Source organism: Furipterus horrens, unplaced genomic scaffold, assembly GCF_987537825.1.
Source record: "Furipterus horrens unplaced genomic scaffold, mFurHor1.1.pri manual_scaffold_17, whole genome shotgun sequence".
NCBI classification, from domain to species: Eukaryota; Metazoa; Chordata; class Mammalia; order Chiroptera; family Furipteridae; genus Furipterus; species Furipterus horrens.
In genome coordinates this window covers 111857844-112087085 of record NW_028327187.1, presented here as the reverse complement: position 1 = coordinate 112087085, position 229242 = coordinate 111857844, and the positions used below count along the sequence as shown (strand labels likewise).

The following is a 229242-nucleotide window of genomic DNA, read 5'->3' as shown; positions in this document are numbered from 1 at the left end:
TTACACAAGCAGCCCTCCAAGGCCCTTCGCAAGGTATACAACCAGGACTCCCAGGGTGCCTCGCAGTTACCCTTAAGCGCTACTGGGAGCTGTAGTCTGGCGACCTGTGAAGGCGAACCCGAACTTAGAAAACTAACTCCCAGAATGCATCGCAGTTGTAACCCTGAATCTCGTGAATGGTCGGGTGGGTTCGAACCTTGGTTGCCTATTACAGCGGCTCTTTTCGGGAAGGCTTTTCGCTCTGCCGATTGTGCAAAAAGGCGGGGTCATAGAGACGGTTTATTTCTGATTATTTGTGCCACAGCGGAACCATACTGGTTCAACAACTCTGGTAGGGTTCCCTGATGTAGCAAATGAAAATATACAAATAAGTCAAATCAAATCAAAATTTAAAAAATTTTTAATTCAGATAAATTCCTTATGTAAGTATGTTCTAAATATTGGGGACTTTATAAAAATTATTCGTCATTTATCTTAAAATTTAACTGGGCATTTTGTATTTTATCTTGCAACCGTACACTCTGGAGAAAAAAAAATTGAGGTCTGACCTGAAATATCAACTCCCATTCAAACTGGTTCAGCTGGCTATGGTGGTGGTTGGCCAACAGGCTAATGAAACACTGGGAGTAGTCTGATAATACCCTGCGCTGTTGATACTTGAAGTTCCCCAGCCCGGCCCTGCATACTTTCAGGAAGGAATGCTTCCCTCAATTGACAGCATCACCAGCACCCCTTCTAAGCCTGTCGAAAACCTATTCATCCCTGAAGATTTCAGCTCCTTTCTGACGCTCTCCTCAAATCTTTAGAGAGAGTTAAATCCTCCCTCTTTCGTATTTTTATAGTACTTAGGCCATTTGCTGGTACAGCATTTCAGGTGATATTCAAATTGTTTGGCTGGCTGCTGTCCTCATTCCTTCTCAATCTGATCCTTGAAGATTTGTGTCTTCTTGGAATCTCACATGAACTTCTTTCTGAAAACTGACAATTGTATTTGCTTGTTAAATATCTGCCTCTCCAGCCAGATAGTAAGCTCAGCCAGGGGTTGCTCCTGGAAATAGACATCGAATAAGTTTTAGTTGTTCTAATGAATTTCTATACCCAATGCCAGCACAGTCCCTGACACATATTATATACCTAGTAAAATGTATTGAAAGTATTTTGTAAAGTGTACCTTATGAAAGTTACAATGAAGTGATATAATTCAAAGAGCATTTTGGTTGTAGTATTTGAAGTGTATTAATGAGTTAACCTTAATGAGTAAGGCACAGGTAGGAAGAGATACTTTGCCCTGTGTTAATGAAGAATCAGTGTAGAAAGATGATGGAGACTCAAGGATACTTATTCGAACTTAATCATTTGCATTTCACTTCACAGATAACACCAACAGTACCAGATGGTATACAGTATTACTTTGGTTTCCTTTTCAGTTTTGCAATAGGTTAAGACAAAGAGTGTGGTGTAAATGGGGGTTAAGCCCTCATTTATTTATTGAGCTCCTGGTTTGCCACCACCATAGTTTTGATCACAATACACTTTTGAAATTCTACCATGAATTTTCTAAGATCTTGATGTCAATACTTGAAAAGAGTTGTGATCTTTTTTACAAAACAGAACAAATGTTTTCTATCTTTATCATCAAACACTTACTGAGTGCCTTTACTCTGTAAAAGGCTTTGTGGGGAATACAAGGAATATGAAACATAGTCCCTATGTTTTAAAAACTTCCCTTTCCTAGCTTTTGTATACCTTTTACCAATAGTATAAAGGAATTCATTCTTCTTGAAAGGTTTTTTTTTTGTGTGTGTTTTAAATACCATAGAATAGGCTGGCCTTTATAAATATATATATTCATAAAGGCACACTATTGCTGAGTCTCTGTGGAGTAGGGGCTGAGAACACTTCAGGCTGTTCCAGCTAAATCTGAAAACATTGAACATTCATCATGCTCCAATCTCCAACCTAGGCTCTGAGTATTAAAAGGCATATAAATCATGATTCTGCACGTGGTTCACAATCTCACATGTGTTCAAGACTCCATTTATAATCAGTTAGACCTTAAGCAAAAGTCTCTATTTAATGATATTTTCTAAAAGTAAAAAGAAAGTTGTAGCAGAAGAATTAAGTTATAAATCTGGGGATAATTCTAATTATAGTGCTCTTCCTGAATGTATAGAATCAAGGTATGCCTTTAGATAATTTTCTCAGAAACCACTACAGATTGACTAAAATACTTACATGCAGTGTATTCTGATTACACTTAATAAAATATGAGGGCAATCAGTACCAATTGTAATATAAAATGACCTATAAGTGGAGAAAGTATAAAATAAATGTGGAGATCTTTGTAAATTCATATGTAACCTAACTCCCCTCGAAGTTGAAATAAGAAGGCAACAGGGTTGTATTGAGAGCCTGCTATCTAAGGCATAAGGCAAGGAAAGTCTGGCATGAGCTTTCTCCCCAAGGAACCAAGACAAGAGTTAAGGCATATGTAAATATCTATGATAAAAGGTAGCAAGTGTTAAGTACTATAAGAGAAACAAACAAACAAAAATACTGGGAGTTTAGAGGGAAAGAGCCTTTCTAGCTGTCAGCATTTGGCTGGTAGAGGTAAAAAGTACTCATGCATGTGTTGGGAGCAAGACCATTCCAAGAACAACATGATCAAGGTACAGAGGCAGGTACTGACTGTCCAGTGGACACTGTTGTATAATTATACAGGGGAAGGGAAGGGGAGTGGTTCAGCCAGGACAAGAGTGGCATTCACAGCGAAGATAGGAGCAAACTGGCAGAGGATCTTATTAAGGAAAATGGACTTGATGTTGAGTCAGACTTTCAACCAAGATGATCTTTTCAATTACTATTTTGAGACTCCTCACTCATCATTCTGCTTTAAATGGAAAAATAAGATATATAAGTGAGGAAAGTAAAATGTTATAGCTGTGACTTTTAAAAGAACATAAACACTTACCATGTATCAGAAACAGAACCAAAATGCAAAATGGTAGTCAGACCAAAGCCATGTAGGTCCTGGACTCTGTATGTGGAAGCAGGGTTCAGTTCTTGTAGAGTAATAGGTGAACAGGGCTCCCAGTGTGGCTAGAGACAGAACCGGCTTTTGTGGGAAATTTACATTGGTGGCCTTCAATGAACCACTTTCCAATATTCACATCCTTGTCTAAGCCCCTCCCACACTGACTCTGGGCTTGGCCATGCAACTTGCTTAGCCAATGGGGTATCAGTAAATGTTCCTAAGTGCTTTTGCACTGGGACATGTCCTATCGGAACCTTTCCACTCGAAAGCCAGTGGTTTTGCTGTAAAGAAGCTCTGACAAGACACTTAATGATGAAAAGCCAGACAGAGAGACGCCTTGGAGAGTAAGAGTTCATCTTGGGCATTCCAGCGGCAGATGAATTCCCATTCTCTGATTGCAAAATCAATGCAATACTTTATTACTTATTAAATAATTATTTATTAGGCCCCTACTATATGCAAAACATCATTCTCACATGGAGGATTATGAGTAAATTTGACAAAATCTAGCTCTTCTTGACCAAATGACCAAATCCATTAAGCTTACAATTTTCACCAATCTGTTGCTTCCCTTAAAAGCCTTAAAATGGATTATGTGTGTCATCTCCTTTATCAAGTATCTCAGACAGCATTTTAATCTCACCCGTCTCCGACCATTATGCTATCCAATCTGTTTCCATCTCTAAACGGCCTCCCACCGCGCTGCTTAGTCACAGATTTATGACCTGCGCTGTTATATTAATAATTTTCTGGCCTTGTGGCTTAGATAATTAGGAATATCATACATCACTGGCATTTATTGTATTTGCTTTAAGCTCCTGGGGACTTCTTACATATTTTTATTGTGAAACAAGTTGAGAATTATCAGCCCACATACCAAAGCTATTAGTATGACAAATATTCCTGTACAATGACCAGTGAATTCTAATAAGGCTATAGGCTAGTTACCCCACCTCCCCCCTCAGGACTAGCCACACCCCAGGTCAGACCCAGCCTCAGAATCCAAGTGCAAATCTCTTGGTGGTTATTGGGGGTTGAGGAGGAAAAAGGAGGAGGGGTTTTATTGATAGAATGCAAAGCCAGATCGTGAATAGTTTTGTCCTAGCTCAGAATTCCTGATAATAGTTCCATCTAAATGGCAATTATGAAGATAGAGCCACAAATCATGTTTTGGTTTTAGAACAGATCCAAAGATGTCAGGGGCTTCAGTGGACTCTCCTTCACCATGGGATGAGGGTCAAGTCAAGTTAAACTGAATCTCAAAGAAAAGATTGCTTTCCAGCTGATTCTTGGGTCACATTGATTTAACCTTGTTTAGCATCTAAACCTTCTGAGAGTTACTCCTTGGGTTTTCCAAAACTGGTGTTGTTTTGTCTCTCTTTACACCCGCCACTTCTGAATTCCTTTCTCTCTTCAAAACAGTTTTTTCTTTTAGCATAAAATTTAGAGTGGAAGCATATTAAATAACACAAAATTCTATGGCTTGAATAATGGTGTTTAGCTTGAATAATGGTGTTTATTTTCTTTAAATACATTTAAATATAAAACAACAGACAGGAGTTCAGTAAACTCAGAACCACAAGCTGGACAGTAATCAGAAAGTCAGTGCTGATCATACAAATTAAAATCTGCATAAGAAAGAATTAGGATAATTCACAAGAGAGTTGCAAGGAGCAAAGGACGCAGAGATTATTCAACTGCCTCATCTGCTGTGAGTAATCAGTCACATGGCACTTGTCATTCCATTATGACCAAACCTTTTTCATCCACTAAACAAACAGAAAGGGTTACACAGGCTCCCTCTTCCCCACTCCTTGGTGTGCAGAGGCACCTTTACTTAGAAGACATATGTCAGTGAACCAGGGAATCCTCAGCTGGTGTTTCATGGAGGGTTGGTCTAGATTCATCTGGAACTATGAGAAATGAATTTTTTTCCAACACCTGGAAAAAAAAGTGACAGCAATTTGGCAAAGCGGCATGCTGTTTAAAATGACAGGGATGGGGAAGTTGGGATTAAAGCTGAATCAAGGATTTTCTTGACTATGGAGCCCATGGGCAGGCCTTTTCTCCTTTAGAAAGCGGCAATGCTTTGTACAGGCTGGTCTTGCATTTGTACACATTCTGGTGTGAAAGGGGCATCCATCCTCACAACTGTTGCAAAAGAAAATAAACATGAAAATTCAGAATCCAGGACTATATTCAAAGGAATAGCTCTGTTCTGATTTGATTAAGTTTTCAAAGTAAATTCTTCAGATATGTATTTAAAATGTCAATATAAAATCCTGAATAGTTATCCCACATGGATTCCAAATCCATTAAAGTATACTTGCTAACCTCTAACTGTTCTAGCCATCAATAAATTTTTGCTACATAAGGTCAGTGACATCCCCTTCCTCAAAGGAAAAAACAAAACAAATAAATATATATGAACATATATTGAGAGAGACAGATTGATCTGCTGATCTGAAACCCCCACAAATAATTGTTTATATCTCATCAATCTAGTTTTGGCTTAAGACTCATAAGCTAATAAGAGCAGGCAGGATTTTCTTGATTTCTTAATCATCACTCTATATAGTCTTGCTTATTCTTTAGTTGCCAAATCTGTTTTACCATCAAAAAGGGGCTTGGGCACTGAAAAAACATGGCTTAATAAGGAAGCCCACCAAATCAAAATGGCATTTACATTAAATGTCAATGAGTCAAGTTAAGGTGAAAGTGAAAAAGCCATTCACCTGCAGGTGTCTGGGTGAAATACCTTGTGCTTCCGGCAGCAGCTTTCCATGCTCTCTCTGCACTCAATGCAACTGCAGTTTTCTGGATGCTGGATGAGATCTCTGGGACAGGGTGTTTTACACACACACTCACAACGATCTTCATCAAACTTCATGTGCGGCCCACAGAGAGCCAGTTCCTGAAGGTGAGAGCGGTCTAAACAGAAACAGAAGAGTGGTGGTCGAATAGCTGTAGCATGAATAACAGGATCCCCAACGTGTACACTTTATATCATTCTCAAACAACTTGGATTCACAAAATCTCCTTTCTTATAGATTTTTGCCCCTAATTTTTGCACAGTGAAGGAGATTCACCTCTAATTTCACAACACAAATACAAAATTCATGTGTCCTTTTAGTTTGTGATAAAATGTTATAAGTGGAATGTTCTTGGTAATATTTTTTACAGGTTTTTAGCTTGGTGACTTGTTAAAAATGTAAATTTTTTACAACCAAATATGAGTAATAAAATATAAGATGTCTAAAGCTTATGAGTCTAGTCCTTCCAAGTTTTTAGACGAAGGTTAAAAGGAGAGAGGAACAGAAGAAATATTGGCACTATAGAAATACACCTCAGACTTTCCGGACTGTGGGTAGAAACAATGATGTATTTTCTCACTACAGATCAAAACACTGTTATAAAAAATACAACAGTAAACCCTGGCCAGGTGGCTCAGTTGGTTGGAGCATTGTCATGTACACCAAAAAGGTGGTGGGTTCAATTCCCAGTCAGGTTGCAGTTTCGATCCCTGATTGGGCCATATACGGGAGGCAACTGATCTATGTTTCTCTCCCTTTTTCTCCCTTCCTCTCTAAAATTAATAAAAAAGATATTCTAGGGTGAAGATTAAAAAAAAAAAACATACAATAGTGATAATGAACTTGGATTCCATAGACATCTGCTGGGAGATATGTTCAGCTGAGAGAGGAAGGCCTAAGAAGTTTTTGACACACGTAAGTGACAGACACTTCTAGAAAGTGTACAAGACAATTGGGTAACTGCTACTCCATATCCAATTCTAATCATCAAGTTAAAATTCATTGCAAAAAAAATGAAAGAGAAACTCTGGAATAACTTGACTATGTAACTTTAGCATTCTTGAAGGTTTTGGAGCAAAGTACATGTTTAGTTTCTTCCCCAAATCTGCTTCTCTCGTTTGCCTGATTCAAAGAATGGTTTTCATCACTCTTGACTCAACTGCCATATTGGGCCTAATCACCATATCCACCCAGTTCTGCTTCACTGAGTGTTTTTTCTTCTCCATCATCACTACCACTGCCTCAATTCAGTCAGTACCTTGTCTTTTTTATGTAGATGGCTGTTACTCATTTGCCAACACAAATTTATCCCGTCAATCCATTCTCCATGAGGTTATCCAATACAAACATAATTTCACTAGTACTTTATATACCTTAAAAGGTTCCCCTCTCTTTCAAAATAAAAGCAAAATTTCCCACCAGGGCATACAAGACCCTCCACGAACTAAAATGAACCTTTCTCATCTCTCTCTCTCTCTCTCTCTCTCTCTGGCCCTCTCCCTCCCTCATTTAGCCTATGTTTCATTCATACCAATTATAGTACTTTTTGTTCTTATGATATGCCAGGGTTTCTCAGACCCATGCCTTTGGCCTTATATTTCCCTCTGCTACTACTTCTTTCCCCAAATATCTTTCCTTGGTTCCATAAGTTTACCAAGTGCCCTTGCCCTGTGCATATTTCCATTCTATCCTTTTCTTTTTTCTTCTTTACACTGCTTACATTTTTCTGTTTATTTCTCCATTCCATCCATTAACTAAAAAACCCTAAGGGCAAATAGGGACCAGGTCTCATTGTTCTGGTATAAAATAGACACTTGATTAATGTGTGTTGAATTTATTTGGTGTAACAAAAGGGTCCTGAATCCAGCTGATGTATGGAGACTGAAGAATCCCATCCAGCATTTCAGGACATTGGGTTAAACCATATGTTCTTGCCAATATATGACCATTAATGATATACCAAAATGGCAGTCTCATGTCATGCAATCTCATAGTTTTAACTGCTCTGTGATTGATGATCTTTGAGGGATAATATGAAACCAGTGTTGGAAAGTTAGATCTGGTGTAATTTTATTCTGAACTGTACAAAGAGGAAAAAGATGAGCTTTCTAAGCCATATGCCAGCAAAGCAAATGTCACTTGGGGGCAAACTGAGAATAGATTGTTAAAGGATAGTGGAGAAGCACAGAAAGATTTACATGGATCACAAGGTGGCAGTAGAGACTCATTCAGAACACTTCAGGTTGCACCAACTCCATTCTCAGGGGGTTCAGGGAAACACAGCCCATTAGTTGTTCACTGAACTTCAGCAAGGTAGTTGGCAGAGACTGGCTTCAGCTCCTCTAGACAACTTAAAAGTAACAGACACTGGATAGAGGGGAATTGAGTGAAGCAGCAACCAGCTAAGGGCAATACTATGAAGTATTATATATTGATTTTAATCCTAGGGAGGCTGATGATGGAATACTAATGTGTTCTGTTCTCAGTCTCATTCCATTTATCATTTTAATCAATAATCTGATGGAATTTTTCCAAGTAAATTCTTGAAGTCGTGCCTATCTTGAGGAATATAAAATACAAAATCAAGACTCCCCAATTTGGGGGGATGGGTATATTTTTTTACACTTTAGAGCAATGACCTGAATCTAACAAGATGAAATTCGATTAGACTTGTATTCACTAACTCAAATGTGCTCATTCGTGGGAGAGGTCATTGTACAAAAGGCAGTTGGCTTGGCAGCCACAAGTGTGAAAATGGGTGTTTGGCAAAGAGTAAGTTCAGTATATCTCATCCATTGGGTGAGGCCATTGGAGAAGTGACCAGGAACTTGGCCCATATTAACTGAATTATGGGACATGAAAATTAGAAGTGCTTGCCATCCAGGCTACCCCATGCCTCTCACTTCCATCATTGCTACAACTTCCCGAAAGGTCCCCTGCCTGCTTTTCTGCCATGGGTCAACCCATCCTCTTCAATACTGTCACTGGGTTGATTTTGCTAAAATTCTAATTGGTGCTGTCACTCTCCTACATGAACCAATTGAGTGAATTCACTTTGCCCTTAGTATCACATCTAAGCCCTAGGACAAGATTCATAAAGTACCCTGTGAGTCCCTCGTTTCCTCTCTCATATCTACCCAGGCCCCTCTCATTATCACCCACAACGCTGAACTTCTTCCAGCGTCCCAACACACCATGTTCTCTCACCTCAAGTGGTGAGCACGCACTTTCCCCCTGCTCAGAGCACTTTACTCTTTCCCTACCACTCTTCCCACCCTCAATACTCATATGCACCAGCTGAATCCCTTCCCAGGAATTATCTTCAGCAGAAAGAGACCACCTCACCCAAGGTTACATCCCCTCCCCAAGGCAGCCCGTATACAATGAATGACCAGTCCATAGGACTCAGTCCCTTTGCCTCCATTTGGGACATCCTCCCAAGGACCATGCCAGCTTCAATTCCTCATAGGATTGGCTGACACCTCTTAGCAATTGCAACACGGTACAACTTCTCCCTCTGCCCAGTCCCAATTCCCTTTCACATTTCAATGCATTGTACCTGGATGCAAACCTCCTGCATACAAATATCTCTCTCAGAAGCTGTGCACCAGGGAAATACCTAAAATAGCCTTTAAGTTCTATTTGTATTGCCTCCTACAATAACTTTCTAACACTATTTAAAAATGACTCACATGGAGAAAGAATTATATTTGTTTCACATGACTCTGAAGGGTAAAACCTGAACTAACGAGTCGATGTTCTAGAGCTGGGCTGTCCAACATGGTAATACAGGTCATATTGAGCATGAAATGGCAAGTCCAAATAGAGATGTGCTGTAAGTATAAAATATACACTGGAGTTTAAAGACATAGCACAAAACTTCAGGATGTCTCATTAATAAATTTTATGTCAATTGCATGCATGTTAAAATGAAACAATTTTTGATATGCTGGATTAAATAAAATATATAAAAATTCATTTCATCTGTTTCTTTTTTAACTTGAGTACTATAAAATGTAAGTTATATATGTGACTCTCAGTGTAATTTCAACGGACAATACTATTCCGGAGAGAGAGATTTAGGTTCAATATAGTTTACTAGCAATAGGAATGTCACCAGAATAACTGGGCTGTCTCAGTGGGTGATGAGTTTCCCCATGACTGATACATAGTCTAGCAGAGGATTGCTGAACACTTGATGGGAAGGATGTAGACAGCATTCAAGATCTTCATGAGCATTTATACTACGTGAACATTAAGTTTCCCTCAAAAACTGGGTTGAGCTTTCATGGTGAGAGACAGAAATATGGGAGGTGGGATGTCCCTTATGGCTTCTAGGGACTGATTCCTTAGAGCTGAATTCTTAACCAGTCTTGCTTGCAAATCATAGTTTAAAACAATGAAGGTTCAAATTGCATGATTCCTTCCAACTTTTTTCAGTGCAATCATATCAGGTTGTCTGGGAAATAAACAAAAATGCATTCATTCTCAGCCAAATGTTCATCACCCAAAATCATAGCATTATGAGTTATGAGCAGTGATGGTTGCCTATCTCATTTGGTTCCCAACTCCCCTTAGCCCAATAGCTGTGTCGTACTTTTAGTTTGTCCTGGTTTCAGAAAAAGGTTCCTCTTGTTCCTCCCTTTTTTTAAAATTATTGAGATGTTTTTACATGACAGTAAAAAGAAACCAAGGAATCCAAAATTACTTTATGTTCTGGTGAGACTTTCATACAAATAAATCAGGAAAATGTGGTTGATTAAGTGTTTAGTTCTGAAGTGGCTTTCATTAAAGGTTACTATCTCCTTTCAAATTCAATGTTTTGGAATGCTCTAATTGCTCTGGGCTTTTATTTATTATTAAAGAGCATATGATGCATTGGTGGGCTTACTGTATAATAATAGCACAGAGGGTTCTGGAATCTAACTGCTTCTATCACTTTTAGCTGTGTGACCTTGAGAAAATTACTAGACACCTAGGTGTATGCACTTTGTAATTATAAAAAAGGAGGATAATAACAGTATATTATAGGATTATTGTAAGAATATAATGAGTTAATACATATAAAAGGCTTAGAACACTGGCGGGTCATAGTAAGCACTCAACAAATGCTAATTACTGTTGTTGTTATTTTTATTATTACTATTATTATTTCATACTACTATCATTACCTTCCATTCCAGCAAGTGGATTCTCCTCCTGTAGAACACATTTACATTTGTTGCTATCCCATAGCATGTCAACAGGACAGAGTTTCTTGGAATGCGAACAGCTAGGAAAAGAAATAAACTAGATTTAAAAGCTTTCAAAGGCATCAACCTTAGGAACATTTTTTTTTTATGTAGAATAAATTACTGAGTGGAGAATAGTTAAGAGTTCTAAAGAGCTTAATTCATATTTATGAACTGCATGCTATTCGATAGCAATTCTATAATTACAGATATTCTATTTAGAAAATTCTGGAAATGAAACTGTAATTTTGGTTAGTTATAATCTTTTAAAGAAGACTGGTGTTAAAATGATGTAAATTAGCTGTCAACAGAGCTTATTTACCAAAAGTAAATATTTTTTTAACATGGTTCCTAAGCACTATCTTCTTTAAAATAGAGATAAGAACATTGGCCAGGACAGCATAGATATCTTGTGCATAAATGTCCTTTATACATAAGCTTTCTCTTTTCCTTAACGGAGATAGAGGTATCTTCTTGGCTCAGTGTTAATTAACATATAATCACGAGCTCACTTCATCACTTGCCACTCACATATGCATTTACTGCTTTACCTTTGAAAGATCTAAATATACAACTTACTTATTTTATGTCTCCATTCAGGGTTTATAATTTTACCTTTATTTGTTTCTCAATCTTTTTTTTTCCAAATCAATGATTCTTATCTTTATTTCAGAACACTTCAGGGTGTTATAATTTGTATCATAAAGAATCACAAACTACTCTTAAGAATTTCAAAGCCACGTTAATTTTAAGTCAGTTTCATTTAAAATAATAATTTTCCATTTGGTAATCTCAAGAGGAAGGGCTAGGAAATTGCTACACTCAGATGCAGAGAGTTTTGCCACTCCTCAAGGATTCCAGGAACTTTTCCCCCATGCATCATTTTGGGACTGAAATGTATAAACGGCCTAGAATGACTTTTATTTAATGTTTGTGCTGGAATAAGGGAACATCTGCCAGACTTGAGAATGAAATAAATGTTTACAACTGCATTAGAGTATATGTATTAAAAACAAAGGTGTCCATAAACAGTTATGCTGAGTTCATAACCACTGAGTTTTTAGGTCCTATCACAATATACATCTAACACCTAATAAAAATCTATTTGCCTAACAGCTATTACCAGTAGGTCTGGGTTAGAACCTAAAGGATAAAGAACATGAAGAGAAAGTGATGACTTTATAATTAATGAAGTATTCCCCACACACAGCTTTGGCAAAGGCAAGAATAAGCATTAATCAAATACAAGAAATGCTTACCGATCTTCTTCTGGGAGCTGGATGGATCTTCTGATAATGGGGTATGGATGGCTTGGAGCCAGTGACAAGCACTTACAACCTGTGTGGTTGGCAACTTTAACAGGTACTAATTCAGGTACTGATGTCAAAGGCACTGATATTTCAAAGAGCTAGGGTACAGAAAAATAACCACAATACATATATATTTAAAATAATAATTTCTACAGCCTACATTTTTGTCTTTGTAGTGACTTTCTCAAAGTTTTCCATCAAGAATAGAACTAATAAGGATAAAGACTGACAATGACGGAATGAATGCCGGGCTGAGAGTCAGGAAACCAGGGCTTATCTAACTTTATCAAGTATTTAAGCTTGGTCAAATCTCATAATTTTTCTGTGTCGCTGGTACCCTTTTAAAATGGCACCATTAGTCTCTGCTCCTGCTTTGAGTGTAAAAAGTAAGTATAAAATGAAATTACACCTCTGAAGTTTCTTTGAGACCACAGTGAGTAGATTATTGTTCAAAACAATTTACTTACCCTTTCTCAAACTGCCTCCATTGAAGGAAAAGTTTCCTGTTCTTTGACTTTGGAGTTGGCCATGTGACTTGCTTTAGTCAACAGGATGGTAGCAGACATGACACAACTACAAACTTGAACTGCACCTGCTTTGTTGGTCTTGTTTTCTCATGTGTATGCTGTAGCCATGAGAAGAGCATGATCTGGCAAGTTTACTGGTCCAAGGAATGAGAGACACAGGGAACAGACCTGGACTCAACCTATGACTTGGAGTCAAGCCCAGTGGAGCCCACTCTAAACTAACTAAATCTCAGATACATGAGTGAGAATAAGTCTTTGTGGTTTGAAGCCCCTGAGTTCGGCATAACATAGTCATAACTGATTGATACATGATCAACATATTCAACTACTTAATTATAGGTAACCTGAATGTCATTCTATATTTCTATATGCTAAGCCTTGTTATAGTAATTCATTTACCCCTGATAACAACATTATAGGGTGTGCTTTTTATTACCTTCACCTTCCTTCCACAGGTGAAGAAATAGATGTACAGAGAGGTTATATAACTTGCCTAAGGCCACATAACTATTGATTGGAAAGGTGGGAATTTGAACCCACGTAGTCTACTCCAGAGCCAGAGGCAATAATCTTAAGAATATACCTATTACTTTTTGTAATGAAATTGCTATGACTAGAAGGGGTAAAGTGGGATCTTGGCAAGTAGAATTTAGAAAAATGTCCATTACTTTGTTTCTAGAGTGGTTCTACGATATATGGATGAATTTGAACTTGATTTTAATGCTTTATCCATTCAATCACCATTCCGTGTAGTCCTTGTCCTTGCTACAGAGTATTCACTTACTGACTTGGTTTCTAAGAGGTATTTCCTCAAATAGTCCATAACTTTGGGATGAGGGAGTTTTTTTTAATGTTCAAATATGCATATTTGGAAAGAATAACTGCTGCACACATACACTTAAGCACATTCTTTAAAACTAATCATTTGTTGAGTAGAGCAATCAAAATAAAGTACTCAACTCTCTATTAAGTGGAAACAATCCATTAAAGTTGTGTTTATTCTGATCTTTCAATATGTAATGGAACTTCCGTGATAAGTAAGAGAATGTTTTTAGAGTGTTTACTTTGCATAAACTTCATCTTCTTGCAAATTTTTTCGGCTACGCTCTAGGGAATAACATGGTCATGAACTAAAGCCTTTTACGTTATACATGCTTTATTTCTACTGACAGTTGGTGCTTAGCCATACTTATGTTATTTTTTGACCTGATTGTCAAATAGCAGAGGTCAGAATTTACAAGTTCCAAGATTCCCTAAAAGGATTGAGAAAAAGAAACTCTACAGTTTAAGGGATATTTTAGGGGATTGGGGGAACAAAATTAAGGATAAGTTAACCTATTGCCAAACAAATCAGCATTCCATCCTTTACATCCAATTAAGATAATTACCTGATATGGATATAATCGGTGCATATGTAATTTTATCATACTATTATTGTGTATATATTGTAACATGTATACAGAAGATAAACTATATAGGCAAATATGATAAATAAATGAATATATCAACATGTATGAGGATTCTGCAACATAGAATCAAAAGAAATGTAGTTTAATTTACAGCTTTTTAATATGTTTTCCTGAGTTCATTATTGCTCTCTCATGCAACAATTATTTAGTCTACAACAATATGGTAGCAATAAAAAGAAAAACTTATCTAATGAGCAAAAAGGGTTTTATAAGATGGGAAGGAAGTATTATTTCTTTCATGGAGACTGCAGAATTATTTTCAAAGGTCTTTTGTTCTAGATATTCTCCATTTGCCCCTGCAGAGAGGCCACCCTCTCTTCTTCCTTCCTCACGGGGCTCTGTGTCCCAGGATGGTGACCTCTATGGATGATATCTGCGGGTCCTCTTGTTTCGTCACCCCCCTCCCCTGCCTCCCACTCTTTGCCAGGCTAAGGGTTGACAGTGGCCGCCATTACTCCAGCCAGTCCTGCAGCCCTCCTCTCCCACTTTCTCTCTGGGTCCCACAACCGCTCCATCCCCTTAGCTCTTCAGTCTAAAAGTGGCAACAGCTCCCCCTTCTTGCTCGCTCTGGGTACTGCATCACTCTTTCCTTCTTTACCTTAACCCAGCCCATCCCCTTCATTAAACTCTTTTCAATCACTTCACTTGAATAACACAGAACCTAACTAATATACAAGGCAGTGCAGCGGTCTTCATTCAGTTTAACATGTGTTCTAGTAACTCCATATGATTTTCTGGTTCTTGACATTATAGCATCAGAGAGACAATAACTGATATAAATTTAGGCTCTGGATTCTTACAGACCTGGATTTGAAGCCCAGTTCTGCCATAAGTTACTTCTCTGAGCCTCAGTTTTCTCATCTATAAAGGAGGATAATAAAACACCCGTTTAGCTTGTTTCAGAGATTAAATGAGATAAGGGAAATAAAGCACTTAGCACAGTGCTTGGCAACAAGCTTAGTTGTATCTGTCAACACTATCATCATCAGGGCTTGGCCGAGGGCATACTCGCTGATTTCCTCATACCTGTTTGGAAACATACGAGGTGCTTGTGTTCATGCAGATGACGCTCTCTTCATTGCAACAGCCGCCACACCGGAACACGTTCACACAGGGAGGCTTGAAGAACCTGTTGGTGCTACTCCCCAGCTCGCTAGCGACCTCCACGCACGTCTCTCTAGGGCTGCACTGGGTTCTTTGCCATTCCTCATCTATAACTGCAGAGAGGAAGCTCATTTGGGGCCAGAAGAAGAAACGGCCCTGACATGCCAACGTGAGCCAGGGTTATGCTGGACACAGTCGTTTTCACATTTGTAGTACTTGTTTATTTTACTAGATGGATATTTTTGTCGGTCCTTAAACTAAAGATTCAGAAAAATGAAAAACAAAACTTGTGTTCCTCCCCACTTATACAATATCTTTTATCGTTGTAGAATGTAATTTTATTTTTCTTTGGTGAAGAACACCATATTCTGTATATAACCACACTGGGTACATCTGGAGAAGCTGGCTAATAAGGAAGTAAATGGAAACGAGAAGAAATAAACATGTAAGTGTTATTTATTAAGCCATTTACATGACACAGCTGAAAAACATTTCTTCCACTTGAAACCAGGAGTGGATAGGTTTTAGCAGCATTGAGGAACACATTTTTGTTCCTTGCTTAAGCAACCACATTTGGTTGGTTGCTTAAGTGCCTATGGTAAGATTCAAACCTGGAAAACACACAAATGGAAATTTAAGTGGAACTAATCTTTCCACAAGTGAGAGTTTTCTCATTTGCAAGTGCCTAATATTCCAGTTTACCTAAAATGATGAAATAAACCAGTTCCTTCCGATGGAAGGAGCAATATGCTGGCCATTCTAGAAAATTTGAGAAAAATAAAATAAAAGAGACAAGCCTCTGGGAATAGGAAGAAGATTCCATACAACCTCATAAGATAGTACTTGGCTTTTTTCTCTCACAGTTTATTTTTAGATCAGATTTGACACTTGGATACCTAATGTTGTATAGCCTTTCTATGGATGTTTTGGGAAATGATTGAACTTTATGATCAAGACACCATTTAAAGACATTCTTTTAGCTTGCCATGGGACTGTAGAATTTATGATGTGCTGAGGGAGGTGGTGAAAACTTCCTATGGTTGGCAGCTTCTAAACTGACCCCCAATGACACCCATCTCTTGGGGTTCACACCCTTGTGTAATCAACTCCTTGGTGTATGCCGGGCCTAATGACTTGGTTCTTAGGAAGAGAATACAGCAAGTGATGGGATGTCACTTCCATGATTAGCTTCAAAAAGGCTGACTTCTGTCTCTGTCTCTTGCTGGCAATCTCTCTTTCTCTTGCCCTCTTGGCTTGCAGGCTTTGTTGAAGTGAGCCGCCATATTGGGAAGGTTAGAAAGGGTTGAAGATGGGCTCTGGTCAACAGCCAGTGAGGAACTGAGTCCTGCCAACAACCCTGAAGTAAACTTCAAGACACATCCTGCACTAGTTGAACCTTGAGATGCTACCTGTAACCCAAGCTGCCACCTTGATCGCAGCCTCGGGAGAGGCCCAGAAGGAGAGCTGCCCATCTAGGCTATATGTGCATTTATGAGCCACAGAAAGAGTGAGATTAAAAAATGTTGTTTTAAGCAGCTAAGTTTTAGGGTGAGTGTTATGCAGCAATAGATACTCTTCTCCATTTTTGTGCCACCTTCAAAAATTTGTATTGATCTCCCCATAATATTCTATATTCCCATATATGTGAATGTTTCCACTAGAATAGACAGAGATAAGGTCTGCTTAAGGAATACAGACATAATATTATTGTTGGAGATCTGAACCTAGTCTGTAAATTATTCCCTTAAAACATCTTTCCATATTCTTTTTCCACCTTAGTCTCGATTTTCCTCATATGTTGCTTCTTCATTCACTGAAAACAAAATACAAGATGTTTGGCCAGCTGAGAAACATTGCATATGCTAGAAAATTTACCTAAACTTTGTTTTTTTCATAATGAAATCTTTTGTTCTCAGAAACCTTTTCAAATTTCTGATTTTGAATATTTATATCAACAGCCGGAAGGCTGTAAACATGAGAGACAAATTATCCAATCAGGTGTTGATACGGCTATCACTTAACTCACTATTACTAATCATGAATCCTGGAAAGAACAAGTAATTAAATTATGAAGATAGTCGTTGTTTTAAATTCTACTTATATATTGTTTTCCATTGCTTTGTAAACCTAAGTTTTGAAATTAAAATGGCAAGATTTTTTTTTTTGAATGGCAAGATTTTAATCAAAATTGTGTGGAACTATGACCAATGCCACTGAATAAAGGCTGTATAACTTTATTATTCTTTACTACTGCCCAGCAGGACTCTTCTGCCTCCAAGACTACCTTGAAATCCATGAGAGATGATAACAATTATAATCGGCATACCATAACCATTTGGTTATATACTGCTTCTAACTTAGTAAAAACTTTAGATGGTTCCCTGCATAATAAAACATTTTAGAGCTTTTTTTTAAAAAATATTTTTACACTTTTTATGGTTATCTCCTTAGAAAATGTCAATGTCACTGACTTTTTAAAATCATCTAATCTTGGCTTTATGGTAATGCTTGTCTACTTCCGTCTTTACAGAGTCTCTCCAGGTTACCTCAGGCCTTCACACAGGCAATCTGGTTAAGACCTTGGTTCTCAGGTGAGGTCTGACCTCTTTGCTTTCTTAAAGTCCATGCAAATTCACCACATAGAAACAACTAGAGCTTCAAACCTCTGGCTAAAGTGGTTCCTAGGTCATGGTTCCAATGATCTCAACTCGCTGAGACATACGGTCCTAAAGCACAAAGAATCCTCTACACACTGATGCCCAAGGCGCACTGAGGGATTTGCCCCCACCTACACACAGCTGTCCCCACAGCCGATAACAGCGACCTGGGCAACTGCATCGTCTTTTTAGAAATGGAAAAAAATGAAGATAACTCTAGAAGAAAAGAAAAGAATAATTCCAGCTTACTGGTCAAGTTGAATTATTTGAAAATATACTCCATTATCAGGTAATCACATCTTAAGTAAATCTAAAATGCTAGGTCAACAATGCCACAGTGGCTTCTTGCGTTGTTTTGACATGTCATAAAAAAAGTTAAATGCCTAATTGGAAGCCACAGAATTTTTATTTGGCAAGCATTTTTTTCATTATGGCACAGTACATACAGACAAAGGTTTTCTTATAAAGAGCCAACATAGCTTACAGGGAACAAACATTCCCTTTATTTCAAATTAAGATATTTTATAGTCTGAAGTTTATTTTGTCTAAAGAATCCCCCTCCGTTATTTTTCTAGTAGTACCAGTATGCATTATTATAACTTAGCTTCCAACTTCCACTTTGTATTTTTTACTAAAAAAAAGTCACAGAATGTTGAATAAAAAAGCTATACCTAAGCTATTAGTTTTTAATCTGTGTAAGTATAGCAGTAGAAGCTCCTTATTGATGAATACCTCGGTTGTTTTATTTTTTACATAAACTCAATTATTTTTTTTCTATTAAGCACCATTTTTCTGGGTTTGTTTTGCCCTTACACCTTTGAGTTAAATATACTTCTATATTCTGAAATCTTCTTTTGTGTTAATTTTTTTATCTCAAAATCATATTGAATATATTTCTCTGAAGAGTAGATATAGGAAACCAGGATTCTCCACTAACACCAAAGCTATTAAATAAATCAAAGACACCCCATTCCTCTAACACATGCTACCCTGTTCAAATTTTTAGAAGAGGTTGGTGCAATTTTGACTACCTGAGAAAGACCAAGAATTGGCCTCCACACACATACCTACCTCTTAATGTTTCTATGTCATAGAAAGTTGCCGCAAACCTGGTGGACCGATGGGATGCTGAGCGAGAATCCGGACTAGTAAAAGTTTTCAGCTTCAGTCGGCATCTCCACAGCTTCCAGTCCTCGAAGTGAGTGATTTGCAGCAGTTCTTCCAAACCAGAAGCCGCCCTAATCTGTTGTTCAGATTGTTCTAACATTGACCGCTTGAATAAAGCAAAACCAAAATAATAATAATAATAATAATAATAATAATAATAATAATTGTTTAAAAGCAAATTACTAAAGTTTTACTTTGATAACCTTCATTGCTAACACTTAAAACATGTAAATAGAACTGAAAAGAAATCAGAGAGATGATTCAAATGTACACCACTAGCTAGGGAAAACAAACTAGTATTTTTGATTCACATTCTGCTCACCTATGATTGAATCAAAGGAGTTACTTATTCCCCCTGAATTCTCAGAACACTTAAAAACAATGGTGGGCTTCAAAATGACATGTCTATGCCCTAACCCCAAAGCCTGTAGATGTGACTTTATTTGGGAACAGGATTTTTGCAGATGTCATAAAGTTAAGGATCTTGAGATAAGATCCTCCTGGATCATCCAGGTGGAACCTAAATACAAAGACAAGTGTCCCTATAAGAGATACAAGAGCGGAATCCGCAAAAACAAAGAAGATTTTGTGAAGAGAGAGGCAAAGATTAAAATAATGCAGCCACAAGCTAGGGATGGCCTATAGCCGCCAGAAGCTGAAAGAGGCAAGGAGAGATTCTCTCCAAGAGCTTTTGGAGATAGCCCTGCTGACACCTTGATTTCAGAATTCTGGATTGCAGAACCTGGAGAGAATACAATCTTTTTTAAAATAATTAATCCAAGACTGTTAGCAATTACACTCCTAAATAATAAATCATTCTCTGATGTCTTGGTTACCACAAGCCAGTTTCTAAATTGTGAGGCTTAAAGTCTTCGTAACAGGACTTTATCATTATTTAAATGTATGCTGCTTTCTTCGGTATAATATGAAGGGTAGCCAGTTCTCCTTTTGTTAATTTCTAAGTTTACATAGCGTTCTCCCCCGAGGAAGCATGAGCATTTCTGTGACTAAAATGATAGGCAAGATGTCGGGAAAGTATGGTGGCTGCGTTTGTACAAGGGATTTGGAAGTGTCCATGTTGTGGGAAAATCAAAGGCCTTCTGTATCTTACTATCTGAATCTAAATTCCCTTTCCCTCTCCCTCAACCCCCTGAATATCTAGTCAAGTAACACTTTCAAAGAGTAAAGAAGGGCACGATTTGGTGATATCAAGGAGCTTCACTGAAAAAACAGTAGAAGGTTCCTTTTGGTTGGGCACAGAGACGGTTTAAAAGTGGAAGGACTGGCAGATAAAATTAGGACGAGAGCTTCCTGCAATGAGTTACCACGTCACCTCCACCAGGATGACTACAGTCAAAAATACTAACAATGGCACGTGTTATCAGGCATGCAGAGCAATGGGAACACTCATATAGTGCTGATGAGATTGTAACATGGTGCTGTCACTTCTGAGAAAGAGTTCAGCGGTTCTTGAAAACGTTAAACGTAAATTTATCACATGACCAACCAATTCCATTCCTAAGTATTACCCAACAGACAAAAATTAAGATTATTGGATGCCCAGGGCTGGGAATGGGAATGAGTGTTAATTGGAAAAGGGCACAAGGGATCATATATGGATGATGGCTCACAATTAGTAAGTTTACTAAAATAATTCAATTACTTAAAACAAGTTCACGAGTAAGTTTTATAGTATGTACATTGTACATCAATATAGTTGTTTAAAACAAAAGGAAGGACTGGAAGCTTGTAGGCCAGGCTAGTTGTAATCCAATTAAGGAGACTATGGAAATCACTGGAGAGTTGAACAGTGAAATATTACTGAACATCCATTTCACTGATTTTCTCTTTTGTTCATTTCTACCTGCTCTGGCCCTAGTCCACGCTGTTCCCTCTGCTTGGAATGCCCTCCGCTCTTCGTGTAGCTACACCTTTCTCAGCCAGGGGTTATTTTCTTAGGGAAACCTCCGCTACAACTCCCATCCCTGGCCAGGTCTGAGCCCTCTGTCACATGGATTCCTAGCACCCTATCCTTCTCCTTTTCAGTGCTGACCAACATTAACACTAATGAATGATTTACTTGCTTAGAGCTTCTCTTCCCCACTGGGTCATGAGAGCCACTGGAGCAGTAATGATATGTGTTATTCACATGGCAATAGTAAGAGCTAAATAAATATGCATGCATCAAATGTATGAATAAACAAATTGGTATAGACAAGTTAACCCTGAGGTTACCCATTTTTTCAAACTACATCACTTATCTTTTAAGTATCTCCGGGTGTCCTCTTTCTAGGTCCAAATCAAGTGTCACTTCTTCCATCAACTACTCTATGATGTCCTAAACTTATATAATTTATGAACAAATTGCATTCTGCTAACTAGACTGTGGTCTCCATGAAGGTAGACCACATGATAAATAAACACTTAATAAATATCTGATGAAAGAATTTATGAATAATACATACATGAATTTGACAAATAGTGATTGGGCCCAGGTTTGTATGATGTCTTTAATCTTTCGTATAGATTAATGCTTCTCAAAACTGAACATGAATCCTAATTATCTGGTGATCATATTAAAATACAGATTCTGATGCAGTAGGTTTGCTGTGAAACCTAGGATGTTGCCTTTCTAACAAGATTTCAGGTGATGGCGATGCTCTTGGTTGGTAGACCATTCTTTGACAAGTAAGGTTTTGTAGCAGAGGTTCTCAGCCTTGGCTTCACCTTGAACCTACCTGGGAAGGAGCTTGAAAGAAAAACTGATGCTTGGATCCTATCCTCAGAGTTTCTCAGTTTATAAGTCTGAATTGCAGCTTTGCCATCAGATTTTTTTTTTTAATATCCTGAGTGTAAACTAGTCTTAGGGGAAGCTGGTGAGAGATGTACAAGAATTCTCTATAATATCTTTGCAATTTTTCTGTAAATCTAAAATTACTTCAAAATGAAAAGTTTGTTTTAAAAAGCCTTCCCAGACAATTTTAATGAGAAGCAATAATTTGGGGGATGGTGCATGCTGGGTCAAAGACCTGGGTGAGTGTCTGAGCTACATACAAGTCCATTCAGTAGGGACAAAATTGTAGGTGAATACTTAGAAATAGTCTTGTTCTTTAAACCCCTTTAAATTACACCTTCGATTCAAAATATTTGCATGAATGTCTTGGGGAACTTGCCTTTCTTTTTTAAAATTATTTTTTATTGTTGTCCCAATTTTTCCCCCTTTGCTCTCCTCTGCCATCCCACCACCCCCCACAGTCAATCGCCACCCCGTTGTCCATGTCCATGGGTCATTCATACATGTTCTTTGTCCAGTCCCTTCCTCTCTTTCCACTATTACCCCCCGCCCCCTCCTCTGTGGTCATTGCCAGTCTGTTCCTTGTTTCCATGCCTGTGGGTCTATTTTTCTCATTAGTTTATGTTGTTCATTAGATTCCTCTTATAGGTGAGATCATATGGTATTTGTCTTTCACTGACTGGTTTATTTCACTTAGCATAATACTCTCCAGGGGAACTGGACTTTCAAAGTGTTTTCCTAACTCAAGTCACCTATCAGTTGTTTGTGGACCAGTTCACAACCTGTATGACTTTTTCAAGATTGAAGACCAACATTATTGTTTCCCAGGCCAAATAGCACAAGGAGGTCAGCTGTCCCATGTGAGACCATCCCAGATGACAGAAAACATTGCTGCTCCAATTCGCAAGAAGCCAAAACAACCCATCTGTCAAAAATAGATTTAAAAATGATAGGTACTACTTCATCCTATTGGAAATCAAGAGGGAAGTGTAAATTATAATCCTTTTACAAGGTGTTCTGTAAAATATTTGAAAGAAAATATAAATGAGAATAGAAATGTAGATGACAAGTTGAAGGAGCATGACTTGAAGTATACCACGGGGTTCAGATCCTGGCTCTGAGATTTTCTTGGGCCATTCCAGTCCCATGGTGTTAAGAACCCTCCCGTTTTAGATATGGAAAATGAGATCAGCTTTGCAACTCTCCTCACTGGACCTCTTGAGAACCGTGGCTCTGAGACTATGTTCCCAAGCGTTTCACAAACTGTTGATGTTATTTTGTCAAACTGTGTTGGCAACATCTTCAGGAAGTTTGCTCATAAGGGGGTGGGGTGAAGAGAATTTGCCTATTTGGAAAATTCAGAAGCTTCAGACTGAACAATGGAGGGAACCTGTTTCACATAACTTTCCCTAGATTTGCTTGGATTTACAAATGTGGCCTGGGGGCACAGTTCTTTGCAGTGCGGTTAGGGAGGTGGATCAGGTTGCAGGGTAAATAGTTCCTCTTCCCTCCACCTCCTAGCAACTTCCTTTCACTGGAAGAGCATTTTGCATTATATCTTTAACTTGATATTTAAGGGTTAGCCAAAACTACCAAATTTTCCCTGGGTGGGGTTCAGGTGGCACCATCAGGTCCCCAGCTGTTCTCCACAGATATCCGCCCCTGTCCCTTTCCCCTTTCTCGTTCTTCTACCTGTCAAGGAATCTGTTCAGCGCATGTTAAACTTGTGAGTCCAAGTTGAAGTTTCGTGACCCTGCCTCCTGCAACTCCCGTGTAGAAATAACATCTCCTGAAAGGGATCTTTGCCTGATACAATAAACCCCTCTGTCCTCTGGGCAGACAACTGATTGGACAGGGGAGAGCATGGATTCGAAGTGTTCAAAACTGGCTATAGCACTCTGGAAAACGTGTTACCAATTTCTTATAAAGTTCAACATACACCCACCATATGGCCCAGAAGTCCCATTTTGGGGGATTTACCTTTGATAAACGAGGACTTATGTTCACAGAAAAATCTTTACATCAATGTTTATAGTTTGGAGACAACCCATACGGCATTTAACTGATGAATGAATGGTTAAGCAAACTGAGCTGTATCCATCCCACATAATACCACTCAGCAATACAAAGGAATGTACTGAAGTACACGTAGCACCTTGAATGGCTTTCAAAGGCATCGCGAGTGAAAGAAGCCAGTCTCAAAAGGTTACATACGGTACAATTCCATTTATGATAGTCTCAAAAAATCAAAACAATAGTGATGGAGAACAGATCAGAGGTTTCCAGAGATTCGGGGAGGGTGTGACTATAAAGCGGTAGCACAAATGAAACTTTTCTGTATTCTGAGTGTGGTGGTGATTACCCAAATCTACACATGTGTTAAAATTCATAGGCCTGCACATCAAAATGGAAAATGTTGATTTTGCTGTATAGTAACTTACAAAAAAACTAAGCTGGCTTTGAATCCAGGCACTGCTCCTTTTTAGCTATTGGACTGAGGGTCAATTTCTGAACATCCTTAAGCCTTGGTTTCCTTATTTAGAGATGGCAATGCAAATAATATTCACCTCATAGAGCTGATGAGGAGATTATATGGGGTCATATGTGGGGAAATAGTCAGATATAGAGTAGGCATTCAATAAAGTTCATTTCCATTTTTTCCTTTCTCAAGGGGCAGGGCATCTGGTCCTGTGCTGGGGTTTACAGGTCTGTGTTTGATGGCCCTTGATTTTCCTTAGTAGCCGGAGAGGTGGGTTTGAAAAGAGCAAGATGGGGCAACTCGAATCAGAGTAAAGAAAAATTAAAAAGAGAAAAACTCCAGGGCAAATCAAGAGCACACTTTTCCTTTCCTTTCCTTTCCTTTTTCCTTTTTTTTTTTTTAGCATTTCTTGGGGGTATTTTCAGATAAAAGGCTAATTTAAAGTCTCTGCTCAGGCTTTATGTATATCTTTATAGATGAATGAAAAAACAAATTACCCACTTCTTAAATTTCTGTCTTTCATCAGTCTGGACTTCCACATAATAGATGGTACCTAACAGTATGGGGCATACCAACTGTGGGCACTTGCTAATAATGACAGCTGTGCCTACAGCTGCTTCGGATGCTCAGCTGGAACCAGCAAAAGGCCTGGTCTGGCTTCTCCGAAATCCAGAAACCTGGCCATTTGGTGAGGATGTGGGGTGCCTCATGCTACCAGCAGCTCTTTTACTTACGCAGTTCTGTATTTAAATGCATATATGTGAAAACCCAGGGAGCTTAATTAAACTTAGACTAAGGGAAGGAACTACAGATGCAGGGAAAGTGTGTGTGTGTGTATGCTCATGTATGCATGCATTTCTATGAGTGCGTTTGAATAGCTGTCTGGATATTTTAAGGGATACTAGAGGGCTAAGGTACCCGGGACCTTCACAGCCTCCGATTTGATTACTATTATTGGTGGTTTTCTCCCCACTCATGTTGTGTAGTACCTGGGGAGATATCTATGCCCCACGTCACGTGTTTTGTTTTGTTTTTTTACTTTTAGAGAAAGGGAAAGGGAGGGAGAGAAACAGCAATGTGCAGTGATCAGTTGTCTTTTGCATGCCCCCAACCAGGGACCTGGCCCAAAAACCCAGGCATGTGCCCTGACTGGGAAACGAACCAGTGACCTTTTGGTTCACAGGCTGGTGCTCAACCCACTGAGCCACACCAGCCAGGGCCCACTTTACATGTTTTAAATATGTGCTCCACTAAAAAGCCTTTGCTCCCATTTGGTGCATCTATGCTTAGGAAATGTGGGGACACATGAGTGTGTGATGGGTTTGAGTGATAAAGCTCTGAATAACACAAGAGTATATATCCCTGAGTTGAGATCTTTATAACTGATCTCAAAGATCAAGGGCCTGATGTCTAAGGAAGCAACCCAAAGCCTTTATGGTAGTTAGGTTATTGTTAAAAACAGTTTCAGTGCCTCCCCCACATCTCTCCCCACCAAGGAAGGAGCTTTATTTCTCAGCCCCATTGATGCTGAGATATGTCACCTGCTTTGACTGATAGGATGTTATAAGACATGATATAATCAGGGGACTGAAATGTAGTCATGATTGCACAGTTCTCATACATTTCCACCATCACCACAAGCACCTGCCCTTGCTAGCACTTACAGGAGGACGAGGAGAGACATGTGGGGCAGACCCACACTCAGCCTACGGCTTGAGTCCTGAGTCGCAGCCAACTCATAGTAACATAAGTGAGAATAGATTTTTGATGTTTGAAGCCGCTGAACTTTGGACTGGTTTGTTACACAGAATTGTTGTGGCAATAATGAACTCCGACAGTCCTATTTCAATCTAAGTATAACATAATCCATTGGATGGGCAGAGGATCTTTATGAAAAAACCTCTTCATTATTTTTACAAGGCAGCCCTGCTGTGTTGCCCCCTTTCTCCTTTCCTCCTAAAGATGCATTGGTCCCATGTCAACACCCAATGCTCTCCTTCTCTTCCTCACCAATATCCTCTGCGTTATCTAAGATGCGCAATGATCCTGAGTCTTGCTGTGACAGTGGAGTTATGAACTAAGCACACCATTATAAAGGATGCTTTTCCTTTTTCATCCCACTCTGTTCTTTTAGGGAATTTGCTTATTTAGGATGAACTCAGGGTGTTAATTCAGCCACAATTACATTCTTTCTAACTCTCTCCAGAATGAAACAGCATGCAACAACAAGGTATTTGCCATAGCAATATTTAACACACGTAATTTTCTCTCTCCAGAAACACTTTTTGCCAAATCTAGATTTCAGGAAAGCAATACTTTTCTCCATGTGAGTGTTATAATTATTTAGGTAACAATAACTGACAAAAAGAGGCTCATTATTAAAAGTTACAGTGTTACTTGAAGTGTTTGGTATTAAAATTATCCTTCCCACAGGTCAAAGTGAACTCTGGCTGTTGGTAAGACATGCAAATAACTAAGGCCTCTTAACTTTATAAAAAATATCACTCTGAAATCCTCACAGGAAAATAGTCCAGGGTGAGTATACTGCCTTATAAAAATGCTTTGGGATATAAAAAAATGAAATCAGACAAATCATGCTGAGAGTAAGTGTTGGAGACTACTTAATGCAGTAGTTCATAAGTCTGGGTATCTCAAAATCATCTTACATCAGTCTGTCAACAAACACTTGTTTAGAATCCACTCAGTTACCAGCTTTGCACAGGTGATTAGGACACTGAAGTAAATAAGACAGTGATGAGTCCATGTTCTCAAAGAGCTTTCATTCTAATGGAGGGTAACAAAGCAATAAGCTTAGACACAAGCAAATAAAAATGTCAGGTACTGATACATACTATAAAGGGGACAAAATAATGTAATGATATAGACAGATCACAGTTGGCCAAATCTAGCCTGAACCCTCTTTTTGTATGGCGTATGAGCTAAGAATTATTTCTGACATTTAAAAAAATGGTTGAAACAAACGAAAAGAAGAATATGTCCTGATGCACAAAAATGATATACAAGTCAAATGTCTGGCTGTACAGCTGTACAGAAACACAGCTACCCCCTATAAGATCGGCCCTGGCTATTTCTTCAACTTCAATGACCAGAGTGCTGGCCTCTTCTCTTCCTACTCCAGTGACATTGGCCCCTGGCTATCACCCAAACACCTTAGTCATCTCCCTGCCCTCACCATGGCCATTGCACAGTGATGGCCTCTGCCTCCCTGACTTCCTTCAGGAGTCTGCACGAGTGAAGCCAAATATGAGAAGCCTCTCCCAACCATTACTCTGTGTTTCCTCCCCCTGCTTGGTTTTTCTCATGGTACTTATCACCCATGAGATGTTATAGATTCATGTATTCCCTGCCTCCACCCACCACACTTGGAATATAAGTTCCGTGATAGTTGAAACATTGCCTTATTTCCGGCTGCCTCCCCAGTACTGAGATCAGTGCTGAGACACAGTAGGTACATAACCAAAAAAATGAACTCCTGAATCCTGAAAAGTTCTAAGATGCAAGAGAGATGCTTCACAAACTAGCACATCATAGCCTCTCAAGACTTTCATGATACAGGGGGGACCTCAGAGTGTCTTTGCTTGATAATGTCCTAATATCTTGGCAGAGACTAGAACTAGTGGCAAGAAAAGAAAAAAGTGAACTTGTCACCATAAAAGTAACCAAAGAAGAAATGTCTTATCTCACCTCAACTCAATGACATCCCAATTATATAGTTTCCTACCCTCTCTGCTAATCTCAAGTGTAGGAAAGTTGAGCTTAGAACTATGCTCAGAAACAATTTTACTGTCATTTGTATTCCTATTTCTCTAGTACTTCTAGCCAATTGTGATAATAATAATTGCACCTGGGAGTTCCAGATCTCATTATGTTAAGTTCTGCATGAAAGCACCCATGTGTCCAAATACTATATTTTCATTTCACAAACTGTATTTATAAAGCTGCCCCAAGGGGAGTTTCACAATGGAAGTTGTTCAATATTCAGCTTTAATGTTATTTTTTCTAGAGCTCTTAGGGGTCTAGAGTAAAGATTTATCCGCAAGTCCAAATCAGGTTTTTAAATTAAAAAATACGTCATACAAGGACGTACTATGTTCAAGATATAAGATACAAGTGGTATCCTGAATACCAATAATATGCTATAGTAATATAAAAGCTTCAACCGCTAGTTAAAAGTAACAAGCTAGAATAGACTAGGTCTGTGTATAGAAGCACGTAATTCAAACATTCAGCTGCAAGGTTATAAATGAAGAAGAAATTAATGGAACACATTTCAAATGCTTTTCATGCCAAGTGCTGTGCCTGATGGAGACATGGACAAGAGCTCATTGGGCCATATGACTAACAACGAAGTCAATGGACTTTCATGTACAACTTTGGAAGTGGGAATAGGGAGGGAAGTGGGGCAGGTCTGCTTCCTGGAGTAAAATATGGAAGGTGCGCTTCAGTCCTTGTTATTCAATTCACTTTATAGACAAGTTTTGGAGAAGGCAAGTGACACAAAGGTTATGAAGTCCTTGTCAGCCATCTGACTTTGTCATGAAAGTTATCTCACATTTCTGTGGATCTTGGATCTTAAATGACTTCAACACCCAGCAATATTTTTCCACCAGTGAAGTTAAGAAAGAGGAAGCTACAAGGAAGTGGGGGGAGGGAGAAGGAAACACATTTTTCCAGAGAAGAGTTGGGAAAGCCTACCATGACCCGTACGTATTTATTTATCACTCTATTGATATATCTGCATTGGTGACTTTGAAAAAAATTATGGAAGATGGCTTCCCCTAGTAGCTTATCAAATAAATCAGAAATAGCGCTGGCCAGAATTCATGGGAATGACAGGACAATGAGGTTGCAGGGATTTAGTTACCAAATGCCCCGAGTGTCTATGCTATTGTACTCAGGATTGTCACATACACATGCGAGTCTAGGTGGATGGAGCTTCCTAGAGTTGTGCAATGTACAACCTATGTAGCTTCATATGACTACCTACCTGTATAAAGAAAGCTGAAGAAAATAAGCAAAGAAATAGATCCCACATCTTGATGGTTAAACTGATTACATTACTGAGTCAAAAATAGGCATTGGGAGAGGGGGGGAGTTGGGCGGGGCAGGGGAGAGCAATGGGGGAAAATGGGGCAACTGTAATGGAACAACAATAAAAAATGAAAAAAAAGTCTGAGAAGCACTAAAAAAGATATGCATTGTATTAACCTTATTTCTAGAAGAAAATGTGCTCTGTTTAGATTGAGAAACTTAGCAGGTAAATGGTATATACAGTAGATTTGAGATTTTCAAACATATTTATCTCAATTCACAAATTCCATGCATTGCTTACCCCAAACAGCTATCTTAAGTACAAGTGGCAAGGCTAATGAAATTAGGATGTATTAGACTCAAATGGTATTAAGCGCAATTACTCAAGGTATTAGTAGCTGTTTGCATGGTTGCTACAGAAAAAGAATGTTCACAGACTCATGTAACCGTAGTAGACGCAACTCCAGTCTAAGCTGAAAACACTAGTAGACACAATTCCAGTCTAAGCTGAAAACGCAGGAGAATGTGCAAGGCTAGAAAGTGAGAGCAATGGGGGAAGGGCAATCTAGGGATAGAATTTGCATCGCAGTCCATTCTGGAGAAAAGGTTGTTAAAAGAGAGGCGGGTGGAGAGAAGAACCTTCTCATGGATCTACTACTGAGGAGGAGGACCCTGAAAATGTCTCATAATAAGTAAAATGTATTCTTAAAAAGCAAAGAATAAAATTCATATCCCAGTGTTCAAATCACCACTATTCTGAATATGTTTTCCTACTAAATTTTAATTTAAACAAACATTAACATTAAGAAACATATTTCTTCTTAGATTTTTCTCTTGAGAAAAAGTTTTTTGGGGAGGTAAAGTATTATAATCAATATGATAAACCTCTTTATCCCCCCCCCTCACCACTCATTCACATCTATACCAAAACTTCTGTTTATATAAGCAACCTTTCCATCACATCAGAAACATTTAATTTCACTAGGGATCGGGTGGATATAAGCTGAGTATATGTAGCTTGACTTTTTAAAGGAAATTCTAATGTATATGAAGGAAATCACTAATATCACTAAGCATACAATGCTGTGTTTTCCACGTGTAAGGACATGTTTTCTGCCACATGTGAATTCATCTGCTTTCCTCCATTACCCCATTAAGTAAAGTTATGTATTAGCAGTATATTCGAAACATTTAAAACCTCACTGTGCTCAGGACACCTAAAGAATTCTTGGTGTCTGTGCTTTTTAAAAGAGTTGAACAACCTCAAGAATAGTACTTAACTCCAACAAATCAGTCTCTTGCTGTCTCATCAAATACACTGATGTTTTCAAAGTACAATGGAAACATCTTAAAACTCCATGCAATTAAACAGGAAAAAAAGTGCTACTCCATGAACTCAGCACATCTAAACCTGAGTTTTGTGTACTTAAAAAGCTGAACAGCCTGAAACTCCTTACTTGCTTCAAACAAGTCAGATTTTTCCCCCATTCCTGTTACATAGGCTCAAAATTGGATTCCTTTTCACCTGTAACCTGGCATTGAGATCCAGCATCCATGCTGGTGACAATGAAGGGGAACTGAATAATTGTGACCTCTCCCATGTGCGTCTGGAATCTGGAAAGTTAGAAAAGTGTAAACTGCTGGACAAGGTGGCTCTCTACCCCTTACACAGAGTTCACCCTTCACAGGTATACTCTATATCAGTTTACGTACTGTATGTTTTTCTGTGCTTTATACATAACAACAGTAAGACTTCTTCAGTCCCAAGGGCCAAGTTCCCCTGTTGGGGGCACTATCACCCCTAGTGAAAATGCATGTCTTAACGACAGCTACAAAAAGTCAAGCCCACATTTCATTGTTTGCTCACAGCCAGAAATTCCTAAATCAATAATGATTTAGCACCACTTCAGTCAAAACAATTATACTGGAATCATTTTCAAAACCAAAAGCTGTAAAAATATAATCTATGAAATACATAAAACTGGGTAAAATATGGCTCAGTCAGTAACATCCCACAGTTAATTTTCTTTTTTTTTTGCATTACTCTCAGTCTATTGGGCTCTATCTAATGCTTGCTCATAGAAGCAAAGATTCAAGTACTTTTGAATTTTACATGTTTCAAAGAGCAAACAACCAAATGAACTGAGAAAATATTTTTCTAGAGAGTGGCGATGGGTAATTTGGAAAACCATATAAAGAACGTCTATGGAAAACAGATAGGTTTCCATTGACAGAAGTAATTAACTAAATTAACTAACATTTGCTGCTCACAGATGTCCTGAAAATAAATGGCCCACAAACTTCTGTGTGCCACAAAAATAAGCCAGTACTTCCTTAGAAAATCACTATGCCATCCACATATACAATTGAGGGGAACTTCCCCATCTGAAAAGATCCCAGAATATTCATTTATATTCTTTTATATCTCCAAACCACCCCCCACCAGCATTTTCAAACACCCAAGAATCATAGAAAGTCTAAGAAACAGAACACTCATTAACAAATGGAGGATGCAAAAAAAAAAAAAAAGAAGAAAGAAAGAAAGAAAGAAAGGCCACCACATAAGCCAATAAAAAAATCTGCATCATATTAAGAATTGAGCTCACATACCTTCACGGGTCCATGTTCGTAACTGGAGTCTTGTACCAATTGCAGATAAGACATCATGAAAATATTCACCACAGCCCACTGTCTGTACATTTTGAACATTTTAATATCCACTGATTACCAAGTAGTTGACATCAGGCAGCTAGAGGAAACTGTTTCAAAAGGCATTCTCCAGAAGGAAAGCTCGAAATCCCAAGACTTCACGTGAAAGAACAAATAATCAGTTGTTATCAAAATCCAATGAAACAACTTCAGTTACTTAAGGTACGTTTTGGCACAATCTTAGGCAGACAGAGATGAAAAAAATTTTAAATGTTCTCATGCTCCCCAAATAATCAGGAGGTGGACATGTTTTCCACTTGCATCGAGAAAGCACTTTAAATCCATTTCATGTCCAGCAAATTACAAACATCTCTCCACCCTATGCCCCAGGTTCTAGCCGCCTTGTAAAGAGGTGGTGTGGCCAACAATGTTTGCAGCTACAGAAAAGCTGGAACCCAGTTCTGGATTCTAACTTTGTTTCACAACCCACATGGAAGCTTGCGGGAGCATGTGTTTTAAATCTGACACAGATTTTGGCAGAAAATGCAAGGAAGTCTTGGCTGTAATCCTGTCACTTCCCTACCAATAGCAGAGACATTTTAAAAACTGAGTCAAACACTCAAGACTGCTAGTATTTTAATGTAGATAACCTGTAACGTGAAACCCCTGCACACAGGCGTGACTGTGGATCCAAATTGTGGTGCTCAGGAAGGGACCTCAGATGCTCATGCATCAACTGCTGGTGACACACAGAAGCGATCAAATATGTTTTAAAATCTCACACATGCACAAAATAACAAAATATCCACACATGTACATGAAAAGCAAACATACACAAAATGCTTTTTTAACAGAAACTTAGTAACGTGGGTCAAAATGAAGAACACTGATTTTTAGAGGAGCAATAATTAGATTTATTTGCACGTGCCAGGAAATATCTCATGTGTGTCACTATAAAAACTGTGTTATCACTTTAGGGTGGAAGTCTTCAGAAGCACCGGTGAAGTCAGCTTTGGAAATTGAATGCATTGACTGAATGGGTTGCCACAAAGGGCAAAATTCTAGAAAGCATTGAGACTTGCTCTTGGGCTCTTCACTAGTTTCCAATCTTTGATTTCCAGGTTTTGGCTCTTTCAAACCCATTTTTTGCATTTCTGAAATCAAGAATGGCCTGAGAAATCTCTTCATTAGTGTTCATCACAAATGGACCTAAGGCAGAAAGAGACATTCAGAAAGTTTTGAGTGATGGTAACATTTTCTTCTACCACTGGAAATGGTATGTGTTTCTATAGTTCTTAACATGAAACAAATCCAGGCATATCTAAACAGGAGAAGGTTATTTTCACAGTGTCCAATCCCCAGGGATGATCATACACGTTTCTAGACTAGGATTTTGTTTGATTATAAAGGTCAAAGTTCAGATTAAACAAAAGCAATTACATCTCATTTTTCCGTTGCAGGTTGTCACCAACAATGGCAGTCTCTATATCAAAACCTTCTTAGGTTTGTTTCTATTACAACCATTTTTGTAGTTTTTAGGGTTTTTTTCCTTCCTTATTTTTTGGAGATATAATTGACATGCAATATTATATTAGTTTCAGGTGTAAACATAATGATTTTAGATTAGTATATATTGCAAAATGATCACCACAGTAAGTCTAGTTAATACCCATTTTTTCCTTGTGATGCAAACTTTTAAGATTTATTGTAGTGTTAGTTTTATACCACTAGTTGATATCAAGAATTGAACCAATCTGGTGCAAAGAATTGGCAAATCTCATCCTAATTTGGTGTCTACACAGTATATGAGACTGTATATTTACATGACAGGACTGTCATGTTTGAAAATTGGTAACAGTTCATTGACAATAAACAAAAGATTACAAAAATTCCAAGTCAAGAAAGCATCATATTTTGGGTTCTGTAGGGGCTGGCTAACTTTTTCGGTAAAGGGCCGGATAGTATATACTTCCTATTTTGTGATCCAACTTTCTGTCTCAACTCCCCAACTTTTTTGTTGAAGTGCATAAGGAGCCACAGAAAATATGAAAATAAATAGGTATGGCTGCGTTCCAATAAAATTTTCTTTACAAAAAATGTGCAGTGGGTAGATTTGGCTTATGGGTCCGAGTTTGCTGGTCCTTTTGTCTAATTGCTAGGTTTGGATTCAGGTTTTGCTAAAAGTGCAGAAGTCTGTAGTATCTGTCTCTTCCCTTTTCTTCACACATTAAAGGAGCAAAGGGACACTGTCTTGGACTGCATCACTTTCAAGGTCTGTTGGATAAACAAAGCCAGCTCCTCCATGGCATTGGCAGTGTCTTGAAAGAAGATGACAGATTTGACCATTCAGTATATTTCTTCTACCATGCTGCAGAGGTTCCTGACATTCCTTTTATGAAAGTTCCTTGTCTAAAGGGCTTTCTCAGAAAGACCCAAATTAAAATAGAACTGCATTACTTAGAGGGAATCACACATTCGAGCTTCTTAACCACTGTTGTTAGCATGTCAGGGCTTTGACACTCACTTTAGTTTATTACTTGAGAAGGAAAACACAGGATAATATGCTTTGATGATGTTGAGGTCTTTTGGGATGTTGCAGGGAATAGGATGACCATACAACGAGAAACAGGCAGAAAACATCTGACTCATTCATTCAATTACCTATCTATCAAGTATTTATTGAGTGTCTATTAAAGGACAAATGTTGTGCTAGGAGCTAGAGACAAATGACAGACTCTCTCTCCTAAGGACCCCAAATCCATTACACAGACAGATATGAAAACAAGTTATAACAAATAGTGTGATACACTGAATGATGAAAGTATGTAAAATCTATGAAATCAGTACAGAAAGGGGAGGAAGGGTCCACAAAAGGATTCACAAAGGAGGTGATGTTTGAACAGGCACACATGAAGGAAAAGCATTTTCATGATTAGCATGCTGGAGGTATTGAGGATGGGGGCACAGTCCTGGAAGGAGGGATCGGAATGTGGAAAGAATAGGGGGATCTGATATGTAGGAGAGGCCAGACCCCTCTGGGTTTTGGATTCCATCTACTGGAAGAAGTTGGGACCTAATGCTGCAAGTGATCAGGAGTCACCAAAGAAATAAGTAGAGTAACGTGATCTGATTTGCAGTTTTTGAAGAAAATTTTGGCATCAGGATAGAGAAGACATCGGATCTGGAAGGCTGGTCAATGGTGGAATTGTTAAGGGTAATTGAGATACAGGACATGGGAGACTGGGTAGAGCAAGAAGTTCAGTTCGGGATATTTTGACATGAAGGTGCTGGGCACAATAAAATGGCTTCCTGTCAGAGGTGCTTAGTACATTGTTGGAAATATGGATCTGGGTTTCATGAGAGTAATTCCATATGGAGCCCTGGCCAGTGTGGCTCAGTTGGTTGGAGCATCATCCCATAAAGAAAAATGTCACCAGTTCAATTCCCAGTCAGGGCACATGCCTGGGTTGTGGGTTCAGTCCCTGGTCAGGGCACATACAAGAGGCAACCGATGAATGTTTCTCTTTTACATTAGTGTTTCTCTCCCTCTCTTTCTCCCTCCCTTCCCTTCTCTCTAAAAATAAATAAATAAGTAAAATATTTAGCAATTTTTTTTCATCCGGAGATGGAGATTTGGATGATATCAGGTAGGAAAAAATGAGAGAGCCCTCATGTGTGTAATAAATAATAAATCCAAGAGGGTATCCTGGAGAAGCCAACTTTTTAAAGGACACATGGAGAAAAGGGAATAGAACTTGGAAAATAAAATCAGGTATTGGGCCAAGGACTGATTTCCTGCACACGATAATTTTGCTATAGTTTGGATTTGTGGAAGACTTCTCCCATCCACAGCTATTTTTCTGTAAAAGTGGTGCACTTCTGGGCTTCCATTTTGACACTTTTCTGGGGTATTTTGCTGTGCGTCTCAATTTATAGTATGCACATGAATCATCTGGAATCTCATGAAAATGTATAGTCTGACTCAGAACGTTAGGAGGAAGGTCTGAAACTGCACTTCTAACTATGTCCTGAGTGATGCAGACCACACTCTGGGAACCAAGGGAAGTGTGGGAAGCTTAAAGCCCTTCAAAGCCAGGTTGAGGAAACTCATTTCCTGAAATACTCAAGAAGAAGGATAAAACTGAAACCAGAAAGCAAGTTTTACCCTGGCTGCTGTGGCTCAGTGAATTGAGTGTCGGCCTGTGAGCTAAGTGTCGCTGGTTCGATTCCCAGTCAGGGCACATGACTAGGTTGCACGTCAGGTCCCCAGTTGGGGGCACGAGTGAGAGGCAACCACACAGTGATGTTTCTCTCCCTCTCTTTCTCCTTTCCCCTCTCTCTAAAAATAAAATAAAGAAAAAAACAAACAAACAAATAATTAAATAATTTTAAAAAAAGAAAGGAAGTGTTTTTTTCCTTTTTCTAATTTTCTTTTTTTTAAAACTTTTTCGCTCTTATATCACCAAGTTTATTTATTTTTAAAAATCAAGGGATAATAGGCATAGATTATATTAGTTTCAGGTGTCCATTATAATGATTCAATATATGTAGATATTGCAAAATGATCACCACAATAAGTCTGGTTAACATGCATTATATATTATACACAGTTACAGATTTTTTTTTTCTTGTGATGAGAACTTTTAAGTTCTACTCTCTTAGCACCATTCAAATATGCAATGCAGTGTTATAACTATCATTGCCATGCTGTACATTACATCCACCAGGAAATGTTTTTAACTGATCAACTGTAAGGGTTATAAATAAGAAAACTGTTTGATAGTTGTTGATAATCCCATAAATCCTCTTTTCAAACTGCAGTTTTCATCTCTTTTCTAATTAAGCCTTTCAACTTCCACTCCAGTAATATTAATAAAAATGGTGTGAGTTGAATCTCTTATGATGTGTAACCTTGGAATAGTGGAGACAGCAGAAAACATGGGGTCAAGAGTTCGTGTTCGAATCCCAGCTCCGTTGTCAACAATCACGTCCCATCAGAGAAGCCGCAGTGCAGAGCGAGGGGCCACTGACATTGCGTAAGGCAAAAGGGTGGGGTGGCTGGAAACCAGACAGCCTGAGTATGAATCCAACTACGTGATCATGGGCAAGCCAATGAACCTTTGCACCTCTGCTTCCTCCTCTGGAAAATGGGGGTGAGAGTAGCTACCTCGTAAGGTTATTCTGAAGATCGAATGTATCAATATGTGGAAAGCATTCAATGAATCCTAGTAAATAGTAAATGCTGCCCAAGCATCTGTTAAGTAAATAAGTAAAATGCTGAGATTTCATTTTCTCATTTATAAAAGTGACAATAGCTACATCAACACTAAGGACATTCCCTATTCCAACAATCTATGACATCCCATGCTTAATTTGTGGACACATAACTAAGGACACTGCATGACAACAGAAACAAAGGCCTTATCTAATTCATTCCCAAATAGTCAATAGATGGTTGTGGCTGCCTTTAAACATCAGTAGGTAATAGAATAACTTCAATGTCTGAATTTTAAAAAGTTAAAAACAAACAAAACAAAAACATGCTTCAATGGACATATCTTTTGGGCTTACCATGTTGGACTACTGGTTCTCCTAATGGCTCCCCAGCAATTAGGACAAAGTGGCATCTTTCAGGATCCTAAAGTCAGAGAAGCAAGCATCACACCATAAACACGCTTATTTTTAATTAAATTTATTGGGCTAACATTGGTTAATAGGGTCATATAGGTTTCAAGTGCACATTACTATAATACATGATAGGAGGAGAAGGGGTGGGCAGTAGGGGAGCAATGGGAGAAAAAGTGGGACAACCGTAACAGAAACAATAAATCAAAATGTAAAAAATACATGACATGTATATTAACATGCTTATTTTTGAATGTCAAATTAGGAATAATTTTTTAAAAGATTAGATCTTTTTCTCTGAAACTGAAAAATATTAATTATGATTATCTATTGTTAGTGTGGATGGAAAGATACACTTTTATGTATCATTTGCAATGTTTTAAATTGGTACAGGAATCCTTTAAGAGAGCACTTTCACAGTATGACTCCAAACCCCACTACTGCTGCTATCCTCTGACCCAGTAATTCCAGAGAAACCAGCAGAAGAATCCCCCACACCGTGACACACAGACACATACAGACACACACAGGCATGCGTGCACACATGTGCATGCACACACACACACACACACACACACCATTTATGAAAACAGTAAATGTTTTAAGACACTAGTTTTTAGGATAGTTTGCTACTGACTAATAAGTGAGTGAACATTATCTGTTTCTTTTGGGGAGTCTCTTGGGTTTCTCTAATTTAGAATAAAACAATAAGTAAAGCCATAATAATTAGATACTTTTTTAAAAGCCTTCAAAAAATTTAAAAAATTTCAGCCATATTCTAATAATATAACATTTCTAAATATGTGACAAAATAATGTTATATTTATATGCTTTTACTAATTTTTTACATTAGAAATCATTATAATGTTAGTTGTACCAGAATATTTATTACTGGATTCAAAAGAAATGAATAATATATTCTTTAATTTTCCATGTAGTTAAAAAACTCTTGTATGTTACAGGACTAAAATTTATTTACCCTTCCGCCACCAACTTAAAAAAGTTAAAAGGGAATTTAGGGTAGGATGTTTTCTGCAAAAGTCTTAAGTTACTCCCTACAATCCTCGGGCTGGTGTTACTTAGTATATCCTCCCAGTGAATGATTTAATCATTTCTTCATGTTTACAAAATATGTTGAAGTATTTCTAAACCTGCATTTATTTATATACCACCATCCTCACCTGTCCATAACCCAATTTGCTGTCAAAATATGCTAATGTGAACTCAGTTGAAAATCAAAGAGTGAGCTTACAAAGGCTTCCGCTAATTCAAATTTTAAAAATACATGTCATAAACTGCATACATAAAGATTAGTGCTTTAACTTTAGCACGGACCCTCACTCAATTCCTATTTATGCTTGCTTCATACCCAATGCAAATGATTAGGCTTGTGGTTTATCAGATCTATAAGAGACTCAAAGCTGGAAGACAAGAAAGCACTTCTGGATAGCAATACAAGAAAACAGACAGCTTAACATCAGTGATGGAAATGAAAAAAAAAATTAAAATAGGCACGGAAGCTTAAAATTATTCTAGGTCCATGTACATCATACTTTATATACTTTATAGCTGAGGACAATAATTAATATACATGCTGATGTCCCAAGGTTGTGAATAAATGAGAGCTCGGCCCACAGGAAAGGGGCAGGTTTCTGTCTGAAGTGATTTGTTTTTTTTCCCAATGTCATGTTTAAATGACTAAAAATTCAACTTAAAAATCAAGCACAGTTATCAAAGAAAGGTTTATTCCCTAAGGACTTTGGAGTGATCAAAATTTAGTGGGAATCAATAGACATCTGAAAGAAAAGTATCTTAGGAAAATAGTTCTGAACATTGGTACTACATCATTTATAATTTAATCTGAAAGAAGATGTCACTGACTAGTGTTTTGAAGGTGTTTTTTTGGAGGGGAGATAGATGCACTTGAGTTTTAGGGTCTGGAGGCAGAGGAGAGGGTTGGGAGTTTTGAGAGAAAGAAAGAGGAAAGGCTAGCCTTCTGTGTCATGAATGTGCTGACTTCCAAGACTGTACATTTTTTAATTTAGAAGATACATCTTTTGTAAGCAATAAACTTGTCCTACAGTTTATACATTTTAGAATAATAATGTTTTAAAAATAAAAGTTTTGCTCCTTTTGATATTACTCAAATCAAATGACGACTTTCTATTTATAATTTGGACAATAGAATAAAATGATGCTTGCATTTGGTCTGAGATGAAAAATGATTAAACTGCTGGGTGTTGAGGAATTCAGGGGTTTGGTTTCCCATTTCAGAAATCTGAAGGATGGTCCAACCTTCTTTTAATGACTTTTCCACAAAATTAACCTCTGAGTGGCCCCTTCTGCTCTAACCTAAACCAGATGTTTGTGTCTTTTTCTTCTTTTTTAAATGCATTCTTTCTCTTTCCTTAACTAGCCTTCTTTAGTGAAAGCTGATAATCTTTCTGAATATTCAGTAGAGTGCTGATGTAGTTGAAAGTTCCAATTGCTGTTATTTTGAAAAATCCTTGTCTCTGGTGAGTGACCTTTTGTACAGTGTTAAATGATAGAAATCATGCAAAAGAAGAGAATGAAAGACAGGAGACCCTTTGGGGGTTTGATGGAATACCCCATACAAAAGTAGACACCCCAACTAAAAGTCCTGATCTTTTGGGGGCCCAACCATGTGTTTTATTTTACATGTTTTTGTTCTGTTTTGTTTTGTTTGTTACTTTGGTGCACATTCTCAGAGTTCCTAGTTCAGAGTTAGGCCTTTCTGTGTTTACTTAATAATTTATTTTTACAAATTGCTCTTGTTATTCCATAAATCTTGTTGCCAAGATATGCCTTCGGTTCCACTGATACCAACAATAAATTATCAAAGCCCAAATGAAGGCACTATGATTCATTTAAGGTGGTGATAACTTGTAGACTATGAGTATGTACTCGTAGTTTGTTTGATTGATTAGACTCTAGAAATGAATCTAAGGGCACGCTTTTGCTTCAAGAACATTTATTATAGTGATGTATTACCTGAAAAAAAATTACCAGAAAGAAACTGAGTTGTAGCATGACTTAATTGTATGCATTTGTTCTTACTAGATTTCATTGTTTAAAATTCTTAGGCCAATTTGAAGGCAAAACAATGAACTATTATCAGTTTTTTAAAAATTAATGGCTTGTTATGAATCTTTACACATAAGTAAGCAAAAAAGTTGAGTCTATCTTTAATAGGGTGTTTTGTTTTAGTTTTGTCTTCTCATCTTTATTTTAATAAAATGTTAATCTGTATTAATTTACTGAATTCCCCATGAATGCTTCCCATTAAAAAGTGTTGTTACTCTCAAGTATGGTTTTGATGGCATCCCAAGAGGAATTGATTGTCTATCTTGACAAACTACATGTTTGCTAATCCATGAGGCTTAAGACCTTCTCAATAGAATACTAGTATAAACTTGGTGCTGAAGGTGAGACAGAGCCTTTCAATTCAAACCCATGTGCCCCTGATCATGGAGCCATCCTGGAAACCAGAGTACAAACTGTGGGCCAAAGCAGCGAGGAGAGCCTTAGCTCTTGAAACAGAAGCTGTTCTAGTGTGACCAGTCCAGTCCAGGATTAAATATCCAGGGTAGCCTGGGTTGATCCCAATCTTTAAGAACTCTGAAAAACTTAAGCCATTTCGAAGCCATTGTTGGGGTTTGGGCTTCCTCTAAGAAGTCAAAATGTCTGGCTTAAAGACTTTTAAATCTAGTATAAACCAAGCCTCCCACACAATTGCTACCTACCATGGAAGACTTCAGGGTAATGGTCACAAAATACAACCCTCTCTCTGAGTGCCAGAAGGAAGTGAGGGAGTGAGTGTATCAACTCCTTATTCTTGACCACAAGTCAGTACAAATGGGATTAAGGGGAGCACAGAAAGTCACATCTTGCTTCTTTATCTAATGCTCAGGCTAAGTCTAGCTCCAAGTAGAGATAACCTTAGACCAGAGCCTGAGTGAATCAAGGTCCTTTAGGGCCTTTTTCTTGCTGTAGAAACTGTTATGTGTCCTAAATCTTGGGGCTACAGTATGAAACCTCATTAGGTAACATGTATCTGGCATGACTATCCATTAAGTTAGGTGTTTAGATCAGTGAACTTTCCAGCTACCGTTCTTGGGCGCCCACTATGTCCTAGACCAGCGATTAGCAATATTTTCCTCGTAAAGAGTCAGGGAGTAAATATTTTAGGCTTTGTGGGTTATCCAGTTGCTGTTGCAGCCACTCAACTCTACCATTGTGGTGTGAAAGCACCCATAGGCAACAGCAATGAAGGGGTGTGGCCACAGTCCAAACAAATTAATTTACAGAGAGTGGATTTCAATTTGGCCTATTGGACATAACTTACTGACCCCTGTGCTAGATCTGGAGTGGACTCTTGACATATGTAATCGCACATACTCCTTCTAACCATCCCATGCAATTGCTGTTATTATTTCAATTTTGCAGGCAAAGAAACTGAAACTCATATAAGTTGAGAAATGTGTCCAAAATCATGCAGCTAACAAGTTGTAAAGCCAGATTCACACCTTCACAGTCTCATCTCCATTGTAATCTAAGGGGGACTTTCTACTCTTCATGAATATAAGTGACACAAGCCCACCTAAATGTTAATTTTTTCAAAAAATAAAATTTTTCATAGAAACCTTTCTAATGTCTTGATGGCTCAGACTATACATATACACAGCAATAACTACAGAAGGGCACATAATGAAATGATGCCCCCAGAGCCAGGAGTGCTGCTTATCAATAAACTGATGGTTTCAGCCAATTCTTTTCTATCCCACTGCCTCCCTCTTTCTGGTTCCCCTCAACACTTCTTTCTGGTGTTCCATTTTAGCTTTCAAACTCTTAACATTTGCAATGTGCCCTCTGCTGTGTTATAGGAAGAACCGAGGTTATCAAGTTAAACCAGATAATGTCACAAACAAATCTACTATCAGTAGGCTCTGGCCTATGTGTAGCTTCCATGCCTCTCTTGTGCATTGGATTGAAATAAATAAAGTCGACATATTTTTGTGGGTCAAAGGTGGCAGTTTCATACCATTCAACCTAATAATAGAGAGCATAGATGCTGAGATACGCATTTCATCTGGTGCTCAAGAGTTTTTCTTCTATTTACTTCACAGTTCATGGTGGTGTTATGGATGACTAAGGCAGCAGTAGGTGAGCTGCCAGTAAAGTGGGGTAAGATAGAAGAATTCCTCAAATCCATTGCATTCTACAATGCCTGGGTCAGAGGACCAGAAGTCAGTCAGATTCCCTCTCCACCACTCACCACACTGAAATAGTTTTTATCCCTACTTTTCAAAATTTATCTTTTCAGAATCTTTTGCAAAATTGTCTCTTCAATCCTCTTTATTAGAATGCCATAAGGTAGTCAGATTGGCTTCATAGGCTCACAAGGAGTGAAACAGACATAGGGAAGAAACTTGGCAACCTCGGAAAAAAGGCTCCCAAGACTCCTAAAACATAAAAACATTTACAAAAAAAGTAGGGCTTGAACACAAAAGGACTATGAAATACATCATATGGTCCTCTCAGTTCAAAATGGGGACACTTCCAAAGGGTTCTCTGAGTATGTGTGCACATCAGTATTTATATTCCTAGAGGGCTGATCCATTTTTCACTTATGCTAGAAATAAATCGATTGCATAAAGAAAGTTAAGGAACAAGGAAGATGTGGTGCCTCCAGATTCAAATTTCTAGGGGTAAAAAATAGGGACATAGATGATTCCTGAAGACAAGAAATCGTTATTGATAAAACCTTAAAATAAACTAACAGAGATAACAAGTTATCAAAAAGGGTTGATAGACTTCCGGCCAAGATGGAGGCTTAGACGGACACGCTAGGTCTCCCTCTACAACTAGAGAGGAATACAACTACTTCAAAACAAAAGATAACTAGAAATTCCGGAAAATAAAACTACACAGAAGCCAAACATACAAAGTTATAGACCAGTGGCGCCCTTTGGGCAGGTAAGAGCGAAAGTGGGCGGTGCTGTTTGCGGTCGCACCTGGGACAGTGGCGGGGAGAGCAATCCCAGCGGCAGGGAGGACAATCCCAGCGGCAGGGAGAACAACCCCGGCTGCAGTTGAACTCCGGCAGCTCGCGACCCCAACGCTGGGGAAAGCAGCCACTACATCACTTTCAACAGCCAGGCCCAGAGGGTGGGAGGATGAACCCTGGTCTCCTAGCGGAATAACTGCAGGAATCCATCTTGGACCCCCGCTCCCACACAAAGGGCCACAGGGCTGCAAAATAGGTTGCACATCTCCGCTGGTCGCTGGGTAGTGACCACAAAGGGCCACAGCGCAGCGAAAAAGGTTGCGGATTGCCGCCGGTCGCTGGGTCGTGACGAGCACACAGGCACTGCCCCCTATAGCCGGCCCAAGAAAACAAAACGCATCTGTCAAAATGAGGCAGACAACTATAGAAATCCCGGTAGCGCAGCTCACCAGGCAACAGATGAAGAATCTGACAGATGAACAGATAAGAAACCTGTCAGAGGCTCAGTTCAGGGCCATTGTTATCAGGTGGCTTACAGAATTAACAAAAGATCTGGAAAAAGATGAGAAAGAATTGAAAAACACTCATACTGAAAGGAACAAAACCACATACGAGACAGATGGTGAGGAAATAAAATCCAGAGATCAAATCAACAAACCAGAACATAGAGAAGGAGCAAACAGTCAACCAGTGCAGAGAGAGGAAACAGAAAGCAAAGAAAATGAAGAGAGGATCAGAAACCTCTGGGACAGCTATAAGAGACCCAATATAAGAATCACTGGTTTACCAGAGGGCGAAGAAGATGAACTAGAAATTGAAAAATTAAGTGAAAATATAATAAAGCAGAACTTCCCAAACTTGGGGAAGGAAATAGACGTACAGGTCCAGGAAGCACAGAGAGTTCCAAAACAACTGGACCCAGGGAGAACCACTCCAAGACACATTATAATCAAAATGTCAAAAGTTAAAGATAAAGAGAGAATCTTAAAAGCAGCAAGAGAGAAGAAAAGAATCATGTACAAAGGGGTCCCAATTAGACTATCAGCTGACTTCTCAAGGGAGACCCTGCAGGCAAGAAGGGACTGGCAAGAAATATTCAAAGTAATGAAAATCTAAAACCTACAACCACGAATACTTTATCCAGCGAAGCTGTCATTCAGAATAGAAGGGCAGAGAAAGTGTTTCCAGGACAAAACAAAACTGAAAGAGTTCATTAGATCCAAACTACTATTATATGAGATGTTAAAGGGACTGGTTTAGAAAAAGGAGGATCAAAACTATGAACATTAAAATGAAAACTGTATCACAACAACCAAGAACAGAAGCTAGGGAATTGAAACAAAGGCAAACTAAATAGGTGACAAGAGTGGAAAAAGAACTATAGGTATGGGGAGCATATTGGGGGGAGGTCAGCAGGGAGGGGGAAGGGGGAGAGGGAGGGAGATGGTACAGGAATTAAGAAGCATAGTAGGAGGGAATGGAATAGACAGAGAGAGGTTGAGAAGAACTATATGCACAACCAATGGACATGGACTAAAGGAGGGGGACAACTGGAGGGGGGGAGCCACCGGGTGGAGGGGAGCAGAGGGAAGGGAAATTGGGACAAATGTAACACTATAATCAATAAAATACATTTAAAAAAATGTAAATAAAAAAAAGGGGTTGATAAACTTGTGGCATAGTTTCTTTGCCCAAGAGAAAAACTTCCAGCTACACTGGAGAGTCAGGCATTTTCCTAGAAACTAGTAGAAAGTAAAAGTTAAGAAGAATTAAAGAGTTTTAATATTTACCTTGTTCTCCACCTGTACACTGTCACCTTCCCCCAGCACTGCTGTGTGATGAGGTTCTATTTTTTGTTGCGTGTCATCAGGTCCTACAGAAAAATGTGACCCACTAAATGTAATACTCATCACAGTATATTTATCATACAGCTACAAGTTTGGTGAAATACATAGCACCATAATATTCATTTCACTTCAGAAATAACAGACTTAGGAATCTTTTTAAATCTCTTGGTTGATTATATGTACAATTATTAAAGCCTGAAACTGGCTGGTTTCCATTGTAGAAAAGAACAGGGAGGTGAATCTTCATGTGTTTCGATTTACACCTTTAATGTCATGCCTAGTAGTTCAATTAATAAGCAAAGTCCTTAACATTACATGATAAGAAGAATGTTTTCTTGAGTAAATTATAAACCTCATAATAACAAAGCATATTTAGGAAAATGAGTAAATGCCATCATTAATTCATTTCATCAAGTATTTATTGAGCACCTATAATTGCTAGTACTGAGAAAATACAAAGAAATGCAAAGCAGATTCCTTGTATGGAAATAATTCAAAATCTCATTGAGAGAAACGAAATAATATTGACAAAATAGTCAGAGAATAATTTGGTTGAAATATAAGTTGGATAACTAGTGAACTATGAACAAGGCCTACTGCTAAATGCCGTAGGGGAGGAGGTCTTCAGGATGGATACATTTCCATTTCTTCTATACTGAGATTCAGACTCACAAATGAAATAATACAGCTGAAGTTGTGTCTTAAAGGCAACAATAAAAGTAATAAGCAAAGCTTAATGAGAGAATGGAGGCTGTAGGGGCTAATTCAGTTCTAGGGACCCCAGGAATTCGCTGTGGAGGAAATAAGACTTGAACAGAGCTGCACAGGATTAGAGAGACCTATAAAAGGCAAAGCGAGGATGAAGGGTGTTCTAGACAAGAGGACAGACTGCGCAAGGGTAAGCTGCCAGGAATGTGCAGAGCATCTCTGGGAGGATGGTGAATCTTCTATAATTGCTAGAACATTCTTCTGGGAAGAATGGTGAAAAAGTAGATGGAAAAGTAGGTCAAGGTGAGACCTGAGGACCATGCTTATCCATATAAAATGGAGGGCCTTTGATAAAAGTTGTGTGTGTATTTGGTCAGATCTGTTTCTTGGAGAAATAACAGAGCAGCAAATAAATTGTAGGGGATAAGACTCAAGTTAGGATAACCTATTGGGAGTTTTCTATAATAGTCTAAGGGAAAATGAATTACAGTCTGAACTGAGAGAGTGGACACACAAACGCAGGGATATATTTTAGAGGTAGAGTTAAGAAAGAATCTAAACGACTTGGCAACAGTGGGTGAGGAGTCTAATACGATTCTCACTAGAAGCAGAATGATGTAGTGACCTGAAGTTTACAACAGTGGTTCTTCAAGAGGAAGCTAGAGAATGGAGAAGCCAAAGCAGGATAGAGCAGTCATGTGAATGGACAACAGAGAGAAGATTCTAAACAGGGTGAGAAGCCCATAAAGATGTCTAGGGGGCTACACTTACAGGACAATAATAATCAATAAGAAATTGTTTATTAAAATAAAGACAGTAGCTTGAAGCATTATTAAATGAATAGAAATATAATTTGTAAGTTTTGTGAATCTTGCTTGGAGTCCAAAGATAGCTATATTTTCTAGAGAAATCCTCCACTTTGGAGATAACCTATGTGAAACAACAGGGTTCATTCTAATGCTCACGAACATGAAATAGGATTCTAACAGGGCAGGAGTTCTTAACCTGGAGTCAGTGTGTTCCCAAAGGGGCATATGGATAGAATTCAGAGTAATCATGGACTTGGATGGAAGATAAATTACATTTTTATTTTCACTAACATCTAAGTGAAATGTGGCCTTCCCTTCAGGTATAAATGTAGCCAACAAAGCATAGCAGTATTAGCTGGACCAATGACTCTGTGTCCAGTAGAATCCACAGATGTTTTCGTATCACATTATAGTGTTACAGATACCTCAAAATACAGTTTACGTTAATTACTACTTAGAATTCAGAGTAGGCTGGCTCCTGGATCATGTTATTTCAAACACCATTAGAGAAGCACATGTAACTATATCACAAACATTCTTTTAACATTTTAATGACTTCATTGAGTTTAAAAAAAATACATCATTCAGAGGTGGAGCCTTGGCAAATGTCAAAAGGGTCCATGGCATAAAAAAGATGAGGAACCTTTGCCCCAGAGGGACGAATGTGCTAGTTAATGTTTCAAACTAGCTTTGGAAGACAAGAGCGAGAACAAAACTTATTTGTAGTGTGTCCCAGTTTCTGTGGCGTAAATGCTCCCACTGTGGCTAATTTCAAGCTACCGACGTGAGATCAGGGAAGAGGTGCATAGCAAGTTCCTGTAAGCTGGCAAGAGCCAGCCCTAGCGCACCACTAAAGGTTCCGTCTCTATCCGAGATTTAGGTCAACAAATGCCATGGAACTGAATGATAGGAGTATTGGTTTTCCACTCATGCAAGTATTTGGCAATAAAAGAAAGTTCCTGGAGTCTAAGAATAATGTCATTTAAAGTTGGGTAATATTTTTAACTGTGATATGGAACAGCATTTTATTAAGTGTGCTTTACTAAGATTTGGTGGGAGCAATGAATCATGTCTTTACTTTCAATTAATTCATATGTAACACCCATTACTTATATGGTGTATTGCTGGCCTCTAATTTTATCATGCAGGATGGTTCCTGATACATAGATCCAAAGAATTTATGTAGCCCCTTCACTATATTTTAATGGAATGTACTGAAAAGAGACAGCTCTCAAAAAGAATGCTGGTTTGGGATTTCTCTGAACCCCCTATCATGGGCTTGCTTCATTATGGTGTTTATTGCTTTGTAAGGAAATCTTCATTTAGAGATAAAGAGTTCATGTTTTCCTAAGAGTTCTAACTTGATATGAAATGCCATTTCTGCTCACTGTCCTTGCTGATCTAGGAGAGGAAGCATAGTGTTGATTCTGAAAAGCCCATTTGAAATGCTCCCCTCCTCCAAAGGAGACCTTTCTTATAGATACTGGAGTTGGGTTTCCAGGTTAATCATTCTAAGTGTATCTTAGCTGCTGTATTCTTTTACATATATTTAACACAGGATCACAGAAAGCAAAGACTGATTGTATCTTCATGTCATTTCTATGTTATTTCACCCATCTGCTTATCTCCTGAGCCTGAAATAAGTCTCAAAGAAAATATATTTTATTGTTTCTGACTACTTTCAATTACAAATAGAGCCAGATCAGATAATAAATAGTTTCCATTGGGAAGCTTTGCCAAGAATTTTAAATCTAATAGTGCAGTTAAGAAAAATTTAACTGAAAACAATTAAATTATTTTTGTTTGCCTAAACCGTCATAAAAGGCAAGATACTTTAAAACATATTTTAAAGTTAGTGCTGTATCTACACTGTGTGATTAATTGCTGTGCAGCTTTTTCCCGCATGACAATTTTCCTTTTACTTTTTCTTCTCTTCATAAGAACTGCTGTCCCATTTACTTTATTCCACGTGCTCTGGTACTAACATCATAGATTTTGATATCATCAATTTTATACATACAGCTGTATCCTTATCTAATTCAATCAAAACCATTAACTGAAAAAGACAAGCTGCTTTAAACATTTATCTTAAGTTAAAGTATAACTGTGCCTTCATTTGCCAATTTTTAGAAATAAAGCCAAGTTAGACCTGCTGATTACATTGAAGCACCATCTTTCCTTATAAAGCATACACATAATGAGCCACTGAAATCCTCCTAGATTATTATAGTTCTCCCCAATCTTTTACTGTCATCTCTCCCGTATTAATTCAAGGCTTTTCTTTAGCAATTCATCTTTGCAAAGCAATTGACTTAGTTGTTCTAGAGAAACTCTCTTTTCACACTATTTCATTAAATATCATATTGTTTAATTAAATTGCGTGATTGCAATGATCGGTGCAACTGGTCTAAACAGATTTGAGAGCAATCATAACTACCGAATTAACTTGGATTTGGCTTGAGAGAGTAGCAGTGGGCAGGGAGCCAGGGAAGCTGATCATCCTGGGTGCTCAGGCCCCTCACTCAGGGTATTCACCACGGAAAGAGGCGCACGGGTTAGTCCAGTTTGTTTTGAATAAGTGGAGGTCAATTCAGAGGGCTTCTAGTGTGTTTCCCCCACTTTATGTAGATCCAGGAGCCATATCACACTTCTTAATACTACCCAGAACCAGAAGCAAAGAATTGAGGACAAATAAGCATGAATAATTACTTATTTAAATAAGTTTATAACATTTACTACCTGTATAAGCCAGTTAGCTGTCAGTTCAATAACCACAAGACAAATATTTTTAGATTTCTAAATATATTTTCTAAGCCCCAACAGTATACTTGATAATGGTCCTTCTAGGGGACTGGCATCAAGGCTGATACACTGTCCTAGGCTTCAGAGATACAGGATCTAAACTTTTCTGTCCTTTTGATCTCTGTGTTAACGTGTACTGTTATTTTCATCACAGCTACAAGGAAGGGGTTCAGTGCTAGTATCCTTGGGATCTATTGGTTTCCTGACCATGTAGTTTTTATTTTCTTTGGAGTTTTAAAATCATATACTGCAAAGATTTCAGTTGGGGGCTGGTCAAAGGGCTTGCTGCCTCAGTAAAAGATTGTGTCAAAGATCTCTCTCTCTCTCCTGCAAAAATTTTAAAGCTACCATTTAACAGTCAGCTTAGAAGGCTTGAAAAAAACCAATGTATCAAAAAATAAGAAGATCACAGAAAAGCATACGACATCTCAAATGCATACTTTTTAAAATAAAAAAGCATTAAGTCTGCTCATCTTATTTTATTTCTGTTAACTCCTTCTCTTCTTCAGGGTGTCATTAGAAGACAATTACATGGCTTCACCATACTCAGCTTGAAGTTTAAAATGCGGGACTAATTTAGACAGCTAGTTAATACCCAGCATTTTCTACTGTTCAAAACTCCACCTGTCTATACTCAAACTAAATCTATTGATGTTCATCCTTTTCTCACTTCTTGCATCAATTAATATTTTTAATAGTTCTCCTAAATCTCCATTTTATGGAATCTCCCCAGATTATTCTCTGAGGCCAAAGTGTTGTCTATATTCTGGCCCAACACGCAAAGTATATATATTTATGATATCTATTGAAATAAAACAGAGGTGCTTGACATTTTGGAAAGGATAATTACTTGCCTATGAGCTCCTACCATCTGTGGCTGTCAGGTACCATTCTGGTTTTATAAGAAAGATAAAACCTAGGTAGTCACGTCAGAAATCATTTTCTGGATTCTTTCTATGGATTTTATAAATCAGTGTATATTCAAGAGCTATTTGGGCTTTGTCACTTCTTTTTCTGTGGTGATTTGTTCTTGCCCTTTTGTTTTTCTCATTAACATCTCTATTAGGGGGTGGGTAGGAGGAAAGGAAGGAGATAATATTCAAATGAGGTCATCTGGCCAGCCATTCATTGGCTAAAGCAGAGACCCCAGAGGCCAGTTTTGTGAGCTAGATTCTCTCCAAGGTCCAGTTCACCGTGAACAGATGCAAGTTCACTCCCACGCTACAGACTGTGACCCTGCTTCCTGCCAGATGTTTTGCACTTGTGGCTCATGGTCACAAGGAGGTGGGGACCAGGCCAGGGAGAGAGGCGACTTAGGAAAATATGCCTCACCTACGGAAAAAACAAGTAGATGTGTAAGGCACTCTTCCTCCTTGAACTGTCAAGCTTTTTACCTGTAAATTCTTGGACTAAAGGGTCCGTCAGGAAACAAGGCCGTAACTATCGATTAAAATAGGTTCGGAATTATTGGTTAATTTTTCTCCCCGTTATCCTTACAACAACATTTAAACCAAGAATCAAATGTAACTTTTGTAGTGCCCACCAGCTAAGAAAGATTTTTACGTTTTTAAATGGTTGAAACTACCAAAAGTAGTATTTCATGATGTAACTGCATAGAAACTTCATTTCTTCAATATGACCTTTTTATCCTTTCTTTCATTTTGGTTCAGACTGGCCTTATCCAGTATCCTGACTCACTTGCTTCCCTCCTGCTTCCTTGTACATCCACATCCTTAATCACTAAGCCATCAGGACAATTAAGTTCTGATCAGCATTTAACAGTCTTAGGAGCAAAGCCTCCTCGGGTCTGTTGACCACAGAGACAGAGTTTTAGTCAAACTATAGATTACATGTAGGTATCAATTGTGTTTCAGCTCCAGGCCCAGAAAAGTAGAGCAACCCCAATGACCACACCCTTATGAAACCAGACAGAGCAACCCCATGTCTGGCATCAGGACCAGGCACAAGGACCAGCTAACCCTACTCTAGTGCCAACCAATCTGTAGAGACTAGGACCCTAACTCCCTTAGTCACCATGATTCTGGATTTTTTCCCTCTGGTGTCCTCACCACCTTAGGAATCATGTGTTTTCTTTATTACTTTCCATTTGTGCAGATTATTTCATTTCTCTTGAAATCGTAAGTCTGGGGTGCTACCTCCAAAAAAATGGTTTGTACGTTCCATTTTTATAAAGAACTACATGATACTCAAGATTTTCAAAAGATCATAAACACAAATGATGCTCCATCTCTTCCAGATAGTTAATACAGTTGAATGTGCATGCACATGGGCCTATGATACTATTTTTTTTCCACATTTTCTCAAATGCTAAAATTAATTAATTTTCCTTCTCACCCATAATTGAAGTGCTATTACTGAAAGAGGCACTAAGCCCATTTGTACTATATAAAATCAAAATACATAAGTTTGTGTTACCATGATTTTCCAGAAAAAGTAATTGCAGGCAGTTGAACAGCCCTTTTGGAGAAGATTAAAAGAATAATTTCAATGGCCACCCCCTATAGCAATACACTTCCTGCCCTAGATAGATGTATTACTGATAACCTCTGCTCAGGGCCATGTCAGGGCCTCAGGAAGTTCACTGTTGAGAAGGCTAGTCTGCCAAAGCGGGGTGCAGAGCGCCCAACTCAAGAGGGTCTCAGAAATGGGATTCTTGGCCTGTTCCTGGGAGCAGTCAGATGCTCTGCCACACACCCCCATCCATATACCCATCACTGTCCGTGAGGGTCAGGAAAGGGGCGAGGGGAGGCTGCTTCTCTTACTTTAGGTTTCCCCAGAAGCATAGCCTTACGTGCATGTTTGAATGTAAGAAGTTTATTTGGGACGCAGTCCTACGAAGCACCAGTCTAAGAAGTTAGGAAAGGGAAGGCAGACAATGAAGGGTGTGGCATCGAGCACACACCCACTGCGGGCCACTGGAACATAATCCCACAGGAAACTCTGGGAAAAGGGCTCACACAGCAAGTCTCTGAGTGATCCCACCTGCGGAGTGAGGTAGCTTCCAGGAATGCTAATTCCCCAGCACTGACTGGGGCAGAGCAGCCTTCCCAGGTTTCAGAGGAAGCCTCAGGCTAAGAGACACAGATGTTACTGGCAGTTGGAAGTTCCTCAGGGGGCCCCGAGGAGCTAGGATGACAAACTAGATGGTATGGACACTGCATTGTCATCGTACAAAGAATATGGTGTTGTATTCTATTATATAAAAAGGTTCATCTTACCTTTCCTCCCCTTCAGTAGTTTAACTTATATTGCAATTGAACCCAAAGCAACATATGCATCACTTACCAATATACACATTCCCAGAAATGGTGTAAATGAAGCTTGTCCACCCTGAAGAGGAACCAGCAACATTAAAAGTTTAGTATTCATAATACCAAAAGGAACAAAGATATAACAAATATTTAACAATATCTGTCTATATAAAATATAAATATATGTTATATAACATATAAGAGGTAAATTTAGAGATTAAATCCTTTTTCTTTTAGATATACAGTATTCCCTCACTTATCGTGGCTATTACTTTCTAGACCCCCCTGCGATAGGTGAAAATCCGCGAAGTAGGAACCTTCCATTTATTTTAGTATTTATATATATTTTAAGGCTTTATAAACCCTTCCCACACTTATAAACCGTTCCCAGTCCCTTATTAACCTTTCCCACTCCCTCATTAACCTTTTCCACACTTTTATAAACACTACTTATATTCTTAAACATATCCTACACTCTTAAACCCACGTCACTTTAACAACATACATATACAGTACCATAAAATCCTGTGATATAGCGAAAAATCCGCGATAAATAATTAAATATAGTATTTTTAAAAATCCCGCGATACAGCGAGGCTGAGATAAGTGAACCACGATATAGAGAGGGACTACTATATATTTAAAAACTTATGCTCTGTCAGCTGTTTAAAACAAACACACCTAAAAATGGAACTGCCATTTCAACCAGTGATTCCACTGCTAGGATTATACCCGAAAAGTCCTAAAACCCTAATTCAAAAAAACGTATGCACCCCTATGTTCATAGCAGCCCTGTTTACAATAGCCAAGTGCTGGAAACAGCCTAAGTGCCCATCTGTAGATGAGTGGATCAAAAAACTGTGGTACATTTACACAATGGAATACTATGTAGCAGAAAGAAAGAAGGAACTCCTGCCATTTGCGACAACATGGATGGAACTAGAGAGAATTATGCTTAGTGAAATAAGCCAGGCAAAGAAAGAAAAATACCATATGATATCACCCAATACAGGAAACTAAAGAGCAACACAAACAAACGAACTAAATAGGCAAAGACTAGAATAGTAGTCAGTAGGCGGGAGGGGGGAGGGAGAGAAGAGGGATAAGTAAGGGAAGGGTCTAGTCAAAGAACGTGTATAAAAGACTCATGGACATAGACAACGGGGAGGGATATAATTGTGGGAGAGGGGGTGGGCTGGGAGGGGGGAGCAATGGGGGAAAAATGGGACAACTGTAATTGAAAAGCCAAAAAATAAAATTAAAAAACAAACACACACACACACACATGTGCACATACACAGCCCTAAATCTAAATGATTTGGCCCAAAGTGTTTTAGAGCCACCCAAGTAGACAGTGTACAGTTCGCTTGGCTATATATCTGTATATATCTACATGGCAACAGATGTATTAACAAATTGTCCCTTTCAGTTCTAACATCAAGCTAATAACTGTAACACACCAGGCTGGGTTATCTTCAGTTCCTTGTGCTTCTTTCTCTCCAGGAAGAGAATCTAGAACTGTCCTTTTATTTACTTAGTTGCACTTTAGTTTCCAGTGAACTCATATCTTTTTATCAGTTCTGTGAAGAAGCCTGCCATTTCGAAGCCCACCATTCCAAACAAAAGTCTGCCATGAGGCAGCTCACCTGCCCTCCCCACCCCACTGCCCCTAGCTGCCCTAGACGCAGGCAGCTATCAGGAGATTAGGTTGCAACTGGGCCAATGACCTGCTGGCCATATAAGGAGGCAATTTAGCCTATCCTGTGCTGTTTCCTCTTTCCAAGCCCCAGAACTCCTTAAAAACACTCCGCCCTGACTCTGGCTGCTGGCATCTGACTCCAAGACCCCAGCCCAACCTGTCACATACTCAATAAACCATCTTGTTCAATATTTTGCTGCTGGCCTTCTCTACCTCTGCTGACCTCTCCGAAACCTAACATATCCTAAAGTAGAGCATCAGATCCGGGGATGCAGGGATGCATAATCTTTAGGGGCACAAATAGGCTTTGGACAGCCAGTGTACTCCCTGAAAATTGTCCCCACAATTTTTCCAGTGTGGACACTTTTCTGTGAAGAGAGTACACAGCATTCACCAGATTCCTACTGCGACCCACGGGGCCAAGAGCTCACAACCACACACTGAGGACCAGCAGAGATACTGTGGTGCCACTGAGGGACATGAATCTAGAAATGGCAAGCTCAAAATGGAATTAGGACATTACTCTCTACCTTCAGTGGAAAAGGGAAAGATCTGGGAAGTGAATGCAGGGCAGAGTTCAAGGTGGAAGTGCAAGGCCCTAACTGGAGTCTGTATGAGAATAAACATGGTGACACAGTAAACAGAACAAATGTAGGAGGGGAAAGATCACAGAGGACACCTCTAGGGATGTGGATGTGATGGCAGGTGGGTTGAAATGTGCAACAGGGGCACAAAAGAAAAGGTATAACTGATAAATCTTAACAAATTGAGTCTGCTTAAGAAAATCTGAATGATGGCGAAAGAAAGATAATTGAGTAGTGGATGTCAGAGGACATTTTTTCGCCCTTGTATTTCATAGCTTTTCGTCTCTGAGATTTTACTAGAATAAGTCTGAACACGTCTGGAAGTAACACTACTTGTTCATGGTTCACTCATACCTTCTCTCCCTTACTGACCCACTTGCTCAGTCTTCTTAGCTCAGCCTACCATCGTTTAGTGAACATTTACCACTCGCTGTGGGTGGAGATAGGAAGATGAAGAAAGCACGGCCAAGTTTTCAGGTCATGTAATTTTGGGGAGGGAGGTTCACAGTAGATGCTGAAGATACATGCTAACAATTCACAGCCCCATTCCACATGTCTTATCCAGACGGGCTGGCTCTACTAGAGCACTCCTCTCCCTGCTAAGCTTCCCTAGTCCTATTTAGCCTGATTCATAATAAAACCCTGCAACAAAACCCCTTCCTTAGCTGCTTTGAAATGTTTTCACTGGTGATAATAGTTTAAATTTATTTTTCAAAGTGCAAACATTCTTACTGTTTTTGTCCATTATAAAAAGTAATATACATTAACTGGAAAATAGCAGCACGGGCAAAAGTAGATTTACAGTTGTGAGAGGCATATTCCTTTGAGCTGATAAAGATATTGTGATAATCTGCATGTCTTTTGCCATATGAACAACTGTAAACCTACTTTTACCTACATCTGAGTGTGTGTTGTAATCTAAAAAGGAAATCATCCTGCAACCTTCATACTTACCTGACATGATTATTGTTAACAATTGTGTATTTGTACTTTCAGTTTTTTAAAAAATCTTTAATGCCCTAGTGTTCGCTTAAAAACTAGAATTAACTTAATGATCTGTCTTGGATACCTTTCCATGTCAAAATGTAGAGAAATAACTCATCCTTGGAAAAGATTGCAAAACATTCCATTGTAAGGACGTGTTGTAATTCATATAAGGTATTTAAAAAGTAATGATTTCCAAGTTTGACAGTCCCTTGAAGTTTTCAGTTGCTCAACTGGGTTTTTGTTTGGGATTATTTTGATTGTTTGAATCTCATCTCTCCTCTGTTCCATTTGTTTCATTCCTGCTCACCTTCCATGCAGAAAATTAGTCTATACATAATTGCCTAGGTCTGTTTTCTTTCTCTTATCTTCTTGCATGATCCAAAAGAACCAGATATTTGCTTAAAGGAATGGCCAAGCCAATTTATTAAGTACATTCACCTATTTTTGTCCTGTGAGAAAGTCTTCTATTAGGATATAGGATCCATCTTCATTAATAATAACAATTCATGTTACTGGCTGGAAGTCACAGAGTTTAGAGGGGATGAAATAGGAACAGGGGGATAATTTCCTTTTGTTTCTTTTTTTCAACATGTTGTCCATCCGCACTTGCCTCTTTTAAACTCTGTTTAATCTGTATCAAGCATTGTTTCTTAAAACAACAGCCAAATTGTGTGAATGCTTACTATATGTTTAAGAACCACCACATTTTATTAGAATTCTTTCTCTGCTAAGGGCAGAATTGCATCAGCAAAGAGTTATCTTGAGAGATTTTCAAAACCTTCTCCACTTTCTATTTCCTCCGACTTCGATGTCCTTCACTAGAAATTGATACCATCCCTACATTTTTATTGTGCTGTCAGATGTCACTGGCCCTACAGTACCCTGTCTTCTATAAAGGTCATCTCCAAGCTACTGGCTCTTTGCAGTTGGGAAGCTCTTTCCTTCCCTTGGGCAATAACAAAGAAAATGAGTTGGGATAGAGGTCACATTTTACCTCTGGCCCTGGAGGACAGTTTAATCAGTAACATATTTAAGTCAGAACGCCTTTAGTCAAACATAAAAAATGTAACACTTTTCTTTTAAATATGTAAATCATTTTTTGTGGCATTTGCTCTCATTTCCATGGAGGTTCCCAATTCTTGCAGAGGTCCCTAGTGAGAGCTTTACTTGGCCTACATTCCTTGCCTTAATCCAGCTCATTTTCCTCCTGCCTCTCAGTCTTAGAGTTCATTAGTTCAATGAACTTTACTACCACTCCTTACACACATATGTGTGGAAAAGTAGAAAAACATGGCCTGGTGATATACCAAACCCTTGACAAAGGTCAGCTCTGGGTAGGGAAAAAGTGAGGGAAACGTGGCTAAGAAGAGAATGAACCTCTCCCTAAACTCTGGGTCACACGTGTAGCCAGACCCTCGTGCTGGTTTCTAAGAGCCCCACCTTCCCAACTGTGTTCAGTATGGGCAAGCAGCTCCCTCACTGTGGACCTCGTGCCTGGCCTCCAGGGACAGGAGGCGGAGCAACCTGATCTTCCCCTCCCCCTTGCATTCCACCAAATTATTTAAAACTTTTAATTTTGAAATAATTTCAGACATACAGAAAGTTACAAAAATAGTACACAGAATGACCATCATTCACCCAGACTCTCCAAAAGCTAACATGTTATCTCATATATGCTTTATTCTTCTTCTCTCTAGAAATACATATCATTCTTTTTTTCTGAAATATTTGAGAGTATGTATTTTCTAAAAAGATATATTTTCTTACATAACCATAATGCACTTATAAAAATTATGAAATTGATACAATAGCAATGAAACAACTGAGCATAAATACAATACCACTATCTATGTATAGGTATTTAAATTGTGCCAGTTGTCTCAGTAACGCCTTTTATGGCAAAAAGAAAAACAATTTCAAGGCCAGGTTCCAATCTCAATTTACCTGCTACACTTAGCTGCCATGTCTAATCTCCTTTCATCTGAAACGTTCCTCAATCTTTGTCTTTCCTTAAAAGTACAGACTAGCTATTTTGTAGAATGTCTCTCAGTTTGGGTTTGTGTGATGTTTCATCGTCATTAGACCAAATTGTTTGTTAAATTCCTTTTCCTCTCAACTTTAGAGAATGGTGTTTATTTAATTTCAATACTTTAATTTGTTTAACTCAGAAGAGCACAAATAATAAAATAATTAACATATATATTGTCAGATTTATTTAATATCTTTCTTTTCTTTTACAGATAAAATCATATATGTGAGAGAAATGTTCCCTAATGGGTTGCCTCCAATCCATTTTCTACACACAGAAAATGTGACCTTTCTAGAATCCCCACTTAAGACAGACTTCTCAGCATCATCCCCACTCTGCATGTCCTACCTCATTTTTTTTATTTTTATTTTTTTAATGTGTTTTATTGATTATAATATTACATTTGTGCCAATTTCCCTTCCCTCTGCTCCTCTCCACCCGGTGGCCCCCCTCCCACCAGTTGTCCCCCCCTTTTAGATCATGTCCATTAGTTGTGCATACAGTTCTTCTCAACCTCTCTCTGTCTATTCCATTCCCTCCTACCATGATCCTTAATGCCTATATCATCTCCCTCCCTCTCCCCATTCCCCCTCCCTGTTGACCTCCCCCCAATATGTTCCCCGTACCTATAGTTCTTTTTCCACTCTCGTTGCCTGTTTAGTTTTGCCTTTGTTTCAATTCCTTAGCTTCTGTTGTTTCTTGTGATGCAGTTTTCATTTTAGATTTCATTGTCTTGATCCTTCTTTTTCTAAACCAGTCCCTTTAACATCTCATATAACAGTGGTTTGGATCTAATGAACTCTTTCAGTTTTATTTTGTCCTGGAAACACTTTCTCTGTCCTTCTATTCTGAATGACAATTTCGCTGGATAGAGTATTCGTGGTTGTAGGTTTTGGATTTTCATTACTTTGAATATTTCTTGCCAGTCCCTTCTTGCCTGCAGGGTCTCCCTTGAGAAGTCAGCTGATAGTCTAATTGGGACCCCTTTGTACATAATTCTTTTCTTCTCTCTTGCTGCTTTTAAGATTCTCTCTTTATCTTTAATTTTTGACATTTTGATTATAATGTGTCTTGGAGTGGTTCTCCCTGGGTCCAGTTTTTTTGGAACTCTCTGTGCTTCCTGGACCTGTAAGTCTATTTCCTTCCCCAAGTCTGGGAAGTTCTCCTTTATTATATTTTCACTCAATTTTTCAAGTTCTAGTTCATCTTCCTCGCTCTCTGGCAAACCAATGATTCTTATGTTGGGCCTTTTATAGCTGTCCCAGAGGTTTCTGATCCTCTCATAGTTGCTTCCCATTTCCTCTCGCTGCATTGGTTGACTGCTTATTCCTTCTCCATATTCCAGTTTGTTGAAATGAACTCTGGATTTTTTTTCCTCACCATCTGTCTCGTATGTGGTTTTGTTCCTTTCGTTATGAGTGTTTTTCGCTTCTTTCTCATCTTTTTCCAGATCTTTTGTGAATTCTGTAAGCCACCTGATAACAATGGCCCAGAACTGAGCCTCTGACAGGTTTCTTATCTGTTCATCTGTCAGGTTCTCCATCTGCTGCCTGGTGAGCTGTGCCACCGGGATTTCTATAGTTGTCTGCCTCATTTTGACAGATGCGTTTTGTTTTCTTGGGCCGGCTGTAGGGGGCAGTGCCTGTGTACTCGTAATGACCCAGCGACCGGCGCCATTCGGCAGCCTTTCTTGCTGTGCTGTGGTGCTTTGTCGTCACAAGCCAGCGACCGGTGCCTGTCCGCGACCTATTTCGCAGCCCTGTGGCGCTTTCTTTGGGGGCGGGGGTCCAAGATGGATTCACACAGTTATTCTGCTAGGAGACCGGGATCCGTCCTCCCGCCCCCCTGGGCCTCACTGTTCAAGGCGATGCGGTGGCTGCTTTCCCCAGCGTTGGGGTCGCAAGCTGCCGGGGTTCGACCGCAGCCGGGATTGTTCTCCCTGCTGCTGGGATTGTTCTCCCCGCCGCTGTCCCAGGTGCGACCGCAAACAGCGCCGCCCCCTTTCACTCTTACCTGCCCAAAGGGCGCCGCTGGTTTATAACTTCATATGTTGGGCTTCCGTGTAGTTTTATTTTCTGGAATTTCTAGTTATCCTTTGTTTTGAAGTAGTTGTATTCCTCTCTAGTTGTAGAGGGAGACCTAGCGTGTCCGTCTAAGCCTCCATCTTGGCCGGAAGTCCCTACCTCCTTATTTAATTCTAACCCAGCAAACCCCTCCAGGAAAGAGGGGAGGATGGGGCGGCAGCGAACCTTAAAGAGGCCTTGTGGTACTGTGGAAAACAAAACAACTAAGTAACTATAAAACAGCAACAAAACCATATGATCATAGGCAGAAAGAGTGGGTTTATAAAGCAGCAAATGACGCTCTAGGACCAGACTCTTAACCTCTTTGAGCCTGTTTGGTGTGTAAAATAGGGAAATAATATGTACAACATAGGACTGTTGTGATGATCAAGTGGTACTGTATATCTGCATATACATGTATACATAAATACACGTGTTATATGTTTTTCACCTTATCTACACAATACCTGTACTTAGAAGGCACTTAACAAATGTCAGTTCCCTTTCCTAGCTCCTTCCTTCTTTCCTCTAACTTTATGCAATCCACAAGGTTGCAATGTCTGTCATCTACACTTCTGATAAGCTGTGACCTATGCCAGAGAAGGGACATCACTACAGAGCTGACCTCATGCTCCCCAGCATGCTCCTTTCAACTCCAAGCCAACTGGTCTCCTTGCAGACTGCACATAACATTAAGCAAAGCTCAGAAGGGTAACTCTTTCCCCAAATATAGGGAACAGATCCTTGCTGTCCTCTTCAAGAACCTTGTTGCACTTAGGGTACTGTCTGTGTCCCAACAACCAATGCAGCCTAGAATTGGTGACAATATGGTGGGCTTTCTGATCATATAGCAACTGTAACTTATAAGATCTCAAGCTGGCCAAGCACAGGCACTCAATGCCTGTCTTATAACTAAACATAAATAGCAAGAGAGAGGTTTCCACTTTGTAGTTCTGCCATCTGGAAGAGATAGGTTATTATAGGAACTTGTGGAAATTCCATCAAAAGAAAATGAGAAAATTACCATTTTACTAAATATGGTGTGTGACATCAATAATAATACTCATCGATATTGCATAGAATGTCACCCATACAAAGACATTTGAGACAACTGACTTTTCAGAGTAAAATATACTCAGAATGTGTTTGAAACATTTAAGAATGATCACATATTTAATGGTCATATGCTCTGTATTTATATGTCATGGGCATAACATTATAAGCTGTCTCTGAAAATCCTATATTATAAACATGGTTTTGTCCACATTGATAATGCTGAACATTCATTACATTAGAAACTAATGGAAAACCTTAGAAACAAAGGAAATTTAACATTTTGAATGAGAACTGTATTAGCAGCATAAGCTCTTTGGAATGTAAACTCTCAGAAGACAGGCTTCTAGTGCCCAGAATGAAGCCTAGCCCTCTGGCAGAAAATTCCTTGGATTATTTTCTTGCTAATAAAATAGCAAGAAAAAATGTATTAGGATCTCCTAGAAGCTTATCCTGTTCCTTAGAAACTGTCTACATTGAAGTTTTTCTCAGCAACAAGAATTGAATATGATCATTTTAAATGAAAATAATACACGTTATTATTATTTCTTGATTTTATTTGAACAGACCTTTTCTCCTCTTCAAATATATAGGGTTCACAGTTGGTTTTTAATTGCTGAGAAAAATTCTGAAAGTAATTCAAATATGTAATTATAGTAATAAAATTATATTTAGGGCTGTAAAATAGAAACTATTTTTTTAGGTGTTTGAACTTAGATTGAAGCCAATGTGATAAGACAATTAAGAACTGAAATAGAATTTTAAGGGTTAACTAAAGCTTCAGAAAACAATAAAAACCTGAAATAAGCAGAGAATGTCATAAACACCCCTAACATTATCATAGGAGTACATATTTAGACATCTGATTGGTTTTAAGACAAAAAGATCTTTAAATATGAAAAACACGCTTGCCAAAATTAAAATGTGTTTCAATTCTTAGAATCATTTCTTACTTTACACGGACTCTTAATGTATGAGTAAATTAAAGATTAATTCTCTTAAAGATGATATGTCAGAAAAACAGAATACAATCTTCAAACTGGTGAGATTACTTATTTAAAATTTTCAAAAACAGTCATTTTTATAACCTAGCTGCAAACTTTTGGGTTTATTTACTAATATACTCAAGGTACTACCAATGGGTTATTGGTCAGTAAAGTTCCATTAATTTGTCTGGACCTTAGTGCTTAAGAGAGTTAGTAAAAGTCAAACTGTATGGGTTAGAAAACTCAGCCCCAATACTCACTAGCTAGTTGACCTTGAGTAAGTTACTTAACCTCTTCTTATCTCAGTGTCCTCACCTGACAAATGAGATAATCACAGTCCTTGCTTCATGATATTGTGAGCATTGCAGATATTAGTACAGGGGAAGATCTTATATTAATTTCTGGCAAACAGGCACTTAATAAATGTTAGGTATGATTATTATTACTAGTACAAGATGATTCAGTGAACTGTGAGCTCCTGAAAGTGTTCATGATTATTCCTCATCAGAGATTTTTACCTTTTTGTTTTGTTTTGTTTTGTTTTTTTCAAAACCAGTTTTAAAAAATGCAATCAGACTTCCCCATACATGGAAGTCAATTCCAGGCATAGATATATTGAAAGAAAAGGCAATACAAGAAAGTATCAATAATAGAGAACATTTTCATGATTTTGGGTTAGGGAATGATTATTAAAGAAGCCACAGAAAGCACTAAGCATTAAGAAATAGATTGATACATTTAAAGGATGTTTTATTATAATATACAAAATATAATAATATAGAAGAGTGGAAAACAGTCAAAAGAGAGGAGCTATGTTAATACAAATAACTGACAATGACTAGAATTCATAATATATAAAGAGCTCCTATAAATCAATATGAAAAAGACAGACAACCCATCCAAAGGAATTTTACATTTCAGGCTCTGGCTCATATTCATCACTGCTCTGAGGGTTTATTGATTAACATCTATAACTGTTACAAGTATATTCTAAAGTATGAGAGGAATTGTGACTCAATATTCTTTTTTTAAGTATATTTTATTGATTATGTTGTTACAGTAGTCCCTATTTTTTCCCCTTTGCTCCCCTCTACCCAGTACCCACTTCCCTTCTGCAATCCCACCCCCTTAGTTCATGTCCATGGGTCATGCATATACACTCTTTGGCTTCACCCTTTCCTATATTGTTCTTAACTTCCTCCTGTCTATTTTGTACCAGCCAATTATGCTTCTTAATCCCTGCACCATTTCCCCATTTCTCCCCCTTCCCCTTCACAGCTGATAACCCTCCAAATGACCCCCATACCTATGATTCTGTTCCTATTCTGCTTTGCTTATTTGGGTTTTGTTTGTATCTTTTAGATTCAGTTGTTGATAGTTGTTAGTTTGTTATCATTTTAATGTTCATCGTTCTGATGCTCTTTTTCTTAAATAAGTCCCTTGGACATTTCATGTAATAATGGCTTAGTGATGATGAACTCCTTTATCTTTACCTTTTCTGGGAAGCACTTTATCAGCCCTTCCATTCTAAATGATAGCTTCACTGGACAGAGTAATCTTGGTTGTAGGTCCTTGCTTTTCATCACATTGAATACTTCTTGCCAGTCCCTTCTTGCCTATAAAGTTTCTTTTGAGAAAGCTGAGAGTCTTATAGGCATCCCTTTGTAGGCAACTCTCCATTTTTTCCTTGTTGCCCTTAAGATTTTCTCTTTATCTTTAACCTTTGGCATTTTAATTATAATGTGACTTGGTGTGGTCCTCTTTGGGTCTAGCTTATTTGGGACTCTCTATGCTTCCTGGACTTGTATGTCTATTTCCTTCACAAAATTTGGGAAGTTTTCCTTCATTATTTTTTCACATAAGCTTTCGATTTCTTGCTCTTCCTCTTCTCCTTCTGGCACCCGTATGATCTGGATATTGGCATGTTTAAAGTTGTCCCAGAGGTTCCTAAGCCTCTCCTTATTTTTATCAATTCTTATTTCCTCATTTTGTACTGGTTGACTGTTTTTTTCTTCCTCATATTCCAAATCATTGATTTGAACCCCACTTTCCTTCCCTTCACCATTGGTTTTGTGCGGATTTTTCTTCATTTCATTTAGCATAGCCTTCACTTCTTCCCTTATGTGTCTGCCGTACTTAAGCATGTCTGTCAAGCCTATGAGCATCTTTATCACCAGTATTTTGAACTCTGCATCTGTTAGGTTGGCTATCTCCTCATTGCTTAGTTCTCCCACTGGAATCTTGATCCATTTCCTCTTTGGGACCATACTTCTCTGTCTCCTCATCTTGACAGGCTCCTGTATTTGTTTGCCTCTGTGTTTTAGGTAGAGCTGTCACACCTGTTACATTGTAAGGGGCAGAGCTTTAGGTATTCATCAGTACAGGCGGACCTGTTTCACCACATTGTGGTGCTGTATGTGGGGGAGGGGTCTGAAAGGGAGCAATGTGGCTTGCTCAGCACTCACCCCTTTTCCAGGCACTTCTCCCACTTCTGTATGGGACTGGTGCCTCCCTAACTGTTGCCCTGGCTGTCATTCCCAGAGTGTTTGGGTCTATGGATGTTGTAGGATTATGGGGGCCCTTTAAACAAGCAGACTCTACTGAGAGAGACTGGCAGTTTCTTCCTCCACCCCAATGTCCACTGGTTTGCACAGTCAGAAGCAATGAGGCTTTATTTTCCCTGGTGCTGGAAACGTGAGCTGTGCTGGGTCATGTCTGGTGCTGGGAGAGCTCTCCAGGTGTCTCTCCCTACTTTTTAAAATGTGATGACTGTGCTTTCTGCCAGCCTGCCATTGCCACCGCTGCTGCCCCTGCCACACTGCTTCCTCTCTGCCCCGGCTCCGCCCCTCCTAACTGTCTGGATGAGTATTTCTCTTTATATCTTTGTTTGTTGGACTTCCATGCAGCTTGGTTTTCTGGAACTTCTGGTTGTCTCTAGTTTTGAAGTAGTTGTGTTCCTTCTTAGTTGTGGATGGAGATGCAGTGTGTCTGTCTAGGCCTCCCTCTTGCCCGGAAGTAGTTCCCATGAGTCAATATTCTAATGTACTACAGGTAGATAAACAGCTTTGCAAAAACTGCCCATAAATTAAATCATGTATTGTGTATACTGAACAAAATTAAAATCACTGGCTGGGCCAGTGATCCTTCTTGAAGCTTTAGGGGAGAGTTTACTTCCTTGCCTTTTCTAGCTACTACAGGCTACATCTATATTTTGGCTAGTGGTCTCCTTCCATTTCAAAACTAGCAATTGCATCACTCTTACCTCTATTTCCATTGTTATGTTTCTCTCTCTCTCTCTCTCTCTCTCTCTCTCTCTGATTCTCATCTCCTTCTTTCATTTACATAGATCTTTATGATTATATTGGGTCCACCTGATTATCTAGGCTAACCTCCCCATCTCAAGATCCTTAATGTATCCCCTTTATCACATAATGTAATGTACTGACAAGTTCCAGGGATTAGGGCATGGATATGTTGGTGGAGCCATTATTCTGCTTATCACAGAGGGGTAGGCTATATATTTTCTAAAGAAATTTTGTTGATTGGCATATATATACATATGCTGTAAAGTTAAAATTAAGGGATATAAAAGAGGCTTATAAAATTAACTTTTTCATACATCAAAAAAAATTTTTTAAACATTCCAGATCATGTTTTTGAAAACCTAGTAGCAGAGGTCCTATGAAGGGAGATGGGGAAAACAGAGAGTGGCTGTTGACGGCCAAAGCTTGATGTAGTCAGAAGACAAAGGGGACATGAGGACCAGAAGCCACAAATTTCTTAGAAAAGATTAGTATTTTCCTAGAAATACAGATTTATGTCCTTCTTAGTGAATGATAACAGTGTTATCTGTACATCACTCTACAGCAAGGAAATTCAGATTGCTTAGCAAGAGATGGTAAAAGTCACTGCAAAAAAAAAAAAGAAAGACAGAGAGAGAAAGAAACTACTTACTTTTATGTTAGCCAAGAAATAACATGAAAAACGTGTGGCCAATGTGAAAAGAATCTGGTACTGTCAGAGACTTGACAAATTGGATTATTTGTAAGTGATGCACCATGCAGCCCCATTCCTGACATTAACTGCCTTCCAAAATCATCACTGCATGTAACATCTGTTTTCTGCAAGATTAGCACAGCCCCACAGAAATGTGTCTTGACCGAAGGAAATAAAGACATGGTAAAAATTGATTCCAATACTATTTATGGGAAGAAATTCAGAAAAAAATATTTAGTCTGATTCAGAGAAATGTTTTCAGCCTCCCTTAACTGGACATCCCTTGGCAAATGTATATTTTCCTGGTATCAGGAATGGGATGGTAGCAATGTATGCCTCTATTTCTAGCCCATTCATTTGGTTATGAAACAATGAGGTCAACATTAGATTGCAAAGCTTATGCCAAAATCCAAACATAACTCAGATATCCATGTCAAGTCCACTTACCATGAGTAGCAAAACAATCAAAATATTATAAACAAAACATTTGATGAAGCAAAACATCCAAATAAAATTGATTTAGACAGGCCTTAGATTTTATAATGGAATTTGACCTGGACACAGAGACCCACCTCAGAATGAAAGATACACACAGACTAAAAGTAAAGGGATGGAAAAAGGTATTGCATGCAAATGGAAAGGTAGTTTAAAAAAAGACAAAGGGTGACCTTGGCTTAAGTGACTTGATAATAGAACTTATACAGAATAGTTTTACCAACCAATATGTCTGATCCCAGGCAGCCAGAACTATCATGTCTGTAAAATGTGTTATAAGGTCTGAACTGTTTATCTGGTACTGGACAGAGGAGCCTCAAACTTTGGGTTTGTCACCTAATGCAAATATGAATGTGCGTGTGTGTGTGTGAGAGAGAGAGAGAGAGAGAAAGAGAGAGAGAGAGAGAGAGAGAGAGAGAATACTATAACTAGAAGTAATGTCTTAGAAAATGAGGTTCTTCTGCTTCATAGCTGGGTTTATAAAAGATTTGTTTAAAGTGGGTTTGCAGTGACTCAACAATAAATGTATATTTCTAAGTTACTTGCTTTTGTTTCCTTCCAAAAATGTTTTTGGAAACAAATCTACAGTTTAAAATTTATAGTGACAAAATAATACAGAAGTAAAGCTTTGTTAACTGACAGATACACATTCTCTCATGAGGCTATATAGGGGTGGCTAACTGTAGAGCAAAAATTGACATGAACCATATACAGCGTTGGGGGTTGGGGGGCATGGAGAAACTCATACAAGCCTGATGAAAAGTGTGACTGCCTTTTGGACTATGACCTGAGAATACTTTTTTAAAATTAAATGTGTATATACCTTGTGACCAGCCCTGGAAACCTGCCACATCAAAGTAAGTCCCTATATGGAAGGACATGAGTACAGGGATGTGCATGGCAGACCAGTGTGCAGTAGGCAAGTGCTAGGAACAAAGGGAGTGCCCACTGATAAGAAATAGCTAAATGCATTGCAGTCAACCCATGGCATAGAATACCGCCATTTAAGAGAGCCACATGAGTAGATTGGGAAAAATTTCTGTGAGGTATAGTTTGATCAAAAAAGCAAGATGCAAAAATGTATTTATAATGCAATTCCATTTTAATAAAACAATGAGAAAATAACCCCGCATATCTGTATATTTACATGCATGTATATGTCAGTGTACAAATATAAGTGTGGAGAAAAACACAGCAAGATCTAATTGAGGAACACACTTAGATCTGGGATACATAGAGGAGGTACTGCTATGGACTGAAAAGGGACAAAAAGGGACTGCGGGACTGCAGGACTGCAAACTCAAAAGGAAAAGGAAAAAGTTAAAGCATGTGGCCTACCACATTTATGGTTATAAAAATTATGTATAAGAGTAGGCATATGTTTAAGTGAATTAATTAAATATTTCTTCTGTACTTAAAACTAGCCAGAATGAAAAAACCACAGAAGAAAATAATGGGTCTGTGGTTGCTACCTAATGACTTCAGGTGTAACAATTTTTTAAAATAAATAAGTGATTAGGAGTTTTCTAATTATTCTTTGGATTGAAGTGTCACCCTAAAGGTAAATCTTTCATAGCAATACCTTTATCAAGAGGTGCATGTATCTCAATCAAGGATGCACTTGTTCATAAGTCACAAGAGCAGGAACACTGTAACTAAACAGTGGTCAGGAAGTTAGGAGATGTGGGTAAAATTCCTGCCTTGTCCAGCAAGCTTTTTACATGGCTTTGACACTTAGCTAATTGTTGGGCCTTAGTGTCCATACCTGTAAAATGAAGGGGGTGGCCCAGATGGTCTTGCCCTGACATTCTGTGATTTTCGTTAACTTGAAAGGCCCCATCAATATAGGCTAGTTTAAACATACTAAAACCTAAATTGAGTTCATAGAACTTTGTGCTGAGGTTCAGAATCAAGCACATTCCAAAGAAAGTGGCCCATTGTTTTTTTCGTTTTTTTGATTTTTTGTCTCTTTCCTGAAATGTTCACTGAACTCCAGAACCCACCATACCTTTAGGAACAGGCTGGGAATGCTTCGCCCCTTGGTCCAGTTTGAAGTCCAGATATAAGGTTGGTGTGCGAGTGTAAATCTTGGACTGAAAAGAAAGGGGAAACGATCAGTGTCTTTCCAAGGATAAGGTTCTTCTTTACTTCAGCTGGGCCCTTCTGGATGGACCTGGGGCCTGAATCAATTATATGGATAATTCCTCCTTTGGAAAGTACTGTTAAAGCAGGGCTGGGAGGCCAGGGACTGGATAGTTTGCCATGACAGCCTCCTTTTAAGGGTCTATGTCTAAAAGTTAGCCCTCCTAAATTTACAATATGGCTGACAAGTTATAATATTTCAGGATGGCAGCTGTCTCCCAACAGCCATTTCTCAAATATGATACGATGTTAATAGTTTTCTGGCCAATAGTTGCTCCAAATTTCTCACTTCTAGTATTCCACTTGATATGGCAGGTTTTTTCTCATCCAAATGTATGTTTCTTCCCCAGGGCTCAATAAAGCCATGTGTATTTTGAAACACAAGGTACAAACAAGTGTTTAACTTGGCCCTCTTGCAAAAAAAAAAAAGGTAGTCTACCACTGTTGGCTTGAATAAGCCTTGACTCCAAATGTAAGAAACACACACTTTTACATGATTTTCCATTGTACATGGTGGCTTGATTCTGTCAACACTTAAGTAGAGTTTGTAATTCAATATGATACCATTCTGAATCACTGGCATGGATCAAAATGCAAGGGATTAACACTATTGCTATAAATTTGATGATACCTCATTGTTTATCACAAAGCCCAAGTGGTTCTGTCCTAGTTTTTTAAACAAAATACACACAAAAATGAAAAAACACATAATGCCAAATCTGGCAAGGATACAGAGTAACTGGAACTTTCATACACTGCTAGTGAGACTGTAAATTGGCATAAACATTTTAGAAACCTGCTTGGCAGTATGTAGTACAGATAAATACATGCATAGTCTGTGACCCAGCATTCTAACTCAGAAGTGTATCTTTGAAGCCCTGGCTGGGTAGTCCAGTTGGTTAGAGTGGTGTCTCAATACACCAAGGTTGTGGGTTTGATCCCTGGTCAGGACACATACAAGAATCGAAAGTGTATCCCCAATAGAAATGTTCACCTAAAGACATGTACATGAATCTTTTTTTTTAATTAATTAATTAATTTATTTATTTATTTTTAGACATAGTGGAAAGGAGAGAGTGAGAGAAACATCACTCACTGTATGGTTGTCTCTCACTCGCGCCCCCAACTGGGGACCCGACGTGCAACCTAGTCATGTGCCCTGACTGGGAATCGAACCAGTGACACTTGGCTCGCAGGCCGACGGTCAATCCACTGAGCCACAGCAGCCAGGGCTGCCTATATATTTATATCAAGCCATAGAACACAATCACACCAGAAGGCTTCATGTCCCTTCTGAGGAAATATCCCCCAAATTAATTTTCCCAATTAAAAAAAATTATAACTTTTAAAAGATATCATTGATAGACAATAAATGGACTATTTGAAAGTGTACAATTTGATACTTTTTGACATATATAAGTCTGAAAACATCAATCAAGATAATAAGCATATGCATCAGTCTCAAAAGTTTTCCCATTCCTCTTTGCAATTCCCTATCCCATGCTTCCTTACCCTCCAATCCCCCAGCAACCACTGAGTGCATTTTATTGAATTTTATATAAGGGAAATCATACACATGTAATTTTTGTCTTGATTAATTTTTTCAATAATTATGTTGTTTCTTGACCTGGCTTCTGATTTCATGGCTGTGTTAACCTGATGAAAATGCTTCGAGTGGTATACTTGATTTGTATACTTTTTTGTATATATGTTATATTTTAATAAAAGCTTACATTTATTAAAAGCATGAACATGTAAATAGACCAAAAGAGAGAATCCAGAACCCAGAATTATTTTCTCCTCAATAAAGGCATCATTGTGCAGAGATTATGTAAACTCCACAAAAACATGGACATATCTGTCTTTTTCACCCAGGGCCAACCCACTGTGCCTATCACATAGTACGTATTCAATAAACATTTCTTGACTGTTTCCTAATAGAAAATCGCAGGTATAACAAAAATTATTTCTACATAGGATATTCATCAATACTTTTACCTGCATGTAGCAAAATGCCTCTTTTTCAAGAAGGGTGATTTGGTATGGTCAAAATTTACATCTGTACATTAATTTTGGAATAGAGAATTATAAATAATGCTATCGGAAGATTGTTCCCTTTCCTATGAATGTTTCATGTACTGAAGCTTTGGGCTTTAAATGGTCTGGTAGGTTGTTTTATATGGCTTAGAAGGTCAAGCTGCATCAATATAGCTTCAAAGACAGGAAAAGCAAATTCCCTTGTGCAGATGTAAGTGAAACCAGAAAGACCTGTGGCATCAAGTGAAGCCTGAGGCCAAAGATTCACAATCAGTCTGAAGAACTTGAAACATACATAACACAAAGGCAGCACCAGCAGGACACAGGAGCTGATTCTCTAGAATCATGAGGTATATAAGGCACCATATGGAAAGAATCTGGTTTTGTCTAATGAAGACTTCTAAAATTACCTCTAAAAAGATCAAGGGTAAACGTCACATAATATCAAATGACTCCTCTATCTGGGCAATATGTTGCTCTCTTCCCGAAAAAGAACCCCTTGTTTGGTTTAAGCCTTTCCTAACCTCTCCCTCAACAGCAAATGCAGCATCCCTGTCTACAGCAAAGGGATTAATCACAAAGAGGTTCTTAGTTTAATGTTTACTCATGTTCTTCCAGAATGTAACATAAAATAACCTTGAACTGGAAACCAGGAGTCTTTGGTGCTAGGATTGCTTTTCTTGCTACTAGCAAAACACTTTTGTTCTTCTGGGCTTACTTCACTCATCTGAAAATCTCATGTTGAGACTCACTGATACTGAAGTCTATCTCTGATTCTGAAATTCTGAATGAGAAAATTAATGTTTTCCTACATGTTTTCATTTTTTAAATTCCCTTCTGATTTCTCAGACTAAAGCTACAGAAAAGTGAGATGGTGATGTGATGGAGGGTAACTAATGCTGTGGGGAGCTGCTGATCAGTTCACTCTATTCTTGCCCTTAAACTCAGTCATCAATCTTGCCCTCTGGGCTAGCTCTTTTTTTCCATTCCTGTCTAGCTTATCCACCTAATTTGTATTTTCTCTCCAAGACTGCAACTGCATAGATATGTGTGTGCGCACAAAACACACGCAGAATTCTGTACGTATGTATTCGTTTATAAAAACTAAAACAGAAACCAATGAGAGATGCTATAACATTATAAAGCCACTAAATATACCCTGTTGTCTTATAGCATTAAAAGGGCTAAAGGAACGTGTATAAATGACTCATGGACATAGAAAACGGGGAGGGATATGATTGTGGGAGAAGGGGTGGACTGGGTGGGGGAGAACAGTGGGGGAGAAACGGGACAACTGTAATTGAAAAACCAAAAAATTAAATTAAAAAAAAAAGGTCTAAAGGAAAAATTTAAATTCCTTTTGAAGGTGTTTGTTTTTTTACCAAATCTATAGCCTAAAATAGAGTTCTGGTTCTAATACCCTTTCTATCATGAAAATTAGATCATTGAAGGTTTCAATAAAACACACATCTTGAATAATCAACTACCCCAAACCTAAAATTATATTATTCTATTTCTGTTAATCCATAACGAGATAAAACTCAATTTGGAAGTTGTTCCTATGCATGTGTACAGCCGTGTGCACATATATACACATACACATAGTTTTTGAAAGCAGGTAGATTTAAAAAAAATTTTTTTATCTTCTATAGTAACTCTGTTGAAATAGCAAACATAAATTATATTTGTTTCACTCAAGGATGATAACACCAGCCTCAAATAGACTTTAAGCAAACGTGGGTTTCATTTTTCTATTACACACTGCTGATTTACAACCATAAAGAAATATTGCCAAAAAAAAAAAGAAATATTGCCAGTATGCACATTGTTTTGTGTTCTGTTTTGTTGATTTTATTTTTATCCTCACCCAAGGACATGCTTACTGATTTTCAAGCGAGGAGAAGGAAAGAGAAACATCAATTGGTTGCCTCTAGTACGCACTCCAACCGGGGACGAACCCACAACCTAGGCATGTGCCCTGAGCAGGAATCGAACCTATTACCTTTCAGTTTTACAGGACGACATTCCAATGAAGTGAGGCATACTGGTCAGGGCTGTTTTGTTTATTTTTATGAGTAGTATTAAACTATTAATATGCCCTCAAAATAGAAGGAGAATTTAATTTAAAAAATCATTCTTTTTTTGTAAAAACATTTAGCTATGTACCTATTTCCACAGGATTAAAATAAATTGGCCCATTACAATCTAAAATAAAACATTTCCCTACAGATGTTTCAGCGTGAACAGAACTAGTGTCCTTCAGTTCCATCAGTGAAATTTTCCTTATCCTTTTTTCTGTTTTGGTACTGATTAATAGTGCCAGCACAGGTACTAAAAACCAAAGCTATTCCTTGTTTTTGTTTCTTCTCATTTCATAATTCTCTGTTAAAAGTGTTTAGAAGACCTATCTTTAAAGGCTTTAGTCTATATTTCAAAAGCCTAATGGCTTAAAATCCTACAGTTCAAATACCAAGTAGGCCAAGCATCTAGAAGGTAAGTAATGTGAATCTTCGTAAGAGGTTAAGGGTAAATTTTGGCTAATCAACAACAGGAGTGCTACCAAATTCAAACAAGGCTTATCTCTCTTTCTCCATAACTATGTCAAAATTATACCATTAATGAGCCAAAGACACCACTCCAATACTGACTGCAAAACAACCAAGACCAAACAGGGTCTACACTACCACTTCCTTCCAAACCCCAACCACCTTCACCTTATATCCTTCAAATACTTCCCGCTTGATACCCTTGTCAAGTTGGCTTCCTTCCTCTGTTTTTATCTGTAAATGTGTTTTTTATTAGGAGATGAAATCACTTCCACATGGAAGGCATGCAGCTTACAAACATCTTCCCAGAGCATGCTACATTGGTTGCAATGTGTCAGCGTGGCAAAGGAAATATCTTTCATTTTGCCACTGTTCCTTTCAGTTAACTACCACCCATTTATCCCAGAATGCTGCTGATTTTGCCACTATGCTGGCCTTCCCTAAAAGCAAGCGGCAGTAATTTGTCACATGTCAGAGCTGTAATAAATTATGTTACATTTCTTTTTTGAGAACTATTTCAAAGACTCTTTATGATTTAATGATTTTTCAGGAAAGGCACTCATATTTTCAATTTTACCATATGGTACTTAAGAATATTATTCTAAGTAAGGATGATAACAAATGTGAATCTTCAATATCCAATAAGAGAAATAGTGTTTCTACTTCCAGTCACTCACACTCATGTTCGGATCACTCCCCTAATGTTGAACATTACTTTTAATGTTTTTTTCTTTTACATGGTTGCTAACTTTTGAGGAATATTTTTGCACATATATCTTTGACCACATATCTATTCTTTTTTTCTTTACGATGAAATTTTAGGTCTAAAAGTCTAGACATTTTAAGGGCTCTTGATATATCTGTAGGTTTTCTAGCTAAACACAATGTGGCTAAAAGCAAACTGGTCAACATGATCATGTGACTAAACAGCAGTTTTGCTGAAGATGTCTACTGCTAGTCATTGGTTTTTCTAGACTCGGTCATATTGCTACACCACAGGGCAGTTTTTCAACTCATTATGTGCTCTATGTTTTGTTTTTCCCCATCTAACCCCCCATTGTTAGAAACTTAACTCATTCCAACAAATCCCCTGTTGTTGCCCATTTAAATTTTTTCCAGTATATACTTGCCACAAACATAGAAAAAATTAATTGCTGAAAAAAAAGTAAAGAAAAATACCTGAGAATCCAAAAAAAAAAAATTGACAAAAAGAAAAGCATAAGGAAAAAGCCTAACCTGAAAAAATAAGTTTAAAGTCACCATCTCCATAGTACAAATAGCAACGTTTGAACAATCAATGTCTAGCAGTATTTGTTTTTGAACAAAAAAATCATTTTAGTCAATTGTTATACTGACTTGCTTTCATCCAAATTGTTTTTTGTCAAATCACTTGATAACTACCTGTAAAAAGTACCCGTTTCCTCAAAGTGTTAACCATGTAATTTTTAAAAATCTTAGCTAATTTAAAAAGCAGGCTATCAGTTTAGGTGACAATATTATTTTTAATTTACAAAATCCTATTAAATATTATTAATATAAGGAAACTAAATATATTAAGGGGGTAGTATCTAATAGTCACTACTGTAGGTGCTTCATATATATTAATTAGGGTACCTGTATTCCCCTTTTTATAAACTATTTGCTTATTAATGTATTTAAGTTTTTACTCACTATTGATTAGCTCCTTCATTTGCAAAATACTGATAGAGAGTCTGTAGTGTGCTGGTCATTGGATAGGTATATTGGTGAATAAAAGATCTGCTCAGTCTTCGTGGAGTTTATAGTGAGGAAGACAACAAATTAACCATAAAATTATACAGGGTATAAAAGGAATAGAGTACAGAGAGAGAAAATAAAATGAGGAGGATAAAAGGCCTTGAATGAGAAGAGGTCAGAGGTGGGGGGACGAAGTTTCTGGGCAGACAAAGGAGCACAGCATGTGAAAAGGCCTGGAGGCAATAAAGAGCTTGGAGGATTTGGAAACTGAGTGATACGGATACAAAGAAGGTGCTGGATTCAAGGGTATGAGTCAGAGAATTAGGAAAGACCCAGTCAGGCACAGGCCAGAGTACGGTATTTGGGATTTGTTTAAAGTATAATGAGGACACATTGATCCAATTTTCATCTTAAAGAAATGTCCTGAGCTACTACTAGTGGAGAACTGGAAGGGAGTAAAAATAGGAGACAGGAGCCCCCTGAAGAGGCTGCTGCAGTGGCCCTGGCCAGGGTCGGGCAGGGATAGGAGAGAGGTAGATAGATTTAAAATCCACTTTGGAAATAGAGAGATTTTGCTAATAGACTGGATGTGGGTGAGGGTGGAGAAGGAATAAGAATGACCACCATCAGAGCCAGCATCCCGTGGGCCACAGGAGGAAGATGGCGGTAGAGTCGCGTGTGTCACCCAGGAGGAGATTAAGGAGCCGGAGAAGACAATCGACCGGGAGAAGACGTGCCCTCTGCTGCTGCGCGTTTTCACCACCACCAACGGGCACCACCGCCGCATGGATGAGTTCTCTCACGGGAACGTGCCGTCCAGCGAGCTGCAGATCTACACCTGGATGGATGCCACCTTGAAAGAACTGACTAGTTTAGTAAAAGAAGTCTACCCAGAAGCTAGGAAGAAGGGCACACACTTCAATTTTGCAATTGTTTTTACGGATATTAAAAGACCTGGCTATCGAGTAAAGGAGATTGGCAGCACAATGTCTGGGAGAAAGGGGACTGACGATTCCATGACCCTGCAGTCGCAGAAGTTTCAGATAGGAGATTATCTGGACATAGCAATCACCCCTCCAAATCAGGCACCACCTCCTTCAGGGCACATGAGGCCATATTAAATTTTGTTGACTGTTAAAAAAAAAAAAAAAAAGAATGACCACCATGTTTCAAATTTGAGCAGTGAGTGATGATGCCATTCATTCATTAAGATGGAGAACACTGAAAGGGAAACGAGTTTTTATTTGTTTGTTGTCAAGACAGGTGGGGGTGGGAGGAAAGAAGACTTTTAACTTTTGCTATTTTAAATCTGACATGGCTGGGAACCATGCAAATGGAGATGTCAAGTAGGAAGCTACACAGAGCTCAGTGATTACTGTGAATATAAATGCGGGAGTTATCAGACTATCGATGACATCTAAATTCACAGGATGAATGAGGTCACCTGGGGAGATGATATTCAATGACAGAGGACTCAGGACTGAGATCCAGGCGACTTGAGCATTTTAGAGGTGTGGCAGAAGAAAAGGTACCTACCTAAGAAAAGAAACTGAGGGACTTCCGGCCAAGATGGAGGCTTAGACGGACACGCTAGGTCTCCCTCTACAACTAGAGAGGAATACAACTACTTCAAAACAAAGGATAACTAGAAATTCCAGAAAATAAAACTACACGGAAGCCCAACATATGAAGTTATAAACCAGCGGTGCCATTTGGGCAGGTAAGAGTTAAAGAGGGCAGCGCTGTTTGCGATCACACCTGAGACCGCGGCGGGGCGGCAAGAAATCCTGGCTGCGGTCGGGCCCCTGGCAGTGCGCGACCCCGGCGAGGAATCCCGGTGGCCAAGCCCCTGGCGGTGCGCGACCCCGGCGCTGGGGAAAGCAGCCACCGCATCGCCTTGAACAGTGAGGCCCAGGGGGGCGGGAGGACGGATCCCGGTCTCCTAGCTGAATAACTGTGTGAATCCATCTTGGACCCCCGCCCCCAAAGAAAGAAAGCACCACAGGGCTGCGAAATAGGTCGCAGACAGGCGCCGGTCGCTGACTTGTGACGCGTACACAGGCACTGCCCCCTATAGCCGGCCCAAGAAAACAAAACGCATCTGTCAAAATGAGGCAGACAACTATAGAAATCCCGGTGGCACAACTCACCAGACAGCAGATAGAGAACCTGACAGATGAACAGATAAGAAACCTGTCAGAGGCTCAGTTCTGGGCCATTGTTATCAGGTGGCTTACAGAATTCACAAAAGAGCAGGAAAAAGATAAGAAAGAAGCGAAAAACATTCATAACGAAAGGAACAAAACCGCATACGAGACAGATGGTGAGGGAAAAAAATCCAGAGTTCATTTCAACAAACCGGAATATGGAGAAGGAACAAGCAGTCAACCAATGCAGAGAGAGGAAATGGGAAGCAACAATGAGAGGATCAGAAACCTCTGGGACAGCTATAAAAGGCCCAACATAAGACTCATTGGTTTGCCAGAGAGTGAGGAAGATGAACTAGAACTTGAAAAATTGAGCGAAAATATAATAAAGGAGAACTTCCCAGACTTGGGGAAGGGAATAGACTTGCAGGTCCAGGAAGCAAGGAGAGTTCCCAAGAGACTGGACCCAGGGAGAACCACTCCAAGACACATTATAATCAAAATGTCAAAAATTAAAGATAAAGAGAGAATCTTAAAAGCAGCAAGAGAGAAGAAAAGAATTATGTACAAAGGGGTCCCAATTAGACTATCAGCTGACTTCTCAAGGGAGACCCTACAGGCAAGAAGGGACTGGCAAGAAATATTCAAAGTAATGAAAATCCAAAACCTACAACCACGAATACTCTATCCAGCGAAATTGTCATTCAGAATAGAAGGACAGAGAAAGTGTTTCCAGGACAAAATAAAACTGAAAGAGTTCATTAGATCCAAACCACTGTTATATGAGATGTTAAAGGGACTGGTTTAAAAAAACAGAAGCTAGGGAGATGAAACAAAGGCAAACTAAACAGGCAACGAGAGTGGAAAAGGAACTGTGGGTACGGGAAGCATATTGGGGGGAGGTCAACAGGGAGGGGGAGTGGGGAGAGGGAGGGAGATGATATAGGAATTGGGGATCATGGTAGGAGGGAATGGAATAGACGGAGAGAGGTTGGGAGGAACTGTATGCACAACTAATGGACATAATCTAAAAGGGGGGGACAACTGGAGGGAGGGGGGCCACCGGGTGGAGGGGAGCAGAGGGAAGGGAAATTGGCACAAATGTAATATTTTAATCAATAAAACACATTAAATCTGAAAAAAAAAAAAAGAAACTGAGGAATAAGGAGCATCTGAGGACACAAGAAGGAGGAAGCATTTGATCCACGGAAAGGAAGAGTTGTAAGGGGGGAAAAAGACCTCTGGGTTTGGCCCCATGGAAGTCAGAGGTGACAGAGTGCATTGATGGGATGGATGTCGCGTTGAGAACATTGAGGGGGTAGGGCAGTGGAGATAATGCGTGCAGACAAATTTTCTGTGAAGTATGACTCTGAGAGGGAGCAGATAATTGGGGGGAGGGGGTCAAGGGTTTTGGTGTTTCTCTTATCAATTTATATGAGATGTGGGTTTTTAAAAAATAAAGTAAGGCTATTAGCCTTTAATAATATCTGTTATAACCATGCCTGCCCCCACCCCCACCCCCAGTTTGTTTTTGGCCTTTAATTTCATTGATGGCAGTTCTGACATGGGTCAGATCAATTAATCTTTTCCTTCCAATGCCTTTAAACTTAGAAAGTCTTTTCCTACCCAAAGATGAAATTAAATATTTTCCTATATTTTTCCAGTTCAACATTTTAAACATTTAATTATTTGACCTATCTCAAACCTATTTTACTGTGAGGTGTGAGGTCGAGCTAAACTGCTTTCTTTTTATGAATGGTCAACCAGTTCTTTCAGCTGACTTGGTCTTCTCTTTTAAGTTTGCATATACATTTGGGTCTATTTCAGGTAGGTTCTATTTCTGTCAATCCCAAGGAAGCACCTCAATGGAGAAAACTTCAGTAATTAGCTCAGGAACCCCAACTAAGAGAGGAAGATCTACTCCATAAGGAGTTCTTGTCATCATCTACTATTATATATCTCCCACAGGGCTTCCCAATATCCTTATCTTCCTCCCACCACTATCCCACCCTCATGGTCTGCTGGGCTTTGCACTGAGAGAAAATCCATCAGCACAGACTCATTCTCTCCATCACTTACACCTTCACATACACTCAAGAAACTCACGACCACACTCCTTCGGCCACTGCATGAAGAACCATACCTTCCTCTTTCTCCTGGAGATCTTAAGGCTTTGAGGAAATGAAAAGTTGGTTTGCCACATTATTTAAAGCAAATTTGCAGCTCTCATTGCTTAGAATAGCTGATGCTCTTTAACAAAGTGACGGCTTCTGTCCCCATTCCAAAGCACTCTGATTTCTGAATTCTTGGTTATTTTACAGAATTCTGATAAGGAGTTGGAGAGATTAGTTTCTGTTCCCACTGCCAAAGGTATCGTGGGAAGGATTAAAATTCTGTAATCATATTTTGACATATACATGAAGTGCTACACAAAGAGAAATCAAGAAACTCTTAGGCAAAGTGCCAATGGCTCTGTATAGGGTGAGAGTTAGAGAGGGCCAGACAACATTTTTAACTTCTGTCAACCAATAATGACTGTGAAAAATCTTGAGCATCAAACTGTCCAGCTAACCAAGAATTTTGGACATAGCCGAAGTATCCCACAGTCCAGTCTCTACAGCCTCCTTTTCAAGCAGCACTTTCATCAAGAGCAACACTCCGGTCCCTCGCCTTCTCACCTTTTTTTAGGGGAGGGGTAGTAAGAAGAGAAGAACTAAAGGGAAAAGGAATTTCACAGTCCTGAAATTTAACCATAGACATGCAAGTTGTGAAACTGGACTTTGATTTCTTCATGCTTTGAGCCAGCATTCTTGACTGAAATTGGCTTACATACATTCTAAGTTAAAACAAAACAAAACAAACAAACAAACAAACAAACAAAAAAGAGAAAACAGTGCAAGAACAAATGCTTGTCTCTTATATGACCAATCCATCCACAATCCTGCAAAAGAAACAGTACAATAAAACCACAAATGGCCCCCAAATATGCCAACAGGGAGCCTTCCCTTATCACCCGTGTATGGGTAATGTGTCCCAAGTTTGAGTCAGCGAATCTATTAACCAATGTTAGAATAATCTTCATAGGGCCTTATAATCTTTTAAATTTCTATTAGTTACATTTGGTATTTACTAGGATGCTTCTATGAATTCTTGCAAGAAAAGTACACTGAGATGAGAAACTATTTGGCAAAGATACGATTTCATAGAGCTCTGTGACTGATAACTTTGTATAGATATGATTAAGGGGAAATTTATTATGGCACAGGGCTTTGTCTATGTAATCATTTGCAGAACATTGTGACATGGTTAGGGTGTCTGCTTGTATAGACATGAAGGTACCCTTCTGATGTAGAGAGAAAGAAAGGTTTGTTCTGAAGCTTCCTTCCATGAAAATGAGCTATAACATTCCCAAATTAGAGAAAGAAACACTAGCATGTTTAAGTACAGGAGTTGAATGGTATGATTAGTGGTACTGTGCAAATAAAATGGGGCAAAATTAGAAAACCTGAGTGCGGGTCTAAGTTCATTGCACAGTGAGCTTTCTGACCTTTGGGAAGACTTTTTGCCCAGTTGGGCCACAGCATTCTCATCTGCAAAGTGGCGGAGTTGGAGAGCTGATCTCACATCTACTGCTGCCTAACATTCTGATCCCAAAGGATGTGCCAAAAGAAAAGGGAAGAGTGGGTCTTGGTCAACACTGAAAAGTATCTCATACTATCAGGAATTCTAGACCTGTCCATTAAAGCAATGGAAGAAGTAAATGAATGGAACGTTTCCTGTCCAACTATTACATAAATGAGTCAGAGATAGGCTCTGTGTTTTAGACAAAAATGGCCCCCATGTTGTTTATTTCTTTACAGCATGCTGGGATCTTTAGCCCAAAGCCTGCTGGAGCCCAACTCGAATTCTTGCATATGGGATTGCTTTAAACATATTCCAAATTAACATATTTTTAACCATTTTTGAGCCTACCTACTTTGTATACCCTGTGAAACAGCATCCAGCATCTGCTAACAATAAATAACAAACCCTACAGCTATAAAAGACCCCAAACTGCTGTTGCCCTTTGGAGCTCTCTGACCCAGAGACCCTCTACCTTGTTGCTGAACAACATCAGTCAGATAGGTAAGCCCCCTGTCCAATTTCCCTGACTCCCGTGGAGGTCCCTTTCCTGGTTCCTTTTCTGGGTGGTGGCTGTAAGCCACTGGCTCTGAAAGGTCTCCAACTGTGAGGGAAGTCCCTTCACATGCAACCCTGTCTAAGCATCACCGAACTAAAACTAGTATCTGCCACCTTTCAAGAACCTGTCTCCTCCTTGATCAGCCTCCAAGTCCCCAAACTTACTACACCAACTGATCTAAATAAATTAAGTATACAAAGAGGCTGCACAAGTGCCGAATATGGTACTTATTAAGAAAAAGAAAATCCATGTTCTACCCAAGCAAAGCAGAGTTACAACTTGGTCAGTATGTTTTGAGATTTTACTGAGAATGTAAGTTTTAATTTTAATTTAGTTTGATGTGGTGTATAAAGGCAAGAGGTTTAGATCAGGGGCTTTAGATTTCTTCTCAGTAATTTAATAATGGGAGAGTTTAGTGTTCAAATATGGGATGTTTTAATATTTAGATATTTTTATGCCGCCACTTGGGCTTTTCACACAACTTTCAACATGGTTGGGAATAATCTGATAAGGAAATAGGATAAAGAGAGAATGAGCAGCCTAGAATACAAATATGCCTTGGTGTTAAGTTAGTGAAAACACTCTCAGTACTCATTTCAGATACTTCTGAGGGTAAAATGCATCCCAACAAGCAAAAGTTAGGTTTGGTGGGAGGAGGTCCCCACTGATACATTTCTCTTCTCCTTCCCAGAGTGGGGCAGTCACTGCTAAGTATCAAATACAACAGGTTGATAGAAGAAAATGCAGGGAATATTGGCAGAGTGTCTAGACCTCTCCCTAATGTCCCCATGAGGCAACAGCGGGCTGCTCCCTACCCCTCTTCACTCATCCCTTGGGACAGAGGGAAGAGGGAAGGATGGGATCTGGTTGGTGAGGGAAATTCAAGAAACTGAATGTGCTCAGCTCAAAAAATTCTAGGCTGTACTCTCTCTATGGCTATATCTATTCCTATTCCTATCCTTACTTCTATCTCTTTTTCTGCTATGAGGTAATAAGCCTGCCTCTGACAAGGACACCTATGACTATATATGTTTAATGAAGTGGGGGAAGTATTAAGAAGCCTCAGAGGTCTCAGATAGAAGTCATGTGCCCTTATCCAGATCCTACTGGCAATAAGGATGAGATTTAGATCCCCATCTGGCCAACTCCTCAGAGTCCACTTCTTAACTCATTCTAAACTTGGTGGGGAAGAAAGAATAATTATATTTTCATCTTTTCCTCCACCTCAACTCCTTCCATTTGACTTCTATCCAGTTCTGAGTCCTCTTCTGCTTTTGTCTGGCTAACAGACTGTCAGCTAAAACCTATGAAATCATATAATCACAATCAATAACCAGAATCTCTCACCCAAAATTTCTGATTAGTAACAGATGGCTATAAATCAGTATCTGACGCTAGGAAAATCCACCAGCCAAGTCCTGGTAGTTACTTAGTGATACTCAAAGTCTCCAGGGCAGACAAAGATGTAGGTCGGTACTGACTCCTGACAAGCAGAGCTGCTGGGAAAAGAATCCAGCCAGGAGGACTCAATTGGCAGAACCCCTAACTGGTGGTGGGGTGGCGGTCTACTAGAAAACCTTCTAGTAGAGAAAGGATGGAAAGGCACAAAAATCCATGCTAAAGGAAGCAAGATGGAGTAGAAAAGGTGTTGGGTTATTTTTTTTTCTCCTTTTCACAGTCCAGCCCTTCTTCCCACTCTCCTTGTTATCAGGGTATAGCAGAAAGAGGAGGGAGACACCAGGCAGTTGTTTGAAGGTGATGGGAAAAAAGAGTCTTTCCTGTTCCAGACTTCAAAACGGTTTCTTCCAAAAGGAAGCATTTAAATTTCTTCAGTTGCTTTTTATAATTGGACCAGAAAAGAAAAGTTTGGGCCATCATGGTTTCCTTTCATAATTAAAAAATGACCATCTATATGGAAGCAAAGAGAAAAAGGAGGCTTTAAGGTTTCATGAAAAAGAGTCAAATTATCATTATTTTATTGTTCATGAACATACATGAGCTGAACCTTAATTCATGTTGGGTTCCAAATGTACAAGCTATCCTCTCAACATGGACGACTCCTAGAGACAGTGACATGAGAGCAATGCATCTTTGGGATTTTACACTATTTTCATTTTGGTCACTCAGAGGGAATGATAAAAAGCAGAGGAGGCAGAAGAGCAATTACTCCAGGTGAAATATTACTGGTATAGTGAACATATTTCTAAAGACAGAAGAGAATGAAATTGAAAACTTAAAAAAAAAAAAAAAAAAAAACACACAGAGAGAAACTACCTGAACATTTTTATAGGGTAGATATGGTAACTTTTCCAATTTTCATGCTTAAGACAAGGAACACATGTTTTGAAGGTCTTCTAAGGAGCACTGAGTTATCCCCTGGACACTTGGACACCTCTGTGGAGCAACACCTTAGTAATACCTCTATGGCTTCATGCTGTCTCCTTTGTACTGTGTAGACTCTTACCATCCTTCTTTGCCAGATAAGCTGGCTCCTTTAGAGTTAGGCCTGGTGACCTCCAGATTGGGTTGAGCCTCCTATCTATTCTGTCTTCCCCTAAACCCACCATGTTTACTAGACTCGTGACTGACCAGAGGTTAGTAGTATTAACAGCTGATATGTCTGTCCCTTCAACTGTGCCCTTTCAGCTCTCTGATTTTTTTCCCATCTTTTTCTCTCATACCTTCACAGGATCCTGCATACAGTTGGCCCTCAGCACATGTTTGCTGAGCTCAACTGAACTATAATGGCATAGATACCTTTCTGGGAAATCCTTCCAAATTCCCATGGCTAATGCGGAAGTCCTTCCAGGAATGGTAGGATCTCAGTTTCCTCGTCTCATTTAACTAAGCCAAGGGAATCTAACCAGCCCATGGACCTGTAATGGGTGGTGAAAAGGATTCTCTATGGCTTTAAGACCACAGCACGCTCCTCCTTAAAAGAGTACTCTCTGTCAATGATTTAGAGCCCATTTGATTTGAAGGTTTTAAATTATTGTCTATCTTGGAGTACATTTATCTGTCCATAGGAGCAGAATTCTTAATTAAGCTTCAAGTAACAAGAATTACCTCCGACACCAAATTTTCTCACCACATTTTAGTGTGAGTTTGGTCAGATTGTTCAAAAGCTACATGATCCCAAGGATTTGTGCTTCACACTCAAAATAAAGTACTGTGTTTGCAGTTGTCAACAGAATACCTTTACACAGTGTTGGGCAAAAGTACGTTTACAGTTGTGAGTATGTGAAACACAATTTACTCTTGTATTATCGTTCATTAATTATTGTATTATTTTCCATATGAAGAACTGTAAATCTACTTTTGCCTACCCCTGTATATATGCTAATACCATTCTTTAAAATACTGACATCTACCTCATTTATATCCACAAGGGCTCAGCTTTTGTTTTTCTTTCTTTCTTTTTTTTTTTTAGTGTTGTTCTATTATAGTTGTCCCAATTTTTCTCCCGTTGTTCTCCACTTCTCCCACCATAGGCCCAGCTTTTACTGCAACATGCAAGAGCCTCTGAAGCTGTTCTATCTAGTTCATTGTGGTTAGAGAACATATATGTAATGTGCTGTTAGGGAAATACTATTATATCCTAAAAATACAAGCCTTGATAGTCATAGAAGTGATTACACTGATAGGTAAAGTGGCCACTCACATTTTTTGAAGGTGACACCTTGGTGTTTTTATAGCTTTCATTATCCTCTTAGTCAAGTTTTTCTTGCTTCTTTGTAATCTTAATGACTAGGGCCATTGATGCATAAATGGCACAAGATGTAACTTCTGACTTAAAAGTGCACCTATCCATTCTTTGTTAACTGGCAGGGGAGGGCTTGTCAACACCACTGGAATGCACTTCCTAGGTGATTAGGTTAGCAGGGACATCTTGAAGAAATAAGAACATCTGGCACCCTTTGGGCACACCAAGAATGCTATTTCTAGGGTGAGTGGGCTGCCTTGGGCAAGAGCAAGCTTTTGTGCAGCTGATATGATCAGATGATGACCACTGTTTATTTGAACATTCCTGACTACAAATGAAGTGCCAACTATAGCTGCCTATCACAAAACAAGTCTTTGAAGTTGCTGGGTGCATTTCTTTGGTGCCCTCCTATTTACAACAAGAATAACAGTCTGAATTGTGCCTATTCTCAATACTGAATTGGAACCAAGGTTTGCACTTGTCTGTGGGATGATACCAATCATCTGCTCGGGCTACACGGTCTGCGTTGGGCAGGTCCTATGCAATGAACTGCTTTGTGGACTTCAAGATGAGACAAGACTGCACACTGCACCCTTCCCTACCTTAACCTTACACCATGCTGTGGAAAACCCTGGGAGGAAGGGAAGCAGAAATATATACACAACCAAGGTCAGCCTCAGGCAAAATCCAGGAATAGACAAACTTGGTCTTAGATTTTACTCCAGCCCAATATTTTACATCAGTTCCTTTTTCCCTGTCACACCCCACCAGATATGGTTACCCATGGAGCAGCACCCCCATCATAATTCCCATATACTTATTGCTCTCCTACTATCCAAGCCTATTGTACAAGTTATTATAAGATGTGACACCTACCTCTCTTGTCTTTCTTTCCCTCCCTCCATCCACACAACCAAAATCAATTTTCCCTCCTCCAGACTGCCATTGCAAGTTTTACATACTGCTGTTTTAGTATTCTTCATATTACATTATACTAATGATATTGGCCCCATGGCTGGTTTGGCTCAGTGGATTGAGCGTCGGCCTGCGAGCTAAGTGTCGCTGGTTCGATCTTCCAGTCAGGGCACATCAGAGAAGGAAAACTCTGACTCCAAAAAACCTCCGCTGCCTTGCGGCATACCTCTTCAGGGGAAAGGCTAAGGGAGTAAACCCCGACAGGACATCCGGAGCCGGAGTCCCTAAGGCGGTTTGACGTTGTAGTCAACACCGGCAACTCCTGCGGCGCACCTGAAGCCAAGCTGTATTGACTCCGTCTTTCCCTTGGGCCCTTCAGCTGCGAAGAGAAGGGGGGTCTGCTGCATGGGCAACAGCAGACCCTCCATATCACCCTGCCCAGGCTCTGTAGCTTCATCGCAAGATGTCGATTCAACACGGGAGGAGACAGATACCGTGTCACTCCCGAGTCGGACTGCACAGCCATTCTCGGCGGTGCAGATAGACTCTTAAGAAGCTACACCATCGTCTCTCGAGACGGACGGCTGCCGACGACGGAATGATATTGGGCAGTTTGTCTCCCCAGCTAGATTGTGACCTTATCTGATGACAGTAGTTGTATCTTATTCATATCATATCTCCAGTGCACTTCATGTTGCGCACACAGCAGGTGCCTAATGGCTGAAGGAATGGAACTCACAGGGAAACAGAACACGCTAATTAAATAACTGCCAGTCAGGAAATCTCATGGGTTGTGAAGAGACATGGCTGTGTGGATCTGGGGCAGCTGAAAAGGCTCCACTGAAGAGAGGGGATGGAGGATGGACCTTGGTGAATAGTGGCAAGGAGACAGAAAAGGCAAAATCAACTTTGTACTTGACGATATCCCTTTCCCTCAAATGCTTCCCCTCTGCACTATGTCAAAGGGAGCCCAGGAGGCTCTCTGCCTTATGCTGGTATTTCATTTCCTTTCTCTATATACCCACCCATTGAAATACATTTATTCCATGCCTCCAAAGGGATATTCAGCTGGAATTCATTGGGTGATTGTGAATTTCTTAGGTGGGACTTTTGTTGAGCATTCCTTGTAACATCTAATTAAACATGGATCATAAAAGGAAAATCAATGGAAATTAAAAAACAGATGAAAATGAAGTGCTTATCAGAAACATAAAATTGCATTGTTAAAAATTTAGGATTCCTAAAATGATCAAACATATTAGTTTTCTAGAAACTGCCTTATAGAGATAATGGCCACCTATTTTTAAAAATGTCCATCTTCTTTTGTATTCATACCTAGTTTTCTTACACTGAAAATCTCGATTCCAAAAAATATTAACAGATCTATTCATTTGTTTGATTTTAAAATGGTTTTAAAATTGTAATGCTGATACTAACTATAAAAATAAACTAACAAACAAAATAGAAACAGACTCGTAGATAGAAAACAGACTGACAGCTGTCGGAGGGGAGGGACATGGCAGGGCTGGGGGAAAAATGTGCAGGGATTAAGCAGAACAAAACTCACAGACACAGACAACAGCATGGCGATTCCTAGAGGAAAAGGGGGAGAGGGAGGTAGAAGAGGGTAAAGGGGGATAAATGGTGACGGAAGGAGGTTTGAATTGAGATGATGAACACACAGTAGAATCTACAGATGATGTGTTATAGAATTGTACACCTGAAATCTATATAATTTTATTAACCAATGTCATCTCAATAAATTCCATTAAAAAATTTTTTTGATGTTCCAAACTTTTGTGCTCTTTTTTGTGTGTGTGTGTGTTTAGAATATATCCTGCTGAAAATGTACAGTCAGAGAACTATGTTTCAAAGCCCTTAAAATAAATATTTTCTCTGTGTGGTTATGTGGTTGATATCTTTACACAAATGTCAGGTTATTCATTTGTTTCCACTTGTTTTTAACTTTAAGAGTCTTTTCTGCGTTAACTTGATGCTTTAAATATGTAAGCATATATCTTTCCAAATTAAAAATAAAAGACGTACTGAGAGAAGTCTCAGGCTCATTCTTACCCAAGCCCTCAGCCCAAAGGGAATGTTTTTAAAATCTCCAGTGTTTGAGCCTATCACAGAGCACTCTGATTTATAAATAAAATAAATTAGCAGAGAGGCCTTTGGAAGGGAGGACTCCTTTCTGAGCAAGTGTTGTTTTCCCTCTGCTCGCTCTCAGGGACAGCTGGAGCCTGTTAGCTCAGGCTCCCTGTCACATACGCACAGCCTCCAACACAACCTCTGCCATGAGGAGAATATCCATCATTCCTTTTTGGGCCAGACCCATAAACTCTCTGGAATACTTCAAAGGCAAAAAGACAAAAACCAAGGTGTGCCTGTGCTACCTGTTTCCTTGATTTAAGATGTTTTTGAAGGCTACCTTGAGAACTTGATCTTTGAAGCAAACTCAGAAAAGATATATGAGGGGAGGAGCTGGGAATTTCGCGTCAACTCTAAAGTTAGCAAGATCTATTTTAAATGTGTGGCATACATTCTAAGAATTCAAATTTCCCGTGAAATAGCGAAAGAGGTACAAGACAGAAATGTTCTCCGTTTACTCTCCAGCGTTTTGATTGTCAAAAAGCCACCGCTGTTTGATCATGCTAGAAAAGCATTGCCCTGAAAAGTATTGCCCTGGAAGCTACATAAACTGAAACTTTTAAGTCAAACTAAGGTAGAAAGGAAACCAGCAAAATTGTATATTAGTGATAAAGCATTTCAAATGACATTCTGCCCTTAAAGTTTGCTGGGTGAAAACAAAAGCTGGAAAATGTGGTTTTCTCTTTAGTGTCTCAGCTCTTTAGTTTCTCAGGTGTTTCTCTCTAGTTCTGGTCTAGGACAAAGTGCATGTGCATGCGTGCACACCAATGGGCTGCCATAGCCCGGAGAGTCCATCAGTTCTCTGAATCAGAGGTGACGGTTGCAGACTTGGTTATAAATCTCCTGCCAGCCCACAAGCGGCACAAATTCCTTAGTGGACAGGTTGCTTTTTGGCCTGAGAGACACAGGCTCTTCCAATGCCTGCAGGAGCTAACCAAGGGTAAAGACTGGGTATATCCAGCAGAGCCACGATGGAAGCTGGTATGCAGGTCCCCTACTTGAGATCAAGCCATGCCCTGAAAACCCACAGGAAAGACGTCAAAGCAGACAAGACACCTACCTGCCTGTGGACCCCCAAAGAGAAACATAAGCCCCAAACCTCTGCTCCTCATTGTTGCACTGCTTGAATTTAAGAAACCCACAGGAAACAATTTGGGTCTTGTAAAACAGCCTAGTATTCACCTTCAAGGGAAAAAAAAATCAATCTGATTTTCATCTCCCTACTTCCTAATCCCTTAAATAGTTTATTTTATTTTAAAATAGAGTTTAGCTCATTTTATTGTTCTCTCAACTCTTTAGTTAACTCATATGAAGCTTACTGCAGTCATTCTTAATCCCTATCTTGTCTTATCTAACTACTTTGCCCTCATTTCTCTTATTCCAGCATTCCTTTACATTTTATTGATTTCACTTATGGACCCAGAAAATAGTTATTGGTTGTCTTTATGTATCAGGCACTGATTCAGGTGCTTGGGGCACCGTGGTAACAAGATTCTGAGGGAATTACATGAGATGCTTGGCAAAGTCTTTTGCAAACTGAATTTTTAAACTTTTGGCTATCATTCAACACATGAATATGCAGTCTGTCCTTCAGAAGGGAGATTCTTTTGTTACATCAGTGGTCACATGAACGCTGTACAAAGTTTTTGCAAAGAAGCAAAAGAACGGCCAGTTACAGAAGACTGACTCTGCACTGGTTCTTGTTCTAAGTTATATACGTATATTAATCTATTTAATCCTCCCAAAGTTGCCCTGGCTGGTTTAGCTCAGTGGATTGAGCGTCGGCCTGCGAGCTAAGTGTCGCTGGTTCGATCTTCCAGTCAGGGTACATCAGAGAAGGAAAACTCTGACTCCAAAAAACCTCCGCTGCCTTGCGGCATACCTCTTCAGGGGAAAGGCTAAGGGAGTAAACCCCGACAGAAAATCCGGAGCCGGAGTCCCTAAGGCGGTTTGACGTTGTAGTCAACACCGGCAACTCCTGCGGCACACCTGAACCCAAGCTGTATCGACTCCGTCTTTCCCTTGGACCCTTCAGCTGCGAAGAGAGGGGGGGTCTGCTGCATGGGCAACAGCAGACCCTCCATATCACCCTGCCCAGGCTCTGTAGCTTCAGCTTCACTGGAGAGGACACTCCAGCGTCATCACAAGATGTCGATTCAACACGGGAGGAGACAGATACAATGTCACTCCCGAGTCGGACTGCGCAGCCATTCTCAGCGGTGCAGATAGACTCTTAAGAAGCTACACCGTCGTCTCTCGAGACGGACGACTGCCGACGAATCCTCCCAAAGATCCTCTGGGTCATCATAAGTATCTCCATTTTACAGATGAAAACCCTGAGGCCCAGCAAGCTTAAGTGACTTCTTTAAAGTTAGTAGTCAGTGGTGGAATTGGCCTTGAACCCAGGCAGTCAGGCTCCAGATTGCTTTTTTCTGACCCCAGTGGGGCTCAGGCCTCCTTAAGGTTTGCTTCTGACATAACGGAATTTAAAACAGCAGGAGGCAAGTAGAGGCTTTTGTTGGAAAAAGAACCATGTTCCAGAGAGAACTGGCAATAAATATTGCTGATTGGCTGCCTGATAAGGATGGAATGGGGTTTGGAGAATTTCATACTCTCATGAAATAAAAATGTGATTTTGACCTTCCAGAAGTGACAGAAACTATTCTAAGTATCCCATCTTTATCTCCCCCCACCCCTTCAGCCTTCACTTTAGGCCGTGCTCTTCTGCCAGAATCTTGCTCAAAATTGGCTGTGGCTTTCCAAGGGCTGAGACACATACAAACTGAGAAACAGGGACACATCTATCTTTGGGAGTATCAAAAGGACAATTGAGTTGCTTGCAAAAGCTAATAGCATCTTGCACTAAACCCCTCATCTTTTTTGTGGATGTAGGAACTGAAGTCCAGAAATGTTAAATAAGATTTGCCAAAAACCACAGAGCTGGACCTTAACATCTATAGGCTCATAATCAAACTGGTCCTCATAAGTCATTACATACATTACAAACAGATCCCTAGATCACAGCCTTGGCATCACCTGGAAGCAGTTAGAAATGCAGACAATCAGGCCCCACCCAGGCCTGCTGAATCAGAGTTTGAGTTTTAACCAGGCACCCAGGTAATCATGAATTTTGAAGCTGGAGAAGTGCCAGAATGATCACTAATTCCATTTTCTAGATATTTTATTTGGGGGGATAGGAGTTGCTGTTGACTCTATATTAGTTATAAGTATTGATACACCAATGTCTTGAATGGTATATTATTAGCCTCATCTAGTAATTTAACATAAAATTATCTTCAGTTTGTTTTATGGTACATCTAGACCTTTTAAGATCCAGTCATTCCTCAGTGAGCAGATGTTAAGGCCTTAGATGTAGAAAACTATCTTTCTTATGAGACCCAGAAAAAAATGGCCAATAGTTCCCCTATCTTTACACTAACTCATGCTGGTATCTTGTCTTCAGAGCCAGTTAATTTTACCTTTCCCAAATGCCAGTAAGTCCTTTTAGCATAGACAGCAAACATAAATCTCAGCCCAGCTCCTAACCAAGTTAACACAAAGTAATCAAAATAATAATAGTAACAGCTACTACTTATGTGGTGCTTACAATGTGCCTGGTGCTGTTTTAATTGATTAATGTGTTAAAAACTCACTTAATCCTCTCAGCAATCCTATTCGATGGATGAGAACACTGATGCACAGAGAGATTAAGTGGCTTGCCCAAGGCCACACAGCTACTTCGTGGTGAAGATTCTAATCCAGGACATCTGTCTCCACAGAGTCCATGCTGGTACCCACGGCAACACACTGCCTCTTAAAATTCAAATTAATGCTGGGTTCCAAGAGCTCCTTATTAAAATGCTCTTATAATAAAAATTGATCATTGACTCGGTAGCATGTAATTCACTTCAAAGATTTTACTCAACAAAAATAAAAAATTAGAGGTTAGCAGCTAAGACATTATTTTCCAAAGTTAAAACATTACCTCTGATCTCTAACTCCTGGTTGTGACTACAAGACTATGTAGTATGCTACTTGCAAGTGCTTTAAAATGTCCTTGTGCCTATTATTGGAATTGACTCCAACATTAAAATTGCATTGTGTTTTCTATAAATGAGAAGCAGTTGTGAACGCTGAGGATTTGTGATAATTGCTGGCTTTGCCTACCTATTAAATCAGTGGTCTTGTTTCTACTTTTAGCTACAGATAGCTCAACTCTTTTTGTTAAGAAAATCTTAATGACAATTCCACCAAGCCTTGCGCTTTGGGTTAAGGGGAGAGTCCTGGGAACACGGAGTGAAAAGCCCCATAGGAAGCAGAGAAAGCAACTCTCATCTGCACAAATTCAGCTCTCCTTAGACCTCCCTGACTGACTTCACACACAGCAATGTCCTTTGCCTTATACCAGGAAGACCCCACAGGACCTGAATTCTCCTGTGTGGCACTAAAGGGAAGGAAATGCTTGCCACACAGCTGGAAAGGGCACTGCTCAATGCTTGGCAAAACAGAAATGGGTGAGAAACATGATGAAGGGGCATGTTTCCAACTGCAAAGTGCACATAGAGGACAGGCAGATATATATGCTTAATAGAGAGCACGTTTTGATTCTTTTTGTTTCAATTACTTCTGTTTACAGTGGAAACACAAAGCAAAATAATGCACATGCCTAGGCCCAGTACAAGTAAAAGATCTATGGTGGTGGTGTAAAACCCATAAGTCCCAACCAATAATCATGACCAACCTGTTACCCATGAAATGCATCCCCCCACTCAGTGATTGGCTAGCAGCCACTGCCAAGCCATTGTCCCTGTGCGTGCATCTAAACAAAATCTAAATTTATGTAAATCAATATAAAATAGTTTTAAGTGCTGGCTGCCCACATGAAGAATGGCAAAGTGGTCCCCAATTTCTTGATGCTCTCAACTCCAGGTGTCATGTGTGGAACTGGGTATCAGGGCCCCTCCCAGATCTCCTTGGATCCCTTTTAACCATTTCTGTGACCCCTGCCCAAAATCAATGGCCATGAGTAATGACTGAGGGTAAGGAAGTATGAAAGCCCAGCTGCCTAGCCCTGGGGGTGGGCTGATCTCCAAGTCGCTATCATTTTTGGGACTTTACCTGAGATGATACCCTTACTTGGCTCCCTCCCCTTCCCTGTCCTGGTTCCTTTGTCTGCCCCCCCACCCCCCACCCCACCATGGACACTTCCTTTAAAATGAGTTGCACATCAATTCTCATCTTGAGTATGTTTCTGGGAAACCCTACCTAAGAAAGAGACCACACTATACAGTTAACTCCCCAGGTGGCTGTTACTTCAAACTTGGCCTCTCTGGCAGCAGATCCGGTGTGCAATTAACCCAGTACTTATCATACTCTTGTCCTACCATAAATCTGTCCATAATTTTTAGCCTCAAGTGATCTTACTTGATTAAAAAGGTGGGACTCTAAACTGGAATATTGTAGTCTTAGTTGAGAAGAATGTACAGGGTATGATGTATATGGGATAAATAAATGTTTGATTCATTTAAAAAAACCTTTCTATGATGTAGTAGTGTCCTTTCCTTACTAAGTTGAGCAATATAATTTAAATTAAACCTTCAGGGAGTGGAGCTCATTTCGGTCTTTGTTTGCTTCTTAAAAAGTTAGTGATCTTGCAGTTCCAAGGAGCTATGAAATTGCATGATAAGCAAAAGGAAAGAAGCTAAATCTGCACACATATTAATGTAGACCTTGAAAATTGTTTTTTGACCAAATTTTTAATATGAATTTGCTTTCTTGTAATTTTTCTAACTTTCTGGGTTTGCATGTGGCAAAAAATTCTGGGTCCTCTTAGGTTCCACATATTCTGACACCTCTGAAGCAAGTCCGTCCCAGTGAGAACTGACAACCCAGATAGCGCCAGGCTATGTCACTGAGTACCTCCATTTTCACAAACACGTAGCAGCACAACTTACCTTTACTCCCAGGGCTTCTCCAGAAATGACAGCCACTGTCACACCATCCTTACTGGGTTTAGGAATTTCTTTAGTTTTCAGTTCCTGGTACTGAGGCTCCACCATCTTCTCTGAGCTCCTCAAATTAACCCACAGTTGTAGGCCATGGGCTGGCTCCTCTGAACAAGGCATCTCAGCATGAAGAATGCCCCGACCCGCCGTCATCCACTGTAAACATCAGACCAAAAGAGGGAAATGTAACCCAGACTTGAGCAAGTCTGCAGGTGGGACCAGTATGACATGGAAGCTGAGCAAGTTAACTTACAAGTGCTTCTTTCATAGTCCTGGGCATGATGGCGTATAAGACAACAACAATAACAACAACCGCTAGAACCCTTTCTATTTTCCCTCATGCATCCCATGATTCCTATTTGAAGTCAAAGCATCGGATTACAAGTGGAAGGAGCCTGTCTTTGCATCCCTGAGCCTTTGACTGAGCACTGAGATGTGCAGCCCCACAGTACCCACTACACCATGGATAAGTGACTCAAGTCTCTGCTTGCTCAATTTTGGTACAGGGACCCCCACTACTGGGAGAAAACAGTCATTGCCTCCACTGTTGCACAGATTCTTCAAACATTCATTGATTTATGAGGAGTATAGTAGGGATGAAGAAATGAAACATGATAGATTTCCTGCCTGTCTTAGCTTGAGTTCTCCCACGGAAGATCCTGAGATAAGGACTTCAGTGCAGGTAATTTATTTGGAAAGTGGTGCAGAAAGCACAAGTAGGGGAGAGTGAGCTAGGCAAGGGAGAACGGCCAAAAGAGAAGTTAATGAGCAGATGACATCTGTGGGCACCTGAAGCTCAATCCCACTAGGATCCACACGGACACACTTTAGAATTGCTGCACAGAGGACAAAGCAATCGCCACTTCCCTGGTCAAATCACAACCAGTCACCATATAGACCTTTCTAGGCCACCACCACTTTATGTTCTGCTCCACTGAAAGGTTACTATTAATTTTTGACCACAACTCTGTCCATTTGCTTTTCCGCCTTCAAATTCCATGTACATTGAAATACCATCAATCTAATATCTCAGCTATCAATCTGCCAGATATGTAAATGATCCCAGAGAGTAGCTGACACAGAGTCCAGACTTACAAAACTGGCAAAGATGACCCAAGCATTTCCTGGAGATTTTTGATTATACTACATCTCAGACAAGAGTAGGATGGCAGTGGGGTTTGGGTAATTGTCTTAAGCGACAACACCTACCGCTGCAAACAAGCTGGAAGATAAGTAGCAAATTGTCTCAACTGCAGCAGAAAGGTCTATAAAAATGAGGACTGAATTTTGCAATTGGGACATCATGAGCGGCCATTACCTGAACAGCTCCAGTAAAGGTTTGGGGGTTGCTGAGAGGCTGACCCTGAATTCAGTGAGCGAAGGATGAAGTGGAAGATAAAGGAAGGTGAGACAGTTACACTTGATTACTCTTTTGAGAAATGTAAGAGAAAGACTAGGTGGGAACTAAAAGTGATTGAGGTGGTCAAGGAAAGTGCGAGAAAGGAATAAAAGAGACCCATGCAGGTTTCCAGGCTGAGTGGAAGGATCCATAGAAACGGAAATGTCAAAGATATAAGACAGGGAGTAAAGTATGAAGGTACTGGCAGTGGACAAATGAAGCATGTACACCCGAAGACTATTAAACCATCAGTAATTCCTTGTCCTTGGCCATACCTGCAAGTCCCCTGGGTTCAACTGACCATAGTGTCCACAGAAGTCTTCGTGGGCCATGCTGCCCCCTTCCAGGAGGTAAGATACCTTTGAAAAAATGAGCAGAAGAAAAAGTAGGTGTTGGGTAGTTATGAAGAGTTATTTACTTTTCCCACAGAAAACACGCTAAGGTAACCCCGGTTGGGTACTCAGTTGGTTAGTGTCATCCCAATACACCAAGTTGTGGGTTTGATCCTTGGTCAGGGCACATACGAGAATCAACCAATGAGCCTGGCCGAATGACTCAGTTGGTTGGAGCGTTGTCCCATACATCAAAAGGTTGTGGGTTCGATCCCAGTCAGGGCATATACGAAAGACAACGAATCAATGTTTCTCTCTCACATCAATGTTTGTCTCTTTCTATCTTTCTCTCTCTCTCTCTCCTCCCTTCCATTTCTCTCTGCTGAAAATCAATCAATTAAAAACATTTTTAAAAGAAATGGGAATGGAAAGAGATAAGCCTAGAGAGCCAGGAAGGGGCCAAGAAATAAAACCAATCATAGCAGTGTACAAGATACAGTATAGCCATAACCTTGGCCACCCAAGGCCATGTCCTGATCTATATTATGTGACCCCTGCTTCATCAGCCACAGCTGATTAAACCAGGGCAGGATCTTCCACAAAATGTTAGGAAAACCTCTACCGCCATTTTTTGATATTTCCTTCCCCGTGGAGGGTACTCCATCAACATCAACACTCCTGGGCTCTTGCTGTATTTTGCCACCCTGGGGAGGGAAACAACTTAATCTGATTGGTGGACATAAAAGCAGAAACTGCTTGCATAGCTGAAGCTCTGCCCTTCTCCTTCCTTTTTGGGAATCAGTCTGCCCACAGAAAGCAAATGTCATCTTTTGCTCTTTGCCTCTGTGAGAAGAGCCAGCCCCCATGGTGATGATGGGCCTGCAGGGTCCAGCACAGCCAGTGATCTCTGAATCAAGTCTGCCTAAGTTTCAGGTGCAGGATTCAGAAGCCCAGCAGCCTGCAGATACAAGCTATACTCTCCGATCTCAGCTTTATCAGAAATAAAGGTATATGTATTTTTGTCTGCCATCTTTCTTACTCTTATCTTCTCAACTGGTTCAGAATCCAGGCCAGGAAAACATGCATTATTTATGAGGCCTCCTCATACCTCAAACTATGGGCAATGAAAGACCTGATACCGTCATACTGTTGATATCCTTTATTGTACTGTTATAATGAACCCACGTCTTCTTCAGCTAACTATTGGGTCTCTTCTGTTTCCAAGCCAATGTTGCTCTGTTGTCATTACTATACAAAGTTCCCAGCAGGTGACAAGCAGATGGCCACAAAAATGGGAGGTTCTAGGTTGTGATGGTAAATTTTATGCACCAGCTTGATTGCACTAAAGGATGCCCAGATAGCTGGCAAAACCTTATTTCTGGGTGCATCTGTGAAGGTGTTTCTGGAAGAGATTAGCATTTGAATCCCTAGACCTAAGAAGATCCTCACCAGTGCAGGTGGGCATCTCCAATCTCTTGAAGGTCCAAACAGAACGAAAAGGTGAAGAAAAAATGAATTATTGCTCTCTGCTCTTTAGATAAAACCTCTATCTTCTCCTGCCCTCAGATCAGAGCTCCTGGTTTTCATCCTTCAGACTCTGAAACTTATACCCCAGTTATCAGGCCTTGGGCCTCAAACTGAATTATACCACCAGCTTTCCTGGTTCTCCAGCTTGTAGGTGCCAGATCATGACACTTCACCACCTCAATAACCATGTGAACTGATTCCTATAACAAACTCCTTTTTATATCTATCTCTATATATTCTATTGGTACCGTTTTCTGGAGAACCCTGACCAGATGGGCCTGGAGCTGAAACACGACTGAGGCTCAGATGTTATTTTAGTTTGACTAAAATTCTGCCTCTGTGGCCAACAGATATAAGGTTTTGTTCCAAAGATTATCTGAACCTCATTGTCCTGAGAACTTAATGATTAAAAAAGTGGAGATGCCAGGGAGAGGGAGGTGGGTGAGTCAGGGTGCTCATAGGCTGTACAAGGCCAGTTTGAGACCAAAGGAAAGAAGGAGAAAAAGTCAGATTAAAGAAATGGAGTTTCTGCATGGTTCCAGTGCCTGGATAGACACAGCAAAATGTGAACTGTGGTCATCTCCAGATGATAGAATTACAGCTATGTGTTGTTGTTACCTTCTTCCCACTTGTGTGACAGTTGGGGTGTTCTTAAATGAGTACTTCACATTTTCACAACAAAGACAACTTATTTATTTTGGAAAACTCTAAAGATGCTGCTGCTAATTAGTGAGGGAGAGTAAGTGATGTGCCTTGCTCCTTGTTTCAGTGAACTGCAGCTGGGCAGGAAAGCAGTGAGAAATCAGGGAAAGCACTAAGAATCAGAATAATTCCATAATACGTGTGAGGACAATATAGTTAGCTCTACCCTGACCAGTGTGGCTCAGTAGGCTGGGCATCGTTCTGCAAATCGAAAGGCTGCCGGTTCAATTCCCCGTCAGGGCATATGCCTGGGTTGCAGGTTTGGTCCTCAGTCAGGGTATGCGCAAGAGGCGGCCAATCAATGTTTCTCTCTCGCATCAGTGTTTCTCTCCCTCTTTTTCTCCCTCCTTTCCCCTGTCTTTAAAAATAAATTAATAAATTAAAATTCTCTCTCTCTCTCTCTCTCTCTCTCTCTCTCTCTCTATATATATATATATATATATATATATATATGACTTTTATATGTTACTAAGTGGAAAAGACCTGGAATTGTTCTAGAAAGCGGTCAGGTCAAAATATAAATTAAGCACTCAGCACCTCATACAAAGCTTAAAAATCCCAAATTCCAGAGAAGCAGCACCACTTCCAGGAGCAGTGTCTAGAATTGCTTTCCTTTTTGTGTTATGCATGCACTTTTTAACTCAAACAACTGCATAATAAAGGCACTTTTCATTTTGCTTGGACTGAAGCTCTCCTTTAGGTTCTCAAAGGAGTCTCTTTCAAATCATATTCTTTCCATCCCCAACAATTTTTCAGTTATCCAAGCCTTGGGGTTTTCAAGTTGTTAATCATCTCAAAACATGAGATGTAAGGCAACTTTAAAAGGTACATTGTGGTGGCTGAGCATGACTCGTTTAAAGATGAAAATTTACATGGACACCAAGAGAGGTTTGTTGTTGTTGTTGTTCTGTAATTTTATTTTAGAGAGCGATTCCAACACTATATCTAAAAGACTGAGAAGGCAATTATTCCACTTTCCTCTAATTTTCAAGTGAGTATTTTTTAATTTTCCGTGGTAATACAAAAGCAAATGCCAGTTCTCCCATCCTTAAACACTATAAAAACTGAATTATAGAAGTCTGGACAATGAAGATGGTGTGACTTCGTAATGCCTACCTTTTGCTACTTACTGCAAAAACCATACTTTTAGCCTTTGGGGGGAAATCAGAAACCAAAGAAATGACTAACTCCTTATTATCATCTCTCTTTTATTTTCTTTATTTTTGCTACGTGCTATAAATGCTACACTGAGACCTTAAGTCTAAGCTAATGCTTGCAAAGAATTTTTTTAAACTCAAGCAATATTTTGCAAGTTGACAGACTCCAGATGATTTTTTAGGACATTACATAATTGCAAACACCTGGAGAGTTGCCACGGGTGGTTGATAGATTTGGGAGTGTTATGTTTAAACTCAAGAATTGCATGTGTCTAATTAAGTAAGAAGTGTGTAATCTGAAACAGGTGTTGTCTTAAAGGACTTGCCATGCTTCCTGGTGCTGCTTGTCCTTTCCTCCTTCTAGTCCTGAACTTCCCGTGGGTCTTTACTAAATACTTTTACTTCCTTGTCAATTCTTACTTCTTTTTGTATTTTGTGTGTTTGTATTTGGAAGGAGAAGGGCACAAACCCACAACAATAATAAAAGAAAACTGTCAATTGCAATGTGAGATTTAGGAAAGGTATACCTCAAAGACCTATAAATTAATTCTGAGGAATTACAGCACAAAATATAATATAGTTTGTTGTTTCTTTGCAAGGCATTCTTTAAAGCAAAAAGTCTATGTTATAGATAAAACTATGTTTTATTTTAATTTCTATTTGCCCTAAAATGGTGGCTTTTCTTCTCTTGGTAGCTGAGTAGGAAAAAGAAAAAAAAAAAAAATACATGAGCTGAGGTCATGGCTGATGAGAAAGGCCAGCAAGGAATATGTTGCATAATGGAAGCAGCTAACTGGTCTTCAAGGACAGAAACATAATGTTTGAATCCATACAATTAAGGACCCAAGTTATTTTACAAAAAAAAAAAAAATGTTTTAAATAGTTGAGCCATCACAGAGAAACCCGAAAAATCACTCCATTAAATTGGCTCATCCAATCCCAGCCCTACATAACAGCTTCACATGTGACAAAAGGTGTTTTTAACAAAAAAGGAAAACATAACCAGCATGGGTTAGGTATTCAGCCAATGTGTGAATCTAAATATTTTAAAGCTCTAAATGGGTCCTGCCTTGACATTTTCTGCCACAATTCTGTAGAGGCACCAATGCATCAGGGAATCCCACCACACTGCCCCCTGCTGGCATGGCCCTGCCTTGGGGAACCACTCAGACTTTGGGGCCCTAGTTGGAAGCTTGGTTTTGCCATTTACTGGGTGTGAGGTGTGGGGCAAAGTGCTTTAACTTCTTGGAGGCGTAGTTTCTTCATGTAACAACATGAACCTAGGAAATGAGCTCAGTAAGTGTTGAGTAATGTTTGCAAAGCACTTGGCACATAACAAAAATTCAGTTTAAGTTCTAGAATCAGCACATCTACCACACTTGTGGGGGCAGAGATCCCATTCATGGGTCCTCTCTCAGGTCCTCATTTGTGCTTCCTGGAGTGAATTTACCCTGATATTCTCATGTTTTACTTCCTCACTTCATTCAGGCCTCTGCTCAAATGTTACTACCTGAGAGAGACCACCCCCAACCACCCCATCAAATCGGTCAACCTATTCTGATTTGTTTCTTCTTCCAAGCCTTTTTACAAAGGGATACACTATTACATAATTATTTGGTTATGCCTTTATTCTCTGTCTTACCTAAGAGAATGTTACCTCCTTGAATACAGCATAGAGCTGACACTGAAGATTTGTTGAATGAATATGTGAATGAATGAATGAATAGCAGCATCTTGTGTTTGCATAGCATTTCAGCATTTACAAAGCATCTGATCCTGGGAATATATTATTATCTACATGCTACTACTAAAAACATGTGGCTTAGTGTAATTAAGTTTACACCATTAATAGTAGCAGAACGAGGGCTTAAATTAACATGTTCTATTTTTGAGAATAAAACTATTTTGGCCTCCCTTGTTGCTGTCACCCTGGCAGTAATGTATGTGTTGTGAGCACAGTACTTCCCTTCAAGGACAGATCTGATGGGAGTTGCAAGAGCAGCCAGTACTGACAATTCTGAGGGCTTAAGACAAACTGACCACCTCTAGCAAAGAAAGAATCCGTGTGCTACTGCACACAAACATAAAACTTAGGTCTTATGATTCCTGGGTGAAGGAGAGAAGAGGCTGATGGAGAGACAGGCAGCCACAGAATCCTGAAATGAGACGATCAATGGATCCCTCCTTGGTGTGGACATTGAAGACTTCTATCCAACAATATCTAACTACACAGAAAAGAACAACTGACTAAAAGGCGAATTCACTTTTATATTTTCCTATTGTCCCTATTTTTAAAAGTCTCCTAAATCTACTAATTTTTCTTTCACTCTGAGTAAAATTTCTGACATGCACATTAGGTTCTATGATGATCAATGTTCCTGAATCTAACTACTCAGGTGAGCTGAATTGCATACTTCCTTAGAAACTTCTAGCTGTTTCTAAAACCTCAGGTCCAGGAATGCTCTTCCTCTTCAAAACCCCACTCAGGACTCAATCTTTTGGGGACTCTCTTCAGACAAACTACCCCTGGCTCCTCATATAATCACCGGGCCAGCTTCTTTACTGATACGACCTACATCTTATAAATCTGTAGTCAAGGTGTTCACATTCATTGTTTTATGTCCTGTTATAATGAAGGAGCATCAAGGGAATGGTTTGCCAACTTCTATGATTTTGCAAATTTCCCACAAACAAAAGTGTTGTGTCTGTACCCAGGGGGAAAGTGGGTAGTCAGAAATACTCTTGCTTAAGACTGCCCTCTGCTGATCCTAGCAATAGATGCTCAGTGTTTTTCTATACTGACTGTATCCGTGTGTCCATGTGACAGGTTGCCATCTAGTCATCAAAGAATGAGCTGTGTTGCGGTGTAGAAGGAGGTTTTTCTTCTAAGCACAGTCTCTAGTTAAAGGTTGTCAAGACAGACACATAAGATCAAGTGCCTGAAAAATGCTGCTGTACACACATGGTTCCAGGCAGGTTTGGGGTCTCACAGAGAGGAAGACAGGTTTAACGGAACCATGTCAAGTCCCCTCTTGTTTTAATATTTCATTAAAATTCCATTATAATAATATTTAATTAAGCAGTTGACATTTTTTGATTGGTACATTAGTATTATTCCCTGATTCAATTCATTATAAGGACTTAATTTCTCAGACTTTTAGTGAATGTGTTCATTGTACTTAGTGTTATTGGGCCACAATTATTAGAAATTTGGACTTCAAGAAATGATACAACATTTTATAATAAGGAGGTCTGATAGAGGGATGCCAGTTTTTGTCTTTCTCTTTTTTTTTTAATAAACTTTAAATTTGGAGATAATTTTAAATATTTCTTTCATTCTCTCATTTTTGCCTTCACAAGGAAAATGTTGTCACAAACTCATAAGTGGAAAGTTAGAAATCACCCAGAAAGAACACATGATCATCCCTTTCTCATCTTCAGGGAGCTACCAGGAGAAACACTACTAAATTGTACAGATAAGAGAAGTGAATACTGAAGAGAAGCATAATTAGTCCCAGTGGAAACACAGGTTAATTTTGATGATGAAGAATCTGGAGGAATGCGGGAGTGATTCATGGAGAAATCAATCCCCTGGCTGGTCCTTAAAAAACTGGAATGTTGTTGGGGAAAAGCTGGAGTGGCATGGGGCAAAAATGTGTATAGAAGGAGGAAAAGAGTTTTTAGATTGTAACGAAAGGTCATAAGCAATTAAAGCATGATTTTATTCATTATCATGTTATTACTAGATCACAAATGGTCTCATTGTGGCTATAAGAAGTTAAATGATTGTCCTTAAATATCCAGGCAGTCAACCAACCTAATCCATTTCCTCATTATACCAGAAGTTCAGAAGAGAAGTGACAGTGTTACTTTGCACTGGCAGGCAGGAAAACTTGGATCCCTCAACCATGAACCATGAAAGCATTGAATCCCATAGTAAGTGAGTAACAGCAAGAGTATGAGGCATTCAATTTGCGGATCTGCATCACCTGTGGAATCTCATTTCTTTTTTTTTTAAAGATTTTATTTATTTATTTCTTTATTTTTGAGAGAGGGGAAGGGAAGGGGAAAGAGAGGGAAAGAAACATCAAAGTATGATTGTCTCTCTTGCGCCCCCAACTGGGGACCTGATCTACAACCCAGGCATGTGCTCTGACTTGGGGATAAAACCAGTGACTCTGGTTCACAGGCCGGCGCTCAATCCACTGAGCCACACCAGCCAGGGCCTGGAATATCATTGCTAATGTTATCAGTGCATCAATGTATCAAGACAATATCTGATGTATAGAAATGCAACTTTGTTCTAAAAGGAGTATGAGTAGGAGCATGGAAGAGCAGTCAGGTGTGGGCCTGGTATAGATGGGCAAGCCCAAGTCTGCTCTGTATGGGTTGTGTGAGCTTGACAAGTCACCACTACTCAGAGCCTCTGTTTCCTCGTCTATAAAATAGGAGCCTAACAATTCCTACTTTTCAGGGTTGTTGGTGAGGCTTAGAGGTTAATGTACAGAAAGCATGTGAATCTTCTCATAAAACTCATAGCTAATGTTATTGCATGTCCTGATGTCCTTTGGGTTTAATCCTGTAAGGTCAGGCATTTCATTTCAAGAGTCTATTGATGGATAACTCCAAAGCAGCTTTGCTAAAAGCGTTGAAGATTTGCAAGCAGCTTTTTATCGTGTAATGATCTATGTTAATTTATTTTGGACTTATTTTTAGTCTCACTTAAAAAGAATTAGTTTACATTTGGTGACATAAAGAATGTTTAATGACTGCTTTATAGTCTTTATTACATCCCCCCTCCTATTTGTCTACTTAAGAACTCTAGGAATGCAGTCTCTCAGACATGAATGGGTTCTGTTTGTAATCGTTAATCGGGTGGGGCATAATGGGGAAATTTGTTGGGAATTTATTAGGACTACTTTCAAAGAATATTTCAGTTAAGCCGCTATTTCCTCATGCAACCTATATTCACTGACCAGGGCTTCAGTCTTTGCTGTGGAAAGTGTCTCTGCACTGTAAGGTGTTCAGGAGCATTGCTCGCCTCTACTCACTAGATGGCAGTAGCATTCCCCAGTTGGTATAACTAGAAATGTTTCCATAAATTGCCACCTGTGGGCAATATCTCCTACAGTTGAGAACCACTGACAGTCTAATTATGAACTTTTAGACTAAAGACTGTTCTAATTTAATATGATTGCATTAACTTGGGAGTTTTCGGATATGAAATATTGGCCATTTATGCATAAAGAAATACTGAGCTCTGCTTTCAAGGCCTTCGCCCAGTAATGGCCCAGCCTACAGCCTTAGAGCCCACTCACCCTCCACACATCCAATTTTTAAGTCCAAATAAACTACTCACCATTTGTAGTCTATCCCCATAGCATTCCCTCCATCTTTTCCCCCACCGTTCAGAGTCATATCTAACTCATTCCTTAAGGTTTTACTAAATGGCCAAATTTCTCCTGAAACCCTCTGAGACCTTTTTGCTGGAAGAGCTAACTTCCCCCTTAGACCATGAAACTTCTTCAACTACATGTCTCTTGCTCCTTCTCAATCATTTTCTAATTATTTTTGCAAACTAGAAGTCCTCCACCTCCACATCTAAACTCACACATGCACACGTGCATGCGTTCGCACACACACATCATTTTAACTTCCATTCAGCCAGGGAACATGTGACAGAGAAGAAAGTTGTGGTTATATATTGAAGCACTCTTAAATTTCATGGGGACCTCTAATGGTCCACAAATACATCTTAGAGGAAGCTGCCCCTAGATCATCCTCCCCATTACGCATTACCATATATTATTAGCTTATCTGGTTTACTGGAATAGAACACCATCTGGGTCAACTTAATGTGGAGGAAACAGACCCAAGTAGAACACCTCAGCAAGAGTTCCTGGAGAGCAGGTGAGCATCAGGAGCTTCACAATCATAAGAACGCTTTTAAAAATCATTTAAAATGGCATAGGAAGATGACATTTGAAAATATTAATATGTTAAATAATTAACCAATGCATAGGTCAAAACTCTGAAGGTACAAATAGAGAAAGAGAGTTAGAGTGAAAATTAACTCTTCCTACTCTCCCTCATGACGCAGTAACCTTTCCTGGGATGTACATTACCAGTTTCCTGGATATCATTCCAGAGATAACTCAGGCATGCCCAAAAATAAAAGCGTAAGTGGAAATAACCCAAGTGTCCATCGGCAGATAACTGGATAAACCTAATGTGTTATGTCTATGCAAAAGAATATTATTTAGCCATAAAAAAAATGAAGTACTGATACAAACTACAACATGGGTGAACCTTGAAAACATTATGCTCAGTGAAAGAAGCCAGACATGAGAGACTATAAACATAGGGTGTGATTCCATTTATATGAAATGTTCAGAATAGGCAAATCCATGGAGACATAATGTGTGGTTGCCAGAAGCTGAGGGAAGTGCGAAGGGGGAGTGACTTCCAATGGGTATGGGCTTTCTTTGGGGGGAGGGGAGATGAAAATGTTCTGGAATCAGGTGATAGTTGTACAATCTTATGAATATACTTCAAACCAATAAAATTTTTAAAAGCTTTGTGAATATATATTTGTATCTGTCATTATGTGTTTGTTTTTTCTCTAAGCACTATCTTTTTTCAATATTGAAACATGAATTTTATAATTTTATTTTCTTTGCATCAATATATTCTGTGGAAGTAATCATTAACTAAACTAGTCCGTCTTCCCCACAATAAAATTCATAATAAGTCATTTAAAAAGAATGAAGGTATAGTCTTTTCATACCTTTATATTTTCTTTCTAAACAAATCCTACACTTTGCCAATTCTGTATCTCGCCTCTGTCACTTTCCAGCTATCACAGAGATTGGTTCTACATTAGGACACACCAAGCTGTGAAATTTTCCCTAATGGCTGTGCAGTACACCTGTGTGTGAACACATATATTAAACCACAAGTTCTCAACTGGGGACAATTTGGTGACCCTCTCCCTTGCAGCACACATTTGGCAGTGTCTGGAGACAATCACAGTTGTCACAAGTGGAGGGAGGGGGTGTTTCTGGCATCTAGTGGGTAGAGGGCAGGGATGCCGCTAAACATTCTAGGATAGCCCCCACAGCAAAGAATTATGCACTCAACATGGCAAAAGTGAAAAACTTTGATTTAAATAGGCTGTGATTAATAAACATTTAAATTATTTAAATATTTCTTTTATAAATAATCCTGCATGATATTCCATCTTCCAGATAGATAATAATTTTTCCTATATACAGTTTCCAGATATATACTAATTCTCCTATTATTCTGGATACTTACTTTGTTCCTTCTTTTTCAGCTTTGTGAAAGTGCACTGGAATAAATATTTGTATAATAAGCCTTTGTTCTTATGTTAAATTTTTTTCCAGGAAATAGTTCAATTCCTGGAAGTAGCATTACTGGGTTAAAGGGGAATAAGTTTTCCCCTGGACTTATATGATGTTGTTATCACCATTATGAATGGGATGTTCCCATTACAGCTGGTCATTGCTTTTATTCAGGAAAGTGATTTTTACATGCTTTATATCCAGGTTTTGGTTGATAGTCTTAGTTAGCATGGTGGTGCCAAGGGACGTGTTGGAGGTGAGGGTGGCTTTAGCTTCCTTCCTGTAATCTGTTAGCTCCACCCCCTCAATCATGCCAAATAAACGCATAAGCTAAAAATCCATGTTGCAGGCATTGTAACTGTAACTTCAGGACAAGTCCTGTGCTCATCGCCCCCCAAGTTGGATGCAGCCACTTTGGGGTTTTCTTTTATTAGCACATTACCTACAAAGAAATATTTTTCCTCCTCCTTTACAGTAGCTATAACTCTTACTACTAGCTTCGAAGCTCCCAGAACCATATTAAATCATAATGGTGCTGGTAGACATTCTTGTCTTTTTTTCCCTTAAATTAACAGAATTATTTCTAGTATCTCAGTGTTAGATATGATATAGGATGTTCATTGAATAAGAGTCTTTATAATAATGAGAAAGTATCCTTCTCTCCTAATTTTCCTAGAGTATCCCCCCCCCAAAAAAGATGGATTTTACTTCAATCAAACCCCCCACCCCAAGTCTTGATTCAGTAATGGTATGGTAAGGTTTTGAAAGTGCAGAGCAAGCTAGAAAAAGCAGGCTGTGTGGGAGACGGGAGGTTTGAATCCAGTAGGAATTTTCATGTGAATCACCAAGACCCTTCCCTTCCTCTCCAGGATATTGTTCAGTCATTGCCTGCAAATACTGCTGGCTGCCAAGCAGTGAATGCTAGTGTGGCTGTTCTGATGGGCACACCCTTGGAAACAAGGAAGGCTTGTTCTCCTGATCAAAGAACTTGCTGAGGCTTGTAGTGAAAAACCTTTAAGACATTTCTAAGCCCAAGTAACAACATAATGGACAAAACGATTCTAAAATGTCCCTGAGACGCAGGCATGAACGTTTATGCCTACCAGTTCTTAAATTTAACTAGGCAGGAGTGACCAACCGTCCTGGTTTCCCAGGACTGACGGGGCCCAGGGGACATGGGATGTTAAGTGTTCAAAGCTGTAAAGTAAGGAGGATGATGATGAAAGGCACAAAATATGTTTCTTTTCAGAGTAGGTGAAGGGTTCATCAACAGTGTGTGAACTTGACTGCTTTTTAGCTAAACTAAACCTTGGCAGGGCATGGATTAAAAAGGGAAGAGGAGTGCCCATTTTTCAGATAGTTCTCTGTTTCTAATCATTTACAGTTGCCCTAAACAAATCAAGATATCAGAAAAAACATATCAGGCCTGACCAAAAATAGGTCACTGCAAAATTATTCTACCCTTTACCACTCAGGGCTTTGGAAAAGAATGCTCCCCAGAGTCTAAATTCCTGGCAGGAAATACTGAAAGAATTTCCCCCTTTGTCTTGTGACCACTAGCTGTTCCTCCTTCTCCAGGGCATTCCTTCTCCCTCAATGTTCAGGCAAGTTTTTCACAGCAAATATGCAGCTAGACAAATTGAAGAGTTAAGTCTAAAAAAAAAAATTAGCCATTAACGCCGTAAAATAAGATTTTCATTCTTACCTCATAGAATTATAATATTTCTAGTTTGCAAGGCAATCTAGCCGAGGACTTCTCAAATGTTAATGTGCTCATTAGTCACTCGAGGATGTTGTTTAAAATGAAGATTCTGATTTAATAGATCTCAGGAGGAGCCTGAGGTTTCAGGTGGGACCATTGCAGGTATACCCATCACACTTGAGCAAGTCAGAATTTTGCAAAAACCCATATGTTCAGAGCAGCGTTATTTAGACAGCCTAAGTTCCCGTCAATAAATAAGTGGATCAAAAAACTGTGGTACATTTATACAATGGAATACTACACAGCAGAGAGAAAGAAGGAACTCCTGCCATTTGCGACAACATGGCTGGAACTAGAGAGTATTATGCTTAGCGAAATAAGCCAGTCGAAGAAAGACAAAAACTATATGATGTCACCTAATACAGGAACCTAATGAACAAAAAGAAACTAACAAGCACAGTAGAACCAGAGGCACGGAAACAAGGAACAGACTGACAGCAACCAGAGGGGAGAGGGGAGCGGGATAAGGGAGGAAAGAAGGGGGAAAGACTACTCAAAGAGCATGTAGGAGTGACCCATGGGGACTGACTGTGGGAGTTGGGGGTGGACTGGGCAGAGGAGGGCAAAGGGGGAAAATTGGAACAACTGGAATAGTACAACAATAAAATACTTAAAAAAAATAAAAACCAAAAGGAGAATATTGTAAAATAGTATTCTTCACATTAATTAGGTCGTGTATCATTATTACTTGAAAAAATGTGAGCATGCACTCAAAATATGTATATTTATTTATATTTTATATTCGTGTGTTAGTACAGCACAATTTCATTTTTATTTTTAAAAAATTCTTGTGCTCTGTTTTTTTTTTTTTATTCCAGCAGAGCACAGAGTCATCTAGCACACAAGCATTTTGAGGAACATTGAATCTGGTTACGCACCCATTATCTTAACATTCAGTGCATGCTTGTATTTCCCCAGAAATAAGAAAATCATTTCAACTGATGGAGGCTTTTCTACTTCTGCGCAATGAAGAGTTACAAAGTTCTTCCTTCTTTTTTAAAAATGTGTTTATTATTTTCCTATTACAGTTGTCCCACGTTTTCCCCCATTGCTTCCCCCCCCCCATCCCGCATCCCCATCCGTTCTCAAAGTTTTTCCTTCTTTTGGTTTGATTCTATTCTTTGTACCCAAAGGTTTACCTTTGGGGATATACAAAACAAGCCTAATCCTTCTTAACACTATTGCAACTCCATCACTGAAAAGGCCCTGATTCCCTTAATATAAAAAGGGCTTCTATAAAATAATAAGAATACCAGCAACCTAACAACAAAAAAATAGCTAGGATATAAATATGTATGATGAACAAATGTTTAAAATTAGAAAGCTAGTTAACTTTACTCAGGTAAGAGAAATGCAAATTTAAACTATAATGAGGCATTGTTTTTCATTTGTCAAAACAGCAGAGATAAGGAGAAGTTGGGTATATCATGTTGGTGATGCTGAGGGAGAACAGGTACCCTCAAATATCATTGTAGTAACGTCAATTGATACAGCCTTCACGGCAAATGTTTAATGAAACCAGTAAAGATTAGCTTTTCAAAGAATATTGGGAAAATGATAAGAGTATAATGTTAAGTTTTTTTAAAAAAAGATATGAAACATATATAGCATGATACCAGGGGGGGGAAAGTACTGGAAGAACAACAATAACAATACCTATTTCTGGAGGGTATGATAACTTAAGAAGTGATTCTAACTCTGTTCTTTGTACTAATTAGCATTTTCAAAATTTATAACAAGCCTGTAAAAACTGCTCCAAGGATGTAGAGAACAAGAACAAAGCGGACTTTCTGGACACCTTTGACAATCCACTATGGAGTCCCTGTCAGCCGTGAACAGTATGTCAAGTGCTATGTCAAGACTGAAGTAATGGAATGGAATGCAAACGCCCTTAGGAGGGGCCAGAATGCCTGAAACCACAAGTCTAGACACTTGGATAAGGACTCCATCTGGACACCTCTATGAGTGGGACCTCCATCCCTGGTGGGTTATAAGAAGTCAGGGCTCCAACCACCCAACGCTCGAGCCTGGCTGTACCACAGGTCTCGCTCAGAGCGCTGCTGCACTTCTCCTCCACTGGTCGTGTGCCGCCATGGTAGCCCCCTGGCTTGGGACCGACACCGCCTCTCCACCTGCAGATGCCACCAGTGACTAGGACTTCGTGCCGGAAGCTTGCTCTGCTCGCTTCTATCACACAAGCTCCCTTGGCGTTTGACACTAATGGCTTATTGGAGAGGTCTCCCCTGATAAACCTGGCATTGTGGAAAGACACAAACATGTGTAATTCATTTCAGGAACGCTCCCTCGTTCACAACAAAGGAGGAGGTGATGCAAGCCTATAAGTGTACCTGGTTTTAAAGTGCAGGCTTTTAAAGTTCATATTAAGACAGAGCTGACTCCTTGGCTTACCTACACTCCTGGGGAAAACTGATACAGTTGATTCTAGTTACTCGTGGAAGCTATGTTCTATAAAGGTGCCATGATCACTGAATTAGCAAACATTGAACTACTGCTTCTGGAGAAATACGGGTTGTGATCCTGTGAGCTTCTGGCCACATTTGCATCAACTGAGCAATACATAACCTTGTTTTATATCTGTTTCTGTTTAAAGACACATTATTTATTACATATTTTTGATTAATTAACATTGAACTTACAGCCAACAGCACTGTAACTCATGCCTGAAAGAAACTAACACACGTATTTTCTCTACAAGGCACATCACAGCCTTTTTGCACTTGGGGACACTAGACAGCACTTCACTTGGAGGCCATTGTAAACAGTGAAATCACCAACAAAAAGCACTAAAATGTGAAAAACATGACCCCAAACTGGCCTCAGCGAGGATACTTGTTTAGAGTATAAGCCCTGAAACAGGAGGCAGAGCATCACCTTGTTCATCCTCAGCTGGGAACGTGTACTTTGGGCTGGTCTGTGCATGCCCAGGAATCAAATCCCAAAATTGATTTGGGGATTACAAATAAACTTAGCGAATAGATGATTCATGAATACAGAATCCACAAAACAATGAGGATTGACTACAATTATGAATATAATTATAAGGAAGATTCTAACTCAAAAGAAGAGTTAAATACCAAAATTCTACAGCTGGCCTCCACAGTAGCTTAAAGTTGAGTACCTTACAATTTATAACAGTCCCTCTTTCCATAACAGAAAGCAAAGCAATGTATTTTGTCTTTCCTTTTATATATTCATTGTCTTCAGCAAAAGCCATCTATTTTTATTATCCAATTATTTTCAGGGAGTGGTTACTGAGTATCTCCAACTGGAAACCCTGGAGATGAGTGGGATTACCTTAGCTAAAGCAATTTCCAGTCTTTTTGGGCATGGCCAGGGGAGGTGGCAACTGAGGCAATTCCCCGCTCTAATTCAAGACAGAATATAATTGAGGACACCACAGAGGTCTAATGTTCTAATGTACGTGAGCCTGGTAAAAGCATAATGCTAAGGGGACCAAATGAAAGAGCAAGTGCATCCTCTTGGATTGTCTTGAAAAGGATGGAGAAAGGGATATTTTGAAAGATTAGCAAAATGGTAACTGCAGCTGCGGGCTGCCGTGGTGAGGAATGTCTTCAGACCAGTAGCAGAAGAGCACAGCGGTAATACAAGATCTGGAACTGGGTCAGAATCCAGCACAAGTGTAGGGTAGGTGAAAGGAATGAGAAGACAACTGAAAGGCAAATGACTACGTGACAAAGGCAGACCTGACTACTTTGATCATTCATGCTATTTCCAGAAGCTTCTTGGTTCATTTCACCTTTACCATGCAATGGTGAACCCTTTACCTATATCTGTCTTTTACCTCCTTAACTAGACCATACTGGAGGCAGGCAGGGGTCAGGCCTCATTCTTTGTTAGTCTCCCTCCCTCTGCCTTCTCCCCACACTCCCCAATACACAAACACACACACCCTAACATACAAAAGATCATGCAACATCAATGCCTGCATGTCATCAGCTTGCAATAAATATTTACACATTTAATAACTGGCTTGATAAATACACTAAATCTTTAACAAGCCTTGGTGTGTTTTCCAAAATTACAGGTTTTCCTCAGTGAGCAGATGGCTAAACTTTATAACTAGAAATTAACTATCCCTGTATTTTCCCAGAATATATGTATACGTGGGGAACAAGAATCTTTGAAAGTGCCACAATATTATATTATACATTTTTATTTCTGTATCTAAAACTGAAAACACGTGTCCAACAGAATCTCTATAAATTTTACAGTTAAATTTATAAATGTGTATGTATAAATACATTCTTAAAATCCTAATTTTTAGTCTATGTTCTACTTCAACCCTCCTGATTACATAAAGTTTCTTAGAACTGAGTTTAAATATTCATAGTGTTTTGGACTGTCTTTTGAGTTTAAAATATTATATTACATGTGGCTAAAATTTTCTGAATATTCTTGAACAGAAGCAAATTTTGACATAACATTATTTTAATTACATCTTAAATAGTTTCTTCTATCACCAATAAATTTTAATTATATAAATATTTTAAGAAGTAAATTCTTACTCTATTAGCTGCTTGAATAGGAATGTCTCCAGTGGCAAACATTCAAAGAATATTAAAAACAGTAAATATTTCCATTTGAGTATACTTCATGCAAAATAGATATTACAATTCTCTAGTAGCCAGTCAATAGCCAGAAACTTATAACTTAATTTTTGCCTATTATTCATTGCTTCTAAAATGAAATTTTCCATTATAAATGACTATTAAATTTAAGAAGAGAAGCAAGTTTTAAAATACACACTGTTGCAGTCAAATTATTTTACTTACTGTTTCAAAACCTCGATGTGGGTGATCAGGAAATCCGCCCGGTCTACCACCTTTAAATTCATCAAACAGCAAAAATGGATCCAGATTTTTTAACTGAAACAAAAATAAAATTCAGCAGATTCGGCATGCCTTTTAAGCCACATAACTAAAGGCTACATTCATGAGCAGATCTAGCAAAACTGATTGAAAACTACATAGCCAATGAGCAACTTTTTTGTAATGAAAACTGCTTTCAGGAGGGAACTCCTTACACACACACACAAATTCACTGATTATGTTAGAATTAACATTTATGAGAACTACCAGCAGTGGACAGACATTTCATGATCATCTAAGATCTAAAGAGTTAAGTACAAACTAGATACAGTCTGTATCCTAAACAGATTTATAGTCTCATGGGGGAACAGACTAGAATGTCAATGATTGCAACGTGATGATAAACATTCTGGGGGAAGACACATATGAGAGTGGCATAGGATCAGGGAAGGTGCACCTGAAGCCAAGCTGTATTGACTCCGTCTTTCCCTTGGATCCCTCAGCTGCGAAGAGAGGGGGGGTCTGCTGCATGGGCAACAGCAGACCCTCCATATCACCCTGGCCAGGCTCTGTAGCTTCAGCTTCACTGGAGAGGACACTCCAGCGTCATCGCAAGATGTCGATTCAACACAGGAGGAGACAGATACCGTGTCACTCCCGAGTCGGACTGCACAGCCATTCTCGGCGGTGCAGATAGACTCTTAAGAAGCTACACCATCGTCTCTCGAGACGGATGGCTGCCGACGGAAATATTTGGTAAAATTTGTCTGTAAAATCATCTGGACCTATTGTCTTCATGATAAACTTTTAAAATCTGATTCAATTAGCCTAATTGCTATGAAACTATTCATTCAGATTTTCAATTTCTTCTTTCTTTCTCATTGATTCTGGACTCTATGAATTCCTCTAACTTTGTATCAGCTCAACTACTTAATATTTTAATTTTATTTTTCAATTACTGTTTGCATTCAACATTATTTTGTATTGGTTTCAGCTGTGCAGCATAATGGTCAGACAATCACATATTTTTTTTTTAAATAATTTGTTTGTTTTATTTTTTAATTTTAGTTTTTTAGAGAGAGGGGAAAGAAGAAAGAGAGAGAGAGAAACATCACTGTGTGGTTGCCTCTCACTCATGCCCCCAACTGGGGACCTGACGTGCAACCTAGTAATGTACCCTGACTGGGAATTGAACCAGCGACACTTGGCTCGCAGGCTGACAATCACATATTTTAAAAAGTGTTCACCCTCATATTTCAGGTACCCATCTGACACCATACATAGTTATTACAAAACTATTGACTATATTCCCTATGCTGTACTTTACATCCCTGTGACTATTCTGTTACTACTTATCTGTACTTCTCAATCCCTTCACCTTTTCATTCAGTCCTCCAACCCCACTTCCCTCTGGCATCCATTAGTCTATCCTCTGTGTCTATGAGTCTGTTTTTGTTTTGTTGTTAATTTATATTGTTCTGTAGATTCCACATATAAGTGCAATTGTATGATATTTGTTTTCTCTGCTTGGCTTATTTGGCTAGCTAATTAATTTTAAGTCATTTATTTATTCATTCATTCATTCATTCATCTCAGAGTATCTACTCTGTTGTATTGCTATAAATGAAAGTACAAAACCCATTCTTTGTCTCTGTCTCTGATTTTGACTCTATGGAAAACACACATGTAGGTGCACACACATGTGTATATAAATAACATATATAGTACATACACACACCCACAAAGTCAATAATCTACCGCAAGTTTTTTTACCTAACCAAGTCTCAGTCTCTTTACTTTAAAATGTGGATTGTGACCCATATAAAGCTGGGTAAGTCCATCTTTTGTAGCCCATGTCAGTCCAGTATTTCCTCCAGTCCAATATTAAAAAGTAATTGAAAACAAAATATTTATTGAATTCTTTCAGAAACGCCAAAGGAAAGCTTCAACTTAAAGACTGCAGACGTCAGGGGGATGGATGAGAAAAAAGAGGAATGAAATATCTAACTGGCCAAGGTATGGGGGACAAGTGTGAGAAACACTCTTCCTCCATCAAGCAAGAGAAACCTGCATTAGACTGTTGAACTAAGTATTATTTGCAGGCTAGGTATTAGCTCTCATCAAAGTTCCTACTAGTCCCTAAACATTTGGCAAGTATTTAATAACATCGTTAAAGAAACATGTTATCTGTAAACAAGTTCTGATATATATGAGAACTCTGAATTCCTAAAACGCTTGACTTGGTCACCAACGCATCTACATCTTTCTCTCTCTACATATTAAACTGATGATCTCTCAAAGTTTTTGAACCATATGAGAATTTTCTTTCCTCCAAACAGTTCCATATCCTTTAGTTGCCACATTCAGGTATCAGCTTCCAAGCTATTTGTTTTGATATCTTGAGAAGACAAGTCAAAACCTGCGGCCACCACCCCTCAAGCCCATGGCACTCCCATAATAAAGCTCCAGCAGTCTTGCATTTTTAAGTTAGGCAGTGCCGAAAGTGCCTACCAGAAATGTCAGTTCCCTGGGGACAGGGCTGACTCTGTATTTTTTTATAATGCTTCATTGAATATAGAATAATTCTGTGTATATAGAAGATACTCCACAAACACCTTAAGTGGTACTGTGTTAGGTTCCTAGTCTCCCTTACAACGAGGTGTGGTCATATGATGGAATCTCACTGAAGAAAAGTATAGAGAAGTTGTTGGGTGAAACTTTTACAGAAATCCCTTATAAAAGGAGGATAGACAGTTGGGAGGTATCCTTTTGTTCTTTCCTCCCTTCCCCTGTTTGGAATCCAAGGGCAAATGGTGGCTATAGTCCCCACAGCTGTCTTAGGCCATCAAGTGATGCACTTCAGAGGTACTAAAAATGATGGACTGAAATTGAATGAGTGTGGGTCTTTGGTAAGTGTGGAGTCTCCAGGCACACCCTGGACTATTTACTTTTTGGTTTTCAAAAGAAAAACACAAATCTTTACATATGTAAGTCATTGGTTTTAGAGGATGCTTTCTGTTATGCATAATCAGACCTAGTTCTAACTAGGGCAATAATATCTGTGGCAGGAACCTAGAATCAGGTGAGACCCCACCCTCCCAATACATCACAAAAGGCCAGCTTGCATCAATACAATATAGCAGCAGCAGAAGGGATAGGCCCTTCAAAGGCAGCTCCAACAGCTCAGCCTACCTCCTCAGTCTACTCAGCCTCTAGACTGTGCCTGAGGGTAATGATGAGAAGGCAGAAGGAAACTGCCAGTACATGGCAGTTTATATTAATCAGAACCAAGGTTATTTGATGATATTAAAGAACTCATAATTTTCAAGTGTGATAATTATAGTTATATTTTTTTTATTTTTTATTGTAGTTATATTTTTAAAGTTCTTATCTTTTAGAGACACAAACTGAAATATTTACACATAAAATGATTCACTTCAAAATATTCTTAGGGCAGAAATGGATGGAGATATGGATGAAATAAAATTGCCCATGAGTTAATCATTGTGGACACTGGGTACATGAAGATTTAGTATGCTATCATATTTCTCTATTTTGGTATGTTTGAAATTATTCATAACAAAAAATATATATATGAGTGGTCCCAGGAAAATCACACTCTACCAAGGAGTGTCTGGTGGGAGAGGGAGTAGGGCACAGAGACACCCAGATGAGTAATGGAGTTCCCTCCTATTGGGATCATGGACAAATCATTCATTAACATCATGCTATACAATCACTCAAATTCCAGCTTGGCTGGCCTGGCCCACATACAGTTGTAATAAAAGGTGTGAGCCAGGCCCACTCCATCTCTTCTTCAACATTCTTCACCAAAAGCCTCAGTGAGAGCATTGTGAATTCCTGTAACTCCATATTTACAGTCATAGCGAACAAGTCACTTAGAGCCACTGATGCTAAAAACTGTTGTAAATTCTATGCTAAAATAGCTTGGGCTCCAAAGTTTATGAGATGTACTTTCAGTGACAAATCCTTGGTGCAAAAAGTTTGAAAAGTAACTGCCTTGCAGTTAGATAGATGTTTTCCTTCTCTGCTGATTGGACGGTTAGGGGTCTAACTTCCACGGAAGTTAGTAGTAAATAGAGTGAAAAAAATATGGTAACAATCTAAATGGCCAAAAGTAGGGCCATAAATAAGAGAATTATAGTATTCCCATACACTGGAATATGTAATAGTTATTGAAATAATGTCTATGAAAAATTTATAACAGCATAGGAAGTGCTTATGCTACCATGTTAAATGAAAAAGCATAAGGACACAAAACTGTATATTCTATGTAATCACCACGATGTAAAATATATGATTATGTATAGAATATTGGGGTCTTTAAAGCATAGGTTTGTAGCCAGGGACTCTTAACTGGGCAACATAGGTAGAATTCAGGGGCTATAAACTTGGCTGAAAAAAATTACAACCTTATTTTCACTAACCTCTAACTGCAATTTTTTTCTAGTTTTTTTTTTTTTTTTTTTAGTAAAATATACACAACATAAATTTTACCATTTAACCATTTTAAGTATCATTTCCATGGTATTCAGTGCATTCACACTGGTGTGCAACAGTCACCATCATCCATCTCCAGAATGAAATGTAACACTTCCTTCAATTATGAATGTAGTCAAAGAAACACAGTAAATGACCAGTACCTGACTTTGTCACCAATACAAATCAAAGCTATTTCATATCATGTTACAGCTGTTGCAGGTATACGGAACTATTTTTCATGCTCTTCACAGTTTTGAAATTAAGTAATTAGAACTGCTGCCAAGTCTTATTGTCTAATGTAAAACTATTAAATTACAAATTTATTTTGTAATATTTTGCTAACCATATGTCAATATAAGGTTTTCCTTTGTAATCCTATGTATTTTATTTCATGCATTCAAAAAACATTATTCTGAGAAGGAATTGCTAGGTTTCACCAGACCACCAAAGGGGTTCACTAGTCAAAAAAAAAAATGTAGACACCCTCAGCAGAAGTGTTCCTGACAGATGGAGTAATTAAAGTATTAGCTATCCTCAAAACACAATAATGGGTTTACTGATGGGTGTCTGAATTCTTTACAACTGTTCTGTTGGTGATGTGGCCTGGTAGAATATGATACTATATCCATCTGGACCTTCCAACATCCATTGTGCATTTAGTCCTTTGAATAATCCTGTTTGCATCTGTCTTGGTAAACAATGTTGATGGACCTCAAAAGACATTCATAGTTAAAGAGGAAGCTGATGATAAAAAGAGTATGAGAATATTAGAGCAGATTATAAGAAGAACAAACCAACCTCACATTTCAAAATAAATCTATTTTCCTAGTATACTTCTTCCTTTATTTGCATTGCACTACTCATCAAGGAAATGCAAATCAAACCCACAACGAGATATCACCTCATACCTGCTAGAATGGCTATAACAAAAAAGAAAAGAGACAACAATTGTTAGCAAGGATGTGGAAAAAAGGGAACCTCGTGCACTGTTGGTGAGAATGCAAATTGGTGCAGCCACTGTGGAAAACAGTATGGAGGTTCCTCAAAAAATTAAAAATGGAACTATCACAGAATCCAGCAATCACACATCTGAGTATTGACTCAAATGAAAACCCTAACTCAAAAAGATATCTGTACCCCATGTTTGCTGCAGCATTATTTACAATAGCCAAGACATGAAAGCAATGTACGTGTCTGTCCACAGACGAATGGACGCAGGTGTGGTATGTATTAGATGCAATGGAATACTATTAGGCCTTAAACAAGAAGGAACATTTTGCCACTTATGACAATGTGAATGAACCTTGAGTACATAATGTTAAGCAATATAAGTCAGAGAAAGACAAGTACTATATGATCTCATTTATATGTAGAACTTAAAAAAAGCAAAAAACAAAAACAAGGTGATAGATAGAGAACAGATTGCTGGTTGCCAGAGGTGGGGGATGGGGTTAGTGAAATGGGTAAAGAAGGTTAAGAGTTACAAACCTTCAGTTATAAATAAGTCGTAGGATGTAATGCACAGTACGGTGAGTATAGTTAATATACTGTATTGCATATTTGAAAGTTGCTAAGAGAGGTTTTAAAAGTCATCACAAGAATAAAAATTTTTGTAACTATGTATGCGTTACAGATGTTAACTAGACTTACTGTGGTGATCATTTCACTATACATACAAATATCAAGTCATTATGTTGTACAACTGAAACCAATATAATATTATATGTCAATTATACTGCAATAAAAAAGTAGTTTGGGGGAATCTAGTGTGGTGCTGGGCACAGTATTCCCTGAGTTATAACTATCATTTAATACCTTTCTGTGCATATAAGATTTTCTTTTCCACAAGTCCGATGTCTCCCATAATTTTCAAATGAAAGAGTTCTCTAATGTTGCAAGACATTTACATAGCCTATGGTTGCCTTCTCCGACAGTCCCTACTTGCCCCACCAGCACCACCACCATAAGAGTTCCACAGAGTTAGAGCTCAGCAGTCTCCCTATGAACCCAAATCCCTGGCAATGGCTGACTGGCCAAGGGTATAGACTTGACCCAAGCCAAGTAAATCAGATTCTCTCTCCTAGGAATTTGGAATTGAGACCCAGAGTTACCCCCTGGTGCTTTCACTTGTGGGCATGTAAACTTGGGGGCATATGATAGGCGTGTTTGGTGATACACACGCTGAGGCTGATGGGATGTGGGTATGCAGAGAGGGGCAGAGATGCTTCATGAAGCTCAGCTGCACCTTCTGCCCAGGACCTTTATATCCATGATACAGAAATCCCCTTTTAGCAGGAGCTAATCTGTGGGGGATCCGAAATGCTAAGTTTAGACTTGGCTTATATGAACCCCTCCCCCGGAGCAGCTCATGATGGTCTTGGGCCCTCTGTTTCCAAGTTTGCTCTCAGTATCCCACCAGACCCTTCCACACAAAAAGCACAAAACGGCCACCAAACCAACATACCTCAGGTCTGCCAATGCTTCTGCGGACTCTCGCTCCAACCCCTTCTGACTGCTCCTGGCTGAGCACTGAGAGGGTGACCTTCTTGAAGGATACCATGTCCAAGTTCCAAAGGAGACTGTTCTGAAGCTGAACTGTAGAGGTGGAAGGGCAAAAAGAGGGACAACAAAACAGAGAAGTCACTAAGTCCTAAGTCACATCCAAAGGATACTAAAATCAGACTTGCCCAAAATACTAATGGTTACAATATATTGATTGCTTATTATGTATAAGAAGTGGGTTAGATGATTTAAACAACAGCCATGATGGCGAATGTGTATGAGTACTTACTAGGTTTTCCCTTGGACCCTTCAGCTGCGAAGAGAGGGGGGGTCTGCTGCATGGGCAACAGCAGACCCTCCATATCACCCTGCCCAGGCTCTGTAGCTTCAGCTTCACTGGAGAGGACACTCCAGCGTCATCGCAAGATGTCGATTCAACACAGGAGGAGACAGATACCGTGTCACTCCCGAGTCGGACTGCACAGCCATTCTCGGCGGTGCAGATAGACTCTTAAGAAGCTACACCATCGTCTCTCGAGACGGACGGCTGCCGACGACGACTTACTAGGTTCCCAGCCACTGATTATTTACAGTTGTTATCTCAGGTAATCCTACAGCCATCTTCTCCAAGGTTTAGCAACATAGGCACTTTATCTGCTTTACCTTACTGAAATCTCTCAGCCTGGCCCATGAGGCAGGTGCTACCCGTGAGGCTGAGAGAGCTCTGCATAGTCACATAGGGAACACTGAGAAAAAAAACAAGAGGTCTGTGACTCTGTCCAGAATGCTGATGATCATGGCATTGAAAGGAATCTTTGAGGGTCATCAAATTCAAAGACCTAGCTATCCCTGAAGTTCAGTTTTCTGGCAAGCCATCTTTGCACTTTCTCATGAAGTGCTCAAGAGCACAGGACTTCAGGACTGGGCACAGAACAAGTATATAACCAGTCCTTTTTCCTCTTCAAGTGCTGGCAGATAGTAAACTCAATCCCTAAAGCTCTTCTTCAATAGAAATATAATCCATTCCTTCAAAGACTCCTAACCAAACCAACAGAAGCTTTAGCAAAAAGCATAAACCCTGGAGCCAGACAGCGTGGGTTTGCATCCCACCTTCACCATGTACCGGTGGTGTGACCTGAGGCCATTTGCTAAGCCTCTCCCTCCTCAGTTTTTCCGCTCTAAGGTCAGCTGCTGTTATTCAAAGCACTCTACCTGACAATGCCCTCCCCTGTCAGTCAAGGCTCATTCTAAGATGTACCCTCCTGGGAGCAGGCAATCAATCAATATTTATTGGGTGCTGGATTGTGGGGCACAGAAAGGAGCTCAAGCCTCAGAGCTGTACCCAGTCATCATCTACAAACAAGCAAGTCAAAAGGATTTTGCCCACATCCGGACTATTTCTGGGTCCTTCCAGGCTCCTACAATTGAATTTTATGCACATTAGATACATGGAACAGATGGACAGCTTCTGGGTTGGTGAGGCGGGAGGTAGCAGATTGTATGAAAGATGGTGAAGGGATTAAGGAAAGAACATTTATGCATGACCCACGGACACGGACAACGATATGGGGATTGACTGAGGAAAGGAAGAGGGTGGGGTTGGGTGGAGGTAGGAAAAGGGAGAAAAGCGGGAACAATTGTATTAGCATAAACAATAAAAATTAAAAAAAATAAAAACTGTTAAAACAAAAAACAAATAAATAAATTCTATGCATGTGAAGAATTTACGAGCTACTCTCAGATCACAGTTCTTTGCAGAAGGAAGAGCCGGTTACCACTTTCCACAAATTGCAAAGGACTATTAAGCGTCTCCAGTCATCTCCCTGGGAGACTCCCCTAGGCGTCTGAAGCGGGATGGGGAAGCCGGGGGTGCTGCCCCCTGACGTCCAGCGCCCCACCTCCACCACCCCCCATGCCCACCCCGCGGGCGCCTGGGTACTCACGCAGCCCTGGCTGTAGCCTGTGCGGCGGGTGCTGGCGCGGGCAGCGGGCCGAGTGCTGGGAGGTGGCGTGCAGGGCGCGGAGAAACTTCATCACCGTGACTCAGCGTTTAGCCGGCACAGGGAGGAGGGAGGCGGGAGATCGTGGGTCTCTAGGGCCTTGGGCAGGGGCGACACTCTCTATTGACATTGTGCAGGGCTCTTGCTCCGCCCTTCCCTGCCAGCTCGACTGCTAGCTGCTATTTGGCCTTTGCGCCCCTCTTGTTCTAGGTGGGTAACGGCGGCTAGGCCCTTGGAGGAATGTACCAGCGGGACAGGTGCTCTGATCAGGGTGAGGGGCCCGGCTAGACTTCTGAGGAAACCTGTCTTTAACTGGAGTCCACTTGCCAGGCAACACGCAGAGCCTGGCTGCCCGGATTTGAATCCTGCCTCCACCACTTGTTAGCTGTGTGACCTTTTGCAGGTGGCTTGGCTTCTCTGTTTCTTCCATTGTAAAATGAGAATGTTGATGATAATACAATACAACCTCCTAGAGTTGTGATGAGAATTAAATGAGTTTGGCAGGTTCGAAGCACTACACAATTGTTTGTTACATAAATAAGTTGCTGCTTGCCACTTAGAATGCGAGGTGGGGGGAGGGGCGGGGCGGTTGGAGAATTTCCCAGAGGAGGGTGGAGTTACAGAAGCCAGTAAAGGGATTTAGTTAATTGCTACAAATTTTCTCCTTCATCCTCTTCTTCGTCTTCCTCCATCCCCCCTCCTTCTCTTCTTCTCCTCCTCCTCCTCCACCTCCTGCTTCTTCTTCCTCTTCTCTTTCATTGCTAGGATTCTTAACCAGGGTATCAGGGGCATGTTTCTGTTGTCTGAACACCAGAAATGGGTGTGGCTGTTTCAACGAAACCTTAATTATGGATACTAAAATTTAGTTTCATGGGATTTTCACTTGCCCAGAAATGTTATTCCTCTTCTGATATTTTATTTCCACTGCTTAAAGATGTAAAAACTATTTTTAGCTTGCAAGGTGTGAAAACTAGGTAGTGGGCCAGAGGCGGCTGCAGGCCTGTTCTGCAGATCCCTGCTCTAGAAGAGGTTAGCAGTGGAACAAGGGCTTTCCCTTGGATTTCTTATATGCCAGTGGGGCTCAGACTCCCTCCCTAACTAACTTGGGTGATTCAAGGTTAAATGAGATCATATGCATGAGCACTAAAAGTGCCATTAAATAAAGTATTGTGGCTTATATCATCATTATACTTCTGCAACCATCTGCAAATGAAACAGAAGCATGCGCTCTCTGTCTGGCATTCTGTGATCTTTAGTAAATGCTTCGGCCTTCCTTACCAAAAAGTTCAACATTTAGCCAATTGTCTGAGCCTGAAATGCAAGCTTTGTCCTTACTCTTTCACCTTGAAATCCTATGGATTCTGCTCCTAATCTCTTCAATGCATTCCGTCCTTCCCGTTTTGACTGCCACCATTCATCTACTCTGATAGCCACCCCGCTCTTGCCTTCAGACCTACCACTGTCCAAGTCACAGGGAAATGGAATAACTGCTTCAGACCTTCATTGCCCTCAAGAGAAGGTCCTGGGATGTCATTAACCCTCAACACAATGATACTTGCTTAAGGGTGGACCAAGGCACACACACCCACAGGCACCCCCTTTTCCCACCATACTGAACTTCATTTAGGCTCTGCAATGTGCATTCTCTCTCTTATTGGCTTGCTGTGCCTCTATCTGGAACCTTCTCTCTCCTGATCCGGCTTATTCACATTCATCTTTCAGCTCTCAGTTGGGCTATTACTCCCTCTAGGAAACTTCCTTTTTCGTCCCCTCAAGTCTGAGTGAGATGTTTGACACAGCAATCATCACACTTATGAATTGTTGGCCAGAGTCAACTGTTTATCTTCCTTTGAAAGATTCCATTTTCCTAAGCTGGCCCCAACAGTATTGCCCATCACACCTGTCTTCTGCAATGTGACCTTGACTCTCCCCCCATCACAAGTGGAGCTTACCTCTCTTCCTCTTGAGTCTAGGCAGGGCTTGTGGCTGTTTGACCAATGCAGTACGGTGGAAGTGACACTGCCAATTCTGGGCATGATTCTGAAATGGCCTGGTAGCTTCTGCTTCTTGCCTCTTTGCAGCCAGTTGCTGTGTAAGAAGAGCAGTGACCCTGAGGCTACCATTCTGAGAGAAGCCCCTGCCACATGGAGGAGAGGTCCTGGGGAAGAAATGCCATGTAAAGAAAGAGACAGAGGCCAAGGGCACTGAGGAACAAGACGGTAGACAAAGAAGCCATCTTAGAAGTGGATCCTCTAGCCCCAGCTGACCAAGCTGATGAGATGTGAATACCCAATTGTGTCCTTCCTAACTTCTGGACCCACGGGATTGTGAGCAAATAAAAATGGTTGTTTTAAGCCACTCCGTTTCCAAGTCATTTGTTTTGTGATAATAAGTAACTGGGAAATATGCTTTTATGTGTCAGGAGACATGAGGTGGATTTTCAAAGCTCTCTGGGCTAAAGGAAAACTCTTCTAACTATTTACCGTATTAGAAAGCATATATGTCCATTTAAATGTTATTACCAAGGCAACCAGCCATCAAGCAAGATCAACAATTATTAAACTAGACGTGAGAAATTAATTGTTGGATCCCACAGGCCACAGCAGTAACCTTTGGAGCTCAGGTGTCTTCAAAGTCTTCTCTGTTACAAGTAGCATTCACAGGGGCAGTTTCACAATGAAAGAAAACAGGAGAGAATGACTTCACTGTGCATTTTTACCCACTTTGATACTGGATATGTGATACTTTGGGGGAGGTTTTCAGTTTATCACCCGTTCAAAGCTTTCTCTGGGCCTTAGAATCCCCTCCATTTCCCAAACTATAACAGCAGGGAGGGCTTCCCTTCTTTCTCTTTGAGAAACCAGTGACAGGTAGAGGCTAAGTCTAAGGGCATGCATTGTGAGCCCGGAAAAGCTAGGACACTTAAAATGAGAAAAAACAGAGTTAGGAAGGGACAATTTATTACTAATAGAATATGCAGCATGTAACATTTCACTAAAGCAGGGCTCACTTTGGACCTGAGAAATGTGACATAGAGCTTTGAGCACTTTTCTCACTGTCATTTGTCACCCAGATGGAGCTGTGAAGCAGGCAACTGGATATATGAGTGTGTAAATAGACCATTGATGGTCTTTGGAACCCTGGGAAACAAGGAAAACTCCATGCTGATAGGACAATGAAGAGAGCCTTCCCTAAATAAATCCAAATTACAGCATTATAATCTTTAAAGATACCTACATAATCAACAGATTTGGTTGAACTTTTTCTCTCTTTACTCAAAAATTATATTTTTCTATTCTCTAGGGCTTCTTGACTTTCTTCTCAAAGATATATTTTGTAGAAATATATGAATATCTTGTACATTTCATTATTTGCATTTTTTTTCTCCTTCAAGAAGGCAACTCAAAAACCCTTTCTTGCAGATTGGTAAGTTTTTCGTGATGTGCCTCCCAGGGCACTGTCACTGCTGTTCATTAAATAATAAATATCTCTGGACTATTCCATATTAGGGATTCAAACTCACTAAACCCAGGAAATCAATTGGCTCCAAGTCTAGGACTTGTTATTTTGTAAACATTGGCTTATGAAAGCCATCAATGTAGTTGAGGACATCCAAATATATCCAGAAAAGATGGGGATATGTGAGTCCCATTTCCACCATTGTGAGAGCAATCTTCACAGATCGTATCTGGTCCATCAACCAGGGTTCTGACCCAAAAGCTATATGTAATCAACTGTTGCATGAAACTCGTAACTGTGTTCCTGTCTTTCCCGTGGGCTTTGGGCGGTGTGCCAGGAAAGAATGGCTTATAACCTTTCTTCTGAGCCACAGAACTTTCCTAGAATTCATCACAAGCAAAACGCTCTCGGCCCTTAAAGGCCAATTCATCTCTGAACCAGGGAAATAGAGAAATTTAGGTGAATGATTTCCCTTGTTACTTACCTCCATTACCCTGATAATTTTTCTCAGTTTTCAGTTTTGTAAGGTTGTGTCTTCTGGCCAAATAAAGGATGCTTTCAAGATCATAGTATCAGAGTTAAAATAAAGGCTAATTTGAATTAACCTCTAGTTAATGTTTTGTAAACTGTGGTGTTTATGAATGAAGTATACTGATGCCTGCAACTTACTTTGCACAAAAAAATAACAATAGCAGTAGTAGGAATACCAGTAAGGTGGACAGATGGATGGATAGAGGGGTACATAAACAGCTAGATGACAAAGCAAATGTAAAATATAATTTTAGAATCTAGGTGAGGATGTATGGGTGCTCACCATACAATTTTTTAGAAGTTTTCTATATTTCAAAATTTTTTATAATAAAATTTTGGGAAAAACTATTCAATAATTCGAATCAAAGTAGGAATCATGGCTGGAAGGGTTCCATAAAGATACCCCATTTCCTTACCCTCTTTGCTTCCAACTCTGGCACCTTGAACACAGTACAATTCAGTGAATATTTGTTGAACTGAGCTATTAAACTAAATCCCAAGCTACTAGGTCACTTACACAGCTGGTAGGATTCTTCTAGAGCATGAGTTGGCGAAATTTTCCTGTGAAGGCCAGATGGTAAGTATCTGAGCCTTATGGGCATATGGTTGCAACTACTCAACTCTGCCATTGTACAATAAAAGCAGCCATAGACAATATATAAACAAATGACCACTGCTGTTTCAAAAAAATTATTTATAAAAACAGGTGGTAGTCATAGTTTACCAACCCCATCTAGACCCCAAATCCTTACGTTCCACTAAAAAGTAGAAGTAAAATTGACAAAATGGCAATAGTCTATATCAGTGGTTCTCAACCTTCCTAGTGCCGCGACCCTTTAATACAGTTCCTCATGTTGTGGTGACCCCCAACCATAAAATTATTTTTGTTGCTACTTCATAACCATAATGTTGCTACTGTTATGAATTGTAATGTAAATATCTGATATGCAGGATGTATTTTCATTGTTACAAATTGAACATAATTAAAGCATAGTGATGAATCAGAAAAACAATATGTAATTATATATGTGCTTTCTGATGGTCTTAGGTGACCCCTGTGAAAGGGTCATTCGACCCCCAAAGGGGTCGCGACCCACAGGTTGAGAACCGCTAATCTATATAAAGATTTCAGATGTCAGGCAAGGTCATAACAAAACAACAAACCTTTTCTTGTCCACCTCCATCCTTCACTTACCCAGCTCCTTTCATGAGGAACAAGGCTATTTGTTCCACCATCGAACCTGAAGTTTAACCTACAAGCATCCTTAGGAAAGGGGATACATTAATCTTCAAAGCTAGTAAGTGTAAATGATTCACATCAGATCCTGACCTCAAAGTCGATTATTTTAGCAGCAGAATGAATAAGTGTAGGAGGTGAGGAAGTGACACCCTCAATGAAAAGATTCCTATGGAAAAAGCTCAGGCCACAGAGAGCAGCTATTGGAGCACTGTGGACTTGCTATTTAGTGAGGAGAGACCAATATTAAATGTAATAAATAAGAAAATTATGTAGTAGGTTTTAAAGTGCTAACTGCAGTAAAAAAAGAAAAAAAGAAAAAGAACAAGAAGAACAGAGTAAGAGAGATTGGAAGCACTGGGTGGAGTGAGGCTGTAATATTAAACAAAGTGTTTCATGTCAGCCTCATTAGGAAGATGTGATTTGAAGCAGAGCCCGGAGATGAGGAAATTAACCAGGCCTATATCAGTGACAGTTTGCCAAGCAGAGGGCAGCACCAATGCAAAGGACCTGGGGCAGATGGTGCTCTGAATATTGTAGGAATAGCAAGGAGGCCAGTTTTAGCAGCTGCTATGTGAGATAGAACAATAATGAGAGGTAAGAGGTGGGACCAGAAGAGAGGTTGGGGGTGCATTGGAGAGTTCAGACTGGAGGAGTGGCAGCATTTGATTCACATTTAGAAAAAGCACTCTGGCTACTCAGTGGAGAATAGACTCCGGGGAGCAATCATGGAAGCAGGGATAGCAGTCAGGAGGCAAGTGCAATGTTCCAGGTGAGGGATGGTGACAAGATAGACCAGTAAGAAGCAGTAGACATGGTAAAAGTGGCCAATTTGGGATATACTCTGAAGATAAAATCAAACATACCGAGGTCTGTCCAGAAAGCATCCAGCCACGCATTATTATGAAAAATAGAGACATTTACTGAAGAAGATACAAGAAACATTGTACACAGGACAATGACACTTCAGTCCCCTTCAAAGTAGGCACCGTGGGACCTCACACAGTTCTCCAAATTGCCATCAGCTATCCCATCATATTTTCCTGGATCTCACTGACAGTCTGAAATCTCTTCCCTTTCAATGGTGATTTTAGTTTGGGGGAAAGCCAGAAGTCACAGAGCACCAAATGTGGGGTGTAATGGGGGGTGCTGAGTAACCTGAGTGATTTGTTGTTTTGCAAAAACACTCTGCACAAGACGTGATGCATGAGCAGGTGCATGGTCATGATGAAGCTGCCAATCACCAGTTGCCCATAGGTGCGGCCTTCTGAATCACCTGAATAGTTTCCACAGAGGCATGTTCAAGCTTAGTGCAAAATTTGATGCAGATCTGTTGCTCTTCTGGCTCAGTCATTTTGAATGTGACAGCCACACAGTGCACATGCTCACTCAACAGCATCTACCGCCCCCACTGACTAGCATGGAGAAGTCATCATTGTTCACGCATGTGCATTCCATCCACTCTCCTTGGCTGCCAGGTTACATCGATGTTGTACAGACTGTTCTCCTTATATTAACAATGGCTGGACTTTTTTCCGGACACACCTTGGTATAAGCACTATTACTCTTAAGTGAACAAGCTTGTTTATGTCATGAAGTCGAATTACCCCATGCTGCATTCCTATTGAAGCTTGTTGCCTGCTGAAGGCCTGCATGAACAGGCTTTAGAGAAAATTCCTAAGGGTCTCACTGGATAGAGGTGACAAGGCACAGCAGAATTCGAGCAAATAAATTTTGTAATCAAAACAGCCAGTTGACATAATAAGTTAGAATTCAACTAAAGACATGGAAAATTCGGAGCCAAGCAAAGGCTTAGGAGACGTGGCAGAGGAAGTGAATGAATAGAGAATAAATAAATAAATCTGTGACATTTTTGACTCAGAGGAAACCACTCTTCTCAGTTGCCCTTAAACATTTTGAGGTGCAAGAGGGGATGGCCATCCCAAGAGACTGTGCCCAGGTGTTTCCAGGGCTCTCCCACTTCCTTTGTCCCCTCCCCTCCATTTACTTTTTATTCTATAATTGATCTTCTGCCATGCTATCATGCTTAAACAGTGGAGTAAATACAAGTCACCATGTGAGAAAGAATGTTGATTCACCCCCTATTTTTCAAATGACTGCTGACTATTCCTAGAGGATGGAGAGCCATCTGGAATTCACTGGTGACTGTCAGAGTGTAGTCTCCCTTTGTTTGAATTCTTCTGAAGGACTCTTTGCCCTTCCCCCAAATTCCAGTTTTCCATAGAAACATTAAAAATGTCCCTGCAAATCACTTTTCACGCACTCCGCTCTAATCGAACCTTTAGTTGCAGTTCTTTTTGCACTAGACATAAGCCCCCTGAAGATGTAGGCTGCCTCTGTCCTGTTTATTACTATCTCCAGCCCCTAACAGATTGCGTAGCACAGTGGTTCTCAACCTTCCTAATGCTGCGACCCTTTAATTCAGTTCCTCATGTTGTGGTGACCCCCCAACCATAACTAAAGCATAGTGATTAATCACAAAAACAATATGCAATTATATATGTGTTTTCCGATGATCTTAGGTGATCCATGTGAAAGGGTCGTTTGAGCCCCAAAGGGGTCGCGACCCCACAGGTTGAGAACCACTGGCATAGCACATGGAAGGTTCTCAATAAGATTTGACTGACTGAATGGATGAAAGGAAATGATGCTAATCGTGCATCCACTCAAAAGGATACGTCTTTGACTGTCGGCAGCTTAACTCTCCTCTGCCAACCCAAGATATCATCACACTGTATGTGTTTACTAATAAGCTAAAGTGGCCAATGATTTATAAGTAAACAGTGTGACAATATGCCAATAGGATGATTAATTTTCTTGACTGTCCATAGCAGAGCCTAAAATAAGTCATTATATTTCTTTCCTGTGACCCACCAGTGTGCACCAGAGAAAATGGTAGAAAGAATAAAACCAAAGCTGTGATGTTGTCATAATGATATCAAGGAACAATCACACTCTTTCATTGCAATCTTGGTGCATGGTACCTTCGCAAAACTGATCTCTTTCCCATTTCTGGATTTCTTAATAATCTAAGCCGTGTAGATGGGCTCCTTTTCAGTCGTACTAACTGTCCTCTCTTATATATTCTTTTGCCTCCCTTCGTCCAGTGTTGAATTGAAGTTTTCATTGCTTGTCCTCTGTGCACTTTGGCGTTACCTCATGGTTTCCTGACTCATGTGAGAGAAGTCAACGTCAGAAATGGGCTTTTGCAGAGATATTTTCTTGTCCTTTCCAGCATCGAGTTCAATAAACAAAGGCAGGGTTATCACTTGGACCCGAGAGCTGCCGGGGAAAAGCAGGAGCCGGGGTTATCAAAGTTGGAACCTTTAAGAAATAGGCTTTTGTCTCCGTTTTTTGTTGCATTCAATTAGATCAACAAGTGTTGGCTAAGTGTTGAGCGTGGTTTCCTGTGGGATTGTGTAAGGCCTTGCAGGACAATAAACGTTTGGGGGGCACTGAGTAATGTAGTCATTTCTGACCCGGCAGCCGGGAAAATGTGAGACAACTTTCTGCTGCTGCAAGGAGGGCAGTGGGGCTGTGTCCCTGCAAGAGAAGATTGACTTCACTGCGGTGGACCCGGGCGGCAGAACAGACCAAAATGGTGCGTTTAAGCGGCAGGTGGCTATGCAATGTCATCTCTTACAGGAATATAGGTTCAGATCTGGGTGTTGTAGAGCCCGAAGTTCACAAAATTTGGAGATCCAGCTTTTAAAAATACAAAAATTATGAATATGAAGCTGCTGGGGCTCCTCCGGGACTTTGGAGGGGACCATGTAATTTGCACCCCATCCCCAACGTCCCAGCTCAAAATGTTATTCAGGGCAACTGTCAGATTGTATATATATCACCACCAGCTCCTTCTAGCTTTGTGCTGTTTCCTTTGATTTTTCTCCTTACTATTTTTTACATGTTGCCTTTCCATGACTTTTCATATTGGCTTCACAACTGCTTCTGAAAGGCAAAGAAATGGTAGTCATTTCTCTTTTCTCTTTGTTTCTATGATGTTATTTTAGCTACAGATGTTTATTCATAGATTCCTGAAGTCTCCTTAAATCAGAGACTTAGGGGTATTTTAGATGGAAATAGAAAGGTGGGAGGGAGGTGAATCATAAGTTGTACCCATGTCCATATATTTTTGAAAATTCTTGTGGGCTGTGATGTTTTCATTGGATTTAAAAAGTGGTACACTATAATGTGGTCTAGGACAGTGATTTTCAAAATCTCCTATATACACAGATCACTTAGAGATTTCAGTAAAATTCAGATTCTGATGCACTAGATCTGGGGTGGGAACTGAGACTCTGCATTTCTAACGAACTCACAGGTGATGCTGATGCAGCCGGTCCAGGGAAGACATTTTGATTAACATCTCACATTGGTTTGTAAGAAATCTGGTGACACAAATACACAGTCACTAAGGGGCTTGTTCAACCTGATTTTAAGGTCCAGTTCTGTGACGGAAAGCTTGTAACAGACCTGCAGAGCAAGTGCTTATTGACTACAGAATACACGGGGAACCTTCCTGTCTCCCATTATCTCTCAGGTTCAGGAGCTGGGGGGAAGGGAGATTTTATGTTGAGGGTCATTTCATTTTTAAACTTTACTGTGGTCTTTTTTAAGAACTTGCCTACAGAGTGATGAAAGGAAAGGGTGGAGTTTCTGAAACATCTACTGGTGTATTAGGTATCTTACCGCCATTTTCTCTTTACTCTTCCTAACCCTTTGAGGTGTTTTTTTTGTTTGTTCGTTTCTTTTTAACTCCCTTTAAGATGGGGAAGCTGAGGTTTAGCAGGGTTAAGTAACATGTCAGGTTGCATGGAGACATAGTAGGAATTTGAACGCCTGTATTCTCTAAGTAGTACTATGTGTTAAACTAAATCAGTATAAGGTATTAGGACAAAGATTTATCACATTGTGCTTTTCTCTTAAGGAAGGTGCCCAGAGGAATGCCCTGGAAAAGGGAAAGGAGAAGGAAAGAGGTGGCTTTAAAGATGGAAGGGCTTGAAAAAGTTCTGTGGGGCATTACAGATAAATTTCATACCTAATGCAAAGTTTAGCTCTAACAAAAATGACATTGGAATTTTTGCCTTCTTTGTGCAAAAATGGCCTTTGCAAAATGCCTGTTTTTCATAAGTTCATTTTGAAGTAGTTAAGGTATTGGTGTTTCAAAATGCTGAGAATTTGTGTGTCAATGTTAACGGATTTCTGTCCATATCATCCCCAAACAATTGTAGCTTTCTCTATTCTACATAACATCATGTGAAAGAGGGACTTGGAGGGTTCTGTGGAGCTGGTATTTGTCTTTGGCCAGCATCTTAAGAGTTATACTTTTGAACCAATTTGCCTGATCCTGAGTTAAGCTTTTTGTTCCTGTTTAATTTACCATCATATTTTGTTCAGTTACTTAGCAGGAAGGAAAGCAGGCCTGGCCTGGGCAAATATTTGAAGATCAAGTTTGTCACAGTGCTGTCCATTTTCCCTTCCATAGTCCCACCACCACCCCTGAGTCCTCACCTGAAGCATATTGCCTTTCCTCCTCCTCCTCCACTAACTGGCCCCCCACAACATGGATTACTTTAATATCTTGACACCTACCAAAACCTTTAGCTAAATGTCATGTAAGGTAAGAGAGGATAACTAAATCAATTAAAGGAATAAGAAATTGCTGTTCTCGTCTCTCAATTCTAAAGAATAAAGTTTTAAGGGCACCATCCTGAGCCAGTCAGAGAATACTTTTTGGTAGAGAGGACTATTCAATGACCCCGTTTAAATACATATGCCTTTCTCCCTTCCTTTCCTACCTCCTGCCCCCCTTCTGTACTGCTTAGATTTTATTCCAACTCTTGAGTTGTATGTTCTTACCTATTTTCGAAATGTGGGCTAGAGCTTTTCTATTTAACACCATGTTGGAGGTTCCTGCTGAAAGATTATTCATAGGCCACATCTTTCCGTTATTTCCAATAAAAGGTCCCTCGCATGGGTCTGGTAATACTCAAATTTATGCAAGGCTATAGGGTGTTATAGATCTCTTTTAGTTTATTTATTGCCATGATGGTGTGGACAGTGCCTCAAAAAGACACCAAAATCTGGCTCCCTGGGCTGTGTGTCTCAGGTCACATCCTTGCAGTTCTGGCTAAGTCACTTAAGGCTGCTGGGGCTCAGTTACTGCATCCATAAAATGACTTCTAGGGTTCCCACCAGCTTTGGTATTCTATGGCTGCCTTCATATATCTAGGTTAGAGCCTTTTCTGATTAGCAGGATTACACAGCTGGCGTGGCTTTCTCTAACATTAACATCATGGTCAAGAATATGTGCTGTAGAGTTAGGCTGCCTGGATTCAAATCCCAGTTCCACCACACTAGCAGTTTAACCTGGGAAATTTACTATCTGTCACAGCTTCACCAGCTATAAGCAGGAAATAAGGTTATAACCTACCCCATAGGGGGACTTGGTTACAACTCACCCCACAGGATTGAGGTGTTATGACCTACTCCGTAGGGTGGCTGTGTACCTCATAGCGTAGGATGTTACAACCTACCCAATAGGATGGTTGTGACCAGTAAATGAAAGCATATTTTTAAGGTGCTTTAAGTAGTGCTTGACACATGATGAGCCTTCCTTTCCTTAAATCTTAGCTAGGATTATTATTACTACAATCATTCATGCCCTTCAAGGTCCAATATTAATGCCCTCCATTCCACAACATCTTTCTTGATTATCTTAAGAAAAAGAACAACTTTTTCTTTCTCTGGCCTTTCATAGCAAAGACAACAGACTCTGTTCTAGCAATTGAGTTGTTTCCTTCCACCTCCTTTTTTAATCATGATTCAGTGCCCACAGTGTGCCTGGTATTTTCACATAAGATTTCTCACTTACATCACATAAAATGAAAGAGCCATTGCCATTTCACTTTACAGATCAGAAAACTGACATTTGAAGCAGGGGAGAGGCTCGGTCAGGGTGACGCAGCTCACAAATGACAATAGTATCACCTCCTCCAAGCCTTCTGAGTCTACCACCCTACAGCAACCTTGCATATTAACCAGTTATGAAACCTAGCTCTCAAACCTGTTTGTTGTCACTCAGAGCATACTGTAGGCTCAAATTCAAGTGTGTTGAATAGACCTACACAGTTGAATTCCTTATTCTCATAATATAATTTCCTTATAAATGCTAAATAACCCATGTTAATTCAGCATGCATCCTTTATGTATGTTATAGGGTACATAATAGTTGCTCACTTCCTCATAGAAAATACTATATTGATTACTGTCAGGGTTTTTTTGGCCTCTGTTGCACTTTAATCTCTTTCTAGTTTCATGTGCTTATGGAAATAGGTAGCCTGAGCTATTATTTGGCAAGCAAATTAATGTCTATTCTATGTAGGTGGTAATATGAGAGTCCAGCCACATCCCACTAGCTCCTCCATGGAAATAGATTTCTGGTTAATACTGAATAGATTTAGGATCTCATTTTATTTAGAAATTATGATTTTTATTTATTTATTTATTTTACCATCCGAACTGAATTTCCCTTAAATAAATGTAGGCGGAGCCAAGTTTGCTAGTCTTCGGACAGGCATTTGAGTCAACAGTGGCACCTGGTCCCTGTTGCCTTACTGTCCTAATACAAGAGACATCACTTTTCTAAAAATCAGTCACCACTGATTCTCACCTTCTTCACCAAGGGAGGCCACAGAAATGTCTTTATGTTGGAATCTAGGCTAATCTAGGAGAAGAGAGAAGTACAAGAAAGGGACAGAAACAAATAGAAGGAGAAAGGCAGGTCCAAACTTAAGCAGGAACCAGGTATTGCCTTAAAACTGATCTGGAGATGACAAAACTGTGAGTCACATAAGTGGGGTTCTTCAGGTTTGTTAGGAACCATGAGAGTCCAGCTTCAGGAGTGGAACTTTGAAGTACTTCAAAGACATGTGGCTCTGCGTGTGTTACATAAGAACAACAGATTACAAAACCCTATGTATAGCATGAGAACTGATTTTTGTAAAAATAAACACATGCATTTCTATACTTGAAAAAAATCTGAAGGTATGTTTACCAAAATATTAACAATTTTTTTTTGTTTTCCTTGTCTCTAGTTCTTGAATTTGCAGAATAAACATATATCACATATAATTTTTTAAAATGAAAGCCAAAAATTCACAAAGGGCAGGATTTGGGAACAAACAATTTCATTGAAATCTGACTAATTATATTGCTTTAGACACAACAGCATGCATAAACCCTTGGAGATTTATTAGAGAATGTGCTTGTGGACTTGATACCTTCCTTTATAGTCAATGTTCTTCCCTTCAACAGACAGAGGCAACTTTGTGAATTTCACTTGTCAATGGTTTCTGTGACTCACCATATTAATCTTTAGGTAAACCCTCCCCCCAATACTATCCTTAATGTGATAAATGTGAAAGAACTATAAACACAAAAGTGCGTGTATCATCATGCAATACTGGGAAAGGCTGAGTATCAACTTAGACACTGGGATTTGCCTTTTCAAAACAGTGTTCTTAATATTACAAGTTGATTCAGCATCTGAAAAAATTTGAAAAATAACCTTTCTGTTCTATTAACTAGATCTATTTAACTAGCACTCTGCTTTGAGGAGTAATTATTAGCTGTGGATAAAAAAGACATTTGACAAGAGTTTTCACAGTTTTCTCTTTTTATTTAGTTAATTTTTAAATGTAGAAATGTAAAACGCAAAAGTGCCTTACAAATATGCCCAAAAGGGGACTTTAACTAACAAAAAGTAGAACCTTAGTTTTGATAAGTCTTCAAGCAAATTCTCTTTCAGCTATAGACTTAGGGTGTAAAAACTAATCTTATCTGAACAGGCATATGTGTAGAGTTTTTACTGGAGACAAAGGTGAAAGGTAGGTGTGTTATCTGCCTCCTTGGGTTCTGGTGGGTTTACTACACCCTGATCTCTGCCCTGTCCAGGGTAAAGACACCAGTGACCATGGTGAATAGCCCCCATTGTATTCAAGAAGCATATTCTATGTTTGCAAAAGAATTTTACAATGCCTTTTCCCCTAGATAAAACAACATTCAAAACAAAAAGTGATCAAAACTCTATTAAATTTGATGGATAAGATTTCTATTACTTGTGCCTATAAATAAAATGATGACCTTGGAGAACATTTGTGAGATTAATAGTCTTCTGATCTATGTAAATAAATAATTTAAGCTGATTTCTTTGATTCCCATTTCTAAAGTGGTGTGGTCTATGTTGGGAGGGAAGCTGGCTGGGCAGAACTATGGTTTGTTCAATGCCAAGCTGTGTTTCTTAGGCTACCTTTCTTCCCATTCTGCTGCCATACTGGGCCCACCATATTCCCGGGTCAGTGAGAAATGCCCATTAGTGATTGGACAGGTTCACTTGGCATCTACCTTCATTTAGATAGAGCAATGCCCATGTGGGTGCTTCCTGATCCAGAGTGATAAATAAGCAAATAACTTCAGAAGGAACATGAGTAATGGTGCCCCAGAGCAGTAATTTTTTGCTTAGAGCTTGACAGTTGAAGGTAAGGAACCACAAACACACTTCGGCTCTTTCCAACATAAGGTGAGTAAAGTTAATTTCATTCAGATTATCAATAAACAAAGAAAGATGGTAATTATTAGGCATGTGACTGATAGTAATGGTGTGATTTCACAAAGCAAAGAACATAAAGTTTCTCTCTTGTGGCATACTGCTGAATACCACTTTTCATGATCAGACCTGATATCAGACTAGGGGATAAAGCAATAATCTTAGAAGAATCAGAAAAGTAATGCATTTATTTTCCAGAAATACTTTGTTTTAATGTTTTATATGATTTGGGAAGGAAAAGAGTGTTTTTAGTTTATAAAGTTTTTGTTTTTTTTTTTTTAGTGTTTTATCTCTTCTGATACCATTTTAAGTGTTTTATTCTCAGAACTCTTGAAAAGTAAACCCATGTCCTTTATGTTAAAGATATGATCGTGATCAGAGGCTGTGGGCATTATTTACAGTGATATCAGTGTCTCACAGTGCTTTAGGTAATTTGGTCAAACAGCCGGTCACATTAATGGTGAGAAATTTCAGTTGATCAATTACTTTAGACATGGTGAGTTCAAATTTTTAAAAATTTGATTCTATCCAATTCAGTTTAACAAATGCCTATAGAATGCTTAAGGAATAAGGAGAATTTAGATGAGTTGGCCTTGCAGGTAGCATGAAGATGGTGAATTTATGATCTAGAGTAGGCAATGAGTAAAATGCATAAAATGCTTTAAAAATTAAAACATTTATAAAATTCAAAGCCAAAGCAATAGGAAAAAAGTTCAGCTATATGTTTATTTAAGAGCCTTCTTAGTTACTTCTCCTCTATAATCCTAAATCTAACTTTAAAAATTGTATTATTTATATTATCCCTGAATGAGAAATAGTTGAATAAAAATTATGAAAGTAAAAGAGAACCTAGCTAGATGCTTCAAATACTCATTTTAGTTATTTTATTTTATTTAGGACGACAATATGGATACAAAATCCATTCTAGAAGAACTTCTTCTCAAAAGGTCACAGCAAAAGAAGAAAATGTCACCAAATAATTACAAAGAACGGCTTTTTGTTTTGACCAAAACAAACCTCTCCTACTATGAATATGACAAAATGGTGAGATCCTATTTATTCCATTGTTTTTATAGTATTTATTTTTATTAAGGCTCCACAAAGTGCTTAATCATAATGAAAAAAATATCAGATTCCTTAGCTTACACAGTAAAGACCAACTTGCACTCACTTATCACATTTGTCTTTCCTTAACCAAGGTGTAATTAATTCAAGAATAAAGGATGTTAAAGCATTGGCTAACTTTACAAAGACAAATTGCAAATTACCTTAGAACAGTGGTTCTCAACTGAGGGTGACTTTCCCCCTGGGGGACATCTAACAACGGTTGGAGACGTTTTTTGGTTGTCATACTTGGTGGGAGTAGTGTGCTACTGACTTCTAGTGGGTACAGGTCAGGGATGCTGCTAAACATTTTAAAATGCACAGGACAGCCTCCCACCAAAAAGAATTATCTGGCCCCAAATAGTGCTAACGGTGAGAAATCCTGCCTTAACATAATGTTAGAAACACAACTATTTCTATACAGTTGAGAACTACCACAGTAGAAATACTGCCATAAAATTGAAACAAAATGAAAATGCTTACTGAAGTTAAATCTTAATTTTCCTGAGTAGATTAACTATATGGCAGGTGATTTGAAATGTATTTCAAGAATATCAAACAAAATTATTAAATGGTGCTTGAAGACTTGCTTTGGGAGGCATCTATGAGTTTGTGTCCATATTAGAAAATATATTTTGCTGCCATTGGATTTTTGACTATTATAGAAGAATTGCAATGATTCTCATATGCTCACCCCATCTCCCAATCTCCCTCCCAAGCATAACCTTAACTTTACACTTTTTTTGTGCACCAGTGTGTATCACATGAAACATCTCATATTTTGTTTTTCAATTTAGAAAAGAGGCAGCAGAAAAGGATCAATTGAAATTAAGAAAATCAGATGTGTAGAGAAAGTCAATCTTGAGGAGCAGACCCCTGTGGAGAGACAGTACCCATTTCAGGTAAGGGGAGGGGCAACATTCCATTGGATGGATGGCTCTTCTTTTTTTCTTTGACATTTTATTCATTTATTTCTATTTTTTTTATTATTTATTCTATTACAGTTGTCCCAATTTCTTTTTTTCCCTTTTGCCTCCCTCCACCTAGCCCACCCCTCTAGCCCACAGTGAATCCCCTCTCTGTTGTCCATATCCATTAGTGATTCACACATGTTCTTTGATTAGTCCCCCCACCTTCCTTCCAGCATTCCCCCCTCCCTTTTCTCCTCGCACAGCTATCAGCCTGTTCCATGTTCCCATGTCTCTGGTTCTACTTTTCTTATTAGTTTATTTTGTTCGTTAGATTCCAGTTATAAGTGAAGTCATATGGTATTTGTCTTTCACTGCCTGGCTTATTTCACTTAGCATAATAGTCTCCAGTTCCATCCATGCTGTCACAAAAGGTAGGACAGCTCTTCTTTTAATAATTTCTATGATGAACTCAATATAGTAGAGATAAATAAAGACGTTGCAAATGATTTATTAAGACAATGAGAAGGCGTGGAACATTTCTAGATAGGAGTTTGGGAAGTTTGCTAAAATTCTATCTATGTATCTGCTTTCCCTAGAGGGAAAGGAAAAAGGTAAGAGTGAGCCCCAGTGACCTGACTTGCCTTAGGCTCTGACAATCTCTTTCATCAGACATTGCCAGGCGTATCCAATGTGCTACAAGATATTAGTCACACTGTAAGGAATAAAATGTTATACCTGTTTTCAATGCATTTATAGATCATTATAATTCAGTGAGGGTGAGTATTAAGGTGAAAGTCAGCAGAATAGCCATGGTGCATCAGGGAGTAGAAGCTTCACTGTTCACTCCAAGAGGTCAGGGAGATTTTCTACTGGAGGTGGGTTGGGAAGGACAAGTAGAGTTAAACCCAGCAAAAACAGGAAGGGCAGTGAGACAGAAGAAACAGCAGGTGTCAAGGCACTAGTAGGTGAAACACTCTGGCAGATTTGGAGAGCTCCAGGTAGCCCCTATGCATAAAGAAGTCCTGTGAAAGAGTGAAAGAGATGAGCCTGGAAAATGTGCATGGCCACATCAGAAAGGCTGTACACAGCATGCTAAGGTGTTTTAATTTTTACCCTGGATATTTTTTTTTTAAATGGAATGCTGTGGAAAGTATGCCTACAGTACCCTTGGGAAGTGGCTTGAACTAAGTCAAGCCCTACTTTTATTATATGAAAAGGCAGATGGACTGGCCTTCTGATGTTCAGACTACCAGTTGTTAGTATGAGAGGACTTTGGCCAAAATGAAATAAAATAATCTGATTGCTGGACAACTTATACTTCCCACTTTAAAAAAGATCATTACCCGATTGGGAGAAACCAGAGGAGTGAGTGCGCGCATGAAAGACGTTTCAAGTTATCGCAGGGTTATGGGGTACTTAAAGAACATAGACTTTGAAGTCCCACCAAGCTCCTAGCCACTGCTTATACTTGTGTAAACATAGGAAACCTAGTCTCTCTCTGAGTTTATTTTTCACAAAGTTGAAATGGAATTAAAATATTAACACATCTAGGAAGATCCCCCAAATAAGTAGGCATTTAATACATGACCTGTATTATTTCCCCACAAAAGTAAATAAACTAGAGAAGAATCTGGGAAGACATTGTAATCTTCAAACATTTAAACAAGTGTCTTAAGGAATAGAAAATGACTTATGCTGAGGATTCCTAGGGTGGGACATAACTCAAGGGAATAAGTAATACAGAGACACATTTTCATTCAATATAAGCACAGACTATATAATGATCAGAATATATGAAAATTGACAAGGATAGCATAGTAAAAGTGAAAGAAATTCTGCCCCTGAAGATATTTTTAAGGATAGAGTAGATAAACATTTTCCAACGGGATACAAAGAGAGTCATGCACTGGGTAAGTGGGTAGATCAGAACACTCCTAAGACACCTATAATATCTAACATTTTGTACTTTTCTAATTCTCTGCTGTGATTTTCCAAAATGTAGAGGTATATGAGATAAAACAAATTGAAAGGTGGAGGATTAAAATAACTAAAGTTGTTTCTACCTAATTCCAGAGCTAATGGATATTATATAAGTAAACTCAAGGCTTCTTTTGGATAACAGAAAATTCACAGTTGCACCGGAGTAAACTATGATGCAATTATAGCTAAATGCACTAAATCTTTTCCTTTTTAGATTGTCTATAAAGATGGGCTCCTCTATGTCTATGCATCAAATGAAGAGAGCCGAAGTCAGTGGTTGAAAGCATTACAAAATGGTAACTTTTAAAGTCATAAAAGGGAGTCATTGATTGAGTTCTTTTGAGATTTGATAGAAGAAAGATATGACAGTGAAAGGACTCAAGGCCAAGACAGAATCTACTGATTTTCCTGCCAGCCTCAGAAAATATGCCATGCTTATCCTCATTTTGCATTCTCATTGTTCCATAGGGGAAGCCTGGGGATCGGGTACCTTTCCTCCCCTATAAACCTAACCTCCGCCCCCGCACCGCCTCCACCCTCCATGCTCCGCACAGAGCTGGCTATTCTCCTTCCCAGCAGCTTGGAGGAAGCCAGGCCACCTGCTACCTACACACTGTGCTTGCCTTCCCAGGGCAAAGTCCATTCTAGGTCCTCTTGGGGTTGTGTTAGGTCCTGTAGCCACTGTACTTTGGATGTTTATAGGAAGTTATAGCTACTTTTTACTAAGCACTTATCATTTGCCAGCTACTATGCTGAATACTTGTAAACGTTCCTAGGTAAACCTCCTGACAGTTTTGTGAAAATGGGTCATACTTGTTGCCATTTTTTCAGAAAAGTGAAATTAAAGAGACATGGCCAGTCTCACGTACCTAATAAGGAGAACTCAGAATTCAATTTCCCAAATACATCTTTTTAACCAATACAGTATAAATGCTAGGTTTCTGAGAAAGCTCACAGTCAGAAATTAGTGTTTTATAAACTTAACTCCTTTTGTTTGTTGTAGGTCTATAATAATTTCTTTTAATTCTCACTAACATTTAGTTAAAAATTGAATCTGGGTAAAGTATATAGGCACATTCATTGTACTACTCTTGCAACTTTTCTCTGTTTGAAATGCTTCAAAATAAAAAGTAGGGGGGACATATGTGTTTATTAGAATCTTCTTTTTGCTAAGATCTAGTCCTACCCTCCAGCCTCCTTCTGCCACAAGAGAACAACATGCATGTGCTGTAACCTACTTACTGCCTTTATAGATGTGTTTCTAAACTCCTAAAACCAAGCTGATCTGTACATGCATTTTCTACCAATTTTTTAAGACTTATGTAAGTTATTGTATTGTTCTATCTATATGCATGGCCAGACTTTTCTCTTGGGCTTTTTAACTTCTAAGGAAAAGACTTAGATCCTTTGGGAACCATTTGGTTTTACCCTAGTTGCTGGCAAAGATGATGTTTTCATTGTTCTGTGATAACGGCACTTACTGACTGTGTTTTCTTCCTGCCTGCTCCCCAGAGATAAGGGGCAACCCCCACCTGCTGATCAAGTACCACAGTGGGTTCTTCGTGGACGGGAAGTTCCTGTGCTGCCAGCAGAGTTGCAAAGCTGCCCCAGGATGTACTCTCTGGGAAGCATGTAATGTGACCACCCTGTTGGGTGGACTTTGGGTGGATGGAGCCTCATTAGGCAAATGTGTCCCATGCCGGAATAGCTCACCAGTTCAGGAAAGCGAGATGTGCCAGATTGGTTGGCATCATGAAATTTCAGCCTCGAAGATGCTATCTGGCAAATTAAGTATAACCCTAGGGTCAATTGAGTCATGTTTATTAAGATAATAATAGTATTAACACCTGTTATTCTTTCACTGCATGAGAAATATTTGTTACATTAGAATCATAAATCACAGAAAAACAATAAAAATAACATTTAAAAATAAATAAATAAAAATAAAATAAAATAAAGAATCATAAATCAAGTAAGGGGTTGTTTATCCCCTCCTATAACTCTTCCTGGTTTAAAATAGACTCCGAATAGGTAGAACGCGGTGAACATATCACCCAGGTTCAAAAATTAAATCATAAACTGAAAAAAGCAATATTGTTTTTAAAAGTATGTCCAAGGATAAAACTTAAGTAACACTTTTAATCACCATATATAACAAAATGATGGATGACCACGTTTTAAGAGATGTGTTTATAAAGTGGTTTGCCATTCTCTATATGTTCTTAGATTTTTTAACAACATCAGAGAAGGTAGCAAAGGGTTTTATGCAGAATTATAGTCCTAGGAAAATCTGCCTGAGACTTTATCCAGAGACAGAAAAGAAAGCCCATGAGGTGATTTTGATGGAATAATGGAGGGAGAGAATTACTTTATTTTCTTCTTGTGCCCTGGAGTCCCATTCCTTCACCAGGATACTTACATGAGACAGTCATATATTTTAATTCATCATTGTTTAGCAACATGACCTTGCCAATAAATAAAAAGGAGAACTTATTTTGGTAACAGTTTTAACAGCCTGGGCAAACTTTGCTTGGATTACAATGACTTTAAAGAATTGAATGAGATCAGTTATGTGAAAACACTTCATAAACTATAAAACACAGAGACATATGTAATGTTATCCAAGTTCACTTCATAACAGTATTGACATCTGACAATTACGTTAATGTTACTGCTGGTCACTTTACAACAAAAACAATGAATATTCATTGTGTTTTCCATTTCAATTAGACTACACAATGAATACTTATTAACTTAATTCGATCACATTGCTCTTTATATTCTTGAAGTATAGTGATTTAATGAGCTATACAGAATTTACTGAATCTTCCCTCCACTGTGATGGGCTGAGGAGTAATGTCTCCTTACAGCATTAATCATTCCTCCCAATTATTCTGTCCATGGTCTGGCATCATTACCCGGCAGGCCAGATTTTATCTCTGACCTTGCCCTAACTCCCAGGGGAAGAGCAGGAGAAAGGCTAGAGAGAGCACTGCCTTTGGATTATCTTCCTAGGCTCTTTGCCATCCTTTGAAGAAAACTACAAAATATAGAGGCATTATGACTCAAAAGCAGCTGTGATATTGTCTACCTGCCCAAGTAATTTAATCCCTTGGCCTCCTTTGTTGGACTACAGGGAAGCCCATGGACACATAAAGGAAACAGTTGAGTGCCTTTACTTCCTCCTGTCTTCAAAATGCCCTGGACCACCCTCCTCCCAGGACACATGTCCTACAAGCAAGTTGACCATACACCCCACTTTGTTTGGGACAGTGGCAACCTGGCATAATTATATTAAAAGTCTATTACTGTCAGGAATGTTCCAGTTTGGTCAATAAACCATATGGCCACCCCATCTATAAGGCATGTTATGGCTTCACACTCACAACCTGGGCATTGATCTACATGTGTGGGCGGAAAGAGAAACCAGCAATTATCATAAGAACTTTTAAAAAGCATGAAATAGATTTGTTCATTTATAAATCATATATTTATAAGCATCTTGTATGAGCCAATTCAAGACGAATCAGACACGGATTCTGAATCCTAGGGTCATAGGTCCTACCCAAGGGATTAGATACATAATACTCAAATACAAGGTGGAAATGTGGTACAAATTAATAGCTTTTAGATGAGAGGAACTTGGATACTTTACTTTTGGGGATATTGATAATGATGGAGGAGTGGTGTTTTATTTGGGTATTGTACAGGAAAGCAACAATCAAGATGTTGTGTCCAAATTCATTTAATCTGCAGTATTGCTTATACAAGCTACTTCTTTAGATTCATAACATTGGATATTTTTCTTTGTTTTATTTAAAGTTCTTTCTGAAGTTACTTGGTTTTACTTTTCAGATGCTGACCTTCACATTGCAACAAAGGAAGAGAAACTAAGAGCTCCCATCTTCCCAGACAGAATGGTAATTCAGCATTTAATTTTTTTTCATAATCGGGATATATTAAATAAATCAAGAGTTGCCAAATTCAAGACTAAAATATATGGGCTTCCTTCAGACTATCAGCAAAGAGAGAAAAACTGTGGGCTATCACCAAGAGCAATGGCAATATCAAATAACAAATTCAAATACAGAACCATTTTATCATTCTGTATTTTTATATTTAATAACTGGGCCTTTTTCTAACCTGTAAGTACATTAATAGGCACTAAACATGGTGCATGTGGGAGATAGCATCACATATAATAGGCAGCTGTCACTAGCTGTCATTCCTCTCCTGCCACCAGTATGGCTAAGACTGCCTCATGTAAGGTGTCCTGGTGAAGGAATGGGACCCCATAAGGCACAGCAGAAAACAGCATAATTTTTTTTCTCCATTACCCTTTCAAAGCCAGTCACTGGGCTTTCTTAGAGTCATACTCGGATGACATAAATTTTCCCTATTACCAGTAGTCATGAGAACAGCCTCTAATTGTCCCATCTAATGCTATAATCACACAACTTCAAATATCTTTCCAAGTTAAAACTTCTCCCCTTCGGCTAGCTCGTCTGTATCAAAGGACAGCCTGCTTAGGGGGAAGGGTCATGGAGAGGCTGAGATCTCTAACCCTTTCAGGGTTGAGGCCCAGGAAGAACAGGTTTAATGAGAAAGAGTCATGTACAGTTGGTCCCATCATGATTTGGTTGTGGTGGCTTGTTGGTAAGACAGGTTTCCAATGCTGATTCTTTATCTTATGGGAGACTTTCATGGGTTTCACACTGGGGTCCACATCAAATGTAGTTTTATGACAGAGGAAACGTCTTGGCTCTTAGTCCTTGGGTTTTTAGCCCTCAACTTTTCTGCTTGGTCAATTCACCAATCTTGGGCAGTTTTCAAGATGGCTCCCAGCCAACCTTCTCCCAAGGGTGGAGTTGGTCTCCAGGAAAACAAACAAAACCTTGACTGCTTTGGTTAGTAAAACTGTACGTGGCTTATTCTCAGAGAACAGGCTGCTGTTCCCCTTGTGCTCTGCTTTCTTAGGTTCATAACCATAGTCTCCTGCTTTTAGACTTCCCGGGCAAGTGTCAGCCTCCTCAAATACCAGAAGACACATAAAATGGCCTCCCAGTGGTTCTGTGGAAGCTCATCTGAAATTCAGGGAGCATCTCCACCAATTTTTATTCTCTATGGTGTCTTGGGTACTTATTTTCAGTTACACACCTTCACACACACTTTCTATCTTTCTAAGTAAAAACAATATAATTTTTGTGAACCAACATGACAAGTGAAAAGAAATCCCTTGTTATAGAAAGGTTGAATTATGTCCCCCAAATTTCATGTTCACCCAGGATCTCAGAATGTGACCTAAACAGGGGTCTTTGCAGATGTAATTAGTTAAGGTCCGAAATGAGATTATGCTGGATTAGGATGGACCATAAAATCCAATGGCTGGTGTCCTTCCAAAAAGATGAGAGGACATAGAGATATACAGAAAAGAAGGCCATTTAAAAACATAGGCAGAGATCGAAGTCATGCTGTCACAAACCAAGGAATGCCTAGAACCATCAGAAGCTGAAAGAGGCAAGTGAAGATTCTCCCCTAGAGCTTTTCAAGGGAACATGCATGGTCAGGCTGAAACCTTGATTTTGGACTTCTAGCCTCCAGGACCGTGACAGACTGTTGTGTTAATCCACCAGATGTGTACTAATTTGTTATGGCAACCATCAGAAAATTAATACAATTATTATTAAGGTTTGAGGGTTTTTTTGTTGTTATCAGAGCCATTGCTGTTTTGGTTTGGATGTATGCTCCAGTCCTAAAGCTTGAAAATTATGGCCCTGTGATACACCTAAGAGCAATGTCCAGACTAACCTAATCTATAGGGACAAAAGGTCAATTAGTAGTTTCCTGATGCCAGGATGGGAATGCAGATCGGCTACAAATGGACAGGGGGTACCTTAAAGGGGTGATAGATTGGGTTGTGGTGATGGTTGCCCAACTTGATAAATTTACTGAAAGTCACTGAATTCTTATAAAGGGCGAATTTTATGGTATGTAAATTATACTCCAATAAAGTTTGTTTTAAACAAATCTAAGAGCAGAGGGTAATTTAGGAGCCAGAAACCACTGCATTTAGCCTAGGGCAAGGAATTCTTTGGGAAATATGTTGAAAATTATCAATCAGGCAAATCAGTGGCCAAAGTCTGTTTGGATTATTAGCTGCCTTAAGGGATCAGGTATCAGAGAGGACTATTGTGAAAAGTATGTTTTCCTTGTTTTGTTTTTACGAGAGCATTCAGTAGAGGACTTAGTGAGCTGAGGAAAATTCAAATTCGCTTTCTAAGCACTTCTGTTCAGACTTCTGATTAGGGAACTTTCCACTGCATTTATCTTCGGAGATAACCACTCTACAGCTCATAAATAGCAGTGCCCTGCATAACTAAAAATTTCAGGATGTTACTCCTGGAAAAAAAGTAAAACACAGTGAGAAAAATATAAATGCAGAGCTTATATACATATTATGTAAATTTTTAATTGAAGTATAACATGCACTTAGAAAAGTATATGAGTCCTAAGTGCTCAGTTTGATAAATTTGCAAAAATTGAACACATCCTTATAATCTACATTCAGATTAAGAAACAGAACATCACAGAACCCTAGGGGTAGCCTCATGTTTCCTTTCAGTTGCTATATCCCACCAAGAATAATCACTAGCCTAATTTACTAACATTATAACTTACTTTGCCTGCATTTGACCTTTATATAAGTAAAATCATATAGTCATTTATTGTCTGTATTTTGTTCAATTTGTGATATTTGCTAATTTTTAAGTATGTGGTTATAGTTTACTCTCATGGCCGTATAAAATTCCAGCATGTGAATATGCCACTGTATTAGTTTCTTATTGCTGTTGTAACAAATACAGTGACTTAACACAAAGTTATTCTTTTATAGTTTTGAAGATCAGAAATCTAAAATGGGTTCACATCTATTTCCAGCTTCTAGAGGCTACTTGTGTTCCTTGATTTCTGGCCTGTTTCTCCATCTTCAAGGCCAGTAGGATAGCATCTTCTTCCCTCTCGGATCTCTGCTTCCATCCTCACACTTTCTCTCTAATCTGACTTTTTTGTCTTCCTCTTATAAGGGCCCTTTTGATTACATCGGGTCTACACCAATAATCCAGGATAATCTTCCCTATTTTAATCACATCTGCAAAGTCCTCTTACCATGTAAGGTAACTATTCACAGGTTCTAGGAATGAGGACAAAAAATTTCGGGGGACATTATTGATTTCGCTGTTGGATATGTGTAGGGACTTTTCGGATTACAGGGTATGCGCACGTCCAGCTTTAGTAGATTCTATAAACAGCTTTTCCATATGGTTCTACCGCTTCAAACCTCAACCAGCAAAGTTGAGAGTTCCTGTTGCTCCGTATCTTTGCCAACGCTTAGTATCGCTTCCTTCCTCCCACTCTCCCTCCCTTCTTCTTCCTTCCTTCCTTCTTTCCTTCCTTTCTTCCTTCCTTCCTTCCTTCCTTCCTTCCTCCCTTCTTTCCTTCCTTCCTTCCTCCCTTCCTTCCTTCCTTCCTTCCTTTTCTTTCTTTCTTTCTTCTTCCTTTCTTTCTTTCTTTCTTCCTTCCTTCCTTCCCTCCTTCCTTTCCTCCTTCCCTCCTTCCTTCCTTCCTTCTTTCCTTCCTTCCTTCCTTCCTTCCTTCATTCCTTCCTTCCTTCCTTCTCCTTCCTTCCTTCCTTCCTTTTCTTTCTTTCTTTCTTTCTTTCTTTCTTTCTTCTTTCTTCCTTCCTTCCTTCCCTCCTTCCTTCCCTCCTTCCTTCCTTCCTTCCTCCCTTCCTCCCTTCCTTCCTTCCTTCTTTCCTTCTTTTCTTTCTTTCTTTCTTTCTTTCTTTCTTTCTTCCTTCCTTCCTTCCTTCCCTCCTTCCCTCCTTCCTTCCTTCCTTCCTTCCTTCCTCCCTTCCTTCCTTCCTTCCTCCCTTCCTTCCTTCTTTCCTTCTTTTCTTTCTTTCTTCTTTCTTTCTTTCTTTCTTTCTTCTTTCTTTCTTTCTCTCTTTCTCTCTTTCTTTCTTTCTTTCTTTCTTCCTTCCTTCCTTCCTCCCTCCCCTTCCTTCCTTCCTTCATTTCCCTTCCTCTTCCATCCATCTTCCTTCCTCCCTTTCCTACTCTCTCAATCTCTCTCTCTTCCCCTTCCCTGCCTCCCTCTCTCTCTCTCCCTCCCTCCATTCATCCCTCCTTCCTTCCTTTTTAACTTAAGAGCCAATATACCTTGATTGTTAGCTCCCAGGACATGAATCTGTGCATGTGCCTCGCTGTGATCTATTATCTTGTCCTCCAAAGCTGAAGATTCCTCGAGCAGTTCCTATTTTCAAAATGGATGAACCATCTTCAAGTATCACTCAAGCCCAGTATGACAGTGACCCAAAGAAAAACTATGGCTCCCAGCCAAACATCAGCATGCAGTATGTTCCAAAGGAAGACTGCCCTGACCGGTGGCAAGTAAGAAAACTGAAAAGGTAAACCTCAGTTTTTAGTCTGGCTGCCCTTAATGTAGAACAAACATTACACCACTGCCTTGGACTTCAGTCTCAAAGCTGTGCATGCACGCCTTGGCTGAGATAGGGTTGCCTTATCAGAAAATGTTCACTGTTTGAGCCGGAAGCCAGAAGCAGTGGCCCCACTGGCACTGAGCAGCGCAGTATTTATTTTGATTTAGACTATCCAATCTAATGATCTAAGTAATATGTGAGCAGTTTAGTCCATCCTCTTTCTCTCTGCTTCCCCCGCCCCCAATAATGTCACATTCCAGAACTCCAAATATTTAAATTATATCCTTTATATGAGAGAATTTAAAAGTGGGCTAACTTTTGTGAAGTGCTTGGGCATCACCGACCAAAAGACAAGTAACATTTCAAGATTGCCTTCTCAGGATGCTATTAGTCTCCCCATGTTTTTAAGCTAAAAATTGCTACCTAAAGCCAAATTTGAAACTACCTTGAAGACAGTACCTAAATTGTGTATATCTCTGGAGTCTGGAACCAAGTTGGCCCCATACCTGATGCTCAATAAATACGAAATCGAATTGCAAGATGACAATAAAGGATCAACTGACTATCCTTCCTTGTTTGCTGCCTCATACTTCCTCCCCATCATGCTGTTCACTGTCTGACATCTTCTTACCCTGTTATAGGCATCCCTCCAGGGTATAGATGTCTGTCTTTCTCCACAAAGTGTGCAAAGCATCTCTCTGACTCACCATGTATCTCTTTTCTTTTTCTCCTTTGTCCTCTTATTGTTTTTTTTCCCCACCCTCATCATTTTTACCCAAAACAGATGCCTCACTGTACCAGTGATACAGCCGCAGGGCTACATGAAACTTGAAAAAATATAGGCATATTCTTGCTATTTATTGTCTTTAGCATCGCAGCTCAGGGTACCTTGCATTCCAGAGTGGAAACAGAATCCAAGAGTATGAATCTATAGCTGGTGCCTGAGGGCAGGACTTAACATTTATTTGCCTGCAACCCACTGTACTTGTGAAAGGAGACAATAAGCTCAGATTCAAGGACAGTGGATGTTATGTCAACATTTTGCCCGGTCCCCTGCCTGCCAGAAATCCAAATGATTCATCAAGGGAGATCTGCAGTGAAACTGAGTGGCTGGTATTCAAATAAGTAGTCAGCACTATAGATTCACATGAGATTGCTACAGTACTAACCCATAGGTTGCCAGATACTATCTTTAAATTTTTGATATTTTGCTCATCAAGGATTTTTGCATAAATTTTTATTTTAAAAACTATTTTATTAAAACACTATCTTGGTTACTGAGTTTTTTGACACCCACTTAGGTTTTATACCAAAAACTTAGTCCTGAACCTGGATTTTTCCCTAGAGCTTTAGAAAGCTAATTATCTGCACAGAGGATTGATTAATCACTTAGCATGAGCGGTATTAGGTTACCTATGAGTGAATTATAATAATTGCTAATAGAGCTTCATGGAGCTTGAATTTAAACAATTCAGCCATGATTCTAGGCTCATATAAGTACCTAATACTTTTTATTAACTTTCTGTTCTTTATACTACCTTTGCCTGACCTGCTTTTTAATCTTTATTTTTCTGTGTAGTAAAATAATCCATTTTCTGATTAAAGCATTCAAATATTGCAGAATCTTCACCATACATTCCTCTAAAATGTTTTGTATGTACATGTTACCCTATAGTAGAACTAAAAAATCGAATTCTCACCATACAGTCTTCTTTGCCACTTGCTTTTTTCACTTAATGTCTTGGACATTTACCCCATTTGAACACATGAAGATATACTTAATTTTTACTTAAAAAAATTTAATTGTGGTAAAACATAAAATTTACCATTTTAATAATTTTAAGTGTACAGTTCAGTAGTGTTAAATACATTTACATTGTGCAATCTACTTGATTATTTTGAATGTCTATATAGTATTCCATTAAATGGCCAAAAGTTTTTAATTAAAAAATTTTAATTGAAAAAATTTCACTATGTCTTTTAGCATTTTAAGTAAGAATTTTCTTATGAAGCGATGAAGTGGAAAAACTATGCTAGTGAGCAAGGCTGTTCAGGAAGGCGGAGGGGTAGGGGCTCCTGGAAATGGAGCCAGAGGAACGTTTCCTTGTTAAGGAAACTTGTCGCTATGAAGTGTGGTTTTGAATAAGAGCCTGGGATATGAAGGCTAACAGGAAATAAGTTCTACATTCCAAATAAAACAGCCTTTGAACTTGGAGAGGTAGGCACTTCCTTATGCTCTGCTCACCACCCAAAAAAACAAATGTTGGTAAAAGAGTATGATGAAAATCCTGCTGATCCATCTGTGTCCACATGGAGTTAAAATTTCAGTATTTTCAAGACTTTTAATTGCAGTCACAACAGTAAAAAGGAAAATAAGCTATTTTAAATATGTACATGACAGAATGCTTGCATTATCTACAAGAAAATCAGGGCAAACCCAGTCAAGATGATTTATTACCCAAGTTTTCTATTGTTTGGAGCTATTATAAGCCATTATTAACAATTTACTTTTGTTTATGAGTACTGTCAATCTACAGCATTTTATTGGAGTCCCTGAAAGGACAAAAATGTGAAAATGACTCATTAGCTTAAATTTCCAAACCAAGCGAAAAAAAGGTCAAAGAAGGTCAAAAAAGCTGAGACATATCTAACAAAATTACTTTTACCGTTTAACATTTATAAATAACTATAAATTTATGAAATGTATCTCTCTTTTTTTATAGCAGTGAAGATTTTGCGTGCAGTAACCAAAAAGAAAGAAATGTTGTAAATCACAGCACCTCAAAGATGTCATGGTATATCAAATTCAAATGATCTTTTCCACCCAGTATTTGCTACCATTTGCAGGAAAACTAACCAAACTTGCACTAATTTTACAGCTAGCCCTCACATTTAACGTAAATATAAACCCCAAAAATCTATGTAATTTGCCTCTCTGAACCCTTAAGTTGGTCTGAATTTATAACTTGTGGGTTCCCGTTTCCTTCACACTGATTTTTCCCATCCATCATTTATGATATACACTAGTGTTAGCATGAATACTAATATACCTGGCTCAGACTTCTCTAGCAGAAGGAAAAACAACCTAGAGCTGAATAATTCTTCTCTAAGAATACCTTTATACACAGCCTGAGAGTTTTTAAAATATTTTATTTATTTATTTTTAGAGAGAGGGGAAGGGAGGAAGAAAGAGAGGGAGAGAAACATCGAAGTGTGAGAGAAACATGGGTTGCCTGACACACGCCCCCAACGGGACCTGGCCCACAACCCAGGCATGTACCCTGACTGGGAATTGAACTGGAGACCTTTCTGTTTGTGGGATGATGCCCAACCCACTGAGCCACACCAGTCAGGGCACACCTTGAGATTTTTTAAAAATTTCATACTGTAGTCCCTGAAGGCATCTTCATCTACTTCATGAGCCCACTTTTCTGAAACACTCAAAGACATCCACATTCAGCCCTGGCTGCTGTGGCTCAGTGGATTGAGTGTAGGCCTGTGAACCAAGTGTCGCTGGTTCAATTCCCAGTCAGGGCACATGCCTAGGTTGCACGCCAGGTCCCCCATTTGGGGACGCGTAAGAGGCAACCACACATTGATGTCTCTTTCCCTCTCTTTCTCTTTTCCTCTCTCTCTAAAAACAAATAAATAAAATAAAATAAATTCATTAAAAATTTTTTTTAAAAGACACCCACATTCCTGGGAGCCTCCTGGGGACTTCTTGTATCAAACAGCCACTTTCTCATTAAAGTGAGCTTGAACTCAACTTCTTAGTCACTCTCTGTTCACTTTGCTGATACCTTACCAAGTACAAAAACGGAAACCTATCCGTCTACATTTTATTTACATGGATGAAAGCAGGGTGGGATTTGATACTGCACTACTAGGTACTTGGATTATTTCTTGGTGGTTTTATGTTGTTGTTGTTTTGTTTTTTTGTTTTTTTGTATTCGTGTTGATTCCTCTCTTCTTAAGGGGATTACCCGAGTCAAGTTCATCTGAAGAAGAGGAAGAAAACCTGGATGATTATGAGTGAGTTTTGAAAGTCTTCTTTGTTCCTCTAAAACTAAACATAGATGTTTTTACGTATTCTTTCCAAAGGGCATTAAAACATATGGTTCAGACTTGCTAAGGAGGCTGTGTTAACAGTGGTAAACTCATGTGAGGTTCTGAGCCATTTATCTGGATGATGGGTGACAGGAAGCTGGACTTCTACTAATAAAAATATTTTTCCCAATCTGGATTATCTAAATTGGCTGCACAAATTCATTGGATTTATCATATACCTGGTGTCCCATCATTTCACTTCACCTTCATAGATACAGCATATGACATTTCTGCTGATTATTTCCTCTCTAAAGGCCTCTCACCAGGATGAGGTTTGGAGGCTCTTTTTAGCATTGAGTCCCATTTTTGAAGTTATTTATGATGCAGTCATTTTACAAGTAACACAACTGAGATTTTCACATGACACCATTTGTATTGAGAGATTCCTGTTCCTAGGGTGGCCTTATCATAACATCCAAATCAGGACACTTTAGAGAACGAAAACAATCACTATTAAATATTATAACTGGGCTCTTTGGGCAAATATGAATGTGTGATCACCCCAACTATCCTGAGACAGGTTGGTCAAAGTGGCTGTAAAGGTCCTTTCCAAAATCTAAGATTCTATTATTGTACAGATAAGGTCAAACAAATCTCCTGGACTTCAAGATTGGCATTAAGAAGATGTGGGAGTAAAAGGACATACTGCGCCTCTCAGACACTAGGATTATTTTTTTATGAGGGCTGTTATGGATTTATTGGCTCTAGGTGTAGTGAGAGCCTTTATTAAGTACATTTCACTGTTTCAACTCTTCCTCTTTCCCGCTAACCCAGCCTGGTCCTAGACATACCTGCCACATTGGAGTAGAAATGCTGTGCCCTCCACACCTTTGCATCATGGTCTCTTTACTACCCTGAAACTTCCTCTTAGCCCTATTTTCTTCCCCAACATTTATACTCAGACACACATCTGATGTAATAATTCAAACTAAGACAAAATACTGAGAAAGACAGGAACCAAAACTATCCAAGGAGAATTGCACTTTAACAGATGACATATACTTAAACCAATGGAACTGAATTTCTAATTGTGGATTTTAGTCTGTAGTATTTAGATGAATTGGAAGTCTGTCTTTGATTCAGAGAACCCAGATCTGACCATATAGAGTGTATATTGCCATCATTTCTAGAGTCAAATGTTTTGTGAGGGGTGTGCATTATGGGAAATGATCAGGAGACCTGCACTCTTCAAAGTCAAAGAGATGCCAAAGGGAGTTCAGGACCAGAGGAAAATATGACCTGGTGCCCCCAGCTTCCTGCTCTATCAATGTCACTGAAGCATCCATTTTATGACCATAAGTTCATGAGCATCTCTAAAGACTGAGGTGCCAACGTTTAGGTGAAAAACTATGTGGTAGGACTAGGCTTAAGCCTCTGTTGCTCTGACATTGAAATGCTGAAATATTTTTTAAAACAAAGCCAGCTCTCAGCAAAATCATGACACAAGCTAAGTGTGTATGTCTGTGAGTGTGTGTATGTGTGGATGTATGGGGGTCTTGCACACAATCTCACTTCACCTCTCCAGGCCTCTCTCCCTATTCCTGATAATCTCTTTCTTCTGTTTCTCAAAGGCATATATACTGAATCATATTCCCTGAACAGTCTTTTGATGAACTACAATTAGCTTAAAATATTAGTAATAAAACTATAACATCTACAGTGTTAATTATATATTATATAAGGATACAGTTAGAAAGCTGAGTAACAAGTTATGAAATTAAATAGTAGTACCTATTAAATATGGAATTCTTTCTTATTGCAGCTGGTTTGCAGGTAACATCTCCAGGTCACAATCTGAACAGTTACTGAGACAAAAGGTAAATAGTCTGATCTTTAAAATAACCCCTAAGAATCTCTTTCTGTTGTTGAGTCCAGTGGGTAATGCACTTCTTTAATAGGTTTTGTTTGTTTGTTTTTTAAATTTATTTATTTATTTGTTTTTTTTATTATTTACTTTTAGAGTAAGGGGAAAGGAGAAAGAGAGGGAGAGAAACATCACTGTGTGGTTGCCTCTCACTCATGTCCCCAATTGGGGACCTGACGTGCAACCTCCTAGTCATGTGCTGTGACTGGGAATCGAACCAGCGACACTTGGTTCGCAGGCCGACGCTTAATCCACTGAGCCACAGCAGCCAGGGCCTGTAATGCACTTCTTATAGAAACCTTAGTGCTAATTATACAGTCATGTCATCATAGTGTTGTTTGTCCAGCCTATAGGTTACCAGGTCCTTCACATATGGCCATTTATCATATTTCCATTATAATTTCTGTGTAATGAACCACTTCAAAATTAAGTGGCATGAAACAACAAGATTTTTGATTTCTCACAACTCTGTCAGGGATTCAGCTTGGCCAGCAGTTCTTCTGCAGGTTTGGTTTAGGGCCACTCATTTGGCTGCATTTGGTTGGTAGATACAATCACTGGGGGGTTAAGGTTAGCTGAGGCAGTCAATCTGGATGCCATAGTTCTCCATGTGGCTAACTTGGGCTTCCTTACAGCATGGTGATCTCCAGGCAGTGGTTGAAGAAAATGAGCCTCACAGTTCAGTGCAAGCACCATCTAGTCTGTCTTTGTCGTGTTTGCTAATGTCCCACTGGCCAAAGCAAGTCACATGGCCGAGCACAGAGTCAATGTGGGAAGGGACCAAACAGGGCGTGAATGCAGAATGATGATTTATTGGGGACCATCTATGGAAAAGTCAACCTCAGCTCTGTCACTTTACATTAGCACATAAACCACAATAAAGCAGATGTAATAAGAAAGAAATCTACATGATTTTGTTACTAAGTGGTATGGAATTACCTATAGAAAACTCTTTTGACCTACAAAATGACATTTTGATGTAGTTCAACCAAATATAACAAACCAATTATCTCTTTGAGGGGTACTGGTGAGAATGTGGTAACTTCACTCTCTAACCTGGTACTTTGTCACATTCCCAGTTTAGCATCTGCTCTTTCCGAATCTGGATCTGTTTATTTTTAATATATTTTATTGATTATGCTATTAGAATTGTCCCAATTTTCCCCTTTTGCCCCCCTCCACCTTGTACCCCTATTCCCTCCAGCCATCCCCACACCATTGTTCATGTCCATGAGTCGTGCATATAAGTTCTTTGGCTACTTCACTTCCTATACTGTTCTTAACACCCCTCTGTCTATTCTGTACCTACCATATTGTACTTCTTAATTCCTGTACCTTTTCCCCCATTCTCCCCCTTTCCCTTCCCACATCATAACCCCCCCAAATAAGCTCCATATCTATGGTTCTCTTTCTGTTTTGCTTGTTTGCTTTTTAGATTCGGTTGTTAATAGTTGTGAATTTATTGCCATTTTAATGTTCATAGTTTTGATTTTATTTTTCTTGAATAATTCCCTTTAACATTTTATGTAATAATGGCTTGGTGGCAATGAACTCCTTTAGATTTACCTTGTTTGGGAAGCACTTTATCTGCCCTTCCATTCTAAATGATAGCTTGGCTGGATAGAGTATAATCTAGGTTGTAGGTCCTTGCTTTTCATCATTTTGAATACTTCTTGCCAGCCACTTCTTGCCTGCAAAGTCTCTTTTGAGAAATCAGTTTCTTATGGGAACTCCTTTGTAGATAACTATCTGCCTTTCTCATACTGTTTTGAAGATTCTCTCTTTATCTTTAATCTTTGGCATTTTAATTATTGTGTGTCTTGGTGCAGTTCTCATTCCATCCATCTTGCTTGGGACTCTGTGCTTCCTGGACTTGTACGTCTATTTCCTTCACCAAATTAGAGACATTTTCCTTCATTATTTTTTCAAATAAGTTTTCAATTTATTGCTCTTTCTTTTTTCTTTCCACCACCCCTATGATTCAAATGTTGATATGTTTGAAGTTGTCCCAGAGACTCCTTAGCATATCCTTGTTTTTTTGGATTCTTTTTTCTTCTGGCTGCTCTGATTAAATGTTTTTTTCTTCGTTATATTCAAAGTCATTGGTTTGATTCTCAGCTTCATCCTCTCCACTGTTGGTTCACTGTAAATTTTTCTTTATTTCACTTAGTGTAACCTTCATTTCTGCCTGGGTCTTTTTTATGCTGTTGAAGTAACCAATGGGTTCCTTGAGCATCCTAATAACCAGTGTTTTGAACTCTGCATCTGATAGATGCTTATCTCTATTTTGTTTAATTCTTTATCTGGAGTTTTGTTCTGTTCTTTCATTTGGACCATATTTCTTTGTCTCCTCATTTTAGCAGCCTCCCTGTGTTTGTTTCTATGTATTAGGTAGACTGATTTGAGTCCCTGTCTTAGTAGCATGACTTATTTTAGAAAAGTGCACCAGTAAGTTGGGTGGGGTTGAGCCTTAGGTGATCGCCAGAATGGGGCAACCCATGTGAACCAGGTTGATGGAGTCTTTGATATGGTGTTGCTGTTCTGTGGCTCTGTGTGTGGGAGGCTCAGAAAGGGGATAATGCCGCTGCCTGGCCTCTGGAGTTTTGTCTGGGAGGAAGCTGTCCACCAGCACTCACTCTGATGCCAGACACTTCAGTTTCTCCCTGTATACCACTGGTGCCTTTCAAGCTGCTGCCCCAGTGCTGAAGCCCAGAGGGAATGAATCTGCATAAGTCCTCAGTCTGCTGGAACCCTGGGCTGGGTGTTCTGGTGTGCAGCTGAGACCCCTTGCTTGTGAGATACCCCTTTCAATTTTTATCCACCACACATGGGTGTGGGATCATCTGTTCTGCATCTCCACACCTTCTTTCCCCTCTGTGAGTCTCTGCCCCTCCTACCTGTCTAGTTGAATGTGACTTCTTTAATTCCTAGGTTGTTGAGCTTCCATACAGCTCAATTTTCTGACGATTGTGGGTGATATATGTTTTGCAGTTAAGTTGTAATTTTGCTGTGGTTGTGCAAGGAGGTGAGCCGTGTTTACCTGCACCTCCATCTTGACCAGAAGTAGATCTCTTTAGATTTAGCACAAGTCTTTAAGAAAGATTTGTTTTCTATCTTTGGTTTTCTAAAACCTTCTAAGAGCATGATATGATGATATGCGGTTTTAAATTTTATTTCTGAAAGAGTAAAACATTCGGCTCACATGAATACATGAGAAAATTGTCACAGAGTGTTAAAAATTAACTGCAGATGAGAAGTCAAAGCACACAGGGTCGGTCAATAAAGAAACTGAGTGAGAAAAGGATGAAAGCTAAAGTGTGACATTCATGAGATTTAAAGGGAACCTAAGTGATCTGTGTACCTGCTGCCTACCAGGAAAACTCATTTTCAAGGATAAAAGAAAAGTTTTCTGATCCTTGTACATTTTCCTTCTTTTCCAGGGAAAAGAAGGGGCATTTATGGTTAGAAATTCCAGACAGGTGGGAGTGTACACAGTGTCCTTATTTAGTAAGGCTGTGAAGTAAGTATGACATGGATTTATTTATTTTCTTGTGTATTCTCTGAATATACTGATCATTGAGTCACATCTTGGGATAATACAACATCTTTAAACTCTGGACTTCTGTATCAAAGTATTTCTGTTGAATGGGATCATTTCTCCCTTCTCCAGGATTCTCCCCTGCCCACCCCAGGTGGCATCAGAGTGCCCAGTGCACAGCTTGCCTCAGTAAATATTTGTCAAAGTACTCCTGGGTTATTCACCTCAATTCAGCCCTAAGTCTAGAAAGAAAGAAAAGTAGCATTGGAGTCTTTACCCTGTTGGTCCTAGCTACCTGCTGAGCTGAGAAACCTGCCCCAGCATCTGAATTTAGTATGGCTTTCCAGTGGGTGCAGAGTTAACAAAAGGTTGAATCAGTGTAGCTCTGTTCCCCAGATAGTTTCTTTCCAGGCTGCTGGCCTCTCTATGTGGTTAAGAGTTCTGATATGAAGCCACTCTTCTGGGTCTAAATTGTGATGCTACCGTTTACAAAGTTTTACGATATTGAACAAATTTCTTAAACTCTGTGACTCAACTTCCTCATCTGAAAAGGAGACATAATAATGATTATTATGTTCCATGGATGAAGTGAGTTAATTCATGTATTGAATAAGAACAGTGCCTGGCATGTAGTAAACACTCACTAAACTCACAGCAATTACTATTATTGTTGTTGTTGGGAAAGAGTAATTCTACCTGCTCCCCTACCCCCATCCCAATGCTTAGGCATAAAAGACCCCAACAATCAGCTCATGCAAGTCATCATTATCAACATCAGAATCCCACTTCAGAGTTTTGCAAGCCACTTTCCCATTGGTCGTTAGCTCTTTTTTCCTTCTAATCATCCTGTGAAGCAAATCAAATAGGAAAGCTGTTTTTATTAGTGCCATTTTACAGATTAGAAAACTGAGGTTCAAAGAGAGCTTATGAAGACCCACCCACAAAGTTTATAAATGACCAACTTGAAACTAGGCCTTCAAAAACTAACTTCATGTTTCTTCAACCACACTCCTATTTCTACATTGAAACTCCCAATGTTTGGAAATAAGGATCTGGCTAAATTTTGATTAGAACTATTTGAAAAAATTATCTCTATGTGTGCAATGCTCTTTAAATGGTTGGGTTGATTAACCCTCTGCCTTGCTGCCTTATCCATGTGACCTGCCCTGTGGTGCATATATGGATTTTTGTAATAATTAAGTGATTAAAAAGTTATTGTATTTTGAGAATTTTTTTTTACAGAATATCTATCTCCAACTTGAGAGAATAGCATGTATTCTAAGTAGTCTCCTGGCATTTTCCAAGGCCAGAAGCCATGTCCCCGATGCATCTCATGTACTAGATTGCACATTTAGATGCTAGCTGAAGCCAACCCAGTAAGAACTGGGAGAAGACTTGGTTCACTGAATATCGAAAACTCTGTGGCCCTCTAGCCCTGCAGTTTTAGCCAAACCTGATAGCATAAGTCTTCCTAGTCAAGTTTCTTGACACCAGATCTATTATTGAAAGTGGTTAGGTAGAAAAATCATCAAATGGATAAGGAATCAAATGAAAATTATCCAAATCAATGGTTATAGAAGCCTTCTTTTATGAAACAGTATCAATGGGCTTCAGTGAATTTTGTGTTGAGACCAAAAGTTGATTAGCCACTTGCAACAAGGAAGTACCCTTTCTCCCTTTTATACTTGCAGTTTTAACTCGGCTCGTATTACGGCAACAACAATTCATTAACAGTTTCTTATATGCCAAGAATAGTGCAGATTGATATGTATATAATTTCATCCAATCTTTATAACAACCAGATAAGGTAGTCAACAAGCTGTAGAACTGGACTCAAAGTGCAGTTCTTAACTATGCCATATTCTCAAGTCTAAGGCAGACACATTGTTCCTGATTAGCCTAAATCAGTGTATATTGATTCACCATTATATTCTAAAAGTAAATTAAAAAAAAAAAAAAAGGTTTTACGTAGAAAGGTACAAGTTCATATGAGGAATTAGAGGACATCCCTACCCACTCCATCCTGCCTGTTTCACTTTCCAAAGAGCCTCCTACCCATACTCTGGGGGAGAACACCCACAGCCTAAGCACCATTGCCTCCCACATTTTAATCCTCATTACTATCCTAAAAAAGAATTGATGTTCAGAATAATGATCCTGAAGAACCGCAGGGCTTTCAGTCATCAAAGGAAGATTCCAGCCTTACATTTACTAAGGGAGGAACAGGCTAGAAAGTTCAAATTTTATTGTACATGAATTTGTCCATGAATTCTGCATGAGCACAAAGGTTATGTTGACTTCAGAGAGAAACCCTCTTCCATAATTATTGATTGTTATGAATACCTCCAGAAAAACATCAGCTGTCAAGGCTTAGAAACTGTCTCTGACTTTCCTCTCCAGAATTTGCAAATGCACCTAAAATAATTATTTAACCATTGTGTAATCAATATTCAATTGTTTAGTAAAAACATCCTAACAGTCTTTCTTTCTTACTAGTGATAAAAAAGGAACTGTCAAACATTACCATGTGCATACAAATGCTGAGAACAAACTGTACCTGGCTGAAAACTACTGTTTTGATTCCATTCCAAAACTTATTCACTATCATCAACACAACTCGGCAGGTAATTTATTTGTTTTTTTGTTTGTTTGTTTGTTTTGTGGAGATCCTTGTTGATAAATATCAATTTATATCAATTTTCTATTTATTTATTTATTTCAATTTTCTTAAATACTACTGATCCTCCTAATATTCTTAATTACATAGGGAACCATGAAAAAGCAAGGAAAAAAATATGTTCTCAAGACCTATGCCCGCTGTGATTTTCAACCTACATTCCCTGGAATATAACATTATACACTCTCTAATGCTAGAAAAAAATTCAGTAAGCTGAGCGACTTAGGAGTAGAGATTATCTTTATAAAAATATCTGCAGTTGTTTTCTACCTATAGAAGTTGATTGCAAACATCAAGCATTATAGATGTGTCCATGGAGGTCACCTCTCCAATGATATACAAGTTGGTGTGCTGACAGAATTTTTTCCTATGCTGATACTAACACTTATTATTCAATATATATATATATATATATATATATATATATATATATATATATATATTTTTTTTTTTTTTTTTTTTTTTTTTTACTGAAATGAGATCATTCTACACATGCCACTTTTTAGTTGCTTTCTTTACTCAGTATGTCTTAGAGGTCTTTCTGCGCAAATATGTACAGTTTACTTTGGTCTACTTAACAGCTACAGAGAATTCTATTATGGAATTACTCCATAATTTATTCCCCAAATCCTATATTGATTAGCAGTTGGCTCATATACAATATTTTCCCATTACAATTAATGTTCTAATGCAGTCCTGCACACATAGGTCTATGCACCTATATGAGTGTTTCTATAGCCAAATTCCCTAGAAAGGGAATTTCTGAAATAATGGTTAAGAACATTTGAAATTTAGACATTGTCAAATGCTTTTCAGAAATGTACACTCCCGCCAACAGCAATATCCTCAGTAACACTGGGTACTATTACTCTTTTTAAATTTTGTCTAATTGACTGGTGAAGCTGTATATAGAAATCCCTCCTAACGCAAGTGTTAGTAGACCTTATTGTGGTAAACATCTCACAGTACATACATATACCAAATCATCACATTCTACACCATAAAGCTGCATGTGTCATATATCAATTCCATCTCAATAAATACAGAAAGAAAGAAGTTGAAAAGAAATCCCCTCTAAATGTCTTTTCCAGGCTACTGCCACTTACAGGGAAGTGACTGGATGAATTTCCAACACTGAGTAAAAATAAGCTGTAGGCTCAGTGTCAAATTTGTGCAACTCTACCTAACCTAATTGCGTGCACATAAGTGAATTGGCCTCACTCCTCGCTTTGATTGTGGTTCCTACTTGTATTTTTCCTTTGTCCCAATTTCCTCAATTGTTTATTTTAACCTGTAGTGCCTCAAAAGTGCCCTTTGGAAAGGAATTGTATAAATAGACATCTCCAGGTGGGATGACTCCACTCCAGAGCATGCACAAGCAACCCCACAGAGTATAAGAAGAAAACAGTAAAATGTTTTAGATTGGTTTTTAAAATCCTATTCTCTTAATCTTTCTATTTGTGAGGATATTTTATTCTTCACATCACATAGCAATACAGCAGCAATTGTGTATGTGTGTGTATGGAATGCATAAAATTTTCTTGCCAATTAAAGGTGTAGGATTTAAACCATTTGAGGACCACCCATACAAAAAGTAAATAAGTAATATAGAAAAAGAAAGAAGAGAAAAGGGACACCTGTGATAATTCCCAGTAAATGGAAAATGTCACGCACTTAAAACAAGGAAAAGTTTTTTGAAAGAATTCTTTCAAGCCATTTTAAACACTGTGATTAGTTTAAGCCAGCTTTACCGTAACTTGATGTAAACAATTAAAGTGACTTGACCATTTAAAGCCATTTAGCAATAGCGTTAATTTTTAAAAATTTAAGTGGTTTACTTTTTATTTTGTACCCTTCTGCACTGTTTGGATGTTTTTCTTTTTTGTTTTGGTTTGTTTTTTTTTTTTGGTATTGTTTTACCAAATGTATGTACTGTGTTTATACATATTTAAATATAGGACTATAAAAAGATGGTAAAATTAAAATGGGATTTTTAATAATGAAAGAGTCTATCAAGCAACTAACTTTGATGGGATTTTAAAAATCACATAAAGTAGTTTTACTGTTTTGATTTTTGCTTTACTTTTTGCTAATCAAGTCAAGCAAACCAATACAGCTACAGGATGAATATGACCAGAAGGAATTCTCTCTCTGTATCCCAACATCCTGAACTCTGTGCTTTTCCAGCTATTCTGGAGAGCGCATACACAGAGGTGTGAACTAATGGGATACGATGTGATGCTGATGTGATAATATGACGTTGATTCTGTTGCAGGCATGATCACAAGACTCCGCCACCCTGTGTCGACCAAGGCCAACAAGGTCCCCACCTCTGTGTCCTTGGGAAGTGGTATGGACATACCCTTGGGCTCTTAAACTCCATTTCCTACAATTTTTGGTTAAAATATACATATATTGTTAATTTACTAAAAATAATAGGGAAGACAGGAAGGTTGTCCTTGTCAAATTGTGCCAGGGAGGGCTTTAGCTCTAATATATTCATTTTCTAAAAACAAACAACAACAACAAAAACACCTTTTCAGTCCTCCCAACCTAACTGTGTACTCTCTCTAGCATTTGATAAAAATATTGTCAATTTTTTTCTCTTATTAGACCCAGTCATCATCCTCTAGAACTCCATTGCCTGTTATTCTTTCAGGATTTTCTCAGGGGAGCCAATTTCCAACCTTGTGTATTTAGGATAATGATATCCACCCAGATCACAGTTTAACTTGTTTTATAAGAAAATATAATGATATTTTACCAAGCTAAGAGCATCAGCACATTTTAACATTGAGTCTGTCTTTCCAAGATACCTCTGCTGGGCAAAGTGTTTTTACTGTAAACTTTCTTGTCAACAATTGTAGCTCTTCAAGAACAACATTGTCCTGTTGGTACTATCATGTGGCCTAACAGGCCATAAGACCACATCAGTAAGGGTTTTATAAGTGATCAACCTAAAATCAAAATTCTTGCTGTTCTTCATATTGCCAATGTGAAACTCTTATTGAAGAGGAAACTGCTTGGGAAGCTGTCAGCCCCAGAGCCTTCTATTTCATCCTAAAGAGTATCTCTCTTGCCTTATTAGGAATCTGGGAACTGAAAAGAGAAGAGATTACCCTGTTGAAAGAGCTGGGAAGTGGCCAGTTTGGAGTGGTCCATCTGGGCAAGTGGAAGGGGCAGTATGATGTCGCCATTAAGATGATCAAGGAGGGCTCCATGTCAGAAGATGAATTCTTCCAGGAGGCTCAGACCATGATGTAAGTTTCTTCTGAGGAAAAGCAGTTTAGCTCTCACCATGGGAGGACATTCACACTAACAGGTCCGAATTTAATATTTGCAAGGCCTGGAGCAAGAGTCCACATATCATAGATATAAATACTTAGGAGTTATAAATCAAGCGAACATACTGTTAAATAAAATCGGTTCTGTGATTCTTTTTTGACAAATAGACCTTCATGACCACCTAAAAGGCTATGTTCAAATTTAGAATTCTGAAGAGTCCAGAGAAACAAGCCTCTGACCCATGGCCTCCACAAAATTCCCCACTTCCCATTTCTCCTCTCAACCCCTGCTCCGTCCTGGACTATACTTGGTACTTGTGTGCCAAGATAGCATTCTGTACATCCAAGACCCTTCTGTGTCTCCCATAAACAACTGTTGGCTAATTATCTTGGTTAGGTAGGTACATCAACAGTGTGACTCATTCCTGGGGGTACAGACCCTAAAAGAGTGTGCATAGGTCCTGGAAAGGGCTTCAGGACTATGTGGACAGGGGATTACAGAGTCCTGGTACCCCAAAGGTGAGAGAGAAAGGGATGTATAGGTTCTGAGCGAGCATGTCTCCTTGGCCCTCTGGCAAGGAACATAGTGCGTTCCTGTAAAGCACATGTCTGAGGACAGGAGCCTCTAATGGCCATGTTTGAGGCAACAGTGAAAACTAATACCTGATGGATAATATCCTTTTGCTTCTTGGTACCTTCAATACAGTCTAATAAATCCCTTTTTCAATCTATCTTCCCTCACTGATAATGAAGATATCCTTCATAACAGGCCTCAGTTCCAAGTAGAAGTCTGCAATTCTTGGCAATACATATGCACATATATCTCTTCTCTCTCTCTCTCTCTCATCTATGCCAGTACAAAGAATTAATTTAATGAACCTACCTCCTTTTGTCAACATGGTGAATCAGACTTTAAAGGCTAACCAACCATCCAGCTTTGCCTGATACTTCCATGGTTTTAGCACTGATGGTCCTGTGTCCTGGGCAACCCCTCAGTACAAGGCAAACCAGGACAGCTGGTTACCCTACTTTTAGGGAAATAAGCAGTATGGTATAAAAAAAAAACAATGCCGAAGCAGGAACGTGGCCAAAGATAATGAAATCATGAATCCTAGCTTGCTACAGAGTAATAATCCTTTTAACATTTTTACTTAAACACGTACATGGTATTTATAGGCATCTCTCTGAGCTCTTTACAAATATTAATGCATTCAAGACTCATAAGAAGCCTATGAGGGATGCACCATGGTTACCTTTGCTTTATAGGAAACTGAAGCACAGAGATGTTAAATAACTTGCCCAAGGTCACCAAGCTAGTTAAAGTGGCAGAGCAGAGATGCAAACCTAGGCAGACACTCCAGTGTCCGTTTCCTTAGCCATTCCTTTATGAAGGCCGACAGTACCAGGAGAGTCAGAACAATCACTTCTATCATAACTGCAGAATGACGTGGAAGCAGAGGAACTATGTGCATATAAGCGTTTGGCTGGAGCTGACTTCATGAGCATGCAACCTGCACAGTTTTGAGACCCCCCCAACCCCCACACAGAAGGGCTCCACACTTGGTTTCAGGCTCTGCTGTCACCATCCTGAAATGCTTAATTCTTAACGAGCACCCTTGCATTTTCATTTTGCTCCAATTCCTGCAAACTATGTAGCTCTTTCTGTTTTTGGCAGTTGGACCATTATAAAACTGGGGAGGGGGTCCTGATGTCCCCCTTTGGTAGGCCAGAAAAATCTGGCAGAAACTCCCTTAGGTTCATGGTATAACCTCCGTGTCCTGGTGTAACTTTAAAACATTTTTTTTTTTTTTTTGCTATTATAGGGCTGGTAATCATGCATAATCATAAAAATCATTAACATATCAACTAGTGATAGAAAAAGAGGTCAATTATACCATAAGGGGAATATCAAATTCCACATGTAATGGTCAAACTGAAATCCATGAGGTGGGGAGTACCGGTTGGCATAGTGTTCCTGCCATGTGCCCTCTGGTTAATGAGGAAATTTGCTCAAGGAATAGCTTTCATTGGGTGATAGACCTTTGTCCTGCCACAAGACTTCCCTCTGAAGAGAGAATTGCTGAGTACCATGCAGGTCTCTACATTTGCTTAAAGACATGTAACTGGGCTCATTGCTCTGAGTAACATGATAAGGCATGCTCCTATAGTGAAATCAAGAAGAAAAAATAACTAAATATTTAATAAGTCTTCAATTATTAAAACACTGAACAGTTGACATGTTAAATTTAGGTTGACTTTATACCTCTGAACATTAAAGAATCATCCCATAAATTGAGAAGAATAAATTACGTAAGGACAAATTGATGAACACCTGAACAGCTGACTGTCCATTCGTCATGCCCTACCAGAAGTGTTATGTCACGTGGTTACTGTTTTCTAAATTTATTGTTGAAAAAATAATATACAATAATGCAAAGTGAGTTTTTTAAAAAAGAAAAAATATGCCTAATCTCATTTCCCTAACATGGCAACTATTTTCATTTTATCTATACCCTTTATATTCGGATATAAATTTTTTAGAAATGTTTAGACATGAAAGTTGGATACTTTAAAATGGAAGTGTGTGATCTTAGGATATAGCTTCTTCCAAACTAGTCATGGAAGTTCTCAAGATGCCACAAGACTAAACAGGATTTGCAAGGCACTGGATTATTGCTTCCCTGCTTCCCTGTAATGAAGTCGAACACAGCACCCAAAGTTGCTGCTGGGGTTGCCGATGTCCAATACGAGACAGCATTTTTTTTTTTTTAATCTCCAAAGGCTAATGTTTCCAGAATGAGATCCAAAGCTTTTTCCTCTTTCTCTGTTCAAGTAGGAGCAAGGAGTGGGGGTAGATTCAAACAAAGAAAAACCTAAGAGTGATTTTTTTTTCAGGACATCTCGAAAATGGAGTGTGGAAATTCAATACTGAACTTTGAAAATCTGTTGTTTCCAGGAAACTCAACCATCCGAAGCTTGTGAAATTCTATGGAGTATGCTCAAAGAGATACCCTATATACATAGTGACTGAATATATAACCAATGGCTGCTTGCTTAATTATCTGAAGAGTCATGGAAAAGGACTTGAACCCTACCAGCTCTTAGAAATGTGCTATGATGTTTGTGAAGGCATGGCCTTCTTGGAGAGCCACCAGTTCATACATCGGGACTTGGTAAGCAAAGCCATTGGAAACTCAAAGAAAGGAAAGAAAGCAATCAATCCACAGTTTCCACCTCCAGCAGTGGGACCATTGGAAGGAATGGCAAGAAAGCCACTTTTACTTTTTGCTCACTTATGACTTCCTTAAATACATGACAGTTTTGTGATTTAAAAAAATCACAATTTCAAAATAAAATATTTGAAGTACGGAAAGGACAGAAAAAGTAAAAGAAGCCATCAAGATCTATACAGTTGTGTTGTGGAAAGGAAAGGCTGTGGTCAATTTAGTGTTTCTCAGAACCATTAGTCCCAAGTTGACCTTTACTCCGAGAAGGACTTAGTGCGAAAGCAGTCATTTAATACAAAACAAACAAAAACCAGGAAGAAATGAAACTTGTATGTGTGTTTGGGTCAGAATGGGAGTGGGAAGTGTTCTGCTTGGTATGCACTGGTATTTATCTTTAGAGATTTTCTTGTGCTGAACAGCAAACATGCCATACACACTAAGCAAGTGTATTCTGAGTCTCTGTTACAGCATTTATACCTTAGGGGCACATGTAACTGCATGGTATCCTAGAGGTGAAAGGAAGTCCCTAGAACTGATTTTTAACTTCTCATCAAGGAGCTCATAATCTGCCTTTAATGTGCAATACCTTTTGTGTTTGACAAGGATGGGTGTCTGGGTGAAAATACTTATGGGAGCACATTTGTACTTTGTAAAATTGAAAATTGCAAAGAAAAAACAAAGATGACTTCCCAACATTTGGGGTTCTGATACGCAATCTTAGATTTTTGCTGAGAATTCAGCCAAAGAGAAGATAAATGTCAGATGACTTATGGTCACTTTTACTACATGGTAATTTTGTTGTTTTCTCCAAAGGCTGCTCGAAACTGCTTGGTAGACAGTGACCTCTCTGTGAAAGTATCTGACTTTGGAATGACAAGGTAAGCCAGTTCCAAATGAGCAACCAATGAAAGGGGGAGGGGGGTGTTCCATTCTCATCTAAATGGCATTATAATTTAAGTCCCTGTGAGGATACAGAATGTGCTCTGAATTAGAGGCTTAGAAATGTGGATCCTCTCCCCCATACAGCCTCTGAATATCTATGAAACACATTTCATACATTTTCTCACCTGTAAGATGAACTTGTACTTCAGAAATTATCCAAAGTCCCTTCTAGTTCTTTCAACACCTTGATAAATATTTTCTAAACTTACAAATAAATTCAATGAGATTCTAAATATTTAAATATAACATGCTACAGCCAGATGATTTGGATAAATAATGGATGGATAGATAAATAGATAGATAGAGTCAATCAAGGCTTTTTTAGCCCTTTCTGGGTTTTGTCTTAATATGTATTCAAATGGGTAGAGCAGTAACAGTAGAAAAATTTTTATTGTCACGGCATTAAATTTTTCTGAGGTTCTCTTGATGGGCAGTCTATCACCAGGTCATTATTTGGAGAATCACTTTTATTATAATAGTACTTTAAAAGAGTCTACCATTCCCTAATTCTGAATCCTCATACTATTTATGCCTCAAAGTCAATTTTCATAACTTTATATAGGAAATGAAGACATGCATGCTGGCCTTTCCATTCAACAAACATTTGTCAAGTTCATGCTTTGGCCTTCTGGGATGGACATATTGACATAAATGGGGTAGTTCCTACCCTCAAAATGCCCACAACTGGTCTAAAGGGCAAGTATATGTCCCTGACATTGAGACAAAATACAGCTATAAAATTGTGCTGACTCAACATAAACTCACATAATTCTGAGGAGGAATAATGCAGTTTCACAGAGCTCTGAAGGACTGACCAAGTCAGCTCTGTATTTAGCAAACATATTCCTAAAACAACATAGGTAGATGTGTTTCTTTAAGTCTTGTCCAAAATTTAGTATTAGGAAGTGGTCCTCTTCTGGCACCCCTCAATATTTCAAGGTATCCCTTTAACTGTGGGCTACTTGCCATCACTCCAAACACCATGCACTGAGTCTTCTGCACTGACATTCCATATGTATAGCTCTCCCAAATGCAAGAGAAAAAGCTGCTCTCTGCTCCTTAGGGCAAGGAAAGTCTCCCAAAACAGGGCTGGTCCCCACCTTGTTCTAAAATTAAGAATATTAGCTGTTATGCCAGTATACAGGGAATGTACCTCAAGTTCTTTGTTGCTTAGAAAATGGGGAACACAGGATCTTGCTCTGGATAAGGGGTCCTGGGGACCGTGCACCTGTCCTTTGGTCATGAAGTTCTATGTCACATCATTCAGATGCCTGTGACTTAACTTGGTCCTGATGATATGAAAGAAGGGTTAAGGTATGAGCATACCCCAGTCAGGGGGTGCCAGTGTAGTTTCTGGGTGCCTTGTGATGTCCAAGGAGCTGGAGAGGACCAGGAGGAAAGTAATGGAAGGTGCTATATGTAATCATATAAAGGTATTATTTATTATTAGTATTATTAATATGTCAAAGAATGACTTGTCAAACCAGCTTCTGATGTGTTAAATTATAGCAAATATCTTTAATACATTTTGGTGTATAAAGTTATCCTGTAAATAATATCCGAAATTTCAGTATCCATAATTTTTATTTTATTATTTTCCTATTTATGAGTCATTATTTGTTTTTGTGGGCAAATATATGGGGTTCCCCCCTACTAATTCTATAAACAGTGTGTGCTTACTGTGAGAAGTATAGCAGTGGTGTATAAAGTCAAAAGTAGAATTTGCCCCCTCCCCTTTACCCCGTTTTAAGCACTAGGAGTAACTATCACTAACACTTGGTGGATGTCCTTCCATACCTGATTCCTGTACATTTACTGTTTGTTTCCACAAAAGTGGAATCACATCATATATACTTGCTTTTACACATCACCATATACTGTGGGCCTCTACTTATTTTGGTAAATATAGAGCAATCACATTTTTAATGGCTGCATATTATTCTACTATACTCATGCACTATATTTAATCACTCCTCAACATGTGTAGATTAAGATTGCTTCCATTTTTATCATTATTATAAATAAGAATGTAGAGAGTACCTTTGAACATATATTTTTATTATCTTTCTATCTCCATAGGATATTGTTGTCCATCATTGTTTGTAACAGCAGAAGGTTAGATGCCATTTACACGGTTAAACAAATGATACTAATCCATAAGAGGACATTCAGCCATTAAACCATGATGCTGCAGATGAAAATGTAACCACATGGGCAAAATGTTCTTGATATGTCAGTAAAGGAAAAATAAAAGCACGTTTCAATATGACAGAAATCCAATTTTGTTCAAGTTATATATAGGAAAAAAAGGTTGGGAAGTATAAACAAAAATGTGTCTTCAGTGTTAGAATTACAGGTTATTTTTGAGGTGGGACTCCGAGTGATTTTATGTTTACATCTTTGTGTTTTTCTATATTTACCAAATAGTTTGCACTCAGATTTTGGTGTTTTCAAAGTTAAATATCATTTTTAAAGGCCTAAAAGGCATAAGCAGCTTCTAGGAAAATGTACTATTGACAGGAAGCGAAAGATCAAGAACACGGAGGCAATCAGCTGAGACTGGCTGCTTCTACGTCTTTCATTAGCCTGTACCGCCTGCCACAAGGCAATGGCAGCCAGCAAAGGTATCCCTATAGGAAGCTTAAGGTCTGTATTGATGTTTTCTCCCACAGGTATGTTCTTGATGACCAGTATGTCAGCTCAGTAGGAACAAAGTTTCCGGTTAAGTGGTCAGCCCCAGAAGTGTTTCACTACTTCAAATACAGCAGCAAGTCAGACGTATGGGCATTCGGTAAGAATGTGGCCACACAAGCCCCAGCCCCATTTCACAAGCTAGCTTCCACAACAGGAAACCACAAGAGCAGCAACATCCATTTTTAGTAAAAGCCCTGAGCACTTACAAAATTACCTGCAGACAAGCAAGAGATAGAAAATCTTTCCCTGGGTCAGTGTTAGGATGTCTGCCACGTATTCTATAATTTGCATCTTGCTACCACCTTCTTATAAAAGCTCTTCTACTAAAGATTTCGAGCAATATTTTAAAGAGGGCCATTGAAAACTAAAGATGAGTTTGCATGAAGTCGAAAACACTGAAGGGTTTATAGTGTAGTCATCAACTTTTGGCATGACAGCAGCTGTGATAACAATTCCCTTCTGAATTGACTGATTTGGGGGCATGCCTGATGTAAAATTCAAATATGACTCAGTGCTCCCTTTGTCCTATACCAATTTCAACTACTGTCCTTGTTAAAATTCATAATTTAAATCAGGAGCAAGCCACAGCCCAGGACCAAATCCAGTGACCTGTTTCTGTAACTAAAGTTTTTATTGGTGCCTGGCCATGCCCATTTCTTTCAGTATTGTCTCTGGCTGATTTTGTGCAGCACCAGCAGAGTGGAGTAGATGCCATAGATACTGCATGATCCAAAAAATCCTAAAATACCTATTGTGCAATCCTTTACAGAAAAAGTTTGATGACCTCTATTTTATTAAAACATCTATATTGAAATGTAGTGAAAATAATTAGAAAACTGAAATAATTCTTCAGCTGTGAGTTTGTAGATTCGCTGATATTTCCTACACTGTGAGGAATGTGAGGCCTATTTACAATCACTGTCTGATGGATCCAGGATAAATAATCCAAATTATTATAAAGCAATAGAATGTATTAAATTCAACTGAGACCTATTTCATGCATGTCTTGGTCCTTAAGCATCATATGACTTTCTACATGACATCTATAAGACTGTCTTTTAAAAAAGCAAAATTTAGTTAGCCATTTATTTTTACATGACATGATTTTAAAAAAATAATTATTCCTTTTGTAAAAGTGGTAATGTTGGTTGTGAAAAGAAATCCAGTGTATACAGAAAAAGGAAAAACCAAAAAGATAGCATTTTGGTGAATATTTAATGTCATTTTGTGCCAATTAACTTGTCAAAATGAGTTTCAGTTTCATTTCAGTTGATATGCCTTATGAAAGATACTTTTTAAAGAAATCAGTATGCTTACTCAACAGTTCCACCTTGTTTTTGACCAAAATTGCACTATTCAGCTTAATTATTCATCTTTGCACCAGAACTTGCCTCCTGACATTTTCTGGCTGTTTCAAAAAACTCAATCCATTCTTAAATAATTTGTTCCCAATAAAGGTGTTCAAAATGAACCAGAGCCTCTGGAAGCAATTCTGAAAGACTAGCTACACAGATATTTTAAGCAATGAAGTTATTCTTGAGATAAGTGGATATCCTTTCCCCCCAAAAAAGTGTTGTAAAGGGAGCAACATGCTTTTGGGTGGTTGTTTTAGAATTTTTTTTTTTTTAATGCGGCCACAACAACTTGTAATATTATTTTATCGTAAACAGCCTAAATAAAATCTGTACCCCTAAAAGTCAGAGAAGTTTTTGAAGGTAGTGCTTCAGTTATGGTTCTAGAACAATTTTCTTCCTTCTTACATATTTCTGGTTTTCCAAGGTTTTACAGCTGGCTCACTGTTGAAATTCTCTTGGCTCTGAGTATAATGGCAAAGGGCCACCATTTAGAGAGCATTTAAAATGCCCTGAGCTCTTTTTAGTGTTCTGCATGTTTTATCCTATTTAATCCTCCCAGAAACCATAATGACGTGCAAATACCCACATATTATAGATGGGGAAAGTGACTGAGAGAGTTGGAAAATTTCCTAGGCTCTAAGTGGCAGAACTGGGCCTCAAAGGCCACTTCTGACTGACCCTAATGCCAGCCTCTTGACCACCATGACCAGAATTCAGTTTCTTAACCTGGAGTCCACAATGCCCTGGATGGGGGACTGTTGACATGCAGAAACCAAACACAAAAATGCTGTGCTTTCCTTTTCCCAAGGGAGGGCCAATGGCTTTTATCAGATTCTCAAAAGGATACCTGACCCACAAAATATTATGAACCACTGTGGCATAAGGAAAGGAGCAATGCTATCAATGATTTTATCTTTAAATGTCCACCGAAAGGTAATTTGTGCGATGAAATTGTTGCACACAACTGCCAAGACAGAGAGAAAGAAAGGGTGATGACTTCGGTCAATCACTCCTAAGGGCTGGAGTCATGTAGTTTGTGGATTTACCGAAGCCTCAGTTGCTTCCCTGAAGCAGCGCAAGGATCTTGGCCCCAAGTAGCCCCCCCTGAAGCTGCCCTTGCCATTTACTCATTTACCAGCAAGAAGGGACGTCTAGGTCCAGGGAATATGGAGGAGAGACCCTGGGCTCCATAAGTAATGGTACAGACCCACCCTCTGTACCCTTTTCTTTCTGCTAGCATTCATTTCCCAGGGTTCCCTCGCTCTGACCCATAGCCTTCCTGACCTTGCATGTGAAGCTCATTCAAGAAACTTCATACCTTCTGATATCGGCTCTCTTTCCTTGTTGTCTGCTGGCCACTCTTTGGCGTGGTGCAGGGATCCTGATGTGGGAAGTGTTCAGCCTGGGGAAGCAGCCTTACGACTTGTACGACAACTCCCAGGTGGTTGTGAAGGTCTCCCAGGGCCACAGGCTCTACCGGCCCAAACTGGCATCAGACACCATCTACCAGATCATGTACAGCTGCTGGCACGAGGCAAGTGTACCACCAGGGGAACTGGGTGCTGTGTCACCATGAGGCAAAGCATTGTTGAGGGGAGGCTCCTGCTACAGATCAGGTGTAAATGGCCTTGGGCCGCTGCCCTCAAGTGTTTGTAATTGAAAACAGGCACTGCAGGTGCCAACAATTTAACAAACTGGTTATGTCCAGCGCTGTTCTACAGACTTTTTAAGTGTTAGCTTATTTATTCATCAGGAAACACACTATGAGGTAGGTAGTATTATCACAACTAAAATTAACAAAAGAGGAAACAGACCCAGAGAGGTTAATGACTTACACAAGGTCACACAGCTACTAAGGGGCTGGCTGGCTAATCTTGGGAGTCCCTGTTCTTAACTACACTGTGGGGTTTCTCCTTGAGTAGGAAATGTCTAACAAAGAACTTATAACCACCTGTAGAGAATACATAATGGACATATTTCCGTTCTCTCTTCCCATACTTCCCGAATACTGAATAAAAACACTCCCTGCAAGTGATGAATAAGAGTATCTTTGGGGGTACCCACGGAGCTGAAATTGCAAGGGATTGAGTTGCCCTTGCAGAACTCAGAACTCAGTCTTCACACACACACACACACACACACACACACACACGCACAGTGGGACTGAAAAACCAAGCAGTTTTTAATTACATATATTATACATGTACAATATAAATATAGACAAGTACAGGACTTACTGCTGTCACCTGTCAGATGGAGAAGAGGACCAAACAATGGGTTCCGAGTGAAGCCAGACCTTCTTGACCCTCCCCACGCTAGCTCGAGGGACTAGGACTGCACCATGAAATGGAGGGGGCCCTGAACAGACAGGAACTGCCTTCTTCCCACAGCTATTCCTCACAAGTGTGTGAATTGTGGCGGAATACATTGAGAGGGGTTTGCAGAGACAATCCCCAGCTGAAGGTTCTGCATATAGTAAGCCTTTGGTACTTTTTAATTTCCCCCCTTTTCACCTTTTATTTCACGATGTTTCAAAAAACATTCACAATTTTCATTAGATTTCAATTTATCTCGTACATTTTTTTCACAAAAATAAGCATCTAAGTATATGTGTGTGTTTCTGTTTCTTTCTTACCAAAAAAGTACTGTACAAATTTCCCTCCTTACGTGTTGCCTCTCTACCAATGTGTCTATTTTTCCACAGTCTCACCACACAGCACATTGTCAAGCTTCTGAATTTATACCCATTTGATAGATGAGAAACAGCATTTAGTGCAGCTTTCATATGTCTGTCTTTTATTAAGAATTAGGTATATTTTTAAGGACATTTGTGTCTCTTTCTGAGAATTATGTGTCTTGTCTTTTCTCTTTTTTTCCTATCAGGATTTTGTTTCCCACACATCAGTTTTAAAAATCCATTTATAAAGTGATGGTATTTAGTTTATATTTTAACTTGGGAAACTTAACATCTGTATGTTATTGATATGTCCTATTCAAGGACAAGCAATGTTTTTCTATGTGTTCAAGTTAAGTTTGTATTTTTCACAGTGTTTTAAAAGTTTATTTGGGGGATACATTTTTGTTAATATTTCATTTTGGTGTTGTTGCTACTCTAAATGGGTATTTCTCTTTCATTATATCTTCTCATTGGTATATTGATTCTGTATGTTAATTTTATATACCGCTCTCCTGTGAATTCCTTTATTATTTGGGTTGGTTTTGTCATTGATTCTTTTGGTTTTTCCAGGTATACAATCATATCTTATGCAAACAAAGATACTTTTACTTTTTCCTTTCGATTCTTAGGGCTGCAATTGTTTTCTCTTTGGTAACACATCTGTCTAGTGTTTCCACATTTTAAAAGTTGCTAGCTTTAGGACTCAGGTATGAATATTGATATATTTTATTTTTAATCACAATCTTCATAAACTAAGTCAATGAATTTTTTCCCTTTTATTTAGCTTCCTGAGAAGCGTCCCACATTTCAGCAACTCCTATCTTCCATTGAACCACTTCGGGAAAAAGACAAGCCTTGAAGAATAAACTAGATGTGATGAGAATGAATATAAATGGTAGCCAACATCTTCATTCTTTTTAAGGAAAGTAGTGAGGCACAGACAATGTAATTTAGCTAGTTCTTCTTAATGGTATTCTGTGTGCTGATTGTTTTATTATCTAGAAATGAACAAGGTAGGAAACAAAATATTTCCTTGAAATTTAGGTCAAATTAGTAATTTTGTTTATGCTGCTCTTAATATTATACTTCCAAGCCTCTAGCAGAAGCACATTTTCTGATTGCAATAGAGAGGGTGCATGTGCCATGTGCCATGTGTAAAGATTGACCAGAATTGAGTTATTTGTTGGATATTTGTTCCTTTCTTTATATTGTCACTCTCATGATAATTAAATATGCTATTAATAAGTACTGAAATGTGGACTTCTGCCTTCATGTTTCAATCAATGTTCTCAATCTTTAGCATGCATGAGAAACAAATGTTTATTAAAACACAGATTCCTAGGAACTACCATAGAGATTCGGGTAGAGACGGTCTGAGTAAAGCCTTTAATAAGTACCCAGATGTCACTGTGCAGTCAGTCAGAACTGCCCTAGGGGACCTCATTATGTGCTGGGCATCGTTAGGTGCTCTTTAATTCAATCCAGGCAACACAATTCTCATCTGATATCCAGATTAAAACAATGACTCTAATGTCACCATGTACACAACTAGAAATTAAAGTTGAATACTATTATTCTATAACATATGAACTATGTTTCACATGAGCAAATTTTAAAAGATGTTAAGGCATAACTTGGTGCCTTTTTCCTTCCCATGAACCATTATCAATCTTGACTCAAGTGTAACCATGGTCATATATCTAAAATTGATTAGATGTTGCTTTCTGGCTGTTCAAAATCTTTGAATTTGGGCCTCTGAGGCTTCTGGCCAGTTTGATAACTGAAGTTTGTATTTCAGTCTTCTATCTTGACACAAAGGTGCGGAAGTATGCATTTACTTTCTCATGGCTATTACTAAAACATACTTTAGCTTTGAAACCCCTCCATGGGAATGCCCTTCTTTCACAGCCTGCTGCTGAACCCATAGTTTTCATCTCTTTTGGAGTCTTCCTTTTTAATTTTTTTTATTTATTTTAATTTTTTTATTATTCTATTACAGTTGTCCCATTTTTCCCCCTTTGTCCTCCTCTGCCATCCCACCCACTGCTCCCACAGTCATTCCCTACCCTGTAGTCCATGTCTATGGGTCATTCATACATGTTCTTTGTCTAGTCCCGTCCCTTCTTTCCACCATTACCCCCCTCCCCGCTCCCCTCTGGTCACTGTCCGTCTGTTCCTGGTTTCCATGTCTCTGGTTCTATTTTGCACATCAGTTTATTTTGGGGGCTTTCATTGCCATTTCTATAATGTCAAGAAAGGAAGAGAGAGATTAGGTGGAGGACACTATTACAATGAAAAGACACTCCAATTCAGCCCTGCTACTACTTTCCAGCTGTAAGTTAACAATCTTCCTTAAGAGACATTCATACTCTTTCTCATCCCATTCACTCCCCTCACCCCCAGCTGTTTTGAATGATCCCTCTTATTTGTTTCTTGACGTGTAAACAATGATTCCTTTCTTTCAACACAAATGACTTAAGATCATAGTCTTCTATGTTTTATAGAGGTATACAAATCTCCATTTATAATGAAATGAAATTTTTAAAATAACCACTAGGGCATGTATACATTAGGCAGCATTTATTTAGCATGCGGTGTGTGCCAGGTTCTTTCCTATCTGCGCAGCAAGAAGAAACAAGTAATACAGCCCCGTCCTTCTCAGTGGGTCCCCATCAGGTGGGCATGCCAGCCTTTGCTTCACTCTGTGACCCTGTCCACCAGGGACCACAGCACAGACTGTGACTCCACCAGAAAAAATTTCCCAGGCCCAAACTATGTCTTTCTGCACCCCCCCCCCCCGAAGGTTGTTTTCCTTTCTTCTTAGTTTTATGTATTTTATCCTATTTAAAAAAAATCATCCTTATAGTTAAAGTAATACATGCTTGTAAAAATTCAAACAATACAGAGTGAGTTGATGGGTAGAGTTTGGATATTTTCATCTATTTAATCTCTTTTAAATCAATCTTCAGATATGTAGTGGCTCCTGTGCTCAGAACTGGGCTGGAGACTCTGAGATATATGTAAAAGCAGCGTCATGTTTGCTTCCTAACCTGAGGGTGTACATCATCTTAACACAACTCTTTTTAGGCTGAATTTACAATTGCTTCATTCAATAAAGAAATTGAAGAAATTCAGATACATTCCCAAACACTTGAGAGGTCAAGGGTCCCAAGGCATTCAAACAGCAAACTCATAGTCCCTAGAAGTAAAAAGAGGACAGAATCCACAGAAGTCCCAGTACATAAGTACTCATCAGACCACAGGAGTGTGCAAATCTAGTATTTATTGACTGTCTGCTTTGTTCTCAGCACTACTCAGACACTGTGGATAAATACAAAAGATTTAAGAGATTGGGTGCCCACTTCAGAGGGTGACATGCAACTGGGGTTTCCATTCACTCCACAGCTACAGAACAATGGAAGTCAACTTCTACCAGGTGTGCTGTGTGGGAGGCATCATGGAGGCCTCAGAGGCTACTTTAATCTTGTTGGGGAGATGATGATCAAATTGCCTGAAAGTAAGAAGGCAACATCTTCTGACACTCTCTGGATTCTTCTCTCTTCTTTAGAATTGTCATTCTGAGGAAGGCATCACTGTGCAAATCGCTATAGTACTTAGATTAAGTAATGTGAGGAGAGCGTGTCATTCTTTACACTTGAATTAGAATAAAGTGAACAATGTGTGTCATTCTTAATCCCTGCAGCTCCATCAGTTCATGTGCACCTTTCTTAAAAACTCTCCATCCAGACTTCATGCAGGCTTTTACATTGAATCCGGCCCTGTATGCTTTTTCCCCTCAACTCCAGCAACACAATGGATATTTGCATTTCCATTACCCCTGAACACCTGGGAGGTCAACGACACACTTTCTCTATTATTCTCAAAGATAAACACTCTTTTAGGAAACAGGAGAAGTCAAATTTTGAGGTGGAAATAAGTAGTAAAAGCAATGCAAGTAAAGAGGCCCTCTCCTCAGCATGCCTTCCTTGGACAAATTACGTGAACAGAGCCATGGTGTTGACATTTAATGACATCTTTATAACTTTATACATTTATAACTTCATATATAACTGTGAAATTAACATTTGTGTATACTAAAATCACCTCAAGAGTAAATAAAGTATATTTTTCTAAAATGAAGTTTGAACATCATCACCATTTTGGAATCCTGGATTATTTTCTCCTTTACTCAAATCCATGGGAGAATAAGGATTTTCTTCATTGTTTGTTTGACTTTTCCTGTTAAATAAGATGAAGACACCTTAATATAGTGATGTTAGAACTACCCTGCCTCCCTTGATCTTTACTGGGCCCAGACAATTTTACATCTCAACATCTAATCACTGGTATATTTGTTTGTGTATGTCTCCTATGAATGGACTACAAACACCTACAGTCTATTAGGTTCAACTCTTTTTGTTGTTCTTGTTGTTTTAGCTTCACTTCTTTAGCTTTGAGATTGTGACCATGGCTGGCAGAGCATAAGAGTCTGGTTAGGATATGAGCTCTGAAGTCACAGAGAGAGGGTCTTGTGCTTCAGTTTGCCTATTCAGAAAATTATAGTAATTACATGAAGTCAATGAAATAATGCTGGCAGAGCACTGGCAATATCTGGCATATAACCATCAATAAATATTAATTTAACCATTATTATTATCTTTACAAACTCAGTGGTCATTTAGCCAATTACCTCATATTAAAGAGCTCCCTACTATGTTAGCAACTTTCAAAGAATAAAAATCAGGACAGGACAGCTTTGTAGTACAACAACCAGCTTTGAAAACCGGGTGTGTATTCCAAGTTTACTCATTAGCTGTATAAACTTGAGAAAGTTACTTGGCCTCTTCAAATCTCAGTTTTACATATACATGAAGATCATTACACATTTATATCATAGGTTTGCTGAAAACATTAATGTATGTAAGCACTGAGGAGGGTAGCTGGTCTTATTTTTCTGTGTACCTCCTATTAACATAGTGTGTGGCATGAAGATATCCTCAAATAATGTATTTAATGAATTAACTTCGAAATAGTATCTCATGGACAAATTTTTAGTATCTAGAAGAGTGCTTCTCAAACTGTAATGCACATACAAATCACCTGGGGGGTGTTTACCAAAGTAAAGATTCTGATTCAACAGGCCTGCAAGAAATTGATAATTTTGGTTGGCTTTATGAAGGAAACTTGGAGGCAGAGAGTGACAGTGAAACTTTACATATCCTTTCGTGTTTTTAAAATTTTAACCATATGGATGTATTCTATTCAATACCTAACTTTTAAAATGAAGCTGCTTTGGGAAACTAAAAAACTCTATATTGAAGAAAATTGAGCAAAATAGACTAGTGCATGAAAAATTCCATCAAGAACATATTTAAACAACCTGAAGTCTGCATAGAGTTGTTAGGTGCTATAAGATATTAACCTTAATTACATAAGAACAAAGAAAGTAAATGATCTCTCAAGACCAGGGAAAAAAATCTAGTGGCAGAACAGGACTATAAACCAGGTCTTTTGTGATTTAAATCCCCAATGAACTCAGATCGTCAACTAAGAATAAATTAGAGGGTACCTGACCCATGAACTATGGGGATGATAGTCAGTCTGCACTACCCAAGGAAGAATGATGATCAAAGAGTAGCAGTTTAAAGCAAATCTCAGAGCTCATTCCTAAATGTTTCACAGTTCAAACACATCACCCATCCAGTCTCTAGGGTCATGCCTAGCCCCAGGAGGACTCATCAGTAACGATGACCTCCCCACCCCACTGTTGAGTTTGCAGTGCTTCTTGGCAGTAAGAAAATGATGCCATAGCCGGGGTGGAGTTTACCAGGGCATGCTAGTAAACCCCAGGCTGGGCCTCTGCTGTGTGGTAGAGCTTGCCAGGAAGGTGAAGTGCTGATGAAATGTGCTAACTGACCTGTACAACCCACCGCTTACTGCACAATTTCCAGTTGGTTTTCCCTAAACCTTTGTTTTAGGATAGATAAGTCTAAGAAAGGCCACTTACTTCTTTCGGTCTCTGATCCCAGTGTAGATGAGCACAGCGATACCAATCACTACTATTCCCATTACGACCCCAAAACCGATCAGCCATATGGTAACAGGTGGCTGGTAAGCAGGTCCCAGTGTAGGCTGAATACCCAGAAACTCCAGGCTGTTGTCATCCAGGCGAAAAGCATCATTGATACGGCCCCGGGACATCCTATTTCCAAAAGCAAAACACTTAGGCAAAATAAAATGTGGTGTAATTATTTATCCCCTATACCACTGCTTCTGAAAGGATCGGATAAGGCTTATCCTAAGAATGTACATCTTAAACAGCAATGAAATCAAAGTAGAGTGCCAGGTTCAAGGAGAGATATGTTTTAATAATGACGCACCATTAATATCTTTCAAACTGGATTAGGTTTGGCAACAGCTTCATTGGATAACTGGTTGTAAGTCAGAAAACATGCAAATAATAGCACTTGTGCATTTGTGACGATTGTGTTGCAAAGGCAAAGGAAGCACACTTGGCAAACACTTCCCTTCTGTCAGAGTACGTCTACAATGCCGTTATATCAAATAATGGAAAAGAACAATTGAATGCACCTCTTCTACAAATGAATAGCGTCCTGTACCCAGCTGTGTTTTCCAAATAAAAGGTGCTGACATTTGGAAACACTGGGGAGGGACACAGGAAAGGGGCCTTTGCCAATTTCTCCAGTACTGGAATGGGACATGGCTGAATTTCATAGATAAAAAAAGGATGAAGATTATTTTCAAAACAAAACAAAATATAGTGAAATGGAGAATACTCTGGGTCAAAAACCAAAGTGTATGGCATCCCATCCTCCTATTCTTGAGTATAGCACAGGTCAGGAGGTCAGAGCCCACCCAGGCAGGGAAAGAGATCAAAGCACAATTAGTCATGTAACCCTTGGCAACCTTAGCCTGAAAGTGTTTCAAGTCATTCTGGAAACAGGAAGTTTGAGGCCCCCTGCAGCTTTCAGGAGGGCTGGGCATTTTCATGATGATCTCAGCTGACACTTTTTCCCCAGACAGAGACAAATCATTTGGAAGTGGTCAGTGAATCTCTGGGTGAGGGTAGGTTGTACACCCACCTAAGCCAGGTTTTCCAGGCACACACGCTGCCCAGCAGGTCTTAGTTTGCAGCTCAACAGGGCCACCTAGTGAGCTTCCTCATATCAGGGCATCCTAAGCCTTGTAATACAATGGGAACTATTTACATCTACCCATTCTTCACTTTCACTATTTTGGGAAACAGCTGAGGCAAATTGGGCAAGCTGTTTCTTCTAAATACTCACTGCCCACAACAAGGCCCTCTCCTTGTGTGGAGGCTAACCAGTGTCTAATGAAACCTATGCTTGCCTACTTCATTTCAGACTTTGGTTAGTTAAATGAATCCTACATCCAAGTCCCCATAACAAATGTTGGCAATACCTGTCCATGCCTTTTCTGCATTTAAACCATTTTCCATGAGTGCTGGCCAGACCTCCTTCAGCCATGACCTGGTCCTTTTGCCTGAGAGCATTCTCAGTCCACAAGATTCTGCCCTGCTTGCAGGCCAGAAATGCTGGGGAATTCATGTCACCTGTAAGCAGTTTCCAACCAATGACTGGTGGAAGGTGACGAATAAATACCCAGCTCTAACCGGGACGATTTGGGTGCATATTCTACACACTCTTCCAGAATTCCCCAGCAAAATGCAGCTCTAGTTGCCCACAGTGGTAACTTGCTCAATAACATGTTATGTATTATCTTCCTTCCATTCTCTATCTCCTGTCCACATTTCTCTATCAGTGCTTCTTGAGATCACCTCCTAAACTACTCACACTCAAATCCTTGTCTAAGAGCCTGCATCTGGAGAAACTCAAATCAAAACAATTCCCTTCCTATGAGATCCCTTTGGAATTAAAACCCAAGTTTTTAAGATGAGGTAAAACATATAAATGACTCAGACTAGTACCTGGCATACAGTAAGAGCACACTCAATATTAGTTATTCTTATTGTTAAACTTGTTAAGCCCCTCAGCCTTACAGTTAGAAAGTAAAATATCACCTGATGGCCTCCTCAACTTCACTTCTAGGAATGATGTCAGACACGTTATTAGGTACAGTGACAAAGAAGTAGAAGGACACTCTTGGTTTCACATCTCTCACCTTCACGTCCTCTGCCCTGTGGAGAAACAAAAGAAACATCTTTCTTTGTAGCACAGAGAACAAAATAAAGAGAATGAAGACTTCCACTTGTAAAAAAAAAAGGAGATTGGTGGAGGCCCACAGGGTTAAGTAGGGAAATAAGGGGCAGGGCAAACAATGGAAGGATGTAATTGTCTGTAAAAGCACACTGCCTAAAGCACATGAACTTGGCTACATAAGTTGTGATAGCATGTCTTGGCGCTATCTGTGCTGCCGCTATATAAAAACCACATTTTTTTCAATGATAGAAAAATGTCAAACTAAAAGCACCAGAAGAATCAATGAGGATTGTGACTCAGGATTGTGATAAACAACACGGTGGGCAGCGACGGCTTAGTAACATGGACAGAGGTGGTGTGTTTGCATCCTGCAATCTTGTCCCACTCAGCAGAACTGTCATGTTATACCCGCTGGTGTGGGTAAGGAGTCAGGTTTACAGTACAAAGTGATGAGGTTGTGCTCTCACAGCTGCCAGAGTGTTTCTAATAAAATCTAAGGCAAATCATGTAGCTCATAGCCCTTCTCAGTCAGAATAAAAGCCAAAGTCCTTACAATGGCTTGTGAGGCCCACATTGTTACAGAGTGGGGGCCCCAAGGAGACGGGAGGGGCTTTGACCATAGAATGGTGAAGAAAACCTTACGGGGCCTGCGTAAAACTCCACAAGTGGTCGCAATTAGTGCCCACTGTGTCACAGGCTGCAGTAAGGGACTTAAAAATAAGGCGGCAGGAATGTTTGCAGAGAGAACCATGCAGCTTTGAAAGGGAAGGGAGAGCTTCACGCAGTTTACAAGGAGGCTGGGAACTCCACGCGGTTCTGCATTAAGAACTGGAGGGCACCGCATGCAACACAGGCAAAACCTCCCCAATCAGGATCGAATGATTGGGAGCTGCTGCTAAAACTGAACTGTGTCTGGGAAGTAGGAAAACTGTCTCTCTGACTTTTCTAAGACTAGCCTGGTTTGGCAGGGGGAGGCAGAACTATGTGTTTGTGGGGGTTTTAAAAAGAATAAGACTAAATGGCAGAAATCTGCCATTAATCTAAATCTGTATAACCTTTAAATAAAGAATTCCTTTTCTTTTCACCAAACTCTTGCATTACGAGTTATGCTTTTGGCGGTGGGCAATGGAGCCCCTCATAACTGAATAGCCCAAGGGTTCTGTTTCAATTGGGGCAGCCCGTGGGTTCTGTTACAACATGAACTTTCTTCTCTCCTTCCAACCCCCATGTCCCGGTACCGCCCTGGCCAGAGTGCCTCCTATTTGTCTTCTATTAGCACACTCTGATCCAGCCACACTGGCCTCCTTGCTGTTCCTTCAACAGGTGAAAGGATCCTTCCTCAGGATCTTTCCACGTGCTAGTTCCCCTGACTGAAACATTTGCCCGCAAAGTCTGCATGACTGGCTCTCTCTCCTGCTTCATGTCTGCTTAAATATTAATGAGGTCTTTTCTGACCATTTTAGTTAAAATTGAACTCTATACACTCCCCATACACACCAGCAGCCCCTTTCCTGTTGTGTCTTTCTCCCTAACACTTATCACATCTAATTCTATTATATTATATTTCACTTGCATATTTTGTTGATTGTCTATAACACACACGCACATGCACATACATACTAAATATAGCCATTAGAATAGCAGTACAAGTTCAATGAAGGGAGGTTTCTGCCTTTTGCTTTCAGTGTTGGGAGTGGATGACAGCATTTGGGGGAGGGAAGGAAAGAGGAATAAAAAAGAGAGCAGGAGAGGGGATGGGAAGGAGAGGAGAGGGCATTTAGCAAGAATAATGCTCTTGCAATCTACAAGTCAAATAAGTCACGATCATTTCTAAATAGAGTGGCCCACATTCCAGGATATCAAAGAAGTTTAAAAGTTATTAGAAAGGTTTTCTTAATTTCACTTGAATAAAAGGTTAAGCATAATATCTTCTCGGACCCAAGAATAAGGGTAGTACTGCTTGGAGTAACCTGAAAGTATAGCAAGTCAACTCACCTAAAAAGAATTGTCTGGTTTTTGCATTTTAAAAAATACGTTCTCATGGCATATGCAACAGATGACTGAAAGAAGTACAGTTCATTATCATTCCATTCATACTGCAAATTCAAAAGAAAAAACACTGTTCAGTAGGGATCATAGGATACATGCAAGTCTCAATAGCTGACAAGCATTATTTTTCAATGTTATAATATTCCAAAGATTCTTGCTGTTCATCATGTCAGTGACCTCCAACTTGAGTATCCATCAGCATCACCTGGAGGCCTGTTAAACCACTGCATACTGGGCCCCACCCTCAGAGTTTCTAATTCAGAAGGTCTAGGATGGGACCCAAGAATCTGTACCTCTAACAAGCTCCCAGGTAGTATTGATGGTGTTGGCCAGGCAACCACGCTTTAAGAACCACTGGGTTCACTGATTCTTTTACTTTAGTTCGTTGTAACATGAAATAGACACTCTGGAGACAGGTCTATATATGGGAGCCACACAAGTCATAGGTTTTGTTTAAAATGTTCATATATTGTAGACAAATATGGTGAGTTTTTATTATTTTCATAGTAAGTTTTCAAATATGTAAAAGTGTAAAAGAAAAAGAAACTTGAGGTTCAAAGGTAAAAATAACTCTTTGTAAACAAGGTAATTTATCTGTTCTTCTTTTCAGTGCTAGACTAATGATTTGTGTATTTGCATAGACTGAGAAATGTGTTTAAACAGCAAAAAAAGCATTTACTTTCCTCCAGTAGCTGGCAGTAGAGATTAATGAATGGCACAAATTTTGCATCTCTCCTTTGTCTTTTAAGAAAAACAATTAGACAAGATTTCACAAAAGAATTGTTACATCATTAGCTTCAGCTTAATGTCACTGAGGTTCTGGAAAAATTCACTTTAATAGTAATAATGTTATTAATGTTTACTACCAATAATATTCTGATTCTTTCTTTCTCTCTCTCTCTCTCTTTCTTTCTTTTTGACACAGCAATCAATGTTCTATTGTCAAGGCCTTTCCCTTAGATTTATCTAAAGTAGGTGTCAGAGACAAAAATAAAATACAAACAACAAAGCAAAGCCAAGAAATCCCAACAACCACCAGAGGAAATCAATGACTTAACAGCTCTTGACGCAGGCCTGGGCAATATCCAACGTTTTCTTGATGACACTGGCCTGATCTGGTTACTATTTCTATCTTTAAAAAAATAAAGGTTGAGTTTTCAAAAGATCCAGTTGGACTTTTCCATGAAATAGCTTGAGCTGAACAAACCTTCTAGCCCTGATGAGTAGCAGATGTGCTAGAAGTATGGTTTTGGTCTCATCAAAGGAGACTTGCTTGGTGAATTGGCCTTAGAATATTCAAACCCTCTGAACACTATTTACCAATCCCTCTCTGCATGGAAAGAGCACGCGGGACAAATGTCAAGAAATAAAGAAGATGATTCTAAAGGAACCTGATCTGCTGGATACATTAAAGTAATTAAAATTTATTAGATCAAGGAAGAACTAATAATGACAGAAAGAGAAATAATCCCACAGACACTCAATGACTGTTAAGAAGTAAGAAGCTGAACTTTTAGGGTTTGGGAAGTGCTGCACCTCTATTTTTATTATTTCTTTCTTAAATGTTCTTTTTACTTCTACTATGTTATTTATATTCAGATGTCTTAGTTATTAAAAATTACGCTACAAGTACTGTGGCGTCTTGGATAATATTTAACCTCCCAAGAAAAGGGGGTAGAAATGCAACCTTTGGATCTATGTAGTGCAAATAACAATTTACTATTGCACTTTGGATTGTTTTATCCAATAGTCCCAATTGTTCTCTAATCCTATAAGGCATTCAGGATGCCATGCTCCCATCCAGGCCTTTGATCCCCATCTGCCTGAGACAACAGTCTCCTCTTGCCCAACCAAAGCCACTACTTCTTCCGACTGAATAACCTGAAACAGGTGTTGAGAAGAAAGCACTAGCTGATTAAAGTAATTCACAAGAAGGTATAACTAATATGATTATCTGTAAAACATTTGTCATCCAAAAATGCGCCCGGAAAGCTTTCAAAACTCTTGATGCCCAACTCTTTTTTAAAAAAAAAAAAATTATTTAGTTTTAGAGAGGGGAAGGAAGGGAGAGAAACAACCATGTGTAAGAAAGATGGGCTGCCTCTCGCATGCCCCTAATTGGGGACCTGGCGTGGCCCACAACCCACGCACATGCCCTGACTGGGAATCAAACTGGCAACCTTTTGGTTTGCAGGCCAGCATTCAACAGACTGAGCCACACCGGCCAAGGCTGATGCCCAACTGTTAATGCCACACCCCCAGAGCAATTAAATCAGGATCTCTGGGTGTGGGACTTAAGCATTAATATTTTTAAAACATCCCATATGACTCCAATGTGCAGCCAGGTTTAAGAAACTGTTCTAAATCAATCTGTATTGTGTATACAAGTGACCTGGGGGCTTTGTTCAAATGCAGGTTCTGATTAGGCAGGTCCTGGGCTGGGGCCTAGGATTCTGCAGTTTAACAAGCTTCCAGGATATAGATGATTGACTAAAACAAAGCAAAGCTCCCTACATTATTACTTCTAAAAACAAATAATCTCTCAAAATATAACTATGTTCTCCTCAAATACAAATAATGGTGCTAAGAGTGAATTGTAAGGGTGGGTATGTGATATTTAAATTTGAATGTTTTCTCATTGGTCTTCAAATACTTTGAAGGTAACAAGGAAAAAGTAGACATAGCCAATCCAATAAGGAATGTGTTACTGAAAACAAACACACAAAAGCCAAAGGCCAGAACCTGGGACTTGTTTGTAGTCCCTAATAGATACATGTGGGCTCTCATCTTTTGGACCACACTGGAATGGGCTTACTATGTCCTAATTAAGGGTCTGCACTGAAAAGTCTTGAATGCCTGTCCAGAATACTCACTGCTTTTTCTCCAAGAGCTGATTTTAGGCTTATCCTCACTTTGATTTGTTGGTCAGGGTCATCATCTGATTAAAGAGAAATCATAGACTGTTGTTAAAAATGACAGATTGACCATATGTGTTTATTTTCTTCCCCTCCGAAGATCCCACTAAAAGAGAGTAAAGGAATTTTTTTTTAATGTATAAATACACTTTTAGAAAATGAGCAGTAATGGAAGAGTGGTAACTGCTTTCTCCAGGGTCGGGAAGCCATGGTCTAATGTGTACACAGAGAGTGCAGACCTCAAAGGTTCCAGAAAATCCTGGAAAGGCTTAGGATTTGGGTACAGCCAGAGGTGGATAGCAGGTACCAACTATTTCAATATATCTATTCTTTTCAGTCTCATCCCTTTGCTGCCTTTCTGGCTTGAATCCACTGCATCTGGGTTCGATGTCTTCTTTCTTGAATTAACTCTTTTTTTCTGGCAATTACTTTCATATTTCTAAACAATTTGTTTATATTGTTGTTTCTTTTAGTTACTTTTAGATATGTGCTTCTCCCTACTTTTCCACATCCTTTTGTCACAAAAAGCCACAAAATAAAAAATATAAAATAGTATATTACTTGGCTCTGCAGACATAGTGACAAAATTATTGATAATTTCTTTACTAAAAGTCATTATTAAGCTTTATTGTCTTTCAAAAGCAGGATTTGAGTACAGTGGGTTGGGAACTCTTATATGCTTTTATTTTAAATATTAGGCTAACAAAATAGAAGGGGGTAGTTTTCCCTGTACATAGTGGGTACTCAAAAGACATTGTTTCTGCCCCAATAAAATGGCGGTTGCCAACATAGCAGTCGGAAGCAGGTTCTACTCAGAGTGAAAACATACTCTATTATATCACAGTCCCATGGGACTAGGGCCAGAGAAGACTAGGGGAAGCAGAAAGGGAGCGATTTGCAATGTGTTCACTCAGTGGACTTACATGGACTCCAGTCAGTGCGCCATCCCACAAAATAATTCTTGTTCTGGTCTTTCAGCCATTCAAGCAAAGGCTTGAAGTAGTTGAGCAGTGGTCCTACATCCATTTTCTCTTGTCCTACAATACTTTTCAATGCAAAGGTCCAGGGTTTCGATTTTCCAAGACTCAGCATTTCGCTACATGAAAAAAAGGGGGTAAGTTCAGGGTCTTTTGAGAGATTTCAGATATACATAATATTTACATGTATGATCTATGGTTTCTCCTCTTTGGCTTTGGTAAGTTTGCTCCTGGCACATAAAATAATGCATGTTACTGAATGTATTCATCCTTCCATCTCTTCTCCCCTCCAATTACTACAAAGAAAACTCTGTAACAATGACATGGAGAAAGGAGGTGGCCTGTCAAGCCACCACATGGTCTATGTTCCTGTGTGACCACAAAGTATAAATTTAATTAGTAGACTAGGACATTATGAGGCCAAAGTTTTTCTTGTTAGAAAAAGAAATCAAATTTAAAGGTAGGCATAGGAATGAGTAATTTTGGATAGTAGTAGAAGTGCAACATTTTGAAACATTTCTTACAGCAGCTTTTTCCCAGCTTCTTTGGAATTTGAAATATCACATGTATGCAGGGGACCTTTATGTTGAGCTATTTGACAAAGGGCTTCTTGAAACTGGAATTGAAAAATGGTCCTTGTGTAATAACTGTAAAAGAGATAAAGAAACAAAAAAAAAAGCAGACTCATGTTTATTACTGTTGTAAAGTCATAAAATGGGGCATATATTTAAATTCTGAGACCCTAGTAATCAAAGACATACTCATCAAACCTCTTTCTCCAAAAATACCCAAACATGAATCCTTATAGACTTATCATAACCTACTTGCATTTCTGTATCAGCTGATAAGGAGGCAATATTATTTTGTTAAATGTTAGCTCATATTTGTATTGTGTGTCACAGATTTATAGGCCTTTCATATAAATGATACCAATCATCCTTACAGCAGGTGAATAATATTATTTCCTCCGTAAAAATAAAGAAATTGAAGCTAGGCAAACTCAAGACCTGGGGCTAATAGGTGAAGAACATAGGTTTTTGCACTTCACATTAAAAATCCTCTATCTATTACAATCATACTGAACTCTGCCAGTAACAAGAAGACAAACAAAAATACTTGTTTGTTTTCTCCCAATGATACTATACATTCCTTGATGGCAGAGGAAAGATCTCATACAATTTTATTTAACACAATAAATTGTGTTGAGTTAAATTGAATGGAAATTGATCATCTGTTTTGAGGTTTTGGGGGGGAAGGTGGGTAAAGATAGAGAAATTATAGTCATCACTTCATAGATCCCTATTTCTCTACCATTAGCACAGCTATCCACAAACCCTACAATTTAAACAGTAAGAAGAAATTGTAATTACCGAATGAATGAGTAATCATTAGCAACATGGAACAGAGATGCAGGATCACAGTATGTTTCATCATGGGGCACAGGTTCCACCACCCCAACTATGTCTCGCCTTTGGGAAGAAAAGAAGATACATTAGCTGTGGGTCACTCACCATGAAAAGGGACAGTTGGGTGCAGTTAGTGCCATTTCATCAGCCAATGGTATTTATACTAGAATTGGTTGTCAGGTGAAATAGAAACAGTGCCAAAAATTACAGACTACAGACCATTATATGGTTATCGCGTCCTTTTTTAATTCAGCCAGAGTATACCTTTGGAAAACAACTGTCTTTAAAACAAGGATTCAATAAAGTGCATTGCATGGCCAAAAAGGTACAGTGAAAGTCCTAATAATTCCTCTCTCGCACCTGGCAAACAGTTTCTGTGCTCCTGGCACACAGAATTTTGTACGATTGAAATCTTACTTATTCTTCAAGGCTAGCTCAAACGTCCCCTTCTGCGAGGACTGCCCCTGCTCCCACCCACCTGCCAACACAATGAACCTCTCCAGCTCCCATAGCCTTCTCTAGCTGCACCTCCTTTGCCATTTCTCTCTCCATTTTATAATTATTCATGTACATCTCCTTCTTCCCTTGTAGACTGGAGCTCCTGGAGGACAGGGCTGTGTCCTGGTCATCTCTATAGTTCCAGTGTCAAACATGGTGTCTAATGCTAAGGAAAAATGTCATGTGTATTTGTTGAATGAACGGAGTAATTAATGCATTAATGAACCATCTTAAGGGTCTGCTTCCATGTACCTTTAGGAATAAACTAAAAGAGATAAAAATGATTCATTTAGAAAAAGGCAGGGCCCTCATGCATTTGGCATTGTATAAACTTAATAAATTTGTGCTATATGATTGTGGGATCATTACAGACACAATTTTAGTAATACTCAGACACTAGAAATTTCAAGTAGGATTTATGTCAACAAAGACAATCTTGGCAAAAAAAAATATGGGGCTGAATGTTACATAGGTAGATCTTCACTACAAAAAAAAAAAAATAAGAAAAAGAAAAAATCTTGACAGGAGTTTGACTAATAGATGGTGGGGAAAAGATTTCCCTTCCTTCTTCCCTCTCTCCCTCCCTTCCTTCCTTCCTTCTTCCCTCTCTCCCTCCCTCCCTTCCTTCCTTCCTTCCCTCTCTCCCTCCCTCCCTTCCTTCCTTCCTTCCTTCTTCCCTCTCTCCCTCCCTCCCTTCCTTCCTTCCTTCTTCCCTCTCTCCCTCCCTCCCTTCCTTCCTTCCTTCCTTCTTCCCTCCCTTCCTTCCTTCCTTCTTTCCTTCCTTCCTTCCTTCCTTCCTTCCTTCCTTCCTTCCTTCCTTCCTTTCTTCCTTCCTTGCTTCCTTCTTTTCTTCACTGCCTCCTTCCTTTTTTCCTGTATTCTTTTGTGATCTTTCATCTAAAACCCATTGATTTCACATCCACATATGTCAGGCACTGTCCAAGGCACTTGGAAGACAATGACGAACAATGTAGTGCTGAAACTATTGAAAGGGATCATTATCTGTTGCTCAAACATACCAAGCTCTCTCTAGCTCTCTGTTCCCCTGTACATATACCTGGCTAACTCCCACACCTTTCTCAGAGCTCAACTTGGTTGCCTTTCCTGATCTGATCCATCACATTGGGCCTTGGCTCTCCCCTTGGCTGTTCATGGACCCTCAGTCCCCCCTATAACAACACAATATGTTCTTTGAAGTCAAGGACAACATCTGAAATTATCAGCATTGGATCCCCAGGGCTTTGCCTTAAGTGTGGAATCAATAGGGTTTTTTTTTTTGTTTGTTTGTTTAAAAGAATAAATAGAATGAATAAATCGATGAGTTCCTAAATAATATCATAGTTTAATGGGGGACCAAACACTCGGGAAGACAGAGTGTGAGAAGTTTTGTCACGTGACCCTGCTTGGATTGGGGGCAAGGCCAAAAAATGTTATCTGAGGAGATGACAACCAAATAAAGACTTAAAAAATGGAAGGGTTTAATGTGCGGTGGCAGTGGTGATGTGTGTTATGTCTGGTGACGGCATTTCCCTAGCCTAAATGCACTTCTCTCTCTTTTCCACATAGCCCCACCTCAGCAGATCTCAAGACAGCTGCTGAACTCTGAGTTATTCTTACCATAATTAATTTTCTGAGAACCCCAACCCCAGTTGTTTTAGATTGGGTTATCACAGAAGCAGAATTTAAGACAAGGTCCTGAGAAATGACCCCAGGAAACATTGGCAAAGCACTGAGGAAGTGAGACAGGAAAAGAAAAGCAGCTCTTAAAAGATGTGTTATCAAGCAAGATACCAGTCAATCGCTTTTAAATAAACAGCAAACTCATGAGAAAATGTTTCGGTGATTGCATATTCATTGACTTACTTCATCTCCCACCACTTTTTCATCCACTGCTCTTTTGGAATTTCACCCTTAAAGACCAGCCACCTCCACTTTTCTAACATGTAAGTGAATGGTAGAGTTCCAACAATATTAAGTGCTTGTTTGAGTAGGAAGTTTATCTCTGTTTCTGAAAGTAAAATGGAAAAGGATAAATATTAAAATGAGGATGATAGATATTTTGTATTGTATAATTTCCTAATCCCAAAATATTCCTCAAAATATACTTACTATAAGCATGATTTCATGAGAAATATTGACAGTTGACATAGAAATATGTATATATTCATTTTCTCAGCTAAGAGATTTGAAGTAGAATGAAGTCTTAGAACAGTTAAAATCAATCCACAGGTAACTTCTAATCCTTCCTTGAATATCTCTTGTCAGAGCTTACTAAAAGTATTTTATTGGCCTGCGAGCCAAGTGTCGCTGGTTCAGGGCACATGACTAGGTTGCACGTCAGGCCCCCAGTTGGGGGCGCAAGTGAGAGGCAACCACACAGTGATGTTTCTCTCCCTCTCTTTCTAAAAATAAATAAATAAACAAACAAATAAATAAATAAATTATTTTTTTAAGTATTTTATCTGCTTTCACAGTCATACTGTTTATTTTTGAAAGTTCCATAAACGCAGTGACTGGTAATGTTTCATTCAAGACTGTATACCTAGCGTCGTATCTGCCACATGATACCCTCTGTATCTTTGTTCAATAAACAAATAAAAAACAAATGTGGCCAAAAGCAAGCAAACAACATAGTAAAACAAACAAACAAACAAACAAACAAAAAAGAACCTCCCTAGAGGAAACCATTTACTGGATAATCAGAAGTACAATGTGCTTTAAATGTACTGACACCTTCCTTACCAGAGTTTAAAATGCTTTAAGAAATTATAGTATTTCATTTATTCCTTACTAGTGATGTAAAAAGGCAGTAGAGCTCACTCCAGTGTACAAATGAAGCTCACTGAAATGTAAGCAGTGATATTATCTACTTGGCATACCATTCTATCTCTAGTGTCTAGAAATCTGTCTTGCACATAGTACGTGATTAATAAATATTTTTGGAAGAAAAAAGGGAAAGAAAGAAGGAGGGAGGTTGGGAAGAAAGAAAGAATGAAGGATCTTATTAACATGTACTATTCAGGGGCAGAGTCAAGAAAAGAAGAGGAGTTTTTCAAACCAGTGGTTTCACCAACCATGTTAAGTACTGTGTTTGTGATTCAACCACATTTTCTTGCTGTCAAGGAATTTTTTTTTTAATGATAAAATAATTGTATATTAATTGGCTTGATAATGATGTTTTAAAATTAATAAACAAGTGTAGTTATTGTGAACTCCCTTCTCATTGTTTCTTTCTTCATAGGAGGATGCAGCTATTCATCTATTACCCACTGGGTCTGCTTACAGTAACTTTACACTGACCTACTCCCAGGCTCTGTGAGATCAGTAAGGTCTGGAGCCAGAAATCAAAGCAAAGTGAATTGCCCACACAAGAACTGAGCTCATGACCCTGACCTCATTGACCAAAACTTCTAGCCAGCAGAGCTGATGTTTATGTCCCAAATAACTAAAATGAGAGAACAGAAATACTCAAAGGAGAACATATTGAGCTCTTAGTGTCCTTTTACAAGGAAGAATCAAAAGCCATGGTATCCTCACTGAAGAATCTAGAACTTGTGAACATTTGTCATGTTCTATCAAGTCTAAGCCATCCAAAGAGAAACAGGTTACCTCAGGCAAAGATGCTGAAAAATAGCATTGATCTGAGGGGATGTTACAAGGGCAAATTCATGCCTCTGCTGGATGAACAAAACGTTTTAGTCCCTTCCAATCTCGATATTTTACCCCCCCCCGCCCCGTTCTTTTAGAACTCCCAAATTTCAAGTTACCCTTTACTTTGCATAATATTGTGGGTAAAGCTTTAGATTAGGGCCCTGGTTCTGGTTTGGCCATATTGCTTTTTGACCTTGGGCTGATCCCTTTCCCTCTCATCTTCACTTTGCTTCCTCTGCAAAATGCTTTTTCGAATCTGTTCCCTCTAGCATTTTGGGAAGTTTTTTACCTAGAACCAAAGGAATCTAGTCAGAATTCTGACACTAAAAATTAGCTAGGTGACCTTGGATAAGCCATTTCACTTCTGTGGGCCTGTTTAAGCATCATTTTAAAAAATCTCCCACTAGATGTTTCTTAGAGTCCCAACATCATTCATTCAGTTACCTCTCTTATGTCCTTTTCACAGATACTGTACAAAACTACAAATTGGCATGTCATAATAAATGCTTAATTGTTTTACCTGTAGCAATTCCCAGTTACCCATAAATACCTTTATGTGGCAAAAATCAAATATATCCTATGCATGATAATAAATACTTTTACCCACATCAGACTAAAGAATTTCTGAAACAAGCCATGAAAAAAATGTCTGTACCATTGTCTTCACGGAAATCAGGTGGCAGAAGACCCAGGTCTTTCAAATGCTTAGGTGTAGCTGCAGAAAGTGAGATGATTTCCCCAACAGCTTCATGGAACCCTTCGTTAGCTCCATTTCTTAGTAAGTAGGGTTGTTTGGCATATGCCATGTAATACTGGATGTGTCCCATCTCATGATGGGCTGTCAGCAAGTCCTCCATTGTCACCTTTGTGCACATCTTGATCCTGCACATAAATGGACAAGGTTAAAATGAATTTCAGTTGATCATCACAGCAGGGTTGTATGAGATTTTGGTAGCATCAATCATCTTTCCAACATTCATTCACCAATGAATTTTGAGGACCTACCTTTTAGGTCCTAGAAACTATATTAGGTGCTCAATATAAAGTGATGGGCAGAGTCGAATCCTTTTCTCCTGCTCACAGACCGACAGAAAGAAATATAACTAGAATCCTCTACTACAAAAGCTCGGAGATAAGTACTCTATAAATGATCAGTAGGCATGGCTTTGGGCATAACAACGAGTGAATGCAGGCACAGTCTCCTAGAAGCACCAAGAAAGGCATAACTGAGAATGCAATGAGCAATCTGGACCTTGCTCAACATGCAGAAATTTGCCAGGTAGAGGGCAGGGAGGGACAAGAGATTTACGTTCCTGGAGGTGCTCAGTGATAAAGACTTAAGAAAAGAATGTGCTAGTCGAGACACTGTGAGCAGTTTAGTATAGCCAGAAGAGAGAAGTAGGAGGAAGAGGGGCTGGAAATTGACAGTCGGGACTCATTAGCCTGTAACTCAGGCAGTGGATGTGGTGGTCCGTGAAGCAGGTATAGGTAGAATGGCAAGAAAATAGGGACAAAAATGAAGGTCTAGGAGGTCCCAGTGTGTACAGAGTTGGGAGACGAAGTTGGTTCAAGGGAGATGGAGAGAGAAATCAAAGAAGTCCAGAAGAGGATGACAATGCAGAGGCCAACGAAAAATAGCATTTCAAAGACCACTTGTAAATGTTATTTAATGCTGCCACGGCCCAATGAAATAAGGGCTGCATCTGGCAGTTAGGTAGCGGTCTTTCTTAACTTGGCAAGAACAATTTCATTCAGGTGACTATACGGGGCTATATTTCAGTAGGTTCCCAAAATGAGTTTTCCTACCACTCTGATCATGTCATCTCCCTGATAAATACCCTTTGGACTCCCCATTGCTTAAGAATAAATTCAGGGGAGCAGAGAGCGCGGCGTGAGCGTCACACCAGACAGCGTCCCACAAGCCTTCTCTTCCTCGCCCGCTGCAGCTTTCGGGACCCTCCTTGCGGCCCGGAGCGCCAGGCCCAGGGTGGCGGGGGCCAGCGGTCTACAGCATGTCCTCTTCGGGCCCTGTTACGGAGGGAGAGGGAACCCCTGACCAGCCTGTGTCCAAGAAAGAACCCAAAATTCCCGGCCCAAGAGAGGAAAGTGAGGATGAGGACGATGAGAGACATGAGGAGGAGGACAAAGAAAAGGAAAAGAGTCTCATCGAGGAAGGCAAGAGGGAAAAGAAAAAAAGTTGAGAGCTTGACAATGCAAGTCTCTTCTTTACAAAGAGAGCCATTTACAATTGCACAAGGAAAGGGGCAGAAACTTTATGAAATCGAAAGGATACATTTCTTTCTGAGTAAGAAGAAAATCGATGAACTTAGAAATCTACATAAACTACTTTACCACAGACCAGGCACAATGTCCTCATTAAAGAAGAATGTGGGTCAGTTCAGTGGCTTTCCATTTGAAAAAGGAAGTATCGAATATAAAAAGAAGGAAGAAATGTTGAAAAAAATTAGAAAGGCCTGCTGAAAAGCATCTGTGAGGGTCTTGGTTTGGAGAGATCAGGTGTAAATAGAGAGCTGGTGAAGATGATCTTGAATTTCTTAATGCATCCAAAGCCTTCTGGCAAACCATTGCCAAAATCTAAAAAGACTTCTAGCAAAGGCAACAAAAAGGAATGGAACAGTTCTGGAATGGCAAGGAGAGCAAAGCAAACCAAATGTCCTGAAATTCTGTCAGATGAGTCTAGCAGTGATGAAAATGAAAAGAAAAACAAGGAGGAGCCTTCAGAGGATGAAGATAAAGAAAGTGAAGAGGAGCCACCAAAAAAGGCATCTAAAAGAGAAAAATCTAAACAAAAAGCCACTTCTAAAAGTAAAAAATCTGTAAAGAATGCTAATGTGAAAAAGGCAGATATCAGCACTACCAAGAAGAATCAAAACAGGTCTAAAAAAGAAAGTGAATCTGCGAATAGTTGAGATGAAACTTTAATTAAAAAACTGAAGAAACCTCCTACAGACGAAGAGTTAAAGGAAACAGTAAAGAAATTATTGGCCAGTGCTAACTTGGAGGAAGTTACAATGAAGCAGATTTGCAAAAAGGTACATGAAAATTACGCTGCTTATGATTTAACAGAAAGAAAAGTGTTCATAAAAACAACTGTGAAAGAGCTAACTCTTGAGATAAGAGGACTGAAACAGATGACTTGTTCCATGGATTTAAAGATCTGATTTATACCATTATACCAGCAAGGAGAATGTATTTCCTTTTATAAATCCTTGTAACCATTGTGTCGATAGAATTTTCTGCGTTTTTATCTTGTCTTACGTAAATTTGAGTTTGCCGTTTTAAATTGAATTTCTATGCAGTTTTTAGTTTAAAATTTTGCATGGCAGTAATTGTTCCTTGCTTTTATAGTTGTATTTTGTACATTTTGGATTCCTTTATATAAGGCTCATAGATTCTTGAACTGTTTTAGTTTTCAGTGTAGTTAATAATAGCTTAAGACATACTTTTAATCAATTAGAACAGAAACTATTGTAACTGGCATTTATACATGCAGAGACCAGTGCAGTATTTAGTATATAAAATATTTTGAATAAAACACATCTCTCAGTGTAAAAACTCAGTAACAGTGTATTCATCATATTAAGAATATACAAGCTTCAGCTGTCAAGATGACTAAATTGGAACTTTTCTCCTACATGTATATATATATATATGTCCATTTGCCAGCATGACAAAAGTAACAGATGTTATTTTTATATTTTCAAAAACAAATTTGTTGTATATACATTTTTTTGAATTTCTTTTGTGCAGATCAATTTTTAAACACTAGTTGGGTATCTTTACAGTTATAAATTGTGAAGTGTCAGTGCTCAGCCAGATGGTATCACAGCTGTAAAAGTCAATTTAGTGAAGGAAGAGTTCTCTGCTTTGCCTTGAAAATGTCATCAACTTGTAGTTTTAGTGTTGACTCTGCAACCGTGTCTATAGATATATTTTGTATTAAGGATAGACCAAAATCAAAACTCCCAAGAATTTGAGAAATGGTGAGATTAAGTACAAGAACATTTGGCTCATAATAAATGACCGATTTTTATTAACTGCTTTTGCCCATATAAAATCCTGGTAATCACAGGACACCTGGACCTTTATAATTATGACAAAAAGTACCAAGTGTAATACCAGAAGATAATGTGTAGGCAGTAGTGGATATCTCTGACAAAGTATTTCTCATTAGTGATAACAGACTTGTTTTTACATTAAAGAAATTTAATGTATTTGTGGAATTAGAGCTATTGTTTTTTTTGGCTAATCAGGATTCTAGGTGATCAACATGTGAACCATACCTGAATAAAACTAATTTGTCTTTTAAATTGACTCAGTTTATTAAATAAGTTCTGAATTTTAAAGTAAAACATGCTCCTTATGAGAGAATTAGGTCTTTGACAAACCAATTGAGTGTTTAAAATAAAAATATCTTTGCATCATAGACAGAAATATGTTGACTGTAAAAATATGCTGACTGTTAACAGGTATTTTCAGTTTTGACTTGTTTCTTGATAAAGTTGTTAAAAGACATTAAAAAAGGTAAACTTAATACAAATGAGTGGAATAAACTAAATGAGACATAAAAAAAAAAGAATAAATTCAATCCCTTTTACATACCCCAATATGGCCTGCTTTTCCAACTTGGTCTTTCTCCATTCTCTTTTGAAACAATTGTAAGAATAGCTACTATATATGTAATGTCTACTGTATGTAAGATCCTGTGCTTGAATCTTACACATATTTATTTTTAAGCCTCACTCGGTACTGAAGTCAGTAAACTATGACCTACAGCTAACCACCTATTTTGATAAATAAGGATTTATTGGCACACAGCCACACACCTTTGCTTATGTGTTTTCTAGGGCTATTTTCATGCCATAAAAGTATAGCTAAATAGTTGCAACAGACACCTGCGAAGCCTAAACTTATTGGGTTGGCCAAAAAGTTCATTTTCATTTTCAGCAATAACTTTATTGACTTGGATATTTTGAGTATGTTGGCTGTCTCCCGCTATTGGCTTCTAGTGGGAAGAGGCCAGAGGTGCTGCTAAACATCTTCCAGTGCATGAGACAGCCCCACAGCAAAGAATTATTTGGCCAAAATGTCAATAGTGCCAAGAAACTTCACAAATCACTTTTGACATCTTCAATCAGTCACAGCATCTTCTCCATACACAGCACAAATATATTCTTGTGTGTGAAGTTGCACTTTCACCTTTCTGGGAATAATAGGCCGAAAATCGTGCGTATTTTTTTCCATCTTCAATATTAAAATGGCTGCCCCAAACTTTGTCAATTTTGGAGATTTTTTTTTAAATGCATGCTGATATGACAGCTCTCACAATACAATCTAACAAAATTGTTTCAACTGAAGTTAAAGACAACTAAGCCCAACTAGAGCCATCGTAAAGAAAAAAAGTAAAGGACTTTTTGGCCAACCAATATTTACTATCTGATCATTACAGAAAAGGATTGCCAACTGCTACCCTAGCGGATGGTGCTGGAGTCCTGCCCAGATCTACTTTACCAGGCAGATTCACCCATCTCCCAGTTGCCTGAGGCATAGCCCTTAAAGGCCAATAGCTGCTTCCTTCTTCACTGTCTTTGGCTCAATGTGAGGTGTGTCAACCAGGAGGTCATGTCCCCCTGACTCAGGCAGTACACAGGCAATGACTGACTACTCTGGGGGTACATTTTAGTGCACTGTGTACAACTTGTCTCAAGGTGTGACCAACTCTGGTACAAATCTTGCTACAGAGAGCCCTGTGGGATGAGGCTGAGGCAAGACTCCAGCTGAGACCACATCCTTACTTAAATCTTCCACCCGCCCCTTTCTGCTTCCCCCACTCCCCTTTGCCTGAGAGCTATCCCTCTTTGCAGCACTTGTAAAGAATCTTCATCTCAAGCTAGGGAATCCAACCTAAGACCCTCACAAACCTGCAACCTGAGAATTACTATTCCACTTTATAGATAAGGAAACTGAAGCCCAGGAAGGTTAAATACCTTGCCCAAGGTTGCCTAGTCATTAAGTGGCACCTGGAATTTGAAAGCCTGTGCCCATTAAGCCCTACCACATAGAACCTTCTTCACAGACCTCTTTTCTAGCCTAATTTGCTGACTGTGGGACATAAGACCAGGTCCTTCCTCTGGGCATTTAGTCCTGCTATTCTCCCAGCCTGGTGTACTCCTCCCAGCTCTGTCTGCCTGAATGCTTCTTGCCTTTCAAATTCCGTTCAAATGCCACCTGAAAAAGCCCTGTCTGAGACGATCCACTATTCCAGATGTGGTCAGTTCTCTTCCAATTCCTCCACTGAGTGTTTTGTATTTCTCTTATGACATGTACCAGTTTCTTCTACCCCAGCTTATTTATCCACCTGTCCTGTCTCACTCACATGGAGGGGAAGATCAATGCCTGATTCACACATCCATCTCACACAAATCTTAGCACCAAGGCTTTCCTAACGGGGGCACCACCATACCTATACAACTCTAATGGGTGCATATTATTTCAAATGAGGCAACTTGTCTAAAGGTTCAAGTTAGGGCCTGCCAACAATCCCCCTTTTGTGGGAAAGCCCAGATATGCTCTCATGGACTCCCAGCCTTCGTTAAAGGGAAGTTCATTCATCTCTTCTGTGCTCACAGAAGCAGAGAAGGAATCCAAAATTCCTTCCGTTTCCTTCCCCCATTGACTCCCATTTTAGTACCAGCTGTGAATCAGCCTTGCTACCTGAAGTCGTTCTTCCCCAGGTCCCAAGCGGTGGGATGGCAGACCACTTCCCGGCCGTCGTCTGGCTGAGTTAGCATGGAGTTATCCCAGAATCCTTGAGTCATATTAGAAAGGCCAATAGACATGAAGAACTTCTCAGCCTCCTTGAATATCCTCTCTGCATCCCAGGACTGGAAAAACAAAAGAACAGCATTTAATTCTAGCATTAAAACGGCATTCTCTCTGTGGGATATGTACATAGACATAGCCTTCCTGGACGGCAATTGGACAACTTATAGGGACAGTCTTCAAAGTATTTATATTCTTTGCCTCGGTAGTGCTGTCTCTAGGGAACTAAGCTAGGAACTTCTCAGAAATTAGACCAAAGAACGAAATTTAAAATAATTTTTGTATGTTATTATTTTTAATTAAAATATATTTGACATATACCATTGTGTAAGTTTAAGGTGTATACCATGTAAAATTAGTTTTAATAAGAAAAAGTGGAAACAATCACTAGAATGGTTAAATAAATAATGATGACTGTGAAATGGAAAATGTAATAAAGTAGCAGGTGACAAGCAGAATGTGTAAACCACTTATATAGCATATAATCTTAATGAGGACGTGCATGAAATATTCACAGACTGGGTAACATTATGGGTTTTTTGTCTTTATTATTTACATTCCAAGTATAAACATAAACAATGACCACATTGCTAAAAGCTATTTAACACAAGCCACCAATTATTGATTGAGCTCCTTCAAGAAATGAGGCCCTGATATTAGACTCAGTGGAACCAAAAAGGCCTACATGTGACCCAGTAGCCTATGTGTACCTGGGCCTTGACTTCATAGTCAGTATGGGAATCTAAACTTCAGAATATTCTGGAAGTGGAGAGGGGCAATAGTAGATGTTTCCCATCCAGCAAACTCTTCTGGGAGCCAGTGTCCCTGGAGTTGACATTTCTTTGGAGATAAGGCCTATATCAGGCAAACTAAGTTTGTGTAACCAGCAGATACTTCATGAATCATTTCTAGTAACACATAAAACGTCCTCTGATCTTGAAGACCAGTTGGGTCTGGTTTTTCTCCTATGTCAGCACTGGGGAATATGAAACAGGATATGACACTTTGGTTTTTTAAAACTGTTAACCTATAAAAGTTTAATGTCAGGAAATATTGGTATTAATGAGTATGCCATTCTTGAACAGAATGTATGTATACCAAAACAGTATAGATTTGTAAGAACAGTTAACATCTGTTAAATAAAGAATGAATGAATAAAAAACCGCACTGGAAATATTAGGAGTTCTGAGTTCAAATCTTTGTAAATATTGACTGTCTTTGTGACTTTGGTGAGTTGTTTACCTGAGCCTCAGTTTTCTCACCTACAACACGGAACTATCACAATACCTGTCCTGATAGTCTCACAGGTGTACTGTAGAGATAACATTAGGGGATATGGCGGGTATAAAAATATCGGAGATAGGCTAAGGGGGGAGATATAAAGATGGGCCCCTGCTGCTGCTCAACTACAAAATGGGGTCAGAACAGCTGCAGGAGTCTGGAGGCCCTTACAACCTCATGTTTTTATTCAGTTGTGGATTTTTCCCAGGAATATGTTATGTACGTGAAGATGTTCATTGCATTGCTGCTTACAGATTTAAAACCGTTAACAGGCAAAAAAGTCCAGCAATACCTAAAATGTAAAGTAAATTGTGATGCAACTATCTGAAGAAATTGTATACAGCCAATAGAAGTATGACTGTGAATTCTACCCAGAAATGTAGACTATTATCTGAATTTTAAAGTATATAATTATAATTTTATAACTTTTATAAAACTATATAATTACGTAAAGTATATAATGATGATTGATTTCATCAATGGAAGGGAACACAAAGAATTTAGACAATTATACCAAGATGGCAACAGAAAGGTAATTTATAAATTATTTTAAAGACTCTTATAATATTTTTAACAATAAGGCATGGATACATGGGACAGACTGACAGTTGTCAGAGGGGAGGGGAAAGGAGGTACTGAATGAAAGAAGGGAAAGAGATGAGCCAAAGAATATCTGTACATAATCCATAAGCATAGACAGGTGATGGCCAGAGGAAAGAGGGAGTGGAGACCTGGTGGAGACTGGGCAAGGGGGAGATGGAGACATCTATAACAGTGCTAACAATAAAGTTAAAATTTAAAAAATTAAACACAATAACAATTTTTAAATATGCAAAAATCTTCTACTGATATTCTTTTTTCACCATTCATAGAGATTACTGACTGATTACTTAGTAAGGACTAACTTTGGAAAGAGTGTGGCCAACCAGTTGATAATTCCACATCTTACTACTTAATGGAAAACTCAGCTCACCTCCATTTTTTAAATCTCTCAGTAAGATCAATACCCTATCTGTTATTCAAGGTACTTGATGTCATTGACATTGTAAACCACTTTTCCATGAAGAGATAGCTACATAGAAATAAATTTAAATTAGCGTGAAATTTTTACTTATATGATTTCATATACGACAGATGGGAAAAGAAAGATGGCCTATAAAGAAACAAAGTTGAGGACTTAGATTTGGTTTTCAAGGTCTGTTCTTCCTACCTGGTTAACCATTGCAGCAGTGACATCTATGTTTGGTTTCTCTCCAAAGGGGACTGTCAGATCATAGAGATTTGTCCAAAATCTACCCCACATATCACCTATTAAAAAAAAACATTTTGTTAATACATGACTAAGACAGCAGAAGTATATACCTGATATTTATATAATACATAAGGAGAGACTGGTAAACAAGCCACATAGTAGTCTAGATTTAACCTAGTTTCTGTACTTCCTTTTCATTTTCTTTTTCTCTTATTTAAATTTTTCAATACTCCCTTCTCTTCCTATCTCCTCTAAAAGTTTAAAATGGCAGACTATGTGGTTAGGCAAAACTTATTAGAGAATCATCCCAGTGTCTCCCTTTTAAAATTAAAGTTCAAAGACACAATTTATTAAATATATGGAACATAATAGCTACTATAGATTAGAAACATATTCATATAATCCATCATCCAAGGGACAAAATACTATAGACTATTGGTAATCCCTAATGTTGGATTCAAGAGAGACCATATAGGATCATCATTCAGGAATCTCTACTAACTAGTGACTAATTTTCACACCTATTACTCTAACACAGTAGTACACTTAACTGGGTAATTTTTAAACATCTCAAATAAATGTTAAATTGAATTTCAAGGCAAGAGACCCTAAAAGGCAAGATGGATCTAGAAAAAGTCAATCTAATAGCAGGACCAAAGAAATTGGGGAACATAACTACATAAAGAATACTCCAATGAACTCATGTTTTAAAGAAAAATATATTCACTGTAGGAATATGTGGTATGTGACATTGGGCTGAAATATAGTCCACATGTAAAAGACGAAAAGGGACCCAACAAACAGTATGGTGTGGCTTCCAAAAGCCAAATGTAAATGAATGTAGTGTCTAGAACAAAGGAAACCATAGTACCATTTTTAGTCTATCTTGGTCAAACCTCATCTGGAATAACTGTTCAGTTTTGACCATGACATTTGAAGACGGACATCAACAAAACATAGCTTGTCCAAAGAAGAACAATTAGAAAAGTGACATTTTAAAGAATGGTTAAAAATTTGAGTAGGATATTTAACTTAAAATAAGAATATGGTGTATACATGATGATAACAATAATACTCACTAAAATATATTAAATACATATTCTTGTGCCAGGTATTATGTTATGTCTTCTATGATGGTTATTTACAAATATCTGGAAGGCCATCTTATAAAAGAAGACTGGATATACCCAGATAACATCTTAACATAGAATTAGGTATAATGAATGGAAGGCTTTAGAGGGGTGTTGATTCAGTTCCACACAAGGTAGAAATTTCTTATAATTAGTGCCATGAGGCAATAGAATAGTCTACCTTGGAAGGAAGAAAAAGCCTCACCACACCAGGCAGGTTGAAAAAAAAAAAACGAATTACTGAAGAATGCCTGCCAAAGACATCGTAGAGAGTATTTATATATTGCTTTAAAGTAAAAAGTCTCCACAGGTCCTTGGTCCATATTTTCTTCTGTCGAGAGAGGCTTGGCCTTGGAGAAGAATTAGGTGCCAATAACTTAGCTTGACTGTAATAGGAATGTTAAGTACACCTGACATGAATTTTTCAAGCACATATACTTTATTTGGCCTCAACTTCTGGGGTGGTAGAGAGGGAAGTGGAGGGTAGCCACTCTCTGGAGGAGAATTAGGAGGTTCAATAAATGGCCCAAGGTTTTGCATTGTCTACAAAGGCTCTGTGGCACAGTCCAAAGTTCTTGGAAGATTGATTTTCCTCCTAACCTAGGCATCTTCCTTCATGATGAAGACTTCATTCATTATTCATATAATTCCAAACCAAGTACTTTCAAGCAAAAGTAATTGCTACAGTTTAGAATGAATTTATGAAACTTTAACTTAGGCTATACCTTAATTCTAGTACTTTCTCTCATGGATGACTACCTCCAGCCTACCAAGCTTCTTTCCTCTGACAATATGATACTAAAATCTCAATTCCAACTCAAGAGCTTAGACAACCAATTTGAATAGTAAGACATTTTCCCCCATTTCCACTCTCATTTGAAGTTGGAGGTTTTTTTTCTCTAGTTATTTTAAATAACCCCTTTATCCTTTGGATTGTAGCCAACATAATAACTGGTTATGTACAAAATAAAGTAATACAATAGAGAACGATTTAAAATTGTCTATTGAAGACAGTGCTTTCAAAATGTTATTTCTATAATGCTACTAATTCCATTCACAGAATTTTTCAAAAATTTTATGTTGGGCCTCCCTCTCAAAATACGAATTTATTGGTGGAAATAATATAGAGTAAAGTACACAGAAAATTTGTGGAGTTTCTTACCAAGCAAATGGGCAGGGAGGCATCCAGTTGGATTGATATGGGAAGGGTAGGTATCCATCAACTTTGCCCTCACATAAGCATGAAGATGTTCATATAATGGTTTAATCTGAAAAGACCAGGAGGAAAGTTTAAGACCAAGAGAAACCTGCTCCTATTTCCAATCCTCAACACTAAAAGTAGAAGCTTCTTTAGACAAGTAGAACTTCCCTAAATTCTAATTCCTTTTCCTCTCAAATATTCTAGAGAGTTTGAAAGCATCCCTTCTTTTCAGATGTTTATGGTGAGTTTGACTTTTAAGAAATTGTCAAACTATTTTTCAAAGTGGCCGTACCATTTGACATTTCTGTCAGCAGTGTGTAAGGGTCCTATTATCTCCATATCCTTGCCAACACATGGTGTTTTAAGTCTTTTTTAATCACAGATATTCTGGGTTTTTAAAAAAAATTTATTGGGGTGACATTAGTTAATAAAATTACATAGGTTTCAGGGGTACAACTTTATAATACATCATTTGGATATTGCATTGTGTGCTCACCACACCAAGTCAGTCTCCTTCTGTCACTATTTATCCTCCCTTTACCCTCTTCTATTTCCCTTCAACCCTCTTCCCCTCTGGTAATCATCATAAAGATGTCCGTGTCTATGAGGGTTTTGTTTTTGCTTAATCCCTACCTATTTCACCCAGCCTCCCTGTCCTTTCCCCTCTGACAATTGTCAGTCTGTTTTCTGTATCTGTAATCATAGTTTTAATTTCCATTTTCCTAATAATGCTTCACTTGCTTATTTGCCATTTCTTTGAAGATGTACTTGCACAAATCTTTTGCCCATTTCTCTTTTGGGGTGGTGGTGTTTGTCCTGCTTCCATTTTTTGATATCTCTGCCTAACTATGGCTATAACACAGTAGCCACACATAAATCTGAAGGCACAGGGGTAAGGGGGGAGATGTAGGGACCAAAATGAAGGAAGATAGACATTAAGAAGTATCCATGGGACACTTTTACTCATAGGACTCTCCTTTTTGGCACCAGGGACTGGTTTTGTGAAAGACGGGAGGGCGGGGAAAGGCAGAGCTCGGCTGAGTTTCTCCACCCACTGTGGATGGGCAGTGGAGGCGGGCACAGGAGGCAGAGCTCAAGTGAGCTTTGCTTGTGGCCAGGGGTTTGGGGACCCCTGCTATAAAGGCTTCCTTAATCAAACATAAAGAAACAATAGTATCAATTGCCCTGCGGATGGAAGCAAAACCAATGGTCTGCTAACAAAGGAAGACAGTGCTGGCCCCATTCCTTCTTATAATCTAAAAGACTGTTCCCTCCTATAACCTTCTTTTTATAAACTTGCTGTTAGTAATTGTTGGTTCATGGTTGAAAAGGGGAGGAAAGTTGAGCAATTCTGATCATCTGTTGGAGTTTCCCTGTTATTTTTAAAAATATTTTCAAGCTCTAATATTCCATAATTATGAGGCCTGGGAATGGCTGACCAATACATTAAAAACAGGCCTGAATGCCTTTCGTCACTGTCCCTTCTTTCCATGCACTGCCCTACATCTGTCTCTGGGTACAATTCCTTGGTTACCTCAGCAAAAGTACGTTCCACATCTTCAATCAACTGGTTGCGGCTATAGTTATCACCATCTGTCCCCTCTGTTTCATAATCTCCCCTCCAATAATCCCCATAGTCCTCGTAATCTGTTTTTAAAAGGAAGAAAGAGAATAACATAAGTCAAAGAAAGACTTAAAGCGCAGTGTACTAGATTAGCATTTCCTGGAGATTAAAAAAATTCAAAGATCTGTCACATTTTTATTGCTCTTCTAAATATCACCTCAAAGGAATGTAAATAAATGAATAATAACACTAGCGAATGTCTGTTAAACACTTGCTGTGTGCCAGAAATTTAAATGCATTGTTGCATCTAATAAGCTCAAACACTCTACAAGATTCACATTATTATAATCTCCACTGTGCAGATAAACAGCCTGATTTTAGATGGTTAAATCATGTGTCCAATGTCATACAACTGGTAAGACTCAGAGGCACACTCCTAGTCTCCTAACCCTGGGTCTCTTTACTCTCTCCATAGGTCAGTTTGCATCTTTAGCTTTAAAACATGCGATTGGATCTGAGTTTTTAAATTCTCATTTTGTTCGGGACCTTCAATTTGCAAATTAAACGCAGCTCATGTTAGACATTGCCACAATGGGGCTGTGCTTAGTTGCAAATCATATGTATACATAGTCGTCGTCGTCGGCAGCTGTCCGTCTCGAGAGACGATGGTGTAGCTTCTTAAGAGTCTATCTGCACCGCCGAGAATGGCTGTGCAGTCCAACTCGGGAGTGACACGGTATCTGTCTCCTCCCGTGTTGAATCGACATCTTGCGATGACGCTGGAGTGTCCTCTCCAGTGGAGCTGAAGCTACAGAGCCTGGGCAGGGTGATATGGAGGGTCTGCTGTTGCCCATGCAGCAGACCCCCCCTCTCTTCGCAGCTGAAGGGTCCAAGGGAAAGACGGAGTCAATACAGCTTGGCTTCAGGTGCGCCGCAGGAGTTGCCGGTGTTGACTACAACGTCAAACCGCCTTAGGGACTCCGGCTCCGGATTTTCTGTCGGGGTTTACTCCCTTAGCCTTTCCCCTGAAGAGGTATGCCGCAAGGCAGCGGAGGTTTTTTGGAGTCAGAGTTTTCCTTCTCTGATGTGCCCTGACTGGAAGATCGAACCAGCGACACTTAGCTCGCAGGCCGACGCTCAATCCACTGAGCCAAACCAGCCAGGGGTGTGTACATAGTACATCTCTGCATTTTATGTAGTTTAAGAAACAAGAAAACTGGTGACTCCTAAACCAGTATAAAATAATTAGCAGCAAAGGGCAAATGTAAGTAGAGGGTCTCTGAGCCCGAGTTAACAGTATTAGCATATTTACAAATCAGAAAGGGGCATTCCACAGCTCAGCACAGATGCTTCTGAGGACAAAGAATATCTGAGATCAAAGAGGGGGAGACAGTCATCACCAAACTCAGGGAAGTGGGAAGATGTAGCCAGACAGCCCAGCGAACAAGATAGAGAAATTTCAAAGACAAGCTGGAGACAGACCTATAACCAGATCACCCTGAGTTAATTTTCACCCTCAGTTAAGTTAGTGAATCGTGTTAGATTGTTACTCCGGAATATCCAGCATGGAAAAACAGAAGGAGAAGAAGGGAGGGTGCTTTACTCGCATTAGGATAAAAGCAGCCCACTCCATCTTTTCGGCGCGCACCTTGATTTGGCTTTTAGGCTGCGCCCAGAGCTGCAGATCTATGAATAAACAACTGCCTCGGTTACTGCTCGAGTCCTGTGTCCTGGTGTTTTATTGTAAGCATTTCTCACAGTAGTATCTCATCATCAGGAAACACGAGCTTGTGTTAAAAGTATTAGCTAATAAAGTTTTCAAATATATATTAATAATTTCTATTTTTACAGGCACATTGGCAATGGATGATCAGGAAGATGGGGAGAGAAATAAATATTTGGATGCAAGGATATGGTGAAGAACTACTGTCTCCAGCTTACCTACAGCGTGAGAATATGAGTTTAAGTGGCCAGGGAAGACATTTAGAAACAACAAATTTAAAACAATTCTTCTTTGCTCAACCCCAGGAGGCAGTGAATCATCAAAGCATAAAGTTATTCATAATGCTGTGGCTCCAGCTCATTACTCAGGCAGGAGAGTAAGTTAAGAGAGATGAAAATTTCTCCCCATGTTAACATTTTTATGACCACATGATTTGAGTTATGATTACAACTGCAGAAAATAATGGGTTTCCAGTCTAAATTAATTTGATTGTTTTTCCTTTCTGTGACACTAACCTGAGGCAAACACACAAATGACCTTTGAGAATGAAATATAGCTAGATGGGAGCTTAGGTGAGAGATGGTGTTTCTGTCTCTCGTTCTTTCTGAGAAATAGAATCCCTACTCAATCCCAAGATGACCTCAGGAACCTCAGGAGCCTGAGACCTCCCCAGACAACTGATTTGTTTGAGTCCCTGTAGTTGAGTCTCAGTCCTGAGCTCTTTAAACTATAGAATGTCAATCCACCTTTCCTTATTCCCTAGTAGTTTCTTTGAGACAGGCAACCTGAGTTATTCAGCAGATAATCATTAATTTAGGGATATACCTTATATCAAAGGGCAGCCTTGGTGATTCATGAGAAATAGCCTCACAGCCCCAAAGGGAGCTTTATGACCTCTACAGACCAGCAAACTTACTGTTTTCTCTTGCCATCTTATTTTTGAGGACCACATACTCTTCATATAATGGCCTCAACTGCTTGCCGACCTCAGACCTCCAGCCTTCCCAAGCCCAGAGCCTTTCATTGTAATCTTTGCTGTTGTGCATTATATCTTCCAAGCCTGTTATTGCAAAGCAGCCAAAAGAAAATATACATTTGTAAATTTTTTATTTGTAAACAATTACATGAACTTTCAAAAATTAAAAGTAAGGCTGGCAAATATCAAGGTCACAAAGTCATGAAATGAAATCTCATGATTCACTAATTTTCTCATCCTTATTGTAGTTCTAAAATATTTTTCACAGAAAAACTATTGACATCATTTAACTACTAACTTAATTAAATTTCTTGACTATGATAGACTTTACAAATGCAGTTTGTTAAATGGTAAAAGTTTATGTACTGAAACACACATATTTGGAAACTTCTCATCTTTGGATTATCCATCTGAAAGGTACAGTCATTATCTAACATCAATTTCATTTTTAAAACTTGGAATTAAAAATGTGTATTTCATAATCACTGCTCAAAATTACTAGCTTACCTGTTGCAAGTGATAAGCACTCCTGTGGATTATTTGGTTTGCAAACTTTTCCAGTGCTGTAGATGGTGCTCATTGTATTTAGAATTGTGTTCAACTGCAAATTAAAAGGAATAAACACTGTTAAAATGAAAAATATGCCAAAGAAAACAGTAATGTTCTTCTGGCCTTGTAACTTTTTTATGTCTCAAAATGAAGAAGTTCACATCTTCTTTGCCAAGAATTTTTCCTTATGTAGGGCAGAAGGATCTCAGTTAAATCTCCCCACTATCAACTAGCACAGAGCCTTATAAACATGTAATAAATATATGTGGAGTGACTGAAATAAACAGATCTACCAATATCTCCAAACCATTTCTCACCTGTGCATGCACAGAGAAGTGCAATTGTTGTTTCATTCAGTATTCATTGAGTGTACATTTATTGAACATCTACTCTGTCCTACACTCTGACAATTCTGACATGAACAAGTCACTGGTCCTCAAGCACCCCACAGTCATGGGACAGTTGGGGCAGCCATGATATCAATAATTACATAACAAGGGCTATAACTGTCACCAAAAAGTAATATGACAGTGTGGAGAGGAATGGATAAATTAATAACCTGTATATTCAGGAATCGCTTCAAAAGGAGGGGACACTAGAACTGCGTCTTGCAAGAGGAGCAGAAATTGGTAAAGCAGAAAATAGAGATGGAAGGTAGAGCCTAAAGTGCTAATTGAGGGAAGTGGCAGACATGGAAATGGAGAGATAAGCATGGGCCAGATCATGAGGGACCTTCTATGCCATACTGAAAAGTTTAAACTTTACCCTGTAGGTAGAGTTTAAAAGAGAGTAAAGGTAATAGAGTAAAGCAATACAACTCAAAGTATGGTCCATGGATCAGTGCAAATCAGCAAATGTCTTGAGAAAATAAATGTTTATAAACTTTAAAACCATTTAATATTTCTGTGACATCTAGGCATGTGATGAATGGACTTAACCAAATATTAATCTGTGATGGATTGGTAATAAAGTAGAAAAGGACAGCCCTGGCTGGTGTGATTCAGTGGATTGAGCACTGGCCTGCAAACCAAGAGATCACTGGTTCGATTCCTAGTCAGGGAACATGCCTGGGTTGCGGGTCAGGTCCTCAGTTGGGGGCGTGAGAGAAGCACCGAATTGATGTTTCTCTCCTGCTCTTTCCCTCTCTGTATAAGTAAATAAATAAAATATTTAAAAAGAATGAGAAGAAAAGGAGAAAGGGAGGAAGGGAGGGAGGGCTGGTTCTCTCCTGTAGATGATTTAAGAAACACCAGATGAAAGGCCCTATTTCCCCTTTTACTACTTTCCTCTTTCATCATTCTTTCACTCCACTACAAGAGTCATTATCTTAAAACATAAAATAGATTCCATGCCTACAATTTCAGCAAGGTCCCAGAGTGCAAAGGAATCAGCTCATGGCACAAAACCCCTCAGGGTCTCCTTCCCTACCTGCTTTTTCAATCTCCCCTTCTTCCTCTCCACTGAATTCATGAATTTTGAGTCTCCCCTCTTCCCAAACACTTCAAGCTCTTACATGCATTTCAGTGATGTTCAATCCTAGTGGCACATTAGAATGACCTGGGATCTTTTAAAAATACAATGTTCAAGAACTGACAGCAACCAGGGGGTGGGGGGAGGTGGAGAAGGGGGGAAAGAAGGGGAAGGGTTTAGTCAAGGAACAGGTATAAATGACCTATGCACATGGACAACGGGGTGGGGACTGACCGTGGGAGAAGCGGTGGGCTGGGTGGGGGGGAGCAATGAGGGAAAATTGGAACAACTGTAATAGAACAACAATAAAAAAGGCAAAAAAGAAAAATAAAACTGCCAAAATAAATCTGAAAAAATAAAAATTAAAATACAATGTTCATGTTCCACTTATGCCAGACTAAGCCAATGGGCAAAGTTTCACATAGTGTCTTTGTGGGAAAGACAGGAAAGCATGGAACGGATAAGATAACATGGATTAACAACTAGTTAGATCATTAAATCCAAAGAATGTAGAATAATAAATATGAACTTGTAGGAAGATATGGGCCATATGGCTTCATCTTTCTTCTTACCATGCATTTTTTTGCTTTTATGGATGTAGATTAGAAAACAGAGTTCCAGAGGATAAGCAACTAAGAAAAAAGCCTTTGATGTAAAATAGCCAAATATTTTAAATTTTTTATTTATTTGTTTTTAGAGAGAGGGGAAGGGAGGGGTAAAGAGGGAAAGAAACATCGTGTGTGAGAGAAATATCAATAAGCTACCTTTCACACGCCCCCAACTGGGAACCTGGCCTACAACCCAGGCATGTATCCTGACTCGGAATCGAACTGGCAACTTTTTGATTCGCAGACCAGCACTCAATCCACTGAGTCACACTAGCCAGAGGATCCAACTATTTTAGATGAAAATATTTCATTAGATTCGATCAAGGGTCTGTAAACTATGATCTGCAGACCAATTTCTGTCTACTTCCTATTTTTTAAAGTTTCATTGGAACATAGCTGATTTCCCACTACAACAGCAGGGTTGACTCTTGTGACAGAGACAGTATGTCCCACAAAACCTAAAATATTTTCTATCTTTACCTTTACAGAAAAAAAGTTTGTTGACTCTTGGACTAGAGAGGTGGAATGAGAAATGTTATTTTAACAGGGGTGAATATAGGCTTTCTTGAATTTCGAACAAACTACCGAAGAATAGAATTTTAAAAACAATCACTTCAGAGCAACATTACGAGACTTCATTAACAGTGATGTTGATACAAGCCAACAATGGAATTTGTCACACACACACACACACACACACACACACACACACACACAAACCCAACCAAACCACAAAACCTAATATAGTCTTAGACTGTCTTAGCAGATGTAGAGCACAGGGTGCAGAATGTCACATTGCTGCTCACCTCTATGCAGACCAGAAGCACCTCAGGGTGCTGTGTTCAGTTTGAGGATATGGACAAATGAAAACAGTAACTAAGACTTGTTAGGGAACTCAAAACCATTATAAAGGGGAAAGTCGACACAGTAAAGAATTTGTTAAAGACTATTATAGAAAAGAGCAATTTGGCTTTAGAAGGTGGAGCAAAGTGGAGGTAAAGCACTTACCGTTCAACGGAGGGAGCACCTTTCCATCAGTTAGAGGAACCCATATATGGAACTGATGTCTTAGAAAGAGGTGAATCACCCATCCCTAAAGTAGTTTGAGCTGAAGTTGCTAGCCACTTGTTAAAGAGGTTGCAGAGGAGAGTCAAGAATGAAAGGGGGGAAGGATTAGACTACAATGCGAGGTTTCTCAAGCATGGCACTGACATTTTGAACCAGATAATTCTTGTTGTTGAGGCTGTCTTGCGCATTGTAGAATGTTTAGCAGCATTCCTATCCACTAAATGCCAATAGCACCCTCTTAAGTTGTGACCATCGAAAATGTCTCCAGACATTGTTAAATGTCCCAGAGAGGCAAAATCACCTCCACATGAGAATCATAGGCATAGACTAAGTGTATTCTTCAGGCAGCCTGGTCCTCAGGAAGATGGCTTCTGTATAGGGTGTTCATTTACACTACAGTGCCCAAACAATCCCAGTTTAACTCTGTGTACCTAACAATTATTATGTGTCTTCTTTCACTCTCAGAAGCATTCTAGTTTGGATGACAAATTATGTGGTTCACCCCACCTAAGCCCAGATCTCTTTTTAATGTCAGCATGCCACTCTTTGCAGGTAAAGGAAGCAGCCATGGGAGATATTAATGTTTAGTATTCCCCAATATTTCAACTCTTGGGAGCTGTGCTAGAATGTTCACATACACGTTTGATCTGGTCTTCTGTGAGCACTGATGACCCATTCTGCTGAAGAATCTGCAATTGACGTCTGACTTCAACCTCCTGAATGTTTTGTAGTGGGTAAGTTTTGGCGAGCTTGGACTCTTCTTCATAAAAGGCAGACCAGTTGCGGTCAGCCTCATTCTGAAATAACAAAAAATAAAATTAAAGTCAGAATAACACTGCTTGAACAGATAGAACAGAAGACATGGTCCAAAGAACATCTGGTGGAACATCTAATATTTCCAAAGTGGTTTAGTTCTCTACTTTGCTGAAGGTCGAGGCTTGGGTTAAGAGTGACCAGGCCACTCTTGGTCACTCTCTCTGTCTGGCCCAGTGCCTAGTTTTCCCAAGGGTCCTGTTCCCAGAACTGGAAGTGAATTCTCACAGATGGTTCACATTTTAGAGCCCTGAAATTTATAGCCTTAGCACTGTGACATGGGTGAGTTGATCAGGATTCGAGGACGAACGTTCCAAAGGGAGAGCCTAGCAGAGCTAAGCATGGACTTAATGGAAATACAGCCCCTCATGACTATGGGAACCATGAGAAATGAGCACCAGTTTTCATTAAGCTCCATGGTGCCATGAATCACCAGAGATTGTGATCTTAAATTATGTTCCCCAAAGAAGGTTGCCCAGAATATGGCTATTCAGTAGTCATGGTGACTTTTTTTTTTTTTTTTTTTTTTTACCAACAAGAAAATCAACAAGCAGGTGATGATGCCAGAACTCACTTGCCCCCCATGTTGAACATCAGCAGGCAAGTGGACTCCAGACTTCTCTAGTGCAGTCTTCCCTCTATGCACAAATTTTCATTTATCCAAGGCTAAAATGAGCAACTACTTTGTACATTGTACTTCTCTAGACCATATAAAAGAGGCAGCATATGAGGCAAGTAAGAGCCCCATTCCTAGACTCAGATACCTCTGACTAGCTGTGTGACCTTGGGCAAATTACTTAGCCTCTCTGAGCTGCAGTTACCTTATATGTAAAATGAGAGTAATAATAGAACTTACTTCAAAGGGTTGTTTTAAGGATAAGAAGAATGAACAAATAAGAGAATGCTTATTAGAGCGCCCAGTGCAGGCTATGCATTCAAATATTTTCTACTATTCCCTGCTTCCTATTGCTACACATTTGTGAGATCTCCTCCCCTTGAGTTTGAGCAGGACCCACTTCTAACCAGTAGAATATACCGAAGAAGACAGGATGTACATGTTTATGTTATATAAGATTGCAATTTTTATCTTGTTGCAGGACTCTGTCTCTCTTGCTGACTTTGATGCAGCAAGATGCCATGTTGTGAGCTACCCTGTGGAAAGAGCCACATGGCAAGAAATTGAGGATGGCTTCTGGCTGACATCCTAAAATAAACTAAGGACCTCAGTCCAGCAGCATACAGGGATCTGAATGCTACAACTAACCACATTAGCTTGGAAGTAGATTCATCCCCTGTCAAGTGTCAGGTGAGACCCCAGCTCTAGTCAGGACCTTGGCTGCAACTAGAGACTCAGAAGCAGAAGATATAGCTAAGCTTTGCCTGGACTCCTGACCCACAGAAGCTATGAATTAATAAACATGTGTGGCTTTAAGCTGCTAAGCTTGTGGTGACTTTTTTACAGAATAGATAACTAGTACAGGTTATAAGCTTGACCGCACCTTCCTGGCCAAGGAATTTTACTTTTATCTTGTGAATGCTAGGGAGTCACCTAGGAGTTCTAAGCAGACATGTGACATGATGGAAGTGGTGCATGAAATGAAAACAATGCCTCAGACAAAAAATGGAGAGAATAGTGGCAGTAGAAATAAAAAATTATTTCTCTCTCTTTTAGATTTCATTTACTTATTTTTTAGAGGGGAAAGGATGGAGAAAGAGAGGGAGAAAAACATTGATGTGAGAGAGAAACACCAATCAATTGCCTGCAACCCAGGCATGTGCCTTGGCCAGGAATCAAACCAGTGACCTTTTGTTTTGTGTGGCAATGCCCAACCAATGAAGCCACAATGGTGGCTCTTTATTGAACTCACACGACCCCTCAGAAACTACTTCTCAATTAATCGTCACAAACATTATTGTGAGGTAGTTGTAATAATCTCCATTTCACAAATGCAGAAAATGAGGCACAGAATGGGTAAGCAATTTTCCCTAGGTCACACAGCTAGTAATTGAAAGAACCAGGGTGTCAACTCTGATATATTTACCTCCAAAGCTAATGCTCTCTAACCATTGACTAGAGATTGTATTTGACACATTCTAGTCTTCTGTATAACATGCATGAGTTGAAAGGAGTGAGTTATAGAAAGAAGAATTTTGTGTATAGCACAGACTCATCTATGCAACCCTCTCAATTCCTACCTTATTCACCCAATCCAGGATGATTTACTGTCAATCAAGATTTCTGATAAACTTTCATAACAAATCATAGGGATGATTTTATTCTTAATCTACTTTGGAAACAACTCACAATCCTCAAAATGCCTCAGTCTTAGAACATTTTTTATTATACTGCATATAAAAACTTTGAGAGATCTGCTTTATTTAATTTATCACTACCATATTACAAGTGTTATACTTTAATTCACAAAAATATTACATTATGTTGCCTTGAATTTTGACCCCTGAGGACATACTGTTCCATTGCAAATATTCTTTTTTCCAGGGCTCCGGGGAACTTAACTATCTTTTGATTAATTTCTTGGCTCAATATTTCTGCGCCATGCTAGTAGTGTAAATTCAACTTCCATACCTATTAAATAACTCACAGGGAAAAACTGAGTCTCATAAAGTGTCTACATGAGGACTCTGCCCACCATATATTTTGTAAATAAAGTTTTATTGGAATATAGTCATACCTATTTATATATTGCCTATGGCTGTTTTCGCACAACGATGACAGAGTTGAATAGAGGTGGGAGGACCCACAAAGCCTGAAATATTTACTATCTGGTCTGTTACAGAAAGTGTTCAGACCTCTACCCTAGATCTATGCATTTACAGGAAATACATGGGACAAAAGAGCATGTAAAGCAACATTAAGGGGGCACAATCAGCAAATCTAGAAAGTGGGAGTTTCTAAAGGGCCAACAATTCAACTTGTCCACAAATAAATTGCACAAAAAAAGTAAGGGACAATATTTGTTGATTAAAAGTGACTTAAGAGTACATCCATCAAAACTATTGAAAGGAGGGGACCTTGACAGATTTTGATTCAAATGAACTAGCTGAAAATTTTTTTAATGAAACAGCAGGATGCATTTGAATATCAATGAACTATTTGATGATACTGAGGAACAAATGTTAAGTTTTGGTCATGATACTGATACTAAGGTTGTTGTAAAAATTCTTACTTTGAGAGTCACACGTAAAACTATATGATGTTTGGGGAGAAAAATAAAACAAGGTGGGCCAAAGTGTTGCTTGATAATTGATGAAGCTGGATGATGAGTATTAGGAGATTCAAAATACTAGTCTTTCTTCTTTTCATGTTTCAAATGTTTCATGATGAAAAGTAAAGAAAAATGCATACAATGGAATACTATTGGGCAATTAAAAGGAACAAAGTAATGCCACAACATGCAAAGTAAAAGAAGACAGTCCCAAAGACCATCTATTGTATGAGTTCATTGGTAGGAAATGCTCAGAATAGGCAAATCTCCAGACAGAATGTAGAGTAGTGGTTGCTTGGGGCTAAGGGTAGGAGTAAGAGTGATTGCTACTGGACAGGCAGGGGTTTTTTTGGAGTGACAAAAATGTTCTAAAATTAGATGATGGTAATGATTGTACAATTCTGTAAATATACTAAAAAACACTGAATTGTTTTTAAGTGCTTTAAATTGGTGAATTTTATGGTGCATAAGGTGTGTCTCAATAAAGCTATTATTTAAAGCCTGCAATAGTAAATGCAAAGAAAAAAATCGCCTTGTTCCCAAAGTCCTATAACAAGGTCTGAAGTCCCCATGGAACTGCTCCAAACCAAAGGGTTTAGCCAAATTGACATAATGCTTTTTCACCCAGTTACATAGCACACACTAAGAAGCAGCAGCAGTTTCTGACCACCAGACTAGTTTTCCTCCATGTAGCTGGTGGTCACCTGACATCCTGTCAGAGTGCTTAGATCAATGAATAATTGTGCCAAGTTTGGATGCATTTAAACATGTCATTTTGAGTTGCTCAAGTTTAATTTCACCAAAATTACATTAATAACTGGGACCTTAGCAAGTTTTCATGACAAAAGGAAACTCATATGAACAAGGCCTCTAATACATTTGACCCATGTTAATTGCCTACACGAGGAACTTACCCATTCACAATTATTACCTACTGAACATCTTGGCTGTGCCCATCTACATCCTTACATTTCAAGAAACAAAGAAATAAGTGAGTTGCCAAAGGCATCACAGCCAGCTCAAAAGAGTCATGAGAATGTTGGGTTTTCTGAATTCCATTGTACTTCCAGCACAGTGATCTTTCCTTATCCTGTACCTGTGTGTAGGGATTTGTGTATGCCAGGGAGGGCGGGACAGGCTCATTGGAGAAGGATGAAGTCTACATTCTTCCTTTGGGTCCGTAAGAGCAGTTTAAAATTACTTGGTTCTGAGTTCACTGTGACTTCAGCCCTAAAGGCAGAGGAAATCAGGTTCAGGCATCAGGTATATCTCAGGACTCTAGGGGGCACCAGAAACAAAGATCTGAAAAAACTCTAGAGAGAACCCAAATGCCTCCTGCTCTCTCTTCACAGTTTCTTAGAACTTGCCAAGAAATATTAATTAAATGTTCTCAGAGACCTTAAGGGCTCCAAGGGGACATTCTTCAACACTTCAGCTACATGGACAGGAGTCTGGGGCAGCTGTAGTAGCTACTGACAAACACTGGAACAATGAACTAGGATATCTTTGCCTCAACAGGGTCCTTTTGCTCTTTTTCAGGAATAAAACGTCCAGGGACCTCCTATGTTGCTACAGAGCTTCTGACCTTGAAAAAAAATCCTTTTGATTTACAAAGGACCCTGTTTTAAAAATCAAGCCAACAATAAACTCACAAAGAAGGGGCAATGTAAAAAGTAAAAAAGAAGTTTTATCATTTTACTGAGAAAATAACTACAATTTAATTGTGAGTATTTGGTCTCAAACATTAGAACTGTATTTGCTATAAAGTAAGCAGGCAGTTTATTTTATATAGTATGTAACAAGTGTTTGGTAATAAATTTTCATTGAATTTCTGAACTGTTTGGAAACCTGTTTTGAATCAAGCTTCTCTCCTTATCTCTATCTGATGGACCTCTCCAAAGTACGGAGTTTTGGGACACTACACTGATCAAGTTTTGATGCCTTCTATTATTTTAAGGTATGTTCATTCAACTTGATCTAAAAATCACTATGCTATGCCAGAGCCATAGATTGACAAGCCCGATATTCTGACTCTGAAATATGGCCCAAATTTCTCTTACCATATTATCTTTTGCTACAATAGTAACATATAACAAACAACCAAAAACCTTAATGGTATAAGCATTTATTGGTTACATGCCTGGAATTACTGGAGGTTGCCAGGCAGCTCTGCTGACCTTGACTGGATTGGCTTACAACTTTGGGGGGTTGGTTTTTGCTGGGGCAACTACTGCATATGTCTCTCATTATTTAGTTAGGTAGCCCAGACATGTTCTCATAGCAAAGGCAAAGGAGCGAAGGACAAACCCCACTGTTTAAATGCATTGTAAGCCTCCACTTGCATCATATCTGCTAACATCACCTTAGTCAAAGAAAGTCACATGATGAAGAACATAGTTACATCATCTTCTGTGAGACAGCACTGCAAAGTAACCTAACTTTGGGCATTGATATAGGGAAGGGTAAAGAACTGGATCCATCACTGTACTTGATCATACTTTCTTAGCCAGAGTCGATCTATAATCCTTACATTTGCTTAAATACTTCAAGAATCTATTTATAGTTTTTAATGTCTCGCTTTTTCAGATTAAAGAATGGCCTAGGTTTTATATTACTCAACAATTTTTAAAAAAGAGAATGAAATCTTGCCATTTGCAATAACATGGATGGACCTAGAGTGCATTAAGCTAAGTGATATAAGTCAGACAGACGAAGACAAATACTGTGTGATTTTACTTATATGTGAAATCTAAACAAAACAAAACAAAACATACCCATGGATACAGAGAACAAGACGATGTTTGCCAAACGGAAGGGAGGTGTAGGGTAGCGGGAAACAAATGGCCTAGTTTTACAAGTCTTACCAGTTTTACCACCTACTTCCATTTGTTGTAAATTTATCTCTTTTGAGCTTTCAAAGGCACCACATTTCTAGTATGAAGAGACTTGGTCAGTTGTGAACACACTATCCTTTCTTGTTCTACCTCAGACTAATTTTATTTTCTTTTTGAGTCAGGACTTATACAGCTAATTCTGCTTTCCCTAACTCTCTGATCCCCATAAATCATTCCAGTTGCTTTCTTTTAGGGAGCAGCATACCATTTCTAAGCATCCTTTTCATCTTGGTACCTCTCAATGCACCTGCCACAGTGCCTGTTTCATTGAGGGGAATATCAATCTATGTGGTAAGGGAATAGAAGGAGAACCTGTTTCCCTCCCTGCCCACTGCCCCTCTCCCCAGGTAAACCCACATAGGCATATCTAAGTGCACTGATACACTCTTCACCACTGCATTCAAATATTTTTACTTTCCTTTAAAAGGCCCAAACTTTAAGCAGTGTGGCCACACTTCGTGATTTATGTTCTTTCATTTCTGGCCTTTGCTCTGATCTCCCAGTGCAATACAAAAATGATAAATGGAGGCTGACTTGGGGTGGTCAACACACTATACAATATACAGATGATGTGTAATAGAATTATACACCTGAAACCTATATAATTTTATTAACTAATGTCACCCCAATAAATACAATTTAAAAAAACTACAAAACAAAACAAAAACAAAAGTAATAGCACTTAATAATTCAGAGGTAATTTTAGTAAACATCACTACATATCATCCTATAACAGGCCTTTCAAACTCTGGGCACTCAACAAAACTATTACAAGTCTCTTTAGCAATTATAACTCACCCTCACACTAATGACAATGATATCTTACTGTTCTCCCGTGGTCACAAGCATCAAGCCCTATGTTGATGATTTTGTGTATTAATTCGATCTTCACAGTGACCGTAGGAGGCAGACATGAATGTTATGTTGTTTTTCACAGACCAAAAACTAAGATGCACAGAGGTTGATCAACTAACTCAAGTTCACCCAGCTCGAAACTGGTGGAGTCAGGATTCAGATTTTGTCTGTCCAGTTCTAGAGCTCTTAGGCATGATGCTGGTACATCTTCATCACCACTTACAGGACCATTCAGCTGAGCATGAAAACAAATACACAGTACACTACAGGCACCTCCGACTGAGATCAAATAAAAAGTGAGGAAAAAGCAACAATGAAGAGATGAAAAGAAATAACACAAAAACATGAGACAAGAAAAACATGATCTTCTATGACAACACTGGACTTTCAAAATCTCCTGGATTTCTTTGAGCTTTAGAAAAATAGAAGAAAAACATTCCGTTGGCGGATTTCAAATGAGACAGTAGGTCTCAGATTTGATCTGTCCAGCAAAGAGCAGTTATTTAATTTAAACATGTAAGCTACTAATCATTTAAAAAAAATAGCTTCTGAACTACATTTTTGAAGGAATATATTGCAGTACAAGTGCCACAAAAAAAATATTTTCTTAAATAAAGTTGCTCAATTTCCAGCACTAAATGGGGAAGGATACTACTTTGGGATCTGTAAGAGAAGAAACTATAAACCCTTGCACTTGTCAAATAGAGCATCTTTCTTTCCCAGAACATTCTAAGACTTGTCAGTACTGTTTTAATTCTGTTTTTTCTTGGAAGGCTCTGGATGGATTCCGTGACCTTTAAACATCCCTCAGAGCTCTGTGACAATGAAGGAAGAAAATCCCAAATCCAGCCTCATCCGATCCATCATTAGATAATTACTAGCTAGTTTTTTTTACTAAGCCTCCAGTTGCATTTTTCAGTTAATATATTATTTTAGAGAGTCTTTAGATATTCCTGTTGATCTTGTGGGCTTGGGGAAAGTTATTAACTCACTAACTTATGGTATTTCCATGAAATGCATTGAACCCCTGACTATGATAAGAATTATGATGGCAAATTTATGAAGCATGTTCACTGGTTTCCAAGAATCTGGACTGAGACCAGTGAGTTATTTTGTAACAATTTTCCAATTGAACCCCAAGGTCAATTACGTTTAGTCATCTGGGACTCCAGGATCAGAAATACTGAGGCAAACATCACAATCTCCCAGGTCAGGGTATTTCTCTGATTTCCCCTTACAGTTGTATGGGCAGTAATCTAACCTTTAAGAAGCAACACATATTCCTATATAGCCATGAGCACTCACCATTTTTTGGACATTCTCGTTGGTAATATTGGTGTTATAATTCCAAGAAGCAAGTGAGCTTTGATGATGTAGTTCTTCAGCTTTAGAGTTAAAATCCTTCAAAAATGTCTTGGCATCTTCCTCAGTAGCGTATTGAGCAGCAGTTACAGCAACGAGGCTGAGAAAGAGCCAGGAAGAGCCCGACATCTTTCCCTGTGCGCCAAGATCCCATTCACTGAGCAACTCTCCCTAGAGTAAAACCTCCTCATGAGTTTTTCTCTCTCATCAGCCTTTGAACTTGGGTTGGGCACTGAGCAGGGAAGACAGAAAAAAAACAGAAGAAAAAAAAAAAAACAGTAAACAATCTGATGACCCAACATAAAATCCATCCTGGAGAGGACAGATATGTAAGCATATTTTAGAAGGATTTTTTTAAAGCAAATCAAATAAAAAATGTTATTCATTAATCCTGGGGAATCATAGCTGTCCTAGCTTTTATGGCCAAATCAAAATTTTTACATTTGGTTAATAATTTATTAACCAAATTCCTAGAAAGCTGTAAAGGATACACTGAAAGTTTTATAATTTTACAATGATCAAAGAAGCCTGGAATTAGGGATCATAGGGATAATCTTGTTACTTTTATGTTTTTCAGATAATTCCACAGTAAGTTATCCCTGCTTTCATTTTATTTCAAGCTCATATTCACAGAAACTCTCTACTTGGATAACATTTTCCCTTCCTAATAAAGGACTTAGCCCTTGTCTTTATGGAATTCATTTCTTTCTGATAAATTTTAATTTTCATGATCATTTTTTATTTTTATTTTTTAATTTTTTTAAATTTTCATGATCATTTTTTAAAATAATAAGACTACCCTTCACTCTACAGGTTAACTCTCCTGATCTAGCTTGGGAAAACTTTAAAAGGTTCATTTTCATTTCCCAGATGACCATGTTAAACACTGGTTCTATGGCTGACTTCACTGTGTGCCTCCTTCCCTTTCACTTACCTGTTCAAACTTCTGTGAAGGTCACAAGGAAGTAAGAATGCCTCTGCATGGTATGAAATTCAAGGAGTGTCCATGTCAAGTTCTGGTCATCCTTAGCCATAGGATCATGGCAATATAGAGTTTAAAGAAACTTTAGTGGCTATCCTGTCAAATCTCAGGAGCTAGATCAGTGTCCTCATTCCCAAGCTGTAGGTATTCATGTGGTGGATAAAACAGGGGAACCACTTTAAATGGCAAGGCTCATGGACCTGGTTGACTATGATTATGAAACCTTGAGACAGGAAAAGCATTTCTTCACCTAGAAAAACAAGTTTTCCAGGTGCAAGTGAAATGTCAGTAACCAACCCTTTTTAAAAAGTTTTCACAACTTCCCCTTATTTGAAAGTTGTACATGCTATTATAGAATAGGAAAAATAATTATAAGGAAGTGATTTCCATTATAATATCTCATTTAAGCATTACAAAAAACCTAGAGGTAGATATTTTTTATTGCCATTATACAGATCTGAAATTGAGACTCAGAAAACTTAAACAAATTGCCAAACCTCGCTCACTAGTAAGTGGTAGAGCCTGGACATAAATGCATGCAGCTTGATTCTAGAGCACAGGCATTTAACTTGTAGTGGGTAGTCTAAAAGCAATAGCGGAAGTGAAGATCAAGAGCAGCAGAGGGACAGTGCCGATGTTGTCCCTCTGTGAAGATGATGAATTTGGGTTCTGCCACATCAAAAAGAGGTAGATTCTTACTGCCCTTGATGTGACTATAATACACAAATCTTTTAAGAAATAAAGTAATTGACAAATTTAAGTAATTATGATAATGGATGTTAAAGAAAGGGAGATAGGGAGTATCAGTGAAATTTCAGTAAGTCTTCTCCCACATTTGAGAAAGCTGAGATCCACTCACTTCTCATAGGCGTTGGAAGAAAACCAGCCAAGAGAAGGGGAACATCACATGAGGCTCTGAACAAAGAACTGCAATGTTACTTTAATAAAAGCTGAAACAAAACTCTACTGAGGTCATTTCCTGAATGAAACTCTTGGGTTTAGAAAGAAAGTGGGAGTAGTCCCACTGAGGCAGAAAATAAGATTTACATGATCAAATTAAAATGGAGAAAGCAAGATGTAAAATCTGAAAGGTAAAAATAGATGGACAAGGAGCCTGAGATAAAAGTGAGGCAGGAAAATTCTGGAAGCCTAGAGATTTTGAAAAACGAGGGAAATGGTAAACCATCCACAATAACTCTGCAGGAAAACCAGCTCAGTGGTGGACAACTATAAGCAGTGACTATATTGGTGGAATTTTTGTTCACTTTTTATTGAGAAGATGTAGCTTTTCTGATAGCTACCCAGATGCATTCTCTGCAAGCCCATTCTGAGAATGGAAAGAATCTACCGAAGACCCAATGACAGGATCCATATACACAAGTGGCCCACAGGAATGAATTGAGAAAGAATGGAGTCAGAAAATGTTAGCAGGCCAGAGATGCAGGAAACCTGTTCTACTTTTCAAAAAGACTGGAGGGTGAATATCATAAAGGGTAGAGGGAAGTGCTCTTGATCTCTCTTGATCTTGACATCTCACAAGACTATAAAATATAATTTTTGAAATGTGGTTTGCACTTGGAAAAAAAAATATATATATATGGCCCTAAGTATATACCTAGGGATTCACTAGGAACAAGTCAGATGCTGACTGCCTCGTTTCCTTTTTGAAAAAAGAATAGAATAGTAAACAAACAAACAAAGACACAATGTATCTTCCATTTCAATAAGGGATTTAACAAAGCACAAAGTTTTACAACCAGATAGATCTAAATGTCCCAGAAACAATCACACACTATAGGATTAAACAGTCCTCTGATCAACAACAGTTCATGTCCAAAATAACAGGTCTTGATTCAATAATTATTTATTGTCTACCTACTGTATACCAGACAGTATCTTATATGTTGGATACACACTGAAAAATAAGACAGAAAAAGTTCCTGTGGATATCATATTATATAAGGTGAGGTAGAGGAAAGAACAAAATAGTTGATGATAAATGCTATGACTTTGGAATAAGTAAGAAAGAAAGATGATGAATGATAGCATAACAGATTTAATTCACCACTTATTAACTGTGTGACTTTAGGCAGGTAATATTCCCCCCACACCTAATTTCCTAAGTTCAAAGCTGATGACAATATTATACCCATTTCATAGGGACAATGGAAGTATTATATAAATTAATACTTGAGAACACAGAGAGGAATGCTAGGAGCCTAGTAATAATAACAACCACTCAAAATTAGAGGAGCTGTGTAATCATTAGGGAACTTTGAAAAGTGAGGGAAGTGGGAGAACTGTCCATAGCAGTTCTATAGGAAACTGTTATATTCCAAGAATAAGAAAGTTCACATAACAAAACTAAAATATATTGTGTGGATTATACCAATTTTGTAGTTTTAAACCACTTAAGGTAGAAATGTTTCTAAAATATATTCCATCCTCATCAGGAAGTTGACTGAACAATATTTTGCATGTTTTCTCTTTCAATAACTCACTGTCATCATCTTGAACATTGTTTGATGACTAGGCTATAATGTGACAATGTCTTCAAGACTTTACATTAAATGGTTCCAAGAAGCTTTATTGCTCTTAACTCTACTCTCTATGTAGGCTCTGAATTCCCTGTCACTTCTTGAAGTATGCATTTCTAGTAGCCCTGCCTACCACAAATCCCCTCCCTATTTCTGATATGCTACCTGCTAAAACCTAAACAGAAACTAGCTAATCATAGAGTTCAATCAGAAAACTCCCTCTTCATAGGCTCAGATCTGAGGGTGGGTCTCCATTCTGCTGGAGCAAAGTACATAGACTTTGAGATCCATATTACCCTTACTGCTCAACTTTTTACATACTTCCAACAGTCATAAATGGTGATGTTGCCAAAGAGTTAAAGAAAAAACTTCCTCTAGTTCCCGAAGTTGAGAGGAAAACTTCAGTAAATTTCAGAGGGAAAAAAAGATGTTTGGGGGCAATTTTTATCTTAAAATTGATAGAGTAATGTTTCTGACAGAAAAAAATGGATATAAGGGATATAAAGCAGAGAATTTAAAACTTACAAGGCCAAGAATTATTTGCATTTAGTATAATTGGTTTTGACCACATATTATTCAAAGTGAA

The 229242-nt window shown here is 39.0% G+C and overlaps 4 protein-coding genes and 2 pseudogenes across 7 annotated transcripts; 3 read left to right on the top strand and 3 right to left on the bottom strand.

The window, feature by feature from the left end:
• Positions 1 to 4509: 4509 nt before the first annotated feature.
• VEGFD (vascular endothelial growth factor D) lies at positions 4510 to 33074 on the bottom strand. Of its 2 annotated transcripts, none has more exons than XM_090263894.1 (7): positions 32248 to 33074; positions 19217 to 19418; positions 15411 to 15601; positions 12338 to 12486; positions 11019 to 11119; positions 5770 to 5965; positions 4510 to 5185 (listed from the first exon to the last, which is right to left on the bottom strand). In XM_090263894.1, the coding sequence occupies exons 1-7, from the start codon at positions 32344 to 32346 to the stop codon at positions 5059 to 5061; spliced, it is 1065 nt and encodes a 354-aa protein (XP_090120020.1). In that variant the 5' UTR covers positions 32347 to 33074; the 3' UTR covers positions 4510 to 5058. The 2 variants fall into 2 exon arrangements, with proteins under 2 accessions (XP_090120020.1, XP_090120021.1); XM_090263895.1 differs by having other exon boundaries at positions 5122 to 5185; positions 5793 to 5965.
• A 120-nt stretch (positions 33075 to 33194) lies between these two features.
• On the bottom strand, positions 33195 to 122994 carry PIR (pirin). Of its 3 annotated transcripts, XM_090263891.1 has the most exons (11): positions 122853 to 122989; positions 120872 to 121002; positions 113869 to 113961; positions 96486 to 96569; positions 94761 to 94967; positions 69278 to 69362; positions 53412 to 53456; positions 45730 to 45812; positions 37858 to 37924; positions 36452 to 36625; positions 33196 to 33495 (listed from the first exon to the last, which is right to left on the bottom strand). In XM_090263891.1, the coding sequence occupies exons 1-11, from the start codon at positions 122941 to 122943 to the stop codon at positions 33383 to 33385; spliced, it is 1173 nt and encodes a 390-aa protein (XP_090120017.1). In that variant the 5' UTR covers positions 122944 to 122989; the 3' UTR covers positions 33196 to 33382. The 3 variants fall into 3 exon arrangements, with proteins under 3 accessions (XP_090120018.1, XP_090120017.1, XP_090120019.1); XM_090263892.1 differs by lacking the exon at positions 96486 to 96569 and having other exon boundaries at positions 33195 to 33495; positions 122853 to 122994; XM_090263893.1 differs by lacking the exon at positions 36452 to 36625 and having other exon boundaries at positions 33202 to 33495; positions 122853 to 122982.
• Positions 76362 to 76850, top strand: LOC149991849 (histone deacetylase complex subunit SAP18 pseudogene; annotated as a pseudogene).
• Positions 122995 to 131642: 8648 nt separating the features above from the next.
• On the top strand, positions 131643 to 177850 carry BMX (BMX non-receptor tyrosine kinase). Its single transcript, XM_090263890.1, has 19 exons — positions 131643 to 131758; positions 138665 to 138811; positions 139669 to 139773; positions 141977 to 142058; positions 143275 to 143394; positions 145618 to 145682; positions 150051 to 150226; positions 152983 to 153054; positions 154235 to 154291; positions 156129 to 156183; positions 159671 to 159750; positions 162265 to 162392; positions 164721 to 164795; positions 165534 to 165705; positions 168686 to 168902; positions 169770 to 169834; positions 172571 to 172689; positions 175324 to 175481; positions 177409 to 177850. The coding sequence occupies exons 1-19, from the start codon at positions 131756 to 131758 to the stop codon at positions 177481 to 177483; spliced, it is 1971 nt and encodes a 656-aa protein (XP_090120016.1). The 5' UTR covers positions 131643 to 131755; the 3' UTR covers positions 177484 to 177850.
• Positions 177851 to 179890: 2040 nt separating this feature from the next.
• On the bottom strand, positions 179891 to 225295 carry ACE2 (angiotensin converting enzyme 2). Its single transcript, XM_090263972.1, has 18 exons — positions 225081 to 225295; positions 216625 to 216783; positions 212799 to 212892; positions 212232 to 212375; positions 209563 to 209675; positions 207990 to 208095; positions 205656 to 205753; positions 203057 to 203226; positions 196977 to 197203; positions 194534 to 194678; positions 192137 to 192235; positions 191291 to 191413; positions 190713 to 190885; positions 189748 to 189812; positions 186821 to 186921; positions 184687 to 184803; positions 182632 to 182826; positions 179891 to 180863 (listed from the first exon to the last, which is right to left on the bottom strand). Exons 1-18 carry the CDS (start codon positions 225264 to 225266, stop codon positions 180755 to 180757), a joined length of 2424 nt encoding a protein of 807 aa, XP_090120098.1. The 5' UTR covers positions 225267 to 225295; the 3' UTR covers positions 179891 to 180754.
• Positions 198334 to 199503, top strand: LOC149991846 (protein DEK pseudogene; annotated as a pseudogene).
• Positions 225296 to 229242: the final 3947 nt, after the last annotated feature.

Coding starts and splice junctions, on each gene's coding strand:
- VEGFD (XM_090263894.1), bottom strand. CDS start 32,346: ATGTTCAAAATGTACAGACAGTGGGCTGTGGTGAATATTTTCATGATG. Junction 19,419..32,247: donor ACGAACATGGACCCGTGAAG/GTATGTGAGCTC, acceptor GCTTTATTCAAG/CGGTCAATGTTAGAACAATC. Junction 11,120..12,337: donor CAGCTCCCAGAAGAAGATCG/GTAAGCATTTCT, acceptor TTCTTTTCCTAG/CTGTTCGCATTCCAAGAAAC.
- ACE2 (XM_090263972.1), bottom strand. CDS start 225,266: ATGTCGGGCTCTTCCTGGCTCTTTCTCAGCCTCGTTGCTGTAACTGCT. Junction 194,679..196,976: donor TGATTTCCGTGAAGACAATG/GTACAGACATTT, acceptor TTTTACTTTCAG/AAACAGAGATAAACTTCCTA. Junction 180,864..182,631: donor GGGATCAGAGACCGAAAGAA/GTAAGTGGCCTT, acceptor CTTATTTAACAG/GAAAAGTCAAACAAACAATG.
- BMX (XM_090263890.1), top strand. Junction 142,059..143,274: donor GTTGAAAGCATTACAAAATG/GTAACTTTTAAA, acceptor CCTGCTCCCCAG/AGATAAGGGGCAACCCCCAC. Junction 169,835..172,570: donor TCTGACTTTGGAATGACAAG/GTAAGCCAGTTC, acceptor TTTCTCCCACAG/GTATGTTCTTGATGACCAGT.
- PIR (XM_090263891.1), bottom strand. CDS start 122,943: ATGAAGTTTCTCCGCGCCCTGCACGCCACCTCCCAGCACTCGGCCCGC. Junction 45,813..53,411: donor TTCTGGGAATGTGTATATTG/GTAAGTGATGCA, acceptor ATTTTTCTGTAG/GACCTGATGACACGCAACAA. Junction 36,626..37,857: donor AGAACCAGTAGTCCAACATG/GTAAGCCCAAAA, acceptor TTTTATTTTTAG/AGAGAGGGGAAAGGAGAAAG.